The 252,802-nt window shown below is 36.4% G+C and overlaps 20 protein-coding genes and 1 long non-coding RNA gene across 32 annotated transcripts; 9 read left to right on the top strand and 12 right to left on the bottom strand.

Moving 5' to 3' along the window:
• The first annotated feature begins 4,489 nt into the window (after positions 1 to 4,489).
• Positions 4,490 to 11,753, top strand: LOC140742601 (atlastin). Of its 4 annotated transcripts, none has more exons than XM_073073523.1 (11): positions 4,490 to 4,770; positions 5,798 to 6,009; positions 6,591 to 6,740; positions 7,370 to 7,525; positions 7,633 to 7,788; positions 8,443 to 8,581; positions 8,771 to 8,955; positions 9,379 to 9,600; positions 10,018 to 10,232; positions 10,835 to 10,901; positions 10,988 to 11,753. In XM_073073523.1, exons 2-11 carry the CDS (start codon positions 5,803 to 5,805, stop codon positions 11,069 to 11,071), a joined length of 1,581 nt encoding a protein of 526 aa, XP_072929624.1. In that variant the 5' UTR covers positions 4,490 to 4,770; positions 5,798 to 5,802; the 3' UTR covers positions 11,072 to 11,753. The 4 variants fall into 4 exon arrangements, with proteins under 4 accessions (XP_072929624.1, XP_072929623.1, XP_072929625.1 ...); XM_073073522.1 differs by having other exon boundaries at positions 4,492 to 4,691; XM_073073524.1 differs by lacking the exon at positions 4,490 to 4,770 and adding an exon at positions 5,059 to 5,322.
• A 5,822-nt stretch (positions 11,754 to 17,575) lies between these two features.
• Positions 17,576 to 21,554, bottom strand: LOC140742599 (uncharacterized). The gene is made up of 2 exons (XM_073073517.1): positions 20,870 to 21,554; positions 17,576 to 20,316 (listed from the first exon to the last, which is right to left on the bottom strand). The coding sequence occupies exons 1-2, from the start codon at positions 21,440 to 21,442 to the stop codon at positions 20,020 to 20,022; spliced, it is 870 nt and encodes a 289-aa protein (XP_072929618.1). The 5' UTR covers positions 21,443 to 21,554; the 3' UTR covers positions 17,576 to 20,019.
• Positions 21,555 to 21,799: 245 nt separating this feature from the next.
• LOC140742596 (putative phospholipase B-like 2) lies at positions 21,800 to 35,791 on the top strand. Of its 4 annotated transcripts, XM_073073514.1 has the most exons (14): positions 25,110 to 25,215; positions 26,223 to 26,373; positions 26,795 to 26,923; positions 27,205 to 27,319; positions 27,800 to 27,894; positions 28,631 to 28,789; positions 29,698 to 29,818; positions 30,414 to 30,518; positions 31,235 to 31,341; positions 31,879 to 31,995; positions 32,839 to 32,998; positions 33,743 to 33,887; positions 34,667 to 34,811; positions 35,241 to 35,791. In XM_073073514.1, the coding sequence occupies exons 2-14, from the start codon at positions 26,234 to 26,236 to the stop codon at positions 35,341 to 35,343; spliced, it is 1,641 nt and encodes a 546-aa protein (XP_072929615.1). In that variant the 5' UTR covers positions 25,110 to 25,215; positions 26,223 to 26,233; the 3' UTR covers positions 35,344 to 35,791. The 4 variants fall into 4 exon arrangements, with proteins under 4 accessions (XP_072929613.1, XP_072929612.1, XP_072929615.1 ...); XM_073073513.1 differs by lacking the exon at positions 25,110 to 25,215 and having other exon boundaries at positions 26,008 to 26,373; XM_073073512.1 differs by lacking the exons at positions 26,223 to 26,373; positions 26,795 to 26,923; positions 27,205 to 27,319; ... (8 more) ...; positions 34,667 to 34,811; positions 35,241 to 35,791 and adding exons at positions 21,800 to 21,836; positions 22,674 to 22,772; positions 23,264 to 23,432; ... (1 more) ...; positions 24,417 to 24,948; positions 25,354 to 25,676.
• AP-2sigma (adaptor protein complex 2, sigma subunit) lies at positions 35,720 to 38,818 on the bottom strand. Its single transcript, XM_073073516.1, has 4 exons — positions 38,658 to 38,818; positions 38,436 to 38,585; positions 37,517 to 37,690; positions 35,720 to 37,117 (listed from the first exon to the last, which is right to left on the bottom strand). Exons 1-4 carry the CDS (start codon positions 38,658 to 38,660, stop codon positions 37,016 to 37,018), a joined length of 429 nt encoding a protein of 142 aa, XP_072929617.1. The 5' UTR covers positions 38,661 to 38,818; the 3' UTR covers positions 35,720 to 37,015.
• A 278-nt stretch (positions 38,819 to 39,096) lies between these two features.
• LOC140742597 (hippocampus abundant transcript 1 protein) lies at positions 39,097 to 40,986 on the top strand. The gene has a single exon (XM_073073515.1). The coding sequence runs from the start codon at positions 39,237 to 39,239 to the stop codon at positions 40,686 to 40,688; it is 1,452 nt and encodes a 483-aa protein (XP_072929616.1). The 5' UTR covers positions 39,097 to 39,236; the 3' UTR covers positions 40,689 to 40,986.
• A 2,728-nt stretch (positions 40,987 to 43,714) lies between these two features.
• LOC140742595 (uncharacterized) lies at positions 43,715 to 45,481 on the bottom strand. The gene is made up of 2 exons (XM_073073510.1): positions 45,196 to 45,481; positions 43,715 to 45,045 (listed from the first exon to the last, which is right to left on the bottom strand). Exons 1-2 carry the CDS (start codon positions 45,326 to 45,328, stop codon positions 43,754 to 43,756), a joined length of 1,425 nt encoding a protein of 474 aa, XP_072929611.1. The 5' UTR covers positions 45,329 to 45,481; the 3' UTR covers positions 43,715 to 43,753.
• A 16,601-nt stretch (positions 45,482 to 62,082) lies between these two features.
• On the bottom strand, positions 62,083 to 70,826 carry Mink (Mitotic spindle and nuclear protein). The gene is made up of 5 exons (XM_073073508.1): positions 70,668 to 70,826; positions 68,252 to 70,408; positions 67,824 to 67,967; positions 66,621 to 66,839; positions 62,083 to 62,734 (listed from the first exon to the last, which is right to left on the bottom strand). Exons 1-5 carry the CDS (start codon positions 70,687 to 70,689, stop codon positions 62,322 to 62,324), a joined length of 2,955 nt encoding a protein of 984 aa, XP_072929609.1. The 5' UTR covers positions 70,690 to 70,826; the 3' UTR covers positions 62,083 to 62,321.
• A 254-nt stretch (positions 70,827 to 71,080) lies between these two features.
• Positions 71,081 to 76,755, top strand: LOC140742593 (putative inactive tyrosine-protein kinase Wsck). Its single transcript, XM_073073507.1, has one exon. The coding sequence runs from the start codon at positions 71,331 to 71,333 to the stop codon at positions 73,512 to 73,514; it is 2,184 nt and encodes a 727-aa protein (XP_072929608.1). The 5' UTR covers positions 71,081 to 71,330; the 3' UTR covers positions 73,515 to 76,755.
• Positions 76,756 to 76,962: 207 nt separating this feature from the next.
• Positions 76,963 to 143,723, bottom strand: pasilla (RNA-binding protein Nova-1-like protein passilla). 4 transcript variants are annotated; one of them, XM_073073503.1, is made up of 10 exons: positions 143,328 to 143,723; positions 142,848 to 142,910; positions 121,657 to 121,803; positions 107,630 to 107,784; positions 90,923 to 91,076; positions 89,687 to 89,856; positions 87,481 to 87,648; positions 86,548 to 86,755; positions 82,491 to 82,742; positions 76,963 to 81,502 (listed from the first exon to the last, which is right to left on the bottom strand). In XM_073073503.1, exons 1-10 carry the CDS (start codon positions 143,443 to 143,445, stop codon positions 81,282 to 81,284), a joined length of 1,656 nt encoding a protein of 551 aa, XP_072929604.1. In that variant the 5' UTR covers positions 143,446 to 143,723; the 3' UTR covers positions 76,963 to 81,281. The 4 variants fall into 4 exon arrangements, with proteins under 4 accessions (XP_072929604.1, XP_072929607.1, XP_072929605.1 ...); XM_073073506.1 differs by having other exon boundaries at positions 82,491 to 82,676; XM_073073504.1 differs by having other exon boundaries at positions 89,696 to 89,856; positions 143,328 to 143,722.
• Positions 143,724 to 146,133: 2,410 nt separating this feature from the next.
• Yif1 (Yip1d-interacting factor 1) lies at positions 146,134 to 154,346 on the bottom strand. The gene is made up of 7 exons (XM_073073502.1): positions 154,165 to 154,346; positions 152,751 to 152,948; positions 151,875 to 151,966; positions 150,735 to 150,902; positions 150,135 to 150,258; positions 149,092 to 149,354; positions 146,134 to 148,535 (listed from the first exon to the last, which is right to left on the bottom strand). The coding sequence occupies exons 1-7, from the start codon at positions 154,187 to 154,189 to the stop codon at positions 148,236 to 148,238; spliced, it is 1,170 nt and encodes a 389-aa protein (XP_072929603.1). The 5' UTR covers positions 154,190 to 154,346; the 3' UTR covers positions 146,134 to 148,235.
• Positions 154,347 to 154,971: 625 nt separating this feature from the next.
• Positions 154,972 to 159,063, top strand: LOC140742590 (transmembrane protein 179). Its single transcript, XM_073073500.1, has 5 exons — positions 154,972 to 155,222; positions 155,680 to 155,823; positions 156,176 to 156,337; positions 157,562 to 157,646; positions 158,029 to 159,063. Exons 1-5 carry the CDS (start codon positions 155,113 to 155,115, stop codon positions 158,203 to 158,205), a joined length of 678 nt encoding a protein of 225 aa, XP_072929601.1. The 5' UTR covers positions 154,972 to 155,112; the 3' UTR covers positions 158,206 to 159,063.
• A 414-nt stretch (positions 159,064 to 159,477) lies between these two features.
• On the bottom strand, positions 159,478 to 177,761 carry LOC140742542 (uncharacterized). The gene is made up of 7 exons (XM_073073443.1): positions 177,536 to 177,761; positions 177,111 to 177,294; positions 176,673 to 176,800; positions 174,816 to 174,953; positions 166,231 to 166,277; positions 162,857 to 163,506; positions 159,478 to 162,813 (listed from the first exon to the last, which is right to left on the bottom strand). The coding sequence occupies exons 2-7, from the start codon at positions 177,208 to 177,210 to the stop codon at positions 161,492 to 161,494; spliced, it is 2,385 nt and encodes a 794-aa protein (XP_072929544.1). The 5' UTR covers positions 177,211 to 177,294; positions 177,536 to 177,761; the 3' UTR covers positions 159,478 to 161,491.
• Positions 163,867 to 165,016, bottom strand: LOC140742588 (uncharacterized). Its single transcript, XM_073073498.1, has one exon. The coding sequence runs from the start codon at positions 165,014 to 165,016 to the stop codon at positions 163,940 to 163,942; it is 1,077 nt and encodes a 358-aa protein (XP_072929599.1). The 3' UTR covers positions 163,867 to 163,939.
• Positions 165,088 to 166,201, bottom strand: LOC140742589 (uncharacterized). Its single transcript, XM_073073499.1, has one exon. The coding sequence runs from the start codon at positions 166,081 to 166,083 to the stop codon at positions 165,088 to 165,090; it is 996 nt and encodes a 331-aa protein (XP_072929600.1). The 5' UTR covers positions 166,084 to 166,201.
• A 1,134-nt stretch (positions 177,762 to 178,895) lies between the features above and the next one.
• On the bottom strand, positions 178,896 to 180,728 carry LOC140742486 (uncharacterized). Its single transcript, XM_073073385.1, has 3 exons — positions 179,534 to 180,728; positions 179,246 to 179,394; positions 178,896 to 179,063 (listed from the first exon to the last, which is right to left on the bottom strand). The coding sequence occupies exons 1-3, from the start codon at positions 180,696 to 180,698 to the stop codon at positions 178,959 to 178,961; spliced, it is 1,419 nt and encodes a 472-aa protein (XP_072929486.1). The 5' UTR covers positions 180,699 to 180,728; the 3' UTR covers positions 178,896 to 178,958.
• A 5,446-nt stretch (positions 180,729 to 186,174) lies between these two features.
• On the bottom strand, positions 186,175 to 249,952 carry PKD (serine/threonine-protein kinase D3). 3 transcript variants are annotated; one of them, XM_073073493.1, is made up of 17 exons: positions 249,731 to 249,952; positions 201,675 to 201,834; positions 200,156 to 200,300; positions 199,479 to 199,622; positions 198,808 to 198,995; positions 195,024 to 195,258; positions 193,870 to 193,982; positions 193,079 to 193,158; positions 192,000 to 192,129; positions 191,591 to 191,723; positions 191,246 to 191,425; positions 190,737 to 190,888; positions 189,802 to 190,032; positions 189,060 to 189,243; positions 188,415 to 188,597; positions 187,720 to 187,915; positions 186,175 to 186,981 (listed from the first exon to the last, which is right to left on the bottom strand). In XM_073073493.1, exons 2-16 carry the CDS (start codon positions 201,795 to 201,797, stop codon positions 187,722 to 187,724), a joined length of 2,415 nt encoding a protein of 804 aa, XP_072929594.1. In that variant the 5' UTR covers positions 201,798 to 201,834; positions 249,731 to 249,952; the 3' UTR covers positions 186,175 to 186,981; positions 187,720 to 187,721. The 3 variants fall into 3 exon arrangements, with proteins under 3 accessions (XP_072929594.1, XP_072929596.1, XP_072929595.1); XM_073073495.1 differs by having other exon boundaries at positions 192,000 to 192,111; XM_073073494.1 differs by lacking the exon at positions 249,731 to 249,952 and adding an exon at positions 249,477 to 249,721.
• On the bottom strand, positions 218,562 to 219,594 carry LOC140742485 (uncharacterized). Its single transcript, XR_012102284.1, has 2 exons — positions 219,544 to 219,594; positions 218,562 to 219,428 (listed from the first exon to the last, which is right to left on the bottom strand). It is a non-coding gene; the product is annotated as an uncharacterized LOC140742485 (long non-coding RNA).
• On the top strand, positions 224,705 to 235,278 carry LOC140742586 (juvenile hormone esterase-like). Its single transcript, XM_073073496.1, has 6 exons — positions 224,705 to 224,768; positions 229,195 to 229,358; positions 229,703 to 230,076; positions 230,783 to 230,995; positions 231,387 to 232,181; positions 232,285 to 235,278. The coding sequence occupies exons 1-6, from the start codon at positions 224,723 to 224,725 to the stop codon at positions 232,460 to 232,462; spliced, it is 1,770 nt and encodes a 589-aa protein (XP_072929597.1). The 5' UTR covers positions 224,705 to 224,722; the 3' UTR covers positions 232,463 to 235,278.
• Positions 237,147 to 239,348, top strand: LOC140742587 (esterase FE4-like). The gene is made up of 5 exons (XM_073073497.1): positions 237,147 to 237,468; positions 237,578 to 237,795; positions 237,875 to 238,579; positions 238,664 to 238,918; positions 239,067 to 239,348. The coding sequence occupies exons 1-5, from the start codon at positions 237,283 to 237,285 to the stop codon at positions 239,233 to 239,235; spliced, it is 1,533 nt and encodes a 510-aa protein (XP_072929598.1). The 5' UTR covers positions 237,147 to 237,282; the 3' UTR covers positions 239,236 to 239,348.
• Positions 241,484 to 243,791, top strand: LOC140742541 (esterase FE4). The gene is made up of 3 exons (XM_073073441.1): positions 241,484 to 241,810; positions 241,913 to 243,126; positions 243,545 to 243,791. Exons 1-3 carry the CDS (start codon positions 241,484 to 241,486, stop codon positions 243,789 to 243,791), a joined length of 1,788 nt encoding a protein of 595 aa, XP_072929542.1.
• On the top strand, positions 244,144 to 247,179 carry LOC140742540 (juvenile hormone esterase-like; the record flags this gene model as incomplete). The annotated part of the gene is made up of 3 exons (XM_073073440.1): positions 244,144 to 244,532; positions 246,099 to 246,274; positions 246,360 to 247,179. Coding segments are annotated over exons 1-3 (1,212 nt in total), but the record flags the coding sequence as incomplete, so codon positions are not given.
• Positions 249,953 to 252,802: the final 2,850 nt, after the last annotated feature.

Below are 252,802 nucleotides of genomic sequence, written 5' to 3'. Positions count from 1 at the left end.
GGTCAAAGCAATGCTTACTGCACCGACTTGCGAGCTTACACGCTTAATTTGATACAAATTAGCACTGAAAATGTTAACTGTACTATGCAGGGCTGCAGCAGAAGCTGTAACAACGTGCACACTGATAGTAGGGACCGACATAGTTGGGTGGTAGCACTGACACTCCAAAAGAATCGAAGAGATAAGTCTTATCGCAGATTTATTAGTCGCGAGTATCGTTGGGACCTTAATATATATTTAGAACGTAAAATCGTAGTCTGGCGCTCAAGGGGCCCGCATACTACTGCTGTATTTAGGCAGCTCATGAAGAATTGAGTGGAAACTAACAGCTTAGCTTAGAATCTAATATAGTTCTGGTTGAACTGCTGGTTGATCTGCTGCTCTAATACCATGGTTAAAATAATTATAGTTTATACATAGACAAAATCGTAGTGTTATTATATATTTGAGTATCTATATATAGTTACTCAAAAAATGTTAATAATATTCAGTTAATTTTAGAGTAGAAGACTATTAAGACTATATGAATTATGAATATATATAATACTGTAAATAATCCACAATATTTTTATTTGAAAAGGACATAGTTTGGAAGCCATCATGTGAGCTGAATTCGACTAATCCGTTTTATTACAATGCCACTGTATTCTTTACAAGTTGTGAATTTATTTGTTATGTCCAGTTGTTGTATTGTTCTGGCATAGATATCTGTATATTATATGTTATGTTAACCACGGAGTGAGTGTGGTGAGTTGTGAAATTTATAGAGATTGCCTTTTATATATAAATGTATTTAACTTTTCTTTGCCAACGTAGCAGATAAATATTTCTCTTTAATTCTATAGAAGTCACTATTAAACCGTTTAAGAATTAGATATATTTTGTTAATGCGTCCTATGTTAATACATGTAGTTTAATACACTTCGGAGTCTATACTCAGATCATGAATGCTTACTCTATGTTATTTAATAGTGAATCTAATTGTAACATCTAATTAAATCTGGTCATACACATTCAACTCAATGCTTTGTTAAAATTTCACAGCCTATCTCACTACTCTATAATGAGCAGACCATACACGTCACCTACATGTTTTGTATAGACAGATACGGAAAATATTTATTGGAGTTTTTGTGAATAAACCTGATTTTTTCTCGAATGATTAGAAGGCCAGTATGAAGGGTACGAGTGAGAAAATATTGTTTTAAGACTATTCTGGATGAAAATACTTGCAGGTTGCTGACATGTGCAATCACATGTCAGCAATTACAACATAAGAGTCGGGCCATTTTGCTCTTACTATTTTTCATGCTTCCAACATGCTTTTGTCATAGTCAAAGATATTATACAAAAACGAGGTATCCATTTTATGTGTTGCCGATTACTCGGTTTATCACGGTCATGATTTAACTTTATTATCTATGGGTGTGACGGCTGCATGCCGCCCGACATAATACTAATGAAATGAACAATAGAATAAAAATCTTGATATAAAAAGTGCCTCATGTACCTTATATCATCAGATAATTAGTGCTATGTAGAGCTATACAAATTTACTTGTACTATATTTTCCTATTTTTTATACTATTTCCTATTTTTTTATACTTTCCTATGTATCAGTCTCCAGTAGACGTCGTGTATGGTCCACGAAGCTACCAAGCTGCTCTATGCCAAGCTCACGTTTAAAGCAATGTTTAAAAATGGTTGTTTCTATATTGCCTTGTCTATTTAGTGCCATAAGTTTGCTATTGTCGCGGTCGCTCTTCGAACTCTACCCGCTTATTGTGTAAGTCTGGAAATTGTACGTGAATAGAAAACTTGTAAAGGTTTTTAGGGACTTAAAAAAGGGATCCAATCATAACATATTTTCATTGTAGTTAGATAGATATGTAGTTCTATGAAAAATGTTAGAAAACAAACAGGTGTACCACTCGACTCGATAAAGAGAGAAAATTATGTTTAGGGTTAATTCTGTTTATCATTTTTCTGTACCTTGGGTTATATAAGGGCGTCCGCTCAAACAGGCGCAGGTGTAAGCTTCTCTATGTCGAAAAATAATATGTTCAGCGCCATAGGCTATTAAAATGCTCTTTTCACCACAACCTATTGTTTGCCAGCGCCGCCTGCGAGTACTACCGTTCTTCCAAGGATAAGGTACAATTTTTACTACTTATATAAAATTGTTCCTTTTTTTTTATCCATATAAAAATGTTTATAGTAACAAAAAATCAAATGGAGCATTAATAAATGTTCGTGTTATATGTGCCTTATAAAATAACTATTATCATTACTTACAACCTGCTACACTTTATTTTAGAAGATACATTTTTATTGCGTAGAGTCAAGACTGCAGTAAAATATCGCTATGAAGGAGCCAGAAGGCATGCCTAAATTGGTATCTAGCACATGACAAAGTTTAAGTTCCTTAGACGTGGGCTTTAAGATCTAATGTTTACTACACATGGCCCTAATTCCAGAATGTTTCGCTGCTGCTTTATACAACATAACAATATAATATGCCAAAGAATGAGGTAGGTAACCAAACCTACTCTTACATTGCCGAAAACATCAGAAATATTTATAGCTGATATAAACATATAATACTCACTTCTCTAGAGTATTTAATTACGTAGTTTATGTAATATAATTATCATTATTAATAGGCTATGTAAGCTTAAAAAATAACTTATAAATTGTAAAACCATCACACAATAATATTTACACCACATATTTATTTGACACATTTGATGACCTCTTAGCGTAACAATCGTACTGATCCAACTCACAGGGTTCGGCTTCGATCTCCGGCGAAGCAAGCATCCAAACGATGAATTTTGATTTAAACCGTTTGTATGTTTCTATACTCGTCTGTAATCTGTATCTATAGCACCCACGACACAGGATCCAAGTGTGGGGTTGGGAGTGTAAAATGTGTTACATTATTAAACATATCTTCAACGTTCAGACAATGAATAACTGATCGTCCAATAATTATAAATTAAAACAATTTTAAGATTTTGTGATATCTAGTGTTAACGCTTGCTTCTGCTCAATTAATTTTAACGCGGAGAGCGGCCGCGCGTCTTCGTCCCTTGTTTATTGTTTATTTGTAAATCGGTTTCGGTTTAGTTAATAGTTGATTAATTATGATAATGTAATAATAAAGTTCTTATTTTTTAACACATTGTTGTTTAATTTTGTACAGACATGTTTTGCGATCCTCTGCATGGTTACGTACGATTGACTGTACTGTTTGTAATGATAAATAGATAATATACTATAAATTAAACTTTAACCGAATGAAGAATAGCGAGTTAATATCATCGAGTATTGCAAAAAAAATTGTAGAATGATTCAACGTGAGCTCAGAGGTATATTACAAATTCTAGGAATCAGGTAACTAAAAATCAAACAGCCTACAGTACCAAAACCAAACAGTACTTAAATACCATGAATTTAAAATTATTGTAAACATTACAAACATAACCAACCAAAGTATAAAATTAACTCCTGTGAGATTCATTATTTTGCTGTAACAAGTAATAAGCTAACGGAGACCATGGAGTAAAAACTTGTTTGATTGTAAACAACATTTCCAAATTGGAAAACAGTATCTCTCCACCTTGAGATATTGTAGTTATGATAATACTTCTATCTATCTACTTAGAGGAAAAGAACAGCCAGACACACGTGAAGTTTGTTCTCAATAGTCCCTTTACTTCCCATAGATATCCTTTCAAAGGAAAAAAACGACAAACCCACGCGGGGTAGTAAAATTTTACATATATGTATTTTAATACTGTCTAGGCGCAATCACGCGTAGAGTTATATACGACACGACGTTCCACGCGTGCGATGAATGAAAGTGGATACCCTAGATGTTGGAGCGTTTCCACTGCACCCTGGTGTTCTCATTGTGTTACAGTCCGAACGTGGTACAATGGGTAAAAGTAACGTAACGTAAACGTCGCAGAATTATTAAAAAACGATTAAGGACAAAATAGAAGACGAAATAACATTAAAGACAGGAGCCTATATTGATGCATTATGATTTCTACCCTCATGGCTTACACTAGAAATGGTCATGAACTCATGAGCTTATTGTATACATGTATATAGAAATATACATGAACACTGACTGACCACACCTATAACTCTTTGCATGACAGATGAATATGGTGACCACTACGCCACAAAATAAAGTTTTTATTTTGTGACTACGCCTAACGGGTTGTAGCGGCGTCGAGATTTTATGAGTTGATGTTGCACTTGTCATTAAAAATAATAATAAAAATATAGGTATTTTAACTTTACAATCTTTAGTCAGATTAATTGCAGATGAAATATCGTAAAGGTTTCTTCCTTAACTTCAAAATATGTACAAACTTCGATGATTAATGTTTAAAAACGAGTGTTCTACAGTAAACTTTTCTGATATTTAGCACTCCGTATGATATCATCTCCGCACAATGGGACCGGAGCCCGATGACATCATACGTTCCGACCTTACGGAGTGGGTTTCTGATTTACTCACTCGCACTCAGCCATCGAGCGACTCGCCCATCAATGAATGACGCGCGATTCTCGTCTTTTTGCTCATAACAATAGTGATTTGCAGCACTTTCACTCGATATATTATTAAACAAGTGTATGCTAACGAAACAAGTACGTCCAGAACATTTTTCAAATAAGTAAGTGATGTGTATCGATAGCGGCTAAATATAGAAATTATCTACTTGCTTAGATTGTGATTCAGGTGTATAATAACACGTTAGTATTAGCAAATCCGTCAACAAATATTCTTTATTTGGGTTTAGATACAACATACGATGATAAATGGTTCCTCTAAAACGCTCTGACTTAACAACTTCACAAAAAATACAATTTTAATCTCAAATTAACATAACGGAATGTAATTAATTACGTATTGTATTATTATTGTTTTACCTTCTGAATTAAAACAAGGTGAAGGCAAACACGCTAGCTATGTAACATTAACATACGCGGTATTTCCTTATAGAGTTCTTTTTACCTGAATGTTGGTCAGACATACACTACCTTCATCTTATACAGATGGTCGCAGGTGGTACTCCTGGGGAAAAACAAAGTATGCGTCGACCACGGTGCTCCAGTGCGAATTGATAGAATGACTGAGTACTTGATGAAGGATTTATAAATCGCTCGAAAGCAGTTAAGATAAGAATCTGGATGTTTAACGAAGTTTTGAAGGTGAAGACTGCGTAGCCCAAATGGCGACATTACCGTCATCCTAATTGGCGCCTTATTGCACCGGTGTTCGTGTTCTGTGATATGATTTGAAGGGTGGGGTAAATTAAAAATACTCGGATATATGGTCCATTCCAACAAAGCGCACATGACACATTCTTGGTACTTCTAAGTCCAAAAAATGTTTTTTTAGAAAGAAATCTGAAATATTGAAATTGTGAAGGCTTATTATGAATTATTATTATTATCGGTCACTTATTGAAGGATCGATCGCGCTTAATGTTGCCTTATCAAAAATCATTAGTCATAAAACTACAAATGACAAAAGGAACATTTTTACATAAGTACCTTCTTTAATTTAACAAACTCATATTTAGCATGCAATCATTGTTGCTTACTAAACGGTTGTAAACAAATGCAGTTGTTACTCTGTAACGAAAGATAAATTATATTCTTTATTAACTCTATTTGTTTATATTGTAATTTCACATTCGAAAAGTTTATTGCACAAATTTCATGTTTTAGTCGTAGTTACCTAGGTGTATTACACACATGTTGCATAATTTTTTAGACGAAATGGAATCTTTGGAGTCTGGTCGAGGTGTACAAGTGGTGAACCCCGGGGCCGAGCACACGTTCACGCTGGACGAGGAGGCGCTGGCGGCGCTGCTGCTGCGCGAGGACGTGCGCGACCGCTCCGCCGTCGTCATCTCCGTCGCCGGCGCCTTCCGCAAGGGCAAGTCCTTCCTGCTCGACTTCTTCCTGCGCTACATGCACCACAAGGTGAGCTAATCCACCGCGAGCCTGAATATAATAGCAGCAACATCGTTATAATCACATTTACATATTTATCCTAGGGCGAGTCCTACTTGCTATACAGTAATACATACTCCGTACTTACGCGATAAGTTGGACCGAGAGATGACTGCGTAAGTCGAATTCGCGTAAGTCGATGGTGAGATTTCGCATATGAATAATATGTGAACATTTACATTAATTGTGCTGTAAGTAAGTTTATAAACGGTAATAGAGAGTTGTACGTCGCTGAAACAAAATAGACGAGATTTGAAAATAAAGTAACTCCGGGTTCGCGTAAGTAGGGGTAGCCGTGGTATAACTATACTTTGTCCTACGGTTAGTATAACAAAAGATAAGCAACTCCGCTTAGCAGCAGGCAGGATCCGCTTATCTATCTCCTACCCCGCCGAATACCCACATATCCGTTACCGGCTAAAATAACAGTTACTGCATAATACCACAGTATAATATATCCTTATACTGTGATAATACATCCACCTTATCCTACAAAACCTCCTTGCTACGTTTTATACTGCATTATCTAAGTATAAATGTTTTTATTCCAGTACAATATAAAAGAAACGAGCGGCGAATGGATGGGCTCAGACGACGAGCCTTTAAAAGGCTTCAGCTGGCGCGGAGGCTCCGACCGGGATACCACCGGGCTGCTACTTTGGTCACAACCTTTCAAGGCCACCCTCGATAATGGAGAGAAAGTAAGCAATACTTGAATATACAGTGTTTCCGTTGCATGTACCTACTCTGATAGCAATAAGGAAGGAAAATAATAATTTTCCCTAAAGTTATTTACGTAACACAAATAACATTGTAACCGCAAATATAGATGGAAGTCAATATTTAAACAAATAATTAAACAGTTAGATCAAGACTATCTAAGCTTGATAATGTGCTTGATGTTTTAAATACTTTATCTTTTCTTTTTGTTCTCTAATGACCCCCTTTCTGGAGGAGGTCCTAGTCCAATTGGAGATTATTACTTATTTTTATTATTTTAAAGTAGCATACGTAAATCACCCTTGGATATTTATAACTGTACAAAGATCGTAATCCAACCAAAGGTAAACAAATGCACCTATACAACACTTAATAATAATAATAATAATAATAATATTTATTGCCATAACTGTTACAATTATAATACAATGGTGACATTTGTGATACATAGCGACATAACAGTTTACCCATATCGGGCATTGCAATTAAAGATACTTAAAATGACTCCCGTTAATGTCTATATTTTTCTTTACCGCATTTCTTGCTTACAAATACACTGTCACTAGGACTTAGCTAAAAATCGTTCGTAATGGCAACTGGTCCCCAACAGGTAGTGATATTCCTGATGGACACGCAAGGCACGTTCGACAGCGAGTCTACGGTGCGTGACAACGCCACGGTGTTCGCGCTCTCCACAATGCTATCTTCTGTGCAAATATACAACTTGTCACAGAATATCGAAGAAGACGACCTCCAGCATTTACAGGTAATAAGTTCATGACTTTCCTCCATTATTTTTGTTTTTAATATTTAACAGCGACTTGACTGACTTAACCGACATATTTAGATGTTTATTAAAAGTAATATCTTCAGCTATTCACGGAATACGGACGGCTAGCGCAACAAAGCAACGAGGGTGGTCGCAAGCCCTTCCAGAGGCTACAGTTCCTTGTCAGAGACTGGAGCTTCCCGTACGAGCACCCTTACGGCGCGGTTGGAGGACAGCAACTACTTGCGAAGAGGCTTGAGGTAAGGCTGTTATATATTCGTCACAAAATCTACTTTAAAATTTTGTGCTAAACACCGTATAAGATAAAAATTCACAAAAAATGTTATAATTGTTTTTTTGTTTTCAAAATTATTTTCCTATATTGGAGTTTACTCCTTAAGAAACGATTTGAGTTATAAGGCCCGGTACGGAAATTTTATGAGGAGTAAAATCAAGTGTAACACGAAAAGTTGAGGCGTAACGTAGAAAGAGACAAACATATATATCTGCAGGATTGAACGTGTAAAAGAATGAGATGGAATACATTACACAGCGTATCTCATTCTCGGGGTCTCCTCTTTGCGCGATACTTCGTAGTCTCACTGTATAGTTCACTACCTCCAGTCTGAGAGTTGAATGTGTGCGTATGTTTGTACGTGTGTGTTGCGCGCCTGCGTATTATTTTATATTCGATATATATCATAATTATCGTTCGTAAGGAGTAAACTCCAATCTTGCGTCGTAGCTGACACACACACACTTTTTTTTCATATTTTTTGTGTCTTCTAAAAAATAAAAACCTACATTCGAAATTGGCGCGAGAAGGCGCCAGAAAAACACTCTTAAATTTTCACAATTAAGTCTGAAGGTATGTGTTCTATCATATAAAAATAATAATAAATTTCTGGATACAGGTTCACGAAGGCCAGCATGAGGAGCTGCAATCCCTGCGGAGGCATATCGCGGCCTGCTTTGAAGAGCTGGCCTGCTTCCTCATGCCCCACCCAGGCCTTAATGTAGCTACCAACCCTAATTTTAACGGCAGTTTAACAGGCAAGGATACCTAAGATATTTAAAAATATAATTAGACTTTTCTGATATTTAGTTTACTCAATATGCTACAAAAATTAAAAAAAAAGATTGATGGGGGGTGGTCAATTTTTTACCGCGCCAGGCGTTACCTAAGTTCGCGCGGGAGTTATAGGTGAATTATAGATAAAAAATATGAATATGAATTTACAGATATAAGTCAAGAATTCAAAATATCTTTGAAGCAGCTGGTGCCGATGCTGCTGGCGCCGGAGAACCTGGTGCCCAAGCTGATCGAGGGTCAGAAGATTAAGGCTAAAGACTTGCTTCTTTACTTTAAGGCCTACATGAAAATATTCAATGGCACTGAACTTCCTGAACCTAAGACCATATTAGAGGTGAGCAGACGACTTAATTATAATGATGAAAAAATATTATGATTTTTGCCCGGAATTTAACACAATTTTGATTTATTAGCATGACAAAGATTTAGAAACGCCGTAGTGTGCCAGCCAAGTTCTGAAAATATATATAGGTATAACTTGATTTAATTACTAAACAAAATTCGTGGGGTACGCACGAAATTCCTAACTTTTCCCTAAAATCATAATCCTTAACCTGTTTCAACCTTAATTGCTTAAAATTTTCGATTTCAGGTGTATGTATAGGTATACCAATTTGAGAGGTGCATTAGTGTTTTATAGTGTTTCCATAAAATGTACCTTTCCTTAACAAGATGCTGACGTTCGCTTCTCTAGGTTCGTAAAAATAAACTATTGCACACGAAAGACCACATTTTAAAAATCAAATCTTTTCTCCAGGCCACAGCCGAAGCCAACAACCTGTCAGCGGTGTCGGAAGCGCGCGAGGTGTACGAGAAGCTGATGGAGGAGGTGGTGGGCGGCACGCGGCCGTACCTGCAGCCGCGGCTGCTGCAGCGGGAGCACGAGCGCGCGCGGGACAAGGCCATGCACGCCTTCCACAGCAAGCGGAAGATGGGCGGCGACGACCTCGCTAACACGTATGGGGATAAGCTTCTCAAGGTAAATCGAGTGAAACTATTTTTGGTTTTTCACTGAAAATATCGTTAGGTTAGGTTAGGTTAGTTGTTGTTGAAAGTACTTAATATTGCTTACGATATTTTGGTTTTTTAGTTCATAATAAGTTCTTAAGAAGAAAATTGTATTTTTAAACATAAGTGGTTGTTCTAGAGAAGCCTTTGAGTAGGTAAATTATAACAAAATTATACATTTTAATGGTAAGAAAATGTGTTAATTAAACTAAATGAATGTATTGTCTGTACAGTAATTGTTAGTGCCGAAGTGATCATTGAAGATTATAAACAATATTTATAGGATTTGAAGTGCTTATTAGGTATTGCTAACATTACAAATCAACAGGGAATATAAAGTGTAACGTCTATATATAAAGTTCAATCTTCAAGCTGATTATCCAAACAGGAGCTAGAAGAGACCTACGAGCAGCTACGCGCGCACAACGAGAGCAAGAACTTCTTCAAGCTGGCGGGCACGCCGGCCGTGCTGCTGGCGGCGGCGCTGCTCGGCTACCTGCTGGGCGCGCTGGGCGCCGCGCTGCCGCTGCAGACCCTCGCCGCCGCGGGGCAGGCGCTGAGCATAGCCGCTGTGGCTATGCTGCTCGTCTGGGTGTACTCTAGGTTAGTGACGCTAACGTTCAGGTAGCGAGTGGAAAATAGATAAAAATTAAGTACATACATACTTTTCCGAGGCTTTCCAGGTTAGTCTACAGGGGTCTGGGGTAGATTACAGATGTAAATGGACGCCAGTAGCCGCTTACCATGTCGACTGCATACTCGTCTGCTACTCCCATATCAAAAAAAATGTGAGCCGTCACGGGACGCCTGGCTGATGTGAAACATCGACATTATTTTGTAAAAGTAATATGCAGAAAAGAACATATTGTGATAAGAACTAAATATGTCATATTGATCAAATAAAATATTAAGATTTTGGCGCATGCCGTAGCGCGTCGCCACGGCAGAAATCGGTTTTACGTGCGGCTATAGATGTTTCACATCAAAAGAATCTTCATAGAGAAAACCTTATAGTAATCCATCCATCCATCCATCCATCAGCCTTTTGAGGTCCACTGCTGGACATAGGCCTCCCCTAATTGGCGCGCCACGCGGTCTTCTTCAGGTCGTCGGTCCACGTTATTATTAAGGACATTCTACACAAAAGTGATAATTATACCTCTTTTTATTGCCATTTATTAAAAAGAAATACTTTTTCTTTTCAGGGTAACGGGTAATTTACGAGATGTTGCCATACAATTGGATGAATTTGCAGAGACGACACGTGACTACGTATGTGTAGTTTTAATACACACATCATCTATTTTAACATGTAACATTAACTTATATTTGAAATATAATTTAAAAAATGCTTTTAGGTTTTGCAACAAGTGTGGGGCTCGGTGAGTCACCGCGCGGCGGCCGCGGCGGTCGGCTACAGCGCGGACAAGAAGCGCTCGTAGCGCCCTCTTCACCTGATATTATAATTATTATTTGTAAAGAGGCGAAATGTATTTACTTTTTTATCTGTATCTATTTACTGTAAATAGCCCTTTATTTTATTAAAATAAAAGCTCACTCAGTGATACTTTTGTAAAAAAACATTTTCTTAGAATAGTGCATTATATCATTGTCACAAATAAATTATTAATCTGGAACTTTCATGAGAATACAACTTTTCAACCACCCACTAAATTACAAAGATAGTACTAATCAGATAGATTGCTATATTTATGTTTTATATAGAAGTTATTTTTTTCTATAATACTGTTCATTGATAAATAGATAGATAGATAGATTATTTATTTCAAAAACTTAAGCAACAGCAAATTATAATACATAATTAACAATGAAGTCCAGAAACATACATACAAAAACAAACGAAATTACTTATGAACTAAATTTTCTTTTATAAATTTAAAATGAATTTTGCTAAATGTAAAATAAAGAAAGTACTTACTATAATGCCATTCACGATATTAAGTCATGCAAATAGTCACCTAAACAATGTAACATATTTATAGGACAAGATACATAACTCTCGAATAATTATCGAGATTATAATGTAATTACAATAATTTTCGTAAATGTATTATATTATGCAGTATTTTATATATTTTGTTCTTGCGTTCATGTGATGGCTTATGACAAGTATAAAGGAGTAAGTATAAAGGAAATAAACATTATTACGTAAAAGGGCCGCTCAGTTTTGAAAAGGCAAGATATGGTGTGGAATTTAATGAATAAAAAAATTTTTAACAAAAAAATAAAACCGACTTCTATGTCACTACAAAGTAAAAAATAATTGAAATAAATGTTGGTTTAGTACATATTTCTGAAGTTGGCGCTCATATTGAACATGCTGTTTACGCTGTTATCAAACGAAATATATTGAGCGCCGACTTCAGAAATATGTACTAAACCAACATTTATTTCAATTATTTTTTACTTTGTAGTGACATAGAAGTCGGTTTTATTTTTTTGTTAAAAAATATTTTTTTCACCCTTTTTAGTGATGATATGCTAACGTTTGTATTAATATTATGTAAAATTGTATAAAGGTGATCATGAATAAAGGTAAGGTCTGAATTCATACGGATTGGACCCACCCGCTCGCAGGGCGCTGCCGCGCCCTTCTCGCTTAGTTTTATATTGTCTTATATGTTCCAACCTAACCTAACCAATTCAATACGAAACACTATAGGCGAGGCTTTATGGGATACTAATTTTTGGCTAGGTTAGGTAGGAACAGATAAGTAAATAAATCAAACTAGGTGGTAAAACTCTACTAGTGTACCGGTCCAATTTACCTTAATTCAATAGTTAAGAAAAGAAAAAGGAGTTGAAGGTCAAATTTTTCATCATATGTCTCTGTCTAGCAACTTCATTACAACAAATGTATATTCTATATACTTTACATGGGAGGCACATCTGCATCATCAGGATTGAAGAATTGAAGGTCATATCTTCCATCATATGTCTCTACTCATGACCTCATCATATATTCGTAAGCTCCAAATGCCTAACTTGTATGATTGAGGCAGGAGGCACTTCTGCATTATCAGAGTTGAAGAGTAGAAGGTCAAATTTTCCATCATATATCTCTACCTATCAACCTTATTGAATATTCATAAGCATCAAATGGCTAACTAGTATGGTTGAGGCAGGAGGCACCTCTGCATTATCAGAGTTGAAGAGTAGGAGGTCAAATTTTCCATCATATATCTCAACTTATCGATTTTATAAATATCCATAAGTTCCAAATTCCTAACTTGTATGGTTGAGGCAGGAGGCACCTCTGCATTATCAGAGTTGAAGAGTAGAAGGTCAAATTTTCCATCATACATCTCAACTTATCGATTTTATAAATATCCATAAGTTCCAAATTCCTAACTTGTATGGTTGAGGCAGGAGGCACTTCTGCATTACCAGGGTTGAAGAGTTGAAGGTCAAATTTTCCATCATATCATGTTAACCTAAATACTCAATGTTAATTTTAAGTTTCATGAGAATTGAGTGGGTAGAAGGTAAGTTGTCATGAAATATGTAAAAAGCAGGGGTAGTGATGATGAGTTCCACCCCATAACTTAAATTCTAATCATCAGAGCATACTAATGGTAGGAAAGTACCGCAACGAAACTCCATTTCATATGAAAAAAAGAAAATTAAAATTGGTTAAGAAATACTCGACTTATTCAAGTTTATATGAAATCGGGTTTTTCCAATTTTCCGGGAAAACTGGCGGAAATTTTCAAATTTCCTCGAAATGGGACCCCCTGTGAAACTAGCCACATACAATGGTGTATGAATCATGTCGATCGGTCGCGGCATCGTGAAAAAATCGCCGAACAAACATAAAAAAAAAATATATATATATATATACGGTCGAATTGAGAAACCTCCTCCTTTTTTGAAGTCGGTTAAAAATAGAAAAGAAGTATTTTTACAATCGTTTAATAAAGTATTTTCTGGCTACTTAAATAAAATAATACGATTAGATACAAGTGACAATATAAGTGTATAGATTTTAATAATTATTTACTTTTATATGGTAAGTTTGAGGTGTTTTCTACAAAAGTGTTGAATATTAAAATATTATTATTATAAAATATTTTTTTTATTTTTCTACTAGTTTATTGTGAGCGTTTTTGAAACAGATACAATTAAACATGTTTTTGTCTATGAATTTAAAAGTATGTTTATTTTGATACATATTTCTTTATTTCTATGATATCACACGTAAATTAAACGTGATATTATTATTAAATGAATATTATTTATTTTATTTCTAACATACTACTAAGTGTTTGTGTTAAATATATTGGTATTTTCAATACCCCACTAATACATATGCAATACATTATATTTATGTTATTTTCAATACATTATTTTTATTAAGTGATTCACGTTATTTCATATTATTCAGATTTAAACACTACTTTGTTCTTCTATTTATATTAATTAGTACACAGATGTGGATAAATTAAAAATAATGAAAGAATTACTTTTGGTCCTTCAAGCCGGATATGAAGCAACCTAGGAAGCTTTTCATTTAATCCTAACAATTACTACAAACTAAGAAGTATAATGAATCTATTTCAGACCAATCTGCGCGGTTTGACATGTCTGTACCATATGTACCTACTTCCCTATCCATCTTACTGCTGAACACAGAACCCTGGTTGACATACAAATAAATAACTAATGAACTGCCTTTGACAACTAAATCTACAATATACCTAGCATTCAAAAAGCAATGATTATAAAGGAAATTGTGTAAACTACTAACAGATTTAATCAAAAAGTAAATTTAAAACTATGCTTGATAAATAATCTATTGGTTGTGGCGCTTGCAATATTTTCAATGATATTGTCTCATACCTTGCTATTAAAATATGTAATAGTAATAACCATATCATATGTGAAATCACTCAGATATTAAATGAATTAAAATAAACTTTATTACTAATTAAATGGAGATGATCATTTACTGATCTATTCACTTATCTTAAATATGTTTCAAGATAATATAGCTATATTCTATCATTACATATACATACAATATGAAAAAAATGTATAATGAACTGACAATACATTTGGATATATGTAAGCCACTAGTTACTCTAATATAGGATGCCAAATTATATGCATCTTATAAACTACTATAAATATAAGTTACAACTAAATAATTACTTTCTATGTAAAGCTGGTGCTTACTACATGGCTATATTTTACGAGAAATAATTGGTTACTGCAAACAGATTATTTTATAACAAAATCAAATAATGTGATAAAAAGCTGAGATTACAAGTGCACATCCAAATTTTCCAGGAAAAAATAACATTGAAAATTTTGTGGAAAGTATCAAAGCAGATTCGCACAATAATTATGATCTTTTTTCGCCATCAAATGCTGTCATAATTAGACTCAAGCCCCCAAACGAAAAACCACCAATTGTTAGAGAACTACACAACAACAATATAAACCATTAACATAGATTTGTCATTAACTCGCACTGCTTCACCAATTGGCAATACAATATGTAAGCCTCCATTTAAGGGGAGAGAATGCCTAGCAGAGGGGCATAGAATGAGTTACGACCAAAATAAAATTATGTTATGTCAGACCTTACAGACCACGAAAATGCAGATATTTTTACTAACAGATATTAATCAAATGTATATATATATATATATATATATATATATATTTATAATAATAACTAAATAAAACTATTGTGCTTTCACAGAAAGTAGAAGAAAACTGTAATGTCCATAGAAACAATATAAAATAAGTATAGCATGTTAGTTGCATATGTAACACATACTTATAAATAGGACAAGAGAAATTTAATGGCAAACAGCAACACATACAGACATACATTATGTTAGGTGTCCATACTTAGTTCTTTTTTTCTAAGTTTGTCGTTAGTCGTAACTGTTGTAGTCAAGTAGTGACTGCTGCCTACGGACATCAGTAAACAGCTTCAAACAGAACAATGTTCATAGATGCATTACCACTCCTGAGGACTTAGATGTTTTCCTCTTTTGTACATCAGCCAGCATTCATACCCACTAGCCGAAAAGCCAGAACTTCTTTATACTAGACAGGTATTATATAGTGGTGTCTCTTTCCAACCATACCAGTACCATACCTACCACCTTTCGATATTTTGAAGTTTGATGTTAACAAAATTTTTGATTAGATTTGAAACTTAGCTGAAGTAAGTTACAATAGGTATTGTCTAATTGCCACAAAGTAGTCTTTGTGTGTACATTAAGTATGTGTCTAGGAAGAGATTACTTAACATATGTTCCATCCCAGAAAATTCTCACTGGACCAGCCTCTAGTACCTAGGCCTCATTCCTTGGCAACTAGTACCTTACCCAAACATCTTCTTAATCACATGAGAGTAATTTTTGTTTATTTCAGCAATTTTGGGTTTCAATTCAGTTGCTTTTTGGAGGGCATTTTTTACTTTGTAGTGACATAGAAGTCGGTTTTATTTTTTTGTTAAAAAATATTTTTTTCACCCTTTTTAGTGATGATATGCTAACGTTTGTATTAATATTATGTAAAATTGTATAAAGGTGATCATGAATAAAGGTAAGGTCTGAATTCATACGGATTGGACCCACCCGCTCGCAGGGCGCTGCCGCGCCCTTCTCGCTTAGTTTTATATTGTCTTATATGTTCCAACCTAACCTAACCAATTCAATACGAAACACTATAGGCGAGGCTTTATGGGATACTAATTTTTGGCTAGGTTAGGTAGGAACAGATAAGTAAATAAATCAAACTAGGTGGTAAAACTCTACTAGTGTACCGGTCCAATTTACCTTAATTCAATAGTTAAGAAAAGAAAAAGGAGTTGAAGGTCAAATTTTTCATCATATGTCTCTGTCTAGCAACTTCATTACAACAAATGTATATTCTATATACTTTACATGGGAGGCACATCTGCATCATCAGGATTGAAGAATTGAAGGTCATATCTTCCATCATATGTCTCTACTCATGACCTCATCATATATTCGTAAGCTCCAAATGCCTAACTTGTATGATTGAGGCAGGAGGCACTTCTGCATTATCAGAGTTGAAGAGTAGAAGGTCAAATTTTCCATCATATATCTCTACCTATCAACCTTATTGAATATTCATAAGCATCAAATGGCTAACTAGTATGGTTGAGGCAGGAGGCACCTCTGCATTATCAGAGTTGAAGAGTAGGAGGTCAAATTTTCCATCATATATCTCAACTTATCGATTTTATAAATATCCATAAGTTCCAAATTCCTAACTTGTATGGTTGAGGCAGGAGGCACCTCTGCATTATCAGAGTTGAAGAGTAGAAGGTCAAATTTTCCATCATACATCTCAACTTATCGATTTTATAAATATCCATAAGTTCCAAATTCCTAACTTGTATGGTTGAGGCAGGAGGCACTTCTGCATTACCAGGGTTGAAGAGTTGAAGGTCAAATTTTCCATCATATCATGTTAACCTAAATACTCAATGTTAATTTTAAGTTTCATGAGAATTGAGTGGGTAGAAGGTAAGTTGTCATGAAATATGTAAAAAGCAGGGGTAGTGATGATGAGTTCCACCCCATAACTTAAATTCTAATCATCAGAGCATACTAATGGTAGGAAAGTACCGCAACGAAACTCCATTTCATATGAAAAAAAGAAAATTAAAATTGGTTAAGAAATACTCGACTTATTCAAGTTTATATGAAATCGGGTTTTTCCAATTTTCCGGGAAAACTGGCGGAAATTTTCAAATTTCCTCGAAATGGGACCCCCTGTGAAACTAGCCACATACAATGGTGTATGAATCATGTCGATCGGTCGCGGCATCGTGAAAAAATCGCCGAACAAACATAAAAAAAAAATATATATATATATATACGGTCGAATTGAGAAACCTCCTCCTTTTTTGAAGTCGGTTAAAAATAGAAAAGAAGTATTTTTACAATCGTTTAATAAAGTATTTTCTGGCTACTTAAATAAAATAATACGATTAGATACAAGTGACAATATAAGTGTATAGATTTTAATAATTATTTACTTTTATATGGTAAGTTTGAGGTGTTTTCTACAAAAGTGTTGAATATTAAAATATTATTATTATAAAATATTTTTTTTATTTTTCTACTAGTTTATTGTGAGCGTTTTTGAAACAGATACAATTAAACATGTTTTTGTCTATGAATTTAAAAGTATGTTTATTTTGATACATATTTCTTTATTTCTATGATATCACACGTAAATTAAACGTGATATTATTATTAAATGAATATTATTTATTTTATTTCTAACATACTACTAAGTGTTTGTGTTAAATATATTGGTATTTTCAATACCCCACTAATACATATGCAATACATTATATTTATGTTATTTTCAATACATTATTTTTATTAAGTGATTCACGTTATTTCATATTATTCAGATTTAAACACTACTTTGTTCTTCTATTTATATTAATTAGTACACAGATGTGGATAAATTAAAAATAATGAAAGAATTACTTTTGGTCCTTCAAGCCGGATATGAAGCAACCTAGGAAGCTTTTCATTTAATCCTAACAATTACTACAAACTAAGAAGTATAATGAATCTATTTCAGACCAATCTGCGCGGTTTGACATGTCTGTACCATATGTACCTACTTCCCTATCCATCTTACTGCTGAACACAGAACCCTGGTTGACATACAAATAAATAACTAATGAACTGCCTTTGACAACTAAATCTACAATATACCTAGCATTCAAAAAGCAATGATTATAAAGGAAATTGTGTAAACTACTAACAGATTTAATCAAAAAGTAAATTTAAAACTATGCTTGATAAATAATCTATTGGTTGTGGCGCTTGCAATATTTTCAATGATATTGTCTCATACCTTGCTATTAAAATATGTAATAGTAATAACCATATCATATGTGAAATCACTCAGATATTAAATGAATTAAAATAAACTTTATTACTAATTAAATGGAGATGATCATTTACTGATCTATTCACTTATCTTAAATATGTTTCAAGATAATATAGCTATATTCTATCATTACATATACATACAATATGAAAAAAATGTATAATGAACTGACAATACATTTGGATATATGTAAGCCACTAGTTACTCTAATATAGGATGCCAAATTATATGCATCTTATAAACTACTATAAATATAAGTTACAACTAAATAATTACTTTCTATGTAAAGCTGGTGCTTACTACATGGCTATATTTTACGAGAAATAATTGGTTACTGCAAACAGATTATTTTATAACAAAATCAAATAATGTGATAAAAAGCTGAGATTACAAGTGCACATCCAAATTTTCCAGGAAAAAATAACATTGAAAATTTTGTGGAAAGTATCAAAGCAGATTCGCACAATAATTATGATCTTTTTTCGCCATCAAATTCTGTCATAATTAGACTCAAGCCCCCAAACGAAAAACCACCAATTGTTAGAGAACTACACAACAACAATATAAACCATTAACATAGATTTGTCATTAACTCGCACTGCTTCACCAATTGGCAATACAATATGTAAGCCTCCATTTAAGGGGAGAGAATGCCTAGCAGAGGGGCATAGAATGAGTTACGACCAAAATAAAATTATGTTATGTCAGACCTTACAGACCACGAAAATGCAGATATTTTTACTAACAGATATTAATCAAATGTATATATATATATATATATATATATATATATTTATAATAATAACTAAATAAAACTATTGTGCTTTCACAGAAAGTAGAAGAAAACTGTAATGTCCATAGAAACAATATAAAATAAGTATAGCATGTTAGTTGCATATGTAACACATACTTATAAATAGGACAAGAGAAATTTAATGGCAAACAGCAACACATACAGACATACATTATGTTAGGTGTCCATACTTAGTTCTTTTTTTCTAAGTTTGTCGTTAGTCGTAACTGTTGTAGTCAAGTAGTGACTGCTGCCTACGGACATCAGTAAACAGCTTCAAACAGAACAATGTTCATAGATGCATTACCACTCCTGAGGACTTAGATGTTTTCCTCTTTTGTACATCAGCCAGCATTCATACCCACTAGCCGAAAAGCCAGAACTTCTTTATACTAGACAGGTATTATATAGTGGTGTCTCTTTCCAACCATACCAGTACCATACCTACCACCTTTCGATATTTTGAAGTTTGATGTTAACAAAATTTTTGATTAGATTTGAAACTTAGCTGAAGTAAGTTACAATAGGTATTGTCTAATTGCCACAAAGTAGTCTTTGTGTGTACATTAAGTATGTGTCTAGGAAGAGATTACTTAACATATGTTCCATCCCAGAAAATTCTCACTGGACCAGCCTCTAGTACCTAGGCCTCATTCCTTGGCAACTAGTACCTTACCCAAACATCTTCTTAATCACATGAGAGTAATTTTTGTTTATTTCAGCAATTTTGGGTTTCAATTCAGTTGCTTTTTGGAGGGCAGCTTTATTATTAGGGTCGATAGATAGTGCCCGTTGGATGTCGTCCCAGGCTTCCTCATACATGTTTAAATGCATGCATGCGACACCACGCCGGTACAATGCCTTAGTGTTCTGCAAGTCATATGTTAATGCCTGGGAGCACAGGTCCACTGTAGCCCTGTATTCACCATGTTGGAGCTGACAATGCGCCAAGTTGTTGTACAATTTTACCTGTGAACAAGAAGTAGTAAAATTTGGTAATAACAGGATTAAATACTACAAAGAAAGGTTGGAATCTATGGACCATGAATGAAGAGATTGTCTAGATGGTTGAATAGTCACTAGTCGGCCAAAACATCTTTTTTTTTTTTTTTTTTTTTATAATATAAGAGTAGCAGACGAGCATGCAGTCCACCTGATGGTAAGTGGCTACTGCCGCCCATGGACATCTGTAATCAACCCCAGATAGGATTAGATATTCCTACCTGAGGTCAGCCACAGATGCGCCGCTACCCCTGAGGACTAAGCTGGAACGCCTCGGAAAAGTCTGTCTCCCTTACCACACCCTTCAAACCGGAACACAGCAGCACTTAACACTGCTGTTATTAGGTAGAAATAGGTGTGACGGTGGTGCCGCCGGAGTCGAACCACAAAGGGTTCTACCACCTTTAAAAAAGTAAACCACCTATACATCAAGTAAAGAGAAAGCTTAAAATAAGCACAGTTGAGCATAGAAGTTAGAGGACCCATTTTTAGTGGATTAAATGAAATTAAAAATATTAACCCGTATCGCCATGAGGTCCTTGGCAGTTTCCAGAGGAATAGAAGTAGTGTCCATAGGATCTATGGCAATCACCATCTTCATGGCCTTGCCGAAGCGTCGGAAGGCGTCGAAGAGCCGCCCCTCGCGCACCAGCTCCACGCCGCGCTCCTTGTGGTGCACGGCGGCCTCGTACAGCCGCATCCAGCCCCAGTCGCTGATCAGCTGCTCCTCCGTCACTTCTTTCAGCTCTATCTTACAGCTTATTTCCTTGGCTAACCGCCCGCGCTTGTCTCTGTACACCATCCGCGCGGTACACACCTCGCCGCAACACATCTGCTGCAGAATCAACTCGAAGTCTTGATCGATGAAGAACTCCGTGTCCCCAATGATGACGTTGCCATCGAAGCCGCGCCCGAATACTCGACTCTCGGGCTCAATCTGGTCAGCACCCTCCTCGTTAACACAGGCGACTTCGCTCAGCGCAATCTTGCAACGCGCATCTTCGTACGGCACTAGCGAATAATCTCCCGGTGTTATCATTGTCTTGTAAAGGTCCCTGTCGGGCCGGGAATTTACGACAGTTTCCACATACATCTTTATTCTGCTTTTTTACTTTACTATGCAAATCTTTATAGAAAAATTTAATACGGAAATTCGAAAGAACTTTCGTGAAATCGTAATCGTAAATACGAATGCGAAATGACAATAAATGACAATGACACTAATCACTAAATTAATGACAGAATAGAATCGCGTTCCATTTCAATTTTATTGCAAAGATACATTACACCTAATATTGAATCATGTCATCCATTACATTACAATCAATAACTTATAATATATGATTTCATTAATAATGTTAATTTACAAAAAATAATTTATGAAGCTGACGCTGAAGAAAGACAATATTTATTTTTAAACAAATAGGCTGGCCAGGCTAGCTGGCAACATTGAAGAAATGAAAAGTAATTGTCAAATTGAACAAATGGTGCGACATTTAAATTTATTTTGATTTTTTACTTATATTTATAGAATATTTCAATACATTGTCATTATTACTTCGTATAAGCGCTATTCCCTCACTAAATACGTGTTTTACTAAAATGTGTATTGGAGAACAAAATTGTACATAATAAAAAATAAGACAGTAGTATTTGTGATAATATAACAACGGGGTTTTATTTGGAACTCTTGGAAAGTAAGCTTTAAATATAGTTACATTAAATAGTATTCAGTGTTTACTTACATAATAATATTAATCATACATTGTGATAAATTTAGAATATAACCTAAAACTGAATATTTATAATAACAGTATGGAAATTTGTCTAAGGTTTAGACAAATAAACAAAAATAAATTTGTTATGTACATTAATGTCAGTATAATATGAGTGCGGCCGCCTTGTTACCCATGATAATCATTTGGGTATCAAATTCAAAACTCACTAATAAATTTAAAACAATATATGATATACATAGAAAAACAGTAAGTAGTTATGAATAATTGTAAAAGTTGTAAAATTATGAAGTGGCGTAAGTGTAACATTATTTTAGTAAACCACTCATCATCATAGAACAAATATCTTTATAGAAGACTGAGATAATAATCAACCATGCAGTCCACCTGATGATTAGTGACCATTGCTGCCCATGGATATTTGTAACTACAAACTCTATATAGAACACAGTTTCTACCTGAAGCTGATCATAGAAAATTTTAACTATGTAATTTCAAATGGCCCGATATTTGAAGGGCCAAAAATTTAAACATGATGAATACATTTCATATTAATTTTCTTAATAGCTACATAATACCTGTTTCCAGATATAATGACATTGCTACTAAAGAGTGTGTGGAGGAATGTGCTCCGCAGCACGTCTCTCAGCACCTCGCATCTCAGATCTACCAGCTTATCATCTAGCAGTAAATATTATTTATCATTTACTTCATAATCTCATTGATTAAATATCCACAACTAAGAATGCAGCAGATTACTTTACGTTTGTGGTCTCTGCTGCACAATGGTATTTGTAACATCAATAGTTTTACCAAGATATTAGTATCTATGAAAGAAACATAAGCTGTTTATAATGATAATGCTTATGAGGTTACATCCAAGGTATATTGCAAAATAGTCCATGGCAAGAAGAGATCATGCACCAGGCTAATAAATTGTGCCTTGGAAATGAGCAACTTGATATAGGATATTTTACATTGCTGAAAACATTCACAACTTGTAGTGCCATCTCTCAGTATTGTGAAATCACTTGTTTCGAAGTATCTTCTTTCTTTTTACCATTATTTTAACCTAATCAAAGTAGGAGTTATGGTTTCACAACTGTTAAGGAGAATTCTGTCAATGATTAAAAGATATCTTCTTTATATAACACTCTTTATATATTATAATTTTTCAGTATCAGAAGTTACCAGAACAAGGTCACCAGATGCCATCATGACTAGCCTTAAAAGTGCTCCCAGTACTGCTGAAGTGCTGGCTACTGTGCAGACACACTTGCCTCTCATGACACATAGACACATGCTACAAGCACTAAGGGTGCTTTTCGAGCTGCAGAAGACCTGCAAGTATGTATATCTTGTACTAAGTTGCTAAATAGTGAGTATAAAAAAATATAGTTTAAATAAAGCTGGCTACTACTATCTGGAGATGTAAATAATGGATTTTTTTTGTATCAACTAATTAATAACTCAATCCAATTTTGTGGTATATCTTTCAGGCATGAACAAGGACCTGAAAAGCTAATAAAAGATCCAGCATTTGGGGTGCTTCTACAAAACTTTAAGAAACAGGCGCGATCACTAGATGTTAATGAAGCGATCGAAGCAACCAAAGTTCTATCATACCTACAAGTTCCCGTCGACTCTTTAATAGTCCAGACAATGCTTCAATTGATAAGATCGAATATTAATATGATAAACACTCGACAGATTATGTTTTTGGACTTTCTATTAGGACAATTTGATGGAAAAAACCATCTAGTTGATGCTCTCAAACTAGCTCTGCCTTTGGCGTTCCAAATCCATCTCCCTCTTGAATTGGATCATGAAGACTTGCCACTGTTAAGGGATATGCTGGCTTACTGTTGTTTGCACGATCTCCCAGACCGATGTATCAATAATGTGGTCACGGGTCTGCTTCTGCACGATCAAGCAATTGATGCACAAACCGCAAAGTCAATAATTTGGTCTCTGTGTCAAATTAATTGCACAGAAGAAGTGTATCCAACGAGGGTCCAGTTACTCCATATTTGCTGTGATATTTTGACGCAAAACATAGGTCAGTTGTCGTACGATGCGATACTGAGGACGGCAGCGAGGATAAAAGGTCGAGTGCTGGAGAAACATCCAGAATTTTATCATCAACAATTAATGGATGCCATTGCACAGTACATTGTGCAAAAAGACGTGGAATTCGAAAAGGGTTTGCTTGTCGCCAGGGTGCTATCCAGGATTGTAAGTAGAATCCACATTATTATGTTTGGTTGATTCGTATCCAATCTAACGAAGTTACAACATTTTATGTGCTAATCAATATTTCAATTATTTCAGGCACACACTCATCTAGGTCTGGTAGAGTACCTCTGTCAGCTTGCGGCTTCAAATCCGTCCACACTATCGAATGCTCGAACCAACATTCTCTTCGGCTTCATCAACTGCCTCTCCAATAATAACTTCACACCAGAGGCAGAGCAGTGGAGTGAAATCCGTAGACAAATCTCATTGAATCCCGTCTTGAAAGGAACCAGCGCAGCATTACCTTGGACAAAAGTTTGCTTGGAACTAGCCTCATTAGGCTATTATGAAGATATTTTACTGAAGAAAGTGTTTTCGAATGAATTCCTTGACGACTACCTCTCAGGGAAGAACAACTTGGATTATATTCAATTGTTGACTTTGTACCAAGCTGTGAAGACATTCCACAGTGACGAGTATAAATTACCTCCTGAAGTGTTGGAGAAGGCGAAGGCAGTGTACCCAATAAATGCGTTAACAGCGCAGGTTGAGGAATATATAGTCCGAGGACTGGGAAGCGCAGAGTATGTTGTGAGAAATGTGGTATTGCCTACAGGAATTGTCGTAGGTCAGATAATATTATTTTTATTCCTTTCTTTTATAGTAAAAGAATGAACTAATTAATAATAGTGTCGATCTTAATTTATGCATGATGTTATACAATAAGTGAATAAGTTCAACGTGTGGTAAGGTACACACCTTACAAAAATATATTTTTTTTTTTTTCAGATAATCTAGTGTCTCTGAAAAATAGCTATCCAGTGAAGCTACCTAAATTAAGCTCCAATACAAAAATACCAATAGAAAACCTGAACATACCGGAAGGATCACTTGTGTATGTTTGTTCTTCTGTTCTTTAGTAAAATAGAAAGTCTGGTCCTTCGAGCCGGATACCTTATAAATTCATATAGCTGCATACTTGAAATATTTCTTACGTTTTTTTTAATGTTATTTTATTTTCTTTTTTTTATAGAATATGCGTTATGAACTTCAATCAAGGCTGTTTTTCAATGAACAGCAACCGACTACGAGGCACGTTTAGGCTCGTTTTAGACATTCTAGAGAAGCAAGGTTACGCCACAGTGCCCGTCAATATCCACGAGTGGCTACATGCACCTGCGCATGAGAAGACGCCATACTTGATGCGAGAAATCGGTTACCGATGTGGAGAAAGTGGCATGAAGCTATCAGTTACTTGATAAAAATATGCCAGCGTCATGTGATATAGAAATATAATTATTTGATATTTGAATGTAAGACAAATTCTAGTGTAATAAATAATGTCATTATGTTTTATGTATTTTTGTTAATCGCGCAGTTCATGGAACAGTTTTGTATTTTGCCCACGGGTACATAACTGCGTTAGTGTGCCCTTACCTTACGGAGTATATGCTAAGTAAACCTGCGTGCAACAACTTCAGAGCGGACTAGCAGTTTGGCGCAGACTACAAGAAATTTTGCCATTTCCATAGGATTATTTTTATCTCGCTTTGGCTGACTTAATTCAAATATTCATAAATACTCCCCATTAGAGGTCACTAGTGTTGTCGCTAGAGATACCGTTCCGTTGTAGGAGAAGTTTATATATTAAGGTAACGTCATTTGCCTTAAATGTTATATTGACATTGACATAATTTTAATCAAAACAAAAAGCTGTTATTGTTTACAAATTATAATTATTTATATTTTGTTTCCGACTGAATGTTATCTACTCTGGACATACTGATAACTTATTATCGTAAAGGAAATTATTAAACCGATTCCTAAACCTATAAATTGAAGCTAATGCATTAGAAATGAGATATAAAAGTATGGTATTAAATTCAAAATGTATTTTGTTAGTGTTGTGCTCAATGGTACTCTCGGAATGTAAATACGGGTATGTGACTTGGGAGTGCGGTAAGGCGGTGGGCTATACCACCGACCACCAAGCGGATATACCTAGGCTGCACGTCGCTAAGGCCACTTATAGCAACGAGATCAATAAGACCGGGTAAGTTACATTCGAACACTATAATCTATAAATAGTAATGAAATTAGTCACATCAACACTGATTTTGATGTTTAAGATTGTGCTAACGTGCTAAATGTTTGATGTATTATCATACGAACTAATCTATTACTGGGCTTGTGCTTAGAAATTGGATATAAAAAAGAATAATTACTCTCTGCAACTCTACTCAATTCAACAACTGCAAGCATGCTTTACCATATTGAATTTTTTAGCCCATGCTACACTGTTTTTTCTGTATCCCTGTATAAAAAATTCTATACTAAAACTTAGAAATTCTCTACTGGGGTTTTATATACCTTCTGAAGTACAGAAACTCTATGAAATTTCACAATATACTCAGGCAAGGCAATGTATGATTTTCCTGACAGCCATATTAAATGTAAATTATTATTACCCATAGTTGGGCATACTTGGAGGTGCACACCTCAGCAGACTCCAGTGATGAGCAGCAAGCATACGCAGCGGGTTACCTGGAGGGCTTCCTCACTCGGGACCTCATCTGGATGCACTGGCAGAACATGCTTAAAGGGTCTGTTTTGTTTTCCAATTTGTAGTATAATGATTTGTTCTTTTTTTATAATGGTCATCGTAGAATTTTATAACTTTAATAAAAATTATGATTATTACAAAATTAATTCACAACTCATCCATCATTTTAATAAAATTACAAATTGTTGGTCTATTTTTTAATTGCACTATTATCCTCACATATTAAACTTCAAGAATGCAAAACACTTGAAATAAAAAAAAATTAAATAATGAATTTACCACAATTAATGAATCATATAATAGACTAATGATATCTTACAGGTACTGCTATAATAAGACGGAGATATGTGGGCTCATTGAGGAGTTTGTGGACACAAATGAAGACTACATTGCCACCATGATCCGTGAGAACCCTATAGACCCATACTGGTATCAGGTAAGGAAATGTAAGGCTCTCTACAATTTTTTTACTCATAGCAAGTATTTGTTTCACTTTACATGAGTAAATCTGTTCTACCCTTACCTTTTGAAGGTGGTAAAATACTTTGTGGTTCGACTCCGGCACCACACCTATTTCTGCCTCATAACAGCAGTGTTAAGCGCTGCTGTGATCTGATTTGAAGGATATGGTAAGGGAGTCATACTTTTCCGAGGCGTTCCAGCTTAGTCTACTGGGGTAGAAGTGGCCGACCTCCAGTAGGAATATCTAATCCTATCTTGGATAGGTTACAGATGTCTGCATACTCGTCTGCTACTCCTATTATAAAAAAAAAACCTTTGTAACCAGTATGGCAATGGGGATTTAAGACAAAAATCTATGCTCATTGTATGATCAATTCCTGGTGATTATTGCCATTATTTCCTATCTCAATTTGTTTGATATATTTCATTAAGATGTGTTTCATTCATATTCTAGATAAAGCTGTATTACATCCAGATAGAGGGGCTGGCTGTTGGATACAACCACGCTACTACCGACGCGTATCAGTGGCTAACTGTTCGTGACATTATGTAAGAATTTAATTTCCTTTTTTATTGAAGAAATCATTAACATTAGAGCTCTAGTACTTTCGATTACTTGGTGCCTTTTGTGAAAAAAAGAATTTGTCGACATATAAATTACTTTCATATTTTATTAAAACTTCATATTTACTAAAAAATACTGAATTGAACTCGTTATGATATGCAAGTCCAAATACAATCCCGAAAATATCTATGACATAATAAATTATAGGTATAAAATAAATTGCAAATACAATGTAACATGTATTAAAGTGGTGGTGAAGTAAAAAAATCCTTTTCCAACATAAAACTGTGACAACTATCTGCTGTGAATATTTTTATAATATAGGAGTGGCAGACGAACATGCAGTTCACCTGGTGTTAAGTGCCTGCTGCCGTCCATGGATAGATCTGTAATCAACCCCAGATAGAATTCGATATTCCTACCTGAGGTCAGCCACAGATGCGCCGCTACCCCTGAGGATTAAGCTGGAACGCCTCGAAATAATGTGTCTCCTTTATCACACCCTTCAATACAGAACACATCAGCGCTTAACACTGCTGTTATGAGGCAGAAATAGGTGTCGCGGTGGTGCCGCCGGAGTCGAACCACAAAAGGTTCTACCACCTTTAAATTATTTGTAATATTTTCTGAATATTCTGCTCCAAAGAACTATGTGAAGTCAAGGACTGTCGTGTTTACACATGTACAACTACAGATGTTATTATAACATTGTGGATGCAGCTGGATCAACATGCTGGGCGACCTGGACGACCTGGCGATGGCGGTGTCGATGCCGCCGGAGGTGCCGGACGGGCTGCTGTTCGGCGAACGCTGCAGCGGGCTCGTCAAGCTGCTACCAGACCTCTCTAACTTGTACACCTCGCAGGTTACTTGGAACAGGTAATTATCAAAATTTTAACAAAAAATACAACCGACTGTCACTACAAAGTAAAAAATAATTGTTATAAATGTTACTTCAGTACACGTTTCTCAAGTCGGCGCTAAATATATTTCGTTGGATAACGGCGTGAATAGCGTGTCCAATATGAGCGTATTTGAAAGTTCCCCTCGATTTTTCTGGTCTGCCGTCATCAGATCCTGATTTCCAAATCCAAATATCTTCTTTCCAACAAAAAAAATCAAAATAGATTCATAAACGACGAACCCGAACAAACATAAAAATACATATATAAGATCGATAAACCTCCGTTTTTGAAGTCTGTTAAAAATCAAAAATATATTTATTGCGGTCTACAAAATGGGTTATTCAACAAACAATGATTAGAGCCAGAGTGGCTTCGCTCTTCCTTATATTACCTTACTGCCTTTTACCCGCGGCTTCGCTGGCATTCAGTTTTTTATCTATACCTAAGGAACAGTACTTTTTTGTGATAAAAGGTGACCCTATGTCCTTTCTGAATCCCTGACAACGTGTGTATTTCTCGGTAATGCAGTTAAGGCGTGAAGGTAGCTAACAAACAAACAAGCTATTATATTAGTTAGGAATTTCTTGCTGAGATAACAAAACACCTCCATAACGAAACACCTTGTAAAGTGGTGGTAGTTGTATTGATATTCAAAAAGTGCTCTGGAAAGGACTTATTTTGAATAAAAAAATGATTTGATAGTGGAAAGCATTGAAATTTGAGTGGTAGGACACCACCGCACTTATTTCTTATTTCCTTCGTAAAACTGAACACACATATACGAGGTGTTCATAGTAGGAGCTGACCAAAAGATCTTTGGGAACCACTGTACTAGCAATGGACATAATTAATTTAAAAAGAAATGTATGTTACCTTTTCCAGTTATCAGTCCATGCTTCGTTTTCAGAAGATGTATGTTCTGAACTATAAGGTGTCGCTACAAAGTAATGAAATGATTCCCGGCCGCAAGATGTCGTTCACCTCGTATCCAGCTTTTGTACAAGTTAGTTGTAATATTATATAACATTTATATGTCTTACTTCTGAATTTGTTTGTAAAACTGTAAGGTTGATTATAATAATGATTTAGTCCTAAGTATATTATGATATTTATTACCATTATATCAATATTTAAATTTTATTTTAATACTTATACTTGAATATTTGAATACCCTTGATATCGTAATTAATTAGCCACTTCTAGATATAATTATATATTTTTCTTGTAAATATAAGTTATTTTCCAATACTTCCATGGTTAATCCGTGTTTTGTCAGCTTTAAACAGATTCTTAATATCAAGGTAGCATTTAAGAAACTAGTTATATATTTTAAGTAATACGTTTATCATGACAACTTAGAGAAACACACATGCATACTATTTTCATACATTTATTTCATTCCTCTTTAAATGAAGAAAATAAAGTTTTTCTTTTGCCACTCGCCACATATACGAATAGACGCGCCAAACTGCTAGTCCGCTCTGAAGTTGTTGTGAGTAGGTGTGGTCATACAATTTGCTATGGCGACGCGATTCATTTCTATATTCAGAGCGGACTAGCAGTTTTACGCGGACTATACATGAAGTGACGTCTTGCAGTCCACAGACGACTTCTATATAATATCGTCGGGGCTGGTGGCCGCGGAGACCACCATCGGCAACAGCAACCGCACGCTCTACCAGTTCATCAAGCCGCAGGGGCAGGTCAGTTGCACTCCGCTCATCATTATCAACCCGTTACTGTCCCACTGCTGGGCACGGGTCTCCTCTCATAATTAGAACGATTAGACCATAGTCCACCGCGCTGGCCAAGTGCGTATTGGCAGACTTCACATACCTTTGATATTTTTTTTTTATAAATCTCTCCGTTATGCAGGTTTCCTCACGATGTTTTCCTTCACCGTGTAAGCAAGTGATAATTAATTTCTAATACGCACATAATTTTGAAAAATCGGAGGTGCGTGCCTCGGACCCTTCGATCGAGAGGCCGAGTTTCTTAACCACTAGGCTTTCATTGCAATGCACTGTATTATTTAAATTCTACTTCACCGTCACCTCCTATTGAATTGGGAGTTTTATCTTAGAACGCTCCTCTAGTAGACAAGTGATATTAAAACAATTCAGCATTAGGCTCCGTTTATATCAACAAATATTGTCACATGTCACAAGCCAGGGCATATAAAATATTGCATTGACAAGGTCTTCAATTCATCGCCAGTGGAGACACCTGTCAAATACTTCCATACTTTTTTTTTTGGAAAATGGTCCTTGGCGATATATCAATGGTATCCCGGTGAGGTCATTATCATACGAGCCTCATTATCATAATCGCTGGTAAAATTCAAAAGAGATTTTAGGTAGAAAAAGTGTGTATCCTTATAAATAGTTAATGGAATTGACATTTGGATTAAAAAATACAGATATTGGAGTATGCGCGGGCCATGGTGGCCAACCGGCTGGCGAGGTCAGGCCAGGAGTGGGTGGAGATCTTCCGCAAACACAACAGCGGCACCTACAACAACCAGTGGTGAGCTATTTGGGATTTTTACTCCAGGTCGATTGTTACATATTGACCACTTCTAATTATTTTGTTTTAAATTCTTGTTCAAATTTATAACCCTTCCTCTATATATTTTTCCTATTATCAAATATTGCTTTACTTTCTATCTACACAATCGTACAAAATAAATGAGTCGTAAAAAAGCATTATTTAAAGGCTTCACATTTTATTCCAAATTGATCATCGCCTAATATGTTATAATTGGCGAATGATTCCAGAAACTTTTGGTGTCAGACCGATATCATGACGGCATCACCTCATCTTTCGAGGGTCGTCAGCATTATCATCATGATTTGTGTTGCATTATATGTGAGGTTATATTTGATATTGTAAAAATGTGTTTTTTTTTAAAAGATGTGTGTTATGGAGTTTCTTTCGCCGCTTCTTCTCCATAACGAAACACCTTGTGAAGTGGCGGTAGTTGTATTGTGTACATTCGAAAAGTGTTCTGTAAAGAACCTATTTTGTATAACAAAAATTTTTGATTTGATTTGTGTTTATCAGGTACATAGTGGATTACAATAAGTTCGAAGCGCGCACCGCCAAGAACCCAGGGTCAGTGCAGCCTGGCCTGCTGTGGGTGGTGGAACAGCTGCCAGGGTACACGGAGGCGGCTGACTTGTAAGATGTGTTACATCCTCCTTGTATGCTTCACGAAGGTTCAACCCTTCAGGGTTCAATTAACACGGCACCATCGTAAATAGAAAAAGTCGGTTAAAATACATACAGCCGAACATACAACCTCCTTCTTTTCGAAGTAGGTTAAATAGTAGCGTTATGTGGTAAGAAAGACCTTTACAGGCAATATTTCGACTTAAACTTCAGGTGTAGTAACGTATCTATCGCTAACCTCAATAGAATTTATACTGTTTGGAATTTATTACAGATTACGTTTTTTTTTATTTTTTTTTATACTAACCTAACGATTAGACAGACATGCTACCTGATGGAAAGTAGTCAACGCCGCCTATGGACATTTGCAACACCAGAGGAGTCGCCAATGCATCGCCGGCTTTGTATGTGAGCTCTTTTTGCACCTTTTTTGAAGAGCCCCATACCATAGCGCTCCGGGAATACCTCAGGAGGAAGCTCATTCCATCTGACACGTCCGCGGCAAGAACGTCCGTGCAAACCGAACCGTGGAGGACCGCCACGAGTCCAGTTGGTGTGGATGGAACTTCATCCTTCGGCGAGTGGTGCGATGGAGGAATGGTGACGTACGCACCAGGTCAAATAGTTCATCGGAACACCCACCATTGTAAAGCCGGTTTACCATCATATGAACTGTTCTAAAATGTTTATGAGAAATTAGTAGATAATTTAATTTAAAAAATCTAAAATAACAACTTTAAATTACCCGCGCTTATATAATATATAGAGGACGATCAGGTGTGAATATAAACTGGCCATTTCTATTCACCCCTGATCTTCAACAACAAGAACTATACCACATTTCGCCAACAGAACCGAGGATCTCCAGCGCACCAGCTACTTCCCGTCGTACAATATCGCGCGGTTCCCCGCCGTGTTCAACCTGAGCGGTGGTAACGAGCGGATCGCCACCTTCGGCGACTGGTTCGGATACGATACCAACCCGCGCGCTAAGATCTTCCAGAAGAGACAGGTGAAACAAGGGGGGACTATGTTAACTGCTCTATGATATTATTCAGTATTATGATTCAGTATTAAACTATGTGGAAATGGTCACGTGGTAGGTCGTCGTCAAACTTTTTCTATTCTTATTCTGGGCACGCGTGTCCTCTCTAAAAGAGAAAGATTAGGCCGTAGCGCGTAGTCTACCGCGCTGGCTAAATGCATACTTGTAGATGTCACATACCTTTTCAAGAAAAATAAAGAATAAATAATTATGATAAATTCAGACAATAATTGAACTTTTTTTAGATCTTTCAGGTGTGCACATTTCCTCGCTATGTTTTCCTTGACCTCGCTAGGCGGGACAATTAATAGTGTGCCAGACATAAATAACAAGTTATCTCTGCATTTAAGTGACAAATATTCATGATGCGCCGTTTATTATACTAAAATTGTTATATTGGAAGTAATGTTTTTAAAACAATAAAAATAATTCAAAAATCTACTTATACAATAAATTACAAGCAGCAATTTAATATGTAGTCCACTATAAAATCAGAAACACGGCGTCTATTATAATTAAACCCTCCACCCATACCCCAAAGTCAGAAACAAGTTATAACACAATACACTTACACACAATATTCTTACCACTAATGAAACATAATATTAAATTTATACATATTCTAACCACTATTGTAATAAAATACAATATTAAATTTGTCTTTAGGCTAACCACTATTGTAATAAAATACATAATGAGATTTGTTTGCAGGCGGGCATAAGGAACATCCGCGACATGTTCCTGACGCTGCGCTACAACGACTTCAAGCACGACCCGCTGGCGCGCTGCGCCTGCGCGCCGCCCTACAGCGCCTGCAACGCCATCGCCGCACGGAACGACCTCAACCCCGCTAACGGTTATCTTTACATATATATGTATCTTATGTGCGCGTGTATGTCACTGAACTCCTCCTAAACGATTGGACTGATTGTGATGAAATTTGTTGTGTGTGTTCAAGGGGACTTGAGAATGGTTTAGATTCACAATTTAGTCCAATTTGGAAAAGGTTTTTTTAATTAATTTTTAATTCGTAAGTAGTTATAGAATCGGAAACTATGCATTTGATGAAGTGATGATCTTTAGCAAAATTGTTGTCCAAGAGCCCACGAGGGTTTGGGAGTTGGTAAGACCAATTTTCGACAGATGGCACTGTCAATCCTATGCAGGTACAAATTTTGCCGTTTTATGTATGTCATATTATTTCTTTAAAATGCGGGCGAAGCCACGGGCACCACTAGTAAATTATATATTAACACGTATAATCGGAGTATAGTTTGACAAACTGTCAAAGAGATATGTTAAGATTAGATCATGCATGATTATTCCAATGCTTGAATATACGCAACATGTTTAGAATACTAAGACCACATAATTCGGGATTCTTGCGGTGTCCTCTCTTGACGAGTTGCAGAAAGAAGTGCTCTCATTAATACACGGCGTTTAGCGCCCGGAGGTAGTGATAATAGACAACTCACGATATAAGTCACGCATATAAAAAAATAAAAATGTTTCATTAATTAAAGTAGTTACAATTGTAAAAACAAGGCGCAAGGGCCCCCGTACTGGGTTGGTAGCTCGTGTTACTGGGTTTAGAGAAAGCTACTAAAATGTATTTGGAATATTATTTCCCGGCAGGTACATACCCATTCCGTGCGTTAGGGCACCGCAGCCACGGCGCCACGGACGCGAAGACCACGAGCGCCACGCTGCGCCACTCCTACCGCTTCCTGACCGTCGCCGGGCCCCCGCACAATCTCTCCCGTGGGATACCACCATTCGCGTAAGAATACTATATTATTATCATCCACCCGTTATTGTCCCAATGAAAGTCTCCTCTTACAATAAAAAGGTTTTAGGCATAGTTCACCACGGCAGAGTGCGGATTAGTAAATAAGTATTACATTTTGTACAAGATCAAAACAGAAATGTATATGTACTCATTTCGATACAGAATAAAATCTAAAATGTCCGAATTATATCTACCTCTCTTTCCTTAACTAATGTCTGAGCGAGACACTTGTGAAAAGCTTCCTTTATTGAAATAAATAACAATAAATATGGTGCAACACAATAAAAACTATATGATGTACATTGAGTACACTATATGTAGATATGTCCACTGTTGTCTCAAAGTGTCTTATTCATGATGTTTGTCACGATTATTAAATCCATATAATTTCCCTATTTTATTTATTTTGTCTTTTATAAGGTGGAGCGAGTTCGACTTGGGGCCCCATATTTCGCACATCGGCCATCCCGATATCTGGATATTCTCTCCCGAAGTCCACAACTGGGAATGGGGAATGGAGTAGGGAACAGTGGAATAGTGAATAATTGTATATACGTAAGAAGATCAAATACTCAGATACAGATACGTAGTTAATCTTTCTTTAGTTAAATGAGGCTGTTTTATATTATAATGTTAGGTGTGAGGTGTCTAATGTGAAATAAGCTATAGGACTAGAAGACGAATTTTCAACAGTGTTGAATAAAAAAGAAATTATAAATTCCTGACTCCAAACTAAGAAATATATTTCGCAAACGAATTGTACAATTTTAATTTATCTATTTAAAAAATATCACTACTTATACTTTTTTAGATTTAATTCGCTAATCACGAATTTATGTTAAAAATCTCAAAACAGATAGTAGTCTAGTCACTACCATGTTCTGAAATAAAACACGGTCTCATATTTTTGTAGGTATATTGATCTAATTTTATACATTTACATTTGATAATAAATACATCTTGTTTTCTTACTTATTTAGTTTTATTTTAACATTGATAAAGAAAGCGGGTATAATTTATACCAAATATATTTAAACAGGTATACAGGGAGTAATAAAATAACACAAAAACTAAAAATGGACTTAATTATATTGTAAAGAGAGAGATTATGGAATCTACTAACATCTAACATTTCAACTCACTATGTTAACAACATCATTGAATAATCATACAATCTATGTCTGATTTACATAGAATAAATATCATATACATTTTACCAATATACTACCATAATAAAGCAAGAATCACTAGAGAAAGCAGGAGTTAAAACCACGCCACCAATTTAACTTTTCATTGGAATCTGAATGAGTATTTTTATTGCCTTTCTTATTAATTTATATAGTAATAGTGTAACAATAATTATTCGTTTATGGTTTAATTAAGGTTAAGAATGGTGATAAGGCAATTTCTTAAATGTTTTATTAAACATTGATAAATATGTAAGCAACTACTTTAAATATACATTTTGACAGACATACTAGAACATATATTGTTATAATATTTGAAGCCCTTACTGCAGAAATATATGTCTAATTACATAATTCTGAATAAATAGTATCAAATTCCCATGCCTTCAACCTGTAGTACATGCAAATACACTCATGACATGATCCAACATAACATTCACGAAAATAGCTACAACTCTATATAACATACAATTTATCTTATACAAAGAACTAGTAACCTATACTTTAACTAAATATTTGGAGATTGAATAATCCTCATGAAGGAGCCAGTTTTACCGCAAATGAGTAACAATTCTTGGTGTTACTCAAAGTGTTAACTTATTTTTATACAATACAGATATTAAATAACTTGCAGGACACTGGTGTAAAGTGGGCACTGCAGCCAATAGACATCTGTAATCCACTACAAATATAATAGAACTCTACACACCATACCTGAAGGCAACCACAGATGTGGTTGGAATGTTTACTGTAACTTTATCTGTGCATATAAGTTAGCTTAATAATCAAATTATTAAAGATCAACATTTCTGCCTACTAGACTTGTCAAACTTAGAGAAAACATTGGATAGATTGATTATTAAAAATGGGTGTAAGTCAACAAAATTAACAACAAAACATACTACAGCTCAGAGTTTAACCACCCCAGTATTATATGATGATGCCTCATTTGCGGTTACCAAGTTGGAAATATACACAATAACATAATCAGTTACTTGGAATAAACATCTACTCTAAGGAGTTGAGCATGAGTAGCTGCTTCAGCACCTTGGTCTGTGAGGTCTCCCTGATCTCACCTGCCAGGAACATCTCATCTACAACTGTGTATACCTGCAAAATAGAAAAAAATAGGATTAGTCACTTCCTTTTATAAAAGACTTCCATTTAAATTATTTTTGTTTTCTTAAATTGCAACATTTTATTTAAATCTAGATAATAACATCATGTTATCGTGTCAAATTTGTTTTAATGTGAAAGGTTCCAATAAAGTTTACTCTGTTGTAATATGTCCAACCATTTTAAAACAGAGTTTAGACACTTTAGACTCTGCTAACAAGATAACTAAAGTATCATATCAATCATACATTTTGTCAATTAAAATCAGGCACATATGTATTTGAAGTTGTACCTTATAAAGTTAAAGATAACATTTTTTACCTTATAACTACTATATTCCACTTTTCAGGGCACACCATATTTGCATAAATGTTTACAGTAGAGAAGCTTTACCTTATAAAAATTGAAGACAAGGTCCAGCTCGCACACATTGTGGAAGTACTCATTGAGGACCTCTACAAAGTTATGGATGGCCTCCAGGTAGCATAGGTTGTTGTCATTCACGTCCACACAGATACAGAAGTAGAGACCTGCATATCTTCTGTACACTATCTTGAAATTTCTGAACTGCAACACATAAATTTCAAAATTCATAATCATAGTTTTTAGTACTAAATTAAGTGTGACTAGTAACTTTTTTTTTTTTTTTTTTTTTTTTATAATATAAGGGTAGCAGACGAGCATGCAGTCCACCTGATGGTAAGTGGCTACTGCCGCCCATGGACATCTGTAATCAACCTCAGATAGGATTAGATACTCTTACCCGAGGTCGGCCACAGATGCGCCGCTACCCCTGAGGACTAAGCTGGAACGCCTCGGAAAAGTCTGTCTCCCTTACCACACCCTTCAAACCGGAACACAGCAGCGCCTAACACTGCTGTTATTAGGTAGAAATAGGTGTGGCGGTGGTGCCGCCGGAGTCGAACCACAAAGGGTTCTACCACCTTCATTATCAGATAGTGGAATAATATAGAGGGTGTTTTTTTTTCAAAATGAACTCCTTCGATTCCCGGCTAGGGAAAAAGATATTTTAAAAAACTAATGATGCAGTTTTAGTTTTTATCAAAATCGGCCTCTTAACTCCTCTCAGCATTTTTCGCTAATCCTTATAGTTTCGGATTTGGCCCTGAAGGCCCGTTTTAAAAATTCAGCCTGTATATAATAAGATGAATTATATTATCATTATACTTGCACTATCCTTTAACACAACGTACAGATCTTAACAAACACAAGTGTGCGTTGAAAAAATTGCTAGTCAAGATAGAGTTACAAAAATCCGGTGTCTATTATTTCGAATGTCGAATATACTCACCTCCACGAAGTTGGTGTGTTTCGCGTCTCTCACGGTAACGACAGCATGCACCTCCTCGATCAGCTTTTGCTTCTCGTCATCATCGAAGTTCATGTACCATTTCGCCAGCCGAGTCTTGCCCGCACGGTTTTGAATCAAAATGAACCGGATCTACGCAATATACAGGGGTATTATGGGAAAGATTCAAAAGCATAGTTATATAAAGTAATTCCTTACACTTACCATTGTGATTAAATAAGGGTATTTTCCACAATTTTATTAAAACTTAATGATAACGCCCCCTTCTATTTGATTCAACTTCAATTGAATAAATTTTAATTTCAGAAATTGACACTAATGACATTGACAACCTAGTGGTGTGGCACATTCATTCAATTTACCTACTCAACGTCAATAGTTTAATAAGGTCACAATCACACAGTACTTACTACATTGACGTAATACTGATTTTAATGCATTGTGTATTGTCAGTATTTCATGAACATATTCATTGTTCTTTTTTTGTGAACAGAGAAAATGCCAATATTCTATAGTTTGAATTAATGAACATTTGGATTTATTTATAGAAATAGTTAAAATTACATAAAAGTACTTAAACAGGTAAAACATAATACTACTTATGTATCTGTGCAGTTGATTAGTTGGCAACACAAATATCGAATTGTTTTCAATTTTCAGTGGATTTTTGACGTTGCTAGTACTTGCTCGTTTCACCAAGTTTTCATCAATGTAGTGCTTAGGATTCCAATATGTCTTTAATATAAGTAGTTATTTAGGAAAACAAAACAAATCTAATCTTAAATGACGCCCACGAAGACAACTACAACCGAAGTAGAAATGGTGATACGAAACAGAAAAACTGTTATGAAAGACGGGATTATGACAATGTCGGGCATCGGGGAGCCTTCAGTTTTCCACGCTCTCGTCGTCATCTTTTTGGAGTTCTTTGCGTGGGGACTGCTAACTATGCCGATTATATCCGTGCTCAACGCGACTTTTCCGGATCACACGTTTCTCATGAACGGACTAATCATGGGCATCAAGGGTATCCTGTCGTTCTTGTCCGCTCCGCTGATCGGCGCGCTGTCAGACGTATGGGGCCGTAAATTCTTCCTCCTGGTGACCGTATTCTTCACATGCGCGCCCATTCCGCTCATGACAACGAACACATGGTGGTTCTTCGCGATGATAAGCATCAGCGGAGTGTTCGCCGTCACCTTCTCAATCGTGTTCGCGTACGTAGCCGACGTGACGACGGAGGCGGAGCGGTCGCGAGCGTACGGGCTCGTGTCGGCCACGTTCGCAGCGAGCATGGTGATCTCGCCCGCGTTGGGCGCTTACCTGATGAACTTGTACGGGGAAGGACTTGTGGTCGCCGCCGCCACCGCGGTCGCGGTGCTGGACGTGTTCTTCATTATGGTCGCAGTGCCGGAGAGCTTGCCCGAGAAGGTGCGGCCGAGCGGCTGGGGCCCCGCCATCAGCTGGGAGCAGGCGGATCCATTCGCGGCGCTGCGGAAGGTGGGAGGCGAGCGCACGGTGCTCATGTTGTGTGTGGCAGTGTTTCTCTCGTACTTGCCAGAAGCCGGCCAGTACTCGTGTATATTCGTGTATCTAAAGCTGGTGATGGGCTTCGACGTCGTGCAAGTGGCAATATTTATCGCGATAGTCGGTGTTCTCAGTATTGCGGTGCAAGTGGTTCTCGGATTCTTGATGCGGTCGCTCGGAGCGAAACATACGATTATGGTGGGACTCCTATTTGAGATGCTGCAACTCATGTGGTACGGCTTCGGGAGCCGCACGTGGATGATGTGGGCGGCGGGGGTGCTGGCCGCTCTCGGCTCGCTCACGTATCCGGCGATCAGCGCCTACGTGTCGGTGAACAGCCGAGCGGACAGACAGGGGGTGGTGCAAGGCATAGTGACAGGAGTGCGGGGTCTATGTAACGGTCTCGGCCCGGCCATGTTCGGTGTTATTTTTTACTTATTCCACGTGGACTTGAACGAGGAACATGCCATGACGGGTGTCGAGGGACGTCCCGATGAGGAAAAGTACGTGAGAATGATCCCGGGACCACCGTTCGTCCTGGGCGCGCTGCTAGTGATCTGCGCGCTGCTGGTGGCGGCGTTCCTGCCGGAGGACGGCGCGGTGGGCGCGCGGCGGACGCCCCCGGACCTGCGCTTCGAGCTGGAGCGCGGGCGGCGCGTGGCGGGCCCGCTGTCGCCGCTCATGGCGCCCGAGTCCGCGGCCCTCTAGCTAGCGGTGAAGGCCGGCCGAGCCGCCAGCGTCTGATTCCCAGATCGCCGTGCGCCCCGAGCCGTCCACGTGAATGCATTTAGGAAGGTACCAAAGCGAACTCAGTGAAAATGTGAGTCCAGAATTCTATGATTGCACCGTTTACATTCCCACTTACCATGTGTTTATTTTCTGCTTCATCCGATCTTTATGGACTATCTGTTCATGTTTTTAAACTTATATCTGTTTTTGTATAAACTGGCCGTTGAGGGCATGTACATAATATTATGAAATAAAATCATTAAGATCATTGTACAAGTCCTCTGTTTATAATGAGCTAAACATCACACAACCATACTTATTTAGGGTCACTTTTTTACCCAGACGTTGCATTAATTAAGAATAGGAACCCGGTAAATAATGGGCCAGAAAATTAGGCATTTTCAAAGCAGCAATAGAAAAATTCGCCTCAACCATAACATGCCTGTAAATATGCACAATTATAAGTCATATTGTCATGAAATAATTATAATATTTGGAATTGGAAGTTCTCTGTGACATAGCATTAACTTTGTATTCAGTAAGAGAGAAATTAAACATATTTAGTCTTAACTCTTCTTGTGATAGAATAATTGCCGAGGTCATTAAATATGGTAGTTACAACTAAAAGGATTAGTCACTAGGACTTCTACTTGCAGTTACACACAGCTATACCTATAGTTAGAGTGAGAAGTTTGTATTTCTCTTAATGATCTCTTCGTTATTAATTTAATGATGTAGAATATACAATACCTTTATATTATTTCTCTAATATAATCAATCAAAATACTACCAAAAGTAAAGGTACTGTAAAACAAACATAACGGTAAACATTGTAGGCATATTATAATGTTTTCATAAGAGCGGGAAATGCAAGTAATAATCATGCATTTATAGATAAATAAAACTTATAATTTGTAGGTTTCAATAAAATTATATTCAAAAAAATTAATATTAAAACTAAAGATGCATAAAATATATCTATAATTCAATTGAGAAAAAAATGTAAATATATGGTTATGTCAAAAGTTCGCATGTAAAGTTAAAATGAAAATATTGCGGGTATGGCGTTGGAAATCTTTCAAATGTTCTATAATTGGTTTTGGAGGCGCCCGGTCGTCGGTCATTCTCATTGCCAATTTCTATTTTTCCATTTTGTAACGAAATAATACTAGACTATTCACCATTTTAACACATGAAAATTTGTTGGTAAATTGTATAAAAATAATCTATCTAGGTACTCAATATTAATCTAGGTACATAGCGTGATTCGAAATCTAGCGTAATTATTCGGTGACCTTGAATTTATTTCGTATAATATTGGACGCTACGGCAACAGAGTAAAAATAATTTTACCTCCCGTTCCTTTATACTTATGTGAAGCTTTTCCAGTTTTCAACAGTTTAATCATTAGTCACACAAGTTGTAGATTCCAATTTTCATTTAGCTACGCCCAGTAGTGTGTGGCTATGCGTTGATGTCACTCTGGCTGATTAGATTTTTCGTCTTGTAATAGCTACATAATTCCCGTTTTTATAACAAAATAACTTAGTTGGTATGTAGGAATTATTAATAACTACTATTTTCAAATCATCTATATACATTTGCATTATTTGCGTGCGCATCACATTCGTCTAAACATAAAAAAAAACCTTTCACTTTTCACGCCTGCAAACATAAAGAAGGGATAAGTTGATTAACATCAATATACCTAAGTTAAACTGAAGAACGGGGAGACGATGAACGATGATAAGTATCGTTGTTTATAAATTTAATCTCATATCGAAGTGAACCAAACCCACTAAGAACGTTTGGCAATTGCCTTCAACCCCACACCCTCACATTGACCTACTTTGTGGAAATGTTGTGATCATAATAATTATACAACGCGAGCTGACGCGAACTAGAATGAATAGTGACTCAACTGAGCAGTCACTGGTGTATTCCTATTGTATATTTATATCTTTGATATTGGGAGAAATCTAGATATACTTAGCTAAATTCTCGGGTTTTCAGATTGAGTCACGTAAGACATACATTTTTGTCAAATAAAAAGCCCCTTATTCTTCATTTTATTCTTAGCCGAAATGCTCATTAAGTTCTTTTAGGTTCAAATGTTCCAGTATTACGATTCGATGTACAAATTAATTATTCTATGTTCGTAAATTGAGCTATCCAAAGTATTATTGCTTAAGTTCTTTTTAAGTACGTATTTTGGGTGGATAAACTAATTGTTAATTTTCTGTGACTAATCCATCGTTCCACAAAATATATTATAAATATTATTCTAATTATTTTAATATGCAGACCCCCTACCGTATGTTATCTATGACTCATACAGAGATAAACTATTGGCATAATGGGTTGTTTGTAATCATTTTACAAAATCATATCCAATGTAATTTGAAATCGCCAATACACACGGTAGTCAGTACCATACAACAGGTGCCGGAAGTGTAGTGTTTAATGAACGGAAGTCTATGGAATTAAAGTCCTATTACCCCCCCTAATCGGATATTCGATCGCCACTGTCACCATAAAATCTATAATAACAGGAAAAGATAATTATAATAATCATAGAGGATTTAAAATATATTACAAAATGCGTTACTAAGATATATTCCCACTATTTCCACTGATAAAATAATTAATCATAACTTTCATACGGTCCTAATGGCCTTTTTGTTATCTGTGAGTAAACAGATTCATCATTATTTATTATTCATCTACCGATCGCGAAAACAATGGCGTATAGTGCCACCAACTTATCTGTTCAGTTGACAGAGTCGCTAGTGCAGCGTCCAATGTTACCATATAATTATATTTGCCTACTGAAGAGGGAGCTCAACAACTTTGAGACCTATGATTTTTACTAGATAAAATATGTAAAAAATATTTAAAAAGATAAATAACCTTCGTAAACATCCTAAAAAAAAGAATTAGGTTAATAATGTCAAATTTTAATTCTTAAATGATATTCTAGGACAGGAAAAATAAAAAGTCCAGAATTATTAACTATAATTATTTATATTTTATAAAAATAAAATTTATATTTTATAAAAATAATTATGGTCATGATCTCTAACTTCGAGGGGCTCCACACCAGACATCCCTGAGCGAAATAATGACGATGCGCCTAAGGTGCCTCTGCCAAGTGATTTACATAATTCGTCATCAGAGTCACTTGAATCGCTTTCGCTATCACTATGCAACTTAATAATGAATGGTTCTTCTAAATATCCATCATTGTTCCTGTATTTTTCTTCAATTCTTTTTACGTGGTGACAATGGTTTTTCCACTCTTCTTTTGTTATTTTATCGAATGCATTCTGAATTAACTGGGGCATTTCAGCACTAGATTTACCAACATTTCGCTCAGCGACATTTCTCTTCATTGAACTCCAAACCATCTCGATTGGGTTCAAATCACAGTGGTATGGCGGTAACCTGAGAACAGAATGGCCATGACTTTTTAATAGATTATCTATTTCATATTCAGGAGCTGGTTTATTACGCTTTATTAATTCTTGCAGTTGAGGTTTCGTCATTTGCTCAGAAAATTCTATATTTCTCTCCCTCAGCCACAATTGCATGACAGCCTTAGTGTGGTTTGAATTGGGACATTTATTAACACAAATGCTGTGATAGGGGGCATTGTCCATCACTATAAGAGTATGCTTATGCAGGTTCGGCAGCAATTTCTTAATAGTCCATCTTTTAAAATTATCATTATTCATTTCATCATGGTAGTCACCGCTCTTAGTGTTTGATTTAAACACAAGAAGAGCATTCTCTACAAAACCTTCTTCGCCTCCTGCATTAACTATAATCCACCTATTCCCTTTTGATACTGGCTCCAAATCACCTTCAACATCTGGGCCTTGCCAACATTTGTCAGTTGAGTGAGATGAGTGTATATAGGTCTCATCTAAATAAACGACGGGTTTTTTTTCTCCAGACTCATTCTCACGAATTTTTTGTAAGTATGCAGCCCTCCACGCAGTTATGTCATTACGCTCACATAGCACTTTTCTATTTGTTTTAGTTTTTTTAAAACGAAATCCTATTTTATGCAGCAGTTTTCTAAGTGTTTCACGTTTTGCAGAGAAATCAATTTCTTCTCTAAGTATGTTTAATAATTTTGGTATAGTCGGAATTTCTTTCCTAAATGAATAAAATTCATGAATTTTTCTCCGTATGACGCCAATGTCAAAATCATCAATGTCCAATTTTCCTGTTTTTCTTTCTCTATTCTTACCGGGAGTAGATAGTTTGACATTACTTTCTTCAGCTTTTTTCTTTTCATTCATGAGCTTGTAAACAAATCGTTCGCTTACTCCTGTAGCAAAAATATAAATACATGAAGTATAAAAAAACATTTACTACCAAAAATACTCAGTGACACTTTAACTAAGTAAAATAAAATAACTGAAATATTTACGCGGGACTTTCTATTAATTAACTATCAACACTTCATAGCAACACTAACCTGTCGCAGCTGCGACGCGTTCTGTCACTTTCTCAAACGGTATTTTCGGAGCTAGCAGGCGTTTTTCTTCCCTCATGAAATCTAAAACCTTTAAAATAATGACCCGTGCATCACTTTTGAGAGGCTTAGGCATTTTTAATCACTTATTACAATTATATTCGAATCGAAAAACAAAGAGCACTCACACTTCAAAGAATTGACAGCGGAATGACATTTCAAAATGGCGGTCGGCTTTGTTTTAGTTCCAGATTTGTCTACTGAACAGAAAAGTTGGTGGCACTATAACCCAAATACACAATAACGCCTTTTGTATCTGTTCACCGTGATTGCCAGTTTTACTCAATCATTGAAAGGAAAAGGAAAACGCGTTAGATACTTGTCTCTTTCTAAGGTCCTTGGAATATAATGGGTTGAATTGGATTACTACATCATGAGAATAAGAATTGTCATAGATTTGAATCATAAAACGCGTTGACATAGTTAACGAAATTAAATTATGGTAAAGTCAACTGAATTCACTTAATTAAAAATAATAGACAACTCTATTCGACGAAAGCCCGCGGCGCACCAAGACTTGTAGATCGTAATTAATTTACAAAGTAAAGCAACTTGGTTGAATTTTTGCACCCTTCTGTGCTTCACGATAAGGCTTTTGATCCCGGTTGTACCCAGATTTATTCTGTAAAAATTCAGTGTTTAATGTCACGTTTTGACTATCTCAGGCGCGATGTTTTTTAATACGTTTCATAAAGATTTAAATGTATAAAGCGTAATTGTGTGATTAATTATGCTGTAGACACTGAGCTAACATTTGCAAATAACTTCAATATAACAAATGGTGTAGAGTTCGTATTATTTTTTATAACATTAGCGGGATTATCGTTTTGATTACACTTAATCTGCCTGGACATTATCAGCTTTCTGACGTGATACCAATACTATTTGATATAAATACACCAAAACAAAACAAACATTATTTTCCTTCCTGGTCAGGAGTCAAACTTAAACCTTGTGTATAGAGGGGTGACATTTATGATACCCGGGTCGTCCATTGAGCATCTTAACCTGGAAAAACTTGTCTACAAGTTTATTAACCTTATAAAATGGGAATTACTATTTACCTTTTTCTAGTTTGAAAAGTTTTAATCGCCAATACTTATTGTTCTCGTGGAAGTCACAGTTGAGTTACACCATTGTAAAGTACTTGCAATCTATCGTTCCGTAACTTTGTAGTCGCTTTTTGCATCGGATTTTGTGATCAGTTGATACATCGGCATGCTGGCCACGTTGTACATTCTAATATATTTCGACCGCGTGCGTTATGTATATTGACCCTGACGAATAATCGCTGTAAAATATCAATAGGTAATGTAGTAGAAATTCTGGTTCGAGTGCCAACGTCACACGTATTTAGATTGTATAGGAATTTCCGTGGGATTCTATGAAAAAAAAATGGTATTTCTTACGTCGGTGCACTTTTGACGAGAGTACATTTTTGACGAGAATAAACAATTTAACAGCTAAGGCTTTATGGCGTTAAGCCCATCTAAAACAGGTTTTACTTTTCTCCTCAGATGTCGGTTCGATCGGCTTCATTTATTATGACTTCTATTTCTAGATGCTTACAGATTTTCATGGCCGTAATTGGTTTATATAGTCTGAAGTGAACTGGGTTTTAAAGAAGTTAATTAAATCACCCAGACCAGGCAATGTTAAGGTCGTTACTAACTGCCAATTGTCTTATGATTCGAAAGGTCAGTATTTCAGAATAACGGAACCAAAGCATTTTAATAGGTCCAAAGTAGTTCAATAAACTTAAAAACAGTAAATCAGAAAGTGGTTAAAATGTCTAAGAGTTATGGTTTATCTCGTGCTTATCATTCGAGATATGAACTACAAAAATATTATCATCTACTACAAATCTTAGAATAGAAAATGTTTGCCGGTTTCCAAAATAGAAAGGAGTTGTCTCCAAAATGTTTATTGGAAAAAGGCGCCGGATAGTCGGTGATAAGTTATTAGCGTATGACGCGGGTTGCGTACATTGTCCATATTACATGCTGTAGCGTATTGTCTGTCTATCGGCAACTGGCGATCGATGCGATGGTTTACGATTTATGAAATGTCCTAGGATGTGCGTCTTCACGTGATTGTTCCTTCCGTTTACAAACATTTCGCATACTTCCAAAACTGCACAATTCTGTGTTTTTGGCTGTATAATTTTCTTATCCCCAAAGTGCTCCATGATGATGAAAATCAAACATTGCTCTGATCATGAACTTCCGAGGTTTAAACAGTACCTATACTTTAATTCAAGAAATAATCAACGCTGAAATAAACCCTTTCACTTAGAAACGTGGACAGGTTTCGGTGACTTTTGGACCATATCCTGGAGTGCTTGAATGAATTGAGGTTTGGAAGGCACGTATGACACGGTTGGGTGCACTTTACAAGCATCTGTGAAAAAAAGAGCGTACTTGATGAATGAGGAACGAATGTTATCTTAAACAATGAATATTACAAATTTTAGCTCTTTCAAATACGGTGGGGCTGATTTTATGTTAAATTCAATTTCCCTGAAAATGCCTTCACTAAATTTGGAAAGGGTTACGACCCTATCCAAATTTGTCAAAAATGGGTCAAGAAACTTCTCCATATTTCGAATATCATTTTCAATGTACCTATATTTTTGTACAAAATCCCAACGCTAGTTATCTGAGAGAATATTCCGTGTGTACTCAACGAAGGCTGTGATTTACGTATGTACAGAATTTTATTGTAGCATGTCGTGAAGACCGTGACTTAAATCACGTGCTCTAGAGCGTGGTGACACCGCAAATTTTATTATTCAAGCGCCATTTTATATAAAATCGATACGTGCCAGCGCCGAGCCTATAGCTATGTTGGCTTCATAACAATGCAGCGCTTTCCATGGCGACTTCCTTTCATGTTTCAATGGTTAGCTGCTTCTTATGTATTTTTTCTATACCACAAACCACTGCGCTGTGGCCGGCTGTTTGTATAACATCTGTCGTCTTTGATGAATGGAGGAAGATGTATTCATTTATCAGCTATAAAAAGTTACAGATTTGCTGGTGGAAGATTCGATGCATCTCTAATTATTCAGTTTTGTGATTGTGTCGCTCCTTATGACGTATACTGTCTATTCGCAACTGGGGGAGTAAATTTCTTTAATTTAACCTGAGACCTGAGCATTATCTATAATTCTATAGTTTTCTTGTAAATACAAATAAAAAAATATTTATAATCTTCAAATAATATGGTTACCAATCCGTACATTGTGGACATCGGTAAACATAAACCCTTTTCATGTTGATAGGGCCTGAGCTCTACATAAGACAGTGGGTTAGAAATCTGCACGATACCCATTATCATCACCCATTAATGATAAGTTTTGACGTACATGATAAAATTAAATCCATTTCCGTTTCGTCGAAAGATAACGCAATTTAAAAGTGAAATAATCGTAGTGGGTCAGATTCTAAGCTTTTCCTTCACAGTGCAAAAAAACAAACAATACTATACTAAATAGATTTATAATATAAAACTACATGAATGAAAGTTTCTACGATATCTGGTTTTTTGTTTTTACTATAAAGATAAACGTTAAATATTTAATTAGAGCAGACCTTGCTCAGATAAATATGTTTAATAAATGTACATATTTACATAGAATTTTCATGTAAAAACCGTATAAAACTGAACTAGGAAACATTTCCAGCAACATCATTGAGTCGTACTCAGATAAAAATCTCTGCCTTGTAATTATAAATACGTAATTTGTAAGTTTTAGCGCACATTAATATGGAAATACAGTTTTATTATTCATTTCCTGAAAAAGATACAGTTTTTTTATGAAGAATCAAATTTAAGTGAATCATTTGCAAAATTAACTTCTAAAATCGAACATTCGGGAAAAATCCAATCTGTTTTTGTTTTCATTATCAATGAACCGATTATTTTAGCGATCTAATTTTACTACATTTTTTCTACAGCTACCTACATAGGTAGGTAAATCATTCATTTATTCCACTCTTTTTGTTGCTATAAATTGCGTAACCTCGAAAAGATCCCAACGTGTATAATACACATTGAAAATTAAGTAACTCGTCGTCCATGAACTTATTCCGAGTTTATATAGTCTGTGCACACCGTTGCCACGCCGTCGCCAGATAACTTAGATAAGTAGTACTTGTCTTCATATCGGTGACTAATTTCTTCGTATTATAGGTACGTGTAGGAAATTGGCACATGAAGTATCGAGTGATGCAATGGTTGATAAAGTGAGGTGTTTCGTAAACATTTACCTCTCAATAGATGTGTGACGTCAACCCGTGACAAAACACTTGCCTCTTGTGTCAAGCAAGATACATAATATTGACTATAAGTAAAGTAAAGCTTTTTGGCAGCAATACAAAAACGAAATTTGTGTCTACACGGTCGAATATCTATCTACACGGTTCTGCTTAGTAACACACTGGCAAGGAATGTATTCAAAATTACTGCTCCGATGTATGTTCATAAGGTGTGTTAGTTAGTAAGCTTAGAAAAAAAAACGAAGTCTATGGTTTAAGTAACCTCGTGGCATCAGATAAACTGTAGTCAGATTGTTTAATCTTATTTCCTAGATTACCACAATACAAATTGAATTGGCAATTAATAGTCATGGAAAAAATACCATTAGAGGTTTATCATTCAAGATATTTGCTTAGCTGCGCCCAGATAATGTGAGCACTGCCCACGTCACGCCATTACGTCAGAAGGAAAATTAAATGCGATCTATTTCATGACAATGTAGATACGACGCGTATAACTTGTTTCCATAAAAATATAATTAAAATGGCTTCATTTGTCTATGTTTCTCGCTCACACATTATTGAGAGAAAAAGACACAAACTTAATTAATGTTGGATTTAGCATTTTTCAAAGAGTTTTAAATGTGCTGCGGAATAAAATAGACGATTAATTGGAAGTAAATATTTGATACTTTCCTGTTCTATGGAACAATGTTGTCATGTAGATATTAGTTCCTTAAACCAATATTTCTCTTCAGAATTTTGACAATGTTGTGAACTTTCCGAAAATCGTTTTCAGTTGATTTATTTCTGCGACGAATTTCTCCCGGAAATGCGTGTCGAACAGAAATCTGAAACCCTTCCTATTTTTAAAATACACGCACGCTAAGATTTCTTAGAAGAGTGGTATTGGATTCCAGTTCTATTCATAAAATACATTTCATGGGATTGTATTTATAATGTGTATAGTTTCTGTGTATAACGTCAATAGAAGGATAATAAAAGTAAAAACTGGTTTATTATAAGTGTTATGAGCATATTATAAATGAGTCAATTATAAAACGCCCATAATCATTCTGTTTGTAAAGATTGACAATTTACGTATCTCCAAAATGTACAAAGTAGAACAACATTTGAGGTTTTAATATGTGACCTATTGACTAAATTTCATCCATCTGTCCTGGTATCGTAACACTAATTAAATAAGCCTTTGGGGTGGTTTCAAAAAATCCTATATGGTTTGGCCACTAACCAGTACTTCCTCCAAAGATACGCACTGGAGAAGCGTGGTGGAATACGCTCCAGATTTGCCCCAGTTGTGGAGCAGGAGACACGTGTCCAACAATGGAACATATGAGAACTTGCAGACATTATGAGAATAATATCCATGATTTATAACCATAGAAGTAATTACGCTTGACCTTTGCCTTATTTAAAATAAAGACTAAAACACAGCCACCGCCCACACATAATACAGAAATGAGAATCGCACAGGCATCCCAGAAAATATTTTATGTACGATGTAGTGAGCCAACTTAGTTCTCGCTGAGTAACTAAGATTTCGTGTCCTCAAACTTTGATGATATTTGAATAATGAAGTGATGTAAATATCTAAAACGTCTGGTGCAGGTGGGGATTTGATGTGTAATGCAAAACTAAAGTCATAGTCATGGTGATAATCAACATGCTAAAATAGCATGTCATGGAGGGGATTTCTTAGCTTCCTAACAACTAATATTTCTCGGCCCTTGTCAACGTATATTGGGGTAAGGATTTTTCGGGTCTTGAAAGTAAATACACCTTTTGCCTGTACAGATTTCCAAAGGGATGAATACCCTCTCGGATTTCAAATATTCTTTCATAATATTATTTTATTGCCAAAAAGATCATAATAATGAAACAAAATTAAAATATCTATAGGTGGTGGCGCCATTCTGTTTCTATTCACGTATAAGATTTGGATGCTACGGCTTCAGATAATATAGTACATACTTATAAATCCCTAAACATACAATCTAAGGGAAGCTTTGAAATAAAAATCAAATAGAATCTGCCACATCGAGAGCACTGGACCGTTGAAGTGGAACAATTTATTTATTTACAACGCATTTCCTTATTATGCGTTACGTGACGTCGTAACGTATACTGTTTCTAGGTTGCAATTTTGCGATCAACGACAATTTTTAAACAGCCAAGACGATTTATCAATTTGTGACAATTGTGTGGACAAGTTTAGTGTGCTCAGATTTCGTGTACGTATTTTATAAAAAAAAGATTAGGGATATATAATTGGGGGATTTTAAAGTTGATTGTCTTTGCTATTCAAATAACACTTGTGAAGATAATCATAGACAATTTTGAAGTCTATGATCATCTTGCCTGCCATTTTATTTTTTTCCGATACCGTTACTATTAGTAGAGGTGTTTAACAAATTCACGGAAAACTTATTCCAATGTAAACTGCGGCCGATAAAAACACCGAAGCAATTTGTGACGAGTTGGCTGAACAAGGAAATTAGGTGGAAGATAAGGCTGACGCAGGGCCGCCATGTAAGTTCGTAAAACTAAACAAAGTAGAAGGACAACCGTTTTTTTAATTGTACTGGGGCATTGTAAGCATAACTTAACGTAATGTATGTATGTGTCAGTAAATAGCAAACGTGCGCGAATAAATATTAAATACTATATGGGGCCAAAGTGTAAGAATCTGCATGCTTTTAAAAATATTGTCAATTTAGATGCCCCTATATTTACTATTTACACATCTATTACACCCGGCTTCCAATACTATTAAATTTATCCTATGTACTTAAACTGTATATGAAGTAATGAAGCGCCTATGGCTTATGTATATCGTAATAGGTCTACAAAAACATCATTATCGATATATAAGGTTCGTTGGTAGGACAATTAACAAGTCTGCCTTGTGTAGGCACTATTTTAGTTATGTAGCACTTTTTCTCGATGTTCTGCGTAAAATAAATCGCAAGGTCAATGATCTTATGTGAGAAAATATTTACTACAATGTAAAATAAAATGAATTAACACTTATTAAACCAGTTTAAATTTCTTGCATGACTAAAATTTAATTTGTATGACTCACGTGGATTACCAGATCATAAAGTTGTTACTGCATATATGGAAAATGTTTTATGCATCGTCATTCAATTTATTTATCGTAATATAAAGTATCAACCAAGATCACTTTGACCCGACTTGTGACCTCGACCCATAGAAAGTAAACAGTAAACAGTATGCAGTAATATTCCTTTTATTTTATCTTTAAAGTTAGGTTTTTCCAAATTGAAGTACTTGTCTTCTCTAGCGGCTTTCGGAAAGGGCGGTCCTGATCCTGAGGGCCTTCAAATACAGTTGCTAAAAAAGGGTCATCATCACCATACAATCTATGAAATGTGTATCACTCAGCGAAAAAAAGGTCACCTAATCACAGGCGAATAATTCTACGACACATTGTCATTTTGTAAAATCAAATAAACTTTTTACACTTTTGGGGGCCTCCATTCAACTTTCCGTCGCGGGCCTCCGACGACCTTAGTCAGCCACTGCTAGTCTTACAGCTTATAAGCATGTAGTTAATGGTATGTGGTCACTTATGCCCCTGGACATCTGTAATTAAACCTAAATAGGATTAGAGACAAGCGTAAGGTCGGTCACAGTAAAGTTTCGACCACACATAATTGTAATACATAGTATCTTACAAACGAAAACTATTGAACAATGAAACAGTTGTTCTAATATTAACAGAATTATTTGTAACTGACGATCTATCTAACGAAGTTAACAAAGAAATTTGAAATTAAATTGAAAATGGGTTTAATGTTTTTTTTGATAAATAAATCAATATTATTCATTATTTTAGATATTAACATTCCGCTCACGTGTGAATGATAACCCACTTATGATAAACTGATATTATCTAATTAGCGATTGGCACTTCCACCACATCTATTTGTGTCTCATAATAGACATGTCTTTAAATCCGCACGATAATCGCAATTTCTTTCGAATTTTCGGGCATTTTTACTCCGTCATAAACGTCCATTTCGGACGGTCTTGAAGAAAAATGGACGATTGAATGACTAATTCTGCCTTTATAATATGTCTGTACGGAAAATTGTTTTATCAGATTGTAGTGTTCTATTTCACGACAGGAATTTTCGAAGGTTTCAAAGAACCGAAACTTCGTTGACAAAGTTACGAGGATAATTATAAAGGAGGGAATCAGAGATTTGTCTTGTTACCTAGAGTAGTTAATTTCGTTTCATCAGCGAGGAAAAAAATATAAAGATATTATTAGCGCGAATCATTTAGCGTTTAAATTATAAATTAAGATGATGTCGGATAAAATCAATGCCAATGTGGAAGGTCACAGGTCGTAAAATCATGTCACTTCCCAGTTCACACCTCCCGTGGCATTCCCCTGCGTATTATCTTGAATATGAAACATAATTATATGAAATACAAGCTGCAAACCGTGGCTGCGTCCGCCAAATTCTTCATTATTTAGTCCTGAGATTTGAGATAGATACTTATCATGAAATCCCTAACGCAGTTTCCAATATTAAAATCTACCTAGTATGTATTGACAAAATTAATTTGAAAATATATTTTGAAGCCCTCTCATTTGAAATTTAGAAAATGGTTATTTTAAAACAACGTACGTAATAATAAGCTAAAGCTTATTATTCTAAATCTATATCCATCTTAAGCGTTTCATACATATACATACATGCGAGACAAAACAATACATTAGATCTCTGCTTGGGAAGTTCTACTCCGTTCAGCTCTTTATGCGTGAATTACTTGGACTGCTCTTCGTTAAAAAACCGGTTAGTCTGGCACATCCTGATTTAATAAAAACGGTATCACCTTGCTTTTTATCACAAAAATGAATAAAATGTATGCATAATCATTTTATATAATTCTCAATTTCGCAATTTGCCTTTACGTTAATGTTATTGCGAAAATTAATTTAATTAAAATTCTATGCGTTTTTCATCTATTTTATTATGGGCTATGGGATTAACAGAAAATTAAAAAAATAAAAACATGTATCCGGTCGAATTGTGAAAGGAGGTTTCACAATTCTTCCTTTTTTGAAGTCGGTTAAAAATATATAAAGAAAATTCAGGTACCTATAGTCCGCGCCAAACTGCTAGTCCGCTCTGAAGTTGTTGCGAGCAGGTGTAGTCATACAATTTGCTATGGCGATGCGACTCATTTCTATATTCAGAGCGGACTAGCAATTTCGCGCGGACTATACATCTTTAAGAATTCTCTTGTGAATAAAAATGTTAAATAAATTTATTAAATTGACGATTAGCATTTTTGTTCAGAATGGCATTCAAGCATTTGTTATACCATGGTAAGTCCCATGCTATCTACATACCTATATCGCCATGATAAGTATATCACACCTCAACAATGCAGTATTATTAAATGTCCGCTTATCTAGACGCCATTTTGTTACGCACACTGCGTTGTCAATAACTAACTTCATGAGAACTTTACAATCGCGAACTTGACCACATAACTAAAATAAACCTGTTTATATTATGAAATCGGAAACAAACATGACATTGAAATTTTAATAAAGCTATATTCGCAAAACAATAACTGAAGGTATGCTACGCTATTATGAGGGTAAATTATGCTATGGAGAAAAACGTATTCCTTGATTTAAATAGTTAATTAAATATAATATACCGTTCAGAGAGAGTTAAAAATAATTGTGTGATGTGAGCTCAAATGTGTGAATATTTTTTCAATGTAAAAAGTATTATTTTTATTTATAAGATACTGGGATTGATCAATGTAACCAACTCCTACGGTTTAGGACCATTTTCCTTTTAATTATACTTCTGATAAAATAGTTTTGTGATTAAAGTGATGGCATTTTCGAAATCATTGAAAACAATGATGGTGCTTATGCTAAGCGTGATGCTGATGACAGTACAAATATTGTAGTTTGAATCCTCCTTAACCGTGGGAGTTTGAGTGGTTGAGAAACATTTTTATTTTCATAGCATATTGCAGGCTGTTGGAACGAAACTTGATTTATAATAATTACTTTATTGTGTGTCCACCTTTCTGAATTATATTATAATACCGTAAAAGGAGATAAGATCCGTGGCAGATAGATCACCGTACCGTTATGGCACGCACGTGGTTCTAAGTTTCATTCACCGGGGAAATAGACATCTAAATAATGAATTTAGATATCCGTTCTGGGTAGGAGAGCGTCTATACTTTAACCTACGACAGGCTTTCCTAGGAGCTCCTAGTTAGGAGCAGATAGCTATCATTGCAGAAGACGCCATTAAAAACTTGGCCCTACTACTATGATACTAATATGTAGCATGTAGTTAAGGCATTTGCACTGACGTGGTGTGCTCAAAGGAGATAAGGCACAGGTATAGAATTGACGCATTCCGACTTATCCTTAGGTTACCAGTAATCTGCAGGTGCATATTGTCTGCAGTGGCGCAACAATCTTTGGTTTCTTATAATAATAACTTTTTATAATATAGGAATAGCAAATAATCTGCAATCAATCAATCCCAGATACAATTACTGTCCTACCTGGCAGCGACTACATATACATTAATTGCTACCTATGAACATTAAGTTGGAATGCATTGTATAAGAGTCTCCCTTACCATACCTTTCCAATGTAAACACAGAAGCGCCATACTTTGCTGTTAGTAACTAGCCGAAGGAATCTACTACTTTCAAAATATACATAAAAACCATTATGATAACTATGAAATTCGGATAGTGGTTTTATTTTAATATACATTGCGGCTGAACGAGCAGATTTGAGAAAGCTCACAATCTAACCACTAATTTAGAGGCGGGTGGGCGTTTAATAACAAAAGAAGTGGAATCCAGCTGCGAATATCACAAAGCCTTTTCTTAAAAAAAGGCTCGCGTCCGGCGACTGAAATATGGCCATATTCTCAGATTCTTTTACTATAAGATTTTTGATTCTATGTATATTGTATGTTTTTTAAAACTCAATGATTACGATACTTACTACTATTATTATCAAGTTTCGTTCCACCAGTGAATGAAGAAGACTTTTTTATATTTATACTTATTTCGAGAAGTATTATCTGGCAGTAGGAATGTCGTTTGGCAGAGCTCCCGCTCAGTTCGCGGTTCGAATTGCACTTATAAGAGCTAACTACAAATGAATTTCATTTATTTACTACAACTTATAAGTATCATTATAAATGTAATTTGAATCTGCCATTAGGTATTTTATTTTCTATCATGTTGGTTGTAAGTTTGTGTATTTAATTATTTGTAAATAAAGTTGTAAAATAACGTTATCTTGTTTCCCTTTAGCGGGTAAGTGTTGAGACGTTCACATTTTATTTGTGTTGTGGAAAACTTACTTTTGGAACGATGATTTCGTTTAGTACGTAACGTAACTGTAGTTATAAATAATCTAAATTTTATGCTACACTAGTTAAGATTTCATATAATATGTATTTATTAGGTGCCTAAGCAAATCTTCGTACATATTTATAAATTGAATTTGTAATATAGTAAAAGAACTATGTAGGTGTAATTATTTTATGATGGTAAAGTTAAGCACTAAATGTGGTATTTTTGTTAATGAAATATTAAAGCGACATATCCATGGAATATTTGCGAATTTGTTTTATGCACTGTTATGTGACGGTTTGTACGAGTACATGGATCACATACTTACTGGCTCATTCAAAACTTGTAATTAGAATAGCGAAGCTTCGATTGAATACTTCTGAGTTCTGTGTAAAATTGCCAAACGATCTGTAGAAACTAGCTCTTAAAATTAAAAATAAATAGAATTTATTAACGTAGATCTCTTGTTTAGTAAAATTGCGGACTGTACGATATGGTCAATTAACTTTCTGAAGCACAAACTGTACAAGTGCAAGGCCTAGTGTGAGCGGCGCGCCGGGAACGCTTGGCAACATTGCCTTGTTGTAAAATGTCCCGGTACGTTGTCATTGCAAAAATAACTTTTTGTCAATTGAGCATTGTAATAGAATATTGTAAAATAAATCTTGCAGACCTTGTAAACGCAGTATCGCATTCAATTTCACGTCCATTTAGACTTTAAACTGTCGAAGCTATTTTATTTTGTATTTTGGGACCATCCACATACTTTTAGATAGATTTCTTTAAGTTACTTACTAATTTTTTGTTCAGGTTGTTTTTTACACTTTACTGAGCAAACTTGCCAAAAAATTGTAATAAAAAGCGCCTTGGGGCCATCAGTGTTTATGTTTCTTTTATCTTTTTGTAACGAAAATGTTAGTTAGATAATGTGGATTAAATAAACGATTAAAAATTCCATCTTACATTCTTTAGAATCATTACGTTGTATCGATGCCGTCGCAATGCAGTTAACTTTTATCGAAAAAGTTTCATGTGAAGGCCTACCTACAGCGTATCTGCATTAATGTTTTGCGAGGGAAAATTTATTCGACAACTTTGTAATCAAAGAAATATAGATACTCATATTTTTGAGACTTTCAATGTAAAAATTATTTATGGCTATGTCCACCCATTTTCGCGTACCAATAATAACGTTTTATAACTTCAATGTTTTTTTAAATTAAAATCATATTTTTTGTATAGAGAATAGTATGCTTATAAAAATAAATAACCAAAATCAAGGTATTCCGTTACAAATTTAAGGCATGATAGACTATTATGATAATATTCAACAAAAATAAATTTCGCTTACGCTTTTAAACTCATGATTTTTGTACGTGCCAGTTGACTTCCCTCGTAGTTAGGAATGTGAAATTAAATATTTTATATAACCACTGTACACAGAATAAGCTTTATCAGCATTTCCATACGAGTGAGATATTTATTTTCTTTAATGTATTCGATTTTCATCGGACATCGTAAGTACAAGGTTTTGTTCGTGAGTTGGTTATGTGATAGCGCCGTGCACAAGGGACTACATACCTCTATGGAATAAATAATAATGTATTACACGCAATGTAATATGTATTATTCAACTTACGATATACAATGTCATTTTTAAAGAACAGTTAAAGCAAAATCTATCGAGTTCAATGGTGGCGTTAAGGCAAAATTTCACGGGCAACCGTGTTTTAGAAGGCATTTTAACATGAAGGTCAGATATTTTTTTTGCCTTCCGAGATTTGAGAATTCCGACGAGTAATTAAGAAATTTGGCACTACTCGTATTTCCATCAATCGACAAGTCTCTAGAACAAATTACGTGAAGACCCGTCTCCAAATTGGTGTGAAATGGATTGCCAGTAAAATCGATTAAAATGAGCAACTGAAAATATCTCATGATGTATTTTTTAGAAAATATTACGCATTGTAATACTTTATTATTTATTTTAACGTAATGTGATTTGTATTTGTCAGAGTATAGTAACTGTGATGGAGCTGCGAGCGTATGTTGTACATAGGGACGTGGCACACGATGCCCAGCCGTGTGATTTTGATTACTTACATGCTGTGCTTCTATGTTGAGATACTAATAAATCTGAATGTAGCCAATATTGTTTTCTTTTTTACTCCTTCTAATTTTAATAGCAGTGTCTTTTTAGTAAAAAACTGTGGTTTGATTATACCAGCACTGCAGCAAAAGCAGTTTTGAAGGTGGTAGAACCCTTTGTGGTTCGACTCCGGCGGCACCACCGCCACACCTATTTCTACCTAATAACAGCAGTGTAAGGCGCTGCTGTGTTCCGGTTTGAAGGGTGTGGTAAGGAAGACAGACTTTTCCGAGGCGTTCAAGCTTAGGCCTCAGGGGTAGCGGCGCATCTGTGGCCGACCTCAGGTAGGAATATCTAATCCTATCTGGGGTTGATTACAGATGTGCATGGGCGGCAGTAGCCACTTACCATCAGGTGGACTGCATGCTCGTCTGCTACTCTTATATTATAAAAAAACAATGATTTCTTTGGTTTGAGGATAAGTAAATTTATACATGTAGGTTTGAATTATTTCTCAGGAACGTATGTACGACTGAGATCCATAGGCAGTAGAGATAGTTTAACATCAACAATGGACCGCAAACAAAAAAATGCTTGATATCCGAACTCTATACCGGGATTCCCCTAGTTATCATGGACACGATAACTACTCGATGCTCAAATACAGATCAGACATTTTAAATTGCATCAGCGTACCTTGTGTGGTACATAACTAACTGCCTTCACTACTATGGCTATAAACTCTACCTCCATTTAACATACTCTTAAATAATCAAAATATTAAAAATAAAAATTTAACAGGAAAAGCCCGCCGGTATTACACTATACGTCAGCCGATACAGGTTTCTCGTAGCATATGCTTTGGCGTAATATGGAGATCCCGACGCAAAATGAATCATTGCATATGACTTGGCAGTATTCACTGGTTGTATTGCACTTTGTCATAGAAAATTTATTGTGTATCTTAGGAAGTTGTTGATTGTATATATTTCATACAATTGTATATACGCAATAATTTTGCCATTATGCGTATGGTTTTAGTCATATACCTATTTTGAGGTAATGCCAAATTTTGAAATACGTAGGTTAGTTGCCAATCTTCATATATGAGCCTTTTTATTAAGATATTTCAGAATGGCGTTTCAGCAGGATTCCAGTTTCTATCAGTATTATTTAAATATCAATTATTTGCAGTAATATAAAATTATTAACAGTAAGACAATGTTAGTATTTTCAACCAACATAATACTTACGTACTATTATCTAGTACGTGGTGAAATAATTAAGACTTTGAATAAGTGATAGTGCAAAGATAAGGACCTTTATATGTGAGATATAAAGTACATTTTACAAAATCTTCTCCCTCGTAGGCATTGTCAGTTAGCCTTTTGTAGTCTAGCAGCCTCGCCTGCAACGTGAAAGCAAGCATTGTTTCGTGTTGTACAAATGTCGCCTCACGAGCAGCACACATAATTAAAATATATCTCGTACTTTGTTAATTAGTTGTTATTTAAATAAAATACTAATTAAGATTTTTGTTCTAGCAATTGCTTGGTAACCTGTCTTGAGTTTTAAAAACTATCATCGTTTCGTCTATAATTAAAATTGTTAGGTCATTCACGCTTGACAAATTGCGGGTTGTTAGACTTTACACGCCTTTAATAATATGGACGCAGGTATGTATTGATGTTTTCCTTCCAGCGTATATAGTACAAAAAATAACTTTAATTCGTGCATGATTCAATCAACGTCATTATTGACCTTAAATATCATTATCATATTAAAATTCCTTACATTTTTATAATATAGGACTAGCCGACGAGCATGCAATCCACCTGATTTCACCTAATGGTAAAAATTCCATGAACATCGGTAATTAACCCCAGATAAGATTGGATTCCTACCTGACATCGGCCATAGATGCGCCGTTACCCCTGAGTAGTAAGCTGGGATGCCTCGGAAAAGTACGTCTCTCTTACCACACCCTTGAAACCAAAAGACAGCAGCGCTTAACACTGCTGTTATTAGGCAGAAATACGTGTGGCGGTGGTACCGCTGTAGTCGGACCACAACGGGCTCTACCACCTTCAAATAGTTACACATACAAATTGACTTTAAATAGTGTGATTAACTTTTCGGCGAATACTAAGCCGCAGGAGAATTATAAAACACGCGAGTACAAATGTTACGTTTTAATAACTAGATCGATCAATACAACTATACAAGTCACACAATGCTTCGTCCGACTTCAAGGACGAATACACACACACACACAAACTATTTCAAATACAAGGTGATGGCACAACTAATAGCCCTGTTCGAAGTGTTCGATGGCACATTTCTTTTGTTATTTTTGTTGGTGAAAATACTGCTATTATAAACTATTTACTATTACTTTTATTGTATGAAGACTGGCTAAGACTATTAGTTTTTTTATAAATATATTTGAATAAAACAACGTACGGTTTTATCTATGAATAGTAAAAACTACTTTAGTTAAATGTGTTAGTTAAAGTTTATAAGATATTAATTTTGTTACCAATATTTAAAAAAATCACTCATTTCATTAATTCTCTTGAAAGTTACTTAAATATTGAATATCTTAATACTGTTAATGTTAGTACAGGCAAAGAAAAAATATATAACAAAGGCCCTAATATTAAATTAATATATAATATTTTAACAAGGAGAAATATAAAAGTACGTAATTAATAACAATAATAATAAAAAAGCAACTAGCAATCATACTTGACGAATTTTTGGTAATTAGTAGTTGTTGTACGGGCTAATACCGTACATATAATAATTAGTGTTTGACAGCATTTTGGGTCCCGTGCGCGGTCGTCATAAGCAATTTACCTCAGTACGCAATTAACTGTCTACCGCGACGCGTGTACTCAATCTATCTATTGTATTGACATAATCTCATTGAATGTGGATCAATAAATCATAGCAAAGTAACTAGCCTTTTCATCATAGCCACTAGCTTTTACATGGTCCTTCGAGCCGGATCGAAAAATGCTGACAAACACTAATTATTATATGTACGGTATTAGCCCGTACAGTTGTAGTTTTTGAGTAATTACTTGTGAAGTCGGGCATCTAATAACTATCATTTTACATTTCATTACAAGATTTACTTTTAATTTTTAACATAAAACCAGTTATGTTAAAAACCGTTGCAATTTTAAATTAAAAAGGCTGGAACCGTGCAACAAACCTACAGCTAGAATATATTATGTATATGCATCGTATTTAAGAAACTACACACTAGCGCCACCAACTTCTCCATGCTAGTCAACTACCTTTCAGGAATTGATGTTCCTTAACTTCATTTGCAACTCAAACCGCCTATTGGTCCGCACGCCTTTTATGATCGTCCTGTTTTCCTTCCTCTTAACATCTCGTTTCTCTGTGAAGGACTTCTCTCTCATCACGGTTTGTTTGGCCACGTCGCGGCGTGTGGCGGTCGCGCCCGCTAGAGATGGCAATGCTAGGCAAGTAGTCTGCCTTGACAGCCCATTTGGTCTCTTCTCTTCTTGTTTTTTTATTTCTGGTTTCTTAGCGGTCACACTGAAGGGGTTCACGTCCACATCGAGTTTGAAGCCAAACCTCGTGTAGCCGGGGTTGAGAGATGCGAGCGTAGGGAATTTCGACTTTGGTGGCGTTTGTGGCTTTGGAACTGGCTCCTTGATTGGTGGTGCTGGTTGTGGTGGAGTACCTTAAAAGAAAAGTGTATTTAAAAATTTAATTGTAGAACTATTTTATTCATCTTTGACAAGTGTGATACAATAGACAATATTCATTAAATATTTCTTTTTCATTACAAGCCTGAAGTGAATACAACATGCAAACTTGCATAGTTTATCCATTAATCAGTCTCGACAGCTCTTAGCTTTACAGACTACAAAGAAACTCGTGCCCAGCAAACTGTACTGTGGGACTGTAAAAAGTTGATGATGCCTGGTGACACTGACTACATTTAGAAAACATAATTCGAAGAAAGCGTCGGCGTTGAGGCAATAAAATATATAGGCATATTTCTATCTACACAAGAACTCTCCAAGGACTTGGATAGTTCTAAGATCAACACCTGGGTTCTTATACCATTGCATTATATTTTCATTTGCCAAATCTACCACGTGTTTGCTATTACCGCCGGACAACTGCATTGTCATTAGAAATGTTTAATCAAAGATAAGAAATAAGTAAATTATCATTTATGTAATCAGTCGTTAGCTGACTCTAATTTGATAAGGCAATAAGAACTGAGTGTGGACGAGACACATTATTTTGTTGTATTCCTTATGAAAAGAAAGTTATTCTTCCACAAGACTAGTACGAAGGCATATAAATGATTATTTATATGACATTATGTAGGAGTCCTGTCCTACTTAGAGTCCGTTTGTGGCGGCTGCGACCACTTAACACGAGATTGGCTGCATCAGTGTTTCAATTACAAAATTAAACAAAGGAAAGTATCACTGACGTGCATAGCTTACATTGGCTGGTCGAGAATAATGACATTTTACACAGGAGTTATTTTTTTATATACCTATCATAAATGAATACTAAAAAGGGTTTTTGATAATTGTTCTCCTAAGGAGTTCTAAGGAGCTAAGTAGGGAATAAATGTTCGTAATAAGTATTTAACAATACTCTCCACGGTTTGATTACAACAAGTCCTGAAATTCTTCGGTCACATGGCACGACGAGACCCAGACAACTTAGAAAGGTTGATAGTGGTTGGTCAAGTGGCTGGAAAACGTTGCAGAGGGAGATCACCAACCCGATGGTCAGATGTTGTTAAGAAAATCAATATAGTCCGCGTAACACTACTAGTCCGCTCTGAATATAGAATTGAATCGCGTTGCCATAGCAAATTGTATGTCTACACCTGCACGCAACAACTTCAGAGCGGACTAGTAGTTTGGCGATAACTATAACACCACAGTCTATCATTCCATGGAAATAGTACAGAATCACATAACATGGAATACCATTATAGACAAGCTTGTTCTTGAAGGTCACGACCATTAGCCATGAGGAATCGACTAAGAAGAATAAATGTTTGGTTTAGCGTTCAAGATTTTCCAAGATCAAGTCTTTATAGCGACGATTAATTTGGGCATTAAAAAGCAATATAAAATACGTACGGGACATTAATGATTTTACGATCACGTCAATAAAGTAAATAATTTCTGTGGCGATAAGATAATCGCTAGCGCTGCTCGTTGGGCAAGCATCGAAGGTGTATCGACGTTGGAAATCTTAAGGCTGTTGTACACGATACTAAATAAACTGTAATACATGAAAGTAAGGAAATCGCTACCTAGAAATTGTAACAGAAGTTTCAGCTTTCTACTTTGCCCTTTGTGAGACATAATATCAAATACATATAAACTTCTGTTTGCTGCCTATAAAATGAATTGTCATTTTAACTCTGGTACACTTCAGTATGTGGTCGCTATATACTCTGCATACGTTTTACGGCAATTTCAGAATAAAACAATTTCGATCTAAAAAACAGTAAAGTAGGTCTGCGCTCAATCTGCGACACTGACTTTTAAAACAGTTAAGAATAAATCTATTATTACGATGCAGTTTATATACAACATGAACTACCATCACATATGATAAAAACCATGTACGGAACCATGTAATTTAAAATTTATTATTCCATATCTTGATATGTAATATAGATCAGTATCGTATGTAGAGATAAATCGATCAGTATCTTACGTAGATATACCCGTTATTGATAATCAATTAAAGATCTAATTTATGGGTATCAAGATATTAAATTTACATCTTTGGAAAGTAGAAAATTGGATAAATTGATTACTGGGCCGTCTTAATGCCGGCATCTGGACACACAAAAATTGAGGACCCCGAGTGGAGGAAGAGGGTGGAAATTATTTAAGGAAAAATAACATCGACCACCTCTTTTTTTTTTTTGTTTTCGAGGGGGAACCTTCAAAATAACCGGACGACGTGGGAGCGACGCCGGGTGATGTGGGATTTTTACCGCACTAAAACCCCCCCGGTGGCCGTCCTCAGCACTTGGTGGAGAACTGTGATCTCCGATGGAACACAACCGGAGTCCTCCGAGCGCGATGCTCCGGTCGGGCTCTGCCCTGGGGGGAGCACTTTACGCTCCTCCCGCACACCTGGTGTTTACGACGGCATGCGACCACACATGCCGCCGTCCCTCCCGGGGTTGCTCACCGGACGGTTCGAGCTCCCACTCTTGCCGCCGGCAACCCCGGAAGCCTTCTTTTAGTCGCCTCTTACGACAGGCAGGTGATACCGTAGCCCTATTCTAGTCCCGGAACTACAGGGACAACACCGACCACCTAGAAAGTGAAACAAAAAACTAATTTGGCGAATGATCAATATTCAATTTACTTTATTTATTTGAATTATTGGCTTTTAAGGGGCCCTAGATGGGGCCCCTTGTGCCCGTAGGGTTAAGACGGAATACTTATTAGATTGATTATTATTGATATCGAGCAATTATAGAAATGATAACAATATTATTATAATAACCGTCGTGTGTGATCCCTCTTAGCGTCGCTGGGTTTAACAAGGGCCTACGTAAAATATGAGGCCACGATAAAAAACATGTCACCTACACGTGACGCACGTGTTTATTTGCTAAATAATCTTATTTCGAGATATGGATTTGAAAACGACCCACGGCAATTAACACGATTAATTACGTCTGTAATAGCACAACAGAATTGGATTCTGATAAAGTGCAAATTGAGGTTTTTTAATGTAAGTAAAATTAGTTGTTTTATTGTTTATGTTATAAACTTCCAAGGTATTTAAGGGGGAATTGAAACGCAGCCATCTTGATATTAAGTGGAACATTAAGATCTTCTTCTCAAAAATAAAGTATAAAACTCAGTATTTGTTATTAAGAATAACATTCCAAATTCTCTGGCATGTTGGGTTCCTCAATATCATTCTTGTATCGTAAAAGATTGATTTGATAATTTTAAACAGTAAATTGAAAGTTGAAATCTGCATCTACCGCTATCAATTCACACACAAGTAACATTTACTTCTCTAGAAATTGAACATTAAAGTTTTATGTTAATTTTATTGTGATGTTTAATTGACACTGCAAATCTTTGATGTATTAAATACGATATTCTCTGTAGTATGATAACAACAGCGTATATAAGAAAGATTATATGAGGTTTTTGAGCTTAAAACTATACATTGCTTAATACTATATGTACTACATATTCCTCAATAAGTCTGGTAGATTGATTTGGTTTACCACATCTTTCTGTGGCCTATGGCGTATCTCTAAGGTCGCTTACCACTAATCTGAGGACTAAGTTGAAATACCTCGTATGTCTCCCTTATCACATCCCTTCAACCCAGAGCGCAGCAGCGCTTAACACTGCTGTAACTGTATTTCCACTTAAATTGTTGTTAAGTATTAATACATGAATGTTAATGTTGGTATTAATGCATGCCGTTTGTGTCTATAGTTGAGGTGAAACTTATTTGTCAAGCCTGTGTATTGGAGGAGATGGTGTACACTTTGTTGGTGCAACTAATAAAAATAAATAAAATAAAAAAATAAATACCTTTAGGGCTAATCCGTTCGATGATGGCAACACTCCCGGTGGGCGTGAGCAGGTGCTTGGCGCGCTGGGCGCGGCGCCGCTGGCACTCGTCCAGCGACTCCATGCGCGCGAACTGCTTCTGGTGCAGCGCCGCGAAGTTCGGCAGCTTCGTGCGCGCTGGCTTCACCTTCGACGGGGTGGGTGCCTTTTTTGACGGCGTGTCGGGGTCCGGCAACTTGGCTGCGAAGATTTATAACATAAGATTGTCTTTAGAATGAAAGTTTCATGTTAGTAAAATATATTCCCTTTGGGACCTTTTTCAGGGAGTAATTGTCTTTGCATCTTATAAGTTACAATATTTTATAAACAAATAAATAAAATTCGATGCTGTACATTTCCTAATTTAAGTTCATAGGTTCATTTTTACTTTTCATCACTTTCTCTTAGGAAAATCTGCTTAAACTTTCTGAAAATGTGTAGTAAGCCACGTAGTCGACGTTTTTACGTCACATTTAATCGTTTACTACAATACTAGATGTGCCGATTGTAATTAATATTCTTGCTGATTAAGTAGAACCAGTAAGTTTGACTGACGTGTCTCACTACCACATACTTCTAGCATTAAGCAGCTATTGAATTTGGTGGATTGGTGCGGACGCTAACTGATTTAATTTTGAAACAACTGTCTACCTTCAGAATGCGCAACTCATCTGTGATCGTTTAAGTAGAATAATTATTCTATCATCATCAACCCCTTACTGTCCCACTGCTGGGCACGGGTCTCCTCTCAGAATGAGAAGGATTAGGCCATAGTCCACCGCGCTGGCCAAGTGCGTATTGGTAGACTTCACATACCTTTAAGATTTTTTTTTTTTTTTTTTTTTTAAGCAGTTTTTTTAAGCAGTGATAGCCTAGTGGTTAAGAAACGCGGCCTCTCGATCGAGGGGTCCAAGGTTCAAATCCCAGGCACGCACCTCTGATTTTCAAATTTATGTGCGTATTACAAATTAATTATCACTTGCTTAAACGGTGAAGGAAAACATCGTGAGGAAACCTGCATACCTGAGAGATTTATATAAAAAAAAAAAAAAAAAAAAAAAAAAAAAAAATATTATTCTATATGGATTAGAAATATCCTGCATATATGCACCAGGAACCACTTACCATTAGGTGGATTACATGGTTGTTTAGGATATAAAAATTTAGCATTAATATTATACTGACCAGTGGCACTGACGGTCCTGGGTCTAGACAGTCTATCAACAGAGTGCTGCATGTCGTCGGCGAGCCGCTTGCGTTTCGCGCGCGTCTCCGCCTCGTTGTGCGTGTGCGAGCGCTTGCGACCCGCTGGACGAACCTCCGACGATACTGGGAATTATATACAATGCTACTGTTATTAAAACTATACAGAATTTAATAGACATTATTAAGACACTGTCAAAAAGGGGGGCAACAGGGATGATCATGTGAGATCAAACAAAAATGTTTAATAAATTAAGAAAGAACTAATGGATTCATTTGAAAGTCCACAAAGTTACACAAAAGTTAAAGCTTGTGTTGTATAAACAAATAGGAATAAAAATCTAAGGGCACATAAATTCTACAAAACTTCCAATTAAGAAAGAAGTTGGAATGTAAAAAAAAATTCTTACCACTATCATCAAAAACAAAACTCTTGTTAGATCCTTTCAAATTAGATTTGATGATCCTTCCCTTAATCTGTGTGACTACAGCTGGATTGTTGATGGGACTGCAGAACATCACTTTGGTCTGTCTCGGGCATACGTCACCCAGCGATGACCTGCGAAGTGACTTCTCTATTGACCGAGTCACGTTCAACATACTCTTCTCTTTTTGAGCACTCTTTGAGAGAGGGAATGGTGTGCGTCCAGGGGATGGTAAGGATTTACGTTTAACTGGTGTCTTTTCCGCAGATGTATTTGATTTGGTAGAAATATCATCTGGTCCATCCTTGGTAAATGTACCCTCTCGTTTGAGAGGAGTTAAGGGGGGCTGGACTTCAGAATTTTCTGGAGTTTTATTATGTTCCGAAATCCGTGATTCATCCACACTGCTCTCTATCAACACGGGTGTACAGTTCAGAATGTTTTCTGTCTTTGATTCATCGCTAGTGATGCTAATATGAGAACTATCATCAGATTTATCAAATGTGATGTTGATAGTAGCATCTGAGCTGATAAGGGATGATTTTTTGGAATCATTCTCTGATTTATTAAGGTCCTTTTTTTCTGCATCAAAAGTGGTGTTCAGTTCATTACTATTGTTATCTTTGTCAATTGTGTCATTTCTTGTTACAGAGATTCTACTTTTTGATGTTTTTTCAAAGGTACTATTCAAACTTTTAACTGAGTCAATGGATTTCCTGCCTTTTATCGATGACCTTCTAATTTTAGATGAGTCTATTTCAAAAGTTGAATTTTGAGGCTCTACATCATCTTTGTCAAATGTAGCATTTGGATTCTTTGTTTCATTTTCACAAATATCTTCCGTTTTGTCAAATGTGGAATTTTTAATTGATGATTTCCTTTTGTTTTTAGTCACTTTCTCTACTGTAGTATTTAAACCTTTGGGTGCATCATCTGATTTATCAAATGTGGTATTAAGGTACTCACTATACATAACATTAATTATTGATGCGTTTTTATTCTCCTCATCATTTTTACTACTTAGAACATCAGTATCTGCTGTTTTGTCAAAAGTGAAATTTTTAATTGATGATTTCCTCTTGTTTTTAGGCAATTTCTCTATCGTAGTATTTAAACCTTTGGGTACATCATCTGATTTATCAAATGTGGTATTAAGGTTCTCACTATACATTACATTAATTATTGATGCGTTTTTATTCTCATCATCATTTTTACTACTTAAAACATCATCAGTATCTTCTGTTTTGTCAAAAGTGGAATTTTTAATTGATGATTTTCTCTTGTTTTTAGGTAATTTCTCTATCGTAGTATTTAAACATTTGGGTTCATTATCTGATTTATCAAATGTGGTATTTACGTTCTCATTATACATAACATTAATTATTGATGCGTTTTTTTTCTCATCATCATTTTTACTACTTAATACATCATCAGTAGCTTCTGTTTTATCAAAAGTAGCATTAAGGTCATCTTTCCCTTCAGGTTCTACTGAATTCATGGACACATTAGCTTTATCATTACCAGTTTCCCCACTGTGAACAGGACTGCCTGTAGCACTGTGGAAGGAATCGGCAGACATATTTAATATCCTGGGTCCATTTTGTTCTTCTTGCTTTTCAGTAATGGATGATTTCTTCTTCTTCTTACCACCTTTCTTCTTCAAAACGACCTGAGGTTCTGTGTCTATCTTTTCAGTATCTTCTATTGAGGTCTTCTTATGGTTTTTCTTTTTCCTATTCTTCTTTTTAGCATTTGTAGCTGGTTTTGCCACCAGATCTTCAGTGTTTTCATTATTTTCTTCATCAAGAGCACATTCAACTTCAATAACCGCCTTCTTTCCTCTGCGGGTCTTAACAACATTCTTCTTATTGTCATTGTTATTGTCTATATCATCAGTCACAGGTACATCAATATTGTGCTCTTTTAGTGTATTCCTGCGGGTTCTACGCTTGGGTTTCTCCTCAGTGGTTCCGCTGGAGACGCTAGCGGTATCATCATCTGCCGGATAGCTCACATAATTGTGTTTCTTTTTCACAACAACTTCAATATTTTCTTTTTGTTTCTTATTTCGAGTTTTTCGTTCACTTTGTAATACAAGCGGTACACACTCGACGGGGCTGCCTTGAGGAGACCCATGAAGACCTGGAATGTTTAATTTACTTTATGTAGTTACATCAAAAGTTATTAAGTTATTGTTTCAAAGTTTATTACACAATAAGTAAATATTTGTAAGGAGTAAATTATTGTATTAAAATAATGTCATAATAAGCATACAATAAGCTACAATTATATAAAACTCGGCTATATAAACAACAAGGGAGAATATTTATAAAAAATACAATCATTTACAACATGTAACAACGTTATTATTCCTAAACATATATTTAAAGTGTAAACTCACGTTTGCCAGATCTGGTGGACATATTTTTTCGTAAGAATAATCTGTTATCATAAGATTATATTATAAAAACATCACAATATTCACAAACAAGCAATGTTTACATAGCCGTAACTTTTCGTTTGAGTTTGAAACGTTTAAAATTGAATTTTCAAACTGTTGTCAAAGTCAAGTAAGGCTTGTTGGAATGTGCTCGGATAATCGTATACAAATATGCGACACGAGCTAAGACTACTTTATTATTACAAATAAAATGAAAAGAATATCTACTTTTAAAATTTTATGTATAATATGTTTCTTACTTTATTTAGGTCAAACTCGAAGATGAAAGATACCAGCTGAATATTTTTTTCATTTGGCATAAAAAATACTTTGATAAAAAAAAAACTATTATATCTTTCTTCTCTTTTAAAATGTCACTGTGCTGAGGTAATGTCAATGTCATAATAAATCCTAACGACCGCGGGCGAGTAACGCAGATGTGTTTTGTTTTGTTTAATCAATTTTGAATCAGTTACGGTTTCATTCATAAATATGTAAGACATGTATTTAAGTTCGACGTTCGAAAATCACGCGCACCTTAGCATTTGTTTTTAATGAGATTATAACCAAGCATGTTGTAGCGCGGTTTGTAACGGCAAGTTGTATGAGTCAGTGAAGAAAACAATGGAGCGGCCGAGTCTGATTGCCTTAGCGGTAATTTGGTTGTATTGTGCGTATTGTAGCGGCGACCGGGGCGACTACATCGGCTGCTACAAGTTCAAAGACGACGTTTTGAACACGCACACCGGACAGTCCGTGGACGCATGTCTGTCCGCTTGCGAGCAAGTGTTCTACAAGTACGCATTGATCGGGAACGAGTCCACGTGTTTCTGTGGCAACGTACCGGGGCAGTTCAAGCTCGACGCCGAGCAATGTAGCACGCCGTGCCCCAAGAACGAGACACAAAAATGCGGAGGCGAAAATGCTGCAAGTGTGTACGACACGGAAGTCACCGCTCCGGGACCGCCCATGTCCTTAGAAGTGATTAACACCACTGAAACGACTGTCCGTATACAGTGGACAAAACCCCAAGCATACACAGTTATCACTGGTTATGTAATTATGGCAACAGTGCTTGAAACATATGCAGACTTCAACCTGATGCCAATAGAGTGGAGTGTTTCCAACAGCACATTATTTACTGAGCTCCCCAACCTGCAACCAGGCTCCGTGTACAACATAAGTGTTGCTTCAGCTAATTATGAGGAACTTGGAGCTTCTATTAGTGTGAAAGTGGAAACTGTGATTGGTACACCTGACCCAAGCCCTCCAGATATAGAAATCCGGGAGAGGCGTGGTCACAAAATGGGTGTACATATACCTGAAGCAAAAAACGTGAATGGACCAGTCTCCATGTATCGTATTGTAGTCTCAATAGAGCTCTACCAGCAAGGCTTTATTGTGGAGAACCTCGGCAACTTTACATATGCTCAAGAACAGGAATTTCCATATTACATCACTGCTGAGTTAGACCCTGATGATATTAAAAATGATTTTATAATTGGTGATGGAACAACATACAACGGGTTCTATAATGCACCACTACCTTTGACTAATGATATAGAGGTGTCACTCGGTGTTGTAAGTGAAAAGAATAATGTGAGGAAAATCAGATACGCAGAGTCAGCCAAGAAGATTATCTTAAACATTAATGAACCTGAAGTAGTGTCCCCCCTGGTGGTAGCCCTGGGGGCAGGCATAGCTATTGGTGTAGTACTCCTATTGATTGGTGTTGGAGCTCTTATTGTTCTCCGAAAAAGAATCCAATTGACAAGATTACAAAGAGGCTCTCAATCAATGCCTCTCAGCTTGAGCGAGCCCTGTATGGAAATAGAAAACTCTGGTTTTCTTCAAGATGAAGAGGAAAGAGTGGACTACTATGGAAATTTGAAGCGTAAGTTATGGAACATACCCAGAAACCTTATTGATATAGATATTTCTTGTGTGGTTGGTATCGGCAGCTATGGGAAGTTTACAAAAGGCAAGGTTCAGCAACATGGGGCACAAACCCCCGGGCTGGTGCAAGTCGTGTTAGACAGAGAATTGGAGAAGCCAGATAAGAGGCTCATGCTTCAAGAATTGGATCTTCTTATAAAGTCTAGTGAACATGAAAATGTAATATCGCTTATAGGTATTTGTGAGACCAACACGACTTTGTTTGTTGTTCTTCAGGATACAAAGATCTCCTTAAAAGAAATGTTACTTCAAAGTCGGCACAGGGACCTCCAAAATAATAAATTCTGCTTGACACCCGAAAATAAAGTTCTTCAAATTTGTGCCGACATAGCGCGCGGCATGGACTACTTACATAGCAAAAAAATAATCCATAAGAAATTGAGTTGTCGCAATATAGTTATAGGCGAGAGCGGGAATGCGAAAGTGTCGGGTTTCGGGCTTGCCCACATCCGGCCGCTGCACGAGACGCCCGACTACACGCGTTGGACGTCGCACGAGATGCTCCGACAGACGAGGTTCAACCCCAAAGCGGACATCTGGTCTTATGGTTGTTTAATTTGGGAAGCCTTAACGATAGGGGCGACGCCATACGCTCATACTGCTAGTAAAGACGTTGCCGCGCGAGTTCTGCGCGGGATGCGGCCGTCTCAGCCGTCGTACGTGGGCGACGAGCTGTTCCAGCTGTGTTTACAGTGCTGGCAGGTGGACCCGGACGAGAGGCCGTCCTTCTCGTCACTACTGCGCGAGCTGACGCCGTTCGCCGACGGGCCCGCCACGCGCTGCCTCAGCTTCACGCACTACAATGGCTTCACTTACGAACCCCACGTGCCACAATATGAAATTGTATCCTAGCCTAGGATTGGAATTTTGAAAATATGAACAACTTATCTACACACATTTTTTTCAGAAACCAATTTATGCTCAAAATTATTACATTTCAAACTAATTATAATTAATGCGATAATATCAGCAAAATATTCAGTTTCGAAACTGAAATATCTGAATATTGAATCTCTAGTATAGTTTTAAATTTAAAAGATAAAAACATTTTGTATAAACTGCACATTATTTTTTATGTTATGTGGATAAAAATGACAATTAAGTATTTTTATAAGTATATGTAAGTATTTTTCGTAGTATAATTTTTATTATATAGAATCCAAAGATATCTTCCGTTAACATAAACTGCCAATACAACACACTGTAGTTATAAAAAACATATTGTAGCCATAGATCTATGATTGTAGCCAAGAGTGAGCCCAAAACAGTTAGTAACTATACTATAGTGTAAAGTACTCCATTTGTAAGTTATTTGAGTAAAATGTGGCAGCAAGTTATGCAATTGAACTTAAAAATGATTACTGAGTATTATCGTAACATTTGAATTAATTAATGTTTTGATTTTTGATGTCCAGACACTTATAAGTCCAGGATCAAATCCCAAGTCACCTTGTTTTTTTTGTTATCTCCATACAGATTATAGAGTATCATTTGCTTGAACCTGAATGCTTGAGATTTCTGTTTTTTTTTGTCTCTAAAAGTATGACAAATGTATTGGCTATCAAGAAAAAAGTAATAATCTATTATTATTAACTCTTCGTACTCTCAGAAACTAGGCCAGCATAGGGTTTGATTTGGATGATATACTTTTGTTACTTATAAGACAAAAATAAAGCAATACTATGTTACCTTGTAACCATTCTAGAATAACTTGTAGGTCAGTTAGAAATTGTAGTATTTAAGCAATAATAATCCATATTAATATTCGTAAAATAATTATGTAAAAGTAAGGTTGGACCCATGTTGGACCACTATTGCCCGCGTAAAACGGAACCGCAACCACACTGAAGAGTTTTTGTACAGAATATGCTTGCACGCTTCATTGCAAATATTTGCAAGCGGCAGGATAGTTGCTAGTAGTATGGTAGGTACAGGCACAAAATATAAACGAACAGAAGGCAATCTCATGTATGTACTTCATTTCTTATACCTACGCTCGGCCATCGCGCTAGGTTTGTATACTTTAATTGACACACTCATACTCGAAATCCACACTAGCCCGATAATCAAAAAGCGTATTTTACTATTAAAACTTAGCATTTAACATAGTTTTGACAATACAAATAGTTTTCAAAACAAAAACAAAACACAAAATTTTACATTTTACAATGTACACAATGGAAAATCCCTAATAACTTCTAAACGGATTACCCTAATTACACAATTCCTTTTGCCCTATCCGTTTTAGACCTAAACCAACCAAATAACATTAAAGACAACATAAATAAAAAAATCATGTTTTCAACTTACGTAACTTCATTTCTTGCACAAAACAGTTCCAAACGCGTGTCAGAAGCGGACGGACAGTCGCGCACGTACGCGCCCGAGTCCCCCCGAGATAATGTGTCGGTGAGCGGTGTCTATGTGTGCGTTGCTTGCTGTGAGGCCGCTTTGTATGAAGATTGCCTTCTGTTAGTTTTTATTTTGTGGCACAGTGGGTATTTTAAGGCAATCGCTGGTTAATGGTCCAACCACTATGAAGGCTCAATTTTAGCAGCTAATATTGTGTGCAAGAATATAGTCCATTATATTAAAAGCACTCTAATATTTACGCGAATTTCTATTCAATCTTATTTATGAGTCTGTAGGTGTAAAGAATTATACATATTATGAGCGTGTATTATGATCGAATATTTTTAAAGTTGCTTATTTTTTAACGCGTGAGCATAGATTAGTAAAGATACTTCGCCGCCTTGAAATTGAATGAAGCCACAAACGGCTTATTATAGTAAGTTCTTTTTTTGAATTCTTGACAAATAAAAACATTTTACATTTTACAAATAAAAAATTAGAGAAAATTTACGAATAAATAACTAATACTGCGTAATTTACAATTACAATGTACAATTTTCATAATAAATAAATAATTAATTCAAATATTTTAGGGACATTTTAGCACGGAGACGTGGCATAACTTTTTTACGCAACTATTTCAATTCTCAAAACTGGGTACATTTTCTTGTTAGGAGTGAGTAATCTTTACTAATCTATGCGCGTGAGGTAGAATGCTAACAGGAATTTAGATTTTTAAAATATATGATATCGTTTGATATTATTTGACTCTCTTAAGGAATCTTTAAATTTAATTGTAGTTAATTTATAATAATGTAACTGTTTTCTGTAAAGTATTTGTAAGCGAACCTCAAACCAGACTGGAAAGTTGCACAAATACATAAGTATACTAAAGGCTTACTAATTTACCAATTTCATTCTCGCTGCGTGAATATTAACATGCTTGGAGCGAGTCCGTAGGTTGATGCAACTACAACTAGGCAATGCAGTAAGCGCATTGTTCCTGTTCAAATAATATTATGCACTCACTTACTTACCGTATAAACTAGCTTTGTTTCAAACGTCAGCGCGCGGGAAAACCGTTACGATCACAGATTATCTACTAATCTGTTGTACGTTTCCGGCACATATCATTAAAAAACGCTGACTATATTTAAAAAAAAAATCTTTTACAGTATGTCGCATACAAAATATGATTTCAGTGTCATCTCATTGTTATTTATTTAATGATTTTTATGTTTTTAAGCTTTAATATCATAATTTGTAGTGATTTATAGATATGACTTAAGATGTGTGTAGTGTGTGAAACTTAACATTCCAAATTATATCATTTATATCTTGTTTTCTATTTTTATGTTTTAGTACTTATACCGTGTTTAAAAGCCAAAGAGGAAAGAAATTTCACTGGTTTACCTCTATCTATGTAATATAGATGAATATTATCAAAAAATGAAATGGAACTGGATATGTTTTCAATGATTATTCTATTGTAGTAATAACTTTCTACTTGTATGACCATAATCCAGTAGGAATAATGTTGATTTTATTTCGTTACATAATTTTTGTTAAGTAATATTACAGAGTCCGTATAAAATATTTCTTTCCTCTTTGGCATCGTACCTGTTTTTTTTTGAGTTAATTATACATGATCGACTATAGTATTCCGTCCATATATTTTTATATTAATCCATTTATGTAATACCATATATATGATGTAATGCTTAATAAATATTTAAATTAATGACATTGTTTTTTCATTTCATGCGTGGGAGTAGGATTAAATCCAATTAAATGTCATTAGATATCATCGAATTCAAAAATGTATTAATTTAAATCTAGTGGACTTACATATTCTTCTATTTATTATTTTCTATACGGATGTAGACATAACTGCGTTAATTAGATCTTACAATCAAGAGGGTGTAATGGTGCGAATTAAAACAACATGTAATCTTTTTGCATTTATTTAATGTTAATATTATATAGACAATGTTCAAGGTACCTTTGAATTGGTTTTCGAGCTTTTAAACACTAAGACATTGTAATCTTTCATTTCACCTCTTATCATTAAACATTGCAAATTAACATTAGATAATAATCAATGTCGGTAGTACAACTAAATATTTAACTTTGACTAAAATATAGCGAATTTTAAATTCAAAACATTGCAACTCAAACTTAATTAGATATTATTTCTCGTACATAACATTTGCAGACCCGTTTATAGTAAACCAAGTTAACAAAAAAAATAATAAAATATTATAATTCCATCACTGAACTGTACAGCAACAAATGTTATCAACATATCATTTACATAACGTACCGAGCCGGCGCGCCTATACTTACTTATAATACGCAACAAGTTACAATTCAATAGAATTAGTTTAACATATCAATCTCAACATGTGTAAAGGTTGATGAGACAACGACTGAACGGCGCCTGAGTCCGTACCGCCCGGACCGACCGATCGGCCGATCGACCGACCGACCGACCGACCGGCTGACCGTCCGACCGACCGACCGACCAAAAGACCGGCTGACAGACCGACCGACCGGCCGGCGTCCTTCTCGCGAGTCGCACGCGGCCACTTCCTCGCGGATAATTCCACATGAAACCGAGTGAAAATTTTAATGACAATAAACAATATATTACAATAATTCCCTACCGCTCGGGACGCGTTCGTGACGATGTCAATATGCGCAAGTTGATTCCTCAGTCTTTAATAAATTGATGACAATGAGCAAGGAGAAGAACAAAAATGAAACAATGTTATGCAATTATATACAGATAGTGAGGCGTAGCGGCCGCGTGCGACGCGCCCGGCGAGCGGCGTGGTGATGTCTTAATGTTGAGTTCGACTTGAACGCACAGCCATTTTCCTAAACACAGTATCGAACCTTACCCTAGCCTAGCGCACCCGACGGCTGCGACCTTCACTGTTTACCCACTAAGCTACCTACATAGTAATTACAATAAACCACTCTATCAACAAATTCAACAACATTTAGCTATTAAAATTAAAAGGAGGCCGAGACTCGCGGAACCGGAGCCCGTTCCGGCCGCGCGCGACGCCTCCGGACCTCACCGTAGACTGTAGTGAAGAATGATAACTAGCTACCTTATCCTACGACATCGAAATATCTTAATCGAAAATAGCGGTAAACTACGTCCAATGCGAGCGTGCGGGTGTCGGCGGAGCGCGGCCCGCGGGCGGGGCCCGGGGGCCGCGCCGCGACGCTCGGCGGTGTTCGTGTCCATCTCTAGTACGATCCGTTCACATTCTACGCCACTAGCGGCGCCACACGCGGGCCTACGGGTGCCGCGGGGAGCTACAAGCGTGCGGCGGGGCACGTGCATATTTGTCAGTATCACAGAAACAGTATATCGACTAGCGGTGTACGATTGTAAATTGTCAGTATAGAGATTTGATTTCACTTTATTCGTCACTAAATATACGATTTAATAATTAATTATTATGGTTTATTTAATAATATAGGATTAATGTATTATTCATAGATATAGGATTAATAATATCTATTTATTCATCATTAATTATTGTTGGTGTGAGGAATCGTTCGTTCGTTGTCGACCGCGCGGTGCGCCGCCGCGCGGCCGGCAAGGCGACGCGGGGACTGATGCTACCGCACTACGGATTATTATCTTGTAATTCATCATAATATACTCTCAAATATTGTAACAACTTTTATTAGTTATATAATAACAACGTTAACATTTTTCCAGTAATTTTAAAATTATCTATACATATCCACCGTATTGTTTAAATATGATTAATTATAACTAACTAGAATTCCTTCGATAACGTTAAAATTTTCGAAATGTTCTTTACAGTGTTCCTATGTAACGTAACGACGCTTACGCGAATTACAACTATGTATTTCGATAACAATATGTCTTAAAACCCGATAACACTAACCTTCGTCGAATCTACCGATGAACGAAGCGACTAGCTCGATTAACACGTTTAAATATTATATAGAGTACGATGAAAGGTTCAACTAGGTATACTCGTAAAACTACTCAGGGAGGATCGGGCGAGCGGAAGATGGAATGTGTACAATATAGTCGGAAACATTGTAAAGAACAGTTCAGGCAACAATAGAGGCAAGAAGAACGAAGGGAACGTAGAGAGAGGGCGTAGAGAGGGAAGCACCGAGCGCGACGCGGGGGCGGCCGCGCCTGCGCGCTCACTTATCATTAATTATCAGAAATAACAACGTGGGACTAATGGCAAATTACGTTTGCATCTAGGAATCGCTTAATTAAGACAATATATCTAATATTAAATCGTCGATAACAACAACGGATGCGCGGCTCGCCCCACTGCGTCGTGACGTCGCTTTATTAAGTTTTCGAATAATTGACGTATTCACTTACACGTACCGACTATACAAGATAAGTTTCAATAAAATTGAGCTTGTAAAATCGACATTTACAGGCATATCGCATGGAGGCTGACGCCGGACGCCCGATAGGCTCCTGCACGCTCGCGACTCCAGAACTGCTAGGTTTCTTCGATGCCCTGTTCCATGTTGCGGATTGAAAGCCCCGTGCACGGTCCCCGATCGAACCAATTTGTCTATGATCCAAGGAATAAACAATCCATAGACAATTGCCAATCGACCGCTCGCTGCACGGTCAAGTACAATCAATTTGTCTATGGAATTGGTTCGTCCGTAGCTAAGGGGCGTGGTCTCGTGGGCTTCAGACTGGCCGGAGGTGGTCCGCCAAGGCCGTACCGCACGGAAACCGTGCGAGTCGCGAACATGTCGAACCTATTATTTTAATTGACACAAGACGATATCCGTACCTACCCCCAAATATACGTAAATATAGTAAGATGAGAAGTCGAAAAACACCAGAGAGGTCGAACAGCGATACCTATAATATATTTTAAAGATTGAATATACTATAATAACTATCTACTTTAATGCAACTACAATGCGTAATGTTACCTACATAACACACGTATAATAGACCAGTAACAATACCGAGATGTCGGACACTTGGGAGACGCCCAGCGATACACTACGCCGCTAACGTTCACGCTGAGAAACCGTCTCTCAATTCCATTTCTTACACTATAGTACGTTAATCCTTTAAGCCGATTCAAATAATTATTATTTTATTATGTAAACGTGTTCATTTGTACTTGATTCCACATATTACTTTCGATAAGTATTAACCGCCACCACGAGGGCGAGATGGCACCGCTGAGGTAAACGAACGAACTAAAACTACCCTCCGCCCGTTGCGGAGACGAAGTACCTTGACAATGTCGGAAAACAATCACAGCTTACAGTATTATGCTACGGAGCTCGCGGCCGGCCGCCGCCCGCCGTCAAAATTAACATTTTATTAAATAGATCGTCACTGTAAATAAGAATATTTCATATTGTCATCTCGAATAATATATAGAAATCTGCTTTAAAACCTTTAAAATATATAACTCTCTACTATTATGGACATGCATTTTAATCATTAAATTGTACTTATACTTTAAAAGACAAAATTTAGACCGACGAAAACGAACGACTACTAAAACATGACTAACAGAAGTAAAAACACAATATTATAAACGTATAAAAAATAAAGATCTTTACGCGAGAAATCAGGAATGAAAACAATTCTGCTATCAGATTCAAGACGCGCTTGTCAAAATGTAAAAAAAATATAATAATAATTCAACGTCAACGGACACCAACGAAATATATTGCATTGCACAACGGGCGACACCGCGTCGGGTGTCGCCAATTAAAATATAATTAACAATTACCAGCTTTGGTAACGATACACCCTCGGCTGCGGCCGTGGAGCGCTGTACGCTAAACGTTCAACATATAAATTCAAATTTCAACATTAGCCCTAATAACAGTGTCGAGTTAACTAAAAATAACTTATCAATGGTAACATTTACAATGAAATCAACCGTGTAAATAATATTATATGCGGTGAACGACATAAAAAAATAAAACGTGTATGGAATAGGAATTTCCGTGATAGGACATATCACAATCGTATTACATCATTACATCTTAAACAACAATAACCGTCCGCCAGGCGGATCCAAACAATAATCACTCGTCATCACGTCGAAACATAAAATATAGCAATAATAATAATAATAATAAAACGTTCAACACTACAGATCAACGCGGTAGACGCGCAATGCGTAAACGAACGTATACATAAACCTATCGGGTACGACACGTACTCAGGTAACTCGCGCCACATGACTAGAGAGGCCGCTACTGCATGAGGCCGGAGATGGCGTTGTGGCGCGTGCGCTTCACCTCCTCCTCCTGGATCTTCTGCTCGATGAGGTAGTGCGCGTTGCCGATGGCGGTCTGCGTGCCCGTGATGGTCACGATGCGGTTGCGGGTGCCCGGCGCGAACGTGCCCTTCTTCGAGATCTGGATGTTCGCGCCCGACATCTGCTGGATCTCCACCAGGCTGCGCCCGCCGGGACCTGCGCCACACGCCTCACGCTACACCTCACCCCGAGCCGGCCCCCGAGCCGGCCCCCGAGCCGGCCCCCTCGCGCTCCGGTATCACACGCTCCATACTCACGATAGCGCAAAATTACACTTTTAATTCCAAAAATGAAACCGATTTTTAATATTTTACTATGTACTTACTATGTTATTTGGCAATTTTCCAATTCAAGTTTATTTAAGTATAATTTGCACTACATAATTAGGCCATAATCTAAGCACGAAGGACAATTTGGCCATAAAGTGAGCGGAGATATTATTCATTACCGGAGCTCGAGAGGACCGCGACCGGACGAGGGACTAACGATGACGATCTTATTGATGTACCGCGCATCAAACATACAAAATCATTAACAAAGTAAATCTATTGTAAAAAAAAATATTTTTCTTAATAGTCATAAGTCACGTTCACAGACCGTGATGTGTACATACATAATCAAATAAATCTATTATATATCCGTAGTTATGTATATTTGATGTGCAGTCGTATTCATACGGAATGTAACATACTCGTATGTATGATATATAATAATAATAACAGTTTATTTCTTCAATGGTATATGAATAAATTATAAATGACATGCAATTTTATCTAAGTGCACTATTTTATTATGATTACAGTATAATAACAATAAAAAAATAGCATTGCGAAGTGAACAACTGAATTTTTTACTTATTGGGATTATTACTGGGGTGGTCAGGATCATACTAACTTTTAACAGTAGAAATGAGACATGATGTCCCACCGCTGCTTAGATAAAAATGATGTAGCGGCGAGTGCACGAGATGTAGAACATAAAGCCCGCTCCACATTCTCGCGAGAACGCGAGAAAAACCCGAACCCGTAAAGGCTCCACATTCTCGTTTTTTGTGCTTTCCTCGCGTTCTTGCGAGATTTTCGCGAATTATGGAGCGGGCATAACAGTATGACCACCGACAACCGGGACGGCGGCAACAACGTACCTAGGATGGCCCCGACGATGACCTCCGCGATCTCGACGTTCTTGGAGTCCTTGACGCCCGCGTCGGCCGGCGTGGGGCTCTTGGACAGCGGCAGCAGCGAGGCGGAGGGGAAGGCCGGCACGCCGCCCACGCCCCCCACGCCGCCCACGGCGCCGACGCCCGCCGACAGCGAGATGGGCGCCACGGCTGGGGGGCGAAGCGCCTCGAATGCAACCTCCGCGAAACGCTCTAAGGAGCCGCCGCGCGCGCCGCCTGCGGAGCGTCACGCTGAGGGCGGCTCGCGGCTGCGGCCCGCGGCCCGCGGCTGCGGCCGGGCTAGGTGCGGCGCGAGGTGCTGACACTTACATTAGAACGTTTCGCGCTGTTGCGGACAGAGAACCGGGTTAGCGCCCGCTCGGCCCGCCGCCGCCGCGCGCCCACACTGCCCGCGGGTGATGCTACCGTACCGCCCTACGCCCGCCCTACGCCGCCCCGCGCCCGCCCTACGCCCGCCCTACGCCGCCCGCCCGCCAGACCCGCGCGACCCGCCGACGGTACGGAGCCGAATTTAGAAAACTAAAACTAGGCCAATCGGTATCTACCGCTGAATGCTTCTAATGTTAATCTTAATCACGGACAATATCTACTAATGGGCTCATTACAAAACACAAAACTCGACATCGATAGTCTAACTAAAAATTTACTCTCCATACTTAGAGTGAAAATAAAAAGGGAAAAAAAATATTAAACAAACTCTACAAGTAAGCAACTAAAAAAGTACACCAGCATAACCCACGAGAGTGTTCGGCGTGACGAGATAATAAATTGTAATTGGTATTCGTTCGGTCGCGTGACGTCGCAACGTCAGGACTACATCGGCAGCACTGTGTTGCGGTTTGAAAGTAAAGTTGCAGGGGAAAAACGACTCACGGGTTACAAAAAAAAAACAAAAACAAAATAGTTTCCTACTAAATATCTGCCTGTACAATGTGCAGTAAGATGGTGCAAGAGGCGTCCATTACTTAGACCTACATATACACATACTGTAACGCAAGTCGTTTTTTCCGTTTGGAAGTAATGTCGTGGACATCATTGTTATTACAACATTTTATTAAATTTAATTTAATAGTAATACTTAATTTTGTAATAAACTACTTGACTGTCAATTATTTGGACATGTTATAAAAAATAAATTTGTTATTTACAGCAATATTCTCATTTTAATTGAAATTTTAAAATTTACCCTACGCCGTTTCAAAATGAATTAAAGGTCAAATGGATTGTCCATTTAACAAAAAAATACCAGTACTACGTTGCTATTGGATTATTAATAATCTATATTTTATATTACCGAATACCTTTTATTAATCCTACCATGTCTTTAAGAAACACTTAAAACCCATAAAGATAAAGATAATTTATTTGCATATATACCCCCATAAATAACAATTACTTTAATGGGTTTCGATTTTGCATCTCCACTTATTAAATGTGTCCAAATCTCGTCAGTCAAGTAGCCTCTGTCCACGACACAGTGTTAGGTATGTATTGCCGATAGGGTGGTATGAAAAAAGCGATACTCAAGAAAATTTTGTCACTTGAAGAGTGGAAGTACAACCAACAAGCCAATCAGTCGTGTTAACGGAATCAGCAATACAACAATACACCGAGACATCGCATGCAATAGATCGAAACATCACATTATTATATTACAGAGATAGGGGACTGGCGGCTTCAGTGGTCGAGGGTATTGTGAGTTGGTCCGTTTTGTGATAAACATCACAAAATATACGCTCGATCACTGTAGCGCAGCGGTGTATATTTCAAACCAAACAAACTTTCGTAAAACAATATTAAATTATACATTGTTATATATTTTGTTAAGAATTTATTCTTTAGTATGTAGAGCTTTCAAATGAACAGAGCTATCGACATTTATGCAATTAAACATTTAATTAATTCCATATAAACTTAAACTTACACTTATGCTTTTAAAATTATAATACAAGAAACGTTTATTTGAAATGAAACTACCCGCATCCAGTCCTTAGGGAACATACAAAGCGTATTTCATGTCATCAAAGATTTTGTATACAGGATAGAAAAATTGAAATTTAGATTCAGCCAATGTTTTCAAGATAAACGTGCGAAGCGTTGCGAAGGAATTTGGAATTTGGAAAGCCATGTTGTGATAGCGGACTCGCATCTCACTTATGTAGAGGGCGTTGCTGAGTTTAATGTACTCACATTTTTTTACTTGGATCATGTTCCTATTTATTATGTTAATTTTGTTTAGTTCTCACCAAGGTATTAAACAGCGTCTAAACTACAAACTCATCAGTATATTTATATAATGCCCATTTATTTAAAATTTTCAAAATAATAATTCAATGACTCAATCTATTGCTCAAAGGTGGGGTGTCTAACTATATCTAGTAAAAGACGCTAATAAGTAAACACATATTGCATTGATATTATACGTATTATTTTATTATGCTCTTATACTGAAAAAATATAGTGTTCCACCATGCTCGTCCACCAGGGTCATTGAACATAATATAGAAGGTCCCTCTAATATTTATAACAAATCTATTCGTTGACTCTCCTATACTTATTAATTTTTTTATCAAGTTTTTTTCGCCCACCACAACGCCATCTACATAATTAGATGCAGTCACCAGCCACATGACGTCATTAGTCACAACTAATTTCAAACACGACACAGCCAATCGTATGAAGCCAATTAATTCATCGTAAAAGATACATTACACGTTCATATAAAAAAAATTGTCAGCGTCCCTAACCGCTCCTTTGTTTGTACACACATTGGAAATACACTTTATAAAATTATAACAATATATTAAATAGAACAAGGTTTAATTAATTAGATATCACGCGACAGAATTCATAAGAATAACATTTTCATAGTCAAATATTTCTATCAGATTCCACATAACATAAACGTTTTATTATAGTTACGTATTAATTATAAACACGACCATTTGTAGGTTTCAATGAGTCAGTTATTGTGTAACATTTAATTTTAAAGTTTTTAACCTTTTAACCTCCGCGCTTAATTCATGTTTTTTTCAAAACAAATTCTGTCACACGATAGTTAAGTAACATAATAATAGTTGCGCATAAATCTCGTGGCAAAGGTTACACGCAAGTGACGCCATTGCGGCGTTAAACTATGTATTAGTAGTAATACCGCGATAAAATCTTTACCGACACTATTTAAATATACGTGTGGGCAATAAGTGCTGTAATTTAGTTTATAATTAGAGTACCTGTAATAGAAAAAATTAAGGTGCGTTCCGTTGATGATACTTAAAATAACTTGATAGATAATCTGAGTATGGAACGCACGTCAATTTATTTCATTATTAAATATGTGACATATTTATTGAAATAAAATGAGAATTAAATGTTTTGTGATCGGATGTGTGAAATAAAATGTACGGTGTTGTAAAACTTATAAATATAAATAAATAATATATAAAATTCTATTTATATGTTAATTACATTACATTACATTATTCGTCGTATTTATAGTTTAATTCTATATGTACAATTACATATGTATCACCATCAATATTAAAAATTATAGTGGGAATTTCTAGATTAATTATAATTATGATCATGATTTAAAAATTACTGATGTGATGATTATTATGATAATAGTTTAATTATAATATTGTAATTTAATAAATCAAATAACATTTAGAATTTTGGTCGGAATATTTTACTTTCCAACAAAGGTTTATGACAATTATTACTATATTATTTTTATTGTCTTGTACAACAAACATGATTTTGTATTATCTTACTGTTTTTCTTTTGCATTGTCCTTCCCATTCTCAAAGGAGACTTTTGCCTAGTAGTGGAACCATAATGATGTTGATGATGTAATATGTTCAAATTTATTACTATTATAAAATAAATAAATAGGTAGATTTTGTTAATTAACTCATCATCAAGTTATATATATGCATGTGTGCGTTGTATATGTCCGTGTTTACGTGTGTGTATGTATGTCTGTACGTGTCCGTGTCGAGGTGTGCGCGTGGCCACTCACCGAGCGAGACCTGCGAGAGCGGGCCGAACACGGCGGGCGAGTCCTGCGCGTGCGGCGCGTGCAGCGGGAAGTAGGCGGCGGACAGCGGCGCGGCGGGCAGCGCGGCCGGCAGCGCCAGCCCCAGCACGCCGTGCTTCACGAGCAGCGCGAGCGCCGCGCCGATCTCCGAGATGCCCGCTTCCGAGTAGCCCGCCTGGCGGAGCGCGACCTGCGGGCACGCGCACGGCAGTACCGTCAGTTGCGTTCGACGCTAACATCTATGTCCTTTTGTACATGTTTGTAATCGAAACGGCTAACAGCGTTGTGACAGAAAATGATCGGATGTCAAAAAAATACACGCGATTTAAATTATTTCAATTTCAAAATCTTTCAATAATTCTATTTCAATCCCGCGTATTTTTTTATAATTTCATATCTTGTTATTTTTTTATGTAATTTAAAGTATAAATGAACATATATTTAATCTGAAATTTTATTATTATCGTAGTTCAACATTTATAATTAATTTCGAAAAAGATTCCGGTTACAATTATTTACAAATAGGTACAACCCTTGGAAATTAAATCAGAATGTAAATATATCTTCCTTATCACATCATACCAATATCCAATAGCTTTTATCTCTATTGTAATAACATTGCAATATTAAAAAAATTATATATGTGGTGGTTTTTGTCATACGTCGTATGGTAATCTAATAATGCAGTATAATATAATGTGTTAGTGTGGTTGTAGTAACATACAAATATGATCGTGTAGTGTAACGTCATAGCACCGTAGTGTACTGTAGTGTTCATACCTTGATGTGGTCGATCGTGATCGTGTAGTGTGACGTCATAGCACTGTATTGTCTTTAGTGTCCATACCTTGATGTGGTAGAGTGTGATCGTGTAGTGTGACGTCATAGCAGCATAGTGTAATGTGTCATAATTACCTTGATGTGGTCGAGCGTGTGCTGCGTGAGCGGCGAGGGCGGCGGCGTGCCGGGCGGCGCGAGCGACAGCGACAGCGACAGCGCGCCGAGCCCCGAGCCGTTCACCAGCACGCCGCCCACCGAGCCCACGCCGCCCACCCCGCCCACGGAGCCGCCCAGCGCGTGACCCTGCAACATCGACAACAGGTTAATATGATATACCGACACGAGGTTAGCTTCATTCGTACGGTTTAGACTCGCAACGTAACACAGCACAGACACAATTTTACCGACACGAGTCTAACTTTCTTCTAGATACATCATACGTAGTAGACACGCAACGTACTTAGTACAGACACAATATTTTATTGCCAAAAGATCGTTACAAAATAATACTATCCCACTGCCGGGAACGGATCTCCTCTCAGAGTGAGAGATTTAGGCCATAATCTAGTGCGCTGGCTGACAAATTGGTACACTTCACATACCCTTTTATTTTTCAGTACAAACATTTACCACAACGGTTTTAGTATACGCTCAAGCCAATACTATCAAAACATTCTGGCTGAGATGTTGGGTCGATAACGGCAGTGTCTATACGATTTTGCTACGATTACGTACTCTAGATTTGAAATTAATCAATATAACCATAGAAATTGTTACGTTACGTGTAAACCACGTAAAATATTACTATATAGAGCTTTCACCAACAGTCACAGTGCAGCTTTAGGGATAAAATATAATCCATGAAATTCCTTGCTTGAGTATCAACTTCCATGTAATCTCGGACCATGTACGTCCTTCACAAAACTCCGTATAATTTTAATACCTACAAAGTCACCGCTAATTGCAAGTGAATCGACAAATTAAATGGGACATAATTACTGTGAAACTGTTTTACACATGAAACGAATACTTAAATAGGACGATGAGATATAATGTATGTTCATGGTAAAATGGAGATGAGGTCGAAAATGACCATGAAACTGCTTGATTACATGAAAAAAGTTCCCTCAAAAGGAGGTAAAATTTCTTTTACACTCTGTATTTAAGTTATATGGGGGCGAAAATGACCATGAACAATTTTTTTATAACATTAATTTCAGTTAATACTTTAATTTATATTCCAGAATTTACAGAAGCGTCTATTTCCAATATCTAATTTTAGATTATACTTTAATATATGTTTTTGAATATATTGAAATGTCAATTTCTGATAATATTTTACACTTTATAAACCAAGTGCGTATCGTATAAAAAATACCAAAATTTCAGAATAGTACTAATTAATAAACAAAAATAAATTTTAAAAGGCAGAAAAGAAACCAATTTACAATCACATAAAAAAAAATAATGATCTGAATGATGTATAGACCGCACGACAAAAACTGGCGAAACGAGATATTTTATACGTATCACTTATATTATCTAACGCGAAAATTACAACAATTAACGCATTAAAACCCTACTTATTTAGAAACGCGTCAAACTATGGCATTCAACAATGTATTATGGCACTCTATTGAGCGAATTTCAATTTTTCCTACTCGACATAGAGTCTACATCGTGTCGCCAGTAGTTGCGGTGTCGTCCAGGGTGTAGTGTAGAGCAGCATGGGAACGAGCCAGTGTGCGTAACCACTCGAACACGCCCGCAAGTGCCGTCCACCCGGCGGGGCTCTGCCGTCACATTATTACGATATAACAGTCAAAGTCACCGTAGAAAAAAAATACGAGGCCAAATAATTCGAAATTCAAATTATGAACAATTAATAACTGCCGGTGTAATTATAATTAAAATTTATTCGCTGTGAATTTAATTGAAACTCAAGTTCATAGCAATTACGATACAATTTGTAAATTATTTTTAATTTGCTTTCTGAAGTTGATAATTTCTTAATAACAGACCATCATTTTTTGTGGTTAAATTTTACCGTCATATAAGAAATAAATTATATTTCATGTGAAGCATAAGGCGTAAAAGACATCTGGTTTGAATAAATAATTTTCATAATTGTGTCTTCTTACACTCAAACGTCCTTGACGCCCTTTGAACCTACGTATCAAATGTACAACTAATTTCGTCCAAAAATACCAAACGATTCTATATCGCGTAATAAATTCCACTAAGCGCGTAATAAATAATTCCCATTAGGGACCGTCAGAGCCCGGCCAACATCAGCAGGTCGCAACGTAATCCACATAGCGTAGCGTGTCCAAGCCGTCACCTCGGTCACCTCAGATGTGGGCACGGCGTACGGCGAGCCGGTCGGGTTGTAGTTCGCGACCGGACCGGCCACGTCCGCGTACGACACGTTCGGACACGAGCCCGACTGGGGGTCGTCCACGACCTTCTGCAAGATCATCAGGCACGCCTTCTTGTTGTTCTCCTTCTCGCCTGGAATACACCATGGACGAAACCTTTATTATTGTGCTGAAAGTAGACTTATTTTTAAATTGAAAAGTAACTTGAAACGTCATTACATATTACAAATGCTTAATGAAGATGAAAAGAAGATGGTAGAACCCTTTGTAGTTCGACTCCGGCGGCACCACCGCCACCCCTATTTCTGCCTCATAATAGCAGTGTTAAACGTTGCTGTGTTCTGGTTTGAAGGGTGTGATAAGGCAGGGTGTGTTAAGACTTTTCCGAGGCGTTCCAGCTTAGTCCTCAGGGGTGGGGCGGCGTATCTGCGACCGACTTCAGGCATCTAATTTTGCCCGGGGCTGATTACACATTTCCATGGGCGGCAGTAGTCACTTACCATCAGGTGGACTGTATGCTCGCCTGCTATTCCTTATTATATTACAAAAAGTTAAAATCTAATTTATTTGCTTTAAGTATAGTAATTCTAGGTTAAAATCTTATAAAGCTTTTAAATTTAACGAAATTAAATAAAAGTAGGTCGTAAATTAAAAGTTAATTAGACAGACAAGTAGATCTTTTTGTATAACGTGTTCTCACATTCTATAGTCACGCTCGACTGCTCATCTTTATTCTGAAAGGAACTGAGTATAGCATTTGTAAGGTTTGTAATATTAACGTAACACTGAATACATTTGATCTGTCACAATGGAAGTCAGTTGTCTAGCAGCCGTATTTCTCTTTTCTTATAAGTTTTGAATAACCTTTGCGGAACGGATACAATTCAACATGAAACTGGTACTTTGATGCAAATGTTATGTCGTCTTTTCTCGTACCGTGCCATTGTGTTTGAGGGAAATTAACATAATTTAATAAAAGAGAATCTCATTCATGTTTTTTTTTTTAAATTAAAAAGTTTATTTTTTTAATAAATTCTACACTAAAAGCTCCACACACACATACACAAACATGAACTCTCAAACTCAGATCAGAAGGCTAAACTCTATATTTCTGGCTGGCCGTATATCAAACGCGTAATCCTCTGTCGTGCAGGTTACCAATTCACAGAGTGTTTCTTAAAGTTCACTCGTTCACTCACCGACTACAGTGATGCAGCGCTCCTGCAGCGACAGCTCCTTGGCCTTCTGCGAGATCTGCACGTAGCTGCCGCTCTGCTCCTTGATCTGCTTGATGTAGTTGCCGCCCTTGCCGATGATCATGCCCGCCGTCGAGTTTGGCACCAGGATCTTCACCTGGAACCAAAATGGAATATTTTGAATGAAAAACATAAAATAACAAATTTCAATAGATTTTACATTCACAACGAGGTGTTTCTTTCCGCCTTATATTACCAAACCAAGCAGAGTTGTATTATGGATGAAGAGGACATTCTAGAGGAGAACCTTATGTTATGAGGGGTTTCCTAAGTCCCCGCAGAACCTTTATAGCTGGCTGGCTGATTTTAAATATAGCGATTATTACGTGATTTAGCATTGCCAACAACATTAATATTAGAATAGGCGGATCAACTACGACGAAGTTATTAACCAGTCGGTTCATTAGATATTCATGAAAATAGCGTGATTACTTGATTCGTTAGTTACTAAATTGAAAAACTCCGTGACAAATCTCAACAAATCCATTACGTCGACACAGTTCTCGTAAACACGGTCCAATACCTTGACAAAACTTTAACTGAAGCGCACAATAAAAGTTTAACTGTAGAAAGGTACTTCCGACCGTCGCCATTACACGGCAATCAAGTAGGGAGGTTCGAATAAAAGTAATATGCAAATAGCGTGAAACGAATTAACTATCCAAGCACTGTTGTGGGACCAAGGGACCAAACCTACGCAGACTTTTCCGGGACATTTACGGAAAGTTACAATATTTCAAAATGGCGTCTAAACCTAAAATTACCATAATACTACAAACGCCAAGTAGGTATGTATGGCTTAACATGACAACTCGATTATTTTATAATTTATGTAATGTGTACATTTTTCCGATCTGTTTACATTATTTTATTTTCATTGTTAAACTTTTATACATAATGACATATTTATTCAGTTGATAAAATATTGAAATAAAACACCCAATCTGTAAAAACATGACATAAAGTTATTTTTTACAATTTCTGACAGAAGTGAGTTTAGAGAGCATTACAAAGGGTATCCTACACTTCTAGCGGATTATTTGGGGGAAAGTGGCGGTCCGGCCCGGGTCCCCGATCTTGGGAGCCCCAAATCATAGTTGCTAACTAACTAAGAAAAGGTCATCGGAACCAATCAATCTGTGAAATGTGTATAAATCAGCTAAAAACATTATTAATAATTCAATTTTGTAAAATCAAATCAACTTTTTACACTGGAGACCTCCATTCAACTTTCCACCCCGGTCTCTGCCGACCTTAGTCCGCCACCGTCCTGCACCTAAGTCCAAGCAGTTGGCCGCCCTACAGCAGGACGACAAGGTCGATCGGGGCGACGCGACACGCCGCGACGCCGGCGTTATCATCGCAGGGCGGCGACGACGGGGGCGGAGGGCGATGATTGCGTCCCTACCTCCACTCCATTGTTACACACGTACTGTTTGCGCGGCGATTTGCACAATCATATTCATGCTAAAGGTGGTTTAATCTGTTCGAGCGTGTAAGTACTGTCGATTGTGCTGACCCAACGACATTACTTCTAAGCTGATGATGAGTTTCAATTAGGAATATTCCAAATTTTACATGCTTGTAGCAAAACTAAAACATATTTTACTAAACTAAAACATTTTTATAATATAGAAGAAGAACAACATTTTTATAATATAGAAGTAGCAAACCAACACAAAGTTCACCTGATGGCATGAATTGTACTTGATGTTGACCAAAGATACGCTACTACTAAGGACTAAACTGGAATGCCTCGAAAAAGTACCTGTATCTCCCTTACTACACTCTTCAAACCAGAACAAAGCAGCGTTTAACATTGCAGTAGGCATAAATAAGTGTGGCAGTGGTGTCGCCAGAGACAAACCATAATAGAGTTCTACCACCTTCATACTGTAACTACATGAGCGCTATGGGATTGAAATTTGTAAGTAATATTAAAAGATACTTCCTTAAACATCTTTTATTGTAATTGGTCGTCTGCAGATTTTTTATTTTTTTACTAAAAACAAAGGTCAAATCGATCTGTGATCCGTCAATGTGAAAAGGTGACCTTTTACGTCAATATTCAAATTAATAAATAATACTGTAGTGTATTTGCCGTTGCCACGCTAAACCAAGTTAATGTTCAATTTGTATTCTATCGCTGATTGTTATGTATTGTAAACACAGTTATGTACATAAATCTAAATATTTTTTGCTAACGGTTCATTTATGTCATTACTAGCCAGGATAAGTACGTATAAGAACTCACTTAAATATGAGGCGAATGTCATAATCTTCAGGAATCGTGATCGTTTCTAGCAAAACTCTTGTTCTGTATGGAGGCTTTTTACATAAATCCATGGGTATATTAAAAAAACCCAGGCGTCACCACATTCACACCTACCTCTGGGTGAAACGTTGATTTGCAAGTCACTCAATGGCAGTGACCACTTGCCATCAGATGGACTGCGTGCTTGTCTGCTAGATAGAATCCATAAAAAATCAAGATACGTAATTAATGAAACAAATCAAGTTAATGTACTCAAATTGCGTCCCAATTGTAAGTTCCTATTGATTTTTCCTTCGTGCCGGTTGCCAGCTTACCATTTAACATAATTCCCAGAAACTCCCGGCGCTGCCCCAATAATAAATTATTTCGAGTGGAGCGCCGCTTCGCCAGAAATTTACATAAAAAAAATTTAAACTACTGTTGTACATACTGTTTCATTCTTTTTAAAGTTATTACGTATTCAAATTTTCAGCCACGTCTTCCGCTTGCATTGTAATCACTTCCGCGTAAAGAAAAGTATGCCCTTTGTCCTCCACTATTGTACAATATATTTATAAATGGATCCTAGGAATATAAAAAAGAAAGAAAGTACTTTAAACTTTTTTATATTCACATTACATTGTGCGCATGAAAACTGTTATTATAACATTAAGTTTAAACTTAGTGCTGAATAAATGTAAAATGTAAGCGGTTATTTAAAGAACTAAAGAACAGTACGCGAACCTAGAATAAAAATTTGTAAAGTACTGCATGTTTATTTTATATTGCAGCTGCGCTTTTAAGGACTAACCCTCCTTACAGAGCAAGTTTATTTCTGTAATATATAATTTACGAAGGTTGTAAAATAATACAGTTATTCTTTAACTTCGTAATAATAACAACACTTTAGGCTAGTAGGTATGTAGGTATATATTTCCCTGCAATAAAATAATTCTACAAATTATTAGTACTCATTTTCGACAGGAAAAATTTTCGTGTTTATTACTTGTATATGAATAAAGTCAAGGGCAAAAGAACACATTTGTCTATGTACACTGTACAGGCTTAACCGTAAAGAGTTTACCGTAACGGATCACGCTTGTCCTTCACACAGTAACGCTACACGTGCCCGAGGCTCATATGTCAAGCCTACATTTACACCTTTTTTATTTAATAATATATAGCTGGTTACGTTTTCAGTAACTTTCGCTTTCATTTTATCTATTACGACAACTAAACATTTTATGGAAAGTTGGCAATTTAACTTTCCACAAATGTCTATCATGAGATCACGTCGCTCCCCGCCTACAGAGATTACTCTCGATGACTACCATAATAATGCAAATAAGTACACTAAACCACCAACACTCCTTTTTTCTAGCCTTACAACAGCAATATCATCATTTAAACTTTAACATAAGCTTACATATTTCCTATCAAAAATTTATTATTCAACACTAAGCGAAAATCAATTTACAAAGTACCTACCTACTTAAAAACTATGAAAAAAAATATAAATTGGATAAGTTACAAAAGTGGCCCGTTAATGGCGTGTTCAAGGTCTCCAACACATTTTTCTAATCGTATCGAATTAGTATATAATCTTAAAAGTACTTTACATTACGCAACGTGTCGCGTGGGCGGCTCTTTGCATAATTGTGTTAGAGCCGGTCCACACGGCGCGTTGCGTCAGCGTTGCGTCGACGTAGCGCTGTGGCTGCGTTGTTTTACATACTAATAATCATAGTGTACACACGGTGCGCTGCGTCGACGCAGCGCATACGCGACTGAGCTGCAGCGCACGAGACGAAGCGGGCGGGGGAGTACTCACTAAGAGCCGGTCCACACGGCGCGTTGCGTCAGCGTTGCGTCGTCGCAACGCAAAGGTTTTACGCATAGCCGGCCACACGGGCGCTGCGCCAACGCAGCGTTACTACGACGGAGTCGTAACGCTCCGTAAGTGAGTACTCCCCCGCCCGCTTCGTCTCGTGCGCTGCAGCTCAGTCGCGTATGCGCTGCGTCGACGCAGCGCACCGTGTGTACACTATGATTATTAGTATGTAAAACGACGCAGCCACAGCGCTACGTCGACGCAACGCTGACGCAACGCGCCGTGTGGACCGGCTCTTACGGAGCGTTACGACTCCGTCGTAGTAACGCTGCGTTGGCGCAGCGCCCGTGTGGCCGGCTATGCGTAAAACCTTTGCGTTGCGACGACGCAACGCTGACGCAACGCGCCGTGTGGACCGGCTCTTACGCTCGGAAAGCCGGTGCGTGTGCGTGCCGCGCAAAGATTTACTCTTCAGTCTTCAACCTTATTAAAATAAATGCCTTGTCTGACGTGTGTAAGAGATGTGCCCTCACTGGTATTGTGAATATCTAGTACATTAACATATGACGACTGAATCTTTTTTCTTTCGAGCGACAAGGGGTAGACCCCTTCTCTAGGCAATAAAACGAAAACTTCTTGAGGGAGAGAGGCATCTAAATAAATATACTCTATTTTTTGGAGTCGAGAGATACTTGGGGGATCAAGATTTTCAATCTTTTAGCGGTAAGATCAAAAGATTCTTAACCACTTAAACCAGTCGTTGGCCGCATTGCGCGTGTATGGATACTCCGGAACATTTAGTATAACCCACCTAGTAAACCTGCATCCTAGTTTAATCTGATTTGTGTTGCCGTATGCTGCGTCAAGTAATAGAAATTGAAACTTTATTCGTCAATTTGTTGCAATGCGGCAAAGGCAAGAAGTATGCCAGTAGAACCTTAAGTATAGTTGTACCACGATAGCGATAGAGCCATTTTCTCGGCGGCTTACAGCGGTGTTGGCTGTCGGTTCACGTCATGTCACGAATGTCACTGGCGGCACGTGCCATGTTTTATCTGTGACATGCTACTTTCTTCACGACGTTTTTCTTTATTGTAGATAGTGATAGTTTTCCTTTATATCGTATATATCAATAAATACACCGGCCATATCGAGCGATACCCGGTTTTATCGTATACCTCTTCTTGGTATTCATGGGTCCTGTCTTCCAGTCACCGTTCCTTGTTGTAGTAGTTTTTCATGCTGCTATTTTAGTGCATAGTAAGTCTTAAATGCAAATTTGAGATTTGGAATTACAAAGGATTACGAAGTATTCTTAGTGTTCAGGTAAACTGTCCAAAGTGACGTATCGATCGGATTTTGTAATATTTGGAGTTAATTACATATAGGAAAACCTTTTCATACTGCTAATTTCATTATAAAAGAAAAATATATTTTAAGGACTAATTTTATCCGTAATGACCCGTATGATGCAATTTCTCCGGTGGAGCGATCTTCAAGTGGAAATACATACTTGAAAGATTCCTTTAAAATGGGTCAAATAAGATTATGATCTTATTATAAATATTCATGTATTTTTAAATAGGGTCATGTTATATTTTTGTATTTAGGGAAGGTTTACGCAACCAATTCGAGTAGTATAACGTATCAGATAAAGTAACTAGTAAAGGACCAGATTTTGGAATTAACAGCAAGCGATAGACGAATCCGACGGTACGAGATAGCATTAATCTATATATATAAAAGAAAGTCGTGTTAGTTACTCCACTTATAACTCAAGAACGGCTGAACCGATTTGGCTGAAAATTGGTGGAGAGGTAGCTTAGAACCAGGAGACGGACATAGGATACTTTTTATCCCGTTCGACCGCGTTTCCGTGAAGTCATTTTATAACTCAAGAACGGCTGAACCAATTTGACTGAAAATTAATCGAGAGGTAGCTTAGAAGCAGGAAAAGGACATAGGATACTTTTTATCCCGTTCGACCGCGTTTTCGTGAAGCATTTTATAACTCAACAACGGCTGAACCAATTTGACTGAAAATTGGTGGAGAGGTAGCTTAGAACCAGGAGACGGACATAGGATACTTTTTATCCTGTTCGACCACGTTTCCGTGAATAAATAAGAGTTGAAAGTTTGTATTAAAGTCCCCCAGTTTTGATGCAAATCTATATGAAAATTGGTATTTGATAGGATTTCGATAGAAAGTAATTAAATATCTATTTTACGATATTTGCAAAATCAACCCTTAAGTTGGTTAAGTAGGGGTTGGAATTTTATATTAAAATCCGTTAATTTGGAAGCAAAAACTGTAAAAATTTGCATTTGGCTTTAGAAGACACTTCGTTTAGAAATCGGCAGATTTTGAAGCAAAGTCTATGAAAATTGGAATTTAGCTTTTTGATTCAAAATAATAGAACACATTTTTCACCGTTTTTGGAAAATCAACCTTTAGGGTCGTTTAATCGGGTATGGAACTTTAATTTAATATCCGTTAATTTGGAGCACTAAGAAAATTATCATAAGTGTATGAAGTATCATTATGTATGAAGCATCTGAGTCACTGTTTGTTTTTTTAGATCAACCCTTAAGACTGTTATAAATCGCCTTTCTATTTACACAACTGTTTCAGCATTTTTAGCTATTCAACAACCCGATTAGAGTACTATAAGTAAATAAACTTTCTTTAAAAAAAACCGTTATTGAAGTTATAGGTACTTCTTTTCGCGTGTTTGTAAAAAAAATAACAAAAAATACAACCGACTTCTATGTCACTACAAAGTAAAAAATAATTCGAACGAAATATTTTGAGCGCCTACTTCAGAAATATGTACTAAACCAACATTTATTTGAATTATTTTTTACTATGTAGTGACATAGAAGTCGGTTGTATTTTTTGTTAAATTTTTTTTTACCCTTTTTAGTGATGACATAATAACATTTATATTAATACAATATAAAATTGTATAAACGTGATCATGAATTAAGGTACGGTCTGAATTTACATTGATTGGAACCGCCCGCTCGCAGGGCGCTGCCGCGCCCTGCCCGCTTAGTTTTATATTGTCTTATGTGTTCCAACCTAACCTAACTAAATAGTCAATGATTTGCAATTTCATTAGAACCTCCTACACCAAATATCTTCAAACACGACTCAATTATTCCCATCGGTTGAGGAGTTACATATTTTGTCTCCGAGCCACATTATCAGACCCTTAAATAGTCAATGATGAACTGACTTTGCAATTTCGTTAGAACTTACACCAAATATCTTCAAACACAACTCAAATATCCCCATCGGTTGAGGAGTTACATATTTTGTCTCCGAGCCACATTATCAGACCCTTAAATAGTCAATGATGAACTGACTTTGTAACTTCATTAGAACCTACAATAAAAAATAACACAATAAATTTTTTTTATAAAAATCGGTTCACTAACGGCGGAGTAATTCGTGTACATACATAAAAAAAAGATACCGGCCGAATTGATAACCACCTCCTTTTTGAAGTCGGTAAAAAAATAACAGAGTGCAGAGAGGTAGAGTGAATTTTATTTAATTGTATTTTTTATTTTCCTGTTCTCCTGTGGCCATTTCCTAATATTTACCAGTAGTTAATGGACATAATACATAAATAACACGAGTGAAACCACGAGGTACAGATAGTCACTCATAATTAGGTGGTACGAAGTTCACCGGGTCATCTAGTTGTTTATATAAACCAGACAACAGATTCCAATAGCTTTGATTGCGTTAAATGTAACAATAAATAGTAGTGTTCGAAAACGCGTGGAACCAATTAAAACAATTGAAATCACAATCTGAAAACAAATTGCCCCTCGGCGTTTGTGTTTGTAGCCAGCTTGTGTGAGTTTGCGGGTGTGAAAACATTGTAGTTGTAACTACTACTTGATTACAAATTGTATGTATGTAGTACCTACTAACGGACGATAAAATCGAATATTAATTTAATTTAGGAACCAATCACTAGGTATCTCATTAATAATGTGACCTAACTTGAAAAATCTTAAAATGAAAACTTCCTTATTTCAATAATTTCGTTTCTCTCACTATTGTACAAAATCGTATAACAAAATAGATTTTGGTTGAAATATTTCATTTATAAATGAGCCAAAATCTAAATATGAAAGCCTTATGAAATCTGTCTAATAATTTGTGAAGTTAATTTTTGTTCCTTCGCTTTCGAGGGATTACTTTACTGTTATTAAATTACCTGAAAGAAAATTATTCCATTTTCCTCTTTATATTTTAGTTCGTCGGCTTCAGGCTTATTCTTACATTAAGTTTTCGGTTCATGACTTATCGTACTTATGTTTTTTTCGAATGAAATTATTTTATTTACTTTGACAACGGTGACATGTTGAGAGAAGTGTATAACTCCACAATCCCAGATAGGTGGTAATGACGTTACGTCCTAAAGGCGCCACGGGGACATCTCTGTGTAGGACGTCGATCGATAAGGGCATCGGGTAACAAGTAAAATTGCAACGGAACTTTCGTTCCAACCCCAACGGACGTGATTTGAAGATAAATTAATGAAAATTGGAAAAGGAAACCCAAACCGATTCCAAGATAATATATTATAATAAGATATATGTATGGTTAAATACAATTCGTATTTGAAACATGTTCCCAAATCAATCAAATCAATCATAATGCGAAAATTGCGAAATCGAACAGTAAATAAAAAATTGTGTCATCTTCGAATAAAATTTGCACAACGTTGCGATATAACGATAATCCACTTGACATGCCAAATACGAATAAGGGTGTCCCCCTTCAACGGAGCTGGCCGACTTCCCGTGTTCCCGGGAACGCCACGCTCTCTATGCTCTTGTCTCTACGGTCTGTAGTCGGTACGTCTTGTAATGTGAATTGGTTCTCCGTCACGTAGAATATGATTTCCGACTAAATCCTACTACGCAGACGTACGTGATTCATTTGAGTGTATGAGTCTAGTTATTTTGATCACCTTTGTGACGTTGTCGCTGCAAACATAACCTCGTATGTAAAAAAAAAATAATGAAGACAATCTTATGTTATATTTAAGCGAATAGAATAAGTATGTAGTGTATTAATTTTCGACTCTATTTAAAAGATATTCACATCTCATTATGAAAACGATCTAGAAAAAAAGCTATTCGTGAAATGTTATAAACCTACTCCTACCGAAATATCTAATTTTCCTAATCACACAAATTACTGTTTAAAATTCGTTTAAAATGTAAACAACTTTGTTCACTTTCCTACAAAGTACAATTCTAAGTAATTCCACGTAAAATTGACTACAAAATATACTCAACCTCAACCTGTCCGCACGACAGATAACATACCTACCACAGATTGTGCTATGCTACAGTGTATCGCAGTCGCCAGGAGTGCCGCGCCCCGACCGCGCAGTAACGAGAAAACCCACCAATGCGACACTCGCTACGCCAAACGAGATTTTCGCCGAGCGCTCTTTAATTATCAAATTTTTAGATCAAAGTGACCCCATTTTTTTTTTACGTTCCAGATAAACGTGGCACGGGTTTCTAAGCTCCTCGTCCACGTATTTTTTAGTATTTTTCATGTAACAAGTTCAGGACGTTGAATCCGTACAATTTTTTGCTTTTTTTTTTTATATATGAGTAGCAGACTCAGCAGCAGCAGCAGGTTCATCAGACCTTTAAACTTCACCCCCTCGACGTGTGGCGAACGGGCCGAGAATGAACAGCTATAATCACGGCAAGTAATTATATTTCCTATTTTTACGGGAGAACGTGTTACATATTACCGCTCGTAAGTAATTAATTTTAATAATATTCATTTTAATACAGCAGAGGCCACTATGTAAAATAAGTTTAGTGTTACTCAGCCCGAGTACGGAGTACCTAGGTAGCTAAGTAGTACCGATATGGCTAAGATAATTTATTATTTTAATTTCTGGTATTTGAAATGTAAATTGTGGCAGAAACCTTAGTGGTTCGACCGTGCGACAACTGTATTCCTACCTATAGCTACAGTATGCAATCGCAGACCTATCTGGGAACAAAGGTAAGACAGAAATGATCGAATTTAGTCTTAGGGGTGACAATAAAAACCACCTTCAGACTGCACTTTTCTTCGCTTCAATCAGTAACTACTTTACTTTCACAACTACTCTGTATCTGGATCACTGTAATCCAATTCTGAAACAGATTTATTATACCAAGTCATCGTGCGTGGCATAGTTTCATTTTGGCCCGCCACCGCAACAGTTTCCGAGCAAGTTTCTTGGCAGATAATGGCTTTCAACCCCGTTCCTACCAACTTGTACGCTATGCTAACTTTAGCGTAACAATACCGTGGTGCAAATTTAATACTTGTAACTTATCTACTTCTGTTTGTGTTAAAACTTCCGAAATATACATTTTGGTGACGTTTAGTGTTGACACCCAAACTCCGCACATATTTCTGCTTTGGATTTTTTAACTAATTTATTATGCGAGTCTTGTAATTAGAAAAGGCCTGGGGCATGTTCTACAATACAGCTTCAGTGCATTTTATTAGAGATTCAAGTCAGAGGTCAACCGGTCTGTCGGAAGTGTTAAAACCACCCGAAGGTCTCCGACAAGGTTTAAGGTTACATAACGATAACCGATATCGATTGAACAAAAAACAGTGATAGCCTACGGTTGAATCACGATCCTTCAATAGGGGAGATTCGAGGTTCAAATCCCAGGCCTATAATTTTTCAGAGTTATTTACTTGTTAGAACTTACACCTTGCTACAACGATGAAGGCAAACAGCGTGAGGAAACTTACACACCCGAGAGTTCATAAACGCAAAGAAATAACTTCTCCAAGGGATGTTAAGTCTACTAATTCACACTTGGTCCAAACCCCACTTACTCTTGAGACCTGTGCTCAGCGGTAGGTACTTTAATGGGTTGATGACGAGCCGATACCGCCTAAAGCTTAATATGACATATCGCTTTGTTCGCTAACCTGACACACATCCACACGCAAGGGTCACACAGTTTAGGCCGCTTAACGACAACAGCTCGCGTTCCATTTTGTTCTAGTTTGAAGGGTGTTATTAATCGATCCAGCCACAACCGAATGAATGTGGCATTTTAGCCGTCTGGACGATTTATCGCGGCTCCCAATAGCATATCGCGGCTGTCACTCAACACCAACAAATACGGAAAGTTTTTTACATATTGATACATTTAAATGAAACAAAATGCTTACATTTTTTCTCGAAATTTAATACTCTGACTTTCGTAGAGTACTTAATAGCGCATGACAAAGGTAAATAGGTTACATACCTTGTATCGTCATCAAGCATCAACCAAAACTTTCCCACTGTTGGTCTCAAGTCTCCGTTCAGAATAAGAATGATTTAAGTCATTTTGACTAGGGCAAGAATCATTAGGGCAACCAGGTCAAATGCGGATTAGTAGACCTTGTATAGTGACGTCTAATGCTTTACAAATTCTTAATCAAATTCTGGGCTAAGCTGGCTAAGAGGCTATTTACTATTAAGGTAGGTATATTTAAGTGAACGTTAAATATAAACCGCTTGACAAAACAAGTAATAAATAAACGAGCGCGACTAACATTTTGAACATATTTCAAATATTGTTGTCAAAAAATATTTTGAAAATCTTCATAGCCCATTGATCGTCTATCATCGAGTTTGTACTCTGTAAGGACTTTGCCGGAAAAATATCATATACTGTGGATTTTTTTGTAAAACATCGTGATATCCTGTACTTTGAGCGAAAACGTACCAAATATAAGAGAATGCACAATGCCATGGGGACTCTTTAAAAAAACGCAAAAAAATCTCCTTCAAAGTCAGTAACGAACTGAGTACACTAGTGCTTCAAATTTCCATAGGCGACGGTGACCACTTGCAGCGTGAGGTTAGCTTTTTTATTTGTCACATCCACGCGTGGTAGAGAGTTCATCAATGTTGAACGAAAAATTGAATTTTTACACTTTGGGCTCCAGGCTGAAAAATCTGCACATACAAATTGTATGTCTCTCTCACTAAGTGTGATCACACTCAGTTTCACTTTTTCTATTACGGGCATGTACAAAAAGTACAGTTTTAAAATACCGTTTATCATTGAAATGCATATTATATATTTTTCATTTACTTATTTCATTTATTTAAAGTCAGGGAATTCCATTCATATGCTTTCCTAAAAGTAATATAAAAGACTATTTATATCAATAGGTAAAATTAACGCCATAAGGTCTGCGTAACCTTAGAAACAACAGCAGTAAGCAGTACACAGTAACACTATATTACTTTGTACTCCCAACTGCACACACCGTTAACATAGATATAGGATGTCTCGAGCGGATTCAATTTGTCCACATTATTACAGTGTAATGGCGTCGTGAACAATCCCGTAATGATCGCAGCATGTTCCACTGTCGCTATCAATGTCCGCCGAACACTGCAATCCATGTGCTTTGTCATCTGCTGGCACAGATCATGAAACTTATAGAAATGTCTTGCGAAATACTTTCATTAATTTATTTATCAAATCATTTTTTTTTTCCAAAAATAAGGTACAAATGTGTGTTGAAAATCGCTCATATAGGTTTATGTGTGTTTATGTTCAACGTTTAGCTTTTATGTTTAAGTGTAGGCTAGATGGGCTACCTGATAATAGTGTAATCGTCGTCTGTAACTGTAAATATCTTTATTTCCCTTTCCTTTCCCCACAATTGAGGATGTCAATGTCTTTTAACATTTGTAACATTGAAGGAATCGTCAATGAATTTTTGTTTGTTTTTAAGGAGAGTTTTGGTTAACGTTGCTTCTGTGTAACGTAAACTGATTAGTAACTAAGTAGCCGGTTAGTAACTAAGTGGTTGTAACGAATGCTCAATACAAACATTCTAGTACCTTCCTTAATACCATCCGTTCATACGGCAGAAAAAACAATCAATAAATAAATATAGTTCAAAAAACTAAAAAACACGCTTTTATGATAAAATTAACTAAAAAGTAGAAAATCTAAATGAATCTAGGAATCAATTAAGGAACAGTAAATAGTATAATTGTGAAATAAATCTACAAAGTTTGAACGAAATCTGGCCGTTTAAAGTGGGTCAAAATCGCGCCCAAAGAAGTCGGTTACAAACATACAAACAAACATACAAACATACAGGTGAAGCTAATAAAAAGCGTGTAAAAAGCTCGAAGTGCGTTCCCAAATTCAGGTAGAAATTACATGTAATCAAATTTGGTTTTATTTTAGGCATCATGTAATTCTGGTGCACACATGTGTGTAGTGTGTATATGTAAAGTCATGCCATTTCTATTTAATCTGCAGCAATTACGGTTTGAGCCGATAAGATAAACTGGCAACAGCGCTGTTGTAACAAACGCAATACCACGAAACGACCATCCATTTGATAATAGTTAAATGAAATCAACATATTTTGTGTTTTTATTTCAAGTAGAGATTCTATAGAGAATTATTTTTTATTTCTTCCATCGCTTCCCAAGGGTTTCTGTCGCGGAAAAGCAGCGTAGAGTTTCGTTGTAACACATTTTTCTATAAAAGTGTTTTAACAAATTAATGAAGCAAGAGGAGCTTGATCTATTTCAGACTTCGCGTTTTTATCGTCCATGTTGTAATAATTTATTTTAAAATCCTCTCTCTTTTGAATGACCCATTTATGTAATTAATTTCCGAGACATTCTGAGACTAGATAGTCGATCCCATTGTGGTTTAACTCTGGACGCACCACGGCTACGCTATTGTTTCTAAGACAGTGTAAACTAAAACAATAGTGTTTTTAATTTGAAGGATGTGAAGGTACACTTGTCCGAGAATTTTATTTCATTAATTTCCAACTTAGCCTCCAAGAGTAGCATGCCACTGTGGCCGACCTCAGGTAGTATTTCCATTTTATCTAGACTTGAGTGCAAGATAAACTGCAAGCTCGTTTGCTACTCCGATCTTATATAAAAGACAACCGGAGCAAGTAAGAGCACGGATGTAGATTTCGAAAAATCCAAAGTGCATGTGCGTGCTTGGAATTTTAAATCCGGTTTCGGCGTGGGAGACCGAATATTATGCGAGTGGGCTCGCGGTTACATAGTATGCTCTTTATCAGGGGCTGTGGTACCCGTACGAATCAATATTACGTCCTCACCCGCACACCGATATGCACCCGATCGATGAGATTACCGATCCGCTTCCGTATTTGATAAATGTGATAACCGCAATGTGTGCGATGCAACGCAAACAGGATTATTTAACGGCGGCAACATACCTACACTACTATTAAATATTGTCTCGTTTCTGTTTGTATTTTGTTTTCGACAGTAATACTCATCTACGTAATCAAAATACTAGTATAGTCACAGATAAATAAATTTTTAGGTCAGTCAGCGGTTTCAATCTAAAACTTCCAGGACAAATCATTAATTAATATATATATTATGGTTATTTTGCAATTACACTTAACTCCTTTAATTCCACTTATCTATAGAAAAGGAGATAGATAAATCTAAGATTACAACAAATGGAGTAATGATTTGATCTGTGTAAGATACAGTGTTTATATCTGTGATCGGTATTCGTTAGATAAGATAGGCGTGCACAACCAGTGATATGCGTTAAGAACAAGAAACTATAGCCACGTTTTGTACGTACTTATTAACTATCTAGGAATGAACAAACAAGGGTATTGTTACTTGAGCAGCGGTGACTATGCGGAGAATGTTGATTTTATGTCTACATTCACCATTGAGCATTCTGCGTGGCGTATTGATTTATTTAGACATAGTAAAGTGCGGCCGTTTCACATATGTCTCGTTGTATTCATCTATATTTGAATGGTAAATCAAATATGATATGTTAATTATACAAATCTGTACAGCTACTAGAATATTTAAGTTATATTCAAGATAACATACAACCACATGCGGCCACTGTGAACATAAACGTGAACTAAAGGCATTTTAATACAAGCAAATATTTGATTTCAAACACAGTGTTTGTTCAATCGATAAGATGGGGCCACGTGCGACCACTCTGAACCGTAGACTGACAAACAGTGCGGATAACCTGACAGTGCTTGATTAGAAATTAATTATCATTTGCTGTAAAGGGTTAAGGAAAACATTGTGAAGAACCTGATAAATAGTATTCTCATTTTTCACAAATGTTAGTATAGTTTTAAAGAATACGTGGTCATAAGCGGGAGAATATATTGACGATGAGGGCGATTGATTATAATTATTTACTGTCAAAATTGGAAATATAGCAAGATTGGAAGCAAGTCTAGAATATTTTGCTAGTAAGTAACTCCATCTTGCAGGTGCCATCAGCACACAGACACACGAGTCCAAAAAACCCAGAACTAAAATAGAGATCTAAGCTTAATTTACAATTCAACATTTGCCTAGCCAAGGATCGAACCGCACACAATTATTGCGCTCCATTTAAATGTACTCTCTTTGTATTCCGTTGGAACAATGCTGCCCATGTTCATTGTCACTTGTGGCTCCACATGCGAGACAATATTGATTTTGTATCTGCAGAGCAGTTTGTTCAATCAATAAGACTGCGTGCCGTGATGTGCACGACGGAAACGACGGCGTTATACGCTTCCGTTACACTCGTCATGGCGTTCTCCATCTTAGCATATAGAACACACAGCACTGCCTTATGAAACTTTGTGTATCGCTGGTATATTCTGCTGTGTTCCCCTTTGATGTAACAGTATGGTGAGGGAGTCTATTTATACAATGCCTAGGTATATATTATATCAAACAATATAGCCAATCCACATTGGAGCAGCATTCATAGAATAAATTCCTAGACCCATTCCCAGCCATTGTATATAAAAAGGATTTGCAGTAATTCCTACTTAGCCTTTAGGGTTCGCAAGTTGCGAACCATTGACGTTAGAGAATAGACTTGTTGTTTCAGTTTAATTTTAGATGTCCGTTGTCCATGGATGATATTGAATTAACATAAGTGCATGCCCGTTTGCATAAAAAGTTTCAGTATTTTTCTCAAAATGTTCTGGATATTTATCAACACAATATATCATACACAAAATAATTAAAAATGTGAAGCCCATCATGATTTCCCCTCGCATTGCCATGATGCTTGTCATCCCTTACAAAAATATGATTCATAGCATTTAAGCGCGTCAAGATAAACCCCAAAAGCAAATAAAAATCCATAATACAACATAATGATGGATATCCTGATGACAGTATAAAATATTGTACCGATATCCTATTGCATTACAGAATTTCTGGATGAAATATTTATTTGGTCTCATTTAAAAACGCGAATAAATATAAGTCAGTCATGTCTCCTGAACGACTTCCCGAAAATCGTATAAATTTCGCTTTTTGTGTTAAGTATTGTTGGGAAAATTCCTATTTATATGGACCACCCTCCCTGCTTTGTTACTTGCAGATAGTAAAGTTAATATTTTATCTGTAAAATATTTCAACTACTGTATATTTCGTAGAGCCGTTCTTCTTCAAATTTTGCTTGTCATCCAAAGCGTATTCTACGAACTAACCTGTTTATCTCTGTCTTGGGGCATCTTAGCATCCACACCCTCGGGGAACGGCTTCACCAGCTCCGGTTTCTCCTTGATCTTCTCCATGATGAAATCCAGCACCACCATGATGCCCTCCACCGAGCCCGTGATGAGACATGCGCGCTCCGTTGTGCCTGCGAAACAAAACGATTCTATTAGTTTGAATTTTCAGTTTCCATCTTCATTAAAAAAAGTCTAAAAAATAATAGATCTCTTTTTTAGTAACTACGATATGCGAAATTATTGTTCCTGTTTCAAATGTTTGTAAACATAGCGAATTCAATGAGACAACAAATTAATTTGTGTCAAACAACATACACAATTGGTTAGGTAAGTAAACAGTATTGTCTCTCATATCAGCAACGTTGCACATTGAGAACGGAGTACTACAAAACGTTACACAATGGCAGAGGCTGAGAAATCTCTTGAGCATCATTCGGTTTATGATAAACTTTTGTGTTGGGACAGAGCTTCACAAAGGGTCAACTTCAACTACAATTGATGCGCGCTAAAGCCCTTTTGGGTATTGTAATACCTTTTATACATATTCATGGAATATAAAGACATAGCAGCTATCACGTAAAGTAAGGCACATTGTGATTTCAAGCCGTTTGTGTGATGACACAAATAAAAATTATAACCCCTCTGCTTGGTAAATCGGCACCGTGTCGTATATTGTGCCAAACGGGTTATCGATTAAAGTCGAGCCGTCGGTCCCAGTTGTTGTCATCGTTAAGTCTTGTCTGCCTGAAAACATGCTACATTATTTGTTCACTACCTTCCTCCACCAATCCGCAATCCAAATAGAGCATCGCTCTAAACTTCCAGGTTCGCAGCTCCCCCAGTTCCCCCTCTTGTGGAGAGCAACTCGTGTCCAGAATATAAAGCGTCTATACAAGACACACATAGAAACATCCGAATCAGCTGTCACTGAATACATGATACGGCCTTTGAAACAATATTATTCCAACTGTGACATAGAATGTGAACTGGCCGAATCAACATATTCAATAGTGCATACATGTTTAATATTATTCCGATTTAGTGCCGAGGTTTCAAATATTGCTTCATTTTAACGTTCGCTTTGTTCCAACTGGCGTTTGTATAACTACTCGTACAATGCTAGTGTTTCATTTGGAACGTATTTATTTCTTTGGAAAGCAGTGCTTGCTTTTCTTTTTGCGACGGCTCTGCAATAAGATGCGCCTTTTATTCTCTTGTGACGACCTTAAAATGTTTCCACTGTAAGACTTCTCGATAATGAGAATTTCTCTTTTTTACCCTTTTCTAAATACTACCAAGATGAACCTAATATGTACTCGTTTGTATGCTACTTTTTGCATAAGGAGTACAATGATCTGCCTTGAATGAAGTTATGTACATCCGTGTAATAAATTGTCAGATAAGATATATTAAGAAAAAAAACCAGGATGATAGTGATGACAAATGTTCATAAGCCACGTGAAAAAAAATATGTAATATTGTCACGTTTCACGTCACAAGTCTAAATCAAGCAGCACATGTTGACTAAATCTAAATTGGGTCGTATAAATCATAATATTTTCTCTCCTCAAAACATTGACTACGAAAGTGTAGCAAGACTCTTTCTACGACTGTGTTCAAGATAAACACGTGGTAACAGCTTCAAGTCAACTACATATTCAAAATTATCGCATCGACATGCAACAGCGCATAAATGTTTAACAATGCTCGAATATGAGGCGCCGGCCATTTTGAAATATCAGATCATTCTGCATTCGCTTTGTTGCAAATGAATGGAAGCGAATAATGGCCAATAGTCATTAGAAGCCACAAAAGCTTTTGCTCTTTTTACATATTCGAATATTAATATGAACTTTGTGGTTTGTATTTCATAAAAAGGCATATGTAAATTTTTCGCATACAACGAATTTTTTACTTAATCTAGGAAAATCTTGAAAATTCATCGTCATGAAATTTGCTTCCTTCGTTATACATACTTTTATTGACATTGACTCTTCAATATTTACTACAAATGTGACAAAACTCGGAGTTAAGTTCCGAGTGGATCTCATCGAGGTAGTTCATGTAGTCCAAAAACCTTTGAATCATTGATTTATAGCGCCTATATAGTTGGCTATATAGGCGCTATAAATCAATGATTGCTGCATCTTTTGGATTGAACCTCTTATCTACATTTAATAGTGCTGTAATTATGCCAAAATTATATTATAAACTATGAAATTAAAACTCTTTTAACATGGGTGTACTTAGTACCTGCATTGTTAAATCAGCTTGCAATTGTTTAGCTATTTGGATTGCGTCCTTTGAAACTTGATTTCTGTGCATGACAAGGAACGCTAAAACAATTGTTTGAATTTATTTGCATAATAAAAATGAGCATAGTAAAAATAGAAACGTTAAAATAATATAGGATTGAATCGAATATAAGAGAAGATCATTTTAAAATATAAGAGCAAGCTCCACTCGCTTTGTCCCCGGGTAGCTGAATATTATGGCCCTTTGTTATTTCAACTGCAGAATCCTCACTACGAGCACTCTGTTATCATTCAGCTACTTATTTGCTCAATTTAACATATTCAAGATGATATTCTAGTAAGAATTTTCCACAATAAACATTTAAAGCCAGTCAGTTGTATTTCTTTCTTCGGAGGGCACGTCAAGCTGTTGTTATTGAATAGCAATCGTTAAAGCTTGTTGGATAACTATGGGTAGCTTGAAAATATCCTTCAAAGCTTTAGGGCAGTTTACTGGAAGTGGTGGTGGTGTGGTATTTGTATGGTATGTGTATTTGAGTGTGGTACTTGCGCTAGTGTGGGGAACCTGCGCCCAACAGTGGAAGTTAACAAGGATTACAGTTTCAATCACAGTGCTTCTTTGGTCCTCTTGGATTCTACTTTCTGTCCCAGATACCATATTTATTGGATTGTTTTGGATTTTTAGGTACATTTATCTTAGTTTACTGAATGCAGCACACTAGAATTAAAGCTTTTACAGGAAACCATATTTTGTACAGTGAAGCTGCTGCTGAAGACAAACTACGGAGCCGTACCATTTTTCACATACATGTACATAGTAAAGCATATAAAAGGTTTTTAACAAAGACGTATGCATGAGTACGTTATCGGAAACATTATGCAATCGAGACGCGGAACAAGGTGAAGTAAATGTCAACAAGATGATGCAGCAGAGTCTCCTTGCACAACTTATCATACGGCACCTTAACGTCTTATTTACACGGCGATTATAATAGACACTTTAGTTATTGCGAGCGTATAACGTTGTGAGACGATGGCGTCAGACTATATTTGAGTTATACTTCCTTATAAAGAATCAGGTTTTGTAGATTTTTCTTTATTTTCTTATTACAAGCTCTATGTATCTAATAATTTTGAATTTAAAGGTTGATGCCAAAAAGGCTTTTATTCAAAAGCAAAAATTAATTTTCCGTAAGTATCTCAAGAAAAGTTTTGGGAAAATAGATAAAAAGTGCTTTCGGGAGAAGAAATTTTACTTTTTAAGCATATACGAATCACATGTAATCTGTGGTGTCAATCAACTGTATTTTTTCAGTGATTAACGCAGGAAAAGGACAACATTTTAGTGGCGACGGTTTAGGAGAACTGTCACTCATCTAAATAAGCAATGACGACCCTGAAGTTGAAGATATTGAAGATATTATTGTCAGTATTGAGGTTATGTTATAATTTTCCAGCGTGCATGACAGCAAGTGTGCTTTTTTCCAGTGCAAATCAGAGATAGATATTCAATCCATTATGTGTAGATGTAGAATATAATATGTACCTATATGAGATCAATAAGTAAATATACTTGTACATAATCAGCTAATAGCTGCGCTCTATTTCGTACATCAATTCCAGGACAGAATTAATTATGGAACAATGAATAATTACATCATCTAAATGTAATGAGTTCGTACACTAATTGGGATATCTATCTAATTATAATTGAACCAAATGATAATGTTTTTCATTAAATTAATCAATCCTAGCAAATTAGTTTATATCACTGTTAATTAAAAATCCATTACTAATGCTTAATTGTTTTGAAACGATCCCCAGTTCATTAACGGCGGAAGCATTTGAATTAATATTTTGTATACCTACCAACTGATTTCCCCAAGTTATTGGAAATTGATTATCACTTGCTGTAATCTTAAAGGAAAACCACGAGACCACGGCCGCACGAACCCTTCGTTGAAGTTGTTTTTCTGTAGAATTCTTAAAGGCGTGTGAGATCCTTAACATTTGGCCAGTGTGGTGGACTCGGGTGATTATTACTCTGAATCTACTCTGAACAAACCCGTGCTCAAGCGGTTTTGTAGGTCAGTAATGGACAATGAGGGTTGGTGATAATACCATCAGACTATGTTAGGTAATTGAACCTGTATTTACCTACGTATGTGTGACGTATGGTAAAATCAGGGTCAAGAGGTGACTGAAAGACGCATGTGTGCGCGTCAAGCGTATTTTAGTATTGAGAATACATGAAAGTACATTCCGTTGGCCGAACTTCATATTTTATTCGTTATTTCACGCACAACGTACCGCTAACCCAAAGGCATTTATTTCAAATTGTAGGAATTAGTATTAATTTAAATATGCGATAACCCATTTAAACAGAACAAAAACTGGTTACACGAATGGAAACGAGTTAAACCAGAAATAGTCGAGATAACATGTACAGAACCGGGAGAAATTATGCAACATTGTGGTGCCGTCACACCAGTGCGGTTTTAGAGAACGCTATGGGGGTGTGGAGCGAACGTATTTTTATGTAGGTCACAGCCTCATTCAACATGCATATTTATTAAGCACAAGAGTGTTACAGCCGACCACTTATCAGCCGATAGCGAAACACCTCCCGGTGGTAAAATGTTAACGTTAAAAAAAAGTTCTCTATGAATAAATTATTTTCATTGCTATCTCCGAAAGCTAGTTAGTCCTTGGCTTTTTTATTGACTCACAAACTAGAAAATACGAGAGCAAAAATTGCCGCTGCACGTGAATAATACTTGTAGTGAGGCTACTGCAGTAGAATCATGATTACTTTTATCATTTTACTAAATAAAGTTTTAAGCCCAGAAATAGTAAAAAAAAGCTTACACAGAGAGGACAATCAGCTAAATCAGAATTATAGGATACATAATATTAATTTTAACGTGATTTTCGACATCAAATTTAATGATCATTAAACGCAGAACTTCATTTCATTCATATAGTCATTACTTTTTACAATTTATAAAGCAGTTCATTATGCCGCATGCGGAATTTCTTTGCCGGTATTAAAACAAGCTCACTTTGAGCAACCGCAGAATGCAGAGAGAGAACAGAACTAGAGAGCTTAATTAGAAAAGCTGTAAACAACGTCAAAGACTAGTTCTGTACGATGCGAACGTGATCAAAGATGCTAGTGGAGTGTCGCTACTTTATACTAGCTTACCACAGAACAAGTAACGAAACAGACTCCACGAGCAAAACATATTTGTGTTATCACTACGTTTAAATGCATGCAGGAAAATTACGTCCACGAATATTGTAAAGCCGATTATGAAGCGCGATCATAAGCCCTAACCGCTGCGGTATCGTAGCGTAGTTGACAATAAATATGCATATTATGCTCTACCTCCATGCATAAATACGAGGTAACATGCAAACATCTATGACAAATTATCACATATAATTAGTCTATTTAGTTACTTCGTTTGTGTAGCAAATACTTTGAATGGACAAGGAAAAACATTTTCTAATGTTAATGAAGTAATACGCAGTTCAGTCGATGTTAATGGTCATTGCATCCAATAACATCTGTTCAATGAAGTGGATTGCATTTGAAGGATAAAGTTAAATCGGCCCGCGTTTCTCAGTATGGCTTCATACCTTTGATACTAAAATAGACGTGACGATGCACTCGAAAACGGGAATTTATGAAAAGATATGGATATATTAAAATCAAACGCTATTGATCGTGTATTACTTTTATGATTTATCAACACAAAAAACTACAACCACAAAAAGTTATGAATCATAAAAATAATGGACACAGACATGTCCTGTCAACAAGCATTTAGCTGGTATAGCCGCCGTATCTTACGCTGTCGATCGATATCATTAACACGACGAACATCAAACAGTGGGAGCGATCGATCAAGTGTGTAGCCACCACTAGCGCGAGCACGCTTCGCACAACAGGTCCTACCTCCCTTGACCTTGGGCGGCGACTGGCAACTTTAATATTTATACGCGATAATTATAGCGCTCATTTTTGCCTGCAACCGGGTCATTAACAATTGGTACACGTCCAATACGTTGGTAATTAGGAGCAGTGGGCCAAAAAACTAGAGTTAAACCACGAGACAAGGATCAGGTGTTCGTCGGAACATTTGTCAAATGTTTGATCAAGCGTGACGCGATGAATATGCAAACGTTCGGTCCAACACTGTCGGAAATGTTGCAATGTATTACGCGGCAAAAATAAACTTGCATATTGAGTTGCATTTAGGGTTACCACATAGTGTCAAGGTATGGTTTATTTCACATAACTTCAAGAACACTATGGAGAAAATTCGGACAAGTAGGTTTCATCATAACATATTCTTTCATCCTTCACCGTAAAAGCGGATATACATAATACACAAATTGCATGACTTTGATTAAGGATTTGAGCGGATATACGCTTACGTGGCAGACCGTGAAGTGGAAGATTGAAATACATACCAATGATCATTACAGCTACTACACAATATATATATACACAATATATTCCTTATAAATAGATAAAATAGACGAGTCTGTCTGTACATAATTGTAAAATTATTTACCATATATAATGATATTATTATGCTCGTCTCAACGAACTAACTAAACTTAAATAATTTTAAGAGATATCAATCAATTTTTAGGCAATATCTATGGTTTATGTAAATAATCTAATTCCTGCGTGCGGCGGCGCACTCCTGTGGTCTTGCTCCTGCTCGTGACATTCTTTCATGTATCTATATAATCATCAATATTATTTCTTATAGGTACATCATTAAATATCTATCCAAGCAGTAGCCGGCAGCCCTAGCTCACGCGGGCGCGGGCTGCAGCCGCGTGCTATCAGCGCAAGGTCGCGACGACGAGCCGAGATTATGTGCATTATCCAATTATACACGCCCGCTGACCAGTTGTTGTTACTACTTCACGGGAAACGTTCTATTGTATTACTAATACTATTCATATATCATAATCGTCATTGTTTATCTTGCACATAAGCGCTAAAATTACTGAAGCGTTTATTATTCATCCTGTACTATTTAAACGTTATTTTGTATTCGTTTTAGATGTGTCAGACGGCGAGCGTGACGCTTAGATGTCGGTTGTGGTGTAGCTCCTACGTGTATGTACTCTAGACTTACACTTTAATAAATATGATAAGGAAATTGCTATAATGTACGAGTAAAAAGTTCAACAGTTCAGTAGCGTGGTAGAAGTAACTCCAGTCTACTCTAATCAGCCATTAGTCATGTATGCAACATGCAAGCCTGCATGCTAACAGCATAGAAATGACTACAAAATAAAATAAGAATGAAATAAATAACGCTTTTAATGCTCATAGACCTCAATTTTCCTGCACTGTGGTTTCCTGTGATGTATGTTCCATTCGCACACACAGCTTCATAAATCAAACCCATAGAAAACCAATTTTTATTGTGAAAATAATAATCGACTCTACTCTGCGAGTTCTGCGACTGAATAAAAAATATATAAAAGCGATATAAAAAATATTAATAGCCGCGGCGTACGTAGGCTAGATAGCAACAGAACATTATGTCAATCACTGAGCGGAGAACAGTCTTAACTTTCCATTTCTGTAACCCAAAAACATCTTTACCGCTCACACAACAAGCGTCATCGGGGGGAAGTAAGTAGGTATATACATAGTTATATTTATAGAAGAAAAAAATGTTTTAGGTGTCACGGTGTCAAGACGAATGCGCTCTATTTTGGGTCAAGGCCGCTAGAAGCACGCCAACTTTGGCCGAGAGAGATATTTTAAAAACCTCAACGATCTATCTATATTATTATGAAGCTGTGACAGAAATGTGTCCGTACATTATGGTGGCTTTCGTGAAGTATTTACAGGCTCGAAAGGTGCCAGAACTCGCCACACCTATTTCTATTTTCTAACAGCAATGCAGCATTGACTGCTATTCTGGCTTCAAGGGTGTGATACTCGTAAGTCCTACTTTTATCAGGCGTCGTTACTAAAGTAAGTTTGACGGTCTACAGTGAAGACTGATGTTGTAATGTGCCTATTTGAGGTTATGTTATGTATTATATATGAGGTTGTACATTTTATTTGATGTTGATGACATCAAATAAAATTTATATTTCTAAGACGTAGAATGATATCTCATAGAAAAATCTAAGTTTTTGATAATATTGAAGATATCAGATACATTTAATTTATCGAATTAAGCCTTCTAGTATTTCTATCAAAATCAAGAGAAGAAAAGGAACAACATGTTGCAAGGAAACGTAATTGGAGAGTAATTTATTTAGAAACGTTTGAATTTAAGGAACAAGTTGAGAAGTTAAGCAATATTTTTCAAATAATTTACATCAAATAATCCATAGCATAAAACAGTATCGCTATAAGTACATGCACTATGCAGTATGCACTAGACGGTTGTCAAGTGGCAAGCGAACGCGAAGCCGAGGCTCGAGGCGGTGAGTGCCTCGTGCCGCTAATGGACAACGGCAACTGATTTTTCCTCAAAGATTTTTTTCTTCTTTGTAGATCATCGAAAATGCGTCATAATCTAAGACTAAGCTTCTTTAGAGTGGAGCCTTTTTCACTCCTTTAGAACATAGGTAGGTACTCACTCATAGCACTAAAGCAAATCGCAATCTTGTTAACTTCAGAATAGTTAAGAAAGACTTTCCACGAATATAATGCAAAATGTATAATGTAGATGCTACAATAAACTATGCAGCAACTCAAAATTAAGACCCTTCGGCGAAACAAGATATAACATGAAACTATTCTTATTGTGCAGTATTCACTGCAGAAATATTCTATTGTGCTTCATTTAAACCTGTTTTCATTCTTCTACATAAAATGAAGCTCATCTGTCAAAGTTACGTAACTCAATTTTCATAACTGAGTATTGCAATTGATGTTATATTATGTTAATGTAAAATATTATTTGCACACAGCTACATGAATCTCACAATCAAACATCTTAGCAAAGTGCAATCGATACTAACGAGCTCGCCGAACAAATTAGCTACAGCTCACTAATTCGGCCAGCGCAATACCAAATAGTTGGAATACGCAATATTAACCAAAATCATGCCACTGGGCCGTAAAGCGAATACACGGTTACACAGTTTGATAGCGACGCGAACGCAGAAATAGCCCCTAAATAGATAGTGCCAACACCAATAATTGCGTGCGAGGTCCTGACAGATGGCGCTGACGTGACTCATAATTACAGAGGGGCGGTGCCGTTGGCATAGTTGTGTTTATTTGAAACTATCATACGATATAACAATAAATTTACATAACAGGGAAGTACGAAATCCTGTAACAAATAGTAGGATAAAGCTCTTGGATGAAGAAAAAAAGAAAGCGTCGCGTCATGCTTAAATTCTATTCCATTCCATTTAAGATTTAGATGAACTAAGGAATACAGCAATGATTTTCTAGAGAATGCTCAAATAATCCCACAGAATTAGAAAAATGAACATAATTGTAGTTATAAATAAGCCACCTAAAATCAACTGGACTATATAATTAATATAAATAAATAATTAAATTGTGATAAAAATATGCGAAGTGTGAAGATAATTTATTATTTGAAATGAACTAAATATAATTATCAGTATCAAGCACATGAAACCGGCTCTGACGATATAGTTACAATTGTAAAGATAAGAAATGCTTCTAAATGGGTTAAAGTATTACGGTTTATCAGACTATTTTTATCAAACGAAATGTGGTAAGTGGCAGCTCAATTAAACAGTCATTAAAAACGAATCTTTAATTCAATTTAAAAGCTTAAATGTAGCAGGGAATTGAAGGATCTATTGACATGGAAACACAAAAGGCAAATGTGGAATGAAGGTATTAAGTGCTAGCGCGCATTACGTTAAGAGTACTGACGGTAATGATTTGTCTCTGGAGCGAAAAAAATTCACATAGAGTCGGACTCAAGTCACATTTGTACAAAATAAAGAACTGAGCGTTGAAGCAATGCAATAGTTCCAGATCATAAGAGTACTATTCCGTAAGCTAAATATTTATCCCAATGCGTGGATTTTATTTGGTTTTATAGTACACATAGCATAATTTGCGGTGTGGATTTATACAAATTTGTACCGCAACGCGCTTTAGTAGATCAAGTACAAATCTTCAACGTTAACGTGACTTGTTCGCTCAAGAAGCCTTTAAACTGAGCCGACTACCCACGTGCTGGCTCTGAAGGTTTTTTATATTCAATGTCAAGCAAGAGAGAAGATTAAATTTAAATATAATTTTTCTTAATACTTTATTATAATACTCTCACCCAATTGAAATCCTTTAAGATGAAAAATTTACATGCCGCTTTATATTCACGGCTTTGTATTCAATGGTTTACAATGATTTCATGACAAATTGATGTAGTGAACATTAATTGCAACAAACTTATTATAATTTTTATACTTCCAGTGTTATAAAATAGTGTTAGGTTTTTATAAAATCAACATATAAAATATTATATTTCTTTTAGAATGAATGAATGAATCTTTAGAATAGTTAAAACCGTAACACATTATTTATGTAATTCTATTTATATATCTCGAGAATCGTAAGTAGACAATAAATATTTTTAAGCCCAACAACTCACGCCTGAGATAATTTGCATTCAAATATTCGTAGTACATTTGTATAGAAATATGTACATAATTTTAATGTTAGCTCAACCGGCAAGCCTTTTTGCTTGGAATGCAAAATAATGGAATTTTCAAGCCAATTTGAAATGACGACAAGGATTTATTTGATAAATAGTAGCAACACAATTAAAACAATCGCTCTTATTTTCGTTGAAGTGCGTCATCTCGGCAATTCGCAACTTGTGATGGATGATTCGTGGGGTCTCTGCCAGATTGAAAGATTGCCTCCGTCCAACTCGTCTTCTCTCTTAATCTGGCTCTAGCTTGCCTTGCTACGAACTCAGTTATAACCATTTCTGTTCCATTAATTTAATCATTTAATGATATTTATCATTATGGCAGTTCGTATTCTTGTCTTAACTTTTTCATTTTTCTCCATGTCATTTTGAAATAGCAATATAAGGGCATAAAGTTGCAAGAGGAAATATAAGTCCTTTTTCTTCAGAAATATTCATTCAAGTAGTAGCGGTTTCATTACCAAGAAAATATCCACTAATAAGCTTAGAATGAAGCCTTGAAACGCCTTAGAGTATTAAAGAAATAAGACAGCGATCGACTTATATTGAACTGTAGAGGCTTCGCATTGGAGGAAACGAAAATAGTGACAAAATCACTGTCACAGTCGTTCAAGGACCACCGGTCATCGAGCATGAGTTGGCCAGTGACGCAATCGCATTAACGCCGGAATGTATAACGTTTGCACATATATTTCGAGTGGCACACACTGCAAACCGGATTTAGTCGTCACAAGGCAGGTTATTAAGACCGCAGTTAGAAATTAATTACTGCAGTCACCAAGGACGCCGGCGCTCTTTGAAACTATTAAATTGAGATTCATGCAAATATAGATATACATAAACATTTCGTAAATTAACACGTATTAGTTCTTATTGGATCAAGTTGCTATAAAATTTTAAAGTCTTGGAATTCTGAAGTGCTTAAGATTTTATGTAGCAAATATGGTAACTATGTCGATGACACAATTTTGAAACGTGGTTTTTGTAGCGGCCTACTAACATTGAAACTTCGCTATGTAGAATTCACTTTGCGAAGCATCAAAGTCAGAGCCTCTATTATGCGCTCGGATGTCGCCCGCGCTCCATTGTATCCCTCGCCCACCGCCCCAGATGTAAATATAACTAGCCCTCTTCCATTTTATCGTTACGTTCACATTTTTAATGAAACAAGGTTTTTTTTGGTTGGCACACTGCATACGCGTTGTTACTGTTCCATATAATAAATGATAACCTAAATTTTAATAACGACATCCTCATTTCTGATCAGGAAACGGTCTCGTTGAGCAATAGCTATTACTAAATGTTAGTTGCCATCACATTTTGATGTTTATTGCATTACTGTCCGCATTTTTGCAAGTAAATATGAACTTTGCGTGCCATTAGCATTTAAAACACATTACTGAATAATTAAAATACTGTTACAAAAGCTACGCAACCCGAAATACGGCTTTTGCAGATGATATCATTCCATTAGAGCATCCTTTATCAAAGTTACGAAATGTGTCAGAATCATACAAAACATATTTGAGCATTGGGTATGATCTAACTGCCGAAATTGTGTAAATCAAAGGTCGCACGCTTTGAGACCTTGACACACCTTGTTAGGTTGGAACAAAAAATTACGTGATGTAAGCACAGATAAGCAGCAAAACTTTAATGTTAATTTTAGTCCCATATCGAGAGCTCGTCGAGATTAGGTTCAACTTAAGGGCACTCACATTAACGTTTTACGAATTATCGCTATTTTGCTGTGTTTGAAAGAATTATATTCATTTGCAGATTTGACGGATGTGGGAAAAAAAGATAGTAATGTTACATTTTTATCCTTACGACCGCAAGGCATCTATCATCGACCTAGCAATTCTGGTCAAACTTGGGGAAAGTTACAGATGTTTAGGGATAGATATCCCTAAACATCTGTAACTTTCCCCAAGATAGATAGTATAGGGATAGACCACTTAACGCCAGATAGGGATCTTTCCCCAAGATAGGGATAGACCACTTAACGCCAGGTGCATTCTCGTATACAAACTCTTTTGACATAAATACCGGTGAAGGAAACGTAACGAGAAACGAAAATATTAATTCTTTTCATGGAACCCCTGGCCGCAATGGTTGGTTGTGAATTATGATACTGTTCGAGATTTATAAAAAATCTTGTATGTGTACCATCAATTATTTCCTAAGCATTTCCTTCTTTACTTACTTCAACATAGACACGGCGTCAACACACGTCTTTTTCTCGTTCAGTGGCCATTACCGCGACATAACCGGTTGGGACAGCTGATATATTAGCAACCTTCAAATCGGAAGCTTCGTCACGCATCGTCGCGTCGAAAAGGATACGAGACAACATTCCATATACCACACGACACCTCACGTTCTTAAATATAAAGATAAGAGTAGGCAAGACTCTCCGTTTTCTGCGATGATTTCATTTTAACATTGTTGATCCCACAATTGTCTTTTGAATTTAACAAATTGTATTATTCAGCATAAAACCATTCACAGGAGCATTAAAAAAATATCGTTGAATCTTAAGCCCAAACATTTCACGTAACATTTAATTACAATAGTGTGGCGAAATCTTTTCAAATTCAGAACTCGAGTTCTTCGTAATGAAACTCATTTTCTATAATATGCTTTCATAAAACCCGTATACAATACACCAACAAGCTAGTTCCCCGTCGCCTTGGCGAGGCTAAGTCCGCTAAGTAGGCCTTTTATGACGCGAACAAAGCGCGTCTTGGGCGTCTACTGTGTTTCAATCCTGACACAACTAGGTCAATGCATGCTTTTTGAATATTGCAGTGGTTGCGTTGTAATTCCCTAAGAGCGAAATTAAAAAAAGCGTTTTGCTTTCGCTTATTAAATCCCCTTTCTTTGCAAACCGACCGTACTTTTTCAAATAAATTTCCAGTAGTCGCGTTATTTCAACAAAGAAAGAGGAGGATATTAAAAAGATCCATTATTTCTTGAGATCCAATATCGATGTGTTTGCCTACAAAAATTTGAAGACGATTGCAATGGGACATAAGATACTAACCTGGATAAAAGTCATGTGACTTGGACATCTTCACTCTGGCCCCCGTGTCCTTCTGTAGCTGGGCGATGGTCTCGCCGCCCTTGCCGATGATGGCGCCCGCCACCATCGACGGGACCAGAACCTTGAAGTGGTACGTGGGCTCCACGGCTGCGGATTGAAAACGATTCTTAATGATAGCCGAATGAACAAAGGCATACTGCGTTTCGAAATAAGTTCGTAGAATAATTAGACAAGAATCAATTTAATGCATGAGAAATAACTGAGTATATCATAATTCATAAAATTTCGAAACACAATATTCCCAAATGTATGCTTGAAAAAGAGTTATGCTTGAAGATAGAAGAAAAAATGTATTCTGATTAAACATGTACACCCGACAGATGCGTAAGTTGGTCGATGAAGAATAGAGCAGAAGCTAATATATTACAAGACGCGGTTGCCTTTAGTGACTAGATCAGAAATAACCTTAACTGCATGAGTCAGTGTGAAGTGCATGTTCCGTTTGCGTATGTACAGTAAGTTTGTAAGCCACACCTTTGAGAAACTGTGCTGATGTCAGTCGCAATGGTGATGCGTGTGGCGAACGTTCGGTAGCCAACTTCAGAGTTCGAATGGTTAGTGTCAATGTTGGCCAATAGCTACATATTGAAGGAAACAGCCGATGCGCTTGCGTCGGTTTAATGTGTCACATAGCAATACAGAAATATAAAAACGAATGTCAAATCGATTATATGTTTAAAGATTCAAAAACGTTCATAAGAACTTATATTGCTGTAGGTTATTTTTTTTTTGATAAGGAAAATATATTTTCCTTTACTTTAATATTGCCAGGTATAGCGTGAAGAAACTCGTGTATAAATAAGGAAACATGATGTAACCCGGCATTTACCTACGTGTCTAGGTATCCAATAAAATAAGACTGCATTTTGTACCTATCACGCCAATTTTACATGTAACTGAGAAGACTAAAAGGAATATTAGTTACATCTGTGACATTGATGACGTTTAAGCCAATTAGGAGCACTAAGCTGATCGAGTTTCTGGTGTTAAGAATATTGAGTACGTGACCTTAAATTTAGATTAACATATTGTCTATCATGCACACTTTTATTAATAAGAAACAGAAGTAGCTAATATTCTACATACAGATGCAGAAGGAGACGATCGGTGTAAATAGATTGATGATAGATGTGAGTTGATCTCCTAAAGACGTGCAAACGGCCTTGGAACTCGGACCCACTTGATGATACAAAAATAAAGCGCACTAGAATAAAATACGACTTGTTACGCTTACATAGATGATGTTAACGAAGCTTTATTAGACCCACTCGCAAACCACATTGTTTTCAATCAAATATAAATCAAACAAATACAATACAGAATAAATATGTCTGCAATGATCATACTACATTCAACCAGATCCGATGAAAATGGAAAATACCCAGCACATCGCAATATGTGGATTTAATAAAAGAAAGGTGAACACGTATCTTGAAGAAATATCACGAATCAACAAACAATCAATAGCACACAAAGGAAGACCTAATTACTATTTCACAGAAATCTGATTATTTATTAACAACTCTAATTAAATTATTATTTATATGAAGTACGATACGTACCAAATAGAAAAAAAAACGAAGAAGAGGTTTTTGGAGAATCCGACCAATAGTTTCTATCGGTTTAACGGAATCAACCCGTATCTAAAAAGGGTCGATTTGATTAGCCGTTACTGCAAATGTGATGTAAGCGATGTTTCGATGTAAGCTACAGCACATTTACTTATTATCGGCTTCGAAAACAGAGATATGTTCGGCAGTATATACTTTCTTAAAAGTGTAAAAGAAAAAGTGATTTATGTTAAATTGTTCTGTATAAAAGATTCGAGTATTAGACAGTTACAATAACTAATAAGCACTAAAATATGTACATGTGTGTATTATAAAATATTATTAATGTTTAATATATAAAATGTTTACCCGTATAATAAATAATTCCTAGATAACTCTTGGAAAAAAAGGTGTGATATCAACAAAATATTCACGTAAACAATAAATAATCTGAACAAATAATGTGCGAGTGAATAGTGTACATCAAGCAGATTATTCAGGCATATCGAATAGCTTGTTATTAGTCGGGTCCAATTTATCTACGGTCTTAATTAACGTGTTCAATGCGACCTTGTCAAGTCGTCAAGTCCATTAAAGCCCAGCGTAATTTGCAACCATATACAAAATACATGCAGGAAGCTAATTGTAACTGATACATTTTCATCGTGTTGTAAATATTCTTAAAAGTAATATGCCAAATTTAATCTATACATTTAATGAAATAAGGCAGCAATAATAATCTACTTAGGAAGATAATAAAAAGACTGAGGATTACAAATATCATTATTTCTTTCACAATGAAAGGTCCCGGGATGTTAAAAAAGCGCTCCAGTATTCCCTTCTTCATTTTTCTCAAACAAACCATAATTGAATTGCCTTTGTATTAGTAAAAAGGGAAAGCGAAAGTATTAACAAAAGAAACGAATTACTTATACGAGACATAATATTAGATATTCGAATTGAAAGCGAAAGAGTAGTCAAACAGTGGAATCATTGTCCAGGAGGCAAACGCAAAAAGGTAGAGAGGTCGGAACGTTGCCCACGCAACTGGAAATCTTAATGGAGCATCGAGATGGCAATAACGAGCATTGTTTGCACAACAGCGGAATGGCGTATCGGAGGAAACGCTGAAGGACAAAGGAGGTGCGCGTCCCACGTTCAATGTGTTTCAATTGACTAGTACGATAGCGCGACGGCGTCCCACCGGCGTGGCGTCTGGACACTCTGGACGCGTCTCGTTTGACCTCATTTCAAATGGAGCGTGCGCCCCGCGTCGCGTTCACCTGCAGTCGCACAATGCGCAACTCACGCGGTGTGACGCCCTGAAGGATGCTACCCACTGGCGCCGACGATCAGTGTTTGTATAATAATGAATTGAGCAAAATATAAGTTTTCGTATTGTAAAGTTAAGTAATAAAATTATTGACGTATTGAAAAATGTCGCGACCCACTTAAAATATAATGATGATGAAAATATAATGTGTCACAAATCTTCTTAAATAGGAGCAACACCGTGTGGCACATGGTGTTTTAATTTTATTAATGTTGTTATATTCTAGTTCAGTCAAGTCAGACTTAAGAGTTTAAGTAGACTTGCAGCAGAAGTGGTAGTCGGTAGAAGAGAAACTAGCTGTGGGACAAGAGGATAGGGAAGTAGGAATCTCCTTTATATGGATATTAATAGAGATGATCCTGTAGTTCATGTCTCTGTCGAGTTTGGATGTTGAATATTGGTTATTATGAATATTTAAAATAATAATTAATTGATATAGTCTAAAGTATTTTTAATAGCATAAAAATCAAATCAAACTATTCGCATGAATTTTCATAATTGAAAATACCAAACGTTTGTTCTGAGAATAACAATAAATTGTTCAGAGTTACATAATGTTCATTGGAATGTGACATTGTAAATGATAACTGTGAACAAGAGTGGTGTATTGTAGGTATTATTTGTTTTTATTATGTGTGTAGTGCTCAACCGGAATCATAAGTATAGTCATCAGATCACAACTTAATTGAAATGTTAAATTAAATACAAATTATAAATTCAGTGAATTCAAAACTAAATGTGAATCAGGAAGAGCAACCCGTGATGTAGAGAGCTCGGATGATAGCGATCTCACAAGAGCGTAATTACAAGTCAGAAGTCGTGCACATGATTTGATCCATAATTTAAATTCAGGCGAATTCGTTCCAACTATTCATGTTTAGCTGCACATCTTACATCACAACACTCCATTGCAAACAGACATCACCTAGCGATTACTTTACATGTATCTGTGAATCGTTGCATTTCATAAACCGATGTAAGCTGCTAAGATTAAGATCACAGAAACGTTGATCATAGTTTGGAATAGAAGTAGAAGTTGAATTTATCAGAACGGATAAACTGTAATCAAGCTTTACGGAATTTTCATAATAATATAAAATTGATAGTGTACTAGGTGTATCCAAATAATCACAAAAATGTTTACACTCGTTTCAAATAAGAATTTCATCGTTTAATTCACTATTGTCAGGGTAATTGAAGTTTAAATCGTTAAAAGAATTGTTTGGCAATGATACAAATGTATTTCGCTTCGCATTACTTACTATATATTGTGCCTATACAGTGCGTATGGAAGTGTTATTTAATCTCAATGCAATTTCAGCCAATTACAGTCACGTGAAGTAAGAACTTAATATGTGAGAATGATAGAATAATTCAGCCATTCATCATTTCATGGTTATAATAACCGGGGCAGCAATCACTGCGATTATTATTCAGCATATCAACTGGATTAGATAATCGTTAAATCTGTTTGAATGCGAATCGAGATTTCACAGTTGATTGTACAATTATGCCCACTTGAGTACAGTAGCGAGTAGTTCTGTTGAATTTATAGTAACGTTTTTATACTTCAGTATATATTTACGTCATAGCAAAGTTAAATGAACTTTGACATCATTATTTAATTTTATTAAAACAATGTTACATTGTACAAAAAGCTGTGGAAGGTGAGGTTTGTAAAAGACTTAAGATGCAAATAAACAATATGACATATGACACTTATGTCAAAATATTATTTGAAATTTATAGCAGAACTGTAAATTTGTCGAGTTCACGTTAAAAAAAAGAGTGAACGCAGGTGTCCATGGAGGATAGTAACGACTTACAAAATGTCATCAAAAAAGGCATTTATCATTTGCAGAAAACTAAAGTAGAAATAAAAATAAAAGGAGACTCGGAGTGATCCAAATGTCAAACAATATAGTTAGAAGTACACATGTTACACAATGCACACTACAGCGCTCTGGCGTCAATTTGGTTTCAAGTTTTGGCTGAAGAGACCTTTGCGCTCTACTGCCCCTCACCAATGGCCACACGTTGGCACGGCCTGTCAAGAAAATCAGACCACCTGCCAAGATTTTCCGCGGAAACTACGTACAATGCATTAGTTTTGTGTTTCCTCTGCATCTCAAATGCAAATACATACAAAGGAAAACAAAATTGTAAATATTTTCGTTAAACTTTGAGTTCTACACACGTAGAGATTGGACTCGATTAGCTCACCAAAGTTAAGTGATTTGAGGAGTGTCTTTCAACACAAAAAGGTAATGTTTACATGTACAATCTTGGAAAAAAACTATATTAAGTCTTAATGTATAGCTATGTAGCTAATACATAATCTATTTTTAACGTGATCAGAACTACAATAAGTTTTAGCCCAAGGGATCAAGTTTTCATGAAGCATAAATAAAGCTAATTGGTCGCGACGGTTGATTTTGTATCGTTGCGGCGTCTTCAATGGGAATAATGAGAACAGCTGTCAACGTAAATATACGTTGCGGACTCGCATCTCGTATGAATCGTAGAAAATAAACGCGTATTTCAGTCGCATTGTTTCTTTAACTGTGCTACTATTCCATAGTACGAATGATAATGAATTTTAAAATGAGCGTCCAGAAGGATTTGTAATGGAAATTGACTATTACAACTTGTAGCATAAATTATTCCACAAACTTGCAAAGAATTTATTTATATTACAAACAATACTTTGAAAACAGCGGGGTAAACAAGTTCTGTTATAAAATCATTTAACATTCAAAATTGTGGAGTTCTGCTCATTTCCGTGGAAACATCAACATTTTGATACCGATAATAGAAATTGTAAAGGAAACCGTAGATAAATATTATTATCAAATAATTTAGTTACAAGTCTATCAGGATATTGTTTTAGGTTGTTTGAAATATAAATTCAAGCTAATTGCAAGTTGCGCAGATAGAACAAGACTAGCTCGAACAAAAGCAGTCATCAATTTTACTACTGGAAATTAACTTAAATAGGAAAATATTTTATCAAACATTTTCAAACAAATTAATAAATCTTCGAAACGAATCAGTCCTTTACAGAAAGGTGTCAAAAATGTGTCAAATTCCGTGAACTGAAAAACTACAGGGCAATTATAAATCAAGGAGTTTCATGAAAATTCCACACGAGACCCGCGCGTTTCCAGTTATTTTTGCTTGGAGCAATTAACGGCGACATTTCATTAAATTCATGATTCATAAGTTATATCCATTCATATTTAATTGGCTAGAAGTGTTTCGTAATGGAAGACGCAACGTGGAATTGTTAATAAAGAAATCTCCAGCGACAAAGCAATTAGATCCACATCATATCTGCTAACAAAAGGTTCGATAGCAATCTTCTAAATTCGTTTGACAAAAACGCAAAAGATAATGCTAAATATTCGATAAAAGCTTAAATGAAAGTGAAAACCGTTTTAGCGTTAATAATAGTTTTCACTTACTACTTTATTATTACAAGGGATAACCGACGAAACAATGCTGAGTAATGTTATATCCAGGCCATTGTCGTGTTGTAAATCGGACCCAGGGGAACTCTATACGATAAACGAAAATTTCCCAAAATTACTTTAATTTTATCTTCTACATTGCTTACAAAAAAAGATAATTTATCATTGAGGTAAGCAAGGTCGTCCACCTCAATCTTCATGAACTTTGGCCGAAACATCCATGATATTTACACGGACTTACATGGCTTTTACAAAAAAATATGTGAGCGCGGCGCGCGGCCGGCGATAAATCACGCCGGCGATCACTCGCCGGTCCCCGGGGTTATCGCGCTATCTAAAAATGTTCCTGACGAAACCCGCCAAATAGGCCATTGGACCCGATTCATATTTTATTTATTTTCCAAAGAAAACTAAAGAGTATCCATTCCGCCTCCTGTTGATAGATCGCTGAAATCCAAGATCTAGTTGAGAAATCCATCTAAATAATGGTCATTGGGCATTCGTCTATAAATACTTCGCATAGTCATTTAACGAATTCCGAAAGTCATGATACATATTGCCATTTTTGGAACGAGCTGAGTAAATAGCTAATAGGTATACAATACATTCCTTTCCAGTAATCAGTTCTTTGTGTAAAATATCGAATGAAGTAAATGATACGAAATTGGGTTATTCAAATAAACGTTCTATACGTGGGAAACTTCATACAATACTTTGCTTCAAGTTAGAATGTCCGTCCGCGAAGTACTCTCGACTTGATCTGCAGCTACTGCAGTGAGAAGTGTCAGATCAATACCTCATCAAGTTCTTATAAACGAGTAATGAGTACTTTTTCACTTCTTTTATTTAACACTTACTTTACCGACATTATTACTTGATCATCAGTTGGATTTATTTTCCATGAACGATATACGAGTACTTCAAGGAATACTTATGCGGTTTTGTACTCAGTATCGTTTAAAAAATCAATTACGATATTCACGATTGTTGTGGTATTGACTGTGCGTTCGATGACAACACATATGCGTCCTTGAGCGCGCACTTGAGGGGATTGTTTATAAAGATCATTAGTCATTGCGCATGACGTCACACTCGCACTGCGCTTGCGTCTCGACGACCTGCAGCAAGCGGCTGAGGAGGCGCAATGCGGCATCTCAACTGATCCACCGATTACAACTTAACGGGCTGACGGCCCATCAGATATCAAAAGCTTCAACACAGACCACAATATTTACACCAGCTAAAAGCGGCGGCATTTAGACATATATACCTGACGTACATTATCAGCAATCATAATCAACAGATACGAACTGATTGAATGATGGAATCCATTTATCAAAACTAGTAATATTAAGATAAGAAGCGAGGGCTAAAACACTTCAAGGTAGTTAGAACTATCACACACATAACGCTATTATTTATACATACTTTATACTTTTATAGCACATACTTATAGTTATTTCACAAAATACTTCGTAAAATTATTTGGTAGGAAAGTAGAAAACATAATCCCTCGAAAATTACAATGAAGTCCGCGACCATGAACCTCTTAATTATAAATCAGAGCATCGCGTACAGGGAAACGTAGAAGAATGTTTAGTTTTATGTTTCAGGCTGTACTTAACAATTTAGTTTAAAATTAGGTTTTGAAAAGGTATCCGTGAAGTCGCGATTGGTAAATATTTTTAGCGAAATAACGTAATATCCATTACAATTTACAATATATATTTTGCATTATATAAAATATCATCGATATATAGAATCTCTGGAACCGTTAAGCGTCGGAATGTTTCAGAATGGTCAAATAATTACAATATCAATCATCACCGCGCTATTAAACTTTCGGTTCCCAGTAATTCTTGCAGGAAATTCCGATTCGAAAACAATGAAGACATCGGACGGCCGTTAATTGCTTGCGATAAAAATGTAATTAGCGACTTGGCACTAGTACTCTAATGACGCTTATATTCCTATGTGTCAATATCAAGCAATATCGATAAATATTTACCTATTGATAAAATTATGAATAGAATGAATGGTAAATTCGCGCTGGAATTTCGACAAATAAAACGGGCAAACAATCCATCACTCGCCAAAACAAATTTTATTGTTGGAAACTTCGTAACAAAGGCAACAGAGAAGGCACTTTGGTAGAAAAACATGTTAAATATTCAAAGGATTCGAGACATTCTATTATAGAAGCAATTAAGTTATTTATGAAGTTATATTTATTGTGTCCATTCCGAATGATTTACTAAATACTTGCAGCTGTAGAATACAATGCTGTATATACAAAACTATGTCGTTATATAAAAAAACTGCAATCGACTTGGTTGAAGAAACTTAACCAAAATCAGATATTTTCCGCAGTTAAAAGTATTTGAAAGTAAGTTAAAAAGAGTCCACATCTTTGTTGTTCCCGTGGCCCGAATTCTATTTTCGCTTCCTACATATCCCAATCTGGCACAAAGTAATAGGAGCCTACACCCACAAATGCGTTACGATTGGGGCCACGCACGATTGCATACGAGTATGAGAACGATAAGCGTTCGCGCTGACGTCATAAGTTATCAAATCAAGTTATCAATAACCTGTTCCACATGGACGCCGAAAACACAAGTCACCGAAGTCCGCAATGCACCAAACCGTTCTGCTGAAAAGCTTTACCGGGATTGGATCCACTCGATGGCCAAAAATGAGCAACGCCTCCGCATTTATAAACGAGCTTAGCGGTTACGTAGGCAGCAATGTGTTGGGGTCAATAAATTAGAGCATATACAAGGTGGTTCATCCTTTTGAGGTACACTTTCACTATTATTTCCCTGGAAATACTGCATAAACCAACGTTATTTATTTATGAATTTTAAAATGACAAATAAGCATACATATAATCAGATTTTTAGTGCATTTGTAATCGAATGCCAATTAGAATTGGAGTTTTACTTGAGACCGACCACAGATGTGTTGCTAGTGCTACCCTATAGTACTTAGTTAAAACGCCTCGTACTGCGTCTTGTTTTGCGACAACTTCCAAACAAGAACACAGCACCACATAACCACGAAGATCTACAAAGTTAAAATATGAATGCATTTCATAAATCAAAAGTTTAATATTAGTTGGCCAGTCACGAACTATGGAAGGTTTACATAAATTGTGCAGGATCAACGAATCCTAACGAATCCTCTCGTCGGACGACGGAGCATGCAAATTTCAAGTAAACTCCAAGTTTCCACTTAGCGCGACGGACCTAAACCAACAAAGTTCAAATAGGTATCACACGAGTTCAACCCTCTCGTAATGAGGGTCGCCCGTGTGCATTTACAGAGCAGTATCTGATTATACTTCTAAATATATTTAAAATTAAAGCAATATTGAGTTTTTACGATTACTCTTGTAAAACAGTGTAAACAAGATTTATTATATGTAGACTAATATTGAAGAGCAGCTAACGTTGATATATTTTATTTATGAGATAAACATAGTTGATCTTAATGAATAGGGATAATATAAAGCTTAGATAGTGGATTTTAAAATATAAGCTGCTGTCAACTGGCAATAAATTATAGACTCTTCAATGTCAGTGAATGAATACGAATATCAAATCTGTCTAGGGCCTTGGTAGGTGTAAAATACTTGTGATACCGGATAGATTTTATGGTACCTAAAGCTTATTTTTTCCTTCGATCTCACAAAAAAACTACAATTATTTTATAAACTCTGATATAAATCTAATAAGTTCATAGGTAGATGATCAAAATCTAAAAAAAAAACCTGCAAAGCCATACACACGTTTGTAGGAACATATAATTAATATTAATAATTGTTTATTTGAAGTAGGAGTAAAAAATTTGGAGTCACCCAAAGAGGATGATATAGCGAAAATGAAATCTTGCCAAAATAGAGATACAAGTCACGAACTAGCTAAACCTATTAAACAGGTTGTGTAACAATACGACTGCGGTGACCACGACAGTAAAAACGAAAGTGAGCGAGCATCGGAGGTTACGCGGGAGGCATTCAAATATATCTAACGAGTAATGCTCTCAACATTAGAACATGTTGCTGACGTTTAGTGATTGAATGATGGAATCCATTTAATGTTTATAAACTTTGCACTGAACGGTAAATTATTAAGGATGCTATTAATGTGTATAGAGAGCAAAAATTTAATCTCATTGGTTTAGCTCGCTTTTAATTTACCTAAATATATGTGTACAACCAGTACAACACATACATTCTTAAAATCATACTCAAGTTTTCCATTTGATTTAGCTGCCATCTTCAGATTTAGATGGACTACGTGGGTTTGACTCTTAACCTAAAAAATAATAAGGACCTATTACCCTAAAAGGGTGTTGGAGAGTGTCCAAATTGTGCAACGTATGGACTCCGCATTCCTAATAAAAAGCTTTCCAACTTTAACAAGATGTACAAGCTTGTTTTCGTCACTTTAAAGAGATTTATCTTGCGATTTTACGTAAATTTATGCATTCCCCAACTGCTATACGATAGTTTGAAAATTTAAAATGTCACAAACAATGTTGGAGTGTGTTGAGCGTGAGCAAAATTGGAGTAAACGTAGACTTAATATTGTTATGGATAGTAGAAAGTCGTTTTTATTTTCGTGTCTTGAATTTTGTAGTTGGCTCGAGATTTGCCAATATAGATCGCACAGCAGCGATAGACCGCGAGAAGTTAGAGAATGCGACAAGTCGCTGCTTTTTGAAAACTTCTCTGGGAATGCAATTTTCAACAGACCGCAAGCGCTGCTTGAATCTTGTAGAATTTAGTAGAGTATGTGGAAAAATAACTTCGATTTACTGCTATACGATACAAATCAACCGGTCTACGACTGGATTTTATACAAAAGAAAACGTTATATCGGACAGACAAAACAGACATCATTTGGAACGGATTTTTCAAACATTTGACGATACGGGAAGCCTAGGACCAAGTAAAACAAACTTGCACGTAACACATTTGTTACAATTCCATAATAATACACGAGAGATATTTCATCAATAAAAGATTATGGGCCGTTAAATTTTATTAGCAAGCGTGTGAAACGTTTAAACATTATATGGTTTGGAATGAGTGCTAATTGTTATTCAGTGAGCGCAACAATTGTACAACCGATTGTATTGTGACAATTCCGTTGGTAAATGCGCATCGATTACCAAACGATACGATTTGTGTACCATCGCTTTACATAAACATACAACGAGCAAGCAATTAAAAACCAATCGTATAGTGCTTTGTTAACGCTTTATTATCTAGTACTAAGATCGTGTAATGATAATGCATTTTCTGTTTGTTGTACTTATTATGTGAACCAATTTGACGAATGCTTTTAATATTATAATTTAGATCCATAAATATAGGAACATCAATATTTAAATGTAGCATCGACCCTTTAAAAGGTAACTTGTAAGCTGCTTATCGGCTTTTTACCTTCAACCCTAGTCATTACTGCCCGCAAAAAGGTGCTTTGTTGCGAGATTTTATAGCTGGGGGAAGTACTAACCGTTTCGCTTTAGTAAAAAGATAGAAAACTATTTTATTAGCTGTTATGGCTATTTTATTACCTGATATCCTTAATATTATTTTACTTTGGATAGAAATTTATTTCAAAACATGAACTCATTTCAATAGTGAAAACTAATTCAAATAGTTTAATGAAAAGTGAAATACACGAAGCGAGTAAATAAGTAATACCAAGTCGCGTGTTAATAAATTCGTCCTAACACCATTTCACAGGCGAATGCGCATGGAAATTTTTGTAACGAGAAATGCGTATTTATTGGAGGAAGTTATTGGAGCGTAATGGCTCGCCTCCTAGCGATATCCAGTAACGGGAACGAACGGGGGCGCCAAGGAGGAAGACGACACATCTCAAGTGGGTAGGAAGGACGATGTAGATGAATACGCTACTGTACGTTAAGAATATTCTTGTAACTTGTACGGTCAAATAACTCAAAATTATTCAGTCTCGGTACGGATTAAAATCTACATAAGGAGAGTTAATATCAATCATTGCGTCCCTGGCACATTTCGTGGTATAGCTTTTCTATTATCAAGCCAGTGCCGCTGAAAATATTTAAATCCAGAACAAAATGTACGTCCAACTGAGCAAAAAAATAATAATTGTGAAAACAGTGAAAAATTTCAACAAAGCTCGCTATGGAACAAAACCAACACACTTTTGTGCAATCTGCCCCAACCTAGGCTGAATGGCGTGAATCCAGTGCCTAATGGGCACTGCAAAAAAGTATAAGTGGAGCACATGGAGCGCGGCAATTACGAAGAGATATTCTCTCCGCTTATGAAACGAACAATTAAACAAAAAATAAAAGGCCGGCGATGATGCACCCGACCTGACCTTAATTCTAACTAAAAAAACTTTTGTCCTTGACTTGTGACATTTTAAGTTAATTGTGATATGCTAAGAACCTCGTGCAGTGAATCCATAAACATTGCAAAATAAATTTCCTACATTAACATCGCAAAATTGATTACACGATTACTAATATAGCTATAAACGTGATAAATGTATCCTTAATAATAGATAAGGTTAAACTAAATCTCAGTAACATCGCAGTCAGGGCGAAGCTTGTATCTAACGGTAACAACGTACTAAAACGAGCTAGATCTAAACGTGTACGAGACAAAAACAATAAACAAACGATGCAACATCACATCGTTACAGACGGACGGCGAGTTTACCGGTTATTTTACATTTCACGGCGATTGCGCCGGCTCACCGTGCTCAACGTGGGATTGTGGGAAAATAGAGACATTGAAACTAACTGCAAGGATTTAGCACGTAATCATGCATAGTGGAGCGCCTTGGAGGATGCTATTCCTAATAGATATAGTTAGAAACTTAATATAGAAAAAAAACCTTATTAGTTCTGCAAGGTCTAGGTCCTGCGTTTAGAATAAGAAAAATCTGAAAATCTTTTGCATGTAGTCATAGGTTCATTACCAGATATGTACAATTATCTGTAGCTACTTTAATTACGTACACAGTATTTTTTGTTTGCGTCCATACTCATCACAATTACTCTGATGAACGTGAAATAAACTACTCATTGGCTGTTATTGAATACTTCAAGGTTTATTGTTTCATGATGTAACCTTCACAACTGTAGTACAGGAAAAGCACTTGACTACACATATTATAACAGCTGATAAGAAACGGCAAGTTGAATTGTTTTATAATTCGCTGATAACTAACTGATAACTTGGTTATCTTTAAGGTATTCATATAGAGAAGCAGACGCAATATGATATGTATTATGGACAAAGAGACTTTTTGTTGGACTAAGATTATTTTACAGAATTAATGCTACAGCTTATACCCGTTTTAGCAGGTTCCCAAGGTAACGTATAATACGCAGATAAAATAAATGTATACTTTTAGGCTGAAGAAACATTACACGTATTTGGAAATGTCGAGAGCGAGATTGGGCTTCAAGTAGGGACTGACAGCACATCTGCGTCTTGATGGACGCTTTTCACTATTACTTTTCCAAATAGCAATATATGGTGGCAATATCTGACATCGAAAGGGAAGAAAACTATGATTAAATTTGGTGACGTGTTGACGTTCCAGAAAAATAAGTTAAATTTTTTTGGCTTCGATTCTGATTTATACTAAATTACAGTAGTTCTGACTTTTGTGGTTTTTACTTGGTTCCAAAAGAAACTCCGACCCCGAGGGATGCTAATGTAGAGACCGCAGCCACAAACCGCAATGTTTGAACACTACCATTAAACATAGAAGGTCGCAATCCGCAAACACAACAGAAAACAATAGTCCAAGGAGTATTTCCGACGTCGACCCAAATGCACGACCGCTGGCAACACAACGGAATTAATCTTACGTTGTTTATCATCATTCATTTATCATTTCAATAGAGTACCTAGCGTGCATTCGAGAAACAATGTCCTAAAAGCAACATTAATTTTGACAGCCCGACATTTATAGAGTAGAAAGACGTAACGAATATGGAACACTAAGAATTTGTGGGTTTCTTGAAATCGGGTCAATAAATTACGACGCCAATATTATATCTAGGATAAGTAAATGATCGTAGGGGCTAATCAGTGGCCACAACAATGTTCGCTATTACAGACCGGGTTCGGTATAAGGGCACCTTAATACGGCCCCGAATAATTTTCATCACGTTAAAGCTTCGTCATGTAATGCGGCTAATTAGTGAATTCCGCTACGGGGGTGTCGAGTGACAAAGTGCTGGCTGCAACGACAAAGGATGGCTGCCGTCAAACGAGCTCCATAAATCTACATGTACACATACGACAGTCATTTCGCTATTTTTTCAGGTCGGCAACGTCGAATCAACGCTGGTAAGCTAGGGAAGTTAGAGAATATCAGATTTAGGTCGCAAGTTTTGGGAGATAGAAAAGGTTGTAATCAAATCAGAATTACATTAAAATAAAATCTATGAAGGCTTCCAGAGTACCGGTTGCTTTTTACGACGTAGTAAACCGTGTAATCTTCAATAAATAGTGCAGAGATATCTTGCTTCCAGTGTAACGACATTGTCATGATACACTTCACCACAATGATACGTACATATGTCTATGGACTATATCAATTGACTATGCACTTGGTTTATCCCAAGACTTTGAAAGGAGTTTTTGACTTTAGCGTTCTATGCAAAAAATACGACTAAATCTATTGTTTTAGTGATGAGTCTCATGAGTGACCAATTTGATACAAAATGTACTCTTGAAGTTACCGAGGAGAAAATATAAGGCAGTGAAAGAAATATTGGGCCAATTTAATATCAACGTAGTAATAACAGTGCGAGCTTCATGGGGTAGATTTAGATGAGGCGATGATGCTGTAACGCACGCAAAACTCAACCACCTCCATCCAATTACAGGATTTTGGATCAGTCAAGGCACCAAAACGTGTTTCATACAAACGTGTTTATTCGAAATATTGTATTTCGCCTTTACATAACGTATAACATGAAATCCGTTTATTCGTTAGCGCTACAAGGGTATTGAGTGACAAAAGCCTACAACGACAAAGGGATGTGTGACGAGCGACGTCAAAACGAGCTCCATGAATATACATGGTGAATTTGGGTTACTCTTTTGTTAGGCAATATCAAAGGTACGTGAGATGGCTTCCAGGAATATACTTTAATTATTCACTTTCTTATTATTACAATGAATAAATCATTTATTCATATTCCTGAAGTTTCAAAACCCGTAAAATCCAATACCAAGTTCCCAAGTCAAAAACAAAGTGTTTGCTCTTTTGTACTTTCTGCTGTGCTGTGCAATATGTGAAAAAGTTCGTTTTAAAGTGCAAAGTACGGCAATATCCTTTTCAACTGCTCTACTTTCTTGATGACCTGTTTTACCAGCTCGTATTGTTTGTCTAGGTATGTATATCTATGGTGGTTGACATACATTTTCCTACGAAGAAGTTGCGTTTGCAAAAAACATGAGAATATTAATGTCGTACTTCCTATTATAGTATTATTATACACTCGAGTGTATTCTGTTCAAAGAAACTAGTTATTACTTATATCTTTTAACTAGTTCAGTTTTTATAAAGATAAAAATGTGGCGGTCTCAGTATTGTTGAACAAACTACTTTTAACGTGAAACAGTTCTCCGTTTAGGTGGAAATTTGTGGATGCCGGCAGACTTTTACATGAATAGACCATTTCAAAAGTGGCAAGGAGTTTTACTGTAACAAGGTTGATCAAAAGTCTTTGAATAAACTTTGAAAATATTCTTGTTATGCTTATTTTTAATACTAGTTTTTCTTTCGTTTTTCTTTATCTGTACTTCTGAAAGAATCGGCTATAGTTACTCTTTGATGCCCTTAGTAACGTTGCAATAATTCTTAAGCGATTTCCGAATCGACAACTTTGTATAATTCGACAACTGCCTTCTGCAGCTACTTAATCTTTTACCTCATGTCAGTCATATATTCAGATGTTCTAACTACTTAATATGCTATTGGATACAATTCTAGATTAACTCATTAATATTTATGATTAATGACTGTCCATAATAATTAATATATTCCATATCATTAGGCATTAAGTGCCTTTATATAAAGATGCCCCCGCCCTGTGGTTAATCCGCAGTTACTCGGAAATTGATATGATTGCATCTATGAAGTATGCTACTTATTCTTCATGACATGATTTATGATCGAAGATTTTCCCACAGTTATCAGCAATATTTATCAGCAGGTAATTGTACAATTAATTGTCGTCCAAGGCAAACTATATATTTCTAGTTTCACGAGGAAACTTACTTGTTATAAAATATGCATCGGCGCATCGGTCACCTCAAATGTCGTTCATTTGTGGCGACCATCTTAATCCTCAGGAAAGGAAACGCATTATGATCAGATTCCGACCTCCTATACATGAAATTGGTTACAACCATCCATGGGCATCATTGACCAGTTATTATCAGGTGCCCTGCACATCTGCTACTTTAAAAAAAAATATAGATTATTGGATATACTCCACGACCCAAGGCTTTTCCAAAAGTCGTAGGACCAACTTTTCCAACAGTCGCAGGACTATCTGGCATCCGCACTGCTGTTCTTATTCGGTATCTTTTAAATAACAATTATCCCAGATAAAAATACACGCAAACGACACAAAAACAGAAACGGGAAGAGACTAATTCCTCCCCTCCGCTCTCCGTTGGCGTCGTAAGTATACATCTTACAGTCATTACAAGTAATGCGGTCCTTAAAGTTAAAGATCGCCGGAGGGCGGGGGATGGGCCTTTGTCAATAGTACCGCATGCCGCATACCGCAACGCTATCCCTCCTCGAGTATAAAATGTTTCCTGATAACAAAGTTGGATGAAAATTAAAATGGAAAATGATTTCTTTTCAGAAACTCCACATCAAAAGTTCTGCTTCAAAGCGGATGTATTAGGGCCGATTTTGATCTGCAAAATCGTTTTTAAGTACGCCAGTGCGTTGCTGTAATGACTACAGTTAAGATTACATTGTCAACTGTTTGGAAATCTTGGCAATAATGAAATTAACTGCCTCATTCGTAGAAATGTGTTTCATTCCTCAAAACGTTTTTCTCTGAAATTTAGGTTGGTTAGCTACTAGCCTGTACCATCCAACACGATTCATTTAAGTGGCGTGATATGCTCCAAGCTTTTCCAATTTGGGGGAGATATGTACCCAGTAGGACAAAAAGGGAGCGGGCAAAACGCGAAATATTGTCAAATCAATACTGAAGGAACAAGCAGTTTTTACGAGAACCTTCATTACATCACCGCCATTGCGGAGACAAGTACAAATAGTGTCCTCAGAGAAGGATGACAAATGGCCACATATTCCGTATTTATTACGCTATGCTCAAACAAAACATTTTATTTGCGTGCTTTGTTCAACATTTTTTACGATTACACAAAAGCAGAGCGTGTGCCTCTTTTTAGTTTTCGTATTTTCCAACGAAAAGTATTTTGAATGTGGTTACGGAATGTTGCCGTTCGTTTACGTATGCAAATTTTTGGTCACCGCTTACATTGACGAGGGTAAAAGTTAAAGAAAGAAAAACCTTTGATCGCACCAAATAATTTACATACAACCAGTTGTTAACAAGAAAACGTAATCCGGAATACACTAGAGGACATAACGTTATACTTTGTACAAATACTTTGCGGATTAGCTCCCCACTCAAAGAACCAATCAACATCTACTTGACTGCCAACAGAAGTAGAATTCACAGGTGTTTCCGAACCTCGAACCTGTTCAGAATAATTGGTTTCGTGCTTCAAGCCCAGATGACTTGTTACCTTACGAGCGAGGAGGGCAATTGACGACTCAAAGAGCGTATCAGCCTTTGATCTCGGTTGTTTGACGAAGCTTTTTTGTAATTCAATAACCTCCTCTCGGCTTTGCTCGCGAATTACGAAAACTAATTTGCGATACGACTTAGATTACGCTCAGCCGAAGTGCGTGACGCGAGCCGCGATACAAATCACGCGAACAGTCTATAAAGATAATTTGATACAAATGACATAACGTGGCGAATAAATCTGGAGTAGGAATCGTTATAGCGTGTTATTACATTGAATACTACGTCTACTAAACGATAAAAATACGATACATTTCGATGCAATTAAAAAAATACAATTGAGACGACGTATATTTTATCTTGCAATTACTAAAAATATCTGTGTTTAAAACTTGAGAAGAGTATATGATATTTTCAGTACAATCGTCTGAACCAATCTCGTTTTCGCATATAAGACTGAAATACACGATTCCGCCTTCCAGAAATACATCAAACTCTAACAAGGGACAAAAGTTTTACTTGAAATTAGCTCGTCCCCGATATTAATACCAGTTCGCTCACAATTAATGTCACAAGTACTACCCGAGTTGTTCAAGTTCCTCCTCATACTTGAAAGATCTGATACAAAATAGATTTAATTAGCGATAGCAAGCGGCGTAGGAAGTTCCTGGTGGTCATTAACATTACAAAGCGTTACTTATTATACGTGTAGGATATTTTACTGACTAAATGACCGATGACGTTAAGTTGTAACCGATGTAAACGATTACATTTAAATGGCTTTAAGGAAGTTAACAATTAATCGTATTTTATTTTTTTATAACATTAACGTAGCATATGATCATGCAGTCCACCTGATGGCAAGTGGCCACTGCCGAAGTTGTACATTTAAAATTAACACCAGTTAAATTAAATTTCTTCCTGAGGTTAGCCAAAGATGCGTTGCATCTGAAATCTAAATTGGATATGTATGTTTGCCATGCCGCACCATTCAAAGCGGGATGCACCACTGCTGTTGTAAAGCAGGGATACGCGTGCTGGTGGTGCCTTCGGAGTCGATCCACAAGGGGTTTTAAAACCTTTTCGGTTCCGTACTTATAATATTTTCACCATTTATGGACAATTTAGGATTACTCTTACGTCTATTTTTAGTTATCAATCGTGTGCTGCTTTGTCGTAAAAGTCTGATTAACGCCTCTAGAAAATATTATTACTTTATGTTCCAAAAAGTATTTACCATTATTTATGAATCGTACTCGTTATCGTAACATAAGTAATAATGCGAAGAGTCAAACAATAAATAAATTTAAAATGATGTAGTTGCGAAGGTCATCTAAAAAATGGTACAAAGGTAAATAATACACTTAAAAAGTACATAATATATTCCAAAATCAGCTAAGAACACCAAAGTGAAGCTCCTTCACCTAATCACACATTTCCTTGACATTTGGAGGAAAAAACGAAGCGTGCGCCTCCGGCCTGCGCTTGCGTCACCCACACGAATTGTTTGAATACTTAACAGTTTGTAATAACTGTATAATGTTAATTTAATTTACGATTATTACTCCTACTATCGTAATTATTTTATTTTTGTTCACAACTTTGTTTAATATGTATTCACAATATTATTTTTTATAAAATTAAATGGGCGATTTTTGAAAGATTACTTAAAACTCTGTATTCAAAATTACACCATACACAAGAAGAAACATTTGGTATATATATTAAATATTGATCACAAGACTTATAATTAGGGCTTGTGAAAACAAAGCATGATTCGTGCCAAAATGCGACTGGTGTGAATGTAGCAATACATATACAGGCCAGGGATGATCGGAGAAACACCTGACCAGCAAGTTGAATAAGAAAAGTTAGAAGCAGAAAGTCCTCCTTCGACAATGTTAATGTCAACTAAAACAAAAAGTAAATACACAATTGAAATACCACAAGACATTCTCTATGGATTACACAATGTAAACATTGTACATTTGCAAAATCAGCTACAAGATTTAACATCTCATACAGCCTTGGAATTATTCATATGCGACATGATCCACTCCCAACTCTATTCTGTAAGGATTAAGTTCTATGATGCTAATGCTTATTGTAACACAATCGGCAATGACCTTGCCGGCTGTCAGCGAAGCCACCTTCACAGCTATTACAAACCACATTTTACTCCAAACCTCAACATACAACTTAATAGCTAATTAATTTTTCTTTAATGATACATGATTATGTGCCAATCTATTATTACCTAAATACAGTGACAGATTAAATAAAAAGGTCGATGAGTAGTATATGCAAATAATGTTAATCTTCTGATCTGTTAGTTTAGATGACTTCCAAATAAATAAAGCTAATAAAGCGATCAGATATGAAATAAAAAATTTCAAGAAGAGTAATTTACTAGTTAACCAAATAGAAATGTTGAAGAACTGTACACATAAGAGTGATGGTCACACCAACGATGCAACGACTAAGCCATGAGTGGGTCGGTGTGAGGCTAAGTACGACAAGGCTCACAACATCGAGGCGATGTTTACTGTGCGATGGGGATTGACTGGACACTAACACCTACACTGCCCGCTCATGATCTGCTGATGGCTCACTGATTAATGTTCTGTAACTAGTTAGCTGACCAACATAAGTAATTAGTCTAAGTAAATATTGATTTTAATCTAATGATATCTGCAGTGGAGCAGATTAGAGGTCACAAAGATAGCAAGAGCGGTATGAAACAGTTATGAGATGCTCGTGACCAGCGCGTGGCCAGCGCGGACCGCAATGGTCCGCGAGTGGTCGGTGGTCGATGGTCAGTGGTCAGTGGTCAGTGGGCAGTGAGCGATGAGCAGGAGCGGCGGATGAGCGTGAGCGTGCGCGCGTGAGGCATGCGCGCCACCAACAACCACAAAGCCGATGGAGATGTATACTCAGACGACTCACCGAAGTGGGACGTTACATTGCCATGGCCGTTGGCCAGTGGCAAGGCTGTCACCAAGTCTTGAACTAAAAAACAACGACTCTCTTTTAACATTGCATATATTATAATTAAATTTTACAACTACGGGACGGAAGCGCGTTATCGAACCCTCTGATAGCGTGTAACTCGTATTCTACAATTATCGCCGCTATGGACTTTATTCGTGGCAATTCTGTTGAATATTTTTATGGCAGTCACAGAGTTGTCTTATCGACTCAGTTTAAACACAATTTACTACTTATTCCACTGGTTATGGTCACATTATCGTTAAATAGGTCAAACTGATAACGGCGCTGATATTCTGATAAGAATCTTGTTGGAGTACATACAACGTATAGGTACGTAATACATAGCAGGGTCGACGCTGTGTCAATGTTAATTCGTTTGCCAAATACGCAATCGAGTCAAACAACGGAGCTCGGATGAATAAAAGAGCCACTTACCGGAGCTAAAATGTGATCTTTTAATGTCTCCATTCTCAGAATCGCCGTCCAGCGGTCGTTTTCTGGAGTCCGTGATCTCTGGACTGGGGCAGGTGTCCATTCCTGTGTCGGCGGCCATGTTGAATTTCAGGGCAAAACTATAAACCTCTCTAGCATAATTTCCATTACGTAATTGCTTCAGAATGCGTATACGGATGCGGCACTGTACATTATTGGAACAACATATAATACACTTAACACTTAAACAACTAAAACGAGGAAAATTGAAACGTTGAATGGGCTAATGACTAAAATATAAGAAGAGGAGTGACACTATAGATATTACGTCTAAATGTTATGTGAACGTTTGTCGATACTGCGCTGCGGCTGTTGTGTATGGCGCATGGTCAGCTTGAACTTAGCCGCGGGTGCTCAGCCGCTCGGTTGGTAGCACTGTATTTTGACAACGACCAGCTGATTACTTTAGAGATGTGTGTTATCGAGATTTCATTATCGATAAATTTTGTCGATAAACCGGGACATTATTTCCAAGACGAAAGATTTAAGATGTACGATATCATGGACAAATTCATATACTAATCAGCTTGGTAGAAATACTTCAGACATACACTCGCTACACAATTGAAGTGTTCCCCACTGAAGTTAAATATTCTCAAATTTACTCAACTAGGTGCAAAAAATTTACCTAGAAGTTCAAAAGTTCAATATAATACGAGTTGATAAGAAAAAATAATAGAATTCAAAAAGTAGTTTAACTGCTTTAGCAGTACCACGTGAACTGTTAATGTTAATTAGTCGCGTAGCTCTGATTTGTTACATATAAATAAATTAATAAAATAAATAAATATTTGGGATTACTTACAAATATGAGCTACATGCTTGTATTATAACACGTTTTGAAATACGAATAATAATTATGATTCTAAATACGGAGTGTAGACACATCACTATTAATAAAAAATGCGGCAAGGTCGTTGTGTGCTTGGCCAATCAGGGAAAAGCGCTAACTTCTGTCAGTTTGAAAATATTTTACGTCATAGGTTTTTGCTTCGGTAGGTTATTCTAATTAAAACTATCTACATATTATATAGTTTTAATTTACTTTGTTCAATGTATACAATTATTTATTCACAATACAAACTGGACGCAATCATACACCAGCACAGAAATACTTTGTTAATAAGTCGTTGTCATAGTCTTCCACAAATAATAAATACAAATATTCGCATTGATATTAAATCTCCAGCGTAAATAAATCTCGATAAGCTTGCTAGACAAAACAATAAAACAAATGTTTTCATTCAATATAACGCGATAAATAAAGAACACATTGCAACAATTCAAATATGGCGCGAAGATGTAGGCAGGCTAGCAGCTCCATGGATGCAGATTTGGGTCAAGGTGGGGCATGGCGCTGTCTCGCTCCCGCATGCGCCAGTAACGCGCTCTGTAAATACTACGCAGATCACCTACTAACCCACTACTTACGTACAGAAAAGGCACTTGTATAAAAGTGGTGTGGGTTTTTCTATGCTAGATTTATATTAAATTAAAATTAAAAATTATTGCAAGTTTATGAAGATCGACTTTACGATTTTTTTAATTGTTACATTTTAGCTTCAGTTTGATACTTTGCTTTCGACATTGAGAACTTGAAAACTTGAGCTAGCTGAATGAGATACCCGCCCGGGGGCTAGTTGACCTCACAACCTATTTATTACGTACTTTAGATTACATTCATTAATTTTACTCTATTTCATTTTATGAAAAAGTTCCATGGCATTCTAAGAGTAGACCCCTGCTCAGACTTGGGACTGTAATGAGTAAGGAATGGATGATCATAGCAATAAAATAAGTGGAAAGTAATTTAAATTGTCATTCAGATTACGTAATTAATATTATATAGTTACGTACGTATTATCAATACGTTAGGTTAATGTTTAAAGCAACTCTTAACGCTGTTTTGGTGCCCTTTTGAGGCTTGATCAACCCATTAGTGTCCCCTATCGGACACGGGTTTCCTCTTAAAATGGGACGGAGTAAGGACTTTTATACAGGCCATAGTCTCCCACGCTGACCAAGTGCGGATTCGTAGACTTCCTATACCTTTTGGACTACTGTAAACAATTCCAAGGAATATGAATACAAAGGTTTCACTTCGTTTTTCCTTTAATTACCGGTGTTGGATTTGGGGAGAAAGATTTTAAATCTTTAAAGGTTATATTACAAAGGATTATAATCACATACTTTCATATTTTTCAATTTATTCTTAAGAAAATATAACCACTGAGTTATATTTTCTTTGTGTTTAACAAGCATGATTGAAATCCCATGCAGGAAAACGTGGTAGGCACGCGCGAACGCTATTCATTTATGTATAGCACAATACCTAGTACACATACATGTACATTGCGCGTCGGTGCAGTCGACACGTGTTGCTAAACATAACGTCATCGTACGGTGTCAGCTATTTATAGAGACTGCCCATATTTAAATAACAATATTTTACTTCCACAGTAAAATTAAATGAACTGTGTTTATGCCTACCGGCGCTCGTGTTATCAATAAGGAAATGAAACAGAACGGATTATCAAAGAAAAAACAGAATTTGGAATACTAAGTAGAATAAGTTTGAAGTCCTTTGCTTAAGTATTCTATAGGTACAATCTACGTCTACTTACCATATTTTATATTTGTCACTGCCTATCATATTTATCAACTTATTACAATCCCACTGCTGGTCAAGCCAAAGTTAAAATTAATATTAAAACGCACTATGTTAAATACGTATAAATAAAACGCCAAATTTGTACAAAACTATTTTATTATACACATTCCTATAAATCAGTATAAAACGCAATGCCCAAAGACATTACCTCCAGCACAGCTGCGGGATAAGGATCTCAGTGAAAGAAAATAAACATAACCTGGTAATATAAGTGCATTGGAACTTGGTTAAATTTAGGAAAATAACTTAGTAAACAAACATACTAAAAAGATAAAATTGTTTATATGATCAATATTTTTTTGTGTGCAGGTTATTCAATTTTATGATTTCCATTTACCATAATTACAATTCGCGTCATAGCTTGAGGCTAGCCGCAGTATGGGAGGCCAGAGGCACAGATCTCAAATGGGTACAGTAAGTGCATAAATGTTTAGGGTGCGAAAATTAAAACTTTACCATGAGCATTTATGACCTTTACAACACTGATAAAAATTTATAACAAAAAGCGATGTTAGAATCATAATGGTCGTATTATAATTCTGCGGTTGGCACCATTGACTACACGCACGTTCGCTGAAGATCATAATGCGATGCATTTTAATTTACCATTCTGATGTCACTTCTAATGAATATAAAATTAAAATATTTAGTTACTGTAGGAACTAAATTCTAATAGCTATAACTTTAATTTTAAGATTTAAGATGAATGCATATAGTGGTCCATGATATGCAAAACATCAACTTGTTTAGAAACTTGTTCAATATGGAATTTTTACTTTGACCTTGAGTGGTGTTTACACAATCAATCAACGATAGTCATGAATCGTGACATAGCTGTGTATTTAGTCATGCACTTCATACCTATTTCGTAAACTGTTAAATAAATGCTAGTTAATGTAACATAAACACAAAGATAATATACAATATTACACTAATTTAGCCATATTATTCTATGATAACTACACAAAAGTTTAGGTAAGCTATAAAATTGCCGCGTGCCACTTGCCGGTGTAAGTGACAAGTACACATTTTGCAGTCTTACTAGCGTGGTTCGACGTTGTCGTGTCCAAAACCTCATTCATCAATTCAATATTAAGGATTACAAACGCGGCATGCCAAAGAAGCCTGTGATATAGGAAAGGCGATGGTCTCTCTATCTGTTGCCAGAAAATTTAGTGGAATAAAGGTTTACGATAAATTCATAATAGATCTCTGTCCTCCTTTATTTTTTTAAGTATTTACGATAAAAAGACGGTAATATCATGGATGTTATTTATGTACAAGTTAAGCTTCTTCGTAATTATAAAAAATAGTCAATAAATAGATCTATTAGGCAACAGCTCCTTCACAATCAAGAAAGTATAGAGATCTTTCTCTTTTATATGTTCATAATATTTTGCTTTATAAGGATGTTGCCATTATTTTTTCTGTATTTGATTAAAACTTGCATTAGCATCACAGCATTTGTTTACTTTTTGTATATTTTTACATAAGGAAATTACAGATCAAAATGCAAATATCTGGAATTTTCAAAGAAATATAAAATAAATTTTAGCTAAGCCAATTTATCTATATATTTTTTGTTAACTTAAATGTTAATATTGCAGTTAATCAACATGTAAAGAAGGTATATATTATTTGCGATACAAACTTAGAAATTATTAAAAGAGTGCATCCTATGGTAGAAACATCTAATAACATTATAAGTACTTACATAAAAATATCAAACTCTCTTCATTATTAAAAACCTTTCGTTATATAAACTGTTTACATGTACAGACTACAGATTAATAGGGGCTGAATGATTATATTACAAAACAAACAATATTTATGAATTATGAATACTATAAACAAATATAACAGTTTTACGATTAAGATCAGTGTATATTTTTTGAAAGTGTACTTAGGACATCTAGGATATTTAGTATTTAAAACCAATATTTTATTATTCCCCAATGCTAAGCTTGATTTTTTACTTTAAAAAATTGCATTAAAATACGTTTGATGCGTTTATAATCCTAGCAGCTTAACATGAAAATCAACCATTATTCACACAGCTCGTCCATTCACTGAAGCTTGTGTACCACCACAAATGTACCATCGATACAGCTACAAACGCACTAAACATTTCTCACATAGAACACACTCAGTTTTTTTCTCCCCCGCGGGCGGAGCGGGTGCTATCGGGCGGGCGCGGGGGTTGCGGGCGCGGCGGCGGCGGCGGAGGGCACGAGGTGGTAGGTGAGCCACCAGGAGAGCAGCGGCTGCGCGAAGGCCACGAACAGCAGGAAGTAGAGGCGGCGCTTGGTGCCGGCGGGGCGCGCCCAGCCGCTGGCGTAGGGGTTGCCGTCGCCGTAGCTCCCCGCGTAGCTGCCGCCGTAGCCGCCGGCGTAGCCGGGCGGCGCCGCGCCCGCCGCGTAGCTCGGCGGCTCCTGCGTCTGCGAACCGCCCGACAGCAGCTGCAGTCGGAGCGTTTGGACCTGCGGACCGATTTAATTTTAATTTGAATGATTTTGTGATAGAAATATTTCGAACAGTACACAAATCATTACCCTATTCAAATGCATAATAGCAATAGCAAGGTACAGTACACTTAATAACGAAAGGAGCTGTAGAGGGCTGAATTATTAAAAAAATATAAAATAATCGATAGTGCAAAAACGGTGACTGTTACTGAGGTATTTTTTTTCTCAAAGGTCAGACCCTAACCTATGTTCTCCCCAAGTTTGTCGTTGTACTTACGGGACACCCTGTATAATGGAAAACATTGTGAGGTAACCTCCATTCTTGTGAAATTTAAAAAAATGTTCCCAAATATATTTAAAGTAAAAGTTAAATTTAAATTATACTAAGCCACACACTAGCATGGCAGATGGCATGGCAGATCTATAATTCCTATAATTTTGACAGATCTGTATGTAGCAGGCCTATAACAACGTATTGATTATGAAAAAGTAAGATGAATAAGGCAAAAACTGCGTTTTGTTTGGCAAAATCAAGATCCGCAACCAAAGGTACGAAGTTACTTTAACCCACCAAGAAATACGACAACGCGAGGCTACAGTACAGCAGGCAGCTGTAGTAGCCCGTCCTGCCGAGCAGCAGTCCAGCGAGCAGGCTGCAGATCATTGTAATGTACTTATAGCCCGAGTGCGCCAGAAGGTCGAGCGTGGTGAGCGCGGTGCTCGTGTTCGTGATGTACAGCGTCACGAGGTACAGGAGCATCTCGAAGATGATGTACGCGAGCGCGCTCGACGCCTGGATGCCGATCTGCTCTGGTGAGAATCTGTGCTGGAGACCTGCAATTGCAAATGCATTCAAATTAAATTTGTTTTCTTGCTAAATATTTATTTAATTTAGCATTCAGTGCTCCTAATCATAAGTGATCTTTACCAAGCATGCACATTTGTAACTGATCCTAAGTAGAACTAAAGTTATTCTGGAAATTAACCAAACAATTATTTTACCACACTTGAGATCCATTCGGACTCTTGTTAAGTTTTATACACCCTTCAAATAAAAAAAGTATGGCGTTTTTGAGATTACTGTTTTAAAGCAAATATAGGTATTGTGTGTCAGTGATACTACCTCAGATGAAACACAAACGAGTCTAGCAATTTTCCAATTCTACTAATTAAAGATATAGGTATGCCAAGTGTACAAATCCACTTCATCACATTAATGTTTAACAATATACTCTTGATCTTACTTATTTTCGAGAAAGTCTTGATCGTACACATTGGGATGAAAATGTATAGACAATGGAGATGGATGGAGATGGTGGACAATTTAAAAGGTCGTAGAACCCTTTGTGGTTCGACTCATAACTAATAACAGCAGTGTTAGGCGCTACTGTGTTCCGGTTTGAAGGGTGTGGTAAGGGAGACATACTTTTCCGAGGCGTTCCAGCTTAGTCCTCAGGGGTAGCGGCGCACCTGTGGCCGACCTCAGGTAGGAATATCTAATCCTATCTGGGGTTGATTACAGATGTCCATGGGCGGCAGTAGCCACTTACCATCAGGTGGACTGCATGCTCGTCTGCTACTCTTATATTATAAAAAAAAGATAAAATGACTCACCAAGCATAAAGCCAGCAAGTAGTACATAGGTGACATAACCCATGGAGGGGATATAGAGGTCAGGAGCGTTGATGTCGTAGCGCGGCTGCACCGGCGTGTCTTGGTCGTACTTCACCACCCAGTCCTGGAATATTCAGTACAGAATTAAATTATTATTGTCTTAAGATTATTATCACTATTATTTCTATATTGGTAGAACTTTTCAATGTTTTTTTTATAATTGCAAAATATTTTACATATATCTCATTTGTGGTAATTGTAAGTGTTACATTGTGTTTCTCTATACAATCCAAAACAAAGCAATAAAAATAAGTTGGTAAGGTTATCGTAAGTTGATAGAGCAAATTGATTAGTCTAAGCTGAAATTCGTAGAGACATTCGATGTTGACATGCAAAGAAATGATTGTTATCCAATATTAAGATCTCGCCAATTGTTTACATTGGAATTGAATTTATAACAATACATAAATATTGATTAAAATTTTTGATTCAAGTGCTTCAAAACTTACACCACGGGGACATGGACATACATACACCCAAGTAGTTTTTTAAACATTATTCGTCTATACTCGGCAAGTATCAAAATATTGCACTAGTCACCTTATGCCTGTACGGGAAGAGTATGAGCATGAGTTTCCTGAGCACGTATCGCGTGTCGACCGCGAAGTAGTAGCGCAGGCGCGACACGGGCAGCACGCGGCCCAGCTCGCGCCGCACCGCCGCGCCGCCGCGCGACGCCAGCTCGTTGCCGTACTGCAGCGCCATGTCCTACACACAACATACTCTGTATTATTAAAGCTCTGCATATAGATTAGTAAAGATTACTCACTCCTAATAAGGAAATGTAACCAGTTTTGACAATTGAAAAAGTTGCGTAAAAAAGTTTTGCCATGTATCCGTGCTGTCCCTAAAATGCATATTTCAAATACTTATTTATTTATTATGTAAATTACGCAGTAATAGTTATTTATTCGTAAATTTTCTCTAAAAATGTTTTTTATTTGTCAAGAATTAAAAAAAATAACTGACAATTCAGCCTTTTGTGGCTTCATTCATTTTCAAAGCGGCGAAGTATCTTTACTAATCTATGGCTCTATACTTGTGTGTCCCTTGGATACATTCCCACTCACGCCATAGACAAGGTGAATGCAAAGAAATATGTAATAAAATCGACACATAGACTAGCAAAACAGATAGATTAGCAAACATATTCATAATACTAATAATACTACTGAGATTTTCTGATTCTTTTTGTATAATATGAGAGTAGCAGAGAGGCATACAGTCCATCTGGTAATAAGTGACTACTACCGCCCATAGCTAACTGTAATTGATCCTAGATAATATTAGATTCACCACAGACGCATAGCTACCCCTGAGGACTATGCTAAAATGTGTCGGAAAAATATGTCTCCCTTACCACACCCTTCCACCAGAACACTATTGTTATTAAACAGAAATAGGTGTGATGGTAGTGCCACTAGATTTGCATCATAGAAAGTTCTAGCATCTTTCTATTGTTATAGACTCTCATTTAGTATCATGTGGCATTGTGAGCTGTTTGTGTATGCAACCGGTACCTTTGTGTATACTCATAAGTATATGTACACAAAAATATACACACTCAGAATATACAGACAATGAAGAAGCTCTCTTATCAGTCTCACTTTATATATAGATTTGTATGCTGAAAAAAGCTTAACATAATTGTAATATATTTTTAAGTTATATGACTTGTACCTGCACAATGGGTTGCTGCAACATGGCGCCGAGCTGCGCGGGCGAGGCCATGGGGCTCTGCGAGAACCCTCCACCAAAACCATACCCTGGAACTGAACATACAATGTTTTTTATACTTTTTTTTAATTAATCTCAGATATTGTATAATAACATGAGAAAAATATCATGTTTGCAAGGGTATCAAAATATTCACTATATTCTATATCAGCGTCTCCCAGTCTTTTTCAGTCCACGGACCCTTAGGAATTCAAACACAGTTTTCACGGATCCCCTTAATAAAATAAACTGCAAAAAAATGGATTAGATATTTATTTTAGTTATTACAGATACAAAAAAAAAGAAACAAATACAGAAGGTAATATAACTGTTTATTATGAAAAATATGAAAAAAAAAATGTGAAGGTTGGTGTTGCTTTTTTGCTACTAAATGAGGTATATTAGGGTTGCTGTTGCTACTAAGCTGTAATCTCAAATCAGATTCTACTTGTAATCTGTTTCTGTATTTGTTTTTTGTATAAACAAGTGTAGAGAATGCATTTTCACATAGGTATGTGGTTGAAAAAAAGCAGTAAAGCGGCCCTTTTGCATTTAATGAGCGATTTATGTATGGTCCAGAGATGACACCGCAGACCCCCATGCATATATTGGGGTCCACGGACCACAGGTTGGGAAACGCGGTTCTATATGATTATTGTAATATAGAATCATTGGTCTCCTTATATGGTGTATTTGAGCAAGCCCATCCCAAGTACACCACGCACATAATGCAGTCCTACAGTAATGTAGTTTTCTATGCTGTATAATGTATATAAGTTCATACACTTCATGTTTTCTTGTTAAATCATATAATTTCTAACACACAAGATTTTTACATACCAGCAGCAGTATCCTGGGCTCCGAAATCTTGTCCAGGGTCAAGCTGGATACCCTGTTGGTATGGAGGTGGGGGGCCAGCGGGCGGATATCCCGGACTGAAGGCAGGTGCTGGGCTGAAGCCAGGTGAGGATGAGGGAGCTCCCATCGCTGCCACATCACTCACGCGCTTGGCCTTCCGAGGCCCTCCTGCGTGTCCCACTGGAAGAATATAATAATAAAAAGAAGTTTAGAAAATTATATGTATACTGTACGAATTTTAAACTAAACTCACAAAACACTATAATGTATAATGTAATTTTTTACATCTCTAAAATTTAAACAATTTAAATAATAATTGTTCTTGAAGATAATCAGATAATAATGTATCCAGGTAAACTCAAAACAAAATAAAAAAAACATTACATGTTACTTAAACTATAGTTTATTCCAAAATATCTACATTAAGCATTTTATCATATAGCTATAAGCTTATTGCTACCATAGGTTGACGGAAAGTATAAAAGTGAGATAAGATGCAGCACATTAAAACTCTATTAATGTTCACCCTTCCCTTTACAAAATTATAATGAAACAAATCCCAGAATGTAACAATATAAGAAGTGTATTGTTCATGTAAGCAAGTACAATAAGAAAACAAGCCATATTTTCATTGTATATTGAGTGCAGAACCATATTCATTACAGATTCATTCATTTATAAAAATTCTATACAAAATCTTATATATAAAATTCTCGTGTCACAATGTTAGTTACCATACTCCTCTGAAACTGCTTTACAGATTTTCACCAACTTTTATATGCATATTCAGTAGGTCTGAGAATCGTCTACTATCTATTTTTCATATCCCTAAGTGATAAGGATTGTTCACCCTTAACATATTTTAATCATATGGCAACACAAAATTTGCCATTCAGCTAGTATACATATACAAATGTAAATAGTGAAAAGAATTAGAATAAACAAAAGAATTCCAAAAGTTACATATTGGTTATAGATATTTGTGTTTTGTAGTGACTACAGTATATAGTATTGGGATAACTGTCCGTTTGTAACTTATGTCTGTCTGTTTGTAACTACCTGGCAAATAATGACATAGTTTTAATTTATTCATGCAAGATTTAAATCAATGACAGAAAGCAGAGAAGTTATTGGGCTCTTGGGTCTTTCGGTAGATACAATATTTGAACTCAGAATACAAATGTCGCGAAGTAACCTTACAAAAGTAACTTTCAGTTTGCATCTCAAAATTACAATTGCATTCAAGGGACACAAACTATACATACAATGGTGCTGTTCACGGAAACTAAAAAGAAAACAATTAACAAACTACAGAATGATGCCACTTGCATGGAAATATCACCAGCCGAGTTCCTGTAGCATGTGATAACGTTTATCTCTAGAAATACTAACTTACCGTTTCTAGAAGCGTTGAAATTCATGTTCCCGTTTATAAGTAGGTTAACACGAGAACACAGGCATGCTAAAAGTTTAATTAGCTCAATTTATTTTGTGATTTCAATGACTGAAACACATCATCATTCCCGAATTTCAACTTGACGTTTCGTTTCATTTTATTCAATTTTAGACAACGTCAATAAGAAAGTTTGACAACTTTGACATATTATATCTTTGACATATCGAGTGATATTTCACATGAATGAAAAAATATAAAGTAAGTAAATAAAAATTAATTGTATTGTATTATTATACCTATAACCACATATAATAGCAGTGAAGAAAGGGACAATATTGAGATTAAGATAATATATAAATGTGTACATGTGATAAATACATTTATTTTAATTCCTATTCAAATATAAAATTGTTTTTTGCTTGCTCATATAGGTAGCAGGTGTGTTAAAATAGTTATAACGTACATATTAAAATGTATGTTAACCAAATTATCAATTTTGCAAAACCTCAAGATCAAAATTATTATGTGAAATGGAAAATGTAAGTTCCATTCCACGCTTACAACATGTTACTTTTAAATTTTAACTTATCTATAAAGTGTTCTGCAATATCAGTCTGACTGCAAGTTAAATTATTATTACTCTTAAAGAAGAATTCAAGAAGGTTTCAAAGGGAATATTTTCATTTTATCAATGTTTGTAAGTATTTTTATAGCTGTTGCTAAAATGAATTCTATTCCGTTCTACGTTATTAATGCTATGTCGTACTAACTGAAATGACATCAATGACATTGATTCTGAATCACGAATGTCATTGCGAATTGGTCTCTCAGCATCTGTCAATAATAAACAATATTTATCCATTTTTTATTATTTTACATATTTTGTCGTCATATAAAATATTTGTAAAGTTATTGTGTTAAGATTAATTCTTGATTCAGGCCAAAACAATGGCGCTGACTAACGTGTTATTATTGAGCCAAATAGCTGGATACATAATAGGGCTGATCCTTTCTCTGTGTATCATAGTTCCGATGGGCATGCATCAGAATGAGTTTGGGTACGCATTTCAGTTTTTTTTATTAATTAAGTTGCACTAAAATGCAAGGTTGATGTGATGTGACCACAAAGCATTTAGCATGAATTTAATAAAAAAAAAAAGTTTTTACAAAAATGATATTTTTAATGAAAGCAAAGGTTTTGGCTTTTTAAACTGCAATATTGTGTGGGTTAATTACCTACAAGATAAATAGGAAATCGTATCCATGACAATTTATATTGCTAGTTTCACTTCACTTGATCAAGACAGATTGAGATTGTCTTTCAGCACTCTTTGTTTGATCCTATTACTTCATGTAAATGTTAATTGTCATATAGACATAAAGAGACGTTTTTAATCGACTTCCCAAAGAAGAGAGGTTATCTATTTATTGCATATAATCTTTTTGTTTTCACTCATTTTTGGGAGAGTCTATTGTTATATAAATCCTTAGTTATAATAATTGTTATATTTGCAGTGGCCACTGTCTGCTATTCTCAAGAGGTACATGGCAGGAGGAGGATGGCCAGCTGCTGGTGAAGTGGGCAACCACTGCCTACTGCAATTATGTCATGGTGGTGGGCTTTATGATGTTCATTGTGTGCTGTATCCAGGTGTACCGGTGAGTAATGATGGCAAATTGCATGACCACTCCGCTTAGGCGTGAATAAATAGACATTTACCCATTGTACTTTGTTGAGGTGGACAAAGTGAGAGGAATTTAGACTATATTATGCCATGCTAGTCAATTGTAGATTTGTAGACTTGATGCACCTTTGAAATGCTTATTCTCGAAGTTTCCTAAGATAAATGCAGTAGTTATTTTGCGTGGCTCCCATTACTATCAGGATATATTTAATATGTGTAATTGGTGATCCAAAAATATCCATGTACTACTAACCATAATACTAGCCATAGGATAAAAGAGTTCCACCGTCTTTATTTCCAAAGAAATACTTTTTTTTAAATTCCAGATTGTCCATGTTTATGTATAAGGGACTGGACAGCTCATTCTTATCAGCATTTATTGAAGCAGTTGCCTGTGTGACATTCTGCGGGCTTGCAGTCTCTGCCGCTGTGATGGTCACTCTCGGCTTTATGACCTGGTGCCAGAATATTGTGGAAAGGTTTCCTAGGTATAGATCTGTTTGGTTTTATTTAATTTCATATTAGGGAAAGAAACTTTATATTCATGGATATTTATTTTTAATTTATTACAATAAATATTAGATGTCATGATAATATCACACCATTTAAAACAAAATAGTAGCCTTTTACTGTTGTTGTGAGGCAGATTATATGTGATAGTGGTGTGTCTGTAAGTAAACTTTTCTGAAAAACTCCTGTAAAAAGTTCTGCAACCTAAATAATCTTTTTATCCTGATTGGTCAGATGTGACAAAGTAATCAGACAATAATTAGCATAACTGACCATATGAGATTATATGCAAAGATGATTAAAAACTACAGTTAATCTTGTAATTTGAAAATGCAACTCATATTATTGTCCAATATCTGGTTATCCATTTATGCTATTTAACCGATTCCGTGCGGATGGCACAACAGTTGTGTCATGCCATTTTTTTGTATATGGCGGGTGGCACCCGAGAGGTGCCAAAATTTGAAGCCATAAAACTCGGATAAATTGACGTTTATCAAAGTTGTTCTGAAAACAAAAGTGTCTTGTATCACGTGTGTGTGTCACGTAGTTCCTTCCTAGAATGTCAGTTTCAGCAGATCACGTGATTTCACATACTTACAGATTTACAGGGATTGTAAACCTTTCAAAAAAATATATTATAAGCCAATAGAAACTGGATTAAAATATTCGTACTTTGGTGTTTATCTTTGTCTGAATAAATAGCGCAATCAATTTCGATATTCTATCAGAAACCTATCCATTAATAATTTGAATCTTTATTCTAAACAAAACACGAGAAAAGAACTATCATAGCAGTCTGCACGTCTCGAATGTTCATATTTAATTCTATAGTAATACTAAAACAATCAATTCATCAAAAACTTACAAAATTTTTACAACACCTGATAGAATGAAGACATTTAACTTCCATTTCCGTTATTACACGTAGATAGTCAGTTTTGTAAACATGTTAAACCATTCACTTTCGCTTTTGGGTGGCTACTAAACTTACAGCACGTGGAAAAAGCAAAAAAAACGATAAGTTACAATTCATGGCGGAGGGCACCTTAGCGATGCCATCAAAGTCCCTGGCGTTTGGCACAACAGTGGTGCCACGAAATATTTGTTCGCCGCCAGGCGTTAAAATTTGTCCAAAAGGCCGCCGCATTGAATCGGTTAATTATTTTTTTTATCACATGCTTTGTTAAACTTATTTTCAGCTGTGAAGATGCGACAGGCCAAGACATTGATAAGATGGATAAAATTTCCACACACGGCTTCTACATTGAGCTTGGTACTGCTCAGGTGAGTACACAAATGGGTGGGTTTGCTGTTTGAAGTTATCTTTTATTTTAGCATATTAATTTTTGTGTTGTTGACTAGCGACAGCTTTACACAGAACACTTTTTTCAAAGAATATTAGATGTTTGCAAAGATAATGCAAAGATGTTATGATGGTAAGTGGTGAAGGAAATCAGTTATTACTCTGTGTTGATGTATTGCTATTTTTTAGAATTGAGACGGCAGCAACATACCTAATACCACATGGCAGTCATCATGCTACTCCTTTCAGACCAGAGCACAGCAGCATTATAAGAACAATGAATTTGGAACAGTAGTTATTACAATATTTAATAGGAAAAGTGTAACACGTTTATTATACTTTCTTCTTGTCACGATGAAACAGTTTGGCGCGTGGGGCGCATTCGCGACGTGGGTGGGTCTGGCCGTGTTCTCCACGCTGAAGGTGTGCCGCTACCACCAGCTCGAGAACATTCAGGTGTCCATGTACCGCGAGCGACAACGCCTCGTCAATGAGAACAATGGTCGCTCCACGCCACCTATCGAGTCTCTTAGCAATTAAGCATTATGTAGCGCCATTGTTTAATTTTAAGTACATATTTATTTATGTTCAGAATCGAATTAACATTCTGGTGTTTACTAAAAACTGGAAATATATGAAGACACTGAAGTGTACTGTGTGGTTGAAATAACTCTTGGTTAAACTCAAATACTACATTTGCCGTTTAAAAAAGATTGCATAATTGGTGTTTAGCCAAGTGTGAAAAATTGTTACAATTTGTTTATGAAATAAAATGTACGTCTCCCTGTTTCAAGTTAGTTCAATTAAAATAAGGCTTGTTTTTATGTGCATTTAAGCCAAAATTTACTTTAGAAATTTATTTTGTTTTGGAAATGGCAGTTAAAATTTTCTTTTAGTAATGGAAATGTTCTTTACAGACAGGACTGTTACTTGCAGCCACAGACCTATCAAAAACTATTTCTCTTTTGTCAGCGTCGGATTTTCATGTATTTTGTTTTTTTTTGTCTGATAAGCTGAGAACTGATGAGTTGTATGTGTTATTTTTTTTTAGGAAATTTATAGGTGGAAATTCGACCACTGAGCAAACCTCATTCGTAAAGAACTAGGAAGATATATTATACCCTATATATCTTTATATCCAACTGAACATTGTGTACCTGTAAGCAACAGTAGAAGTGTTTGTGATAAATCATTGAGTTGCCTCTTTACCAGACTCAAAATATTTTATGTTTTTAATTTATTATTGTGATAATAATGTTATTGCGTACAAATCACGACGTGGATAACATAATGTTAGAATAAGACATAGTTTTAATTTGAAAATGTTTATAATTATTGTTTGTACTCGGCAGTTATGCTCACTGGAGCAATATAAATATAATTTAAAAATGTTTTTTATTTATGAATTCTTACTTTGAACACTCGCTAGTGAGTTCCTGGCTGGAACGTCTGGAACCCTTTCCAGCATGTTTGTCAACACAAATCCCATCCCTTCGTTACACTTATGAAATTTTCATTTAGTAGAGTAATCTATTTATTAATAGGCGTTATTGACAAATACTGACTTTATTAGTCGTACGAAATTAAGTAATCACTTTTTAAAATTCTCTGATTCCTAGATCACTTTGCGTTAAGATTTATAATATTTCGTTTCATATTCATTTAAGTAATATTGAATTTTAATAATGGGAGGACAACTTTCTATTGATGGTGGAAATTCATTTATCATTACTGATTGCTCCAATATGTGTAAAATGTCTCATTGCATGGATCCCAATGTATTTACCTAAAATAATTGAATATCACATTGGGTAAATTTTATTATTTATTATATTATAAGTGAATACATCAATATCGATAGATTTGTTTCAAAAAATGTCTCCAAACATTTAGTGTTACATATAGTTCTTAAAACTAGACATAAATGCAAAATAATAGTGCTTTAAGCCGGAATAAAGGATTACCTTCAACCATTTCATAATATGTGTTGATGGTGTCCCAAGTTCCACTAATTACTAATACTTATCTAGTATCTTACTGATATACAATTTCGTAAAAACGCTCATAAGAATTCTTAATAATCATCCTTAATAATTCTTATCAATAATCCGCTTATGATTAAGTTACAAAACAACAATTACAATTTCTAAGACATGTAGTACATCATTCATCAGCTAACTAGACTACATAATATGGTACAAAGATCGAAGAAGAAAAGAATGAGAGGCATTCTCAATAAACTATATGTGAAGTTGCCAACCTTTTAGATAGGTTTCTACTTCACATATTTTTCTAAACATTGTATTATTTTCTAATTTACCCATTCACACACAAATTAAGAGATAATTCCACTGCAGACAATTGTCAATAATTATAATACATGCATAGAATATACGTTTAAGTTAGCATTGCTACAGTTAATTAGCTTCAGTCTTGCTACAGTCTATCCTAGAGTCAAAACCAATGCCCACAATAACTGAACATTAATTATAATTTTAGATTGTGATAAGTTTTTTTTTATAAAACCGACACCATGAGATAAGCTAGCAAATACTAAAAAGTTTTGCAGTTTTTTTTTAAAGTTATATGACTTATATCATACAATATGCATGTGCCGTGTCATTGCATTTTGTAACATGTTTATTGTTTTGTTATAGATTCACTTGCGCATGTATACATTGGTACAAGTACTCTTTTTTTTAATACACCGAATAACAATAACTTCTTATTTACATAAATGTCTAAAAACACATGCTATACACAATTTAAGAGTCAATTTTAATGTACTCTTTTATATAAAATACACCGAACAATTATTATTATAACCTCATATTTGCTCTTATGTATAAGAACATACATTACACAGAATATCTCTTATATTGTTTCACGTACTTGACATGCTTTCTTTTTATAAAATACACCAAAGTATAACCTCTTATTTACGTATATAAGAACATAATACGTTATAGATACACAATATAAGTGTCTAATGTACACTGACTACTTAATTTTATTAAAATATAAGATAAAGACATACATTTTCTTAACCGAATGCTAGTGCTAAAACTATTAGTAAATAAAAGAGATCACACGGTGTTGCAAAATATCCGTGTGCTTTGCAAATCATTTACATTAAAAGAACATGTTCTTTAAAACACATTATTTATTATTGTGTAAATGGTACAAATGGGAATAAAGTTTCTTATAACTACCACGGTTGAGGCTCGGCGGTCCTAGTTGAAAGTATCTGACAAGCTACAATTCCCAAACACTATAGTCACACAGTTCATTTATATATTTATAGAAAAAGTATGTGTGTTATATTTGAATTCGAAATTATTGCTTTTATACGTCCAACACTTTTGTTGCTTAGTCGTTAAACCACCGAAGCGTTTCCGAGCGATCTATGTTAACGATTTTTGCATTTTTGCAATTATTTAGTAATTAAATGAAAAATGTTTTGTCCAAATATCGGTGCCCCTTATGTCGGTCATACGTGCACGTTCCGTGACAATTTGTAGCAAACGTACTTACAGGATGATTTGGTTGTCACTTTTTTAGTGTTTGGAATTTTGTGGAGGGTTACATTTCTTTCGATCCGTCTAAGACCCCGAGGGTTTTAATGATTACACTACAATACTAATATTTGAGAAACCACATATGAATTTTCCATTTATCACATAATTTATATCTGATATAAGATAAATATAAGTCAAACACCGCGTAGTAAATAGAAACGGTCCACCTAAAAGGGCACTCTCGTCCCGGGGGTCCGGGCAACGCGCTAAGCGTCGAGCGGGCGGGCGCGGCGCCCGCGGCGGGCGGATCAGGAGCGCGTGACGACGGCCGACGCCTCCGCGTGCTTCTTGATCATGTGCACCTTGAGGTAGCGCTTCTGCGCGAACTTGAGGCCGCACGCGGCGCAGTGGAACTCGGCGGCGGCGTGCGTGCGCGCGTGGCGCAGCATGTCGCAGCGCACGCTGAAGCCGCGGCCGCACGCGCCGCACACGTGCGCGCGCTGCGCCGCGTGCCGCTGCACGTGCCGCGCCAGGTGCGTGCGCCAGCGGAACGAGCGCTCGCACTGCCCGCACGCCCAGCGCTTCACGCCGCCGTGGCTCTGCTCGTGGATGTACAGGCTCGGCTTGGAGCGGAACCGCTTGCCGCACTCCTTGCACTCCAGGTCGTACGCGCCCGTGTGGACGCTCGCGTGCTGCGCGAGGTTCGCCTTCGTGCCGAACTTCTTGCCGCACACCTCGCACTCGTGCTCCCTGCTCCGCTTGTGGAAGTATTTCATGTGGTAGAAGTAGCTGGACGACGCCCGGTACTCCTTGCCGCAGATGGGGCACGTTCGAGACGTCTTCGGAGACTTTTCGTTAACTTTCTCTTTTTTCTTAATCGGTTCGGACGCTTTCGTTTTCGGCGACGTTTTGAGGGGTTTGCTATCGTCGGTGCCCTCGTTATCGTTCTCGTCACCATCCTCGACGTGCGATTCCCGTCCATTGTCGTTTTTGGCCAATATTTGTGCATCGTTATTATCGGAGCATTCAATTGCTTTTTTATTACTTTTAGTAGGAGTCTCATTCTTAATTTTCTTCTGCTTATTTGGCGGTTCTGTATCCGGAGGTTCAGACTTTTCGACAGGGAGATATTTATTAAGTCCCTCTATCTTTATTCGTTCCCCAATCCGTTTGGGAATTTTGAGTACCTCATCGGGAAATTTAAGGAACTTATAGAAATCCAACAATGGTATGGAGCTTAAGTTCCTGATACGTAAATCTTCTACTTTTTCGTTGACAACTTTCTCTCTCTTCTGTTTGTACTCCTCCAATTTTATACGATCGATGGCGTCTCTTCTTTTTTGTTCGGCTTCTTCCCGTTTTGTACTTTCTTCACTGTTACACTTTTTTTGAGCTGAGCGTTTCATAGAGACACCAGTACACCCTTTTTCTATCAGATGAAAAGTTATGTCTTCATCGGACAGGTAACAATGACATTCATCGCAGCGGAATACCGTACCAACGTGTTTTGTCACCAAGTGGTTATTGTATCGCGTGGTCGGGACGGTCAAGGGGCACAGGGAGCAGACTCGCTGCGGGCAGGGCGGCCGCGGGTCGGTGGCGGCGTCGACGTACCTGCAACAAAGCCCCCGTCAATACGCACTCGAACAAGACAAGAATAACATAGCACTAGCCGTCGACGGCCCCGTCGCCCCCGACGTGGGTCCTGGCGTGGGCGGTGAGCTGGCCGCGGAGCCTGAACGCCCTCCCGCACCCGCACAGGTGGGCCTTCTCCCCCGTGTGGACCGTGACGTGCGCCTTCAACTCGGCGTTCCTCTTGAACTCGGAGCCGCACTCCACGCACCGGAACCGGCGGACGTCGTCGTGGGTCCGGCGGTGCATGCGCAGCGCGGCGGCGGACTTGGACGCCTTGCCGCAGAGGTCGCACACGTGGTCGCGCGCGTCGCGGTGCGCGGCGAGGTGGTCGCGCAGGTGCGCGCGGCGGGCGAAGGCGCGGCGGCAGCGCGGGCAGGCGTGCGGGCGCGCGCGGGCGTGGCGCGCGCGGGCGTGGCGCGCCAGGTTGCCGCCGTCCGCGAAGGCCAGCCCGCACGCCGCGCAGCTGTAGCGCCGCTCGCCGCGGTGCGCGCGCTCGTGCCGCCGCCACGACGCCGCGCCCACGTTCTTCTTGCAAGTCTCGCACCACACGTATCTCTTCCCGTTCTCGTCCACGATTGCACTCGGTTTTTCCGTGCTCTTCGCTCCCCCAGCGGTTTCGCCGAGTCGGTGTTCCTCGGCGGATTCTGCCGACTCAATTTTTATTTCGACATTCATGTTTAAACTTTGACTGAAAAGTGAAATATTTACTTTTATGACTATGATACTATGTATGTATACTGGTTATAAACAAAAAATTGAAAATATTGTAACGTTCGCTTTTATTATAAATAGCATAATGACAGTGCAATGTATTACACACAAACATATTATATGATAATTTTCTTCATAATCTTTTTTAATGTTTTACAAAAGATTTTTTAATTAATATTTGTATCACTTATTCGTTATTGATATTAGTATTTTATGTAATTGGAATGTTTTTATTTGAATGTTATTCTCCTTCCTTCTTTTCTCTCTTGGGTTCTCTTATTTATGTCCACTTATTTAAGGAAACCGTAGAAGAAAAATGTATTAAAAAAGAAACAAAATTGCTTATAAAATTGTATTGTAAAAAATAAGTTATACATTGATTTGAGATTAGGGTATAAAGGAGTTCATTCCTAGTAGGGCTGAACGTGTGCGTACGCGAGCGGGTGCGGGTGCGGCTCCGCGGCGGCGGCGGCGTGCGCGCGGCGGCAGTGGTGGCGCAGCGCCTTGCGCTGGCGAAAGGCGGCGCCGCACGCCGCGCACACGTGCGGCTTGGCGTCCGAGTGCGACAGCGCGTGCCCGCTCAGCTCGTGCCGCTGCCGGAAGCCCTTGCCGCAGTGCACGCACACGTGCGGCCGCTCCCCCGTGTGCTTCAGCCGGTGCCGCGTCAGCCCCGACCGCAGCCTGAACTTGGCCCCGCACTCCGCGCACTGGTGCGGGAACTGCTCGCTGTGCGTCTTCAAGTGCACGTGCAGCGTGCCGCTCTGCGTGAACCGCTTGCCGCACTGGTGGCATTCGAACGGACGCTCGCCGGTGTGTATTCGAAAGTGTTGTTTTAGATTTTGCAAGTTAACGAAGTTCTTGGGGCACATGTTGCACGAGTAACGGCGCACGCGCTCGTGAGTCTCCGTGAGGTGGCGCTGCAGACCGCTCGGCGCCCGGAACTGCTTCCCGCACACGTGGCACACGCACGGCCTCTCTCCCGTGTGAATTCGTTTGTGAAATAAGTACGTGTGCGATGAGCTTAAATTTTTTCCACACGCTTTACAAGTGAAATATACTTTTCCGTCAATTTTTGTTCGTACTTCGTTCAACTCGAGCCTGGTCTCCTCGTCCATTCTGTCTTTCCTCATGTTACATTGCGTGAGGTCATCGAAGTAGTTCATGTCTAATTTATTATCTTCTTGTGAATCCTCGTCTGAATAATTCGAGTCTGTGAAATCAGGGTAATTATATTCCGGTGACTCGTGCTCCTTTATAAAATGGTTTCTAAAATTTACGAGGGCATCGTAGAATTTATTAAACAGTGCTGCTTTTTTGGTATTAGCAATGGCAGAGAGTGGAACATCATCGTCCGATTGCGATCTCGTGTCGACTTCAGCTCGGCCGTCTTCGCTCGAAAGACGATCCTGCGTATCGGTTTCGGTTACAATATAGCTATACGGGTCGATATCGTCTATTATTTGTTTATTAAAGTTTTCAGCATTCATTGCACCCTGCGTCAATCGATAGCTTTCATAGCCGTCGCGGCGAGTCTTCCATCTGCAACAAACAACCCCGGTTACTTCTTCTCGTGCGTGCTTACGTGATATTTTAAATGCGTGTTCTTCCTAAATTTCTTTGGACAAAGATGGCATGCATAGTTCCTCACGTCGAGATGCATTTCTATGTGCCTATCGAGCGTGTTTTTGGCTCTATAGGATTTTCCACAGTAATTACAGGCGTAGGGCTTGAGGCCGGAGTGCAGGCGCGCGTGCACGTCGCGCGCGGTGCGCGAGGGGAAGGGCTCGCCGCACGCCGCGCACGGGAACCGCAGCGCGCCCTCGTGCACCACCAGCCGGTGGCTCGTGAGACTGCCCCGACTTCTGTAGCTTTTGTTACATTTTTCACATGTAAATCGACTGGGCTCCCCGTTGTGATTTTTCATATGAGTTAACATGTTATATTTATTCGAGAAAGTTTTTTTGCACTTCGGACATTCTGTGGGAATATACCGTTGACATTTCGGATTAAAGGCTTTTCTCTCGTTCGCGTTCCCTTCCGTGTTCGTCGTTTTGAGGTGGGTTTCGTTTATGTGCCCTTGCAATTCCACGTCATCCTTCGCGGAAAACCCACACGTCCGACACGTGACTGGATTAATGGCGCGATGTACATGTTTTTCCTGGAGGTGTTTCACAAAAGCTTTCCTCTCGTGGAACAGGTTTTCGCAGCAGATCACTCCGTTCTCAATACTCATCTCCACATGTTTGCCGAGATGGCACACGAGTCGCGTGGTCGACGAGAATATGCTTTCGCAGTACGGACAGCAAAAAGTCGGTATCGCTACTTCGTTTTTATCTTCCACAATTTCAGCATCTTCTTCGCCAAAATCAGCAGTTGTTAGGCTTTCTTCGAATGTTATGTTGCCCTTGATAAAATTATCTATTGATTGCTCGTTATGCACTTCAGAATAATGGTTTAACCTGAGATGTTCAGTTAAGTCCTCGACACTGCATCCAACGGCCGTTTCGTCGCATTTTTGGCAAACATATTCAAAATCTGAATTGTCTTCTTCCATATTCAGTGCATAGAAGTAATTAGTCAGTACATTTTTTACTACAGATTTTAGCAAAAGCGTTGCTTGAAACCTGTAAACCAGAGGCTGCTCTTGGGATTCAATCAGATGGGGTGAAATTTATAAACTTACAAGATTACATGTACTTACTTGCCATCCTCGCTTTTGGTGCCAACACTTTGGCTCGGTTTCGGTTCCTGTAACGAAAGTTGTTTAAACATTAACTTATTTAATTGAGGAAAATAGGCGTTTGTTTTGGAACTGTCGTTTTTAAAATCTAAGTTTTCAATAATATTTTATTTTTATGGATAGTATGAATAATTGTCTTTTCTATTTCAACATTAATTAGCATTATATTTAAGTAGGAAGGTACTAAATAATATATTTGTATATATACATAGTACACAATAGTAAAAAAATTACATAGTATGTAAAGAAAAAGTTTATTTTAATTTATTTTTTTCTCTATGAACTATTTTACTATTGTCTATTTATTTGTGACGTTTAATTCAATGTCATATAAATTTAAATATAAAAATATTTTAGTGGAATAAAAAACGTTAAATGTCGTTTCTCTATTTACAGGTTTGTTTATTTATTTATTCATTTATAACATTTTAGTATTATTATTGTACATAGAATATAAATTAACAGAATAAAATCTCTATCTCTATTTATTGTCTACTAGTCAAGGTATTTGTCCTATAGGGCTTGGTAATGGATGAGACATACACACGTATGCTCGAAAAGATGGAGAGGAGTCGGGTAAAAAAAGTTTTTCTCGCATGCAATATGATATTGCGTCTGTGTAAACAGAATTTTAAAGCAATAATCGTTATTCGAGATTTTATACCAGTTGTTACCATGAGTGCAATGCGCGAGTGTTTTTTTAATTATTTATTTTATTATATTTAATTATATCTAATTTTCCGTTTAATTAATTCTTGTATTTAAACGGAAAAAGAAGTAAAAGTATTGGGTTAAAAAATGGACAGCGAGAAGAAATTATTTGGGAGCATTTAACACGTTGTTCTATGAATTACAATTGCATAATAACCAAACTCGAATGAAATCATGCACTGAAAACGATTCAAACTGATTTGTATGATACTGTGTGTAAACATTGTGATACGATTATGTTATGGCGATTAATGCGTGTGACAATTGTTTACGATTTTTCGACCCGAAACGTGCGAGAAGCTCTCTCCATCTAAATGGCTCTTAAAGCATGACAGGTTGTGTTAAACGTGAAGTGTTAATTTCATTATACATATTTTAATTTATTAGAGCTTCAATTCTATAAATGTCGTGTTCAGTTTTGTCTATGGTTCTACGTATTAATTATCTGTCGTTGGTATTAATTTTAATCTGTAGGTTTAAAAGCATAGAGATTTATAGTTTGAAATAGTTCGTTGTAGTGTCGTTGTCGTCGTGTCGTTCGCGGTGGTGTAGGCCGCCACCGGGATAAACTTGTTCGAGAAGCTTCGGAGTCGTCGGTCGCGCTCGCGCATATTTGTCGTTTTAGTTATACTCCGAAGTAGAAGCCACTAGTCGTATTCGTAGCGTTTCCTTTAAATTCGCGTTAACTTCATTGTTCGCGGTGCAACGTGCTGTAAGATCGACGCCACGTGAGAAGAGGAAGAAGGTAGAGGTAACCGGTAGACCATTCCGAGGTAAGACTAGCTAGCTCGAGCTTAGGGTGAGTTGAAGGTGCCTTATACCTAGTACAAGAGGCTGCGCCCATCAGCAGCAGGTGAGTGCGTGACCCTATAGCACTTTGCATCTTATTTTCGTATATACAGTCCACTTAACCTTCTTCGGGACACGGTCATCCTGTCCATCGAAGAGAGGAACATTCGGTTCCTTATTTGTTCTAACGGCCGCGGAAATCTTAATATTTTCGGTCTCGGAGCCGAATGCATAACATTTTTGGTCTTCGAGACGTATTCACCACATTTTTGGTTCTCCGAGCCGGAGTCACCACATTTTTGGTCACTTCGGCGGATCTTAATTGTTCCATCGTCCTAAACACCATTTTTGCTATTTTCCGTCGACCGAACATAACGAACATTGAAATTAATTTTATCGTGTCGTATTTCGCTAAAGGAACGAACATTTACGTAAAGTGGCTTCTAAATTTGTCGTTTCGTGTCGTATTTCGTATTAGATTTGCTATTTTGTATTGCATTTCTATAAAATTTCGTAATTTTCGTTTTGTCGATTAACATTTTATGTTGAGGGTGGGTGTGATTCTTTACAACTCATCACTTTGTTAGTTGTACTTAGGTCCCGCCATCTTTGCGCTATTTTTATTAATAGTCGTTGGTTGTCAGTATTGCATTGCGCCATATTTATTTGTCGTTGGTCATATTGTCAATACTGTCAAATTGAATTAGACTTTGACGTATTATTGTGTCGAAGTCAGCTGTCAGTGACATTGCAATTATTTGCTATTGTTGTCGATTTCGTTAAGTTTATAAACTTATATCAATTAATGACAATGTCTACTGGGAGCAACGAAAGTGGCGCAAGTGATGGGGACGTTAATAGGATTGCCCGGGATTACAGTATGATGCGATTGGAGTATATAGCGGGATCGGATATGACAGGCTGCGTTGAGGAGGACCTTAGGGAACTTTCAAATGAATTCCATAAAGCGCAAATAAATTTATTGCGTTCATTAAGTGCTGCCCAACGCCAGTCTGAAATTGGTGTAACTGCATCATTTGATACAAAATTTAGAAGTGTTTTGGCCCGTCTGCGGCATTTAAATAGTGACCGTCAGATTAAACAAGAAGTAGTTTCGGGTCTTGCTAAGCTGCCTAAAATTAACATTAAGCCATTCGATGGTAAGCTAGAAAATTGGTTATCTTTTAAACAATTATTTGAGTCGTTGATCCATAATAGAAATATTCCTAATGTGGAAAAGTTACATTACTTGTTAACTTGTGTCGAAAATAAAGCGTATGATTTAATCAGGAACTTTCCACTCACGGATGAAAACTATATAGACGCGTATGATACACTTAATAAATATTATAATAAGAAGCGCTATATAACGGCCTCCTATTATCAAAAGTTGTTGTCATGTGAGCCAGTGAAAACAAAATCAGCTGTAGAACTTGAGCGTGTTCATAGAACTTTTGTGGAGAATTTAAGTGTTTTGGAAAAGTTTGGATTACCAGATAAGAACTTCATGTTGTTCCATTTATTTTGGTCAAAATTAGATCGGGCCACAAAAGAATCATTTCAATTAGAATTTAATTCAGATGAGATACCAGAGTTCACTCAAGTTCAGGATTTTGTTGAGAAACAAGTTAGGGCATTAAGTGAGGTAACTCCGAACCCAATATTAAGTAATGTAGGAATATCAAAAGAACCGAAACCAAGTAACTTTAAAAAGTCCAAATCCTCATTTGTCGTGTCGGGAGTGACTTGTGACTTTTGTACTGGCCAACATAGTCTTTCATCATGTAAGAATTTTCTAAATTTAGATATAGATTCTCGATTTAAATTCATTAAAAATAAAAATCTTTGTATCCGTTGCTTTTCGAAAACTCATAGGGTAAAAACTTGTCGAGTCCCTATAAGTTGTGGTGTATGTGGGTGTTCACATAACACATTGTTACATTTTAAAAAATCGGTTACACCGTCCGCTGATAGCAATTCCCAACCTGATACTGAAGTTGTTAGTTCCATTAATAATAATGCACAACTGAGTAATATTGTTTTAACTTCTGTCGGTGGTAAAAGTACAATCTTGTTTTCTACAGCTAAGGTTCTTATAAAAGATAGTTGGGGAAACTTTCAACCTGTAAGGGTGTTGTTGGATTGTGCAAGCGCTTGCAACTTTATTTCGGTACCATGTGCAAAGCGCCTCGGGTTATGTATTAAAAACACTAAACAATCAATAAATGGAATCGGATCTTCTGTTGCTGAGTCTCGTGGTTCACTATGTTGTGAAATAAAATCCTATAACTCAAATAAAATCGATTTTAAGTTTGAAGCTTTTGTTTTGTCGTCAATATGTAGTGACCAACCTGCACATTTTGTTGATTTTTGTGGTTGGTCACATATTAGGAATTTACCTTTGGCTGATCCAGACTTCGCTCGTCCAGGGGCTATTGACATGCTATTGAATGCGGATATATTTGCTTCATCTCTCATACCTGGTCTGAGACGAGGGAGGCCGGGACAACCAAAGGCTCTAAATACTATATTTGGTTGGATTCTAATGGGTGAGTGTGAGGTAGATCACACACACAACTGTCGTAATGGTAAACAGAGTGATTGTTTTTTCGTCGATAACTCTTATTTATCAAATATAAAATTAGATAACACTTTAAAAAGATTCTGGGAAACAGAAGAGGTTCGCACTCCTGTCTGTAAAATCCTTTCGAAGGAGGATCAAGCCTGTGAAAATTATTTCACTAATAATTATAGTCGTAACGATGATGGTAGATTTGTGGTGCCTCTTCCATTCATGAATCCTGCAGTAAAGCCATCGTTCTCACATTCCCGTGAAATTGCTTTAAAAAGATTTCTCTCTCTCGAGCGAAGACTTAATATAAATGTTGAATTTAGAGATGCCTACGTTCGGTTCATGAATGAGTATGAGGTTGCCGGTCATATGGAGCAGGTGGATCCCCCGACTTCAAGCGTTGGGAAGTTTTATTATATCCCTCATCACGGAGTATTGCGACCAGATTCTGTTAGCACCCCACTTCGTACTGTGTTCGATGCAAGTTGTAGAGATGCTAATGGATTGTCTTTGAATGATACGCTACTTGCTGGGCCTAAACTGCAAACTAATATTTTCGATTTACTTATTCGGTTCCGTTGGCATGCTGTCGTTTTTACTGGTGACGTCAAACAGATGTATAGACAAATCTTGGTTTGTAGAGATGACACCGAGTACCTACGCATTCTGTGGCGCCCATCTGCTGACGGTCCTATACGTGACTATAGGCTTCGCACGGTCACTTATGGCGTATCATCTGCACCGTTTCAGGCTCTTCGTGCGATCGCTCAACTAGCAGAAGACTCTACCCAAGAACTTCCGGCTGCCTCTACAGTTTTTAGTAGAGACATTTATGTCGATGATATCGTGTCGGGCGCTGACTCGGTAGAGCAAGCTCTACAATTGCGCTCGGAACTCACCAAAATTTTGTCGTCTGGTGGTTTCCATTTAAGAAAGTGGACATCTAATTGTAGTGAGTTTTTCGTTGATCTTCCATCTTCTGACTTATACTCAGAAGAATTTAAACATTTCGAAGAGATGTCAGACCTCTCCTTAAAAATTTTGGGACTTTTATGGCATCCGCAATCGGATGATTTTAGATTTCGTGTCGTCAACCCCGATGACTCTAGGTGCACCAAACGTACCATACTCTCCCATATTGCGCGGATTTATGACCCTTTGGGATTTCTAGCGCCGATTACGTTTTATGCTAAATATCTTATGCAACTTCTTTGGACTTCGGGAGTTTCATGGGACGATAATGTGCCACCTCACATTGCACACGAGTGGTTGCGATTTAAGTCTCAATTGTCGTCGTTAGTTTCGATTACCATTCCTCGGCGTATGGTAAATTCTTTCGTGTCGTTACAGTTGCATGGCTTCTGTGACGCTTCAGAACGTGGCTATTGTGCTGTCACATTTTTTCGTGTCGTTGAGGCGGATGGCTCTACATCCGTTCATTTTTGTTGCGCAAAGTCGAAAGTCGCGCCTTTGCGAAAATTGTCGATTCCAAGATTGGAACTTTTAGCTGCTGTCTTGTTATCTACTTTAATGGAATCAGTGGTAGAGGCTTTAAAACCATTTCATGCAGTTCAAGAACTTTACGCATGGTCTGACTCTACTGTCACTTTGGCTTGGATTAAATCTTGTCCATCCAAGTGGAAAACGTTTGTGGCGAATAGAGTCAGCCACATTCAGAGTAGAGTAGCTCCTGACCATTGGCGTCACGTGAGCTCTAGTTCGAATGCTGCTGATATTGGTTCTCGTGGTACGCTTCCAGCTGACCTCGTTGACTGTTCCATGTGGTGGAAGGGCCCTTCATGGCTTGTAGAGCCAGAGAATGATTGGCCTTCTTCATTATTGGTAGAACAGGACACAGACTCTATCGCAGAAGAACAAAGGATTCTTAGCCTTCTGTCACCGGAAAAGGTGAATCTCGTTAGCGATTTGTTAAATCGTTTTTCGTCGCTTTCGAAAGTAAAGCGTGTTTTGTCATTTTGTTTTCGTTTCGCTCATAATTTGAGAAATTATAAAAATAAATTTGTCGGTGCATTACAGCCTTGTGAGCTACGTCAAGCTTTTGAGTTGCTCATAAAGCAAGCACAAGTAGAGTCGTTTTCGTTTGAATTGGATTGTCTAAGTAAAGGTTCGCCTAATTCGCTACCCAAAGCCTTGCGTAAATTGTCTCCTTTCGTTGATGACGCGGGTATTTTGAGGGTGGGCGGTCGGTTAGCTAACGCTAATGTAGAGTTTACCGTTAGACATCCTATTCTTTTACCTCGTAATCATAGATTAACATTTCTTATTATCGATGAGTACCATAAGAAATTTATGCATCCTGGTGCTCAAACTCTACAAAATTTACTCTCGCAAGATTTTTGGATTCTGTCGCCCAAACGGGCTATTCGCTCCGTAGTCTCTGGGTGTATAAGGTGTTTTCGTGTTAATCCAAAACCTACGTCAGTTCCTTTGATGGGGAATTTACCTTCGTTTCGTGTGTCTCAAATCAAGCCTTTTTCTAGTGTAGCTGTCGATTACGGGGGACCATTCGACATTGCTCTTAGTCGTGGACGCGGTGTGAGGACGTATAAAGGGTACATTTGCGTGTTCGTCTGTACCTCTACCAAGGCGGTTCATATAGAGTTGGCTTCCGAACTTTCTACTGACGCTTTCCTTGCTGCCTTGCAGAGATTCATTGCTCGTCGTGGTCGTTGTAGTAACATCGTTTCTGACCAAGGAAGAAATTTTGTAGGTGCTAGTAACTACCTTGGCTCTATCATGAAGCAGGCTGCGGAAGGCCGGGAAATAAAGTTCTCGTTTAATCCTCCTGGCAGTCCTCATTTCAACGGTCTAGCTGAAGCTGGAATTAAGTCTGTGAAAACTCACCTTTCTCGTGTCATTGGTAAACAAAGATTGACTTTCGAAGAGTTCTATACTGTCTTGGCTCAGATAGAGGCGATGCTCAACTCCCGACCTTTAACCCCTCTCAGCTCTGATGCGAATGATCTCGTTGCTTTAACGCCGGGACATTTCTTAACTTTAGAACCCTTGTCGATGCTTCCCGAAGAAAATCTAGTCGAACAGGTTATACCTGTCACCCAGCGCTGGAAGCTTATCCGAAAAATGCATCAAGACTTCTGGAGACGGTGGTATCGTGAATACCTACATACCCTACAACAAAAGGCTAAATGGGACAAAACTAGCTCAGGAATTAAAATAGGAACTTTGGTTTTGATAGTAAATGAGACAGTTAATCCATTGGAATGGAAGTTAGGTAGGGTTACAGCTCTACACCCAGGCTCGGATGGTGTTTGTAGAGTAGTTAGTGTTAGGACAATGTCTGGCGAGTATAAAAGGCCAGTCGTTAAAGTTTGTCCTCTACCTTTGTATAACTAGTTACGTTTAAACGTAATTTTTTCTTGTCGTAGGTTAAGTAATTTTTGTTGTTTTCGTAAATACGTAGTATTTAGGTGGGCGGTATGTTCAGTTTTGTCTATGGTTCTACGTATTAATTATCTGTCGTTGGTATTAATTTTAATCTGTAGGTTTAAAAGCATAGAGATTTATAGTTTGAAATAGTTCGTTGTAGTGTCGTTGTCGTCGTGTCGTTCGCGGTGGTGTAGGCCGCCACCGGGATAAACTTGTTCGAGAAGCTTCGGAGTCGTCGGTCGCGCTCGCGCATATTTGTCGTTTTAGTTATACTCCGAAGTAGAAGCCACTAGTCGTATTCGTAGCGTTTCCTTTAAATTCGCGTTAACTTCATTGTTCGCGGTGCAACGTGCTGTAAGATCGACGCCACGTGAGAAGAGGAAGAAGGTAGAGGTAACCGGTAGACCATTCCGAGGTAAGACTAGCTAGCTCGAGCTTAGGGTGAGTTGAAGGTGCCTTATACCTAGTACAAGAGGCTGCGCCCATCAGCAGCAGGTGAGTGCGTGACCCTATAGCACTTTGCATCTTATTTTCGTATATACAGTCCACTTAACCTTCTTCGGGACACGGTCATCCTGTCCATCGAAGAGAGGAACATTCGGTTCCTTATTTGTTCTAACGGCCGCGGAAATCTTAATATTTTCGGTCTCGGAGCCGAATGCATAACATTTTTGGTCTTCGAGACGTATTCACCACATTGTTCATCTATAATTGTGAGTACACGACTTATTTATCTAACTTTTGCAATGTACTTTATATAAGTGTATATTACATTGGTGAATTTTTAATAAAACTTATATATAAAATTATCGTGTTACAATGTTAGTTACCATACTCCTCCGAAATGGCTTCACCGATTTTCACCAAATTTTATATGCATATTCAGTAGGTCTGAGAATCGGCTACTATTTATTTTTCATACATAGTGATACGGCTTGTTCACCCTTAATATTTTTTATTTATATGGCAACACAACGTTTGCCGGTCAGCTAGTAAATAAATAAATAAGTGCGAGTGGGCTTTCAGTATTGCAATGAAGCTATTCGACCAGATAGCAAGGTGATACCTTCGGCGGCAGCAGGCCGAGGCGGCGGCGCAGCACGGCGTCGGCCAGGCGCGCGGTGGAGCGCAGCGCCGCCAGCCCGCACAGCGCGCGCGCGCACCGCACGCACACCACGCCCGGCAGCCCGTCGTCCGCGCTCACCTGCACAAACTTACGATCACCCCTTGCCTTGCATTCGAATCGAATCAAATCAATTTTTTTTATTCAAAATAGGTTCTTTACAGAGCACTTTTTGAATGTCAATACAACTACCACCACTTCACATGGTGTTTCGTTATGGAGAAGAAGCATTTTTAGCGTTCCGTCCCCAAAGGGTAAAAACAGAACCCTATTACTAAGACTTTGCTGTCTGTCCATCTATCACAGGGCTATATATCTGGAAGCGTAATAGATTAGACATACGATTTTTTTAGAGAGGAAGCACAACGGTGGCCGCTATAACAACAAATACTAAAAATAAATTAAAATTGAATATTAAAGGGGATCTCCATCCAACAAACCGGTATTTGTAGACCGGTTGTTGGATCCAACTCAAAAATTTCAACCGGTAGAAAGCGGTTGAAATTTTTACAATCCGTTTACTACTATAACTGGTATTATAATAAATAAATACAAATAAGAACCATAAAACTTATTTTAATGTAAATATTTTAATTTTATTATATGTTGTATGAAAACGCTCAGAAGGAATTCCAGAAATACAATATATTCTTCCATAATCATTTACATTAATACATCTCTACAGTATCCACTATTTTATCATATCTCCATTATAAAAGACATTGCAAAATCAGCTGACATTTCATAACTCAAAGCAAGACTCAACATTCTAAAATATAAAATAGAAAAGTATTTAATAAGTGACGTAAAGTATTAACAACCAGCAATATAAATGGATAAATGCGATGTGCCTGTAATAGTTGTTTACGTATCATTCAACATCACCCCAATGCCATCTATTTTTGTGTCATAAAACTAAGTATTGTTGACAATAATAATATGAATAAAAATAAGTAAAAAATAATGAACATTTGGTGGTATGGAAGCCTCCATGTGCAAGTTGGATTTATACTTGGCGAATTATTTTTCTTGCATCTATCTTAGAAATTCCTAACCAATGGTCCATGTACCAGTGGTCCACACAAGAATGATGTGAAAGTGGTTATAGTCCAAGAAAGTTGGGAACCCCTAATCTACTTAAAAGTGGTGGACTCTTTTGTGGTTCAACTCCAATGGCAGCATCACTACACATATTTCTGACAAATAACTGCAGTGTTAAGCACTGCTACGTCTCGTTTTTAAGGGCGTAACAAAGAAGATATTCAGCCAAGACATTTTAACTAAATGCTAAGCAGTATCAACACAATCTGTGGCCAATCTCAGATAGGATATTCAGCCAAGACATTTTAACTTAATGCTGAAGATTATCAACACAATCTGTGACCAATCTCAGATAGGATCTTTGAGTTAATTACAGATATCCGTGGGTAGCAGTACTGACTAATAACTGTAGTGTTAAAAGCTGCTATGTCTCGTTTTTAAGGGACAACGGACGTTACAAAAGAGATATGTATTCAGCCAAGATATTTTACCTTAATGTTGAAGAGTATCAACACAATCTGTGGCCAATCTCAGATAGGATCTTTGAGTTAATTACAGATATCTTTAGGTAGCAGTACTAGATGCTCACTGACAGTTGAACCGCACACTTGTTTACTACTTCTATATAAAAAAGGAGTTACCCATGGCCATTAATAAACACCTATTCTCCATGCTCCGCTCAACACACCACAAACACAAACAACACAAACACAAACAACACAAACTACTTAAACTAAAACTTATTGCAAAAATGAAAACCTTCAACTGAAGATATTTTTCAATGACACCAGCCATATCGTGCTCGAGGCCCACACCGCTGAATATGGGGTACACGTGGAATGTCACCTTGGTACATATTCGACACACAGTTGAAAAATCCTTAACATCTAAAAAAAAAGTTTATGTAAATGTTATTTTCTTTATACAAGTTTTGGATGAGAGAGGATGTAATATTCTTTTTTAATATCTACTGTATGCTGTCAGAGAGAAATCAAGTTTAAACATCAAGGATTATAAAGTATTAAAGTTAAATTATTTTAGGTATAGTTATGTTTCATAAGTTAGATTTACGTTAAAAAAGTTGAGAGTGTCGCCCATAGATTAGTTAAATAACAACAATACTATTATTCACATCGGAATAGGAACTAGGGAACGAACAATGTAGAAATATACTGGATGCTGTATGTTGTAATTTACCTGCGATGTCGTCCGGAGTTGGCATATGAGGGTATACCAACGTGAGCGGCGGTACCTGGTACGGTGGAAAAGAACTCATATCCACGTTGTCGAAATTCATTTTACTTCTTTCATAAATCACTAACACCTGGACAGATTGCCAGTTAATTCACTCTGCGCAGCGACTGTTGCGTTTCTTGCGCACCTGCAATGCAGGCCAAGTCAACACGATAAATACAATATAGTAATACACAAGTTACAAACACAATTACACGAGTAGAATATAGTACTAATATGTTTGTAGAAATAACTGAAATAGTGATTGTATATGTATACCAAGAAAGACCAAAAATCAAATAATGGTGAGGCTTAAGAGTATGGTAGTCTGAGCGAAGAACGAAATCTTTATCATTATTTATTTTACTTTTGAGCAACACCAAACTTACCGATCACAGCAATAACTGCACGTTTATTACGTTTATTTATTTTTAATAATATACTTCAACAAAACTTTTACAGTATACTACACGAAGACGAAAGTAACTTTTTAGTATTTTATTTACTATAGTACAAAATACAGATTACAAATTATTGTTACGCTTTATTTTATACGCCTCTGACTACAGAACACCTATACTGCCGCTACCGACATTCAAACGAAACGAATGATAGTGTATAATCTATGATAGTGATGCCACATTTTTGCAATTTCGATATTTTAATTCTAAAAAGAAACTGTCAATAGTATACTTGATTCATAATAAACCATAGAAAAGAAAAGCAAGTAATGAACTGTGATAATAAATATAATATACTACAATGTTTAATTATTATCATTGATGAATGAATTAAAAATTCACTTTATTTTTTGCTTTTTATTACTATTGCTCAAAAAGCCGAAAGATGTCATTGTCTGCTGTTTACTTTTCAAAGCAGAAAACACAAATCTACCGAAGACACAGTAATAATTACGAAATAATAAAAACTTGGTAATCATCGAAAAAGAATTTGCATCAAATCTGAATTTTTGTTATTTTGAGTTCAGGAGCATCGAAACATCTTTTTTTCATTGTGTGATCAAGAAAACTGAAATTTAAAATTTAAATTTTGAACCTTTCTAAACTGGAAAATCAATAGTATCGGTACTACCAATAGTATCGTCATTATGAATAGCTTATAAAACGACAATAATATTTATACTATAGATAATATTCATTGATTTTCTAGGGGTTTATATTACGAAGTCGCGAGCAAAGAGTATAGTAACCTGTAGCGAATCTTTAATAGTAAGTAAAGGTCATAAATATTAATTTCACATTGTTAAATTATAATTTTATATTTATTATAAATTTCGATAGTATAACACTCATTCAATAAAATCCTTACTTTGTAAGTTATCTTTATTCCTCAGTATTTTTAATCCGATGACATCAATAAAAATAGAATGTCTTGCTATCTATCGGTATTGTCAATAAAATATCGATTATCGATCAGCATCACTACAGTACGAATGTTTATAATAAACTATGAAACTATATATTTTTGGTGAAATGCCCATAATCGCTTGATTTTTATTTTCTTCTTTCATAGATTTTTATTATACCTATAGGTGTAATCGCAATATCATATTATTGCATTATAATGTTTTAACTGAGTTCAAGGCTAATATTTTTTATCTATGGACGGTAAGGACCACGGAGGGAAAAAAGAAAATTATGGACAAAGCCGGAAGCCGGAGCTCCGGAGGAAAATGGCGCCAAGCCGCCAAGATAAAACGGTTTTTATAGTTTATTTTTACGTATTATAGAGTGATTCAGTTACATTTTACGAAGTCCTTAGTTAGCAGATATTATTTATCACATAAAACACTCAGTTTGATGTTTGTTCTCGAAAAGCTCCTGCTGCGCGCCCCACTGCCGCCACCACCGCTGGCGTCACCATCATCGTCTTGTTTTTGTACGTGTGGATGACTTGCTGGAAAATAAACTATATTACCCTTATGAAGACTTATCCTAAAATAGGTACGTATATTTATGAATGTTTTCAATGAATGCCTGATTAGGGGGTAGTAACATTTCTGTAACAAAATTAATTAAAATACAAATATATTAATGAATAATCTCATCCAAGCACTATTGGACGATTAAATATCTTACCAAAACCAGCTTAATGAGGAACATTGCGAAGGTGAGGAAAGATATAGTCATGAGCGCGCTCTCGGAGGAGGGGAACTCGACGTGGCCGCGCGCCGATCGCCGCCGCCGGCGCTGGCCATCATCGGGCCACGCCTGCTCGATTCTCTCCTCTGTCGTACCAAAAATACATATAGACTCGTCCTTTTTGGATGTCGTTAAAAATAAGCTATCAGGGATATATCTGCAACTTTACAATTTCACTAATAAACTAAGTATATCTTAAAAACTGATGAAATCTTGCAACCTTACCTATATTCGATAATATGTTGTTCCGAAGAATCTCCAGATACTTTATCTTGCCCTTAAAACTTCGCCGAGTGTTTCTAGATATATTATCGGTTACCAATTTCATAAAGTTCCATAACACTTCTATGTTATTTTTTGTATTATTACCTATTTTGTTACTTTCATTTTTTGTTTCTTGGTCATTATGTTGCTCATTCATTTTAAATATATTTGTTGCATTTTTTATTTCCATTTGTAAGCCTGGAATTTTATCTAAATTAGACTTATTCATTTCGGTAATGTTATAATCCATAGGCCTTTTGTTTAAGCTGGATGTGACTTTACTTTTATTTTCGTCATTATTAGTCTTACTCTGTATTTTTAAAGAATTTTTTGATGATACCTTTTTATCTTCGTCCATTTCATTGTTTGCAGGTATATCAATGTCTTCTGCAATTTTTATTTTATTGAAATTGTCTCGAATATTGACTTTCACGCTGTTTTTATTTAAATATAATCTAGAGTCTTTATCGGAATCATTAATGGTATGTTCATTCACGTCAGCAACATTTTGATCACGTTCTATATGGGGATTTTTATCAACCGTGAAATCAAGTGTTTCATATTTTGGAGAATTTGATATTTTTATTATTTGAGATTTGTTTTTATCAATCGTTTCCTTATGGTATGATTTAAAAATATTTGGTGTATTATTCGGAGTTAGAGTCCTTCGAATCGAATATTGCGATGGGACATGTGTGTTAGTTTTCACGATAGTTTCACCAAGTGCGTCTCTTGTGTTGTCGTTATATTTTCTCTTTACATTTATGGTTTCTGAATTTTTCGTATTCTTCAAGTTCGGCGCTCTTACAGGTCCATATTGTCCGTTGAAATTTATATTTTCGATATTATCATAAAACATACCAATAGTAAATTCGTCTTTCGTTTTACTTGGCATTTGAACTCTCTTTATATTTCCAACACTTGGGATCCTGGTGACTACGCCTCTGTTCCATGGGCGTTCTGTAATGGAGTGGTTAATATATATCCTGTTAGCTTTGGTAGTATCTTCATATCCGGTAATTCTCCGAGAGGGTTCCTTGCGGTAGTGGTTTTGTGCAATTTCCACCCACTCACCAGTCACATGGGATACGAGAAGCAGTAACGTGAACATGCTCGTGATAATCATACGTGTGACCCTAACCGTGAAACGCGGCGACACCGTATACAGTGTGACAGTTAGGTCAGGGGTACTTAATCATTATTTATGATTATATTTCATATGCTTGTTAAAGTATTATTTCTAGCGTTAGATACAGTCTTTCGTTTTAAAAAGTATGCAAGAACAAAAAAAAAATAGATTGAGTCCAATACCCTAATCTACCTATTAATCTGGCAGATTACTATTCTGTTTTTAAAACATGATTTGGTTACGTTTCGTCTCTTGCGTTTTATGGTAGTTTTATTTCGACTGAAATTATATTGATAGGTACAAGATTTTGTGATAGCAGCGTGACTAATCACTGGTTTGATTACGTCTTTCCGCGGATTTTAAAATTAAAAATAAAAATCTATATACCTTAAAAGTAATATTCGCACATGAAAGGATATTTATGAATTCAAGTTAATCGTTTTGGGCAAAAAATATGACAAAAAAGTACTTCCAAAACCAATGTTATAAATATTATAAATAAGTTATAAATAAGGTCGTAATATTATAAAGCGGTCGTAATATTATAAGCGTGTGTGTAATAGTATAAAGCGTGGTCGTCAGCGGTTTCCAAAGGTTGAGGAGCGGTGGGCTATTATTCGCTTCATGCACGCCGTTGCAAGCGCGGAGCGTGACCCATTACTCCGCAAACTACAGGACACTATTACAGCTACTTTACGCTTTGACGAGTCAATGTTAATTTACTTACTTTTTAATGTATGACAATATTTTGTATGCTTAAAAAAATGTACCACATGACTAAAATACAAGAATATGGCAGAAGCATGGACTAGTATTTTTACGCTACACAATCTATATCTCGGCGAATCTAGTAGAAGAATGTTTGTTATATAAATAACTTTAAGAAGGGTCTCACTATAAAGCTTACCTTTAAACCTAGTTAACTTCGCTTACTACACTGCATGTTTTAGTAACAGCGTAGCTATATCGTGTGATCTATATTTAAAATAAAATACCAACATCTGTTATGTAAACGGCATTTATTATTTTATTAATGTGATATTGTGACTTAGTCAAAACAAGGGACCTGATACACAGAAATACTTGAACACTGTGTCATTCAGTTAATAATTCGCATAAGTTCGATAGTCAAAACAACGAGAATCAAAGTTAGTTACTTAATGCAAATTATCTGTAAGTACATAGCTTTTCGAGAGATTTATGTTTTCAGGATAGCTATCAATTATTTTTTGAAGTTAAACATTGTGTATTTCCGTAGTTCTGTGACACAGGTAATAAATTTTCGTAACAGGCCTTGCTTTAAAATAAAGGAAGAAAACAAAACAGAGTCCATAATATATAACAATATCATGGTTATTATACGGTTATATCATTAGAATACATACTATAATAATTTTAACATTTTTTTTTAGAAATGTCGCATTTACTGTTTCATATATTGTCGCAAACATCAACAAATATTATCACTCGGTACGTAACAACATTATGAGTGAAATATCCAATTATTTTGCAAATAGTTAAACTTTATATACATATGTATATTATGTTTATACATGATGTTTAGGGTGGGAACTCGTGGAGAGTTTTGTTTCCGCCTCCGCTTTGTCCTTCTTACGGCGCAATTTATTTTCGCGGCGTACGCGGTTGTCCGCTGTTTCTGTTGTAACAGCGGGCAAATTGGTATCGATCACTTTCCGTCCGACTAGCGGTTGCGTTCCGCAGTTTGAGTCGCCGTCGTTACCGCGAATAAGTAACAGTACAAAACTATAGTCTCGTGAGTTTTGAAATAAATAATTATTACACGTCCACACACACGGAGGCAGACGAAATACGTTCCTAGAGTTCTCCCCCTCACTCCGGCGACGAAACAGTGGCACCTACACTACGCTCGTATTCATATGCCCAGATATTATTTCACCTATTTAATGTTTAATATTTTAATTATATTCATATATGGTTAGGATTTATCACCTATAGTCGTGTTTATGTAAATAGTCATATAGTGTTTTGTTCGTTCATAGCACGGCCGTCATATCACATGGTATGGGTGAATAAACTTTTAGATTTAAAATATAACGCAAGAACTATCCTTGTGTATTATTTCATTAATATTATTATAACATGATATCATCATTATAAAACCTACAAATATACAGCTCACACATTTAGCACACTTTTAACATCATGTTCACTTTGACACATCTTTACTCTACTTACGGTACTAAATAGTATTTAGTTCATGATAGTGATAAATATTAAAATAACAAAAATATTTTTTACATTTTTAATATACGCGTGGGTGTCAAAATAGATGGGAAATGGTATCAACAAAATTATCGAAAGATTAAAGAATTTAAAGAATATCACTTTATATTATTATGTGATTTCTAGCGATTAAATGACTATCTACAAATAATTTATATTCTTTTGTTCCAGTTGTACTTACTATTATAATATAATAAATATCTAGCCGCCACTCTCTGACCTATGTAAAATGTCAAATTTATTTCCCCAAGTCTACCGCCTTAGGGTCGAGTTCATACTATAAATAATAACAAAAAATAAAACATTGAAATACACTAAATATTCATTTAAAATTGATTATAAAAAGTTACATAAAATAAAAGAGATCACAGAAATATGAAATAGTGAAATATATTAAGTGAATAACATCACAGATTCTGTAGCAAAAAATGTTAAGATTTAAAAATTATTAAAATGATTAAAATTGTAGAAGCTTTATGTAGCGTTAGAATAGCTACCGATAGCTGTTCTAAATTATCGTAATATGTGCGTATTTCCTTTCTAAGCTTTAATGTACTATTTTTGTAATATAATTAATTATTTTAAATAATTTACAAAGTGGATAATAACTGCAAATGGATAACAACTTATCTATTATGCAATACCATACTAAAAATACAAAAAATATTGTATAAAAATGTAAATTTTTAAAAAATTAAATAAAAACGTGGTCATTGTAAAAATAAATAAAATTTATTTTGACATTAAAATATATCAAAAATATAAAAGTATGTTGGCACTATGATTAGGCAATTCATTATGATATTACTTGGCAAAAAATAATTGCTATATGCTCGTATAAAATAATCACGAGTTCTGTAAAATATTATATAAAAATGACATAATTATGCTTTGTAAATGTATAGTAATTGGTGTGTCCGTATATATATGAGGTTTACTATACCTCCGTACAAACAGCTACTACTAACCACAACACAACACATCATAATATATCGTTCACATCAATTCCGACCATTCAGCAATGAATATTTATTTTATATTTTTAAAAATTATCTTGATATTTTCACATCATGTGTAGTTAAGAATCAATACAAATGTTTTATTAAAAATACTATTTTTTGAAGTCAATCCATGAGCCTAATTTTTTTAATGGTTTAAATGTGTCTTATCTTATTTTTTTTCCATACAGAAATATTGTGTTATCGGGCTTGAAGGACCATACTCTTTGAATTTATTATGCATTATTGTGAAAATAAAATCCATTCATTCGTCACACATACACACAATTCGTACGCATAACTTGAACTCTACTCTAGTTAGGCCGTGATAACGAGGCTCCACCCGTTTATTACCACATACATTATTAAACTTCATAGTAGAGATTAAATAGTTAAATTCAATATGTCATTCTGAGACGAAGAAAACCTAACATCGTTTTATTTTCTCTACTTCATAGTATGGAGTCTAATAGTAAAAATTAATTGAATGTAGACATGCATCTAATATACGAAAATGTGTTCGAACAGCGATGTATCTATTATATTTTGTGCAACAGTTAGTAACATTATTAAACAGATTATAAATATAAGTGTAGAATAAGAGTCAGTGCGTCTGTATGTACAATGAGGTATGTCTTTTAAAGTGGAATAGTCATATAAGTTTAGAATTTAATATCTCTCGACAATCTATATGCAATATAAAAGTTCATTTAATATATTATGTATATTTTAACTTATAGTGCTCCTATCTGGAAGAAATATCGGAAGACTACAAGACTTCAGGTGAGAAACAGTTACCCAGAATTACCATTTTATACATTTGTTTTAATCCAAGATCCACGTTAAGTATATATATTTTATTTCATAACACATATGCGTTATCCGTTTAATCGCGAATTCAACTACCGCAATTTTATTAATAATGCATTGAATAAATTGACTACTGATATTATGAATGCAAATTATCTGTCATTTTTATATATTTAATTTGCTTTTATGAATTAATGTACCAGGTGATTTATTACAAATATATACTGTATCATAGAAGTGCACCTTATGATCCAGTTATTTCGTGAAAAATGGCAGATTTCGACGAAATGAGTAACTTTAACCCTGGCTTAGGCAAAGCCTAGATAGTGTTACTGGTCTAAATATATAATCTAATATATGTTTAGGCAGCCTAGCCTGTTCAGGTATTTGGGTGGATTAAGGGATTATCATCATTCTTAACCCGGATCTTGAATTACCGGTATACAGTTACCGATATATTTACATAGTTATATTATAATAATATAGCTGTCATTTCAACACTTAAAACTAAAATAAATTGAGAATTTCACAGGATGATGCATTTACTTGTACTCACGATAGTCGTACCGTGGCGTATCGTCTTATTGACCTTATGTACCTCGCAGTGAAGGTAATGTCTTAAATACTATGTTAGATTATCTCTTACACAATACTTAGTTTAAATGAGTAATATTACACTTATAACAGATAAAACATACAACATCTTCCTTACACTTCTTACATACTACAGCACAATGATACAACTTAACATAAATTATTTGTGATGTTATTTGACTATTATTCAGCTGCACATTGTAGTCTAAATGTTTAGTATATCATATATCATTCTTACAACGAACTCTGTTACTTTTTACGAAAATGTTAGAGATCATAAATATACATAATTATACAAATCACTTGGGTTTCTTTTATCATACTGAATTGACACTTACAAATGTCAACTATGTTAAGTGTCAATTCAGTGACTTACGTGTCAGAGGACTTGTGATGAATATATGACAGAACATTGATAATTCCGTCTGATAAATGTAGTGTTGATGTCCTTGAATGTATCATAAATTGTTATATTAAATAATTCTTATACATAATCTTACGCACCATTCAACATGTTCATTTAAATGTTGTAAATTCATAACAAAACAAATTGATTGTCAATATCCACTATTACTAGAAAATGTATAAAAATCTTACTGTAAATAAATAAAAACATGTAAAAAACACATTAAAATAGCAACAACTGCGGGAATGTGATGATCTGAAGAACTTCTGGCTTACTTAAAAGAAAAATAAAAGCTTGTAATAAGCGATTATTTACATCACAGGTAATAAAAAAGGAGTAAGATACACAAATATAAATAAAATCAATTATAAGGATTAGTAAATCATATGCATCATAAAAAGTAAGGAGTAAGATACACAAATATAAATAAAATCAATTATAAGGATTAGTAAATCATATGCATCATAAAATATCCGGAGTCCGGAGTCCGGAGTATCATGTCAAATTATTTGAAAATTGGCTAAGTTTCTTACAAAATTACCCAGTCTATAGACCGCGTCCTTCAATAAGTGTGGTTAATAAGGTTCCTGCGTTATGCTTATGCGACATGCATCAACCACAACTTCACGGTTCCGTTTGAGATATATTTGTGTAAGCCAGAGGCATTATATGTAAAATGCTTCGAGATTATTGTTTTTTACAATGGGCTTCACGGTCTTGGAACCCTAGTTTGAATATCCATTTCAAATCGAGTAAAAATCGATTTTACGTCAATTTGTTAGCTGCGTAAATATAGAATTAAATGCGTTCCTAATTCAATGGTGAGTTATATTAAAAACTTATAATCGAACTAAATTCTGATAATGTTACAACAGCATGAGTGTTACTATTCACTCTATTTTTAGCGTTATTCGCTTGCGTAATTCCATCCGCAACTTCGCTCGAACTTACTCAATTTTAGTATGATCAAAAAAACATTTTTGAATTTTAATATCTCTGTGCTGTTACACTTTGCATTTGATTAATTATATTAATTCCACTCGACGCGGGGTCACGTGTATTATCGAGGTGGCGTGCCGGCGGTGCGGGGCGGGGCGGGGCGCGGCGGGGTCACTTGACGCGCACGAGCAGCTTCTTCCAGCTGAGGCGCGGCCGCCGCGGCGCGCCCGGGGGCTCGGCGCCGGACACTGGAGCCCCGTGGAGCGATCTGCAACACCGGGGGACACGATCAAGATGACAGACGCGGTTTAGAAGATGGTAGAACCGATTGTGGTTTGACTCCGGCGCCTCATCGCCACACCAATTTCTGCTTAATAACAGCAGTGTTAAGCGCTACTGTGTTCTGGTTTGAATGATGTGGGGTAAGGTAAGTATGTCCCATACTTTTCCGAGGCGTTCCAGCTTAGTCCTCAGGGGTAGCGGCGCATCTGTGGCCGACCTCAGGTAACAATATCTAATCCTATTTGGAATTGATTACAGATGTTCATGGTAGCCTCTTAGTTGGACTGCATGCTCGTCTGCTAGTCCTTTACTATTTATTATTTTAGAAAAGGAGCGTGTGGAGTGTATTGGATTGACTCATCCATGAGAGACACGTTTACAATATTTGGTAATGGGGAACTGTGTAACTTGTCTTTGTTGTAACGTGACGCGTTTCATCGTATCCTTGTACTATTTGTGTTTATGTGTGTACGTACAACGGCGTATGTATTAGCTGTCAAAGGAAAAAATAATATTTGTATTAATTCATGAGTGTACACGTGCAGGCGCGCGCTTGCATGCATGTGTATATATGTGTGTGCGTGCGTATGTGTGAGCGTGTGTGCGTGCGGTACTCACGGTCAGTGCGGCGTGTATGTTGTGTGTGTGTGTGTGTGTGTGTGTGTGTGTGTGTGTGTGTGTGTGTGTGCATGTGAGTGTGTGTGCGTGTGCGCGCGGCACTCACGGTCAGTGCGGCGGCGTGTCGGCGTAGCGCGTGTCGTCGGAGGCGTGCGTGAGGTAGCGCGTGCCGACGCGGGCCTCCAGCGCGCGCAGGTCGCGCCAGGCCTCCGCGCTCTGCAGCCACGCGTGCGCCGCGCACTTGTCCACCGACAGCCGCTTGCGCTGCTTCACTTGCAGCAGGTTGTTGATCAGGTCGATCGCTGAGGAGGGAACGGTTTAGGTGCACTATTTACTTCACGTACTGTTATCTAGTAAAACCAAGTGGACAATATACTCTCCGTGTACGTACACGTACTGTGTGCAAAATTTGAAAACTACAAAAATATAAACCATTTTTGGAAACAACGTTAATTTGGGATTTTGATGTCATAGCGCAAATAAGAAAAAAACATAGAGACCTGTCGTCAAACAAGTAATATTAACACCGTTAATCTTTATGCAAGATATTAAGAAAACTTCAATAACCCAATTAATACTTATGATGACATCTATTGCGAAATTACGAATTTGTCTAATAATAATAATAATCATTTATTTCAGAAGTAGATTCTATGTTATAAAATTAATAATCACAAATGTCAACAAATAAAATGAAATAAAATAAAATATAGTATTAGTAACAATTTTACTTACAACTATGTTAGTAAATTACACTATGGAACCATATTATCAAATTCTAATATCTGCCAAGCAACCTACCTTCAGCGGAGATCTCCCTCCACGGCTGCGGCGGGTACATGAAGGCGGCGTTCTGTATCTGCTCGGCGATGTCCTCGTCCTCGTTGAAGGGGAAGGTGCCAGACAGCGACACGTACACGATCACGCCGACCGACCACATGTCCAGCGAACGGTTGTAGCCCTTGTTGCGAAGCACCTCCGGAGCTAATGGTACACGGATGATACACATTAAAAATGTATTTTTCTATGTAGGCATACACAAGGATTAAATAAATTGTTTTTCACTATTTTTCCAATGCTACTAATTACATAGCTACGAAATGACGTCACAAACCCAAGAATAATTTTAAAATAATTAATATATCGTTTTTAATAACTAATGAAAGGAACAGGTTTTATTAGTTATACATTCTTAGACTTCGAAAAAAATAAGATTACACTTTACCATATTAACATAAAACTGGCGACTTTTCTCCAACAACAACAACAAGGGGTAATGTTTTTGGGGTAGAGTTATGTAAGCGTTTATATCTGTAAGATCAATTGCAACCTGAATGTGTAAACGGATTTTGAAATCTTAGGTGTTCTTAGTTTCGTTTTCGTAGATTACTAATCTATTAATTATAATATTACTAAACTAACTATGGAGACTAAGCTGGGACGTACCGAGGTAAGCGGGCGTGCCGACGACGGAACGGCGGAAGGACTTCTCGCCGATGATGCGCGCGAAGCCGAAGTCGCACAGCTTCACCTGCGGGAACTGCTCGTCCGACGACAGCAGCACGTTCTCCGGCTTCAGGTCGCAGTGCACTATGTTCTTCTCGTGCAAGTGCTTCAGCGCTACCAGAATCTATGCGCCATATAAATTCTTGTTACATATACCCTAAATAATATTATAAATACGAATGTGATTTCGTTTGTTTATTTGGTATGATTTCACGCGTTAAATACATAACCGATTGTCAGGGGTTCAGGGTATAGGGTACCTTTTATTGCAAAAAAAGTACTGTTCCCGAAGGATATAGAAGCCTTTGACTGCGAGCAAAGCCGCGGGTAAAAGCTAGTCATTTTACCATTCGCTAGGTGGCTTACTTAGCTAACCTGGATAAAGATATTGACGATTTTTTAAAGCTGGATGTTAGACATTTATTGCTGAAATTTATCATTTAAACATTAAAGTACTCGGCCAGAGCCTACGTTTAGAGATAATGATGCAAGGCTGTTACACAGCACGAATGAATAGTAAGGGTTCCTCATATAGGAATTTAGTCTTTGAGGTTGTTCTGAAAAGTCATAAGCTTCCCGAGGAAACAAGTACGCAGTAAATATAATAGATAATAATTCTCGTTTGGTATATGTCGTCGTTGATATGTGTAGCAGACTTTAAAAATAAACGTAGTAAGATCACCTGCGCCACAAGAAACTTGGTGATCCTCTCAGTGAGCCGGCCGCGCTCGTGCGAGAGGATCATCTCGAGCATGTCGCCGCGCAGCTTCTCCATCACCACGAAGATGCGCTCGCGCGTCTCGAACATGCGCTCGAGGTTTACGACGCCCGGGTGCGACAGCTCCTGCAGGATCGCCACCTCGTTCTTCAGCTGCGCCTCCTGCTTCGTCGGGAAACGTAGCTTGTCTATCACCTGTGGAATAATGTTGGTATATTGAATTATTTATTTGGTAGAGTCCGCGCCAAACTGCTAGTCCGCTTCGAATATAGAAACGAGTCGCATCGCAACAGCAAATCTGGACGCACGGTCTCCCGCCAAGCCGAGCAAAAATCCAAAAAAATAAAGCGGCACGGTCATACCATTCTTTTCTCGAAGCAATTCGGGCCATTTTTGACCTTGTAGATATTAGCGGGACGAAGACAGCGCGGGACCCCCCGACACCCGCCCGCTGTCTGCTCCCGCCCACGGGTACAGACACCCTTACGATACAGAGTATATGCTAACTAAACATGTGCGCAACAACTTCAGAGCGGACTATACGTTTGGCGCGGACTATACTTACCAATCGTTTGTTTGAAATAGGCTATCGAAGCTTCATTTTTTTAATATGACGGTCATGTGCTGAAGTTGTTGCGAGCAGGTATAGCCATTCAATTTGCTATGGCGACGCTATTTATTTCTATATTCAGAGCGGACTATAATAATTTATTATTTTTGAGTGAAGGGTATACCTACCTTTTCATATACTTAAGTATAAATAAATTTCATTAATCATCATTCATTATCATCAACTCATACTATTACTATTCCACTGCTGGGCACGGGTCTCCTCTCAGAATGAGAAGGATATTTGGACATAATAATTTGCAGAAGGAATGTGGCATAAAGAGTGGTACCTTGATGGCGACAGGTCGTTGTGTGCGGCGGTGCAGGCCGCCGTACACGATACCGAACTGCCCCGAGCCCAGCACCTCGTCCGGGTGGATCTGGTACAGCTGCGCCATCTCCACCGCGCGCGGCTCGCCGCCGCCGCCGCCGCCGCCCTCCGCTGTAACACCGAAAACAAACTATAAGTATAACGTGTGTATAGCTTTAGACATGCCATTGTTGTCTGATGTAGCGACGCTGTGAATGTTCAATTTCAAAGTTACATTTTCTTTGACGTATTAGCGAAAACTGGTTACGGTGTATTTTTATTAAAGTAATAAAACCAGTATAATAAATAATTAGACCAGGTACCCCTAGAGGCCTACCTTCTATGATTATACGAGTTTCACGGCGGTACTTCCACGATCCCTGAGGGGTGTAACTCATTATCACTTTCCTTGTTTTATTGCTGAGATGATATTTTTTTGTGGTACAGCTCCTTACGGCGGCACAGCGGTCTCCTGGCGGGGGCACGTACCGTCGGCGGCGGGCGCGGGCGGCGCGGCGCGCGTGACGGGCAGCAGCGCGTGGCGCACGGCGGTCTCCCAGCTGCGCGCCACGTATGCACCCACTCCGGACTCCGCGGCGCCGCAGCCGCCCTCCGCTCCCACCAGGTAGTCCACGTTCGCCGTGCGCAGCTCGAAGCAGTGCATCACCTCTGGAAACATTATTTTAATAATATTAACAAACCGGGGATCATCGTTATTTTTGTGTAATTTTTATACAATATTTCTAAGCATTATATCCAAATAGTTCTAAACTGTTCCGTGTCAGTCACTTTAAAATCTACTCAGGCGTTTTTAAAATTAACAAACTGACTCACCGGCCTGGGGCTGTCTCGCTGTGTCGACAGCTAAGATCTCGTTTAGCGGGATCTCCTTGTAGTACTTGGTGCCCTGCTCCGATTGGAACAACGTGATCGACTTGCTGTCCAATCGCCAGTAGTGCCGCTTAAGCTGAAACACCAAAAATCAATATTATTATTCAAGTGAAAACTTCTTGAAATGCTATGAACTATTTGGTTTACTTCGTTTTTAAGTATTTGTAATAACAAGAATATTTTAATAAATCAGTGTGCCTCATCGTTTTATGTGACAGTTTGTAGACAAAGTGTATTACCATAAAAATTGTATTTAACATTTTTTTTTATATAGATGTGATGAAAGTCATATACTTTCATAAATACATTTTCACGATTTTGAGTAAAACAAATTATAAACAGTCCAACTCACAGTTTTATCCTTGTTCGTGAAGTGCACGAGCCAGCCCTCCTTGAGCCACTGCCCCTCGCGCTTCTTGGTGTGCTTGACGGACTGCACGATGCGCATCAGCGGGATGTTGGCGCTGGGCGACGACGACGAGCTGCAACCGTACACACATCAGCTCCCCCTGACTCGCAGGTGGGGGTGTAGAGGAGGGGGAGGTAGTGGTGGTGGTTGTCTTTGGCGCGGTTGCATTTAGGTTTAATTTACAGGTCAATTCCTAGACAATTTATCGTTTTATTGGGAATAGCGTAATAAGAATGGGGCGTAAAGATAAATGGGGACTTGGGAACGTAGATTGTGTTTGCAGTAATGACACGAACATATAAAAGAACATGCAACATATAAAAGAAAAGTGAGAGGCAGAGTAGGTATGGAAGAAGAAAAAATAGTGAAAATATGGAAATAGGATAGTGAAATAAAAAGTGTACGTGGAGGTTGTGAAATAAGACTAGGACTGAGCTGACTGATTGTAATAGGTACGATATATTAAGAAAAGAAGTAAGACAGATAGAGTGAAAGAGAATACAGAAAAAAGAGAAAAACTAATAGGAATAAAACATAAATATAGAAATATTGGCTGTTTTAAGTCGTGGACGGTACGGAATTCACCAGAACTTAATTTGGATTGTTAAAGGTTAAATATTGTTAGCTTTTTAAATTTTACTTTACAATGTTATACAAACAAACTTAGTATGATATTTTTTCATGTTATTCCCGTCACCATAGTAGAAAGCTAACATAAACGAAAAGGAAATTTATCAAGTTTACATTATTATTTTCGTTCTTTTAATAAATTTATCCTCTACACCATCATGACGTTTTAGATTCATCGTGTTTATCATAGTTATACTTTTTCATACTTATACTTTAATATACCACACTAGCGAAATATTCCGCACATAGATATTCTTCTTCTTCTGCTCAAGAAAAGTTCTTGAGCACAACTTTTAGGTGAACAATTAGTAGTGCAATGTAGGACATAAGCAAGACAGAACAGAACCACCACCACTACCACCATTATCGCCCTTTGTGGGGGGTGTGGTCACCTGCTGGGGCGGCTGGCGGAGCGCTCGGGCAGCCCGTCGCGCTGCGGCTCGTCCTCCGCCTCGCGCCGCCGCAACTGCACCTGTGCAAATACACACAAAGGATTATTTGGCAAATCAGGTATGACCAATCTTCTACAAGTTTTGGGTTAAATTTAAGGATCTTCACGATTTGACGACGGCGACGACCTGCGTGGTGGAGCGGTCACCATGCTGGTTTGATGCGCAGAGGATCCCGGGCTCGATCCCCGATTAGGCAGATTTCTAAATGATGAATTTAGATTTCTGATTTTGGATCTGGGTATTTGTCTCTGTGTGTGTCCATAGCACCCACGATACAGGGAATCCTTGGGTGGGGCTGTAATTGTAGAAAGCGTTTTTTTTTATTTGCGATGATTACTCGCCCCACAAAAATGCGATAATTTACTTTTATAAAGGTGTTTTAAGATAGTCAATGAAATGAATGAATTTAGTGATTTAATCTTCTTTGAAAATTAATAAATATAGTGTTTACAGTAAACACTGATCTCAACGTCAAATATGTCCCATTGATATTTTTTTAAATAATAACTTTGATGCAAATTATAATTTGTGCTAATATACTTAATTAGCACAAATTATAATTTGCATCAAAGTTTATGATCACTGGAAGATCAGAAACTTAAAAAGCTATAAAATATTATATGTATGGTATACATATTATTTTATAGCTTCTAGTTTATTCGTGTATGCAATGAAAATTACAGCTGCTGTCAAATACAGTAAAGTATTAAACAAATATAGATGTAAGTGACCTCGGGCTCGTGTTCGTCGGCGGCGGGCTCGGCGTCGTCGGACTCGTCGTCGGCGGGCGCGCGCGCGCCGTCCGACAGCTCGCTGCCCGTGCTGCAGCTGTCCGGGCACTCGCCTGCACACACGTTACATACATGCGCTTTCATCTATTATGTTTCATTATAATGCCCGCTGCTTTCTGTAAAAAATCTATGCTGCTATTAAATTATTATTATTTTTAGGGTTCCGTACCTAAAGGGTAAAGACGGAACCATATTACTAAGATTTCGCTGTCTATCCGTCTATCACAAAGTTCTATCTCTGGAACCGTAATAGATAGGCACTTGATTTTTTTACAGAGGATGCATAACAGTGGCCGCTATAACAACAAATACTGGTATTCGAATTTTTACAACTAACTTTTGAACCGTTATAGGTACACAGTTCAATTTTTAACAATGTGTTTATTTTAATGGCTGCTACATTAATAAATACTAAAAAAAAACAATGGTTGTACGGGACCCTCCTGGTGCGGGTTTGACTTGCACTTGGCCAATTATTTTTATAATATTATATTTTATACTATTGTAATATCAATTTCATTAATTATGCAGTGTAGATTAAACTCGGAAACTTAAGAACTGTTTAATCAATATCCTCAGATCAAATCATGATAAATGTATAATTATTTATGTAGGTACACTGACCTATACGAGCAAATCAATGATCCTGATGTTGAATTATGCTTTATATAGATAAATCTGTGATTGTGTCTCAATATATGAAAATATACGATTGTATATTTATTATGTTAAATTGTACGTTGACAATGATTCATTTTATACTATAGTCCTATATATTGGATCAATTTCATAGATATCATGTTTAAACTCGCATTTATTCAACTTAATGTAAATAACAACAAAACACATTGCTTTCTGTACGAAACCTAATAACTCCATAATCTATATATATATTAATCAATTGCTGTTCGTTGGTCTCGCTAAAACTCGAGAAAGGCTGGACCGATTTGGCTAATTTTAGTTTAGAATAATTTGTGAAAGTCAAGGGAAGGTTTAAAAGGTGAGTAAATATGGAATATATTTCATAAATAGATACTCAGGCGGTATAAAGTTTGCCGGGTCAGCTAGTGTAAAATATATTCAACGCTACTAACTGTGATGATCGCGTATCACTGCGCCGCAGTCCTTGGGCACGAAGGGCAGGCACTTGCGGTGCGCGTTGTAGTGGCAGTCGCCGCACTGCAGCCCCTGCTTGAACAGCCCGCGCAGCAGCTTCTTGCACAGGCGGCACACCGTCGGCCGCGTGTACGTGTGCACCTGGAACGTGTGCGGGATGCCCAGCGAGCCGCCCGCCCACGGGCCCGTGCCGCGCTTGCCGCTGCTGCCCAGCTGCGTTCACACATCAAACAATCATTAACAACCCATTACTGTCCCACTGTTGGGCACGGGTCTCCTCTCATAATGAGAAGGATTAGGCCATAGTCCACCGCGCAAGCCAAGTGCGTATTGGTAGACTTCACATACATTTGAGATTATTTTTTTAAAAGTCTCTCAGGTATGCAGGTTTCCTCACGATATTTTCCTTCACCGTTTAACACGTGATAATTAATTTTAATACGCACATAACTTTGAAAAATCAGAAGTGCGTGCCTGGGATTCGAACCTCGGACCCCTCGATCGAGTCCAAGTTCTTAACCACTAGGCTATCACTGCTTTATCACTGTATTTTACTTTTATTTTAACACTGCATTCACACGATAGTTTACTATTCAAATTTAAATTCTTTATTGCTCATGCTTATTTTCATAGGTCTTACAAATTAATTATAGTACAAGCATGCAACCTGCTGGGTATTACAATATAATATCACCGAAATAACCCCCCCGGTGGCCGTCCTCAGCGCTGCGTAGAGGGCTCCGGGATCTCCAAAGGAACGCAACCGGAGTCCTCTTAGCGCGTTGCCCCGTCGGGCTCTGCCCAGGTGAGCTTGATGCTCGCCACACCATCTGGTGTGTACGACGGTATGCGACCACACATACCGCCGCCCTTCCCGGGGTCGCTTACCGAGCGGTTCGAGCTCCCACACTTACCGCCCGCAACCCCGGAAGCCCCCTTTTAGTCGCCTCTTACGACAGGCAGGTGATACCGTAGCCCTATTCTGGTCCCGAAACTACAGGGACAAAGTAGTAGTGTACTTATTTGCTCAATACATTACTCATACCTACATGGTATCAGGTGTTCCAACTTGTTCTATCAAAGTAACCTATCTATAATAAATATTAAATAAGACAGCTTATTTTCATCGAATTCTCTACTTTGATGATATAGTCTTAGTTTAACATCTTTCATGTTCGTACTCCACTCTCTGTCTACGATATCCTCCATTATAGTAATTACATGATGCATCAACTGTAAGATATTACCATATTCTTGTAAAAAATAACTCTGTTTAATCAGTGCATTTGGATTTACCATTATAATATGAATGTCATGTCCGTTAAATATTTGCAATGATAAAATTATTTAAATGTAAGATTTTCATAGTTAAATTTATTGCTATGCTCATAGCAAGAAAAATACATAAAATTAATGTCATGCATTCGAAGAATTCATGTAGCCATGTAACCATTTTTAAACGGAATAAAATCATTAAAAGCAACTCTAAAAAGATTTTTCTGCATTGGATGATGGGTATCAGGGAAGACAAAATAAAACTCAAAATTGTATTAGAAACATTTAATGTCATTAAAATACAAAGTGTATAATTATTTCCATTGCTACCCACCACCCAATGTGCAGTTAATAAAAAATATCAAAAGTGTAAATAAAAAATAAAATTCTACATCTTAAAACTATTATACAAAAATTGTTAATTTTAATTTGAAACTGTCAATAAACAACTTCAGATCTAATAAATTTCAGATCTAATAAGTCTACATTATGCGCGCGGTTTTATATAACGCTGGAGAAATAATTGCTTTACGGAGAAATAAATTGAACCATTAATCACGAATTAATTTTCGGTTAATTTTCAAAAACTAAACACCTATTTTTCTATCTCGCAGGTTTGTAAATGATTTCCATTTGTTAGAAAATCATTGATTGATATTCAATCTTGCCGGTTTTTTGCAAACTCAAAATCTGGCTATAAATTCGCGCGCGTAATATAGGTAACTTTCTCTATAATTTTAAAGTTAAAATTCGACTTAAATCTACTTTAGTAGCCATTGATTATAACATAGAGATACAATAGTGGAATGTGTGCTTATTAATAATTAATTAATACTTAATATTATAATTAGAGTAAACATTGTTTGAATAAATTTAATGCTATGGCTATTGATTAAATATATAAATTTATCTTCCAAAAATAGAAAATACCTTGTTGAATAATACCCCACTTTGAAACTTTATAGGTCAAAAATTATGCATATAATAATGTGACAAAATAATAAAATGAAACAGCATTTTTATTTATTTATTATAATATAACTAATTAGGGTAATGATGGACAATATTACCAATTAATTTATTATTTTGTTTTCATTGTGACGAAATAATTATCTTGTGTTTTGATAGCGATTAAAAAGTTATTGCTGCAATTGTGACTTGCAATATTTTACTGTTGTTGTTCACATCGTTCCTTTACTAATACTTTCATTTCTTCAAACACAATGTGTTTTACTTATATTCACATATGCATGTAATTTTTGATAGTATCATTTATAATTTCATTTAATTATAAGTAGTTAAATGCTATAGTTAGTCATTTAATGTATTTAAAACTTATAAAATGGAATGTCATTTCTGGAATATTATTTTTTAATGTCTATATTGGACTGTGGATGTTTCAATTGGCTAATAATTTTTATAAAATAAATTTGAAAGCAGAGACGGGTCGTGCGTGGACGGGAAGACTTTTGATTCTGTTGCAGATTTATTTCAAAGTTCTTTCAGAAATAATGTTCATAAATTTAAAGCTGTTACTTTTTGTAAATTTCCTCTTTTTTATTGATATATTTTCCGAGGGCGGCTAATTTAACTTCTGCCTTAGGAGGCTCAAAGCCAGGCCACAGGAAATGCTTGGCAGGTATTTTTAAGAAGCTTCATATTCTTGTTAGACAAAAATCTAATAAAACTAGCGTATTTACACGTCTGATAGATAGACTGATATTAGATTTTTGTCTATAAGTGGAAATAATTGTCGCGAAAGAAATTACTAACAGTTTCGAGTTAACCAATTATTGTCATGTATGTGGGGTGTCTAGTGTATAAAGGTATAGTCCGTGCCAAACTGCTAGTCCGCTCCGAATATAGAAACGAGTCGTGTCGAATAGCAAATTGTAGATAATAGCGGGACGAAGACAACGCGGGACCTCTCAGGTACCCGTCCGTTGCCCGCTCTCGCCCGCGGGTACATAGCGTTAGCGCGCCCTTACGTTACGGAGTATATGCTAACTAAATCTGTGCGTAACAATTTTAGAGCGAACTAGAAGTTTGTCACGGGTTATAATAGTATGAAGTCGGCGGTCTGGGGGCCTACCACCATCTTTTAAAAACCATCATAGTTCAGGAAACTTTTATTTCAATATTGCATCAATATTATTTTGGTTCGTACCACGACCTCTTTAAAACAGTAAAATATTCCGCCATACGCAGTTGAACAAACTTAAACCCTTCTGAAATTGTCATATTTTGCTTATATTTTGTCATATTTTTTCCTGCAGAAAAAGAATGAATGAATTACGACCGACATAATACAAAACTGCTTATTGTAATGTTATAAAAACAATCTTACTTTAACGAGGTCGTGGAACGAAATTTCATTCCACGATTAAAATAATATTGTTTTAAGAGATGGCAGCAACCCCCCAGCGCGGGTCGTCGTAGTGTTGCGTGTCAGTTGTTCCCGGTGACGAGGTCGGCGAGGCGCCTTACCAGCGAGTCGTCGTGCGAGGCGTGCGAGTGCGCGGACGAGCGCGACGGGCTGCGCGGCGCGCCCGACGCCCGCCGCCCGCCCGCGCCCGCACCGCCCCCCGCACCGCCCGCGCCGCCCGCGCCCACCGGCGACTCGCAGTTCGACGGCACCTTCACCGCGCACCGCTTGTGGTAGTTGAGGCCGCATCCTGGATAACAAAAAGACAGTTATAAAGAGACTGAACCATTACTGCGTGGTCGATGAAATACCGAATCGGCAGTACTTTGGGCATGTGCATGTGACTCTAGATTCTAGATCTGGTGCAGCGATGGCGCAAATTCAGAGTTTTATTAAAACTAAAACCGGTTACAGATGCGTTATAGTATGAGTCTCTTTCCCCTACTACACCCTTTCCTTTATGGCGACTTCCCGCAACTCGCCAAGAGATGGCGCCACAAGTTTCTGACTCTCGCTATCAAATTTTTCTCAACTTTCAAGCATCCTGTTAGACCACACACGCTCCTTGGGTATAATCGCCTAGCCCAGCTGGTGATCTCCCTTTGCCAAGCTAATAAGTGTTTTTTCTTAACACACTTTTCAGACAAGAACAGTGCAACGCTTAACACATAAACAGAAATAGCGGTAAAATATTTTATAACACATAAATTAAAATACAATAAGCTAAGTTTACCTTCACACTTGAGCCCCTGGCGCACGAGGCCGAAGAGCATCTCCCCGCAGAAGTCGCAGAAGGTGGGCGCCTTGTACGAGTGCACGGCCAGCGCGTGCGGCCGCGGCGTCGGCGCCGTCTCGCCGCCGCCGTCGCATACTAACGCTGCGGACGAAAGATAATAGGTTAGTAAACATTACTAACCTAACCTTACCTAACAAGAAAATGTAAACTTTTGACAATTGTCATTGTCATCTATTTTCGTGTTTGAAAAATATTTAAAAAATGCAGTTTTTAGATCATTTACGAATGAAACGATATTTCTCCGCACTTTACATAAGTCACTTCTCACAATTAGAAGATTTTAAGCCAACAGTCCATTGCGCAGGTCAACTGCAGATTGATAGATATTCAACACCTCTGAAAGGGCTTATAATAAAACTAGCTGTTACCCGCGGCTTCGCTTACGGTTAGAGGATTTGCATCGATCCTACGGGCCATACTTTTTTAATAATTGATTTCTAAATCATTTTATCGCCGAACATTTAATAAGTTTTCTAAAACTATTGCGTCTTCGCTACCATCGATATCGCATATCGATATTGACAACAGTTCTTTAATTGTATGAGTACTTGAGTTTTCACTAAAATTTACATCAGAATAAATCTTGTTCGCGTTAGGACTGATTGAAGACTCACGGTTAGCTGTGAGCACGATCTCAACGAGGGTCTCGTCGGTGACGTCGGTGGCGGCGTTGATGAGCTGCAGCACGTTCGGCGAGCAGTAGTCGTGCCGGAACAGCAGGATCCGATCCGACAGACGGTTCAGCCCGTTGTCTGGGATCTGAAGTAAATAACAATCATGTAACGTTAATTGTTTCAGTGTCATGGAACTTTTTTATACTTACCCACATGTCTTGGACACATCTTGTGAAATAAACATTTACTCAAACATATCAAAGAATACTCACTCCAACCAAGAAAATGTAACCAGTTTTGACAATTGAAGTTGTCACTGTCACATATTTTCGTGTTTGAAAAATATTGAAAAAATGTACTTTTTAGATCATTTACGAATGAAACGTTATTTCTCTGCACTTTTTCTTCGATTTCGTGTTTTTGCAACACTTAACTGCGCATGTCGGCATTGTTCTGCACTAAATTACATCATGACAGCCATTAAATGGCTGACAGGATTGTCAGTCGTTTAAGCCATTTAATCGCTTCCTTCAATTACAAGGTGGTGAGATATCTATACTTATCTATGTACTCAAATGTAATTTTACTCATACTTAAATAAAAATTGTAATTATAGATTGACTACTGGGATTAAAGAACAATATTTATGTCCTTGACAATTCGTTATTTTAGCAATAAAAAAATATATTACGTGCAAGACGATGTCTATGATATAATGACGCGCTATGATAAATTTTCCTTAGTAACATATGGTTGTGAAATACAAATAGACAAATAGCAAAAAGAGATACACTCTATCTGATATTCAGATTCTTGTGTTAAGTTGTCCACTTCCAAGTAAACAAAAAGGTTTAGCTACATATTATAAAATTAAATGAACTCAACGTTGCTACTAAAGGTTTATCTGATGATTCTGTGTTTTAATTCCAAAACAAAATCATTCGATACTGTTATTTTTACATGAAAAAGGTGTAACGGTATTGCTGTTGATTTATTGATCTACTACTAGATCAGCGTCTTCCAGCCTTTTTGAGTCCACGGCCGCTTAGGAAATCGAGCACAGTTTTCACGGACCCTCTTTATAAAATAAACAGCAAAAAAAAAACTTATTAGATATTTATTTTAGTTATTACAGATACAAACAAAAACAAATACAGAAGGTAAGGAATTAGAACTGTTTATGAAGAATATGAAAAAAAATAATAATGTGAAGGTTGGTGTTGCTTTTTTGCAACTAAATCAGGGATATTCGAGTTGATGTTGCTACTAAGCTGTAATCTCAAATCAAATTCTACGTGTAATCTGTTTCTGTATTTGTTTTTTGTATAAACAAGAATAGAGAATGCCGTTTCACGTATGTGGTTGAAAAAAGCAGTAAAGTGGCCTTTTTGCATTTAATTAGCGATTTATGTATGGTCCAGAGATGACACCGCGGACCCCCATACATATACTCGCGGACCCCCAGGGGTCCGCGGACCATAGGTTGGGAAACGCGGTACTAGATGATATGGTAGTATACCTTCTCGTGCACGAACTTGACGGCGAGCTCCTTGAGGTGCGCGAGCGTGAGGCGGTGCGCGGGCGCGGAGGCGACGTCGCGCAGCACGCCCAGCTGGAACAGGAACGTCACCTCGTCCTCCATGCCCGCGCCGCTCACTCACCACCGCACCGCTCTTCACCTGCGCAACAAACGCAACAACTCAAAAACTGTTACAATGGCAAGAGCAAGTGTTTGTAATGGACGAGCTGTGCCCCATGGTATCGCCCGCGTTTAAAAATGTAAGTACTCGTATTAGCAACTCTAACTCTTATTCTAAAATAAACTATTTTAAGTTACTCCATATAACACTGGTCCGCGCGGTGCGGGGGTACCTACGCCGTCTTCTTTCCGCTCATATCTACAATTTGCTATTGCAACGCGACTCGTTTCTATATTCGGAGCGGACTAGCAGGTTGGCGCGGACCATAACTGCCAGTAAAAGTCCCGTCAAAATAGTTTCAGTTGTTTTAGCGATTACCTGAAGTGTTTGGGAGGCTTCTATTTACAAAATGTTGTGTCGGGGAATTTTAGCTTACACGTGGATCCGGTTGGTTTTTCTTATATAATCTAGACGCTATCAATGAAAACAAGTTTTTTTGGTGATAATTATGCTCAAGTTCAACATGTGTCTGGAGATTAAGATATCTTTCCAGACTTCGAGAAACAGACAGCTAAAGTCATGAGTCATTACTTGGTACTGATGAACTGTTGTTATGACAGAAATGTCTTTTTTGAAAATATTGTTTTTACGCAATTTTTATTCGAGGTGATCACTTAAAGTTTACTTAAAGAAAAAACTTGCAGATAATAACGCCTACTCAAAGGAGATGTTTCATTTTCGGCCATCTCATGTACACTATATCTAAAAAACACGAATAATTTGTATAATTGAAGAAAAATACACATATATTTTGATAACCTAAAGTATTCCTGTTTAAAAATATTTAAAATAAACATTTCTCATTGAAATATTAAATATGGCGGAATACTGTCAATGTCAAGTTTTCAAAACTGTCGATGTCGGTCAGGGAACCTATGAGTACCCCACACATAGGTTACTATACTCTTTGGATGTCGGTAATTCTGTATTTCGCTGTTTTAGTCGTAAAGTTATTGTTACCTTAGTACTTTACAATCTGGCTTTTGTTTTGGGTATCCGGTCATTATTTCTGAATTTAATTAATTATTTATAATAATTAACAAAACCACCTTTTAAATAGTATCTGGTTTTATAGATGTAAGCATACTTATCTATGGATGTAAGTGACATGTCAAATTAAAAAAGAAGAAGTTGTCAATTTGATATGTGTAAAAGTGGATATATACATATTATATACTGGTGGAATCTAATGTAAACGTTGAATAAATATGTACTGATGAGAAGATTTCATTTCAATCCTGAATATGTTTTTGCACTGTGCTGCTTACGATTTTGGACTGATTCTACCTTACTTGTTTACCCAGCTTTTGTTTTATGGACTTGCGATTTTCGTGCGATCGCTGTGGATTGTGTTGACAAGGATTCAATATCATCAGGTAAAATATACATCAGTTAGTTGTATTAATCGTGAAATTATTGTTAATACTTTTAAACTAGAGAAGCTAATCTTTTTACATTTTTTTCTTTTTTTAGATAATTACAATAGCAAGACAAAGACATTCTTGGGATGACAAAATAATCGGTTATTATTGCAACTACATCGCCGGGCAACGAACCGTCCTCGTAGGAAGCTGCGCTCACATTATGACCACTGTTTGATGTTTGAACTGGGCTCGTCACGGGATATTACAGAACCTGCTACATAATTGGATGAAAATATTTATAAGGGAAGATATTGCAAATGAATAAATAATGTATCTAAGTAAAGAATAAATAAAATATTATCTAAATGTGTAGGCACTTAAACTTGTTTTATTTACACACTTAAATGTTTTAACTAAAATAAATTGGTATAGAAGTACATATTTTGGTATGTTTGTTTTAAGTCAAGATTTATGAAAGTAAATATAATTAATGTATATCAAATATAGGTATTGTTTCTCAATACATACAATACAATATTTATATACATACAATACGCCCATTCGCGTAAAAAATATATTAAAAAGTATATAATGTATATAGTAAGTTAAAATAGAATGACAGATGTCATTATTACGGTAATCACTACCGCCATGATGTTTTTCCACTGTTGTGTTGCAAGTTTAAGTGTAAATTATTGTTTTTAAACAATTAAACGAACATGATTTGAAGCAAATTAACCCCCACGAATTGTTCTTTGCATGTTTTCTTAGTTTTTAGTATAGTGTACAAAAGGTGGCCGGGAGCCCATACATTTTGAAACATCTCCTTTGAAGGCAATGTAAACGTCCAATAGTCGTCACAATTCAATAGGCCCATTTTGACACATGCCATCCTTTTTTTTTTTTGTTGACGAGGGGGAAACCTTCAAAAGGTACCCGATGCCTTGGGAGCGACACAGGGTTATGTGGGACTCTAACCGCGCTAAAACCCCCCCGGTGGCCGTCCTCAGCGCTGTGTAGAGGACTCCGGGATGTCCAAAGGAACGCAACGGGAGTCCTCTTAGCGCATTGCCCCGTCGGGCTCCGCCCAGGTGAGCTTATCGTTCACCGCACCGTCTGGGACACATGCCATCCTAATGTCATTAAAGTTTTGAACTATTTTTGTATGAAGGTATGACACGTAATAGGGAAGTCAAATATTTCTAAATATACAATAACACAATAATTTGCAAACATGAATAATTGATAAAATTTGTAAATCGTATTGACACATTTAACTGAATTAAAATGTGTAATTTTAATTCAGTTAAATGTGTCAAGAAACAAATTTATCCTACATCTAAAAAAATGTCATAGGGCGTCGTTGCAATATTATATCAGTCGGAAGTAATTTGAAAGTTTACGCTCATTTCCGGCTACAGCGTGCGGCTTCAAACCATTCGGAAGAAACCATAATCGATTCACTTTTAAACTTTATTTAATCTTCTAAAATGATTAAATCTTTAAGTTACGAAATTATTTTCTTTTCTGCTTTTTATTAAATCTTTAGATGATTTAGACAGATATTAAACAAATATTCTGTTAACAAAATATTAAGTAGTCTATACAATACGATGTGGGATTGTAATCGATTTGTCGTAAAAATTGGTTTCTTTGGTTATCGATTTTGTATATCGCATGCTTAGTGCCGTAGCGATGCCATGTGTCAAAATGAGCCTATTAAATTGTGACGACTATAAGTACATACACCAAACCGAAAAAAGACAAAAGTTTAAACTGCTTATCGTAATTAAGTAATTATTATTTTATCTTCGACATTTTTACCACAGAGGTAGTAGTAATTAAGTTCAATAAACGAATTTGTTATTAATATTCGTACGTACGTAATATGTACAAATAATGCACTGATAAACTTGAATGTTTTGTAAGGATAGCAAATAAGTCATAAACCATTTGCCCTTAAGCTGTAACTGACGTGTTATGTACATTTCTCGGCTGCTTTCTCCAAAACAAAACAGCGGTCATTCGGATTATCAAACGCCAATTAAATAATCTTGTTATTGACTCGTACCTCGATAATGGATCTTCTTTTAGTAATGACACATAAATAAACCTTCCAATCAATAAAGCAATCACTAAAATATAATTAAACTACACGGGTTAGGGTTAAGTTATTGTTATTTGCGGTCTAAGGTTACGAACATGTGTTCAGGGTTCAAATGGGTCGGAAGCTACTACATTTCCAGTTAAATCGTGTCATGCATATGCGACAGTCCATAATTTTGATTGTCAGTTTTGTACACTATACTACTTCCCTTGATGGCATCCATGGGTGCTGCAATTGAACAATTGTAGTGTTTAAGTACGGCAACGTGTACTACTTACCAATTGGTAATTTGGTAGGATATATGGACATCTGACATGTCATAAGGAAGCTCCTGGTTGTATTTTTAAGAGCAATATTAAAAAAACTTATATTTAATGTCTTAAAAATATTTTTGATGTAAGTTTAATAATATAAAATAATCCATGTAGTTTATGGTGTGCTCTTATTTACGTTACTTTTCCTCCTTCTTTTACTTTCTCGGTAAATGCATTATTTCGTTGAACATTATCAAGGTCGACTGGTTCAAAGTGCATTATAGCATCAAGTCCGTCTTCAGTAAAATCTCTTTGTTACTTTGGTCACAAAAAATGTACGGAAGAAATGATCATGTTTGCACGATGATTATATTTACACGTGTTTCGAACAACTTACAAGCGACCTTTAGGAGTTTGCATTTGCACTTCGCGCCGTGTCAACAACTTGTGGTACATGCGCATAGTAGCAACGAGTGAACGAAATAAACTTAAGTTGGTATTAGTCATTCATTACTAATTAGTGTGTTAAGTTTTTATCGTTATTTTCGTACAAAATAAATTAAGACGCTCCGTCGATTGCTCTCAGACGCGTAATTACTATGTTATTATCAAAGATACCGATAATTTTTTGGAAAACGTTTTTGCAGGATATCTAGTTGTGATATGAAAAAAATCATAAAGATTACCGCTACGGTTGTTATACCTAACTCCTACACTTCTTTTAACTTTTCAGTCATCACTGTAACAAGACTATACAATAGGATTACCTCACCTACTACGAAGCAACAAATCCCCATTTGCAACAAACTAACACGTAAGCCCATAGAGGGCAATACTCGATTAGCAACAATCTAAGCCACCATTCATGCAGCGCGCAGACAGGGCAATCTCCGATTAGCAACAGTGTTGCCTGCAAGTTCCGTGAAAATCTAGTATAAGTAAGTAATTCAGTTCAGAGTTCGGAGTTGCAGCGCCACCTGATACGGGGATTAGGCAGCGGCAGGCGCTTGCAAGACTTCGTCTGGACTGCTGAGCTTAGAGGGCAACGGCCAGCCGCCGGCCCAACGAGGATTGATTGCTTTTGCAGACATGCTAAATGTCTGGCGGTGTTTGGATTTTTTTTTGAACTGGGTGTGAGAGATATTTCTTTGTTTTGCGTTATTGTTTGTTAAACGGTGTTTAACCTGATCACTATAAACCATAATGTACCCTATTGATTTTTATTAATAGTATCTGTAACATTATAATTATTATAATTTGTAACCAAATTTGGGTATACCCATGCAAATAACCATCCGTAAATGGCAAAATTTTAAGAGCTTTAACTCAACACGCGTTATTACGGTTACCGGACGGGTCATCAATGTCACCGTGATTTCGCTGATTTTATCCAGGCGTTCATTTCACGCACGCTACTTTTGTTTTAGCACCTTAAGAAGTGACGACTGAGCAGGGATATCGAATTGCAATATCATGGTTAATTTGCTTCATAGTTTTCGCAATCATCAATTAATTATTGTTGTGTATACATCTCCTATCAGAATGTCGAGTGCAGATTAGTACACTTTACACGTTTTTGAGATTTTTTTGCAGAACTCTTGGGCATGTAGATTTCCCCAACCCAATTAGTATGTTTATAATTTTTTTGCGGTTACAATTGACTGCCGACCGGTAAACCGCAAGCATTAAATTATAAGTATTTAAATACAAGCTAGAACTGATCTATTTGCGTACTTTTAAGTGGAGATTTTCATCCAAATCAATGCCATCGAAAAAAATGATTTCTTAACATTTTGATTTTTAACGTCTAACGATTTTTGACGTCCAACAAAAAATAATTTTATATCTACCACAATAAAAAAATAACATCGCAATGAAAATTGCGGTTACGCTTGCGTATTTTCCAAAGGTTCCCAATTATAAGATTTCTTGCGCAGTTTCTTCTTCAAAGCGAAACTATTTCTGAGGCCGCGGTACCAATTGTTTTCCGGTCTATAAGGATTTTGTACGATTGAATGCTGAAAAGCTGCTGCTTCTTGCAGGGCACATAAAGTGGGAACTAATTTAAGCTTATCCTGCTCCCGCGGGTTATATTGTGTTAAGTTGGGAAAATCAGATTGTCCCGGTTCAAAGTTCATTAACGACTCGCATGATATTAAGGTTAATTAGTGGTCAGTGTTCACCGTTCCGATTTGATCTTTGTATCAAAAATAAATATCTGTTCTAGGGTTCTGTGTTAGTCTTTGTGTGTAAAACACTTACGATACAGGATATCCTTGTCAAGGGCCATGAATGTAGAAAGTGTTATATTAATTATGCTAATATTAATCCTGCCTAATGCGAATTGGCAACATTTGCAGGCCAATATTTCGTCCACTTGCTGGCAGCCCGTGCAAGGTGAACGACTCGGGTCTGTGACGTCAGCTGGTGACCACACCGAGCACGTGTACTGGGTCGATGACTTGCGTGTCAACAGAAGGGATGTGCATGGGGCATTGATTGCTGATAATCGTTTCGCTGATTGTGATTAGTCCATGGAGCCAGTTTTTATAGTAGAGTAAGTAGTCCAAATTGGCGTGTTTAATGAACAAAATGTAACGAAATGAATTGAACTTGAATTACATTGCAGCAAATTTCGACCGAAATTTAGAGTTACGGTAAGCAAAACATTAGGCAACAGGATAAATTGACCATAAACCTAAAGTCTTTTTAACGTACAGAAACGTGTGTACATAATATATGTAAGGTGTAATTAACTAATTACACATACACTATATACACATAAGTTATTTTAGGTTTTTTTGTCTGTTAGATTTCGAGGAAGTAAATAGCGCGGGGGTATCTATGTTTTTTTAATCATTTTTTCATTCACAAGCTAATTTAAATACAGGTACGGCGCTGATATATCATACGGTAAATATATTAATTGTACGTATAATCATACGTACCAATCACAATTGATTTCTGAATTTATCTGTGGACGATCTTAATACAAACAATACTATAAAAATATTTACTTTTTGGATGTCAAGCTAAATTCAAATTCATGGGGTCGCAACTCTGGACCCTCGGTCGCCATCTAGAAAAAGGGATGCAAATCGTTTTCTCACTTTACCAGGCAAACAATTCGTCGCACAAAAAATGTAAGAACAATTATGGTCTCAAAATGAACATAGTAGCGAAAATAGATCATAATTTGAGAACAAATTTTCTTACATAATTTAAACCCAAATGTAACATAACGACAACATACTCGTAAGATACTTTGGCGATTTTTTTGCAAATGACGCCAATGCGTGTCAATTGTCTATTTACATATTTATTAATTTTTTGTAAGAATATATCTTGGAAATTACTAGCCCGATGTAATTTCGTACACGTGTCGCCGGTTTTTGTTCTCTTGTAATTATAGGTAAATATGACGGTGGTTGCAAAATACTCCTTAATTTATTCTAAGATAGAGACTTTTATTAAATAATGCTGTTTGTAATACAAAAATATTCTTAGTACATGACCTTAGCATATCAGAGTTTAACAATTTTGTGTTTAGTGTTTTTCAATGAAGAGATATAGCAACGCATTTGAAACTGAATGTTACCACGTCTTTTATAATGAGCTAAAAATAATTTAAAAAACTATTTAAGCGAGAAACATTAAGCTTATTTTAATTGATGATGCAATAGTTCATCTATAATTATATTACTTTTACGCTGTTCTGTAAACGTGGTACATTAAGATTTTTACTTTACTTGATAATTACTTGTGCTTTTTTAAAGCGATTTAATAAAAACGTCTTAAGAACATGACTCAGAATTATGCAGAGAATACTTTTTGTTTTATACCTAGTCGTCATTTTAGCCTGCACGTGGGCGATTAGGTTCAGTTGAACGCATGTCAGAAGCAAATTTGCGACACCCACTCCTTTGCGAGACCCGTGTCGGGAGCGGCGTTTCGCGGAACTACCACCCGTGTGCTGGGCCGGCAGGCCACGTGTCGCGGCTTTCGGGGAAAACACGAGGGCAGTTTACATTGTACTCGTAACCAGGCACGTTTTAGATCTAAAGAGTTCTCAAAATATCCCAACAAAAAGTCCCTAAACGAGAACGCTTCTAATAATTTAGGAGCAATTTTATTCAACAAAGGTTACCGATTTGGGCGAGCTGAGTGCTGCCTGAATTTGTTTTTTTGGTTTGAAAACACTTATGCGTTTTCATAAGAAATATTTATCCCATATTATCCCATGTTGGCTCGTGTTTCAATATATTATCAAATGTGACATGCGTCATGCAAACCAATGTTTGCACTCAGAACAGGATTAAGGTAGTGCATAAAATAGCGAAGAGATTGAGTATAGCAGTGTGGTGGACTATATAACAAAAAGTTTCAACTTTCATATCAGGATATAGCATCGGTAACACTGTTGTTAAGGCGGGCGTAAGTATCGCGGTGGCGCCTCTGGAGTCGAACCACGGACGTTTTAAACACTTTGATTTTCTATTTTTTTCACATACCTATAAGAAAAAGACTGTAAAAATGATTTTTTCTAACTATTATTGGTAAGTCAAAGCAAAGGGCACTGACCAACTTTCCATCATAAAATACGGAAATCGTTGATCATAAAGAGGAGCAGGGCAGTGGGTCGCAGTGGCGAACCTCTCGTAAACAAAGGGTGCACGTGGAGGCCTCCGATAAGATAAGGAAGTCGCCCTCATGAAGTCCAGGGCCGTAAGGTAACGCCCAATCATAGGAGGAGCGGACGAGGAAGCGACTATATATCCTCTTTTCTGTTTACATATTATGTTGAAAATTTATTGGCTTAAAGAACTATTATACTCCTTGTTTATTACTCGACTCTGCAAAAAGTAATGTATTTCGAACGTTTGTATGTAGATATGTAATTTTTGTTTTTATTTAATTATGTAAGAAAATTCTATTGAAACATTAACTAATATTAAACCATTTATAAGCCATAATATGTACTATCTTCATCGTCGTCAGTGTCTATTGGAAACAAAGTTATAACAAAATATGTAGTAAGACTCTTAGTGTTGTTAAGTGCGTTTTTGTTGAGATGTTGATTTCCTTTGAATTTCCTTCGCGCCGTTCCTTTTTCCTCTTACTTGTAGGTACTTTTTATTCTATTTTACAGCAATACCTAATGTATGATTGTGTGTGATGGTTATGAGTGTCAAAGATTTTCAAAAGCAGCTGAAATTATCCAGAGTTTTTTGACCACGGACTAATTTACGCTCTTTTGCAATAAATAAAATCAATCTTAAGCAATTTTTGCTTCACGAACTTTGAGAATTAATGATATTTCTGGGTATTGAATCTAATTGCCTAATTTGGAATTTTGTTTGAAGTTTATTATTACTGACGGGATTAACTAATGTAAGACATATCTGATCGTTTTTCCGTATATTTTTTACCTACTACATTCATAAATATATAGGTTACAGTTAGTTAGGCAGGCGTTGAGGGCCGCTGACGACAGTCACCGACTATAGGTGTTAATAAAAAGAAAATTCAACCGCTTACACTAAGAGCATATCATATTATTCCTCAAGATGTATTGTGTTTGCTTCCGAGTGCATCTGTCGCCACGTGGCGGACTTGTTTGTGGCAAGTGCAACTGATTGCCAGTAGCTCCTCGCCTGAACTACACACGACCACCGATAAAACATGTTTTATTGCTTTATTGATTTACTCGTTCTACTCCACATGGATAATTTATTGATGTGCTGAGCGATGTTATTAAATTTCAATAGTAATTACATTGGTTTCATAGAATAGCTATAAGGTACAATAACGGCTTCGGCGCCATTAATTAAACACCTTATCTTAAATAATCTTATATATAAAATTCTCGTGTCACAATGTTAGTTACCATACCTCTCCGAAACGGCTTTACCGATTTCCACCAAATTTTATATGCATATTTAGTAGGTCTGAGAATCGGCTACTACCTATTTTCATACCCCTAAGTGATAAGGGTTGTTCACTCTTAATTTTTTTTATTTATATGGCAACACAACGTTTGCCGGGTCAGTATATATAGAAAAATAAAAAAATGCATCTTCTTATAATATACTTAGTATTTCGATACCTTTTATTTCAATTGATTTCAATTCAGTACTTATTAAAAATTTCATTCATAATTGATTTCGCATATCACCTTTACAATTACTCTGCCACTTTGAGTTTTCTCCAATACACTATCACGTAGGTAACATAATGGTCTATATATATGTCTGAATCACTTTTATTATATAAACGAAAGGCACATGGCATTATGCCTTGGAGCAAATCCGGCAGATATCAATGAATATGTCAAAGGTAGAAGATAGATATTATTAGATTTATTGGTTTCACGTGGACCGAGGCCACGAGTAATAGCATGTTAAAACCAACTTGTGAGCACCTTCGTAATCTACCAAGCATTCGCAAAGGTAAATTATCTATTGAACTCAAGAGAACGGTGGTGCCTCGCCATTTAGAATTGTTTTTACCCCTTCTCTATGTTTAACTTTAACTTCGTTGTCGATTAAACTATATAGAAGTCTGAATTTCCAGTGAACTCAAATCACGATCAATTTGAATGTACTTATGAATTCCTTAATTTTGTCACTGACTCACTCACCGTTCATCGAATTCTAAAGTACCCTACCCACTTCTAGCAGACGCATAGGTTTTAAATTTTGTACAGGAAACGTAGTAATTTACTTTTACGCTAAAGAAGAAAAAACTAACTTGCAAACTTAAGTTATTGTAGTATAAAAAATCACGTCAAAATAGCACAAGGAAAGTCGTTAATCCTGACAATCCTGATGAGGACAATGGAACAAAATTACGAGTATTCAAATCGTGTATTGTCATAGGTTAAATATAGATTTTTCAAAATATACTAGCATGTAACATACTATCTTGATACTTAAGCTGCAATGTAGCAACTGACACGTGGATCGGGCAGTGCGGCCGTGAGGACGAGGTTAGTCGTCGACGCGAGTCCTCTTCATCTCTGGCAACACAAGACCAGTGGTGAAATTTATTTCCGGAGAAATAATAAAAAAAAACTAGCAGCGTACCATCTAAAGTAATTATGACCTAAATTATATTCTGTTAATATTACTACATATGAGACTGACTCACATATGAGACGACCATCTTAGTTCTCGAAAGTGGTAACGCATCTGTGATCGTTTTCATATAAATCCGTTCTATATAGACGGTCGTAGATATCTACGGGCAGCAGTGATCTCTACCATCAGGTAGACTGCAAACTCGTTTGCTACACCAATTTTATAAAAATGATTGATTAAGTACATGTGTACCCTCGTATTGAAAATATTCAACATCAACTTTGATATTGAACTACATAAAGGAGGTTAAACTAGTGGTATAACTGACCTGGTGCCAGGCCGGGTGTTAAGTAACTAAACGGAGAACAAATTAAGTTGACGGCCGCGACGCCGCCCGCTGGCCGTCATCCTGCACTTGACTTTGAATTATGTTCAACGTTCAGCGTACACGTGTAAGCCGCCGCTAATCGGTGCCTTAATCTCTACTCACAAACATGTATTTGGTTGGTGGAATTTTCTAAGCAAGTTTTTTCACGGCAATCAAGTGAGCTAACGTCATTCGACATTGAGGCACACCATGACTGGGGGAGTGTGAGTTTCGATTTCATTGTGACGTCACTTACAGATACGTTGTTCATCGCTGTTATCCCAGAGGATACTTATTTATTGAAATTAATTTATTCACAATTTAATTTTATTTCCATTTGCTTTTTTCTACGAGAACAATATTAGTATAGATCTACATTGCTACATTGCACAGAACCTCATAAAGCATTTAAAATGGTACTTCATCTTGAATCATTTGTTCAACTCTTATATCATATCGCCACTGTGTCCAAGTCCGAATTGGTAATTTGTAATTTTTAAGAATAATTTATTATACTAACTAAAAAAAACTTTTTATCATTAGAATCGATATGACGCATGTAACCGTGTAAACATTTAAAATACACCGTTTCGACAATATTTTTTTCGTAACAGTCACAGGAAATCTGACTCTATATTTATATTATTTATAACATTAACATAATTCAAATGAGATGACGATTACCATAATCAAATAATATTACATAGAAACAGTTATAAATGATTTCAAGGAGGAAAGATGTGCTATAAATAAAGATACGAAGCATTACCGAGAAGTAAATTATTGACTAAATCATAGATTAGTAAAGATTACTCACTCCTGTCAAGAAAATGTAACCAGTTTTGACAATCGAAATTGTCACGGTCACCTATTTTTGTGTTTGAAAATATAAAAAAATGTAGTTTTTAGATCATTTACGAATGCAACGATATTTCTCCGCATTTTTTATTCGATTTTGTGTTTTTGCACCACTTATCTGCACATGTCCGCATTGTTCCGCGTAAATTACACCATGACAGCATTAAATCATTGACATCCGTTCAAGCCATTTAATGGCTTCGCCTAACACTGCCGTTATGAGCAGAAATAGGTGTGACGCTAGTGCCTTTGGAGTTGAATCACAAAAGTTTCTACTACCTTCTAATAGTTTAGGCTCTGCGATTATCAGCCAGTAAGTGAGGTACTTTTACTTTTTAGGTTTCCCTACAAAAATATGAAGAACGTAACCTTTATAGGATCACTAGTGTATCTGTTCGTTCGTCTGTTGCCAATTTGCTACGAAATTACTGTACAATAATTAGTACCAATTGAGTTGTAATTTGGTACTCATATACTTTCCATCACCCAAAGACAAACAACAGATTAATCGACAAATGTTATAACTTCTGCTATTAAGCCATTATCAAAAATTGATCTTTGGTAGGCAAAACTTTGGATAGATTAATTATTTATAGCGGAAATTAAAGTAATTAAGTAATGCATACTTATGGCTTAACGATTTTGCATAAGGTTTCATATGCAAAATCGTTAAGCACGCATTGTCTGATTCACAAAAGATGCAAGGATCGCGAGTACAAACAAGCTTACAATAAAATAAGCTTATCTCATTGATAATAGAAATGGTCAATAAGCAATGCGATTACGGGGACATGTGTGGAGTTGTTTAACCGTGTGTACTAACATGTAAACACGTTATCGGCCCGCCCTTCCAAGACACACGCCGCGGTGACGTAGGCTTTGTTTTGCACAAATACATCAGCTGATTAGATTGTCATAGAAATGTAGGAGCTGTCGCATGTGACTCCGCCCACGTGTGCCTCTTAGATCTTACTGGAGGTTAGCAGGTCAGCTTTTTTAATAAAGACTTACGGCGCGAAACAGCGGCACTCAAGAATTGTATCACTTATGAATGTTCCAGAGCCAAAAATCATGGTTCTCGTGGCATAGCAACTGTATTTTGAACAGGGATTCTGAAGCCGATGTAAGCAGGTGCATTACAGCTCCTGAAGACTAAGATGATCGCCACAAAATCTATTGTTTAATAATTTCAATGCGAACACAATGAATTCATTATATTCATATTGCAGTACTTATTTGCACATGTGTAAATCAATTTTCCTTAGTCTTCGCAGCATATCTTCGAGAAAATAATACAAGATTCAGAAGATACTCGTAATCTACCAGTGTGTACAGTAACTACTGTCTACAGACGCTCACAACAACAGTGCAACAATGTTTGGGTTTCGGAGATAGAGTTAACCCCGTATAACGATAACAGTGTTAAAAGGTATTTTCGTACTAGAAAGGTCAGACAACCTATAACATTGTGACGCTTTACCAATTATAAGGTAGGAATAACAACGAACAAGATAAAGATTAATAAAGATAGATGCATTGTTACTTTCCTAAGATAAGGGAGACTAAACATTTACTTTTATTTTGGGAATCTAATTATTATTAGACGTTTGAAAGATTACAGTGACAGAAAAAATATTTGAAAATTTTAAAATTTAATGTTACTCCTGTACATATTTAATCGTTACATATTTAATTTAATTTCTAAAGCGCACATAACTTCGTGAAGTCCGTGCCTGGTATTCGAAATTTTCACGTCACGCGCTGAGTCGGCAGTTGCAAGCGTACCCGTCATATGACCATGGCCTGGCAGAACTCTGAATCGTATGCTCTGACGTAAATGCAGTTTTTGATGACGGGTAAACATTTTTATCATTTGGACAAAAGTGTGGCACGTTTTAAACTACATTCTAATTTATAATAATGCGACTTGTATTTAGATTTGGAGTTAGTTCGTTTGGCTTATTTGAAATGAATGTGTCTAATAAATTACAACCAAATATGGAAGTAAGTTTATATTAGAAGAGAATATACCTGAGATTATTTAATAAATATATTCATCATCGTCTACCCATTATTGTCCCACTAATGGGTACGGGTCTCCTCTCGAATGAGAAGGATCAGGCCATAAACCACCGCGCGGGCCAACTGCGTATTGGTAGACTTCACACACCTTTGAGTTTTTTTTTATAAAATCTCTCAGGTGTGCAGGTACGATGTTTTCCTTCACCGTTTGATTATTTTTTTCTAATACGCACATAACTTTGAAAAATCAGTGCGTGCTTGGGATTTGGAACCTCGGACCCCTCAAACAATATTCAGAATTTACCTCTAGGCTATCGCTGCTTTTGTATACGTGCTGCATAAATATATTAATCAATGTTAAATACGAGTATACTGATAAGACGGCAACCAATATAACGATGAAACGTTAAGGGCTGTAAGAACCTTAAAATAAACGTAAATATTATTAACTTTTATTTTAAACCTCTGCCTTGATTTACAATAAATGTATAATAATAATGTTAATTCGTTAAATAATATTATTAAATGAATATGACATTTTCGCGGGCTTCGAAAGTGAAATACCTTATGAAAAATCTGTATGTCTACAGACAAACGTATAGCAATACTAAAGACATACATACATATATGTTACGTATTTAAAATACCTACATGGCATTTGAAAGGCAAATATCAAATTCTAAATACGTAAATATTCATCAAACCATTTTAGCATATTTGTGACTACTCGTAAGTTATTTATAGAGATATTATTATACAAAGAAGTAAATTTTGTTTGTTTATTCATATGGGTACTAAGTTTAAACTTGATGTTAATGATGTTGTTCTGAGGTCTCCTTTGATTGATGTGAAATGAGGGGTTATTGAAAAGGCGTAACCGGAACCCTTCTTTAAACGCAACGGTGTATCGGCAAGTTCCCTGGAGATGCAAATGTCCAAGCGACGACGTGACTCTGCTTTATACGGTCTACGAACACGTTGTGCGTATTCGGGTTCGACTGCCGTCCGAATGTAAATGATGAATTTAGATTTAACTACAGTGGCAGTGGGATATACTTGTTTATAAGAACATGACTACGACACCATCACAACCTTTTATTTTCAGCTTTATTATATCGCTCTGCTGTAATTAAATATCTCTTGATTATAATAATCACACGTGTTTAATTGTCTCTGTAGAGACACAACAGTTAGCGCGACGGCAATACATAACATGCTGATATAAAAACACTAGGATTTTTCATTGTATTTTCCTTGCACTTGGCGAATAACTCAATAGTTATGCTTAGGTAGGCTCCAATCTTATTTGGGTAGGCTTAAGCGGCAGTACCTCACCATCGAGTAAACTATAAGCTCAAGTGCTGCTTGAATTTAATAAATTTTAGTAGAAAAAGTGTGGTTTGACCGGGGAGATATCTGCGACACACCGATTGGTAGCGTGAAACAGCTTTTGCGTTTTCATGGAAGGTTGTGGATGTTGCTTGACTTACTTTGTGAAGTATCTATGATCGGCTTTAGGTAGAAGTGGTAGGACCTATATGGAGTTAGTTACGATTACGGTAGTTCTCACATACGATCAGGTTGTCTGCGATGAGATAAGTATGCCTATACTCATTTGCAATTGAAATAAAATAAAAAAGTAGGTTAAGAACAGCATTTTTAATCATAAATACCTGCACAAAAATCAGTGCATTATTATCGTATGCGATAAATTAAAATAACGTCAACCGCTGACCCCTGGTGACCGGCGAGATAATTTTTATCACTTTTATCCCAGCGTGCTCTAGTTATTCCACCGGCTATTTAGAATGCCGTAAGGTCACGGTTTGTTATTAAACAAATTTATACTAAACATTGACGTTGACATTTCCTGGTTGAGGAAGTAAGGAAAAGGAAGTAAGAAACATTTTTGTTAGAAATCGGATGCTATGCTGGGCTTAAATGTCTCTAGGATAAATGAGTATAGGCCAGGGACGTGCTCTACTAAGCTACTGATAGAATATGGATAGTTCGCCTTCATGGTTATATACCTATTATAATATGTAGTTTAGCAATTAATCAGACTGGCAGATTTTACCAATGATTTGAAACCCTCTGACCAGGTTTAATGATTGTAGCACGTTTTAAAAATAAGCATAGCATATCTTGCGTTGCAAGCTTGGGAACACCATCCAAAATCCAATCCAGAACTTACAATTACATAGAGCTACCGATTAGAAAAAATTTCATTAAATGCAAGTTTCTACCGTTTGCTTTTGGATTTTTGCACAAGCACCTATATTTTATAAATATATTTCAGTAGATAAATGACAGATCTGGTAATCCCGTAAAATCAATTAGGCAATTTTAAAAATTAGCCTTTACAGAAACAAAGCGCTTCATTTCAGTAGAAATAAGCGAAAGCTTTAATTTTATTTTTAACAGATTCAAAGCCACTTAATAGATTAGAATAAATAAGAGTATAACAGCAATGCTCGTGTGTAAAAATAAAAGTATAACAGTAAATTGGATTCGCAGAGTCGATGTTCAGTAATACAACGCTTTTATCAAGTCTTTTACTTATGTCATTTTCACACTTTGTTTATTTATAACGTTTTATTTTTGTATAGTGTTAGGTTGGTGTAATGCGACATAGTCAAAAATTCTAGATCTCAATCTCAAATTTATTAATTCGGTTTATTTAAAAAAACATATAATCACAAATTAAAATATATAATCTATATATATAAAAATCTACCTAATATTAGCACATTGAATGGTTTACTTGTGTTTATGTACGTTTGGCTGCGAGCTCTGTGATACAAGCGATTATCTTGCCATGCGATTGCCAAGGTACCTATTCTATTTGCTGAGGTATAAAGATGTCAAATATTGATTCGTTTTCTATAAAACATTATAAGTTAAGTTATTAAGTAACACATAATGTCAACCAGCCACCTATTTCTGCCTAATAACAACAAAGACATATTATCTGAGGCATTCCAATTTAATCCATCACGCTGTTGTTTTGAGAATTCTCAGGCGTGCAGGTTTCCTGGCCATTTTTTCCTTCGCCGTTTAAAGTGATAATTAATTTTTAATCCCCCCCGAATGAGAGATGGAGTTTCTAACTACTAAGCTCACTGCTCGCCCTTCAATTTCGTTTGAAACACATAAATGTTTTTTTGCTGTTGACCCTGTTTGGTTCATCTGAGCCAGTGTCCAAAGCTGCATAGTTCCGTATAGTTACATACGAATCGCACACCCCGGGGTCAGAGAGTACTCAATCAGTGTAACACTGATACACTTGCAACTGATTATGTATGGAAACATAAATTTGTTCCCGATAATGTGGGTATCATATACGTGATACGCACGCTCTGTAGATTTTAGCACATACGAGAATCTCATAAACATAAGGATTAAATTGTAGCTTTTTTATTATAGAAGTAGAAAACGGGCAGAGTAAAGATGCAGTCTACCAAATGACAAGTGGCCCTTGCCATGTGTGGACTGAGGAACTGAACGCGTCGGATAAGTATACTAAAACAAACAGAGCAAAGCTTAAAACTGGCTATTGTGCCTCAGGAATGGAGAAATAAAGGTTCTATCGAAAATAATTATATACATACTGAAAATGAATAAAATGTTGCCTTACGTCTATAATGTATGTAAAACTGGAGTAGATCTTCTCTTACTCTTGTGTATGGAGGGTGACGCAGATGCACTTAATTCTGGCGTAAAAAAATAACAATAATTACGATGAACGCCTGTTGACTACTATGGTCTGAGGGATAGTTGCTACAGGATAGTTGCTGTTATTCCTAGTTTGACGCTTAAGCAGTACTTTAATCTGTCGCCGCTTAGGCATCCGATTTTTGTACGCGATCGACCAGCGGTGTTTGATTTTATTAGAAATATTTGTCAATTATTTAGGCGTTTGGAGTTACTTGTTTTTGACATTTGGGTTTGTATCCGTATGTGTATCTGGTCAGCGTACCAATTGCATTTTATCGTCGTATAGATACTTTACCCGAAATTATTACTTATATGAGGATCGCGAAGAAAACGCAGGTATTGCCGAGTTTGGATGAAGCACGCATGCGAGCGTAGAACCGTGTGTCAGGAAGAAAGTCCCACGTAAAAATTAATGATAATTAATTTATAGGAGCTTCTTACCTTTTTATACATACAGTAAATTTATGTTGTTGTTCATAGTATTGCCGCCACCGTAGAGCAAGATAATTTTTGTCTAGCAACTGTTAATGCTAAGCATATATATAGGTATATATATATCCAATCTACTATTTTTGAAAATCAATAGTTTAGTTACTTTTGTATTATAATATAGGGAGGTAAATGAATGCCAACATTTTAAAGGAACTCAAAATATTTTAAACCCACTTGATTTAGAAATTTCAAAAAAGTGATTTGCCAAAAGTGTTAAATAATATGGTCACGAGGCTGCAATCGTTGAGGGGTCAAAAGCGAATATTTATATATAACTTAATGTTTATTTTCTTAAATTTAATCTAGTCAATGTTTATATGATTGTGTAAGAAGCTGGTTGCTTGGTTTAATCATATCTATGAAATGTTTTCCAAGAAAAACGCATATCATATTAAGGTGGTATACAATTCTATACAATATATAATTATATACAATACAATGTGTAGCTGCAGCAGTAGCAAATGCCGTTAATTTATTAATTGTTTGTTGACAAGGGGGAAACCGTCAAAAGGTACCCGGTGCCGCGAGAACGATACTCGGTTATGTGGGATTTTTAGTTATAAACCAAGGAAAATCACCGGGATGGTTCCCGGTGATTGTTCTCAGCGGTACGTTGAGAGCTCTGGGATTTCCAACGGGATACAACCGGCGTCCTTCGAGCGTGGTGTCCCAGTCGGTGTGGCGAGCATAAGTACTGCCCTTAAGACAGGCAAGCAACACCAAAGATCCATGATGGTCCCGAAACTACAGGAACAACCAGCAAATACTCGCATGTCTAGTTGTTGGCGTGTAGATAGAAAAATGTATTAATAATGATGTGATGTCGCAGCTACAATGTATATGAAATGATCGCATTTCGTTAAATTTCACACTATCTATTGGTCACCATGTTGTGCCTTGGTCAGATTAATAAATAGAAATTGTTTATCGATATGGTCTACTACACGCGCGCCTACTTCAGTAAATGGTCAAGCTTATATTATTATATTGGCAAATGGTTAATTAACTAATGATAGAGGCATTGGAAGCGTTTTGTTTTGATTATTTATTAATAAAGACCGTAATCCAGCAATATTTTCGGCAATCCTAGATGGAATTTGCCGTACCGAAAAAAACTGTTTGTAGTCGAAATTGCTTTAGCCTGTTTCGTCGTAAAAGCGTCATTACTTGTTACGCAAAAAGGGTTCGTTTATCTACCTTATCGTATATTTACTTTTAAATCGTTAATTGGACAGTTTTCGTCGTTTTATGGATTTTGATTAATTTTTGATTGACCTATTTTTCGTCGAACAAATGTAGCAGCTATAATTGTCGTCACTGATTTCGATAATGTGTTCATATTACAAATTCTGATAACGATTACGTTATATCGTTAAGCCCGGAAATATTGTAGTAACAAATGATTGCCCGTTTGGCCGATTTGTTTTAGGACCAGATTTGCATATTTATATACGTAGTCGTCATGTTCATATTGTGTAGTGTAATTTGTTTTCTGTTAAAAATATAGCGGAAAAAATTGTCGCGTGTTTAAATTTATGACAAGAGTATTGCAGGAAATCGGTTACGTATGCGTTGTTCCTGAAGATTACCTTAAGACTTATTATGTAAGTTTGAATAATGTCCAGGACGGCCAGTAGTTTAAAAAAAATGCCTAGCACACACAGGCACAAGAGCAATCCTGTACAACACTTATATTATTCCCTTAGATGTACCTACAAAACTCTGAATTAGAACATTGAACGCTCAAGCGAATGAAATAATTTAAAACAATGAGTAAAAAATAAAACCATGAAAACATCAAAAGTATTTGTGATAAATCAGCAGTTATAACAATTCATCCATCCGCCCATAAAAGTAGAAATTAATTGTTAGACAGGACTTACCTAAACGGAAAGTTTTGCCCTAACTATCGCAATTATTGACTATGTGTTGCACGTCTATGAATGATAAATCGATCTATCCTATATTTGCCTACCAAGGATCGCATAATAATTTTGTTGTGCCCGTTACTAATAATAACGGGTTCTCTCAAACTTCCACGTTTGACTTTTCTGCCTACTAGAATTCGTCCAATTTAAATATTTCTTAAGCAAAATATTGGATAGAACGTTTATTAACAAAGAGCGTTAGTGACAGTATTACGTTATTAAGTTTCCCTGTGAAATATACATAGCTCATCCCATAAAATGTATAATTTAGTCGCCTCTTACATTAGGTATCTACTGAAAGATGTGATGCTATCCGAGGTGTAGCGCACGGTAAATGTAATAAATTATTCGCTTATTACACAGTTTTACGAGTGTAATACCCCAAAACCAGTTGCGAACCGGTTCGTTGGAGGAAGTAGCAAAAAACCTAGAGGCCTAACAGTTTGCTACAACTTTTCGTAAATAAACGACGCGGTAACTGGTTTTTTACTATTTACACGTAGACAGTTGCTATTGTATTAGGTATTTTGTTTTGTACAATATTAATTGCGGTTTTCTGCAAATAGAAAAATAATGAATGCTCTTCTTTGGCCTGTTTGTTCAAAACTTGGGTTTTTCTTAATCCTAAAGCAATAAATATTTTGTTTATAAAGTAGCAAATGAGAATATATGGTAAATGGTTGCTGCCCGTGGACATCTGTAAACCAGAACAGGGAGGTCCCTGTTTTGGTTTACAGATGTGAAGTTAAACACAGGTGAGTTGCCGCTCCTTGGGGATTAATATGGCCTCTTTGTATACTCGTATAAGCTAGTTTCCACACCCTTTCAACAAAGCGCAAGAACTGTTTCATGCTAGCATTATAAGGTAGGTGTCTCATCGTTCGAATCGTTATGGTTCTGCTAATTTCCATTGATACGAAGAATTGAATAGAAAGTAATATACGTTATGGCTTATAGTTATCGCCAAACTGTAGTGTAGTCATACAACTTGCTATGCCGACGAGATTCAGAGCGGACTAGCAGTTTTACGCGGATTATACGTAATTACGTATCACATACACGTGAGTCGCAAAAAATCACGACGGCGATTAGGGCGTAACTTTGAAATACCTGTGATTTTATAACTGCGACATTAACGACCTGCGGTGGTGAACGCGTATTATTTGTATTACTTATGATGGAAAACTCGTGCCAAATTCGTACGTGTCGAATTCTCTAGCCATATTGTCACGTCTTGTACCGAAAGTTATTCGATTGTTAAAATATAAATGAAGGCCTGTTAGGACTTGTACTTCTATACTGTCTGTCGTCAACCCGTTATTGTCTACTACTAGGCACTTGTGTCTTTTCAGAGTGATATTTTAGTCCATAGTCCATTGTGCTGGCCAAGTGCGAATCAGTAGATTTCACCATTTAGAACTTTTTTAAGAACTCTCAGGGCTGCATATTTCCTCACGAGGCTCTCTTCCACCGCTATAGCAAGTGATAATAATTAACTTCTGATTTTCTAGGATTTGAATCTCTAGCCCCCCATTGGGAAGTTGAGTTTTAAACTATAAAGCTATTACTTTTTATAATTAAAGGACCCCATATCAATGTGACGTATTTAACATATGTATGTATGTATTTAAACATAAACTAGAGCCTTTGATCAAAGATGAGGATCTTCTGATGCTTACAAACTAACTTTATACTATAAATATTGCACCTACGATACATTTTCCTTTAACAGATTAAAATAATCATTTATTCGTTTATAATAAACGTATATTAATAAAAATACCAATGATTTTTCTCAGGATTTGATTTTAGCGTTACGTGTTATAAAATGTAACAGAATATTTCATCTATTATTGTATTTGTTTGCATAAATGCACTAATGAAGTTATCTCTTAACGAGGTAATAAGTTCAATGACATGAAAAAATATATTAAATTTACATATGAAGTAATCCATGTGTGTTACATGCAGTCATGTTTATTTACTTATTTGACTGCCAACCTAGACATCACATATTAGTAAAATAAATACATCGCAAAAATAAGCGTCATTCGAGGAGGAAACATCATGTGTAAAAAATGTAAGAAGTAATATGGTTAATGATTAAGCTAAAATTAAAATAATAAGCAACTATTATTTCTACGGAATATGTTAATCTGTTTGAATTTAAAATATGAAGAGGAAATCTCATTTTATAATACATGTAATTTATACTTATCTTTAATTACCTAGTATAATTATTAAGATTTGAAAAAAAGTTAATAAACGAGTTGAATTAAAAATATATAAAACGTGACAAACTGAACATGTATGTTTGTTTATTGTTAGTGCGTCTATGTGGGATGGTCAAAGTTTTTCAACTTTAAATTCGGCTTTAAAACTGACTAAATTAATTTAGAGAAACGAAGAAGAAGAACGGCAATAATTAATATAACACCGGCGATTTTCCGCCTATAATAAACAAAAATATTTTAATGTGTGTAGGGTGTAAATTCATTGGATGTTGAGTTGTTATAATCTTAGACAACAGGAATAGTAAAAAAATAAACAAAAATAATATTAGGTAGTGTTGGTTATCCTAATGGACCTAACGTGGGCCGGTCCCGCACGCGCACCGGTCCTGTATTTATACGGCTCGCGCGGTCCGAGCGGGCAGTGCGTGCGTGCACGGCGGCCGACATGGTGTGCAAGACGGGTGTGCTCGCGGCGCTCTTGCTGACACACGGTAAGCCGCGAGACATTCGCCACCGACACTCTTATCACACAAGGTTCACGAGTTTTTGCATACAAAGTGTTTTTAAGTGATTGATAGACAACAGATTTTCGCAAATAAGAACAATAACACCCGTTATCAAAAATCGATCTATCCAATGTTTTGTCTCCCAAAGATCTAAAATTGATAAGTCTAGTAGAAATTGTCAAATTTCTATCTTTAATAGACAAAACATTAGATAGATTGAATGTTAATAACGGACGTAAAAGAACTCATTTTGACCCACAGTAAGTTATGCGGAGATGTTAACAAAATATTGCAAGGATACAACTAGTCTACAGTTACGCGAAGTGGTTTTATACGAGTTTTACTTGAAAAAGGCGCGTCAGTTCCTAATATATTATGTATCTAACAGGTTTGATTTTACGATAATTTATGCAACATATTTTAAAACCTCTCATTTCTTTTACGAATTATGTTTTGTGAACAAGTTAATTTTGTAACGGAAAAGTGAAACCGAATATGAAATAAAATAGAATACTAAAGTCATTGACAAAAAAGTCATGTGAAAAAGTACAACAATATAGTTAACGTAAAACTCCTTAAAATTATTTTTTCAGACATTGTTTAAACCGTATAGATACCATCGCTTAAAATTTATTAAAATTACATTATTGCGGATCAGTTTAGGCCGAATGTACAATATTCAAATTGAGGTCACACCGCCAGGTTATATAAAACTAAAACATTATTGAAGTGCCTGGTGAGTAAAAACCATAACATTACTTTTCCCTTTTCGTATAAGTTAATTTTCTGTTATCAAATGTATATTTGGTCATAAAACAATATTAAAAAACAAACAAGGAATATATTATTGATTCCGTAATGAGCTATAATTGTAAATAATAAATTTCACTAAAAATCACATCGATTTCACATTAGGAAACAAACATAGCATATACAGGATCATTTCAATAAGGATTATTCTGTTATTTTATATACTATATGAAGTTCAATTATATTGTTATAACTAGTATTTGACCTCAACTTCGTAAGCGTAAATTACAATACTAAACAATAACACAAACGTTTACCAACCCCTATTTTAGGTGGCAAAAAGGTTTAGTTAATTTTATCCAGAAAGCCAGAACAAAATTTCAGTGTTTGTTTAGAAATTGACAAAATAATTTAAACCCCTATTTTACCCTTTATGGAATTTCTTTTCTTAACTAATAACCGCTTACTTGTACAAAAAACCTATCAGCGTAATATCAGGATTCTAGGCACAGCAATTTCGGCTGTGCGTTGATTTCGGGCACAATCCGTACAATTAAACCCTTATAAAGCTTGTTATGATTTTGCGAAAAATCTTAATAAAACGTGCGGCACTCGGGAACTGCCGTGGTAAGGCTATTGCATAGCATTTTTTATCAACTTATGCAATTATAATTATTTATTATAAGGTAATCGGAGTCCAAACGAAGTCAAGGTCACAATGTATATAGCAGAGTCAAATCGAAGTTAGGAGAAAACCAAAAGTATTTTTTTTTCAATAAATCCACAACATACAAAGCACACACACACACAAGCGTGTTTGCTTGTGTGTGTGTGTGTGCTGCACGAAATAACAAACAAAAATGGCGCCATAATTCATAATGGCGTTTTGATTTTTACTGTCACATCTGTCAGTTGTAATTGTACGTTTAAAATTACACTCTTTTACGTTATTTCATTAATCCAGAATTTCAACATAGCTTATGTTAATAAAACAATTCGATAATGTGGTAATATATTTTTGAATACAATATAATAGAAATTAAAAAAAAAAACTAACCGCAATGTTAAGACTTCCGCACGGATTATAAAAAAATATGAATTACTGCCATATGTATTCAAGTTGACGAATTAAGGTGTTAGGATTTTTTCGTTACGGAATTTCTCGATTCGGTCGCCGCGCTCAAAGCCCGCGATAAAAGCTATGCAATAGCTTAAAACAATTTAACGATAGATAGTTTATCGAAGATCTGTCATCTATGTCCAAATATTGAATCTGTTATTTATATCGATATATGTACCCATTTGCTAGTAAGTAGGATATTACGACTACAGAAGGGAATTAATCTAACAAATATTTTGAAGGTGGTAGAACCCTTTGTGGTTCGACTCCGGCGGCACCACCGCCACACCTATTTCAACCTAATAACAGCAGTGTTAAGCGCTGCTGTGTTCCGGTTTGAAGGGTGTGGTAAGGGAGACAGACTTTTCCGAGGCGTTCCAGCTTAGTCCTCAGGGGTAGCGGCGCATCTGTGGCCGACCTCAGGTAGGAATATCTAATCCTATCTGGGGTTGATTACAGATGTCCATGGGCGGCAGTAGCCACTTACCATCAGGTGGACTGCATGCTCGTCTGCTACTCTTATATTATAAAAAAAAAAAATAACATGATAATTATAATAATTAATGACGACATTAATTGTCATTGAAGACAAAAAACAAACAAGTTAATTTTATTATGATGAAAAGGAATTAAATAGTAAATAGAAAATAAAGTAGGAAAAAATATATTGATTACTAAATATTGCAAAAAATATAATTAAAGACTAATTAACTGTAGAGTAATTACTATTATTACTTCAATTTGAAGTGTTTATGCTTTAGTATTAATGGTTGTTAGGCATATTATTAATATTTTTTATTTTTCGTTTATAGTGGGATAGTGATACTTCCGTGAGAAAATAAGGTCTTTTTTGTAGAGTAGTTATATAAAATAGCAACTATTGATAATGTCTATTTTATAATTATGTTAAATAGGATAAGTTCAACCGTCAATGTTTTTATTTGTAAATTATTAATGTAAAATACATTAATTCTATTTAATATTGGTCACAGGCACTTCGACCTGTGTGTGTGGAATATATGACATCGGTCGCTAGGCAATATATCGCATACCTATGCAGCCAATTTCACGGTTATTTCTTATCACAGTGCAAAGAATAGCGTTGGTTTTGTTTGATACGAGTTTGGTATATTACGCGAAAGTTTTTCCGATCGATTATAAGGTCCGACAATAATTACGAGAAAATTTGGATGCTAAATAGGAAATACGATTAAATGCAATAAAAACATTTTTTTTGTTTCAACTCCCACAACTTAAAGGAATCTAATGACGTCTAATTTATGTTAAAATCCGCTAAGCCGTTCAGTCTATATACGTTCACATATATACGCTCGAAGAACAATAGACTCCGCAATCGGGTACAGAAGGTGAGAAAAGGGCGTGCAGTGAACTAGATGATAATTGGTTACAGTTGGCAAATTGAAGACGTATTGGTTTAATTAGAAGTGCGACTTCAGTGTGCACAGGCTCGCCGCGCCAGCACCGGCCGCACTTCAGCCTTATCGCGACACGTGTTGCCCTTACGTTTACGCTGCACTGAAAATATTATTGGGAAATTATAATCCAACCCTTAAGATCATTATTTATGGATATCAGACGATTATAATTATTGAGGTAGTGAAATATTATAACGCTTTTAATAAGCTAAATCGTGTTATGATCTCATTTAATGTTTGATTTAGTATATTAGATCGAATTAGCAATTAATTTATGTGTGCATTTTGTAAACGAGATTTGAAAATACTAAATGCGCGAAAAATTTTCCAATTTAGTAATCAGTCGCAGTTGTTTACTTATCCGGGAAGTAATGATACAGATAATATGTTTGCACTTCATAAACGACTGGTTAGGTTATTTACGATTTGAGATGCATATTACTGAACTTGCGGAATGAATTGAGCCGCGGAATTAAAATATTTAATATGTAAGTGGTAATCAATAAAGCTTATGGACAGTAATGGCTTGATGATGATGATGGATCACGAAAGGTGCCACGATTTAAATTTCTTTATTCTGGATTTTTCGATATTTTTTGCATGGAGAAACCTAGTTGAACAATGTATATATTTTACTACTTTAATACATCGTACAAGGTAGGTAGGTACAGGTTTAAAATGTAGTAAAACAGCTACCGAGACGGTGATTCACGTACAATTTGATATTCAAAGCGACCACCTTGCTTTCTAGCGTTTGAAAACGGCAGCGCGTCGCGTTGCGTGTGACTGCGTCGCGCCCGTAGGCTCGTAGACCCGCTACGAGATTGCTACGCATATGCTAGTGTTACGGCAGATGTTAAATTTTATCTGAAAATAAAAAAAAAAATGTTCGTACGCGAGTCTGTCTCATGTAAAAAGGATTGCACACTGTTCGGTTTCCCATGGGAAATAAGTATAGAGGCCCTATATTAATAATATTGTTCTTTTTTGTTGTAATTTGGTTAACATTAATACGTCTTGGTGTGACCACTTGGTTCCTATCAAAAGATTATACGTACTCTGGTTAGTGCCATTAGTGTGTAATTAGTTTTTTGTGTTATTCCAGTATGCGTGTCCGCGCGTTCAGAGCCGGTGCGTTGCGCCGCGCGGGCCCAGCTCGACTCCGGCTGGGTGTGCGGCGCGCGGCGCTGGACTCCCAACGGCACTGAGTATGCCAGCTTCCTTGCTGTGCCCTACGCTAAGCAACCACTTGGAGAACTAAGATTCCAGGTAAACCTTAACGCAGACAAGCTATTCAATGACCTCCAATTTATGAGTGGCAGATATGACACTTAATATCAACAGCTGTTTGGTAATAGATGTGCTGTGTATAGCACCCACATCACCCGCAGCTACGAATATTTTATGTCGCATACAATTTCCCTATTTCAGCTTATTGTTTGTTGGCCCAAGAATTCCATGCATGTTCGCGTAATATTTTCGAAATCCTGTTATTTATTTACTTTTTTATTTAGGATAAAACAGGCAGTAAAGACCTTGTAAAGAAATGACAAAAAGTACATTTTAACTTTAACATGGCAATACTCATGTAATATTGATTTCGTATTTTTCAGGAACTACAGCCGGTAGAGCCATGGGAATACTTATTCGAAGCAACGCAAGAGGGACCGATATGTCCCCAGAGGGATGTGTTCTACGGACCCATCATGAAGCCCGAGAATACTGCAGTCACGGAAGCCTGCATACATGCGAACATCCACGTGCCAATGTACGCTCTGCCGGAGTCTCGGCAAGACAGGATGTTTCACGAGTTCCGCCCACCGCACTACGCCGGCGTGGGGGATGACGACGCCGCCAAGACTCCCGGCTTGCCCATCATTGTCTTCGTCCACGGAGGTGGCTTCGGCTTTGGATCCGGTGACACTGACCTCTACGGACCGGAATATCTTATCGGTGAAGATGTTATCATCATCACTTTTAATTACAGGTAAATTGAAAATACATATAAATTCGTGACTAATTGTCACTTATGCTGAAAATCCTAATCTCAACACTATGATAGTATATTTTTCAACAAATATATCGTTTTAATTACTTTGACTAATAAAACGATAAAGTACAGATTATAAATAGCACTATAATTACGTATTGTTGTTATTAAGACGAGGATAATCTGGGCCAAGACCAGTTTTGACGTAACATGCATAATTAAACGTACCATGATAAAAACATGATATGAAATAATAAAACAACAACAATAATATTGATGTTAATAAAAGCAAGTAGTATATAATGATATAATCAATCAAAACAATATTTAGCGCATGTTACGTCACTATACATTGAGCTTGTCCTGTATCTGTCACTTAAAATGATTCTTCATGAGATTGAATCCTGCAAAAATTAGCACACGTCCAAAATAAGTTGCAATGAAATACAACCAGGTGAAGATACGATTTCTTCGTCGGATATAGGTATATCCGAAGAAAATCGAAATGTTTTAAATAGCTAATATTATGTATTATGCTACAATGCTATTAAAATAATTGTATTTGAGAATGATAAATGTTACAAATAATTTTATGAATTCTTATTGAATAATAATAAATCATTTCTTTGAATCATCCATGTGGTTGGCGCTATTATTTTTCCGCTAAATATCAAGTCTGATCAAGACAATGTACTGTTTCCAGACTGAACGTGTTCGGATTCCTCTCGCTGAACAACTCCTACATCCCCGGTAACAACGGTCTACGCGACATCGTGACGCTGCTGCGCTGGGTGCGCTCCAACGCCAAGGCCTTCGGCGGCAATCCCGACGACGTCACACTCGCTGGCCACAGCGCAGGGGCTGCCAGTACACATCTGCTTACATTGTCCAAAGCAGCTGAGGGATTGTTTAACAGGTAATTGTTATTTTTAGTGGCCCTAGCACAAGAAACAAGGGTGGGTTGGATGTGTACCGTATATTATATTGCGTAGTCTTATATTGTATCTCAAATACGAATACACAAGTATCTAATGAGTTTTCTTCGACAAATTTATTATCTTTGTGTTATTTTATTTATTGCGCTAATTTCCATCTAGTGGAGGATTATCTCAGGAGAGGACCACGAGGTTGCTTGCTAACTAGATGTTTTGGTAAAAGTCTAATTAAGTTAATTGTTGACGGTTTGAACACTGTTTTGTTTATTTCTTCAATATCATTACCATTGTTTTCTTGCTCGTTAACGCAATAATATAATGAGTTCTGATAAATAACGATAGATAACAATGTATTATTATTTAATATTTCAGAGCGTTGTTGATGAGTGGCACTGCCATTCCCTCGTTCTACACGACGTCGCCGGCGTATGCACAGTTCGTGTCCAACGTGTTCCTCACCGGTCTGGGCATCGACTCCAAAAATCCCGAAGAGGTCCATAATCAGCTTATTGAAATGCCACTCGAGAAGCTTATGCAAGTCCATAATTCCATCCAAGATCAATTCGGAATATCAGTTTTCTTTCCCGTCGTCGAGACACCATTTCCAAACTTTACGACGATTTTAACCGATGACCCCGAAACGCTACTTGCCAAAGGCGAAGGAAAAGATATACCCCTGATGGTCGGCTTCACCAATGCCGAATGTTATAGCATGTTGCCCAGATTAAAAGAGATAGACATAATGTCACTCATTAAAACGAACCCAATATTAATAGAGTCGCCACAACTAATATACACCAAGCCTCAAGCATCGCTGGATATTGCAAGACAAATTCAGGCGAGGTATTTCCATGGAGAACCTACAATTGAACAATACATTAAATCGTGTACGGATTCCAATTTCATATATCCTGCGATGAAAGTCGCTCAGATACGAGCGAAAGTGGGCGGCGCGCCCTTATATTTGTACGAGTTTTCTTATGAAGGTGATTTTAGTGTAATTAAAGAGGCCAATAAGATAAATTTCAAGGGAGCAGCGCACTTGGACGACGTGACCTACGCGTTCAGAGTGAATTCAATATTGGGACCGGACTATAAGGCTTCTAGAAATGATAGAAATATGCAACATTGGATGGTGCATTTTGTGAAGAATTTTATAAGATGCAGGTATGATAATGAACAATTCTTTAACCTAATCACATTATACACACAAACATTTTTATTGTTTAATCTGAAGCCGGTTTGCTTTAAACCATAATTGTTTTTTCAGCGATCCAGCTTGTAATCGCGACAGGCGGCCAAGTTTCGCGACGCCGTGGCCTCCATTCACAAAGCAAGATATGATGTACCAAGGCATCAGCATGCCCGTGTATCGCACGCTGGAACTCAACAACAAACAGCTGGAGATGGTGCGCTTCTTCGACAGCTTGGGGAACCGGACCAGCTGACTGATGGAATGTAACGAAACCATTGTTCAGTGGCACAAGTACTTCTCAAGTGTGTACTCCACACACTTCTCGCAGCCCAAGGAGGTGTACTGCACCAGCGTACTCAGAGACGGCTCTCAGAGTGCGAACTTTGGATATTCGCAAGACATTTGTTACCGTTTTTAAGCAAGTAAGAACTCATTTTTATACGACAAGTGTTGCATGCGCTTGAAGTTAAAAAGAAAGCTAGTCTTTTGTGTTACCGTGAACAATAGCAAAGATACGCCAAGGAACCCTTTTATTACCGTTTTATAATACATACATGTAAAATAACCATAACTAGACATTAACATATTAATTATCACGATATAGAATTGTTTTCTTTGTTGCTAGTTTCTGTATTTTATTATTTTCAATTATCAAAAGACATTTAATTATTAGCTGTTAGATGATTTCTCACGCATAGGTATTTTTGTTCACAACAGTTAGGTATATTACAAGCAAATATGAGACCTTTATGAGAAACATTATTAATATCTCGCTGTAGAGGATCTCGACGCAACGAACCTTCCGCTAAGTTTTATGAAATTGTCACAGATGCAGTTGTATCTTTGCAATTATGCAAAATCTCGGCTGCGTAGATATTAAGATCATTAACTTAGATATTTGAAAAGTGTGTTGGAGGATTTTATTGTTTCCTAAATTATTATTTATTTAATATCATGTGATAACTTTGTCAGTGCTAGTTTTGTTTTTGTGCTTAGGTACTTAAGTTATTTAGTGTAACATGTTTTATTATATTCCTGTTTTCTCCATTGACTACTTAAAATTAGGTGAGATTATTTAATAAGTAAATTATAATTTTCATGAACCTAAATCATAGGACACAGGAAATTTTATATGTCTACGTTACAACCAGAAAAGTAATTTTACATGTTTATCAGATGTACTTATGATTCTTTAAGAACTAAGTAGCCTTGTGGAGAACTTATTTATTAATATCTCACCCTGTGGCATAGATAATTAATTAAGTAACATCTGTTACTGATTCATTTTTATTTTATTGTAGTATTATGTTTTGTAGGTTTATACCTACTATAATTATTATATTTTTATATTATTATCTATTGTTATACGATTAATTTTATTTATTGTAGTCATCTTGTTTATTAACTTACAAACAAACGTAATATATTGAGGACATTATGGATGTTTGGATAAGAATAGTTTCTCTAAACGAGTTTGCTTAATAAGAAGATTGGGAGTAAGATTGCAGATGCTAAGTATACGAATAATAAATATACTTCAAAAAACTAAAAAACACGCTTTTATGATAAAATCAACTAAAAAGTAGACAATAATTTTCAATCTAGGAATCAATTAAGGAACAGTAAATTGTATAATTGTAAAAAAAGCGTGGAGTGCTCCACTTATCAATTTTCGAAAAGCACCCCACACTTTTTCCACAATTATACAATTTACTTCCTTAATTGATTCCTAGATTGAAAATTGTTGTCTACTTTTTAGTTGATTTTATCATAAAAGCGTGTTTTTTAGTTTTTTGAACTATATTTATTTTATGAATTTTTAGTATTTGTTGTTATAGCGACCATCATTATGCATCGTCTGTAAAAAAATCAAGTGTCTATCTATTACGGTTTAAGAGATAAAGCCCTGTGACTCACAAACAGACAGCGGAGGGTTTCTTTTTATCCTTTAGAGTACGGAATCCTAAAAATCATTCTAAAAGATGGCATTATAGATATGTTGCAGTACATTTGAGTTATAGGGAAATAACATTATTATTTTCAAAAGCTAAAAATCAATCTAGTAACTTTGCCTGAACGGCTCCATAAGGCGCTTTCTTTCGCCTCGAAAATCGTTAATCCTGAGGATATTGATAAGGACAATGGTACAAAATTATTAAAATCGTGTATTGTCATCGGTTTTTGATAATTCTTCAAAATTTTGAATTAAACTGAACGTTCAAAGTGGATAGAAATCGGGCTCAAAGATTCCGTTACTGTTACGTACATATGTACATACATACAAACGTACAACCCAAGCTAATAAAAGCATGTTAAAAATACAAGTTTGATACGTAATTCCTTCCATAAAATTTTGATATATATTTATATTTGTTTGATTTTTAATGTATATTTATAATATGTACATTGTATATGTATATGTACCTCTCATTTTGTTTTAAAACATATTACTTGTCTATATTTATTTCAAATAATTACTTTAAGGAGAGTAAATTTTCGCATACATTTTTATTATAATACATTTGTAGTATATATAGGTAATCTTCAGTAAATAACAAAAAGTGTACTCACCATAGATGGTCCACGCTGTGTTATTACTAATATTAACTCTATGTGTATAATCTTTCAAGAATTCATGTAGTTTAATAGCTTTGAAAATTATTATTGGTGCCAAATAACTTTATATTTGTATTTGTATATTTTTGTTTCTTTAATTCTCGTTTTGTGGTAAGAGCAACTATGTAAGAGAGTTATTATTAGGACGATCTCTAGATTAATTTAAGTTTTGTCTCTTATATTCCATTTCTATTTGTATTTTTGTATAAAATAATATTTATTAAAGGTGTTTTCAATGAAACTTTTCTGCAGGCCAGGGTTTATTTTAGCTGAATAGTACAAGTCTTGACAAGTTAAAAGCTTAGTTGTATGATTTTGTGTAATATTTGTTAAGTAAACAGAGCGAAAATTTTAATTATTTTTAAGGATACGAATTTTGTGTGACGGAAGAGCAGAACGATATAAAACAACCAATTAAATTAAGAATAAACTTTGAAGGATAAATAACGATAATTTTAATGTGTTTTATTTCAAGCCGACACTGCGTAGTGATAAAATTGGCGCTAAAACTAGACAAAAAGTTTGATGGAAAAATTGGATGTGACTATATAGAAAATTTGAAATATTCACATTTTCTATTGAAGCTCTCGACTACCAGGCACTATTATAAAAAGATGACATGTTATGTTAAGTTGTCAATTAATTATAAATTTCTGTTCCCACTAACAATCATTGTCGTTTATGCTGTAACAATATTTTTATTACTTATGGTAGGTCCCCATAAATCTAACGCAAACAAATCTGTATGAATAGCAAAGTGAATGTTTCATTTCGCCGGCGGTGCAATTCACTTTCCCTCTCATATTATGAAAATCATTTGAAATGTATTAATTACGTAGTTGCACATTCATGAGTGTGCAATAAGAAAAAGAAATAAATAATTCGCCAACTACGAGTCGAACTCGCACATGGAGGCTTCCGTACTACCAAATGTTCATTATTTTAATTCATTTTATGATTTTCAACAATACTTAGTCATATGAAACAACAATAGATGGCGTTGGGGTGATGATGAATGATACGTAAATTTTCAACAATACTTAGTTATATAACACACAAATAGATAGCGTTGGGGTGACAATGGGACGACGATTATATGTAATCAAAGTATAATAAAATTAAAATAAGTATATTAAAATATGTTTTATGGTTCTTATTTGTATTTATTATAATACCAGTTATAGTAGTAAACGTATTATAAAAAATTCAACCGTCTTCCGAGTACAGTTTAACAGTTAGATCGAAAAATGCCGAAAAAATCCGATTTGTTGTATGGAGACCCCCTTTAATATTCAATTTTATTTTATTATAAGTATTTGTTGTTATAGCTGCCACCGTTATGCCTCCTCTATCAAAATTTCATGTGTCTATCTATTACGGTTTAAGCGGTAGAGCCCTGTGACAGACGGACAGACTGACAGACGGACAGACAGCGAAGTCTTAGTAATAGGGTTCCGTTCTTACACTTTGGGTACGGAACCCTAAAAAGAGAGGAAAATAAAGGCAAAGTAGGCAGAAGACAACTATGTGAAACCTACTTACGACTTCGATGCCGCCGCAACCGAACCACGAATACTTCTACTAACGTCTGTAAGGAATATTTAATCTTAACCTATTTTTGCGTACGATAGTTCCTAATTTAGTAATGTAGGTAGTTGTCAACTGTGTCACATTTAGGACTTTGGTAGGTAAACATTGGTTAAATCGATTATTAATATCATGCTTAACTTACATTACTCTTACTCTACATTAGCTTTCACAGACTTTAGTTCGGTGTGGTTCTATTGTACATATCATACTTTACAGTAATAATACGATACTGCTGAAATAATAGTCCTTTAATTCGAATCTGCAACGACAAGTGACTTTAGTGCTTGAGTAGAAGAGATAGCGTATTTATTGTTGTTGATAAATTTTATTGGGCACACAAAAGTAACCGTTGTAATATTAGGAGATTACTGTAAGCATATTCTTGCTAGGTTTTCTTAATCAGCTAATAATACTTAGCTTGATTTTTACTGTATTTTTAAATTTAGCTGTTTCTATCTGTTGTCACCATCTCATTATTAATCCAATTATTAGGGGAGGGAAAAAATAATTCTATAAATATTTAGCCGTATAAATATCACATCCATTTATTGTCAACGATACGGAAACAGATTAATCCAGGCAATGCACCGGTGGCACGGTTAGCACAATGTTTAGCGGCTCTATTCACTGTAATTGCTCAATCGCTCGTTGAAAACATTTATAAGCACAACAGTATTCACTATTCACATCATATAGGAAACCACCAATGACGTGAAAAAAAATTACAAAGTGTTCCAAATTTTATCAAAAAGTTTTGACAAAACACTATAAATAATTAAAAAATAATATACATGAACCAACATATACTCGTAATAGAGCAAGCAATATAGCAAAATCAAAAATATATAAAAAGAAACAGTCAATACAATGACGACAGTAAATTATAGGCGTTTGTTGGTTAATATTCTGCTATATATGAATATAGTGCAAATTTCACTCCAAACCGTGCGAAATCTGGCTCAAGGGAGGATAACAGGTGTGTCACAAGATGGTTACGTGTCATATGTGGGGATACCATATGCTTCTGTTAACGGTAACGTCGGGCGTTTTAAGGTAAGGTATATTAAGTGAAAAGTGCTACATTATATAAATAAATAAATAAAGAAATTAAAATTTCATTCTGATATTAATTATCTTATATTAAGTATTACAAAAATCACAGGGAGCTGGTTTAGCACCAGTATGGAGTGGTGTAAGGGAATCACGTGACCCTCACTGTTCATCAATGTCAGAGGTGGAGGCCTGTCTACAGCTCGACGTGCACGTCCCAGGGTCCGGCTCCCAAATGCCAGTTCTGGTTTGGGTAAAAGGAGGCAGCGGAAACTATCACCCTGGGAAGCTTGTTGCTCAAGGAATTATTGTCGTTGTTGTTCGACACAGGTAAAAATTTATACCCTTAACTGTGGACTGGAATACGCGAATTACTGTCAAATTACTTCTTCATCTTATGACATTTCAGATTAGGTGCACTAGGATTTCTTTGCTCTAAAGGAGATAAGATCCCTGGAAATGCGGGAATAAAAGATGTCTTACAAGCTTTAAGATGGGTTAGAGATAATATCGTAGCTTTCAACGGTAACCCACACAAAGTGGTTTTAGGTGGACAGAGTTTTGGTGCGGCCATGGTCGAAGGCTTGATGCTTTTATCTTCATCCCGTGAATTATTTCACGGTGTGATACTACAGAGCGGGAGTATTCTTTGCCCCTGGACTTTTAATTATGATGCTGAAGATCGAGCCAACGCTCTCCGAAAGATGCTAAATGATACTGATGTTACGGTACCGTCGATATTAAAAACAGATACCATAACCCTTGAGACGAAAGCTGAAGCAATCGATTTTCCGTACATGCCATTTGGAATATGCGTAGAGAAACCTTATAAAAATGAAGAAGGTGTGATTTTAGAAACGCCATATACTTTATTATTAAAGGGTAAGACGAGGGCAGTCCCTCTGCTGATGGGCTACAATACAAACGAGGCATATATTTTCGTGTCAATGTTAAAGGATGCAAATATTGCACCGAAAATGTCTAAAGACATGACAGTTTTATTGCCTGAAGAGTTTCAAAACTTAAGTGAGAGAACGCTTTTGCAAATGACCAAACAGATTAACGATTTGTACTTTGTAAACAAGACTATGGCAGCCGTACTGTCATATCATAGGTAAGTCAAGTGGAATATTAATGGTGAAAATATTTATGGTTACAACAAATTCAACTAGAATTGACCCAATTGTTTTTATTGCAGAGATGCATATTTTCTTTCTCACATCCACCAAAGTCTTCGGTTCCATGCAAAAATGCATCAACCAGTTTACTATTACCAATTTTCTTACTCAAGCAACATAGGAGTGCAACCTGAGCCAGGCTTGAGGAAGTTCGGAGCGGCCCACTCTGACGAACTGGCCTATTTATTTCCTCAAAATGGTAGAGATCTTGAAGACGATGATGGTGCCGTACAGCAGCATTTGATACGACTTTGGTCAAATTTTGTTAAACATCTGTAAGTTTTGTTGTAATTTTTGAAAGACTCATGTCTTATTGGGGCAAATTAATTGTTTATTTTTAAACATAATTATTTCATAACATATTGAGTAAAAATCATAATCCCTGCTGATTTATATCTTAAGTAAATTTTCCTTTTTATCCAGGAATCCAACGCCAGAAATGAACAGTCAAATTAGATGGGAGCCCACTGGACCCGATCACCCTCGAGTATTAGATATCAATACAGAACTAGAGATGAAAGAGTTTCCACATACTCAAAATGTGCAAATATGGGAGAACATTTACGATAAATATTATTACACGAAAAAATGATACACAGATACTGCTAAACTATACAAAATAATGTGATAGAAATTAACTATGTATTAATATTAAAGTTATTTAGATAGTTACCTTGATTTTCAACTTAAATAATAAATAGCAAACGAAGTTTTGTAATATTACTTTTTATATAGAATAAAGATAGGGATATAAATAGACATTTTAAAAAGCACAATCGAAAACTAAGGCATATTTATTATTCACCCGTGTACGTTAAATACATTATAGTATATGAATACTAGGTTAGTGTCACATGGGATACTATGGGTAGCTAGCTACTATGGTAGGCCAATATTTACGCAACGTAAATCAACTCTAAGTAAGAAATTATTAAGGCAGTAAAGTGACGTTTATTCCGAGTAACGTTCAAGTCCTAAGTCCTGGTTATGGTTCATACTACTTCATACAGCCCGCACACACACACACACAAAGCTTCTCGTACGCCGAGGAGCTGTTACAATTTATCGTTGCCTCCCACGTACAGATTAATCTTGACTTTTTATGTATTTATAGAGAAAAATATCCTTACGACATTTTATAAGAAGGTATACTGGTTTTACGAATGGAAAGATTCAGACACAAATAGGAATCAAATTTAAAGTGACATTAAAATTTATTACGTCCGCCAGGACTTCAGTAGGTAGGGAATCCGCTTGGAAATATATTTTTATATTGCAACACCTAAATAATTTCCTGCGTAACTTTTACACATTTTACTGATACTTTTTCACATTTTACTGATAAAATTACGACGGACCTGTAAAAAGCCATTATAACAGAATGCTTGCGTGTATTTGCTACTTTTGTTGTTGGTGATTTACTTGTTTCAGATTGTTTTTTTGTATTTTAAGCCTTTATAAATTACTAATATATCACTTCCTATAATTACATTACGAACATATTATTGCATCAAATACTAGACTATTAGGTACACGTAATCAATGAAAAAACTAATTTCAGAGCGCAAACAGTGGTACATGGTAATATCGGCGATAAGGGGTTTACTCGAAGATCGATTAGGCTGGGGCCGCGTGGTGGTCTCATACCGTCAACAATTATAAGCATGAAAAGTGGGTATGTCCTGCATTTATGACAATTGAAGTTATTTTTACGCCCATCTAAGTATATTTCGCGTTTCATCTTGATTTACCGATCACATGAGACTTTAAAACAGTTTAATAAAAAATAATTACCTCAAATCATGATACATTTCGTTTAAAACGTTCGGTTAACGTCGCACAACATGTCAGTTTTTTTCTGGGCTGAAGATATTAATAGGAAAGTGAAAAACTTTTGCAACGTTACTACAAAATTACTTTGCTACATCTTAAATTATTTCCCAAATACAAAAAAATCATAAAGTGCTTACTTTACTACACTTACCATTAATAACGCCAGCATTAAGTACATACTGAATTAAGAAGCTTACCTGTAAAAGAAAGATTTTTTTTTAATTTTTGGCCTCCATCTCTTATTACTCATATGACGACTTATAATCTTACGTCTTACCGTGCCTCAGTGATCAAGTAAAACTCTTGCTATTTGCGGTCAAGATAAGCCACACGTATTTACTATTTATCCATGAAGTATATAGGGTCACACGAAAAGTACACACAACGCATATAAACGGAGGGCAAATAAAGTGAAAAAGCTTGTTATCGAGGCTTCAAATTGTGATAGTATTCGATAACTGTACTTAGCGCAGATAATAAATAATACCGATGTACAGAAGAGCACAACATTCATTCACGTATTTTTTATAGTCGTGAAAAAGCTCATGTTCCAAAAAAGTTTGACGTTTTATAGTTATTTATTAATTACTTGTTGCTGACCATCACCAGTAGCCGTTTATGATGTGAAGTCTGTTTTTTCTACACGTAATTGTATTACTATTTCTGCACTGTCTCGTCCTATAGTATATGTAAATGAAGTTGCAAGAAGAAACATTTAGTAGATCCATAGGTTATATAGTAACCACATTTTCGCACAGAGAAAAATGAGCATTTCGTACAGCGAAACTAAAACTGTATAAAGTGAACAATGACGTAATGAATATTTGACATGAGTGTACTGAACAAAATCGATCGAAAACAGCTCCCGTACCGACTGTTACTCGAAAAAGGCACACACACTCTAAAACGCCGGTTGGGTAAAGTCTTTATTAAACAAGTATTTCAAAGTAATACAGTATAAAAGAGTATTTGTTTCTTAATACGTTTGTAATGACAAAGTGAAAGCTATGTGGAAATCTATACCATGGCTTATAGTTTTAATAACTTTGATCCGTGGTACTGTGTCCGTCAAAGACGGAGTACAAGTGTCTCCGATCTATCCTGACGCAGTGAGAAACAAAACAAATACGATCGACGAGGTTGCAGGAGGGGCACCTGAGGAACCCTCTCCAACTCCAGGTGATGAAAATGAGACGGAGGGAGGTAATGTAAATGGAGAAAAAGTTATAGTCACAAAACAGGGGCCTGTGCGGGGTTATCAAATAAAAAATACTAACATTTGGCAATTTCTGGATATACCCTACGCTGCCTTTGACCCAGACAATCCATTCCAGGTACGCACATTACATTTTAAAGGGAAGAATATAAAATAAATAATTATTAATATTGATCGAAACTTCATTCAATATGAAAATAAAATTAATATATTGTTTCAGGCACCTACAAAACCAGAATCATGGGATACCGAACATGATATAACAGAGCATAGCTCTCTTTGTCCGCAAGTTAATTCTGATGAGGCTTATGTCGGCATTACTGACTGTTTAACATTAAGTGTATTCATGCCACGAGGTGCCAAAGATGCTGACATCCTTTTCCATATTCACGACGGCGGCTTCATTAGGGGGAGTGGTGACCCGCGAATCTACGGTCCAGGGCATCTAGTGACTGATAATATTATACTAGTTCTGCCCAATTACAGACTCGGGGCGCTTGGATTTTTATGTCTTCAAAATAATATCGCTCCTGGAAATGCAGCATTAAAGGATTTATCTATGGCACTTAATTGGACTAGTGAGAATATAGAACTGTTCGGAGGAAATCCAGCAAACATTGTAGTTAGTGGATCAGGTACCGGAGCAGCACTAGCTCAGTACTTGATTCTGTCGTCGACATCCCAGGAATACGTTTCTAAAGTAATTACAGAAAGTGGTTTTGTACTTTCTCACTGGGCTATAGACAGGGCTCCGCTAGTAACTGCAAACGAGTTGATAAAGAGACTGAATGAATCAAGAGCGGAAATTGCAAAGGGTTCTAACATTCTCAGCAACTCTTCTGTTGAAAAAATCATACTTGCTTCTAAGGGATTGATCTTTAGACCTTGTGTGGAGAAAGAGGGATTCTTAACGGACACTCCTTGGAATTTGCTACGTGATCAGAAATTAAATAAATCATTCATGTTAGGTGCAGCCGATCGACCTGGATTGCATAAAGCTATGCAGCATACGGAGGAGAGTGTTTCAGCCTTAAATCAAGATTTTGGACTACTTCTGCCTAATGATCTTACTTTTGATGAACGTGAAGAAGAAAAAGAAACAGGGAAGAGGGTAAAGATTCAGTACTTTGGTAATAACACGATTACTTTAGAACATCGTAATGAGCTGGCTCTCTGTCATTCAGATTGTTCGTACCTTAGCCCTGGAATCAGAAATGCAAGGCTTCTGATTGCAGCCGGTGCTACAGTTTATCTTTACGAATTTTCTTTTGTGAGTAATACTGCTGGGAGGAATAACCACATAGTAGGCGCGGTTCAAGGAGACTCTTTGAATTTTGTATTTGAAAGACAGGGACACATACCCGATGAAGGCTCAGAAGAATACAAAATAAAAAAACTTATGACGGATTTTTGGATTACTTTCATTCGGACAGGGTAAGTGTAACAGTTAATACATAACATTTATCATTTGTTGGAATCGAAAGTTTATTTAAATTTGTTGTTATAGAGCGCGCAGTAATTTATCAGTCATTCATACTCGCAATTTAATGGCTTAATTCTTTCGAAGATAGTGCTATCATTACAAATATCAATATTTACATGATATATTTCTAAAAATAGTATTAATTGCTATGTTTTGTTAGATGATAACGTACACGAAGTACAAAAATACCAATGACCAATTTTAATAATTCGCTATCAGCATTATCATATTCAGGATCTAAAGATTAGTTACCAGACATTAGTTATTTTGATGATGATAAAAATACGTACTATTGATATAAAATCCTTATTTTTACGCATTGTTTATTCGTATCCTAATAATAATGTAAATATACATCTCCAATTTCAGATCCCCAACTTCAGAAGGTGTAGAATGGAACGAGCTCAAGAAAACAAACGAGTCGGAGGAGGTGTGGCTGTCGATTGGCTCTAGTCCAGAAGAGAAGAAGGGTTTTCATCTCGACCGGTTGAGCCTTTGGACGGAGATATATAACGATCATTTTATAGAACACAACCTAGGGAATCAGGCGAAGCCTTGTATCTTTTCTACTTGCCTCGTTCTGCTGATAGGTTTCGTAAAAAACCTCCGTCACTAATTAATTATAATTTGGCGTGATGTGGCAAACACGTGACCACACACGTCAATCACGACGACGGCACGTGTTAATAACCATTAGCTTAATGTTTTACTTACATTTGTTTTTAATAATGTATAAAAAATATACATGCCATGTACTTACTCTAATCTAATTATTGTAAGTGATATAACTATTATAAATATATTATAAATAGTAGTAATATTCACTTTTAGTTACTATTTCCGAATCGTGTTTAATAATCGAATACCCCTCCATGGTTCTCCTATTATATTTTGACAATATGCGAATGCTCGATAAACATGTGCGATGTTTGGATTAGTTAGCGTATTGTTATGATAACGTATCCAGTTGTGATATACCTACGCATTGCTAACCGTTATTGCGCGACCCACTTCTCGGGGATTCTGCTGTACCGTGTAATATCAAATCAATCACTCTTGAAGGATATTAAATGACATTTACGCTTACCTAGAGATGTGCAATACATAGACGTTGAACTGCTCGTTGTAGTATAATTCGTGGATGGTGTACCGGACGACGATGAGTGTGAAGGTGGTGCTGGTACACCTGTTGATCGTGAGCGGGGTGGTCGCACGCACCCCGCGAGGCCCACTGGCGCGGCATCGCGACGTGGTGACGACACAGGGCAAGGCGCGAGGGTACTTCGCCCCCCGCCCGCCGCACTACGCCTACCTCGGCCTCCCTTACGCCCGCCCGCCCACACACGCCAGGTTTAAGGTCAGCTGCTTCGTTTGTTGGCAAGCAAATCTAATTTGGAAGAGGCCGTTAGATCGTTATCGTGGGCAGATTAGCGCCGTCAACGACACAACGCCATTGTTTTTTCAACAATCACTCTTTAACAATAAACACGACGAAATATTTTGTTTTTGTTTGATAGTCCAGAGGAAAATTGTGTAGAGTGGGTGAGGTATGGAAATAATTTACCTAAATTATCATGAATTTAAGAGCAAAATTAAAAGTCGCGATCGTTTACAGACCTACGTATGTTAACCGATAACTGTATTTGAACTACACCTGCGAAATAAACTGTCTGTACGACGCCTACCTACACCACAAAATCGATTTTATCGTAATTTTACGATATTGTATGATAAGCGCAATGGTACGAGCCCCATCTGTACAACAATTTATTCAGAACTAGATCACACTGAAACGGAATCCTTTTATTAGGTTTGTCATTCGAAACTCGATATGGCGAGTAAAGTGGGAGGCGAAAGCTAGTTTACAATGAGTGTTTCTCGGTATTCGTCATAACAATACTCGGTAATTACGCGTTGTCGCGTGACACTGGTTGAATGGGAGGGAAATTAATTGAGTGCAAGCGATATTGTATGCACGGACACGCATTGCCCGGACGGATTGCAACATGCCGCCTACGTGCAGACTGTATGCACTTGATGTAGTTTAAGCTGATTTAAGATATGAGCCAATTACCATTTATCTTGCCGAAATTTTATAAATATTGATACTTTTTATGATTGTACAAAAACAGAAATAATTAGTCACTTGAAGTACGCATATTTTAAGTAGTCTCAAACATACGAAATTGACCTCATCTCCACTAAACGATTGGCATTGGAGTGAATATGATGTGTAACCTATATTCGGGGATTTCATTAAAATACTAATCGACTTTTTCGAACTTTCATACACATGTAAAGGCATGTAAGGCTTTAGGGACTGATACAGAAATTTTATCGCTAAAATAATTAAGGTTTACGTGTGAAAATTACAAGAGTTTTTTGCAGACTGTTGGCTTAACTTTACTGAAAGTTGTAGGTACAATTTTTATTTGGTTAGTGTATAAAACAATACTAATTTAATTAATGTAAAAAATATATAGTATACTTCTACTTTAACGTATACTTACTATAAGTTGATGGTATAACCAGCCGAATTTGAATGTTGTTGATTTTCATAATGAGTTTGTCTGTAATCAACTTTCAGGCTTTTCATTGGCGAATTCATTTATGATGTCATATCATCATTAAAACACATTAATTCAACTTTTATGTTCAGGTTTCTTGAAAATCAGAAATTGTTTGGGCTATAGTCTCCTATACTACCTACTTAAGTGCGGATCGGTGGACTTCACCTAACTTGGACAACACATCATGGTTGCTTCAAAAGTTTCAGTTGTGTTTACTCACGATGTTTCCTTCTACGTTAAAGTAATAATTAATTCTAATGCACACATAACTTCGTAACTCGTACTCGAGCGTGGGAGGAATTCATACTAGGGGACTCTGTTTACTAAATATCAATAAGTCCGTTATTTATTAGGCTCCAAAACCGCCGCCGCGCTGGGATGGCATCTTCGAAGCGACCCACCGCATCAAGTGTCCACAGCCGGACGGCTCCGGTACCGAGGACTGCCTGGTCGTCAATGTGTTCTCTCCGGACCAAGCCAGCGGACTGCCCGTGTTGGTGCTCATACACGATGGAGGATTTCAAAGGGGGTGAAGTATGCTCCTTTTGCAAGCTGCTTAATAATTTATAATATATACAAATGAGTGGAATTGAACTGTCTCTTTCTAATTTCAGGTGGGGATTACACAAAGCTCCTGGTCGATTACTGCTTTTGGGTGTTGTCGTCGTAACCTTTAACTATCGACTTGGAGCTCCTGGATTTCTCTGTCTTCAAACGGCTGGCATTCCCGGAAACGCTGGTCTTAAGGACCAGGTAGCCGCACTCTACTGGGTGCACAGAAACATAGCGAAATTTGGTGGAAACCCACATGACGTCACACTCTACGGGACAGGGAGCGGTGGAGTAGCTGTAGAATTGCTCCTGCTGTCTGAGTTGACAAGGAATCTGGTCCACAAAGCGATAATTGAGTCTGGAGCAGTTTTATCTCCTTCATCAATGTCTTATGACCCATTTGCTCGAGCTGTAGCAGAAGCTATCAATTTAGGGTACAAAGGAAAAGGTGCCGGAGATGTAGAAATATTTTACAACAAAATGTCTATCAAAGATCTTGTACTTGCCTCTAGGTTTTATCCTTGTGTAGAGAACAACTTACTCTCAAACAGTTTACTGGATATGGATCCATTGGAGATATTGAATCATGGTATATATCAGCATGTGCCTCTGTTAATCAGCTACACAGATGCAGACGAAATATCACTGGTAACAGAAAACCTTCACAATTTTAATACAACACCTCATTATTTTGGACACTTATTGCCCACTAATTTAGCATTTGAGACAGAAGATATGAGGCACAAAATTGCAGCTTTGGTCAAAGATTTCTACTTTGAGGAATATGAGTTGTTGGAGAGTGTTGTGCAAAATTATATTGATTACATCAATGATATATTTATGGATTATCCTATTACTAAGTCTACCACACTGCACGCCGCGAAGAGTTCTCACCCAGTATATCTCATGAAGTTTACATATAAAGGAATTATGAATAAAAATGAACCATTTGTAACTGGCGCACGTAATGGGGATATCTCCAGTTACTTATTTTCATCTGAAGATCTTGGTGGTGTTGATGAGTTAGTTGCACAGAGGCTATTGAATATGTGGGGCAACTTCATCAAATTAAGGTAAGATCAAAAATATTGGCATGTTGCTAAAATATGTTGTATGTAAAATAATAATGTTGTTGTTAAGTCCTTTGTGGTTAGACTCCGGAGCAACTACTGCCTATTTGGGCCTAATAATAGCAGTGTAACGAGCTTCTGTGTTCTAGTGTGAAGGATGTGGTAAGGAAGACATATTTATCCGAGGCATTCCAATTTCTTCCTAAGGCGTAGTAATAATAGGCTGATATTTGCTTTTTCCAAATGAATTTGTGATAATTTTGTAATTAACTAAAAAACACTTCTTACAAAAATTGGAAGATTACATTAGCATTTTGGCCTTCCACATTCTTCAAAATCAGAACAAAGTCACTTTTCGCTGCAATTGAAAATCAGTGGGAGGACCCACACTTATGTTTTAAGTGTTATTATCTAACTTACTCTTTCATGCTTCAAGTGTGAAATCTCCTTATCACGCTGTACCCCATACACAATGTTGCACTACTGTTTCTTTGTAACCTGTTCAATTGTAGTAAGTGCTCAACAATTTGTAATACAAATTATAAGCAAGTTTGTTTTTGCTACACTCATTGCATGAAAAAATGTGATAATATCTTTTTACAGTTTTTTGTTAAATTAAACCATTTTCTTTTAATTAATGTGAATAAAAAAGACAAAATCATTTTGTTGAAAAGGTTGTGGTACATTAGAAATCTTCTTCAATTTTTCTATAATGTTGTTATTGCAATAAAGACTGAATCCACAAAAATATTAGAATTTCTAGGGTCCCCAGTTTATGATAGTGTCAGTATTATACCTATCACTAATTTATTTAAAGTATACTAAATTGTGATGTAAAATTTACTGAAGCAAAGCTTTCATTAACCTTACAATATTTCTTATGCCATAAATGTTAAATTTTATGCATAATGTGTATTTAGGCATTACACATTTACTCTACCTCAATAAAATTATCATAATTACAAAAATATAATAATTGAAAGTACACTAATAAATGGTAATAAAATAACTGTTATTAAACATGTTACTTCTTGATAAAAAACTAATTAAACATTACACATAAGAAAACTACAATTACTCATTAAATGTAGTGATAACACAGAAATTAGTATATGTGATAAATGTTTTGGGAAAATTACCATAATTATTTAAATGAAAAAGTAATTTTTTTTTACACTTTGTGTTGGAGTGTGAGTGGAATATTAATAGTTATTTCTCCACACTGAGATATATCATTTTTGTACAAATATATTTTTTTTTTTGCCAACCTTACTAACTTTGTACTGCAGTATTTATATACTGTAATTATTCACTTTTTTATTTGTCTTCTTGAGAGAAAGCGATGACTGTTCTCATTTAAATCTAGGACCATCTGTAGATGGATCAAAAAATGAATAGCATAGTGTTGTAAATCAATGTTACTAAAAATATCCAATATATTAATAACAATAGCTTAATATTAGTTATATTACTTATTCACAATTATTGAAGGTTGTTGTTTTAAGGGAACAAACCATGATTTTTTACATATTTCAGTGATCCAACCCCGCTCACCACATCACTCATACCACTCATCTGGCAGCCAGTCTCCCCTCAGGATACAGAAAACATTCTGGATATAGGAAAGGTCTCCTACCTCCAGTTTGATAAAACAATGTCCAACGTGCAGCCGGAGGGACAGCAGCTTGTGTTTTGGGACTATATTTACAATAAGTTTTACAAACAACATGTTTAGTGATAAAACATTTATTTACGTTGGTTTATTTTATTATTATATTACTCAAATAAATATGATTTTCAGTTAAAACAATAATTTGCTTTCTCTATTTCTATTTTTAAATATCAAAATAGATTTCTGTTAGACAAGAAATTAAAACATTAAATTTAATAGAACACATTTTTATTTTATAATTATTTGTTTCAAATGTTTTATTCTAAAATATATAAGTATGATGTAAAACTTCAAATCATTGCACGTTAAAAAATAAGTTACTTACTACAATAAATCCTAGCTGTTGAAAGATTAACTATCTTTGAGTCACTAAAATTAAAATAAAAGTCACTTGTAAAACTTAAACACGCGTGAATAATCTCGGGTTTTCCACAAACCTGCAAAAAGGTTGAGAGCAACGCACATCCGCGTTGCTACATCGGTCAACATCAGGCGATGCGGATCTGGGGCGACTCGTACGATTACACCTCACATGTCATGATTAACACATAAAATACGATAATATAACACAGAGAAGTACCATAAACCTTTATAGATGCATGTAAATGAACATTACCAATTCACTAAATTGGTTTTACGTGAAACTTGAGGTCGACGTTGTCGAAAACAAATAATACCGTTATGTACCTACCTGGTCAATCAGCGCCTGGCTCCGGCACCACGCGCTCGCCACGCAGCATTCAATTACACTATTATAGCATACTTATTCACCCTTCGATATGATTAATATTAACTTATTTTTTACAAAATTTAAGTAATAAATTCAACAAGTAATAATATAAAAGACAAAACATGCAGCACCCGTCACTTTTCACTTCACTGACATGACATGACAGACAGACGGTCACAGACAGACATGACGTGAATTTCGTTTGGAAACAAGTTTAGGTTCTAGTTTCTAATAAGAACAGTTTTGGTAGATATTGCCTATTTTTTTTTTATTAAAAGCAGTTACCGCAACAGATCGTAACTCACCTTTTGAATTTATAATTGTGAACAAAATAAATGATATTTTATTTTAAATGTTTAATGCAGCAACCAATATGATATTGCTGTTAACAGCTCCATCTATTATTAAGACATTTATATTTTGTACATAGTAAATATCAAAGAGTATAGTAACCTACATAAGTAGTCATGGGTTACTGCACTCTTTGGTCAATTCATTGATATAGTGTTGCTATACTCTTTGGATATAGTAACTAATATCATTGGAAATAGTAAAGTAAAATGTATGCAGTGAAATTAAATTTTGTGTAATTTTGAATAAATGGCGCCATCTGTTATCGGTAGGCAATGGCAAACACATCAGACATTGCTTTAATTTAATATCAACGTCATCTGTTATCATTGTGCTTAAATTTCGACATCGCAATATTCGCAATGACCATATTACATTGATATCACAGGTCTGTGATTGATGCATAGATTAGTAAAGATACTTCGCCGCCTTGAAGTTGAATGAAGCCGCAAATGGCTTATTATAGTAAGTTCTTTTTTTGAATTCTTGACAAATAAAAACATTTTTAGAGAAAATTTACGAATAAATAACTAATACTGCGTAATTTTCATGATAATTAAATAATTAATAATAATAATTTCAAATATTTTAGGGACATTTTAGCACGGAGACGTGGCAAAAAATTTTTACGCAACTCAGTGTTGGCAACCGTACGATAATTATCGTACATGTACGATAATTTGATACCACCGTACGATGTACGATTGCGAGTCATTATCGTACGCAAATGTACGATAATTGGCTACTTGACACTTTTTGGGAAACTGTTTTAATGAATTCATATATGTATAATACACAATATGCCTTTCATTGATCATTTTTTCGAAAAAAGGGCTATTTATTAATAAAAAATATATTTTTATTACGGTAAACGGAACGTTACACATTGAAAATATAGAAACAAACGTCGACGCTACACATACTTCAGGGGAAATCTTGGGAATTATTTAACTTTTATTAGTACAATTGCAAGAATGTCAATTGTTTGATTAACTTTGAAGCCATTTAATTTTTGTAACATTTTTGAATCGCACAAATTTTCGCGCCATCCCTCACGCGTGCATCGCGCCCGGGTGCGCGCGCGGTGCACCCATATGAAAATCATCGAAAAATGACGTGTCGGGCCGGTCGGGCACTCGAGTGCAATATAAATTTATGATAAATATCTATTTTCATTAATAACTAACGCGTTCTTATGAAATTTGAACATGTACGATAATTTTTCGGCAGATACGATAATTTTACGCCCCTGGTACGATCAGCGCCATCTCCCAGGTTGCCAACACTGACGCAACTGTTTCAATTCACAAAACTGGGTACATTTTCTTCTTAGGAGTGAGTAATCTTTACTAATCTATGGATTGATGATACACAATTTTATCTCAAAGTTGATATATTTTTATATTCCATCATTTTTATTGAAAAGTTTTACCAACTTACTATTGTAAGGGGTATATGCAACGAAAGACTTGATCCAGTTCCTTTTAATTAATTGCAAGACCTTCAAATTCAATTTATATACATGGTCATTGTCATCTGCCGTTTCCCGCCATAATTCTTCTTTTTCTTTTTTTAAAATCACGAATACAATGTTACGGCAAATAATATATGGCCAGCATTATTTTTCAAGTGTAAGGTTTATTTTTAACACGCTTTTATTAGCTTGGGTTGTATGTATGGATGTATATATGTAGGTATGTAACTACGTAACGTTAACGTAATGAACGTTCAGTTTAATTCAAAATTTTGAAGAATTATCAAAAACCGATGACAATACACGATTTTAATAATTTTGTACCATTGTCCTTATCAACATCCTCAGGATTAACGATTTTCGAGGCGAGATTATTCGAGCGCCTTAGAATAAGTTCATCGCAAAATTACTAGATTGCAACAATTATTGCTTTTTAGTTTCAATAACTGTTATAGCGTGATTTTTAGTTTTGAATATAATAATGTTATTTCCCTATAACTCAAATGTTCTGAAACATATCTATAATGCCCTCTTGTAGAATGATTTTTAGGATTCCGTACTCAATGGGTAAAACGAAACCCTCCGCTGTCTATTCGTGTGTCACAGGCTCACAGGGCTTTATCTCTTAAACTTAAACCGTAATAGATAGACACTTTAATTTTTTACAGAGGATGCATAATGGTGGTCGCTATAACAACACATACTTCAGTAAATAGTATAATTGTGGAAAAAGTGTGGTGCTTTTCGAATACTGATAAATGGAGCACCCCACGCTTTTTTTACAATTATACTATTTACTGTTCCTTAATTGATTCCTAGATTGAAAATTATTTTCTATTTTTTAGTTGATTTTATCATAAAAGCGTGTTTTTTAGTTTTTTAAACTATGTATATTTATTGTAATAACTAAACTGCACTAAACTAAAATGTAATCATTACTAATATTATAAATCCAAAAGTAACTCTGTCTGTCTGCCTGTCTGGTTATCTCTTCTTCACGCCCAAACTACTGAACCGATTTTAATGAAATTTTGTACAAAGATAGTCTGAGATCCGAGAAAGGACATAGGATACTTTTTATCCCGGAAATCCCACGAAAACGATCGATTAATCGGAGAATCGATCTTTTGGGCCCAAAACATCGATTATTTTAATCGATATTAGTTAGGATTGAATCGTAAACTATGCATTTGGTCAAGTGATGATCT

Source organism: Epargyreus clarus, unplaced genomic scaffold (genome assembly GCF_041222505.1).
Source record: "Epargyreus clarus isolate Ecla_fem2 unplaced genomic scaffold, WU_Ecla_fem_2.2 ptg000006l, whole genome shotgun sequence".
Taxonomy (NCBI): Eukaryota; Metazoa; Arthropoda; class Insecta; order Lepidoptera; family Hesperiidae; genus Epargyreus; species Epargyreus clarus.
The sequence above is the reverse complement of the archived record's forward strand: the minus strand, read 5'-3'. Positions and strand labels throughout refer to the sequence as shown.

Excerpts from the sequence above, each read along its gene's own strand:
- LOC140742593 (XM_073073507.1), top strand. The coding sequence starts at position 71,331 with ATGGAGCGGCCGAGTCTGATTGCCTTAGCGGTAATTTGGTTGTATTGT.
- AP-2sigma (XM_073073516.1), bottom strand. Across the intron at positions 37,691-38,435 it reads AACACACCAACTTCGTGGAG|TTCAGAAATTTCAAGATAGT; the intron begins GTGAGTATATTC and ends TATGTGTTGCAG. Across the intron at positions 37,118-37,516 it reads TTGTCTTCAATTTTTATAAG|GTATACACAGTTGTAGATGA; the intron begins GTAAAGCTTCTC and ends TCTATTTTGCAG.
- LOC140742596 (XM_073073512.1), top strand. The coding sequence starts at position 22,679 with ATGACATTGCTACTAAAGAGTGTGTGGAGGAATGTGCTCCGCAGCACG. Across the intron at positions 22,773-23,263 it reads TACCAGCTTATCATCTAGCA|TATCAGAAGTTACCAGAACA; the intron begins GTAAATATTATT and ends ATAATTTTTCAG. Across the intron at positions 24,949-25,109 it reads GCCTACAGGAATTGTCGTAG|ATAATCTAGTGTCTCTGAAA; the intron begins GTCAGATAATAT and ends TTTTTTTTTCAG.
- Mink (XM_073073508.1), bottom strand. The coding sequence starts at position 70,689 with ATGTCCACCAGATCTGGCAAAC. Across the intron at positions 70,409-70,667 it reads GTCCACCAGATCTGGCAAAC|GTCTTCATGGGTCTCCTCAA; the intron begins GTGAGTTTACAC and ends TAAACATTCCAG. Across the intron at positions 66,840-67,823 it reads CAGGACCGTCAGTGCCACTG|CCAAGTTGCCGGACCCCGAC; the intron begins GTCAGTATAATA and ends AAATCTTCGCAG.
- LOC140742589 (XM_073073499.1), bottom strand. The coding sequence starts at position 166,083 with ATGGAAGAAGACAATTCAGATTTTGAATATGTTTGCCAAAAATGCGAC.
- LOC140742601 (XM_073073521.1), top strand. The coding sequence starts at position 5,779 with ATGTTGCATAATTTTTTAGACGAAATGGAATCTTTGGAGTCTGGTCGA. Across the intron at positions 9,601-10,017 it reads ATGGGGATAAGCTTCTCAAG|GAGCTAGAAGAGACCTACGA; the intron begins GTAAATCGAGTG and ends TTATCCAAACAG. Across the intron at positions 10,233-10,834 it reads CTCGTCTGGGTGTACTCTAG|GGTAACGGGTAATTTACGAG; the intron begins GTTAGTGACGCT and ends TTTTCTTTTCAG.
- LOC140742587 (XM_073073497.1), top strand. The coding sequence starts at position 237,283 with ATGACGACAGTAAATTATAGGCGTTTGTTGGTTAATATTCTGCTATAT. Across the intron at positions 237,469-237,577 it reads GTAACGTCGGGCGTTTTAAG|GGAGCTGGTTTAGCACCAGT; the intron begins GTAAGGTATATT and ends CAAAAATCACAG. Across the intron at positions 238,919-239,066 it reads TCAAATTTTGTTAAACATCT|GAATCCAACGCCAGAAATGA; the intron begins GTAAGTTTTGTT and ends CTTTTTATCCAG.
- Yif1 (XM_073073502.1), bottom strand. The coding sequence starts at position 154,189 with ATGAATTTCAACGCTTCTAGAAACG. Across the intron at positions 151,967-152,750 it reads AGCCCAGGATACTGCTGCTG|TTCCAGGGTATGGTTTTGGT; the intron begins GTATGTAAAAAT and ends TTGTATGTTCAG. Across the intron at positions 150,259-150,734 it reads TCTTCCCGTACAGGCATAAG|GACTGGGTGGTGAAGTACGA; the intron begins GTGACTAGTGCA and ends TGAATATTCCAG.
- PKD (XM_073073493.1), bottom strand. The coding sequence starts at position 201,797 with ATGGAGGACGAGGTGACGTTCCTGTTCCAGCTGGGCGTGCTGCGCGAC. Across the intron at positions 200,301-201,674 it reads TCAAGTTCGTGCACGAGAAG|ATCCCAGACAACGGGCTGAA; the intron begins GTATACTACCAT and ends TATTTACTTCAG. Across the intron at positions 191,426-191,590 it reads AGCGAGACAGCCCCAGGCCG|AGGTGATGCACTGCTTCGAG; the intron begins GTGAGTCAGTTT and ends TAATGTTTCCAG.
- LOC140742599 (XM_073073517.1), bottom strand. The coding sequence starts at position 21,442 with ATGTATGTGGAAACTGTCGTAAATTCCCGGCCCGACAGGGACCTTTAC. Across the intron at positions 20,317-20,869 it reads AGGACCTCATGGCGATACGG|GTAAAATTGTACAACAACTT; the intron begins GTTAATATTTTT and ends TCTTGTTCACAG.
- LOC140742541 (XM_073073441.1), top strand. The coding sequence starts at position 241,484 with ATGTGGAAATCTATACCATGGCTTATAGTTTTAATAACTTTGATCCGT. Across the intron at positions 241,811-241,912 it reads ACCCAGACAATCCATTCCAG|GCACCTACAAAACCAGAATC; the intron begins GTACGCACATTA and ends ATATTGTTTCAG. Across the intron at positions 243,127-243,544 it reads ATTACTTTCATTCGGACAGG|ATCCCCAACTTCAGAAGGTG; the intron begins GTAAGTGTAACA and ends CTCCAATTTCAG.
- LOC140742542 (XM_073073443.1), bottom strand. The coding sequence starts at position 177,210 with ATGAATTTCGACAACGTGGATATGAGTTCTTTTCCACCGTACCAGGTA. Across the intron at positions 174,954-176,672 it reads AAAAATATCTTCAGTTGAAG|GTGAGCGCGGACGACGGGCT; the intron begins GTTTTCATTTTT and ends AAGTTTGTGCAG. Across the intron at positions 162,814-162,856 it reads GGGCGACGGGGCCGTCGACG|GGGGGCTTTGTTGCAGGTAC; the intron begins GCTAGTGCTATG and ends GTGCGTATTGAC.
- LOC140742590 (XM_073073500.1), top strand. The coding sequence starts at position 155,113 with ATGGCGCTGACTAACGTGTTATTATTGAGCCAAATAGCTGGATACATA. Across the intron at positions 156,338-157,561 it reads ATTGTGGAAAGGTTTCCTAG|CTGTGAAGATGCGACAGGCC; the intron begins GTATAGATCTGT and ends ACTTATTTTCAG. Across the intron at positions 157,647-158,028 it reads TTGAGCTTGGTACTGCTCAG|TTTGGCGCGTGGGGCGCATT; the intron begins GTGAGTACACAA and ends ACGATGAAACAG.
- LOC140742597 (XM_073073515.1), top strand. The coding sequence starts at position 39,237 with ATGACGCCCACGAAGACAACTACAACCGAAGTAGAAATGGTGATACGA.
- LOC140742588 (XM_073073498.1), bottom strand. The coding sequence starts at position 165,016 with ATGAATGCTGAAAACTTTAATAAACAAATAATAGACGATATCGACCCG.
- LOC140742586 (XM_073073496.1), top strand. The coding sequence starts at position 224,723 with ATGGTGTGCAAGACGGGTGTGCTCGCGGCGCTCTTGCTGACACACG. Across the intron at positions 229,359-229,702 it reads TTGGAGAACTAAGATTCCAG|GAACTACAGCCGGTAGAGCC; the intron begins GTAAACCTTAAC and ends CGTATTTTTCAG. Across the intron at positions 230,996-231,386 it reads GCTGAGGGATTGTTTAACAG|AGCGTTGTTGATGAGTGGCA; the intron begins GTAATTGTTATT and ends TTAATATTTCAG.
- pasilla (XM_073073503.1), bottom strand. The coding sequence starts at position 143,445 with ATGGCCGCCGACACAGGAATGGACACCTGCCCCAGTCCAGAGATCACG. Across the intron at positions 86,756-87,480 it reads ACACGCTCGACCACATCAAG|GTCGCGCTCCGCCAGGCGGG; the intron begins GTAATTATGACA and ends GCGTGCCCGCAG. Across the intron at positions 82,743-86,547 it reads GCTCTCGCAGGTCTCGCTCG|GCGGCGCGCGCGGCGGCTCC; the intron begins GTGAGTGGCCAC and ends GACGCTCCGCAG.
- LOC140742486 (XM_073073385.1), bottom strand. The coding sequence starts at position 180,698 with ATGATTATCACGAGCATGTTCACGTTACTGCTTCTCGTATCCCATGTG. Across the intron at positions 179,395-179,533 it reads CAACATATTATCGAATATAG|AGGAGAGAATCGAGCAGGCG; the intron begins GTAAGGTTGCAA and ends TTGGTACGACAG. Across the intron at positions 179,064-179,245 it reads TCCTCATTAAGCTGGTTTTG|CAAGTCATCCACACGTACAA; the intron begins GTAAGATATTTA and ends TTTATTTTCCAG.
- LOC140742595 (XM_073073510.1), bottom strand. The coding sequence starts at position 45,328 with ATGCCTAAGCCTCTCAAAAGTGATGCACGGGTCATTATTTTAAAGGTT. Across the intron at positions 45,046-45,195 it reads ACGCGTCGCAGCTGCGACAG|GAGTAAGCGAACGATTTGTT; the intron begins GTTAGTGTTGCT and ends TTTTTGCTACAG.